General features: G+C 44.3%; 1 protein-coding gene across 1 annotated transcript; it reads right to left on the reverse strand.

The window, feature by feature from the left end:
* Positions 1 to 6,422: 6,422 nt before the first annotated feature.
* On the reverse strand, positions 6,423 to 224,744 carry PALD1 (phosphatase domain containing paladin 1). Its single transcript, XM_038411513.2, has 20 exons — positions 224,439 to 224,744; positions 132,636 to 132,830; positions 131,810 to 131,912; positions 130,719 to 130,898; positions 127,656 to 127,820; positions 126,702 to 126,862; positions 125,817 to 125,892; positions 117,388 to 117,539; positions 115,786 to 115,882; positions 115,473 to 115,577; positions 106,556 to 106,651; positions 105,648 to 105,782; positions 105,012 to 105,128; positions 104,692 to 104,871; positions 100,690 to 100,887; positions 98,656 to 98,796; positions 96,526 to 96,597; positions 92,645 to 92,785; positions 34,818 to 34,973; positions 6,423 to 8,223 (listed from the first exon to the last, which is right to left on the reverse strand). Exons 1-20 carry the CDS (start codon positions 224,450 to 224,452, stop codon positions 8,074 to 8,076), a joined length of 2,634 nt encoding a protein of 877 aa, XP_038267441.1. The 5' UTR covers positions 224,453 to 224,744; the 3' UTR covers positions 6,423 to 8,073.
* Positions 224,745 to 237,797: the final 13,053 nt, after the last annotated feature.

A 237,797-nucleotide genomic window follows, 5' to 3' on the forward strand; every position in this document is an offset into this window, starting at 1 on the left:
GGTCTAGAACTGAATGTTTTATCTGTCAAGGGAGAAACTCTCTCTCTCTCTCTCTCCCCATTTCCCTCTCTCTTAGTGTAAGGCCCTTCATTTCTAAAGAAACCTTCTCTCAATCACAAGGATGTTCAATGGAAACTTGTGCACAAAGAGGAAAAGATAATAAAAAGTCTGCTTTATAAGAAAGACAGCATTGAGATTTTGCTCCACCTTTTCCTGCTCCACACTTTCCAAATATACTTCTTAAATGTTGCATTTAAGGAATAGAGATCATGCCCATTTGCTATTGTTCTGTCTCAGATCCATCACTGCAGCTTGAACAAACACCTTTGTGACACCTTGTCTGGCCCACATACACGGTACACAAATTCAGGGCAGATGCACTACTAGAAATGAGAGCCTGTGATCACTGATTTTTCCAGTCCAGTTTTGCTGTTCTTAACAGTAGTCAGCTGATCTGATCCTTTGCGTCAGGGTGGTGGTGGTGTGAGCTCCTAATATCTACTAGCTTCCTAGCCAACAAAAGGGTTTCGTTTTCTAGCTTTCCGTGATGCTTGGCATCACATGCACCAATCACAAAAACCCCTGAATGGTAAAAGTAATGGCTATCACCTTTTATTTAAACAAATACACATGAAAATACTGGAATCCACAACTGCTATGGCCATCCCATCCCAAATTCCTGCAGTCACACCCTTGCAAATGAACTCTTGTGCCTGCGCAAAGCCCTATTGGAGCAAGGGTCCACCCACTCAGCAGGGCCAGAATTTCCTCTCCCCTATATCTATCCTATTCTCAGAGTTCACAGTGATCTTTCTTACCTTTTATTGCAGGGAAAAAAATCATTTGAAACATCCCTTGAGAAGCTGTATTACAGATTTGACTAGAGTGTGCCTGACATTTTCGCAGCCACCTCAACTACCTCCACACCTGTACCTGTTAAGGGAGCATGTGATGGGCAATGTGAAACCAGAGCACGTCTCCTTTCACAGCTTCAGCCCCTGCTGGAATAACCGGTGTGTATGGGGTATTACAAATTTAGAGCTAGATTGAGCCCTTAGGCTCAATACCTGAGTAGGGTGGGAGTCATTGCTGCGCTGCTCCAAGAAGTAATTGTGCCCAAGACAAAATTCCCCTGGAAAACCACCAATCCGTAGTTGGGGAGTGGTGGAGAGGGAGCACCGCACACAGCATACTTTAGCCTTTATTGGGTGATGCATTTGGGGGAGCACAGTCATGGCTCCATGTATCCCCACATCTCTCCGCCTCCTTTCTGCCCTCTTAGTGGCATGTGGAGCCAGTCTCGGAAAAAGATTCCTCTAGTTGCAATTAAGAGAACAGCAAGAAAGAATTCCACAAATAACCAGTAATGCTAATTTAGGTAATTCGTTCATATTATTACTCTCCCCCACTGTTCCTCAGACGTTCTTGTTAACTGCTGGAAATGGCCCACCTTGATCATCACCATAAAAGGTTTTCCTCCTTCCCCCCCCTTCCTGCTGGTAATAGCTCATCTTAAGTGAAAAAGAAAAGGAGTACTTGTGGCACCTTAGAGACTAACAAATTTATTTGAGCATAAGCTTTCGTGAGCTACAGCTCACTCCATCAGATGCATTGGATGAAGTGAGCTGTAGTTCACGAAAGCTTATGCTCAAATAAATTTGTTAGTCTCTAAGGTGCCACAAGTACTCCTTTTCTGTTTTGCGAATACAGACTAACACGGCTACTACTCTGAAACCTATTTCAGAACCGGAACTCCAAGGCCATAATTAGCATGGTCTGTGCTAATATGTTCTGCAATCTCTGAAGAGAAAAAAAAACCAATATAACCTCAAACCGAGCTAATCCAAAGGCTTCATCTGAGGGGCTTGTACAGCACCTGCCCCCATTTTGACATCTCTCAGTGGTATGAAGTGATGGTCATCTCTGGTAATAGTACCCCAGCATCAGCCTGAAAACTGTACTTGTTCATGCAAAATGGATAGCAAAATGGCACTACAATAATAAGTGTGTGAATCCCAATACCATGGGTGAAAGAAAGTTCAGCATTTTCGCTGGCATAGAATTTAAGGCCATGTTTAGAAATCTGGCCCAAAAAGCCTGCTACAGAGCTCACTCCTGGAATGGCATGAATTTGAAATGACATTTAGAAAGGTACCAAACATCTCAGTTCACACACATATCATTATAAATCCAGACTCTACGTTCAATACAATTCGATTTAGTGAGCTGTGTGAATACCCCACACATACCAAATGTAACAAGACAAAGGTTCTACAGATTAGCAGATGGTACTAAACAAGATAGATAGATATTTTGATCTCATTGCTGAGTGATTTAAGTATTTCTTTTTCAAAGAGAATAAGATGTCCCAAACTTTTAGTAGAATTGTGTTCCCACAGTTGACTCTTGACACAGAAAATGGAAGATTTAGGATTTCCCAACTTAAAAATCCTACCAAGACATTTTTTTTTTTTTAAATCATGAAGCACGCCATATCCTGGCTGGCAGTCAAAAATAGAAGTACATGGGAATGGGTAAATTCCAAAGAGGAAGAATGTGTGAGGCCTGTTCCCCTGTGAGCAGCATTAAGCTGCCAATTTTATAATACGAATCAGTCTCAGCTTCATACTATTAAACACACTAGGGGAAATGTGCATATCCAAGTCTAAAAAACCTGAACTCCTATGCTTTCAGCTATTTCTTCACTAACATGGAAGAACTCAGTTAAGAGATACTTATAGTAAATATGCCATTTAACAGTCACTCAAAGCAGTTTAGCAGAAAAAAAAACCAGTAAAAACACAGGGGGCTAAAAACACTGAAAGCAGAAAAGAAGAATCACAGAATGCTCGAACTGTGGAGAAGAGAATGGAAATATAACACACCTGCTATGGAGATGGCCCATAATGAATGCTTTGTGGCCCAAGAGAATGATGAATAGCGCTAAAACAATTTGGTACAGCAATATCCCCATGTTTGGGAATGGTAGAAACCCCTCCGTATATATGCCCATTTGCAGATGTCCTGTCCAAGCGATGGTCCCAATATAAAGGCCTCCACAAAAATTATTGCTCAATGAGCAGGCATCGAATGGGGGAGAGGACTGTGCATTGGGTTTGTTCAGGATCATACAGGCACATACTCATGTCACTTGTACAGGTCATATATGTGCTCATTTAGGGAGCATTCACATGGGGAAAAAAAGAGGCAGGTCACTCTCACCAGTAGCCTGAATTTATCCCTAAAATTCTTGTTGCAAAGAGGCCAGAAATGAAAGTGGACAAAAGGTAAGAGAATCACAGAGGTTTCATTGGATTGAACAAATGGGAAATCTAAACAAAAAGTTACTTTTCAATTAAAAGGAGAAGCAGGGAGATTTGCAAGGAATGTGATCAGTAAAGTAGCCTAGGTTAGTGCTAACTAGTGAATCATAGGGACCAGGTTGCAGATTACATTTTGTCAGATTTTCTTTTAGAATTTTTGAGAACACAACAAAAGCAGTATCAAAATGATTATAATAATTTTTCATTTACTGAAAATCCAATTTCTAGTAAATGTATAATTTCAATAGCCAGTTCAACAACATTATTACAGTTTTCTATAAAAAATTCAAAATATTGAGAAAGGCACTAAATTTAAAAAAAAAATGAAAAATATTGACAATGGCAATTTTTCCACATACAAAATTCATGGGGTTTTTTAAAAGGCCATTTTCCTGGATTTTTCTTTTGTTTTCTTTTGAGTTTTTCCAAAGTTTGAGCTGCTCTTTAAAACAGCAGGATGTAAAGATGGAGTTGTGGGAAGAGACCTTTCACATCACAATCCAGGTAATCGCAAAAAGAAAAGGAGTAACACGGCGGCTACTCTGAATCCAGGTAATGTCATTCAAGTTTCTAGTCTACACTGATAAAGCTGGAAAGGGGCTTTTTCTCCCTATGGGTGAAATGGCAAGAGGTTTAAAAAATATTCATTTTATTATAAGCTAATCAGAACATTTTGTAACATTAAAGAGGTTCAGTTGCTACTTTGTGTATTCAAGGCTAAACTTGACATTACTGCACCCACAACCTAGAGAGATGCTGGTCTCCCTGCAGGGCAAGGCTGAGCAACTACAAAATAAATAAATAAGAAACCAAGGGTAGTAATTAATATTTAAGAGGAATATTATGACCACACCTGGGAACTGCTTTCTGTCTTATTCTAAGTATCCTGTCACCTGGTCTTTTCCACAAACTAAGGGCCAGTGCGGGTGAGCTCCCCACCCCTCCATCCTTCACACAACTACCACCCATAATGTTTTGGGCAGATACCGCAAGGACTCAAAGGACCTGATTTTCAAAAGTGTTGCGTACCTGCAGCTTATATGGACTTTAAGTGGAGTTGTGGGCACTCAGCTCCTCCGAAAATGATGCCTTAAGTCAACAGGCAACCTTCTGTGGTGCTTGCCACCCACTCGATGTCTCATCCACTAAGCAATGGTCATCCCCCGAATACGTATGGTGTCTTAAACGACCAGGGGAGCAAGAACCACAGTGTTAGCTGCCACACAAAGCTAGCTAGACAAAGAGCACTTCAGTTACTTCGCACTTTATATCTGACAGGATTTTAAAAAATACAGATTTCTCATACGGATTAGCAGGCTGTACATAAACCACTGTGAAATACCGGGCACTATTTATATTAGCTATAAACCAGTCAACATAGGCAGTAAAGTTAATTAAAAAATGGGAATATTATTTCATGGAATTTTTGTGAATGATTTGTTCTTCTTTGCTATGAAAATGTTTTGATTTTTTTTTTCAACCAGCACTAATAAGCAGAGTAATGGGAATGGCGGAGAAGTTGGTGGCAATCTTGTGGACTTTCCAAGTTCCTGGATCCTGGTTTGAATTCACCCAGCAACCCTGGAAAACAGGAACATTAGCGGTGTCCAGCACTGTGTCCAAAGACGTGCTACACGAACATCTTATAACCAAATACAGTAGATTGCTTCTTTGGAGATGAAGTGAGCTGTAGTTCATGAAAGCGTATGCTCAAATAAATTTGTTAGTCTTTAAGGTGCCACGAGTACTCCTTTTCTTTTTGCGAATACAGACTAACACGGCTGCTACTCTGAAACCTCACAGGGAATAGATTCATCAGCCAGCTTGAGGGGATACTTGATGACTAGCTGGAATTTAAACTTTTGTAAAATATAGAAGCACTTACAGGGAGGAAATGTCTGCTGGTGAGACCAAATTAATGAGCCCATGCCAGACTAAGGTAAACTTTCCAAAACTGAGCCACTTCCCGTTTTAATAGGCTTGTATTTTCTTTGCATCATTGTGGTAACTCAGATACAGCATGTGAGTACAAAGAGCATTCTTCTCCTCTAGACTCAGCCACTTCCTGCCTGACTCCGTCCATTTTCATGGTGAGGAAATGTTATGACAAATGTGGGGTTTAGCAAAATATTACATTTGAAAAGCATGCAGTTGGGTCATTCAGGTCCATAGGTTAAAAAGGGGCATTAAAAAAATACCCAAAACAAGATCAAAAGAGAAATGCTCCCTTTGAAAATATAACAAAAGTTTGTTAATGAATCCTTACCCATTGTTCAGAGTAGTTTGCATTCTATTCAGTTGCACAAGAGAAAATGTGGCCCCAGAAATTTCCAATATATAGGTACCTAGATCCCAGAAAACAATCCCCTTTCAGAATAGTTTTAATTTCATTAAGAGACGTCAAAGAACATCAGTTGCATCAACCACTGAATTACCAGAGCCTTTTATGCCTTAAAGGATCTATGTGAAGTCCCCATTGAGGGAAGAGCAGGCACGGTCTGTCTCCAATTTCTTCTAGGCTTGGTGCTTAGAACGCACCTCTTAGAACTGGTTACGAGTAGTAAAGAGACCACATTTGCTTTATCCAGTACCTGGGCTTATTGCTTTTTAGCCATTTTTGTTGTCTTATGACAATCTAGGCAGAATAATGCTGAAGCCCAGTAATAAAGATTCTGTACAAGAGAGAGGTTTTCTGAAACCATACATTGAATGTTCATGGCCTATGGAAATGTGGACTTGAGGGGTGAAATCCTGGCTCTACTGAAGTCACTGGGAGTTTTGCCATTGGCTTCAATGGAGCCAGGATTCACCCCAGACATCATACCTTTAAGGAACAAAATGTCCATTTGGAGAAACGCAATGGTCTTTGCCCAGTTACAAAAAATGTTAAAGGTACAACTTTCAGGAAACCTGTAATATGACAGATTTGTTAGTAGCACTCTATAAAACATGAAGTTACCAGGTTAGTCACAAGAATTTCTTGCAAAACTGTTTTGGCAAAGCAGGGAACACTTAGGCACAGATCCTCAAAGGTATTTAGGCACCCTACTCCTCATAAAGATCTTTCACCTTAATGAAATAATAAACACACAGTAGAGAAACCCAGAAGATCACATAAAATTTAGAAGCAAAGTGGAGGCATACAGCTGTACAGTAGTTTTGCAAAAAATACAGTGTCTGTTCCATTATCAGAAAGGAACTGAATACAAAAATTGATATACATCTGTTTGTAACAGAAATCAGTAAAGAACAGGGCTGTTTCAAAGTTCTCTGCATACCTGTGCCATAAACTACCTTCAACGAGCAAATTTATTTTGGTTTTATGTCACTTCAACATAGCCACCTTTCAGTTACTATAAGCGATGAGGAGAAGTGAAAAAATTTTATGCTGTCAGATGGCTGTGTTAGAGGTAACAAAAGAAAAAGAAATAGCAACTGCCTCTTGCAAGTTACCAATTTATCTATTTGGTTATATCACCAGCAAATAATTTAAACCCTGAAATATCCTGCTGGAGATGTAAAATACTTGATCTGATGCTTTACATTTATAAAAAGAAAATGAAACAAAATGCTCCATCAGAAAGAAGCCAAAAATAAAATGCTTGATAAACAGAAGCCTTGGTGCTTGGATTTTGAAGTAGGAACAATTCCAAATAAAATACACACCTCTTGGTATTTTAATTTTTTAAAAAAATTCACTTTTTAATTTCTGATGTATGCACCTCCTGAACTGCTTGCAGCCGACGAAAGCAGATTTGGAAAGAGACAGACTGCATGCTTGTGCAATTGTATTTCATATCTTATTTTGTCATCCTATTCATGCTCACTCTGGACTATTCCATTTCTGCTCACCAAACCTTCTGCAACCAGCCTCTCCCTCAGATGTGATAGCAGGAATGCGACTTTTTTCTGTATCTGAACACACTTGATTCACCTTATTTTTCAATCTTTCCAATCCCTTCTTTTTTTATCATTTCCTCTGTGAAGGTTTTTTTAAAAATTGCTTTAGATACACTGTGTGAAATCCTGATTTCAATGTCAAAATTCCTATTTATTTCAGTTGGGCCAAGATTTCATCTTTTATTTCTGGATCCACAAAATGTGGCTATTTGTTGAACAGAAGCTTTGGTGCCATACTGCAGCATAAGCATACAAGCTCTGGAAACAGGGCTTTTGACTGTAGCAGGGCTGTGGGAAGTTATTGGCTTATATTTTTCTCAAACACCTCCAGTTTGTTAATAAAGTTAATTTTAAAAAGTGTAATAAATATGCACAAACATAAAAATCCAGATCTCATTCTAGTGCCTACGGGATTCTTCATGAATCCCAAGTTGGCCTGCAAATTCTTTTACATTTATATGACTTTCTCTATATATAGTGCATAGACTGCACTACTATAGTGGGAAAGTGAGGAAGGCCATGAAAAATTTGGCACTTGCTGCTAATACATTCACTAAATTAATAAGATTGTGTTTTAAACATTTCAGAGATTTTTTTTTAAAAGGTTACACAATGTTTTCAATTAGACAGCTGATATTTAATTTACAATATTTTTTATTGTGTCTAACAGAACACTATAAATTTTTGTTTTTTAAAGTCAGTTTAAGGTGTGTCCCGTCCCGCTCCAATCTTTCTGGAAACAAAGTCTTTCCTTAAGGCAAATTCTCCCTCCCCCACCCATAAAAAGCAAGAGAACCAGCCAAGTCTGGAGAAACGCAGAAATTCCCAAGGTGCCTCACAGCGTCAAGTCCTAAATGAACTCCCCTCGGAATGGAAGTTGGCTACAGCTCTGTTCCTGCCAGCGATAGCGGAGCTTGGAGAGAGACTTGTCTTCTAGGTTCTCAAACTCAGCAAACCCCAGCTGATTCAGGATCTCGTAAACTCCAGCCTTGGCTGCCACCTGAAAGCAAAGGAGGGGGAAAGGGAAAAGGAAGAGTCTTAAATTTCCTCTGAGTATACAGGCTGGATTATATCGAGCGCAGAAGTTTACCAGGATGGCATTCCCGTTGCCCTTGATGTAAAACCACCTGGGTAAGTGAACAGGATTAGAAATAACACCACACAAAACAAGAAGGGCAACTCTTACAGAAATGTGCTTTCTATACAATGGTAGGGATAATGATGTGAGTAATGGGGGGAAGACAGCAGATGTCCACTGCTGCAGCTCTGCATATCTCTATGGAAAGAAAGAGAGAAAAGTAAAAGGGATTTTTCTCTCCCTTTGCTTAGTGTAAAACTTGCTCCTATTACAGGAATCTTTAACAACACTGCAGCACCTCTGGTCTCCTCTCCTAACAGCTCCTTTCAGCAGTACTAGCATGGGTCACCAACCTGGCACAATTCTCCAACAAAAAACAAAACAAATAAATCACCAAAAGCCAAACCTTTGGGCATACTGGGTCACACAATATCTAATAATGCCACCAACAAAACAATACATCTACTTTTTTCAGGATGAAGGGTAAAAATTTGTTTGCCCTTCTCTGCTCCTCTGGGGCCCTCCCCTCCCCCATGAGTTCTCGAAGATAATTGCTAATGGTTCCAAGATTGCTTCAGCTCATTCCTGAAATTCCCAGGGATGAATTTCATCAGGCCCTGCCAACATGAATACTTCTAACTTATTTAAATATTCTTGAACCTGTTCTTTCCCTATTTTGGCTTGTGTCCCTTCCCCATTGTTGTTAATATTAGTTGTATTTGGTCACCATTGACTCTTTTTTTTTTTTTTTTTTTTTTTAGTAAAGATTGAAGCAAAACAATCATTAAACTCCTTAGCCTTCTTGATGTCATCAGTTATTAGCTTCTCCTTCCCTGCTAAGTAGAGGATCTATACATTCTTCAGCTTTCTCTTGTTTCTAATGTATTTAAATAACCTCCTCTTATTGCCTTTTAGATTCCTTTCTAGGTATAATTCATTTTGTGCCTTTGCCTTTCTGATTTTGTCCCTACATGCTTGTGTTGTTCTTTTGTACTCCTCCTTAGCAATATGTCCAGGTTCCACTTTTGGTAGGATTCCTTTTTAGTTTTCAATTCACTAAAGTGCTCCTGATGGAGCCATATTGGCCTCTTACTATTCTTCCTATCTTTTCTTCGTATCAGGATAGTTTTCAGTTGTGCCTTTAATATTATTTTCTTCAGAAATTGCCAGCTCTACTGAACTCCTTTATCCCTAAAGATTTTCTTCCCAATGGGACCTTACCAGTTTTCTGAGCTTGTTAAAGTTGGTTGTTTTTTTTTTTAAGTCCATTGTCTTTATTCTGCTGCTCTCACTCCTTCATTTTCTTAGAATCATGAAATCTATCATTTCGTGACCACTTTCACCCTCGTTGCCTTCCACCTTCAGATGGATAACCGATTTCTCCCTGTTGGTCAGAATCAAGTCTAAAATGGCTGTTCCCCTGGTTACTTCCTGCACTTTCTCAAACAAAAAGTTGTCCCCAATATAGTCCAAGAACTTAGTGGAAATTTTGTGTTTTAACATTATTTTTCCAACAGATGTCTGGGCAGTTAAAGGAGCTGGGGTTGTTGTTAGAGCGGGTAGTTAGAGGCACTGTGACAGGTCCAGTGCATACTTAACCTAACAAAAGCTTGAACTATGGTCATACATATGGTAACAAATAAAACCTCGTACTTTCCTACATCTGGTGCTTAAACATTTTATAAGCCACTTTTTAACTGTTTGTGTTAGCATTTGCAGGGTTTGTTAGCTTTGGCGGAGTTCTGGAAAAGTTACAATGTTGCCTTGTTTTTGCTAAAAATGTAGTGCTTATGAAAGGGCAGAGAGGGACTGACAGCACTTCAGCCCAAAGACTTCCTTTTATCCATAAGTCTGGCACATGCCTCCCCTGAAGTACCTCAAGCTTAGCCTCAACCATCCCCCATCATGGATATGTGAAGTGAGCAGGGGTGGAAGGGAGACAGATTTAAATAGTGTACATACACTGCCCTTGCTGTGGGCATGCTAAGGAAACAGTCCTGTTACAATCAATTCCTTTTCTGTTAATGCCTGGACTCTCTGAACAGACAGCTCCTGCAGCCTGATAATGCATGACAGCCTCTTCATTAGGGGAAACGCTCTGTATTATCCATGGGAATGGAAGATAACTGATGTAGCATCCCAGGGTTGTCAACTAGATAAATAGTCAACATCTTTCAAATGAAAAGCTATTGGATAGCTCACTTTTTATCCATGGTCCTATTCACTGATTAAAAAAAAAAAAAAAGATTTTCAGATGCTCTCAGCACTTACACAGGCAACGAAAGCATTACAGCTGTAGTACTCCGGAAAAAAACACCGGGAAGCTTCTATTTAGAGAAAGGTGCTATAAGAGTGAACATAGACAAGGTTTGCCTTGTAGCCACATCCACACAATGTAATTTGGTTTCAGCAGGAAGAGAAAGACTCATATAGGAAGTTATCCAGCATGTTTCAGTGTGTTTCTTAAGAAAGAAAGGGTATCTATTTAGAGACTGCACAGTTTGGTGAGAGACAGAGGTTGGCATAGAGAGAAGTCTTCTACCAAACCAGTGAGACCAGAGGTCTCAAATGTTTGGTAATCAGGATTCTTACTGAAGATGTTATATACACATAAGCCACATTCTGCACTTTGTATGCCATCCCACACAATAAAGAATGTTAAGGGTGCAAAGTGAACCACTCAGTCAGGAAATGCTGAAGTTAAGGTTGAACAGGTAAGTTTACCTCTATCCCTTGTGACAGGGCAAGGCCAGATGGCTATAGAAAAATAGTCTTATTGGGATCCGGGAAGTGGGCATGCGAAGCCCGTCCACCGCTAAAGGATCCCCCCCAGCCTAAAAGGGGGATCCACAGAACCTAGATACCCAAAAAATTCCGGGGGACAACTAATAAAATAATAGGGACAGGAGTGTGGTCAAAGGGTCAAACGAAGGGAACCGGACGGGGACACCGAGCAGAGAACCCCAGACAGCGCCCGCTGCTCCTCAAAGGCGTCAAGGGAGTCAGAGGAACTCTGCCCGGATACGTGAACGGACCGAGGATCGGAAATAGGCCCCACACTCACAGGAGACTCCATCGGCCAACCTCCTCACTCTGGTTTTGTAGATGGCCATTTTAGCTAGGGCCAGGAGGAGGCTGACCAGGAGATCCCGTGACTTTGTGGGGCTACGGATAGGGAATGCATAAATGAGACGGTGAAGGGAGAAGTGCAACCAAAAACATAATAAAATATTGGTGAGGAGCCAGAATAGGGGCTGCAGCCTGGCACACTCCAGGTATAGATGTGCCAGGGTAACCCTCATGCCGCAAAAGGGGCAGGTGTCTGGGATTGAAGTGAACTGCGCCAAGTACACACCCGTGCTCATGGCTCCGTGAAGGAGCTGCCAACTGACATCCCCGGCGGGCCTTGGGACTAAGGTGGAATATAGGCTGGCCCACTGGGGCTCCTCACCCTCCAAAGGTGGCAGGAGGTCCTGCCATTTTGTATCGGGGCGGGACACGAGGGTGCGGGCGTGAAGGGTGTGGAGCACGAGCGTGTAGAGATGTTTTCTTGGCGCGGTTTGAAAGCAGACCACATGCCTCTCGTGCAGCCGGCTTCTAGTGAAGGGGTCGGTTGGGTCCACGGGGTAGGGGTCCAATTAAAAGGTCCGGCGGGCCTGGGGTAAAGGGTGGGCGGGGCGTGCCCTCGTGCAGGACCCGGTCGAGATGAACCCGAGTAGCGGGCGGCAAAGCGGCCTTCACCTCCTGAAGTATGCGCCGGGGAGTACAAGGTCTGGAAAGCCCCATGCGCTGAGCGAGTGTCAGGGGATCCAGCCAGTCTCCCCGGTCATAGTCCAGGAGGTCTCCGACTCTTGTGACCTCTGCCAGGATCAACCTCTGGCGCACCGAGCGGGACTCCGCCACCTGCACACGGAGCTGGGGGTTGTGTAGCAGGGGCTCCGCGAGGAGATCTGCCCCCTCGGTGGCCGCCACGGACCCGGTCGTTGTAAAGAGTTTCCAGGTCCGGAGGAGGTCCTGGTAGAAGACCGGAATCCCGGAGAGGTCTCGCGGAAGACCTCTCGGATGGAGATAAAGGACCTGCCGGTCGTATCGGAGCCCTCCGAAGAGGCGCAGGAAGGCGTGTGCCAGTATGCTCCACGCCGGACTACCTGTACCATAAAGGAGCCTCTGCAGGGTCTGGAGGCGGAAGACGTGGACCTGAGTGAACAGACATTTTAGGCCCTGCCCTCCCTCCTCCAGAGGTAGATGAAGAACCCCTGCAGGGACCCAGTGCAGTCCTGACCAAAAGAACTCCAGAATCAATGTCCGGAGGTTGGCCAGGAAACCCGGGGCCGGGACCAGGGTGTTGAGCCGGTACCAGAGCATGGACAGGACTAGTTGATTAAGCACTAGCGCTCTCCCTCGAAGGGAGAGGCACCGGAGTAGTCCTGTCCATTTCCGGAGCTGCCCTATCACCCCGCCCTCTAACTTCTGCCAGTTCTCCGGCGGAGAGGGATGTGTGGCAGAAAGGTAAACGCCCAGATAGAGCAGCGGACCCGTGCTCCACCGGATGGCCTGAAGCACGGGTGGGAGGGAGCTCGCCTGCCACCAGTCCCCTACCACCAAACCAGAGCTCTTGACCCAGTTGACCCGCGCGGAGGAGGCTGCCGAATAGATGGCCTGGCAAGCCTCCACCCGTGCCAAGTCGCCCGGGTCCTGGACCACGAGGAGCACGTCATGAGCGTACGGCGACAGGACCAGCCGCAGCTCCGGCTCCCGCAGCACCAACCCTGTCAACCTCCTTCAGAGGAGACAGAGGAAGGGCTTGATCGCCAGAGCGTACAGCTGGCCCGAGAGGGGGCACCCCTACTGTACTCCTCGCCCGAAGCTGACTGGTTCGGTCAGGGTCCAGTTGAGCCTGACCAAACACTCTGCGGAGGCGTACAGCACCCGGAGAAAACTCACAAACCTGGATCCAAAGCCAAACACTTGCAGAGTGCTCAGGAGATACCCGTGATCCAGCCTGTCGAACGCCTTCTCCTGATCTAAGGACAGGAGGACGAACAACAGATCATCCCTACACCCAAGTTCCAATAGGTCCCGGACCAGATATAGGCTGTCGAAGATGCTGCGGCCCGGGACGGTGTAGGTCTGGTCTAGGTGGACCACGTCCGCCAGCACGGACCTTAGCCGCAGCGAGATGGCTTTTGCCACGACTTTGTAGTCCATGCTGAGGAGCGAGACGGGATGCCAATTTCGTAAATCGCGGAGGTCCCCCTTCTTCGGCAATAAGGCGAGCACGGCTCGCCTGCACGCTCTGCAAAGACTCGGCCCAGACGGTGACTAGGTCTGGGCCCAGGACGTCCCAGAACACGCGGTAGAACTCCACGGTCAGCCCGTCCATACCTGGAGATTTATTGGTGGGCATGCGACGGAGGGCTTCCGAGAACTCGGCCAGAGTGAGAGGCAGCTCTAGTCGGTCTCGGTCGCCTGCACTGACCGTGGGGAGCTCCTCCCACAGCACTCTGCAAGCGTTAGGATCGGTCGGATCCGGGGAGAAAAGGTTTGCGTAGAAGGCTCTCGCCCTCCCACACATCTCCACTGGATCCGTGAGGGGGGTGTCATCTTCTGCCAGTAGGCAGATGACATGTTTTTTAGCCCCCCTCTTTTTCTCCAGGGCGTAGAAGAAGCGGGAGCCGCGATCCATCTCCCAAAGGAGACGGATGCGGGATCGAACAAAGGCACCCCGGGCCCGATGGTCCTCGAGGGTCCGGAGCTCCTCCCGCTTCTCCCGGCACGCTCCGCAGAGGGGTGGATCTTCGGGGGTGGCGGCCAGACACCTCTCCAGCTCTAAGACCTCCCGTTCCAACTGCTCTATCGCCGCATCCCTCCGTCAGCTGGCGCCCCGGGTGTAGTCACGGCAGAAGAGCCGGGCGCGCACCTTCCCTAGGTCCCACCATCGTCGCGCCGAGGGAAAGGCACGCCGCTGCCCTCGCCAGGCCAGCCAGAACTCCCGGAAGGACGCCACGAAGCCCGCATCCTCCAGCAAGCTGTTGTTAAAATGCCAATAGGCCGGCCCTGGCTTCTCCGCGCAGAGGGAGGCTGTCACGGTGGCTATATGATGGTCAGAAAATGGGGCCAGCCGGATGCTGGAGGAGTGGGCTCATGAAAGATGAAAGCGTGATAAATAAATGTGGTCCAACCGGGAATGGCGCGACCGACAGGCCTCCACCCGGACAAAGGTGAATGCGGAAGTGTCATCTGGGTGGTGGTCGCGCCAGACGTCCACCAGGGAGTGGTTTTCGACTATCTCCTGGAGGACGGCGACAGCGGCCGGGCTCTGCTCGGTCCCGTTCCTCAAGGGTGATGTTAAAGTCCCCTCCCAGGACCAGGCACTCCTGAGGATCCAAGGTGCCGAGGAAGGCGGAAGCCTGCTGATAGAATTGCAGCCGCTCCGGGCTCGCTGCTGGGGCATAGATGTTGACGAGGTTGACTACAAGCCCCTCCATGCGGACCCGGAGGTGCAGCAGGCGGCCCGGCACAGCCTCGGCAACCCCCAGCACCTCGGGCCATAGGTCGGGGGAGAACAGGGTCGCCATTCCAGCCGTACGAACTGTGAGGTGGCTAAAGTAGACCCTGTCCCCCCAATCCAGCCGCCAGCTGTCTTCGGCGGTCGGATCCGTATGGGTCTCCTGCAGGAAAACCACAGAGTACCTCCCCTCCCGAAGGAAGGGGAGCACCTGGGACCTGCGGAGACCCATCCTACAGCCGTGGGTGTTCAATGTTGCGATGGTAAAGGGTGCCATGAGGAGGGCTGGGGGGGATCCTCGCCGGCAGGGACGCTCGTGGCTCCCGGCGGGCAGCGCAGCAGTCCGTGACCCACCCCGTACGTGAGTAAGGAGTCACGGAAGAGGCGGACCCGCTGGTAGGCTGCGGCGCGCTGCCTCCCGGTCCTTTTACCCTCCCCTGTGAGGGCCCTTGCGGCCCGGAGGATTTGATTCAAGTCCCTCGATCGCTGGAGGGCAAGCTGTACTTTGTTGCGGGAGCCACGGACGTCTTCTAGAAACTCCCGCAACTCCTCTCGCAGCGCATGGAGGGCTTGGGTTACGGTCCGGTTACTCCCCGACGGGGCCCTTGCTACAGCCCCGTGGCCCACCGAGACGGGCAGACAGGGTGCGGACCCCCGACGGGGCTCCTGATGGGTTGACCTGAATGCTGGGGCGATAGGGGGCGGCGGAGGGAAGACAGCAGCCCCTGGTGGGTCGGGACGGGTAAACACAAAGGCCGCTCCCTGGGAGTCATCTGTTGGAAAGGGGAAGGAGACAGTCCCAGGGGTGGCAATAACATCTTGGGAGGTGGACGGGATAAGGGCAGGGGCAAGGGTAGAGGTGAGAGTCTGGGCGGGGAGAGGGCTCTCAGTGATTCCGGGCACAAGCTCTCTGGTGGATTTGGCAGCCACGGCATCAGGAGGTGGACTCTCTTTTGTAGGGCCCTCTCCCGGGAAAGAGGTCGAATGCTCCTCACCAGCGAGGGTGATCCTGGTGGCTCAGGTTCCAGCCGCGTGGCACTGGCCGTCGCCTCAACAGGCTCGGCGGCTCTCAGCGGGGTGCCCTCTGCAGCCGGTTTGATAGAGGAGTCCAGGGGCTCCTCGGAGGTGGGAGCAGAAGCAACGGTTAGGTGGAGGGAACATGGGGGAAGGGGGGCTGGAGTGAAGTCGCCCAGATCGAGGCCCGCTGGCATAGGATCGTCCTCCCCCTGGGTGACCGGGGTCAGACCCAGGGCCTCGATCTCCTCATATATAGACGGGAAATTGTTTTCCGCTACCCCGGGATTCTCCCTGCCGGCACCTGACGTGACGATTGCTTCGGGGCACACTGGGGTTTCAGATGGTGCCTCGGGGGTCTTGGAGGGGAGGGACTCCCGTGGAGGGGAGATACCGCCTTCCAGTGCTGCCACGTCTTCCCCAGCCGGCTCTGGTGGATGGAACACACCCGTGGGTAGAGCGGAAGGCTCGGCATCGGTGCCCCCCTTCCTGGTCTTCCAGGGGGCCTCTGCGTCAGATGGGAGGAGCGGAGCTCGAGCCTTCCGCTTGCCCCGGACTAGGGCCCAGCCCTCCATGGCATCATCTGGGGGCTGGCTAGCAGGGGTTGTGTCAGGGGGCAGAAGCAATGGCTCAGGGACTCGAGGGGGTAACAGTGGAGCAGCACAAGGGAGGGAAGATTCCCCTTGGGGTGGGCCCTCTCCCATGCCCGGCAGCGTCCCTGCCGCACCCTCCTCCACAGGCCCCGACAGATTGCAAGCAGCAGGGGCGGGGCTCTCCCGCTTGTCTGGGCATAGTTGGGGAGGTGCCCCTTGGGTCCGAGCGGGAGCAATGGTGGATTGGGAAGGAGAAGGGGTGGTTTTGCCACTGGGCAGCCAGGGGCGCCAGCGATGACGGGGCCGGTGCCCTGCCAGGGCTCGGGGATTCCGGATGCCCTTCCTTGCTGGGCCAAGGGGCAGTCCCTCCGTACGTGCCCCATCGCCCGGCAGAGGTAGCACCGGGCCTCCCCCATGGAATAATGCACCCGGTAATGGGCCCCCTGGTAGGGGACTAGGAAGGACCCCTCCAGTGCCTCTCCGTCACGTGCCATCGGCGGCAGTTGAAGCTGCACTTGCCGGCGGAACGAGAGGACGTGACGGAGGGCGGGGTCTTTGCAGCCCAACGGGAGAGGGCTGATGACAGAGATGGGCTTCCCCAAAGTAGAAAGGGCGGGTAACAGGGCGGCACTGGGGAGAAAGGGAGGGACAGAGGTCAGGACCAGGCGGACGCCCAGGTCCTCTAGCGGCTCTAAGGGGACGAACACGCCCCCAACTGCCAGGCCCTTCTCCACCGCCTCCTGGGCGACGGCCTCCAATGTTAAGAAGAAGACGACCTTGCCATACATTTTGGAGGCCGCCACAATGGCCATGGGCCCCACCACCCTCGCCAACGCCCGCACATAGGTCTCCACGTGGGGCGAGGCAGGCACCAGGAGGCAACGGACGCCGTGCTTCCTGGTCATGGTGGGAAAGGGGCCCCAGCCGCTATAGATGGTAGTGGAGGCGGTGGGCAGGAGAGATGACGTAGCAGCAGGCGGGGGGGCTGCCGCCTCCTGGGCGTACGCCCTGAGGGCTGGGGGAGGGACACCCGCAGAGCTGGTGGAGGGAACAGCGGGGAGGGACGCCCCAGCCGCTGGTGGGGCCGGGGCACTGGGGGCAGCCCCTGCCATGGAGGGCCTGGTCTTCTTAGCGGGGCCCTTCCCCTTCTTCCCCTGGCCCTTCCCGCCACCTGGGGGGGCTCCCCCCGAATCTGAGGGGGGGAGAGACATGGCAGCAGTGGAAGTCACCCCAATGCCCGTCGCTGCTGGTGCCCCAGCGGAGGCGATGGCAGATGGTTCGGCAGCGGAGGTAGAAGCTTGGGGGGGTGACGGAGAGGTAGGCGGGGGAGGGGGAGCTCGGGCTGCTGGAGGGGTCTCACCCATCTCATCCCCCGCCATCATGAGCAAGGAGGGAAGGGGGGACACCAGAAGGAGGAGGGGAGTGGGGAAGCAGGTCGACCACTCCTCCCCACTAGGCTGCAGGCAGCGGAGGAGGGCGCCAAAAGGGGTGGGCTGGACGGGGGGCAATCAGGGGTTAGGGGTCAGTCACCGACACAAGGTGGAATTCCGGCTCCTCTTGGTGCACTAGGGGAGGGGGGATACAACAACATTGGGGGTGCAGTGAAGAGGGTTGCAACTAAAATGGGGAATTGCACAAGCGCATGGGAGGGGGCATGGGCACACGGAGCGAGGGGCTAAGCGGTCTGGAGGTAGAACAGGGAAACCAAGGGGCTAGCTTCAGAGTCTGGGGCGGGGCAAACAAACAAAGGCTGCAAAAGGAAATGGGCGGGGCAGGTAAACAAATTGAAGCTAGTACAGGGGACTGGGACAAAATGGGGGGCAAGGCTACACGTGGCAAATGGGGCAGGTAGTAAAGGGCAAGCTGGGGGGCAGACAGTCCGGGGGGGGGCACGTGCACCCACGTGCGCTTGCACAAGTCTTTTTAAGCTGGCTGCTGCTTCTGGCCCAAAGGGTGGAAATAGGGCGTGGCAAGCCAAGCAAGCAGCTGAGTCCAGAGGCAGGAGCTGAGGCAGATGGTATACAGCCAGTGGGGGTGGTGGAGGGGGTGGGGGTGGTGGTAGTAGTGGTGGGGGTTGGGGGGACACACAGATGGATTGGGGGGCAGCTCCACACCACACCCCCTGTGTCCCTGGAAACACAGTCAAGACCCCCATCACAAGAGCACAGTTTGAAAATTACTCAGTCTTAGGCCCCCTCCACGGTGGTCTGCAAAGTCTCTAGGTGCTCCCCACTGGTAGATGGTCCTCTTCTCCTCCTCCTCGGGGCTTCAGCAGCTCCAGGCAGCAGACTCCAGGAACTCCAGGTGGTGGTCCAGGCAGGCAGAAAGGACCCCTCTCAGGTGGTGGTGACGGTGGTGGTATCCACAAACAGCAATGGCTGGGGTCCCTCACTCCTCCTCTCTGGGGAGTGGGCTAGCAGCCCCCCCCCCCCCGCCGCCTTGGGGCTGCCGTTGGAGCAGCAGTAGCACCCGAGAGTGGGGGGTCCAGCAACCAGTTAGCAGAGAAGTGGGGGGGTGGTGTCTGGCCCAGCCAGGGGAGCAGCTGGAGCAGCAGGGAGAGCTTAGGGCCTAGCAGCAGCAGGAGTAGCAGCTTCCCACCTCCCTCCAAGCTAGAAGGCTATGGGAGGGGGGGAGAGAGAGAGATTCGCTCCAGGCTAAACAAATCCCTGGTACCAGGTTAAGTGAAATGGAAGCTGCTCCAGGTCAATTAAGACACCTGGGGCCAATTAAGAACTTTCCAGAAGGCAGGGAGAATGCTATGTTGATTGGGACAGCTGAAGCCAACCAGAGGCTGGCTGAAACTGGTTAAAAGCCTCCCAGTCAGTCAGGTGGGTGTGCATGTCAGGAGCTGTGGGAGGAAGTTGTGCTGTTGGAGAGGCTGAGTAGTACACACCATATCAGGTACAAGGAAGGCAGCCCTGAGGTAAGGGTGGAGCTTGAGGAAGTGAGGGCTGCTATGGGGGAAGTAGCCCAGGGAATTGTACATGTCATGTTTCTAAAAGGACAGCTACCATAGCTGATACTATTAGGGTCCCTGGGCTGGAGCCTGGAGTAGAGGTGGGCCTGGCTCCCACCACCACCTTTGTCCCCTGATTAATCACTGAGACTGGGAGACAACAGAGACTGTGCAAGGAAGGATAACTTCTCACCTCCCTCGCTGGCTTATGATGAAAATGGCTCAGTAGATTGTGACCCTTGTCTCTAGAGAAAGAAGGGTTATGTGGAGGGTCATGGTGAGCCTCTAAGGCTAGCGAAATCTGCCAGGAAACGCGGGACCCATGGAGGCAAGGACAGAACTTTGTTACACCCTCTATGCTGATATCAGCGAGAGGAGAATCATGCCCAGTGTGTGTTTCAGCTAACAAAGCTGCTGCAGTGAATAAATAGCTGCTTGTTTGAGCTCCTATCTCAATGCCTGTTTTTAATTCAGCACGGGGATGCTTCGAGTGACTTGATCTTATCCTTTCCCAGAAGTTCTACTTTCACACACCCCCTTCATCTGTCTCTGTCTCTCCATCCAGCTGCTGTCAGTCTGGGAAGCTAGCTGCCAATCTTGCACCTAATTAGTGATTTACTGAAGAGTGTAGCAGAGGAGCTGCCATTTTATTCTATAATGTAGAGGGCACTCATTTGCACATGAATAAAATAAGGACTTTTTCATAACTTTCCCCTTTGCCAAAATTCAACAGGCCAAAAAACATTTCAATAATGGTCAGCATTAAGTCAATCCTTCGTGATGTTTCCTTACTGTTTAGACAGTAAATATCACTTTAGAACCCTTCTTCTTAATCCTATCAGTAGGTTCGTTGCACTTTAAGGTGCTGAAAATGATGAGCATCATACCATCTTGTATTCAGATCCTCCTGCATAATGTGATTACATGGCCATGTAATCAGTCACATAATTGTCCTTCTGTGATATGTCCAAAAGAGTGTCTATCAATTGCTCATTTCAGTCTGTAATCATAATGTGCTCTATATGCTTGACTTTTAATACAGTGTGTTAGACTATCAAAGGAGAGCAGACAGTTCCAACGCACTCACCCACAGGAGACAGGCAGACATCAGGCTGGGGATTACAACCCATTGAGACTGAATGGATCTAACTGTCCAAACACTACAGCAGCCATCAAGAGGGCATTCTCCCCGAGAGGCCCTAGTGCATGCTCAATTGACTGGAAAAACCGACTGTCAGGCACCAGGATATTTCACACCTGGGCCCATAAACAAAAAAATGATTCAGCAATATGGTAATTTGACCCAGGCCCCACACGAGGAGGGTGGCGCTTTGTTGAACCTGTCAGAAGGAACCAGCCAGAGCGAGACAGACATGCACAGAAAGATCTTGGTGTTTTAAGAGAATGTGAATTGGGTCTGTTCTATTCCTGGAATGAGACTAAATGTGTGTGTCAGCTGTTTTAAAATCTTTTTTTGTTTCTTTAATGCTTTGTCCCAACTACTAAATAAAAATACTTTGAGAAGGCTGTTGTTCAATGGCACTGGTCACAGATTCCCAAGGGGAAGAAACGCAGGTGCCTGGAACATAATCAGATTTGCAGTGAGACAAGCGGTTGCTGTGCACAAGGTATCATAACCAGAGCCCCTAAGAGAGGGAGAACGGCAAAATGCCATGCAAAACTGGTCAGAGCAAGAGGCTTATCCCCTGAGGGGCTGATTTAGAGAGACCAGAAAGGAAACTGAGGTACAGCTAACCCTGGACCCAGGGCAGCTTTTTCTTTGAATTAGCTCCAGAATCTCAGCTTTCGTTTGTTTTTAAAAAATTAAGTCTCTACTTGCTATGCTCGCAAAGAAAGCCTGCAAAACGTAAAGTGAATGTACCAACGCAGTCAGACCTGCCTGAAACTGCTCACTGGTTGAAACTAGAACTCTGAGAAGTGTGAACTCCTCCTATCCATCTCACTTTGAACCCTAATGAAAGTACATTATACGTCATCATTGTTAACTATTTCACACATATTGTTTGTACTTCTCCATTGTTGGGAGTAGAAGCAGAGAGCAGGCCTGGATGCAGTCGATGTTTGCTGGAGTAGGAAATTAAATTTGGGGACGGAGAACTAAATTCCTCAAGTGACTTTCACCCCTGTCTAGAAGGCAGAAGAGAAAGAGGAAGTGCATCTCTCTCCATATTATTAGCTCCCACCCATCTGTCCCCTACACCGCCACCAAAACTCTCAGCTTCCTCATTCCACAATGCAATCTTGCATTATCAATATAAAAATAAAATCAGCCGCACACTGAATATGTATGGGTAGTGCAACATTAATGTAATATCAAATGCAAAAATAAGGTATACTGTACAGCCTATTCTGTACTTCACAACAGTGCATGGGGAGGCTTGGGAAGACGCTCCTGAATTCTTGCCTTTCTGCTGCATAGGACCTAGGGCCTTGCTTATATTTATATAGCATTTTTCATTCTGAAACATCTCAAGCACTTTACAGAGGTAATATACAGGGATCATTCACCTGCCACTGTAAAGAGTCACTTCTGATGTGCCACTATTTAAGTGATGCTACCTAATATTGGGGGCGGGGGAAATACTGTATCCAACTGAAATGACAGAGGGACTTTAGATAGGAAGGGCCTTCTTCTCCTCCTCTAACAGTATAACTTCATTTACTAGTGTAAGTAAAAGGAGAATCAGGCCTCAGAAAGTATAATGACCCAGGCTGGAATCTGGCCAGGACACCAGGGTTAACACACTACTCTTCAAAAGTGCTGTGGAATTTTTAGTGGCTGTAAGTGGTGTGTGTGTGTGTGGGGTGTGTGTGTGTGTGTGTGTGTGTGTGTGTGTGTGTCATGGTGCTAGTGAACCTTGTTCTTCTTTCTAGCTTTGAGCACTGAACCCCCTCATTTTATGATGCCTGAAATGGCCTACTGCAGGTGGCATTATGAGCCAGAAAAACAAACATTCTAAACGAATCCCCAGGGCACAGACTGAACCTCTCACTTTAGAGCCCCTTAAGAGTGGAAAGGAAGCAAAGGCAAAGGAAATTTTAAATATTAGTATAAAAAAAAATCACAGATATGAGTGCAGTTTGCCAATAGCACAAGATACTCCAGACTAGACAACGCCATCCCTCCCATCCACTAAGGGTGCTTTAGGAATAATGAAATCCTCTATGCAAATGCAAGGGCAGAGAATTAAATGACATGCAGACTCTAGTTTCCATGTAGGAACATATAAGGCAGAAAAAGCTTAGACACTCTTGATGGCAAGAACGCTATGGGAAGAGAGAGACATCAGCATCATTTCTGACCAACATAGCTACGTTGGTATAAGTTTTATAAAATTGTACCAACAGTACAATTTTGGTTAGGAGTATGATTTTATACCACTAGAGTTAAACTGGTACAATCCCTTGTGTGGACGCAGTTTTATCTGTTTAAAGGTAACTTATACCAGTATAGCTTGTTCCCCTGCCTGTACAAGAGTAGCTATAAAGCAGCTTTTACTGGTAGAGCCATACTACGGGGTTGTACTGCTTTAACTATACAAGTACAACTTGTGTGTGTAAAAAGGCTCTAAAAGCACAAAGAGGCTTCTGCTGGCACCTTTGAAGTGGAATCCCAATCCTTTGTTGGTTAGCAAAGATCTGTTGCTTCATACTCTCTCACGTCTAACCATGCATGGGGGGGGGGGAAGGAAAGAGGGTGGGCAAGACTAGCTCTGTAATTCAGTTTTGCTCAGGGCACTAGAAGCACTTAAGCTGCCTCTCCCTACTCCCACTGTTTGGCAATGAAAACAAGGAAATAAATGAGGTGCCATTTCCCTCAGCTATTTCAGGTTGAACACAGCGGAGCACATTTCGACTCAGATTTTGTTTTCAAAGAGAATGTTGGGTAAGGCAGTGCAGATAACATTCCTTCTTCCCCTTGCATTCTACACCCCTGATTTGGGCAGGGCAGTGGTGGTGCTTTTCTCTTCCCCCTCCCTCCCCTCAAAATGATGAATGTCCTTTTCCAGCACAGTCCCTTCAATCGAGATCGGGCAGGCTCTGATTGTAACCAGAGTTGGCAGATGCCCCTTTCATCTCTGTCCGAAAAGATCAAACATGCCAATATGAATTAGCAGGGCTAATTGAGAGAGGGGAGGAGGTTTTCCCACAACACACAAGCCAGAGACTCCCCACTTACTGCCTACACAAATGAGAGAGAGGCTAATCTCAATGCACAGATTAAAAAAAAAAAAAAAAAAAAAAAAAAAAAAAAGAGAGAGAGAGTCCCAGCCCCCTCTCCTCCCTTTGTCCACTCTATTTTACCTTCTTACATCGCTCAGAATGACTCAGTAACTAACCACCACCTATGTACACCTCCTCATTATTTGCTTAATCTTGGAAGATCCTTTTTCACTGTACTGAGGCTCTTTAGGTGCAAATTTAGTATCTTCCCAGTCTCTCTTCAATGTTAACGTCTAAATATTTTGCACAAAATTTAAAGGTAATTCAAAGCCCAAAATCGAATGTCACTAAGTAACAGCAGCTGAAGAGTACATGTCACTTGCAAACACTGCATCTTCGATTTTATTTTGGTATTTGATGCCTAGGTGCAATTGAGATGCACCACAGATGCATGGACAAGATTTTATAAATTTTAAGCCCTACGCACACATGTACACTAACAATAAGGTCTCTCTTCCAGCGTGATATCACCATAGTTACAATTAGAGGTGCTCAGTTTGGAACACTTTTAGTTTAATAAAGTTGGAGCAGCTGACAGAGCTTTCTCTGTGGATGGCTCTGAACTTTAGAATTCAGTACATCCCAGTCCAATTGTAAATGGACTGGACACCTCCCAAGCACCCTCTTATGGCCTAGGATCACTCTGTAGGCACCCTGCCTCCGTTTCCCTCTTCAGCTCAGGGCCCCTACAACCAAACTATCAAAACAACTCTTCTTTGGTTCATCTACACCCCTCTTTGGGACTCAATTTTTTAAAACAACAAAGTCAGACCCAAAATAAAGTTTTAAAATTTTTCCCCAAATCCACACTTCCACTCTTTCCTGCTGGGGTCTCCCAGGTCATACCCTCCCTGGATTGTCCTGAATGACTAAGGGTACATATATGTGGGGAAAAAATAAAAAACAAAAACTCAAATGTGAGTCTCAGAGCCCAAGTAAATTGACTCGAGGCTCACAGGGATCACGTCCTGGGGCTAAAAATAGCAGTGCAGACATACTCTCGGGGTATGTCCGCATTGCAATTAAAAACCCAGGGTTGGGCCGTGCCAGCAGACTCAAGCTTGCAGAGCTCGGGCTAAGGGGCTGTTTAATTGAGGTGTAGATGTTTTGGTCTCAGGCTAGATCCTGGGCTCTTGGACTGTTCCCTCTCAAAGGGTCCCTGAGTCTGTGCTCCAATCCAAGCCTGAACATCTACATCACAATTAAACAGCCCCTTAGCCTGAGCCCTGTGAGCCTGAGTCAGCCAGCATGGGCCAGCCATGGGTGTTTAACTGCAGTGTAGACATATCCTCAGAGTCCACGTTAGAGCCTCCTCGTGCCCAGTAGCCAATCCCTGCGTTCACAAACTTGTGTTGAAGTCTCTCACTCCAGCTTCACTCTTATTTCTCTCCCAGGGCACCTCTCTCTCTCTCTCTCTCTGCAGCTTCCAGCTGCTGATCATAGAGAATCAGCTCCTTCACACTCAGCTGGTTCTACAATTAAACCCCACACTCCAACCCAGAAAGAAAAGGAGTACTTGTGGCACCTTAGAGACTAACAAATTTATTAGAGCATAAGCTTTCGTGAGCTACAGCTCACTTCACGAAAGCTTATGCTCTAATAAATTTGTTAGTCTCTAAGGTGCCACAAGTACTCCTTTTCTATGAAGCGAGCTGTAGCTCACGAAAGCTTATGCTCTAATAAATTTGTTAGTCTCTAAGGTGCCACAAGTACTCCTTTTCTTTTTGCGAATACAGACTAACACGGCTGCTACTCTGAAACTCCAACCCAGGTGTGGCAAGCAGGGCTAATTGTATGGGGCTGGCCAGCTCCAGGCCACTGTCCCCTTAAGGCACAGGCAACCACATTACACCAATATAGCCTGAATCTGCTAGCCTTCAGGGAATACTGCAATGCTAATCTCTTTTCCCAGGTTCCAAGGAGGGAAAGATGCATTCAAGGCTGGGACTTGGGTAGTTTTAGTTTTTATTTTATTTTCTGTTTTGGGGGAAGTTGCTAGGTTTAGTTTTGCTGGGGTAGTATTTGTATTGTTAATATGAAGCAAAGAGACCAGAGTATGTATGTTTTTCTAATGTCCGATTTGTATAAATTAATAAAACATTTATTTATGATGTTTCTTTCCAGATCAGAACTTTTCAAAAGTTCAGGCTGTTTAGATCCAGGTTTTGGTGTGGCTCATTATAGACAGTTTAGAGTGTGTGTGTGTGTGTACGTACACACACACACACACACACACACACAAAACGTATGAATGACATTTAAGAAATGGAGTTTATATTTTCTCCCTGGAGAAATTAGACCTGTGGTTTACAGTTTCAGACTCAGAGTTTATGCTGTTCAAATCAAGCTTATTCTTCCTTATACAATGAATTCTGCTTATGAAAAGGGTCTTTGGGACCCAGTAAGTCCTTAAAAAAATAGAACAGTGGCTTTTATAAAGAAGTGCATTTAGAGGAAAAAAAACCTACGGCTTTGTATAGAGGGAGGGTATTTCAGACTAGGTCTCACTACAGAGAAGCATTGATGTGTGTTCATGTACAGTACGCATTCAGTTAGTTTTAAGTTCAAGCCTTTGAAGGGTTGAGACATGGGAGAGGGCTGAAATTTGCCAGAATATTTAACTTTTTAGCTTTAAATTAAACTCCCCAGGTGAGAAGTGCAATGGGGTACGTTCACACTGCAATGGGTACAACTGCATGAAGTGAGAACAACAGTCTACTACAGAAAACAGTGGAGAGGGAGAGAATTGACAAATATGCTGCTTCATATTTAGCATATTTGTCCCCATCACCCTTTTAGTTTGTCCCAGTTAACTCTTGCTGGCAAAATTCATGACATTCCATCATGGTACATCACCATGGGAAGTCTGACTACCTGGACGCCAAAAGATTAAACTGGCCAAGGAAGCAGAATGGAGTTTGTTCCCTTTCAGCTCCTGCGGCTAGGAGCCATCATTTACGTTTTTGAAAAGAATTCTAACTTGGGGTTTAAGATGTAGGATTTGAGCATCATGTGATAGTTTAAGATGTTAACAGAGCATTTGTCACATGTGCGGAGGATGCATCAATGTTGGTATTACAGGCACTCTGATTCTACAGTCTTCTTAGCTTATGCGCAACATGCCTCAGGTGGCACGTGACCAGGATTCATCCCCAAGTTTGGTCTACTGATTAGATCAGCAGCTTTCCTGGCCCAGGCCCGGTACTGACTGGGAGCACGACCTGAACGCTGATCCATGCCCATTCTACAGTGATGGGGGACATCTAAGAACCTTTAACACACAAACGCTCACCCAGACCCCCCATTTCCACAGTGAGCTCCCTTACACTTCCAACATATATTGATTGTGGCGGGTTAAAGAACTTGAATGAAGGTTGCCTTGACTAGTGATTTTCTTGATTTTCATTGACCGCGTTACTGAGAGTTGCACATAAATCATCTTAATTCTAGGCAAATGAAATGTTGTTGGTTGAGTTTTATGTTTAAGTGCACTAGGACTTCCTGGACTGCCCACCTCTGCAGAGCTTGTACAAATGTGCAGTTTAGCTAACCCTTCCACCCCCTTACACGCCACACACACACACGTTTAATCTCTTTATTGAGAGATGTGGAGAATGCCCCAACTCAACCAACCTTTGCATGCATCTACAAAACCTTCCCTGCGTCAAATAAGTAGGACTGCTGCACAGAAAGAGCTGATTGCTTGAATATGAGACATGCCAAAGTCCTGATAAAGGAGAAGCATCAAAAAGCCCTTTGTGCCTGGGAATAATGGGGAGGAGGAGAATGCTTTCAAGGGGCAGTTTAATACCTCATAAAAAAAAGAGAGAAGGGGAAGGGGGGGAGAAAAGAAAGAAGCAGACTGTCTCTGCCTCACTGCCCCAACAAGCGTCCTTTCAGTTTAATGGATTGTACTCTATCTCCCTCATTTCCTCAACATGACCTCGTCCCCTAGAGACATGACCCAGCCCAGACTTGTTTGAAGAGTTGTATTGTTTCCTGTTCTGTTTGTTTAGAGAGGTACAAATAGTCAAACCATTTCAAACTACAGGGATTCATTTTCAACAGTAACATTTGTGTGTGTGTGGTGGTGGGGGGGGAGGGTTTCAGGTTTTTTACTGTGCGTTATTTTATGGGTGGGAGGGAAGGGGGGTACACCTATGCTGTGTGCTTAAAGTTAACCTAGCAAGGCCCCATTAACAAAGATCCTAGCTGACAAAAGATAAAATCATCTTAATCCAAAAACTACTTCCAGGACAAGAAAGCTGTTAACCTCTAAGGATACTTGCCACATGTATAAACCAGGAAAGAAAACCAGCAGAAAAAGCATACAGAGGAAATGGAAATTCATGTTACAAACATTTTATGTACACACACACACACACACCACCAAGCCATGACCTGAAGAGGTAAACAGAGGTGTTGCTAAACCCCATCACCCCAAAGTTATGATTAAAGCTCTGTCTGCAATACAATTTTTAATTACGTTTGTAACCAGTTAGTGGTTAATCTTTACTCAGTTTTTAACCATGGCAACTCACCATGTTTCACCCTTGCAAGGGGCCTAAGCCAGCACATGTTTGTGTTCCTGTAACCTGTTTTGCCACGTGAATGAGACCCCGTACCTATGCCTGTGTAAGCAGTTAGGCAGGACATCCCAGAGCACACTGCTCCATGTGCTGCTGACACCATTCTGTGCATGTTCTGAGGCAATATAGGATAGCTGCTCAGATTTTCCCAGAATGCACAGGTGCAAACATCATTAACCAGTGTGTAGGTGTGGATGCACGAACTCAGATGATACATGGTTGTCTTGTGAAAAATGCTGTTGTGGGGCCACAAATTGTTACGAACACATCTAACAGATAAAGGTGTTCACAGAATATTTGCAAACACCTGGTTGTACTTGTATGGTAGATGGTCCTTAGGTTCCTTCCTATCCAATCCTCAGGTTTTTAAAATTAAGATACAATACACACCATATTTCCACACCATCCTGGGAGAGTGGAACTTGGACCGCCCTCCATGCTAGCTGTGGCCATGACCCCCCAGGATACACAAAATGAGAAACTGAGGTTAGCGAGTTTGGGCCCTTAGGAGTACCCGCTATATTAGATTGTTGTAGACTTGTGTCTGGTTGTCGGATATCTGCTCAAACTCTTGAAAGAAATAGCTCAGGATGCTCCCAAGTGGCTCACTAATGCAGGATGCTGTGGTGCTACCACAGAAAACTCCAGATTTGCCAGATCCAAGAGTCAGATAACATGGTCCTGCACAACAAAGATATCTCTGCAATTATGGTCACACAAAGCAAATGTATACAATTATTTCTTAGCTCTTAAAATGTGGGACAAACACTTTAATTATCCCCACATCCTAGCCTGTATCCATCCCAACCTCTCTCATGGAAGTCCTTGCTATAAATCAAAAGCCAGTTAGTGAGTAACTACTCCCACCATCAAAATATGCTACATCTCTTTTAGCTTAGTCCAAAAAGCACTCGACCAGTGGTAGCAGAAATATCCCTGCAGCAAGTTTCCCTCCCATTGCACCCTTATAGGCAAAGGAGCTGATTTAGTGGTGACATTATCAAATCAACTTCATAAGATTACTTGGGAGATTTTCACTCTACTGTCCGTTGGTAAGGATGGCAAAAGTGCTCCAGTTATTACCCCAGGGAGGGGAGCTCGCTCCTGTTACTTTTTCTAGTACATATATGAACAAATTCTCTTACTGTTGCTAAACTCACTTCAGAAAAGAAAAACGAGCAAGCAAAATATCAAAGCTGCAAAAGCTGACAAATCAGCCATAATTATCAAGAATGCACATAAATTCCATTCTCTTCTGTGCACGTCCATCTGACCAAACCACGAACTGAGATTAACACGTCAATGGCAAACCAGAAGCCAGACATTCTGAAGTTCAGTGTGCGGAGACAGCAAGAAAGAACAAAAAGGTACACTGGTAAATTCCTGCAAAAATCTCCCCCATGCAGAGAAACCATGGAAGCTAAGAGGCAGAAGGAGGAAAGAAAAAGGGAGAGAATGATGGGAGCAATCTGAGTCCAGAATTCACAGGCTTCACAATATACGCATAACCTTCAGCTGTTTCCATCTGACAGCAGCTGTCAATCTCAATCATGGCAATTACCACTGGAATATAACCACTCCCGAAGAGGGACCCTGATATTTCAGATGCAAAAACCTATGTCCCAGCACTAAAGACAGTGCAGGGTTTGGTCTAGTTTGTGGAGTGGGGATGAATTTTTTTTATATTGTCCATTCCCTACTTCCAAAGACAGTTTTCATAATTTCAAAAGGTTCACCAGGAATAATCACTTCTGACTAGGAGTCAAGGTGATCTCAAAAAGTTTTTTAAAAAAAAAAAATTGGGCTTGTACCCATGTTTAACAGCGTTATGATATAGTAAGGGAGAGCCTAACTTTCTGGGGTTTTTTGGGGGGGGGGGAGATTAAATAATTCTTTTTCTGTTTGATTTTTACCTCAGAAATGTCAGTGATAGCAAGTCTGCCTCTCCCTTACTGAAGAGCCCTCTAGGGTCTCAGGCCTGGTCTATACTAGGAAATTAGGTCAGTGTGAAAAATTCACACCTCTGAGCCGCACTGTTAAATCTACCCAACCCCCAGGGTGGACAGCACTAGTAGACCCGTTCTCAGGGAGGCGGAGTACCTAGGCTGACAAGAGAAGCCCTCCCATCAGCACAGGTAGTGTCTTCACTGAAGCACTACAGTGGTGCAGCTGCACTGTCTTAAGTATAGTCTAGCCCTCACAGTATGGTTACTGCAAACTCAAACACCTAATGGAAAGGGTGCAGTTTCTGACACTAACAAAAAGACACCCTTTATCCAAAATGTTCATGAGTCATTGATCCTAAATAGGTGTTAAAAAAATTTAAAAGGTCAAATTTTAAAAGAAAATAGGGGCCTAAAGTTATTTAAGTACCTAAATCAGAAGCCAGATTTTCCAAAAGGTGCTGAGCATTCAGCAGTTCCTATGGATCTCAGTGGAGCTGTTATGTGGTCAGCACCACTGAAAATCTACACACTTATTTAGGTGTCTAAATACAGACACAGGAATGTAACTTAAAGCTCCCAACTGAGAAAATTTTAGTGAAAGTTTTAAACACTGACTAAAATTCCCTTTACTTCTCAATTGCTTACTTTTCACACACACGACTTTTGTGATGTTATTTCACCAGTTCTTCAGTCATTTCAGAGTCTGCCAGGGCAGAAAAGACCTGAATTTCTAATGCTTAAACAAAATCGGGGGGGGGGGGGGGGGGGGGCTAAAAAAGCAAGAACCTGCCATTTCCTTCAATTCCGTCCCTCCTAGACACAAAAGCTTTCAGACTTTCATCACATTAATTTGGTAAGGAGAGTACATTTTTTTCCCTTCCTAAGTCACCTTTTAAGAGTTGGTCTAGGTGTGAACATTAATGCATTCAGCTTGGACACCTTCACTGTGTTACTTACTTTCATTTGACACCACCCAGAGAATTTTTGAATGGAGCACTTTTCGTATATCCCAGCCCCATCGAGGCTCTAGTTTGTAAACTTATACATGAGCTCTGAATTGTATGTTTCAATACAATGGGAGATACTGCTTTCAGATTTATACTATGGGAAAACTACGGGTTAATAAAGAAACAGAAAAATACTCATTTTACTTTAAAGGCAAAATTCTTCTTCCAAGGTAATTGTGCAGTGGGCAGGGAGGAAGGAGCAATGTCATAATGGCAGTGATTCACAGGATGAAATGCTGACCTGATTGAAGTCAATGGCAAAACTCCCATTGATTTCAATGGGGCCAAGATTTCATCCATAGATTTAAGGCCAGAAGAGACAAAGATAATCTAATTTGACCTCCTGCATAACACAGGCCATAGAATTTCACCCTGTGATTCCTACATTAAGCCCATAACTTCTGACTGATCTAGAGCACACCTTTTAGGATACCTAAACTTCATTAAAAGATTTAAGTGACGGAAGAGACCAGATCCCTACATAAGCTGTTGTAATGGTTAACTACCCTCACTGTTAAAAATACATGTTTTACTTCTCGTCTGAATTTGTCTTGCTTTAACTTCAAGACAGTGGAAGTTGTTATGCCTTTGTCTGTTAAATTAAAGAACCCTCTACTATCAGAAATTTTCTCTACAGGTAGTACTTATCGATCGTGATCAAAGCATCACTTTACCATCTCTTTGTTAAGCTAAATAGACTAAGGTGCTTTGGAAAGGCAGTTTTTCTAGACTTTAAATAATTTATGTAGTTCTTTTCTGAACACTTTCTAATTTGTCAACAACCTCACATGCAGCAAAGAGATCAAATTTTCCAGGTACCCACAAAGGCCATTTGGAAAAGAAGGTGGCTTCTGTTTTTCACATCTCTACACTTGTACTGATCATCCTAGTGATGCCAGGAATTTGGACTGGTGATAAACATCAAGAAATCTCGCAGTACCAGTACTAGGATGTTGAACAGTGGCAATGATAGAAGATATCTTTTAAAAAAGTGATACAATTAAACTTGTGCAAAACCCTGTGTAGACACACTTGTTTTGGTTTAGTTAAACTGATTCCTAACCATTTTAAGCTAAACCAAAATAAGCCTGGTTTACACCAGAGTAAGAACATGCATATAGCCTTTTGCACCAGTTTAACTAAATCAGTTTTTTTTTAAAAATCACACCGTCAATAAATTGGCGCAACTTTCTCACATCGATCTTAGCTTGCGAATGCTGTGATGCACTTTATCTCAGATAGGATGATGGCAGGGAGGGGGGTAACTAGTGTCACTCAGCAGTGACCTCTGACTGACCAAAGCATGATGCTGATGGGTACTAAAACGAATGCCATCCCCTCCTATTTGTCTAGAAGGACGATGAACTGACTACAATGTGGAGGCGAGAGGAGTAAAGAAGGGAAATTTCATAGAATCCATGCACTGCCAAACCATAATTGCATTCCGTTTTTCTAACAATGTAAACACTGCCAGCTGCCCAGAATAGGTTTCAGTTAATCTAATTCAGGTTTAAATTGAAGTGTAGGATGCATCACAGGTTGGACTGTATCACAGGGTGACTCCAAAAAAGAGGGCATGAACTGCAGATAAAAAAATGGCAGGGACTTGTGGGAGTTCAGGAATATTTAGTATGTAGAACAGGTGCAATCAGAGGGAGGAACAGAGGATGTAACTGGAAACACTCAAAACAGGAGTAAAATTGAAATAGGCATTTTTGAGGAAAAAACATTACAGGGCAGCAAAGCAGACAGACAGGTGGAGGAACTAGATTGGCTGCAAGGTCTCCTTCCAGCCCAAAATGTTGCTATTTAAACAGATAGTAGTTTTAAACATGACTGAAGACAAAATAGTTAGTAGGTCCCTAAGCCTCCTGTTTGAATGAGTCAAATTGAAGCAGCAGCAGTGCTTGGGAGATCCAATTTAAAATTAGGAGATTTCCATAAAAGGATCACTTGCCATTTTACCAGCACACTAAACAATACCAAACATTCAGGCTCACAGCAGGATTCTGGTTGTTCATAAGAAATGGGACTTGTATATACCAGCTGAAATGTCTAAAACTGTCTTGAAAGGGTTTGAGTTTTTTTTCTTTGGTCATGTCTCATGTGTTTGAGTTACCACTCATCCTCAGATTCATGGGCTAGTCCCACACCCTGTGTGCCTACGCTACAGGATAACTGCATAGCCCAAAAGCTATTTGAGGATATGATCATATTGTATCACCCTATCAGGACACTGCGTCGAGACATGAAGACGCAAATGACACAGAATTGGACATCGTAACACAAATGCTCATTCAGATACTAATCAGGACATCCTGTGAACAATGGCTCAATAGAAGAAAACAGCTGTTTTCCATGAGAGTAAATCCAGGACTGCAGTGGCAACAACCCATTCTGGATTTACAGCAACATATGACTGAAAGTGAACAGTTTCTAGGAGGTCTGTGTTTCTTTCTGTGAAAACTCTGAGTGGAGGCGAGGTGAAGAGCTAGTGGCTGTGAGCAATTGTTGACAATGAGGAAGTAGAAACGTGGCCCTGGATGAAAGTATAAAGTTGCAAATAAAAAGTTGCTCTTTTGGGTAGTTTTATCACAAATGGCAGGATTGCTTTATTATATGTACTACTAGTCATTGGAACCTCATAGCAGGGTTCAGTTAAAAATTAAAAAAAATGACCCCTCACCCAAAAAAACCCCCCAAAACAAAACCCAAGGTCCAGCCCAAACCACCACCACAATCCCTTGAAATGAATGTACCCAAAGTACATACATATTTGTGAGGTTTTCATAAAGTTTCTTAGAGGGAGAAAATTGAGGGAGGTCCTTACACTCACCCTATCATCCCTGCCCCTTCTCACTTGCAATGGCAGGAATACTTCTGCAGCTGGAGTGGAAGGCGCAGCTGACCAGGGCCTACTGTGGGGAAATGGTGAACACTAAGGGACCAAAGGTTTGGATAAATTCAGCTAAGCTCCCACACTCTGGGGCACACATTCTAATGGAAGTTTTTCAAGTATACACTTCACTAGCTCAGATAGGAAGCTTACCTCCCATTTACCTAAAAGGTTTTTTCATTTACATTAACAATTTCTATCCAGATAAGGACCAATATGTACTGCTGTATACTGGGATTGTGTATTGCTGATACTATCTGATAAAGAAACTGTGTCACTAGCAATAAATTTGAAACACATTTTAAATTATATCATTTGGCTTCTTTATTTGGTTGAAGTGGACCAAGAGAAAGGACTGGAGAAAATTATTCTATTGGTCTGCACCTAGTCTATACAGTAGGTCAAGTGGGTCTTTTTCCATATTCAGAAATCACCATTCCCCTTCCAGGCAATAGTTTTTCGGCATTCAGCCAAATTGAATTTGATTTGTGGATGAGCTAGCATGTAAACCCTATATACAAAGATGAGCCATTTCTAAGGTCCGTTGCAAACATGAGAGAAGAACAGGTTTATGAAATATTGCTTTGGTGAAACCTTTGGTCATGAATACACCGGTAATCAGAAAAATCAGCTGCCTGAGCCTGTCATCATTTCCTCACCAATACAAATGCAGGATTAAGTGTAGGCCCCATTAACACACACACTCAATGCAGTTGATTTCTCTTCCTAAGTGCTAACTGTGGGAGCTAGGAGAATTCTTACCTCACGCATCCAGACACTGAATGGCCTCTGCCAAGAGTCCTTCTTCTCCAGATGCAGGTAGGCATTGAACAGGATCAGATAGATGTATCGTTCCAAATACTGTAGGCTCCTCAGTTGCAACGTCCGCATTTCCTTCTCTTCCTTGGCTGTTTTCCCCTGAAATGAAGGATGACATAATTGGAATGATTCAAAGTCACCATCACTGATTCCAACTGAACACCACATACAAGAATGCACTGAAAACAAAGATCTATATACCATGGACCTAATTCTGAGCTGAAGCAAGCAGGAGGGGTAGGATATCTATAAGAAATAAGAGTACATTATTTCTTCATCTGGACAGAATAGTCAAGAGCAAGGAATATCATCACAGTGACATTAGATGATTCTATTTCTGTGGAAGGGAAGAGTACAGTTAGATTTAATTTGTTGGGGGATCCTTAAGAAATTAGTCACTGGAATCTCAGCCTGTACTTAAGGCACCCCTTATAACAACATTTTAGGCTTTCAGTTCAGCAATTCCACAAGGATCAGAATGCCTTCTACTTTTTAAAAGATAGTCCATCACGGAGGGGTTCTCCCTTTTAGCAAATGATCTATTGCAAAAAAAAAAAAAAAAACCCCTCCTTCCCCTTTAAAAATATTCCTGCAGTTGAGATATTCCCCTTTTAAAATCCATTGGTATCATCATAAATATAAAGGGAAGGGTAACCACCTTTCTGTATACAGTGCTATAAAATCCCTCTGGCCAGAGGCAAAACCCTTTCACCTGTAAAGCGTTAAGAAGCTAAGGTAACCACGCTGGCACCTGACCCAAAATGACCAATAAGGGGACAAGATACGTTCAAATCTGGAGGGGAGAAGGAGGACAATGGGTTTGGTCTGTCTGTGTGATGCTTTTGCAGGGAACAGATCAGGAATGTAAGCCTTACAACTCCTGTAAAGTTAGTAAGTAATCTAGCTAGAAAATGCATTAGATTTTCTTTTGTTTAATGGCTTGTAAAATAAACTGTGCTGGAGTGAATGTATATTCCTGTTTTTTGTATCTTTTTGTAACTTAAGGTTTTGCCTAGAGGGATTCTCTATGTTTTGAATCAGATTACCCTGTAAGGTATTTACCATCCTGATTTTACAGAGGTGATTTTTTTTTAAACCTTTTCTTTAATTAAAATTCTTCTTTTAAAAACCTGACTGATTTTTCATTGTTCTTAAGATCTAAGGGTTTGGGTCTGTGTTCACCTGTACTAATTGGTGAGGATTATCATCAAGCCTTCTCCAGGAAAGGGGGTGTAGAGCTTGGGGAGATATTTTGGGGGAAGACGTCTCCAAGGGTCTCTTTCCCTGTTCTTTGTTTAAAATGCTTGGTTGTGGCAGCATACTGTTCAAGGAAAAGGCAAAGGTACCTTGGAGAAATTTTTAACCTAAGCTGATAAAAATAAGCTTAGAGGGTCTTTCATGCGGGTCCCCACACCTGTACCCTAGAATTCAGAGTGGGGAAGAAACCTTGAAAATCCTGTGAGGCTTTCTCCAAGTAGAAGTCCCCATAATTTGGTGGGAGGTCTGAAGCCATAAAGAATCTGTCACACTGGAGAATAAGCTGCATAAAACCATGAGCCTTTCCTCACATCATCTTGTCTGTCAGTGAAGTCCACCTGAAGGAGTTTCTCACAATATTCCTACATGAGTACAAATCTCTCCACTATCCCCAGTCTCCAAATGCCCAGGAAGAAGAATTGAGCCAGCTCTTCAACCTCACCTTCCCATCATAGGGCAAACCAATGTTTACAAGAATGAGGGAGAAGTCAGATATAGCCTGGTAAATAAAGGCCATGACATTTAGGACAATATCTATCCTGTGATCTTGAATGAATGTGATGATCTCACATCAGACCCTGGTGGAAAGTCTTAGCTTCCTCTTTGCTCCAGGAAGGTTCAAGTACAGTTTATTTTTAGTTTCACTTTTTTTTGTTAAAGCTCTTCCATATTATTGTGATTCCTCAGCACTACTGCACACCAGATAGATTTTACTTCCTGGAACACATTCTGTTCACACCACAATGCACAGCAGTTCTGGCCTATTATACAGCATCCCCAGTCCAAGGATTCTCTCACTATTTCTCATTGGTCTTTCCACATCATGCTGGTATAATTCCCTTTAAATCTTTGTAGGAGAATCCTTGCTTTCCTTGACCAGGTCAGAAACTATGTTCTTACTGGACAAATCTCCCTGCTCAATAAATACTATATCCCTTCCCTTGCTGCCCTATCAAGTGCCTGTCCTGGTTCGGCTTGCCCATTTTTTGACAGGCTATTACGCGGTTGAAAAAAAGTACTTTGTGATCAGTTTTTCCTCTCTTAAAGGGTTATGTCTCTCCAAGACAGGAAGAGACAAAGCTGAGGAGTCAACAAATTTAAGTTTTATTTTTTCTTTTTTTAAAGTGGTATCACACGATGTCTCCTTGGCAACAACAAATGTAACAAGTGATCGCACAACACTTATATCAAAACATGAAGTTGAGGAACAGTCTCAAGTGGATTCAATATACACAAAGCCCTAGGCTTCGTGAATGTCAACCAGCCCACCCCACCCCGCAGCAGGCTACCTACAAAAAAAACCTCTCATTTTCTGCTACTTGTAGAAAATGAAGAAAACGATTCCTTGTGTTTAAATCATGGTCTGCTTCAAAAGCATCCATGGGAACAAAAGACAACGAAGCCTAACCACCTTTTAAGTTTAAGGACACTGAAACATGAGCCCCAATCCTGGCTTGCACTGAGTTAGTTTCCATACTTACGTGTGCAAACGTGGGCCCAAGTGTAGAGGAATGTTTTTACAAGTGCATATTAGCCTTCGCTTTCTGAGTCTCTGGCCCTTTATAGCTGCTCCATTAATGACTTGAGACCTCAGTCTGTCTTGACCTTTAGGACACCTTAGTGCTCCTTGAAATCATCTTAGAATAGAGTATTTCTGAAGAAAGGCCCAACCAGCCTTCTGCTGGTGACAAAAATAAGTGTGTACTTGAAAATCACTCCTGGTTTAGCTTGGCAATTCAAGCTCTCATTAAACTGTGGCTTCAACTGTATAAAAAAAGAGTTCCTCTTTAAGATGTAGCCCTCAAAAATAGAAAAGGTATTGCTATGTGTGTGCTTGTGGGCACACGTGTAATATAGAGAAGATCCAGGAATAGGCATTCGCTGCCTCACCAGACTACAAACTATACCCTGTCTTTGTTATGGCTGTCCTAGTTATGAAAAGCTATAGCTTCTAGGCAACTGAGGGTTGGCTCTTCCTCACTTCCTGTCCCTAATCTGACTGTATTACAGCAGTGACTAAGGAAGGCATGGATTTACAGGTGTCCGCTCTTTGATTCACAATTTCTTGCTGAGCTCTCAAAAAACTCTGCCTGTGTTCCCCTTGAATACCACACTGTAAGTAGACACTAGGTCCTTCTAGATTCAGAATAGCTAACTCAAGGAGGGTCCAGAGCTTGTGAGAGCCACACCGAGATCTATATTAACAGAAAAGTAAAACTACTATTATTTCCAAGATGAATGCAAGTCAAGGCTGACAGACAAAGCACGATGTTCCCTATCACTCTGGTCCACTATACCAGCATCAAAACTAAGAAGTGGCACAACAATCAATCAGCTGATAAGCAAGCTTAAGATGTAGTTTGAGATAGACACATCAAACTGTTAAAAGAAAATCCAAAACTGGTCTGCAGATAGCATCTCCTCAGAGTGCTGGGAAAAAAAAACAAATCAAAATGGCAATATTAGGAACTGCAAGACTGGATCAGACCCAAGGTCCATCTAGTCCAGTATCTTGACAGTGACCAGTACCAGATGCTTCAGAGGAAGATGTAAGAACCCTGCAGATGTGGGATGATCTACCCCCCAACACATACACATCCTAGTGTCTACTAGTTAGAGCAGGGGCGGCAACCTTTCAGAAGTGGAGTGCTGTCTTCATTTATTCACTTTAAGGTTTCGCGTGCCAGTAATACATTTTAATGTTTTTTAGAAGGTCTGTCTCTACAAGTCTATGTATTATATAACTAAACTATTGTTGTATGTAAAGTAAAGTAAACAAGGTTTTCAAAATGTTTAAGAAGCTTCATTTAAAATTAAATTAAAATGCTGATCTTATGCCACCAGCCCGCTGCCAGCCTGGGGTTCTGTTCACCTAGGCCGGCAGCAAGCTGAGTGGGGCCTGCAGCCGGGATCCCGGCTGGTAAGGGGCCGGCAGCCAGAACCCCAGACCAGCAGCGGGCTGAGCAGAGCCAGCGGCTGGGACCCCAGATCAGCAGTGGGCTAAGCAGCTCAGCTCGCTGCCACTCAGCCCACTGCCGGTCTGGAGTTCCATCCTCCGGCTCCTGCCGGCCAGGATCCCAGCTGCCGGCCTGGGATCCTGGCCCTGCCCACTTAGAGTGGGTACCTACCTTCTCCCTGGTTCTAGCCCATTCTCTTCCTCTCTCTCTGCACTGAGCTGAGGGTGGGAGTGCACTGAGCACAGGGCTGGGGGTGAAGGATCAGGCTGGGGGTTGGGGTATAGGGTCTGGCCAGGAGCTAGAATAAGGGAGGGGCTCAGGGTTGGAGCAGGAGGTTTGGGTGTGAAGTGCTTACCAGGGCAGCTCCCATTTGGTGCAAGGGGTGCAGGTGGGAATGTGGGTGGGGGGGTGCAGGAGCTCCCGTTTGGTGCTCAGGATGGGGGTGGGAATGTGGGGGGTGCAAGAGTCAGGGCATGGGGTGGGGGGAGGGCTGGGTATGTGTGGGGAGGATGCAAGAGTCAGGGCAGAGGGTTGGGGGCATGTGACGGGGTACAGGAGTCAGGGCATGGGGTGTGGGAGGCTGGGTATGTGGGGGGGTGAAGAAGTCAGAGCTGGGGTTGTGGGGGGGTGCAGGGGGTGCACGGATCAGGGAAGGGGGCTGGGGTGTGAAGGGGGTGCTGAAGTCAGGGCTGGGATCGTGGCGGGTGCAGGGATCAGGACAGAGGGTTGGGGGTGTGGGCTAGAGTCCTGGGGGTGCTCCCAGCCCCCTGCCCAGAGCAGCTCACGGCAGGGGGCTAGAGGGGATATGTCCTGATTCCACCCCCTACCCCAAGGCCCTGTCCCCACCTCTTCTCCACCTCCTCCCCGGAGCAGCGAGCGTGCTGCAGCTCCGCTTTTCCCCCTCCCTCGCTAGGGCCATCAGCTGATCGGTGGCAGGGAGGGAGAGGAGGAGGGGCAGGAACCCAGCACAGTGTGTGGGAGCTTGCCTGCCCTGCAGCAGCAGCTGGCAGGACCAAGCTTTTTCACCCTGCCCTCGTGGAGGGGCAGAGAAGAGCGGGCCGCAGCGGGCAGGATTTTTAATGGCATGCTGCTGCCTGCCAGGCTCCTGGCAGCTGGCCCTGCTCAGCCAGCTGGTGGCCTGGGTTCGACAGCGGGCTGAGCAGGACCAGTGGCTGGAACCCGGCAGGCAGCAGCGTGCCATTAAAAATCAGTTTGTGTGCTGTCTTTGGCACGCGTGCCATAGGTTGCTGACCCGAGTTAGAGGCTGGTTTAAGCCCTGAAGCATCAGATTTAACAACCATTCCAAAATGTATCATCACTAATTGTGATAACTGAATATTCTTGTTAGCCATCTAAATATCCAATCCCTCTTTGAATATTGCTAAACTTATGGCCTCAACAATCTCCTGTAGCAAGGAGTTCCACAGTCTACTTACGCACTGAGGAGCATATGTAACTGAGGAGAGTATTAGGAGAGCATATCTCTAAAGGAAGGACACAAAATAGTTGCCTTAATTTAAGGCTTTTTATTTATTAATATTTGAGAGAAAAACAGTAACAGAAAAACAAGGAAGCAAGAACACCAGAGTACGTTAGAAGCTGGAGTGCTAAATACTCAAGGCAACAAGACAATTTTGATTTTAATTACATTTCCGTTCAAAATTGGTTATCTGAAAAATGTGTCCATTTTTTAAAATAACCTTTTAGATGGATGGCCTTTTATCTAGTAATATTAACAGATAAAAAAGCATAAGAGGAGTACCCAAAATGTAGTTTTCAAATGCTATAGAATTATGCAGTTTAGAATTAGATTCTGTGAAGCTGGATAAGGAAAAGTCAATACTTATTGCTTAGCAAATCAGCAATCCCCCGTATCTGAGAAACTCTTATGTCTGATTGCACACACCTGCTATGGTATGTTATTTTACAAATATATGACCAACTGTAAGATTTGGAAGCAGTGGACTCAAACCTCCACAGCCAAGATATTTTGGAATCCCTCTTCCCAAAAATCTGTGAAGCTGTAGGCTGTTCACGAGGGGAACACTACCAAACCTGGGGGGGGAGAGCACAGAAAAGTTGTGGGCTACTTTTATTGCTTTTTCTTTCCCATTTAAATGTCTTTATTCTCTTCCTCCATTACTATCATCAATTCATTCAGTGTTCAGCTTCCTCCTTTCTGTCTGGTTTTAACTTCATTTTCTCTTCTGTTTCTTTTTCCAACAAAATTAACCCTCTTCCCTTTTTCTAGACTAGAGAACTTTCTTTCCACTGGTCTTCCTTTGTTATTTCCCAATTTGTCCTCTAACTCCTAGTCATTTCTTCTTTTCTGTCCCTCAAATCAAATTCTCTCTCTACTCAAATATGTCTCTGCCCACACTTACATTGCCCAATAACTTCTCCCTCTCTCCTGTTGTCCTTGCTTTTGTCAGTATCCCTTCCCTTCAGTGCTGGTCCTCTCTTTTCCCACAGACTCTCAGTGCTCCATGATCCAGCTGGAACACATGGCCCGATCCGCGCACTGATCAGAAGGGTACTCTTATGTTAGAGTGAGGAGTGCTCTTGTGACCACGGGCTGGCTCCCCGCCTTTGGCCTTGTGTTTCATGCAAAGTAAGGAGAAGTGGTATCTGTAACAAAGGAGCAGGCTGGTGATGAGCAGCATGCCAGAAAGTAGCAGGCTTTGCCGCAACAGCTTCAGACCCTTGAATTGAGTGGGGGAACAGCAGGTGTCTGGTGATGTCAGCAGTCTAGCACAGAGCCAGGATTTCAAATCTCCCTCTGGCAGGAACTCAGAGCTGTCATGAGGGACAGCAGGATAAATGTTACCATTGCAGGAGTCTCCTGCTTCAGAAAGCAGGCTTGGGAGGCCTGAAGTTATGATCATTTCAAGTAATGAGCAGGAATGTAGCATATAAAATAGTTATGGCAATAAGCACATAGTAAATCTTATTCTATACCAAGCTATAGCAGAATGATGGATGCTGGCACTGAAGCAGGTCAATTGCAAAAAATACAGTTCCAATGAGCTCAGGTAAAACACTTAGGGAAAAATATCTCAGTTTAATAGGTTCAATATTTCTAAATAAGAAATTAACTTCTTATTTAACAATGATTGACACAAGCAATGTCACATGCTCCATAAGTAGGTGCATAATAAAAATGGTATAAACAGATATAAAAAAAGACAGCAGTTGGGAATTTTCAAAGCTAGCGAGGGATTTGGAGGCCCAATTCTCTCTCCCCTATGGAAAGTGGGCCTCCAAATCCCCTAGGCCAGTTTGAAAATCTCAACCAAATGTCAATATTGTAGAAGGGTGCAGAGCATGCCGAGTGTGGAGCTGCAATCACCCTTGTTTGTGATGGCTCTCTCAGCCTTCAGCATGGTTTGTTGCCAAGGTGTCTTAGTCCTCCGGCCAAGTCACAAAAAAGTTCATGTCTTCCAAATACCACAAACAAAGGCTTCTATCCCAGTCTTAAGGCAGGGATATCCCTTCTCTCCAGAGGTTCTTCTATCTTTCTTCAAGCCTTCCCCTTCCCCTGGACTCAGCTCTAGCCTGTCCTGGGCTCTGTTCAGTCTCCCCATCCTCCTGCTGTTCACCATGGTCACTGCATCATCTCACTAGGTGGAAGTATAAACAGCTTCCCAGCCATCCACAACCCTGAAAGGCCACCAATAATGTAGTCTCTCTCTCTCTCTCTCTCACACACACACACACACACACACACACACACACACACACACTTAAAAACAACACCAAGAATTTTCCTTCAGTCCCTAGGGACTGTCTCAACATGTACAGCTACACTGACTCCTGCTTTTCCAGCAACCTTCTATTCCAGCTAAGTTTGATTCTACTTAATTGCATCATTCACTCTCCATATACTTGCCAAGAATCATGTATCCTATTTATCTTCTTGCTGAGGTTTTCTCCTTCTTTCTGGAAGATTGTGCAAGTACTACTAGCGGGATTGGTGCTGACTGATGACAAGGATGTAGCCTATGAAAATCTGATTGGTCAAGAGATTTCTGATTGTAAGTAGGGCCTTGTCGTAGGCCGATTTACACCTTTAAGAGGGAGTGGGGTCCAGTGTCTCTGTGACCAATTACCTGATGCTCAAGTGGGCTGAAGAAGAGGCATCTAGGCCTTATAAAGATGGAAGCTGGCAGGGGAAGCTGCAAAGAGTTAGACTCCTACAGACAAGTTTGAGACATTAGGGGAACAAAACTTCAGCCAGGTAGGGCTTAGAGTGGCCTGCTTAAAACAGGAATTGACTTGGACCTTGTGGACTTTAGTTTTGTTTGCAACTGTGATATTAATAAACCCAGACTTTAGTGAGCGGTGTATGCACAGAAAGAAGTCTGTGAGAAGTTTATTGAGGAGCCCAGGAAGAAGGGACACAAAGGGAAGGAGCCACAGAGCCACCCCTAGCCACCAGGGGGTGCTTGGGAGGCAGCTGACCCTGTTAAAGGGCTAAACAGACAATAAATCACCTTCTGGTTGCAGAGTAGCAGCCGTGTTAGTCTGTATTCACAAAAAGAAAAGGAGTACTTGTGGCACCTTAGAGACTAATAAATTTATTAGAGCATAAGCTTTCATGAGCTACAGCTCACTTCATCGGATGCATTTGGTGGAAAAAACAGAGGAGAGATTTATATACACACACACAGAGAACATGAAACAATGGGTTTATCATACACACTGTAAGGAGAGTGATCACTTAAGATAAGCCATCACCAACAGCGGGGGGGGGGGGGGGAGGAAAACCTTTCATGGTGACAAGCAAGGTAGGCTAATTCCAGCAGTTAACAAGAATATCAGAGGAACAGTGGGGGGTGGGGTGGGGGGGAGAAATACCATGGGGAAATAGTATTACTTTGTGTAATGACTCATCCATTCCCAGTCTCTATTCAAGCCTAAGTTAATTGTATCCAGTTTGCAAATTAATTCCAATTCAGCAGTCTCTCGTTGGAGTCTGTTTTTGAAGCTTTTTTGTTGAAGGATAGCCACTCTTAGGTCTGTGATCGAGTGACCAGAGAGATTGAAGTGTTCTCCGACTGGTTTTTGAATGCTATAATTCTTGACGTCTGATTTGTGTCCATTCATTCTTTTACGTAGAGACTGTCCAGTTTGGCCAATGTACATGGCAGAGGGGCATTGCTGGCACATGATGGCATATATCACATTGGTAGATGCGCAGGTGAATGAGCCTCTATAGTGTGGCTGATGCGATTAGGCCCTATCATGGTATCCCCTGAATAGATATGTGGACAGAGTTGGCAACGGGCTTTGTTGCAAGGATAGGTTCCTGGGTTAGTGGTTCTGTTGTGTGGTGTGTGGTTGCTGGTGAGTATTTGCTTCAGATTGGGGGGCTGTCTGTAAGCAAGGACTGGCCTGTCTCCCAAGATCTGTGAGAGTGATGGGTCGTCCTTCAGGATAGGTTGTAGATCTTTGATGATGCGTTGGAGAGGTTTTAGTTGGGGGCTGAAGGTGATGGCTAGTGGCGTTCTGTTATTTTCTTTGTTGGGCCTGTCCTGTAGTAGGTGACTTCTGGATACTCTTCTGGCTCTGTCAGTCTGTTTCTTCACTTCAGCAGGTGGGTATTGTAGTTGTAGGAATGCATGATAGAGATCTTGTAGGTGTTTGTCTCTGTCTGAGGGGTTGGAGCAAATGCGGTTATATTGTAGCGCTTGGCTGTAGACAATGGATCGAGTGGTATGATCTGGATGAAAGCTAGAGGCATGTAGGTAGGAATAGCGGTCAGTAGGTTTCCGATATAGGGTGGTGTTTATGTGACCATCGCTTATTAGCACCATAGTGTCCAGGAAGTGGATCTCTTGTGTGAACTGGTCCACGCTAAGGTTGATGGTGGGATGGAAATTGTTGAAATCATGGTGGAATTCCTCAAGGGCTTCTTTTCCATGGGTCCAGATGATGAAGATGTCATCAATGTAGCGCAAGTAGAGTAGGGGCATTAGGGGATGAGAGCTGAGGAAGCGTTGTTCTAAGTCAGCCATAAAAATGTTGGCATACTGTGGGGCCATGCGGGTACCCATCGCAGTGCCGCTGATTTGAAGGTATACATTGTCACCAAATGTGAAATAGTTATGGGTGAGAACAAAGTCACAAAGTTCAGCCACCAGGTTAGCCGTGACAGTATCGGGGATACTGTTCCTGACGGCTTGTAGTCCATCTTTGTGTGGAATGTTGGTGTAGAGGGCTTCTACATCCATAGGGGCTAGGATGGTGTTTTTAGGAAGATCACCAATGGACTGTAGTTTCTTCAGGAAGTCAGTGGTGTCTCGAAGATAGCTGGGAGTGCTGGTAACGAAGGGCCTGAGGAGGGAGTCTACATAGCCAGACAATCCTGCTGTCAGGGTGCCAATGCCTGAGATGATGGGGCGTCCAGGATTTCCAGGTTTATGGATCTTGGGTAGCAGATAGAATACCCCAGGTCGGGGTTCTAGGGGTGTGTCTGTGCGGATTTGTTCTTGTGCTTTTTCAGGGAGTTTCTTGAGCAAATGGTGTAGTTTCTTTTGGTAACTCTCAGTGGGATCAGAGGGTAATGGCTTGTAGAAAGTGGTGTTGGAGAGCTGCCTAGTAGCCTCTTGTTCATACTCCAACCTATTCATGATGACGACAGCACCTCCTTTGTCAGCCTTTTTGATTATGATGTCAGAGTTGTTTCTGAGGCTGTGGATGGCACTGTGTTCTGCATGGCTGAGGTTATGGGGTAAGCGATGCTGCTTTTCCACAATTTCAGCTCGTGCACGTCGGCGGAAGCAGTCTATGTAGAAATCCAGGCTGCTGTTTCGACCTTCAGGAGGAGTCCACCCAGAATCCTTCTTTTTGTAGTGTTGGCAGGAAGGTCTCTGTGGGTTAATATGTTGGTCAGAGGTGTGTTGGAAATATTCCTTGAGTCTGAGATGTCGAAAATAGGATTCTAGGTCACCACAGAACTGTATCATGTTCGTGGGGGTGGAGGGGCAAAAGGAGAGGCCCCGAGATAGGACAGATTCTTCTGCTGGGCTAAGAGTGTAGTTGGATAGATTAACAATATTGCTGGGTGGGTTACGGGAACCATTGTTGTGGCCCCTTGTGGCATACAGTAGTTTAGATAGCTTAGTGTCCTAGTCTTCCAGTTGTAGAGATGTGCCAAATTCTGCCTTTATTCACACCTTATCCAACCTAGTGCAAATACTGTGATGTCACAGGGCATACGCAAGCACAGAATATGGTCCAATTACATTAGTCAGACCTTTGCATCTCCACTGAAGAGAACGGTACATGGTGATTGTCTGGTCCCTTAGCCTGTGTTTTTTGTGAAATTGAATGAAGTAGATCTCAATAGCCTTGCACTGGTATTATCTTCACTTTTCATTACTGCAAACCAATTCTTCATCTCTCCTTTCCCAAAAACTAAAACACATCTTTGACTTTGTGGATGATGAGACTTACCATGGATAATTGCTAATTCTTTCCACATTAGCTTCAGCTCTGTAATAACAGCTGCAGTGAGTTCAGCTCCATTTGCACTTTGGAGGCGATATGAGAAACATAACAGCAGAAAGATATCCATCTGCTGGTATGCAGACTCAGCTGCATGCTTAGATGACAGTGATCACCGGATATAAAATTTGGTCAAATGTTCCTGGTATTGCACGATCCATTTGCATGAGCCTTGGGCTACTGACTCTATACACACATTGGTACTGTGGAAATTCACTCACATCAAGATGACTATGCAAGACAGCTATATAAATCTTCCACACAACCTAAACCACAACCAGAATGAAAAAGTTTTTGAAAAGTTACCTTATTTTAAAAGTCCAGATTGGATTTATTCTCACCCTCATCTTTCTGAACAATACAAGTCAAACAGCCCTTGGTATCTTTGCTACAAAGCAGTGAGAGACCTCTATTTTTGCCCTAGAATTCTCAAGTGTGCTTAGGTGAATTAGTGAGGTTCTACTGTATTATAGATATGTAATGGTCTGTAATGAGCTATACAGAGTCCATTTTTTCCTCAAGGGGGTTCTGGAGATTTCAGCTCTGCCTCCATTGTCATCACAAACCCTTATCTCCTGGATTGACTTATTTACAAGGAAAGCTTTAGAGCTCTCTGGGAATCCACACAAGGGAGAGGCAAAAAAAGCAGTAGTGTCAGGCCTTGCCCCCTCATCTAGAGTTATGTAAGGTCTGGTGCATTTCTCCCACAGAATAGGAGCAAGATTTGTAGATCCCAGGGCACATAGGAAGTCCATAATCATATGCACAAGGGAACTCTACTCTATAGCATCTCCTTGTGCCCCAGCATACAAGGGGATCATGGCTGGCGCACCCATTGGTCCTAACTTCCCTGCAAAGGGTGAAAATATTGGCTGCTACAGTATTACTACTGCTCTAGGGCTAGAATAATGATTTCAGAGTGGCTCCATTCCCACTTCACAGCTGGCAAGGGAAGGTGGTAAAGATTCCTTTCAACTACTCCCAGAGACAGCTTTAGCATGCAGCTTGACCAGTCCAGTGTACCCTAGTTCCAGGCTTTTGCCCTGTGTGACTAACAAAAATATAATATCTACCATTTCAGAGATTTGGAATATGTAAGCGGCTGAGCGGCAGCGAACCAGCGGAGCAGCGGGGACAGCAGAGCAGCTCACAGCAGGAGTTTGCCTGGGACTGGTAAGTATCCGAGTGTGTGTGTTTGCTTGCTGAGGAAGTATCCGAGCGTGTGTTTGCTGGGAGGGCAGGGAGAGAGCCTGAGTGAGTGTCTGATTGGCTGCTAGCCTGCAGGGGGCGGGCATTAGGGTGTCTGTGTGTTTGCGTCAGGGAAGCCTGGCTGTTTGAAAATAGCCAGAGCCTCGCGAACCAGCTGAGCGGCAGCGAACCAGCGGAGCAGCGGGGACAGCAGAGCAGCTCACAGCAGGAGTTTGCCTGGGACTGGTAAGTATCCGAGTGTGTGTGTTTGCTTGCTGAGGAAGTATCCGAGCGTGTGTTTGCTGGGAGGGCAGGGAGAGAGCCTGAGTGAGTGTCTGATTGGCTGCTAGCCTGCAGGGGGCAGGCATTAGGGTGTCTGTGTGTTTGCGTCAGGGAAGCCTGGCTGTTTGAAAATAGCCAGAGCCTCGCGAACCAGCTGAGCGGCAGCGAACCAGCGGAGCAGCGGGGACAGCAGAGCAGCTCACAGCAGGAGTTTGCCTGGGACTGGTAAGTATCCGAGTGTGTGTGTTTGCTTGTTGAGGAAGTATCCGAGCGTGTGTTTGCTGGGAGGGCAGGGAGAGAGCCTGAGTGAGTGTCTGATTGGCTGCTAGCCTGCAGGGGGCGGGCATTAGGGTGTCTGTGTGTTTGCGTCAGGGAAGCCTGGCTGTTTGAAAATAGCCAGAGCCTCGCGAACCAGCTGAGCAGCGGGGACAGCAGAGCAGCTCACAGCAGGAGTTTGCCTGGGAGTTCGCCTGGAGTGAGCCCAGTGAGGCTTACATCTTGCCAACGTCTCTGAGGAAGCTCATAGTAGGTAGGTGATATGGAAGGGGGGGTTCAGCTATTGTGACCTGCACTGGATGTGCCATGTTTGTCTTTCTTCCACAGGACAGAAGCGACTTTGTCTGTACAAAGTGCAAGCTGGTCTCCATATTGGAAGAGAAGATTGAAGGTCTGGAGCAACAGGTAACGACCCTGCGTTGTATACGAGAGACTGAGGATTTTCTGGACCAAACTCAGGATAGCCTTCTAGGGGCACAAAGCTCTAAAGATATAGAGCAGGTTGCACAGAGGAGCCAAGAGGCCAGTGAAGAAGCTTGGCAACATGTGACCTCCAGAAGAGGTAAGCGGAATGTCCGGGTTCCAGTAACACAGACACAGGTAACTAACCGCTTTCATGTTCTCTCCACAGGTACCAATGCGGAGAGTGGACCAGATGATATGTCTGGGGGGAGAAAGCAGAAGGAGACTCCGCTGGTTGGGAGGCATGAGATGCGATGTCCTGAGGTTGGGGGTTCCACGACCACCACTCCCAAGAGGAGAAGGCGGGTGGTGGTGGTCGGGGACTCTCTCCTCCGGGGGACTGAGTCATCTATCTGCCGCCCTGACCGGGAAAACCGAGAAGTCTGCTGCTTGCCAGGGGCCAAGATTCGTGATGTGACGGAGAGACTGCAGAGACTCATCAAGCCCTCGGATCGCTACCCCTTCCTGCTTCTCCACGTGGGCACCAATGATACTGCCAAGAATGACCTTGAGCGGATCACTGCGGACTACGTGGCTCTGGGAAGAAGGATAAAGGAGTTGGAGGCGCAAGTGGTGTTCTCGTCCATCCTCCCCGTGGAAGGAAAAGGCCTGGGTAGGGACCGTCGAATCGTGGAGGTCAACGAATGGCTACGCAGGTGGTGTCGGAGAGAAGGCTTTGGATTCTTTGACCATGGGATGGTGTTCCATGAAGGAGGAGTGCTGGGCAGAGACGGGCTCCATCTTACGAAGAGAGGGAAGAACATCTTTACCAGCAGGCTGGCTAACCTAGTGAGGAGGGCTTTAAACTAGGTTCACCGGGGGAAGGAGACCAAAGCCCTGAGGTAAGTGGGAAAGCGGGATACCGGGAGGAAGCACAGGCAGGAATGTCTGAGAGGGGAGGGCTCCTGCCTCATACTGGGAATGAGGGGCGATCAACAGGTTATCTCAAGTGCTTATATACAAATGCACAAAGCCTTGGAAACAAGCAGGGAGAACTGGAGGTCCTGGTGATGTCAAGGAATTATGACGTGATTGGAATAACAGAGACTTGGTGGGATAACTCACATGACTGGAGTACAGTCATGGATGGTTATAAACTGTTCAGGAAGGACAGGCAGGGCAGAAAAGGTGGGGGAGTAGCACTGTATGTAAGGGAGCAGTATGACTGCTCAGAGCTCCGGTACAAAACTGTGGAAAAACCTGAGTGTCTCTGGATTAAGTTTAGAAGTGTGTGCAACAAGAGTGATGTCATGGTGGGAGTCTGCTATAGACCACCGGACCAGGGGGATGAGGTGGATGAGGCTTTCTTCCGGCAACTCACGGAAGCTACTAGATCGCATGCCCTGATTCTCATGGGTGACTTTAATTTTCCTGATATCTGCTGGGAGAGCAATACAGCGGTGCATAGACAATCCAGGAAGTTTTTGGAAAGCGTAGGGGACAATTTCCTGGTGCAAGTGCTAGGGGAGCCAACTAGGGGGAGCGCTTTTCTTGACCTGCTGCTCACAAACCGGGTAGAATTAGTGGGGGAAGCAAAAGTGGATGGGAATCTGGGAGGCAGTGACCATGAGTTGGTTGAGTTCAGGATCCTGACGCAGGGAAGAAAGGTAAGCAGCAGGATACGGACCCTGGACTTCAGGAAAGCAGACTTTGACTCCCTCAGGGAACAGATGGCCAGGATCCCCTGGGGGACTAACATGAAAGGGAAGGGAGTCCAGGAGAGCTGGCTGTATTTCAAGGAATCCCTGTTGAGGTTACAGGGACAAACCATCCCGATGAGTCGAAAGAATAGTAAATATGGCAGGCGACCAGCTTGGCTTAATGGTGAAATCCTAGCGGATCTTAAACATAAAAAGAAGCTTACAAGAAGTGGAAGGTTGGACATATGACCAGGGAAGAGTATAAAAATATTGCTCGGGCATGTAGGAAAGATATCAGGAGGGCCAAATCGCACCTGGAGCTGCAGCTAGCAAGAGATGTCAAGAGTAACAAGAAGGGTTTCTTCAGGTATGTTGGCAACAAGAAGAAAGCCAAGGAAAGTGTGGGCCCCTTACTGAATGAGGGAGGCAAGCTAGTGACAGAGGATGTGGAAAAAGCTAATGTACTCAATGCTTTTTTTGCTTCTGTTTTCACTAACAAGGTCAGCTCCCAGACTGCTGTGCTGGGCAACACAAAATGGGGAAGAGATGGCCAGCCCTCTGTAGAGATAGAGGTGGTTAGGGACTATTTAGAAAAGCTGGACGTGCACAAGTCCATGGGGCCGGACGAATTGCATCCGAGAGTGCTGAAGGAATTGGCGGCTGTGATTGCAGAGCCCTTGGCCATTATCTTTGAAAACTCGTGGCGAACGGGGGAAGTCCCGGATGACTGGAAAAAGGCTAATGTAGTGCCCATCTTTAAAAAAGGGAAGAAGGAGGATCCTGGGAACTACAGGCCGGTCAGCCTCACCTCAGTCCCTGGAAAAATCATGGAGCAGGTCCTCAAAGAATCAATCCTGAAGCACTTAGAGGAGAGGAAAGTGATCAGGAACAGTCAGCATGGATTCACCAAGGGAAGGTCATGCCTGACTAATCTAATCGCCTTTTATGATGAGATTACTGGTTCTGTGGACGAAGGGAAAGCAGTGGATGTATTGTTTCTTGACTTTAGCAAAGCTTTTGACACGGTCTCCCACAGCATTCTTGTCAGCAAGTTAAGGAAGTATGGGCTGGATGAATGCACTATAAGGTGGGTAGAAAGCTGGCTAGATTGTCGGGCTCAACGGGTAGTGATCAATGGCTCCATGTCTAGTTGGCAGCCGGTGTCAAGTGGAGTGCCCCAGGGGTCGGTCCTGGGGCCCGTTTTGTTCAATATCTTCATAAATGATCTGGAGGATGGTGTGGATTGCACTCTCAGCAAATTTGCGGATGATACTAAACTGGGAGGAGTGGTAGATACGCTGGAGGGGAGGGATAGGATACAGAAGGACCTAGACAAATTGGAGGATTGGGCCAAAAGAAATCTAATGAGGTTCAATAAGGATAAGTGCAGGGTCCTGCACTTAGGATGGAAGAATCCAATGCACCGCTACAGACTAGGGACCGAATGGCTCGGCAGCAGTTCTGCGGAAAAGGACCTAGGGGTGACAGTGGACGAGAAGCTGGATATGAGTCAGCAGTGTGCCCTTGTTGCCAAGAAGGCCAATGGCATTTTGGGATGTATAAGTAGGGGCATAGCGAGCAGATCGAGGGACGTGATCGTTCCCCTCTATTCGACACTGGTGAGGCCTCATCTGGAGTACTGTGTCCAGTTTTGGGCCCCACACTACAGGAAGGATGTGGATAAATTGGAAAGAGTACAGCGAAGGGCAACGAAAATGATTAGGGGTCTAGAGCACATGACTTATGAGGAGAGGCTGAGGGAGCTGGGATTGTTTAGTCTGCAGAAGAGAAGAATGAGGGGGGATTTGATAGCTGCTTTCAACTACCTGAAAGGGGGTTTCAAAGAGGATGGCTCTAGACTGTTCTCAATGGTAGCAGATGACAGAACGAGGAGTAATGGTCTCAAGTTGCAATGGGGGAGGTTTAGATTGGATATTAGGAAAAACTTTTTCACTAAGAGGGTGGTGAAACACTGGAATGCGTTACCTAGGGAGGTGGTAGAATCTCCTTCCTTAGAGGTTTTTAAGGTCAGGCTTGACAAAGCCCTGGCTGGGATGATTTAACTGGGACTCGGTCCTGCTTTGAGCAGGGGGTTGGACTAGATGACCTTCTGGGGTCCCTTCCAACCCTGATATTCTATGATTCTATGATTCTATGTAGGCACTTCATTTCAAAATGAAGACCATCTTCTACACGCCAACACAGGGAGATGAACATTCAGATTCCTTGACTCTGCTAATGCCAGAGGGAGAGTGCATTTATCCCCACCTGTGACCCGCTTCACACACTGTATTTAAAACTCATTATCTTGATGGTGTAACTGTTTGGTTGCCTGGGAAACTAGAGGATATCACCGAAAAAAGTTAATATCACACTGAAAACTGCAATGTGTCTTGCCATAAAATAAATGGAACTTGGGTGAAGAAGAGGAGAATGGTGGTGACAACAGTGGAGGTGGAAAAAACGAACAAGAATTTCTGTGCTGGCTTTGGCAGCCAAAAGAATGACCCGTCAGATCTATTTTAAGCCAGGCGTTAACTGGTTTTGGAAAGCAATTCTTCTCTGAATCATTTTTATATGACAGTTCACAGCATTCCAAAGCTGCTCTAATTACACATGGCCAGGCCTTCGAGACATATTACCTGCTAGAATGATATCTCTGGGGACAAAGCCGATCAGACTGGTGGTCTAAAATGGCTGTTTTGGGGGGGAGGGAGTTTGCTGGAGAAGGGAAAGATTTAAGTTGCTGTCTAGAAGCTTTAGTTACACTTTCTTATTGTTCTGGGAAAATTTAGGGCCTGATCCTGCAAGTATTCCCAACACAGAACTCCCATCCCCTTTTGTCATTTCAGTTTCACTTTATAATCCCCTAATACAGCAGCTTCACTGACTCGCTGGTATGAGTACAAATCTGCATCCCCTGTCATAAATAGAGCTGGGCAAATAGTCTATTCTATTCTATCTAGATATTTGTAAGCTGCTAATCACCATGGTATGTAGGCCAAACGTTTCCACAAATATTCATTTGAAGGATTTTTTTTTTAACCCATTTGTGCTCTCTGCGTTGTTTCCACAAATATTCATGCAATCAGATCCACTAGCATATCTGCTTTCAGCATGGGAATCTCTGAAGCTCATGTCTCAATGCTCACACAACGCAAAATTTAAATTGGCTTTCTGCATGCACTTCTAACAAAAACCTGATGTTAAAGCTTGTGCTGATGTGCAATGTGATTTTAACAAGTCATAACCAAGCAACAAAATACATTTGGAATAAGGAAGTCAAAGTTGAAAAAATAAATTGGCAAATAATTTCAAAACAAAAAATACATGTAAGAAAGTTACCATCAGTTCACAAACATTCCATAAGCAGAAAAGACACACAACTCATCAGATCACTCCTTTGCTGGGAATTATTTGCTCAGCTCTCCTCCTAAAGGTATGTAGTTGCTTTTACTTTTCAAATCATTTAACTTACTTTTTGGGAAATAAATATTGCATCCCCAAGCTAAATGTTTCTAGACCCAAATGTCACCATCATATTTCTCCATTCTGCCACAATCCCCCCTTCATGCTCTTTGTCAGGCTGAAATCATCTAGGAATAGCACAAAGCTACAAAAGGGAAAACCTAGCCTTTGAAAAAAGAAAAGGAGTACTTGTGGCACCTTAGAGACTAACAAATTTATTAGAGCATAAGCTTTCGTGAGCTACAGCTCACTTCATCCGATGAAGTGAGCTGTAGCTCACGAAAGCTTATGCTCTAATAAATTTGTTAGTCTCTAAGGTGCCACAAGTACTCCTTTTCTTTTTGCAAATACAGACTAACACGGCTGCTACTCTGAAACCTAGCCTTTGAGTTAGTGGGAGAAATTGGAGGCTAATGTTGTTTGGTTAAACAAATTTTTTTTTCAGTAATCCCCAACTTACATTTCAGTAATAAATAGGGCTGTCGATTAATCGCAGTTAACTCACATGATTAACTCAAAAAAATTAATTGTGATTAATCGCACTGTTAAACAGAATGCTAATTGAAATTTATTAAATATTTGTGGATGTTTTTCTACATTTTCAAATATATTGATTTCAATTACAACACAGAATACGAAGTTTACAGTGCTCACTATATATTACAAATATTTGCACTGCATAAATTATAAAATAAAATAGTATTTTTCAATTCACCACATACAAGTGCTGTAGTGCAATCTCTATCATGAAAGCAACTTACAAATGGAGATTTTTTGTTTGTTTGTTATATAATTGCACTCAAAACAATGTAAAACTTTAGCACCTACAAGTCCACTCAGTCCTACTTCTTGTTCAGCCAACTACTCAGACAAACAAGTTTGTTTACATTTACGGGGAGATGCTGCTGCCTGCTTATTATTTACAATGTCACCTGAAAGTGAGAACAGGCGTTCTCATGGCACTTTTGTAGCCGGCATCACAAGACATTTATGTGCCAGACATGCTAAACATTTGTATGCCCCTTCATGCTTCGACCACCTTTCCAGAGGACATGCTTCCATGCTGATGATGCTCATTAAAAAAAAAAAGTTAATTAAATTTGTGACTGAACTGCTGGGGGGAGAACTGCATGTCTCCTACTATGTTTTACCCGCATTCTGCCATATATTTCATGTTATAGAAGTCTCGGATGATGACACAGCACTTGTTCATTTTAAGAATACTTTCACTGCAGGTTTGAAAAAAAAAAAAAAACACACAGAAGGTACCAATGTGAGATTTCTAAAGATAGCTACAGCACTCAACCCAAGGTTTAAGAATCTGAAGTGCCTTCCAAAATCTGAGAGGGAGGAGGTGTGGACATGCTTTCAGAAGTCTTAAAAGAGCAACACTCTGATGCAGAAACTACAGAACCTGAACCACCAAAAAAAAATAAAAATCAATATTCTGCTAGTGCAGGGGTGGGCAAACTACAGCCTGCAGGCCACATCCGGTTTGCCAGCCAACTTAATCCGGCCCTCGAGCTCCCGATGGGGAGTGGGATTGGGGGCCGCAGCTCCCGGAAGCAGCGGCATGTCTCCCCTCCGGATGCTACGCGTAGCTGGAGCTATGGGGCTCTGCATGCTGCCCCTGCCCCAAGTGCCACCCCTGCAGCTCCCTCTGGCCGTAGCCATTGGGAGCTGCAGGGTGGCGCCTGCAGACAGGGCAGCGTGCAGAGCCACCTGGCTGCACTTCTGTGTAAGAGCTGGAGGGAGGACATGCTGCTGCTTCCGGGAGCTGGTTGAGGTAAGCACCACTCAGAGCCTGCACCCATGAGCCCTCCCCGCACCCCTGCCCCAGCCCAGAGGTCCCTCCCCGCACCCCTGCCCCAGCCCAGAGGTCCCTCCCCTTAACTCCTCATTTCTAGCCCCATCCCAGAGCCTGCACCTCCAGCCAGAGCCCTTACCTCCTCCTGCACCCCAAACCCAGTTTTGTGAGCATTCATGGCCCGCCATACAATTTCCATATCCAGATGGGGCCCTCGGACCAAAAAGTTTGCCCACCCCTGTGCTAGTGGCATCTGACTCGTATAATGAAAATGAACATGCATCAGTCTGTACTGCTTTGGATAGTTATCGAGCAGAACGTCAATGGCATGGACGCACATCCTCTGGAATGGTGGTTGAAGCATGAAGGGACATATGAATCTTTAGTGCATCTGGCACATAAATATCTTGTGATGCCAGCTACAACAGCACCATGCGAATGCCTGTTCTTACTTTCAGGTGACATTGTAAACAAGAAGTGGGCAGCATTATCTTCTGCAAATGTAAAACTTGTTTGAGCGAGTGGCTGAACAAGAAGTAGGATTGAGTGGCCTGGCCAGTCATGAAACTGGTTTTCAAAGCTTCTCTGATGCACACCGTGCCCTCCTGTGCTCTTCTAAGCATCCTGGTGTCTGGCTGCACGTAACCAGCAGCCAGGCGATTTGCCTCAACTTCCCACCCCGCCATAAACATCTCCCCCTTACTCTCACAGATATTGTGGAGCGCACAGCAAGCGGTAATAACAATGGGAATATTGGTTTCGCTGATGTCTAAGCGAGTCAGTAAACTGCGCCGGTGCACTTTTAAACATCCAAATGCACATTCTACCACCATTCTGCACTTGCTCAGCCTGTAGTTGAACAGCTCCTGACTACTGTCCAGGCTGCCTGTGTATGGCTTCATGAGCCATGGCATTAAGGGGTAGGCTGGATCCCCAAGGATAGCTATAGGCATTTCAACATCCCCAACGATTATTTTCTGGTCTGGGAAGAAGTCCCTTCCTGAAGCGTTTCAAGATGCGAGCTTCATGTACCTTTCCCGGCCATCCCACGTTGACATTGGTGAAACGTCCCTTGTTATCCACCAGTGCTTGCAGCACTACTGAAAAGTACCCCTTGCAGTTTATGTATTCGCTGGCTTGGTGCTCCAGTGCCAAGATAGGGATATGCGTTCCGTCTATGGCCCCACCACAGTTAGGGAATCCCATTGTAGCAAAGCCATCCACTATGACCTGCACATTTCCCAGGGTCACTACCCTTGATATCAGCAGATCTTTGATTGCGTTGCCTACATGCATCACGGTAGCCCCCACAGTAGATTTGCCCACTCCAAATTGATTTCCGACTGACCGGTAGCTGTCTGGCGTTGCAAGCTTCCACAGGGCTATTGCCACTTGCTTCTCAACTGTGAGGGCTGCTCTCATCTTGGTATTCTTGTGTCTCAGGGCAGGGGAAAGCAAGTCACAAAGTTCCATGGAAGTGCCCTTACACATGCGAAAGTTTCTCAGCCACTGGGAATTGTCCCAGACCTGCAGCACTATATGGTCCCACCAGTCTGTGCTTGTTTCCCGGGCCCAGAATCAGCGTTCCACCGCATGAACCTGCCCCATTAGCACCATGATGTCCACATTGCCAGGGCACGTGCTTTAAGAGAAGTCTGTGTCCATGTCCTCATCACTCTCATCACCGCACTGATGTCGCCTACTTGCCCGGTTTCGCTTTGCCAGGTTCTGGTGCTGCATATACTGCTGGATAGTGCGTGTGGTGTTTAATGTGCTCCTAATTGCCAAAGTGATCTGAGCGGGCTCCATGCTTGCCGTGCTATGGCATCTGCACAGAAAAAAGGCGCGGAATGATTGTCTGCTGTTGCTCTGACGGAGGGAGGGGCGACTGACGACATGGCTTACAGGGTTGGCTTATAGGGAATTATAATCAACAAAGGGGGTGGCTTTACATCAAGGAGAAAAAAAAACTGTCATACAGAATGGCCCCCTCAAGGATTGAATTCAAAACCCTGGGTTTAGCAAGCCAATACTCAACCCAATGTGCTATCCCTCCCCCCCCGGTATTTCAGGCAGGACTGAATCTCCATTAAACTTTTCAAGGTGCCCCTGACAGACCTCACTGAAACGATTGTCGGCCGTTGATTTCACAGAGGGAGGGAGGGAGGAAGGGAGGGGGAAGCAAATGAATACAAAACAAATCTGGTCTATTTCTTGTTTTGATCCACTCCATCTATCTTTTACATCTTTGGCTGGCAGCAGACGGTGCAGTAGGACTGCTAGCCATCCTCATCTCCTGGCTGCTTGCCAGGAGACGGTGCAATAGGACTGCCGGCAGGACTAAAGAGAATGATCTGGTCAAGTCACTCCTATTTCAGTCCCTGCACCCATGTCTGTCCAGGCACTCCTGACTAACCTTACCGAGGCGGCCAGGAGCATCTCGGACATGACGACGATGGTTATCAGGCCTATTGCACCGTCTGCTGCCACAAGGCAATGAGCTGCTGCTGTGTAGCAATGTAGTACCGCATCTGCCAGCACCCAAGAGATGTAGGGTGACAGTGAGCTGAGCGGGCTCCATGCTTGCTGTGGTATGGCATCTGCACAGGTAACTCAGGAAAAAAGGCTCGAAACCATTGTCTGCCGTTGCTTTCATGGAGGGAGGGAGGGCCTGACAACACGGGGCCAGAACCACCCGTGACAATGTTTTTACCCCATCAGGCATTGGGATCTCAACCCAGAATTCCAATGGGCGGCGGAGACTGTGGGAACTGTGAGATAGCTACCCACAGTGCAACGCTCCGGAAGTTGACGCTAGCCTCAGTACTGTGGAAGTACTCCGCTGAGGTAATGCACTTAATGCACTTAGAGCATTTTGTTTGGGGACACGCACACAATCCACTATATAAAAACGATTTCTAAAAAACGACTTCTATAAAGCCAACCTAATTTCATAGGGTAGACATACCCTCAGAGAAAGGGGACACAGTAATTGTTTGAGATACTGTAAAAGCTTTGGTTTTAGTTCAGACTGTTTCTCTGACCATTTTATCCCACAGGACTTTAAGATCATTACTTTTTAAAAGAACTGTACAGTATACATTTGTTCTGTGCTTGTACAGCACAGTGGCCCTGGTCCATCATGGGGGATCCTAGATACTATTACAATACAAATAATGAATAATAATATTTGAGGGAGAGAGAGAGAGAGAATCTGTTATAACTTTACTGAGGATATGAAATTAACCTTCCTGAGGCAGGAGTGACTTCGTCCCTCATACATGTGGCAGCCCCGATAAGCAGAAGGGCAGTTAAAACACAAACCCTCCTTATATTTATCTGTTCAGTTTACAACCTGGTTCATCTTAACCAGCACCATGATTGTAAATTCACTCTCCTGCCACTATTAGTCTTTTCCAGTGGTGCACTGAATTGACTATAAGGGGATAGTTCTTCCTGAGAGGGACGGGGGAAGAGCGAAAGACACAGAAGAGCAAAACATGGCTCCCCCAAAATGAGCGTCTTTCACTGAGTTACACCTTTATGAATTATATTATTCTAACGACTTATGACACATGTTGGGAAGATATTTTCCTAATGCCTGTAACTGAAACACCCAACTATTTAAGCAATAGGACACAACAGGCAGCACATTTCCAGGTGATTATAACATGTCTCTGGAAGTGCTGTAGGCAAGACGCTGAGGCCAAATGACTTTAACCACCCAAGAAGTGTAATAATTATTACCATGTAGTGCATAGCATAGAGTATTTTAGTACTATTATGAAATGGAGTTGATATAACAAAATGTGTGCGTTTACTGGGCATTATTAGTCACATGTGTATGAGATCACGGACTGTCAATCAGAAAGCTCTATCTGTGGCCTGGTTCAAAGGCCACTTTAGACCTGAAGTTAATTCATTACTAAGTATTTATTCATGTGTCCTTTACTTCAAAAATATTCAGTACTTGAAAGGACTTTGTTGAAATGAATATTGTACAAAATATTAGGCTGCCAAGACATTGAACACTCCATCTTGGTTTAATCGCCCACTTACTATGCTAGATATCAGCACCTTCCCTGACATATACTGCATAGCTGCCAGCAAAAACATTCCAGAAAGATTTGGTTTCGATGACCGAGCCGACTCCCTGCAAATTCACAAGCACCATGACCAACAATCCAGTCAGCAAAAGAAAACCCACCACCAGTTCCCTCTCCCCCCGAAGCAGGTATTCTGTCACATCAGCCTATTACCAGTGTTTTCCCCATGGAAATTGTCATCAGTTATGTCTCTGTAAATGGGTACATAAAATACATGAATACTGGCAATAGATCTGCACTTTTCCCCACTGGTTACTGCAAGCCTTGAAATCCATAGGAAGCGTGGAATTTGCAAACAAAAGCAGACATGAACACTGGAGGCTTCTCTGTTTCTGAGGTTTTAAAACCTCATTTGTACATTTTGGAAGTGACAGGAAAATGAGACAGAATTGTCTTTATTGTGAGTATTTTTATGGTGAGATTTGTGGGATGTGTAATGGCCCATTAAAATGAGGCCAATCCTAGAAATAACAAGATAGACGGCAAACCTGTGTGAGAACCAAGACTGAAATAAGAACAGGTTTTTGCAGGTCGAGTCAACAGAAGTGCATTTGCAAAGCTGTATGGTAACCTAGGGCTGGAATACCAGGGATGGTTGTAGGTCAAGGTACAGGTGGTGCTGACCAATGGCTCATGGCTGGAATAGAAGGACATGTATTTCAAATTAGTATTAGCAGAGCTGTGATCAGACGCTTGCACAATGGAATGTTCACACCGTAACTGACAGAAGCCAATGGTGTGAGTTTTTCACTTCCAATCATAATAAATATTCACTTTTTTTATGTAAAAAGAAAAAAATACGTCTATGTTTTCTCTTTCCCTCCCAAAAGATATGGAATACAATCATGGGTACAATTAATAAGCAGGAGACTAGAAATCAGCTGGTAGACCTACAAGACTCTCTTTCCTATAGCCAGAGAGAGAATATATAGTTTTTGCCCTAGATCCCAAGGTACAGTAACAATCATGACTGAGCCTTCTTCACTGTTATATGTGACTGAAAATAGTAACACTGTTTACAGATTGGTTTTTAAATGAAAGTGGATCGTGTTTCAGAACAGGAAGCACTTCCCTGTGGCTAGAAAAAAGAAAAACAGCCTTCTAATCCCATGCATAATGCACAAATGAAGGGGCTGTGACAGATCATATACTGGCTACAGCCTACATGTGCTCCAAGAGTAACTTCACATTCTAAGAGTCCCATGGAACTAGAGATGCTAGGAACATTCAGGCATTCATTCAAGGTGGCAGATGAGAATATACTGAAACAAAGTTGCTCTTTTGTGTAAAGGAATAGAGTTTCCAATCCATCATTTGGAGTTTTAATCTCTTTATAAACAGTTATGGAAAAGCCTCAGTGTCCTAAATAAATTACTCTAAAAATCTACAGAATTTAAAGGAAAATTATATTCTTTCTATAAGCTTTTCAAATCATTCTACAGAATTCTATGGCAGAGAAATCTTTATTGGGGGAGGAGGGGGTGTCAAAAATCTATAGATAAGTTATTATTGTCTGTTGGACTCTATAGGATTGTCCCATAAAGGAAATATCCACTGTGTATGCCTCCATCTCTGAAGAGAGAAAAGAATTTCTTAATTTTGTCTTTTTCCATTTTGAGAAATACCAATTTCTCTCTGCCTTAGACTTACCCCCAACCTGAACACTGAAAAAGACAGCGTGATAGGCACAGATAACTCTCCATTTGCAGAGATCAGGCTGCACTTCCTCCTGGGATAAATCAATACTGCTTCTTCTGTCAAGTGTGCACTAGAGAGGACTGTGGGTCTCTGAGGACAGTATTCCCTACCCTGTGCTCCCAAGATCTCAGTCCAGAAATCTGATCCTCTGACTAACCCTGTGTTCCCAGGCTAGTAAGCCACCAATGCTTTATGCTTTGTTTTTAAATGGAGTTAAAATGAAAAGTGCCCCCCCCTTTTTTTTTTGATGCAACTGTATAATCAACGTATTGTCTACCACTACCATTCCGGGGATTAGGCTTGTGATTAAACTACTGCTGTGCCAGCTAGAGAGCCTCCACCAGTTTCTGGGGGGTCCAACCAGTGCATTTCAATCTTGTTTGAATTTCTGGTGACATCGTTGTTTTTTCTTTAACAAAACCAACACCAATAAAGTAAGAATTTAGACGATATCTCCCTCACCCTCTTAAAGCAAGGTCAGGGCATACCTTAAACTACTCAACCAAATTCTTTTGGAGAAATCTATTAGGAAAGATACTGCTCTCTCCTATGGAGTTATTTTTCTGTCTCCTCTCCTATCCCACCCCTCTTTTTAAAAACCCCAACATTTCGGAGTGAAATAGATAAGGAAAAAAAGGCTTTTTCTCCATTGTTTACCAAATACATTTCTATCTTCATTTGCAGTAACTCCTGCTATTTCAGTCCTGGGTCCCTCCTGGGTCTCACCTTAATGCTGGGGCCATGCTGAACTGTGTGGCAGTTTTGTAATACAGATAGTCGTGCACTAGGTTGAGACCATGAATCCTGCTTCTTCTTGTAACCAAAGCTGGGTTGTCAATGTAGGTACCCTGAGCACAAATGCTAAGTCAAGAACAGGCTTTGTCACCAACTCCACCCCTATCCCTGTTACTTTTGGGTGGGGCGAGGTGGTGAAGGGAACTTTTTTTTATTACTTTGCAGGTACCTATATTGCAGAGATAATTCTAAATGTGGCTCAAAATACCTTGGAGAAATAAACTGCAGAGGACTATGGCCTGGCCTCAGACAGAACCTCTCCTTTAAAATTTGCAAGTTTAGTGAGACCATATGTTTCTTTAAACTCTAAACCACGCCTGATTCAAAGTCCATTAGTGTAATGCCTTGAATACACATTTCCTTCTCAATGACTAGCAGTTAATCCTCTCCCTTAAGGATACTCTCCAAGTTGATTATATGTTCAGACATTCCCACACTTTGGGGCCAGATCCCCCCTTCAGGATAGGAATGAATGTCACTGACTTGTGACCTATATTCTCTAAGTGAAGTAGCCCTGTCCTCCCCTGACTTTCTACCTACATCAGACACACCAAGTCTCTGGAATCTGAAGTGACACAGCGCCACTTTTTGGATTAATTTTGAGGTTGTTAAAATGAAAGACTTTGCAGTGAGATTCAATGACATTTTAAATCCATCCTGGACAGCTTCTGAACTCATGCCCTGATTTTCAGCTGTATAGACTGTCTGCAGCTCCCACATTCACACCAATGCAAATGGTGAATGCTCGGCACCTCAGAAAATCAGAACTCCTGTTCCTAGTGTTCGGATGCCTAGCAAGTAGTGACCCATATGACATTTGTTCCATAACAAACAGAGGAAAGTTTGATAGGATAGAATCAATATGTACCAAAAAGAAACAGATGAAGTTGGTTATTTCGGTTATTTCAAGCTCTTGAGAGGGAATTATGAATGGCAGAGTAAAAAAGAAAAATTAAAGACTGCAGAGTTCTCACATTTTTCAATTATATCTAGAGAGGAAGAGGATTGAAATGACCCAGGTTTCTTCTGTTTAATGTAACGAGTTTGCCATAAGCTCATCTTCATGATTTGGCATTTATGCAGTCAGTAGATCAGTAAGCAGAAAGTTAAGAGTAGGTCCGTGAGGGAACTATATATGATTTTAACATTTGAAATGACTGAAGAGCCTGCATCACCATCAAAATCCTCACCCACAAAAGCAGGAATATATTACTTTGGTAAAACTTCATAATCTGTCGACAGTACCAACTCCTGAAAAATCAAAGGAACACAAACATCACACACACAGGCTTACTTATTCTGTACCTGTTTCCCAGGGAAGCCAGCACAGGGCCATACCTGCACCCAACATATTTTGATGAATCACTCAGAACTGGGATCTCTACATAATAGCGATGTTGATGGGGCACTTCAATGCCCACGTATCAATATCAAGTCCAGATTTCTTCCTAATGTCTCATCCCTCCCCAGACAGACAACCTACACCCTTCCTAACCACCCCGACCCTTGATCCACCCTTCTGATTTAGGAGACCTGGATTCTATTCCTGGCTCTGGGACTGGCCTCTTGGGTGATCTTAGGCAAATCGCACTGTGCCTCAGTTTGCCCACATGTAAAATGGGGATAATGAGTTATACTGAAGTTCCTTTACACTGCGCTTTGAGACCTACTGACAAAAAGAGCTAGCTATTCTTCATTAAAAATAAACTTATACTTCCTCAAATTTCTCTACATAGAGTACTTTCATCTTGAGTCATGTCTGGTTTAAACAGACAGAAAGGCTTAACTATCTGTAGGCAGCAAAGTCAGTGAATGTGCTGGGGTCCTCCTCAGACCTTTCGTGCTTTACAGTCATTTTTCAATTATTTTAAAATCATACAGAACACAATAAAAGGTTTTGTATCATTTTAAAAAGCAGATGTTTTGTTAAACAAGCCCCTACTGAAAAGAGAAGGTTTGAAAAGAAAAAAATAACATTTAGCATGCATATTAAAAACTTCTTATTTTACATGTTTATTAAACTGCAGGGAGGTAGGGGGGAGAGGGTCAGAAAAATATACACACGCTTCTTGGAGGCTGAAAGTCTTTGGCCTTGTGTCTGACAATGCACTTCAGACAGATCTACCTTGATGGTCTCATATCACACATGTGTATATAGAAACACAGCAGTATAATATAGTACAGAGGCACCACTCCAACTCCTCCTAGGATGGGTCAGTCCAAGTTTCCGTTCCCAGGCGATTGGGCTCAGCCATAGCCAGAGCCTCTGGGCTAAATGATGGCAAACAAGAACTCCTCCTGGGCTGCAACTTTAGTTTTAGACACAATAATTTGAAAATTTAAATCTCTTCAGATGCCTCTACGCCTGAAGGGGAAGGGGAGGAGCAGAGCAAGAGCATGAAGAATAAATAGGCTTTTCTCCAAAATGTAACTTTACCAGAAATGCCTTCATGCTGTCAAACAGCTGCTTTTCTTACTTACTAACCAGTCGCTATAAAAGGACCATGTTACTGTTTGAATGGAAGGGTGCCAGATTTCTAACAAAGCCTTAAGTATCCCCTTATTTTTGCTTGCTTTAAACTGCACCCTCCCACTTGAAGCCTCACATTATAGCCTTCAGTCACTCACAGCAAAGAGCTAAGAACTGTCCTGTAATCATCTGAAGGCGCTGCTGTTAGGAGATGCATCAATCCCTGTACCCCCAGCTCCTGAGAATGGGTGTGAAATCCAGATCTTTTACAGGCCAGTGCAAAACATTAACTCTTCCAGAAGCCCCATGACCAGATTTTATTTTCTAAAGTGGTCACTGTGTAGGCAAAATACAATGATAAATGAGAGGTTTTTAAAAAGTTGGTTTAACTGCAACTGCGGCACCCTCAGTGACAGAAAGCAGCAGAGAGAGTCTCACGTCAACAGAACCAGTAAGGAACCGACTTCACAAACCATCCCTGTCACAAAGCTGTTTCTATTAACTTCCCCACATAAGTCAGTCAATAACACATTTCCAAATTCCTCAGCCTTTTGTTACCTGCTCGAAGAGTACTACATGGGCAAGAGAGAGGGAACTAGCAAAGCACAAAAACACAGAAAAGGAAAAAAATTCAGAAGAAAATGTTTTTATATCCCCTCAGATATTTGCTCCCTGATTTGGAGAAAAGGGGATGAAGAAAGGAGAATTGCTTATGCTCTAATGAAAAAACAGTGACGGTGGTTATTAAGTAAGAACCAGGCTCCAGAACTCAAAGGCATAACTTTAGAGCTTCTGATCAGAACCACCACTACCACAATCACTTCAAACACAGTAGGATGGTCAATGGGGAAGGCAGCCTTTATCACTAGTGCAGTCTGCACAGAAGTGCACCAAATGGAGCAGCAGCTTTAGGCAGTTGTCCACTAGGGACCAGGATGAGCCCATCATGTTGTACTTGTGACTGAATTGGGATTTTAACTCAGGCTTCCCAATGTGAAAGGCCAGTATGTAAACTCACTGTGTCATGGAGATGCCAGATGGTAATATTAATGCATCTCATTCAGCTCAACAGCCTCGAGACGCTAATGCTGCCAAACAGCCCCCCAAGCGGAGAGGGAACTGTAAGAACATGAAACACTCTTTGAAAATGCCAAGAGAGTTATGTAAGGTCTGTCATCAGCATGAGGCCAGGGGAGGGGAGAAATTCAGCATGCACCAGGCTCAGGTTTAAGTTCTATCAGGTCAAACTGCATTAGATGGGTACCCACACTTACATCATATACTCGTATCACCTAGGACAGTCATGGGAACCAGCTGGGGCCTCCAATCTAACCTAAATTAAAGGCTATCAACTGAGTGCACCATCTGGGTGTGCAGAAATCTGTCTGTCTTTTCCTATCCTGGGTACAGAATAAATATATGTCTTTACAGAATGACATCATCATCCACAATCACAGAAAATGCCAAAAGCACAAAAACTTGTTTGCAAGTGAACAAGTGCCAACAGAACTTGAAATGCATCTTGGAAACTCCCGGGTAACCCATCAAAGGATACTGGATGCCTCCTGGGGACACTCAGATGAGGAAAACTTTACTTTCTGAAAATTTACTGCCTGCGAGTGGCAGGAGAGAAGGATCAAGATTAACAATCTGTTGTTTGCCTTGGTCACCATGAGAAATAGGCATGACTGCTAAGATCTGTTTCCGCCTTGACATATCTAGCAGAAAAGCCTTTGCAGTGACAACTGCATGACTTAGCCAGCTCCACAATCCACATGGCTCTGATCCTTTGGAAGTTGTGGGGGAATCTGATTTAATAAGAGCAAAAAGTTAGCTGCCATCACCCTGCCAACAAAGCCTCACTCTACCAACGCAGCTTAGAAGTGGACTGAAAAGCATTTGAAAATAAACTGTTTACGATACTAAATCAGTGAAGGAAGACATATTAGCAGGAGTGTTGTACACAAGACAAGAAATAATTCTTCCGCTCTACTCCACACTGATTAGGCTTCAATTGGAGTATTAGTGTCCAGTTGTGGGGACCACATTTCAGGAAAGATGTGGACAAATTGGAAAAAGTCCAGAGAAAAGCAACCAAAATTATTAAAAGGTGTAGAAAACATGACCTATGAGGAAAGATTCACAAAATTGGGTTTGTTTAATCTGGAAAAGAGAAGACTGAGAGGGGACATAACAGTTTTCAAGTATATAAAAGGTTGTTACAAGGAGAAGGGAGAAAAATTGTTCTCTTAACCTCTGAGGGTAGGACAAGAAGCAATGGACTTAAATTGCAAAAAGGGCAGTTTAGGTTGGACATTAGGAAAAACTTCCTGTCAGGGTGGTTAAGCACTGGAATAAATTGCGTAGGGAGTTTGTGGAACCTCTAGTATTGGAAATTTTTAAGAGCAGGTTAGACAAACATCTGTCAGGCATGGAGGTAATACTTAGTCCTGCCTTGAGTGCAGGGGACTGGACTAGAAGACCTCTTGAGGTCCCTTCCAGTCCTATGATTCTATGAGCAGAGTTTATGTGGCATCTACAATAGAGAAAACTGTGACTGGTGTTGGTAATAGCCTGGCAGGCCCTTTAAGACAAGCTGAGATCAGGCTTGCCCATGAACTAGCAACATCAAGGATAACTAGTGACCATACCTGAATCTGCGAGGGAGACAATTATAGTGACTGACCCAACTATAGGAGGAAATGAAGGAGGACGACGTATGCAAAAATCAAGAACTCAGAAGAGGGGAGGCCCAGCAGTTTGGGGCTGGCTGTAAAGGAGAGCTGAGCCACAAGAATAGAACTAAGTCCTGCTCTGGGTCTCTGGAACAAGGGGCCAGGGAGGAAGTCCTGGGGCTGGTGTTCCAGAATGGGAACAAGGAATTGGAGAGACCCATAGCAAACAGGAAGGCTCCTGTGGAGGAACCCTAAGACGATGCCTGCAAGGAGCACATAGAACCTTAAGGAAAGCCATCAGAGCCCCCAGAGAGAGGGGACAGTGGAGGAAACCTGTTGAGAAGGCTATAGGAGAAGTTCTGTATGGGCAGGAGAAGAGATGAAGCAGAAAAATGCAGTAGAGACTGAGGAGGCACAAGAATTATTAGTGTGGGCATTTGTTTTGGGACTTATAGTTGGACCTTTTGTTACCCCAGAAAGAGTTTGAACTTTAATGAGACTTGGCCAGAGGGCTGGGCTATGGAAGACCAAGACAGAGGCAGATGGCCTGGAAGAAGCACTGGAACTGAAGATACCTGCAACATCAAGCCCTAATGCAAGGTGGTGCTCTAATGGTGAGTGTGCCCCATAAGTGTCCCATAAATAAGCAAGGTAGATTTATAATTTCAAATATCTTTACATATTAAAACAAAATATTTACATTTGTGTAAAAAAAAAACTCACTGAAAATTAGTTCCCACTGCCAAGTACTGTAGCAAGACCTAGTCTGGATGCCACATTTCCTTATAACCGTTAAATGGCATTGCTAACAAAGGACCCATTCTTGCCTGGTAGTTACGGCAGTAAGCAGTCAGGAATCCTAAATTCTAATTGCAGTTCTAACATTGACTTATGTCACTGAATGACCCTGGGCAAGTCACTGACCTCCTTCTACCTCTAAAATGAGGACAGCAATATGGCATTAAATAAATAGTGATATGGAAATAATTAGTGAACACTTTTTCACTAATTATTGGAATTAGTGGAAAGTGCTTTTAAATTTTCAGGTGAAAAAGTACAAAATGTGAGATAGGTATTAGCTATGAACAACCTCCAGAGGTTAGGAAGTAAAGACAATGAAAAAGTAGAATTCTTAGATGCCTCCTATGGTTGTAGGTGACACCCAGATCTTGAGCTGAACTCCAGAACTTTCATAACTCTGACCATATTGTTATTAACACTCTTAGGTTCACCTTTAAATGGATTCCTTCCAGCATGGGAGGCCCAATGACACCTAATGCCACTGCAGGATGCCCAAGCACCCGTGCAGTGACCTACACAAGGGAACACCTGAGAGTTCCTATTAATCCAGCTGTTAGTCACTTAAAGGAACACTATCAAGTCATCTTCTGTGGTGAATATTCTGTGGACAAAGCCCTTCTCCCCTTCTACCCCCATTTTACCCAGATGTTTTGCTTTGAACTCAGGTCCTCCAGATCTGAGTAATTAAAAACAAATAATCAATCATCATCCTTAGGGGAGGTCCTACATACAAAGCTATAGAGATGCACAGTGGTATATGGACTATCTGCCTAGAACTGTGTGGCATATGGTGAGTGATAATTGATGTGCAGGTAAGTGTGCACCTTTAACTTGTTTAGAGCTGGGGAAATTAATTTGTGTTGAAAAACAACTAGAGGGGCACTGCTTAGATGATCAACGCTAAAGCTGGATGTAACATGTGAGGTCTGAGGCATTTTGGTTGTGTCTCACTTTACTGAAAAGCCTGTTCCTCCCCAGGGAGAGAAGTTTAGACACATGACCTGTAAAACGATATCTTAGCTTGAGACTGATGCCCTCCATAGATAAAAAGCCAGTCTGCTCTCAGCCTTCACTATAGCCATAGTCCAAAGTATAAATTCATGGAGTCCATTTACTTATGGAGCACTAGAACGGAAACCTAAAATGCTGCCCAAAGTGGTGTCTGTGGCTCGGGAGCAGAGAAAGGATAAAGGGAAGGCAGCTCAAAGGGTAGTGGTTGCTGTGGTCTGGGAACTGGCTTCAGGAGAAATTTGCTAAAAGATGCTGATTCACAGATTCATAGATACTAAGGTCAGAAGGGACCATTCTGATCATCTAGTCCGACCTCCTGCACAGCGCAGGCCACAGAATCTCACCCACCCACTCCTACGAAAAACCTCACCTATGTCTGAGCTATTGAAGTCCTCAAATCGTGGTTTAAAGACTTCAAGGAGCAGAGAAGCCTCCCTCAAGTGACCTGTGCCCCATGCTACAGAGGAAGGCGAAAAACCTCCAGGGCCTCTCCAATTTGCCCTGGAGGAAAATTCCTTCCCGACCCCAAATATGGCCATCAGCTAAACCCTGAGCATATGGGCAAGATTCACCAGCCAGATACTACAGAAAATTCTTTCCTGGGTAACTCAGATCCCATCCATCTAATATCGCATCTCAGGGGATTAGTCCTATTTACCCTGAATATTTAAAGATCAATTACTTACCAAAATCACATTATCCCACATTATCCCATCCCTGATGAAGGGAGCTCTTTCAATTCCAAATCCTCTTGGTCCCCACTCGCTCATTCAAGGCCTGTGCTTGTTTGCTGAAGGAGAGTCTACTCTACAGATGTCAGGCTCTTCCCTGGCATTAGGTTTAGGCTGTTTCTCAAATTGAAATAATCAGAAAACAAAGAGACATGGTGGGTGAGGGAATATCTTTTATTGGACCAACTTCTGTTGATGAGAGAATCAAGCTTTGAAGCTCGAAAGCTTGTCTTGCTCACCAATAGAAGTTGGTCCAGTAAAAAAATACTATCTCACCCACCTTGTCTCTCTAGTATCCTGGGACCAACACAGCAACAATAACACTGCAGAAAACAAAGAGGAAACTTAAAATCATTTTAAAGGTGAATAGATGATTTTTCTCCTACTTCCTTCTCTTTGTCAGCCTTGCTGTGTTTTACCTGCCAAGTTACTGTGATGTAAAAAAAGGCCTGTTTCAGCAAGCACTGCTGAACGGACTGGGTGGCTCATTGGATTTTAATGAGATATAACCACCTTTATTTCCTAGGTTGACAGTGCAAATCCAGGATGATAGAAATGAAGCGTCACTAACTTCTGATGGCAGTTCAAAGACCTATGTGGAGTGTTTGACAACACAGTGCAGTACACAGTGAACAAACACATCACAAACATTGCTATAACGGACAACTTTGCTTGGCTTGTCTGTAGAGACTGCTAACATTTACGGGTCCGGGAGACTGAACCACACTTTCATTCTGAGAGATGGCCCTTCTGGGTCAGGCTTGAAGAAGGAGAAATTACTTACTTTGCGCAATAACTTGAGTTCTTCAAGATGTGTCCCCTCTAGGTGCTTTACATCAGGATATGTGCATGCCAGTGTGCTCTTGATCAGACCTTTGTCAGCAGTGTCTGCAGGTCCATGCCTGCACTCCACTCATCTTTGTGCCCCAATATGAGGGAATTCAGGGAAAGGCGGATGTGCCGCCTCTCCAGTTTCCTCTCAGCCACAGAAGTCTCAAGAAAGACTCCAAGGCAGTGGCAAAGGAGGGCAATTAGTGGCACACCCATAGGGACATACCTTGAAGAACTCATGTTACTGTACAAGGTAATTAACCTCTTCTCCTTCGAATAGCATCCCTAGGATTGCACCACATCAGGAGATTCCCAAGCAGTATCTCCATCACGGAGAAGGGTGCCAAGGAAGTGGATTCAGTACAGATCATAGGACAACATCAGCAAAGGCCATGTCAGTCCTGGAAGTGGTCACAAGAACATAATGCGGGTAAAAATGTATGTGACAAAGATCAGGTGGCTGCCCAGAAGATGTCTGAAATAGGTACATTTTTGAGAAAGTCTACCTCTGTAGCCCGAGCTCTGGTGGAATGAGCAATACTTCTGGGAGGGAGATAAACTCTTGAGCTTCATAGCATGACAGGACCCGCAATCTGTTTGGACAGTCTTTGGTGGAGATTGGATGTCCCTTCATTCATTCTGCAATAGAAATGAAGTGTCCAGGGGAAACTCGAAAGCACCTAGGCCTGTTGAGGTAAAAGGCAAGAGCTCTTTTAACATCCAGTATATGGAAGCTCACTTCTTCTCTAGAAGAGCGAGGCTTGGGATAAAATACTGGGGTAGGTGAATCTCCTGATTAACATGGGATTCAGAAGAAACCTTAGGAAGAAAACGAGGATGCAGTCACCTTATCTCAGTAGAGCACAGTGTATGGTGCGTCTGCCATCAAGGCTCCAAGCTCCCCTACCCTCCTGGCCAAAGTAACAGCTTTGAGGAATGAGGTCTTATGGGACAATGATGGAGGGAACAACTCCCCGTAGGTTCGAATGGGGGTTTCCTCAGAGCATTGAGAACTAAGGTGAGTTCCCATGATGGAGTTGGTTCCTTGATAGGAGGGAAGAGTTTGAATAGGCCTTTGATAATCTTTGCAATAGTAGGGTGAGCAAAGACTGAGAACCCTTCCACGGGCGGATGAAAAGCTGTGATGTCAGCTAGATGAACTTTGATGGAGCTCAATGATGAGCCTGTAGTCTTTAAATTCAGCAAGTAAGAGAGAATGTGAACCAAAACAGGACTCGAGAGGATGTATAGCCTGACAGTTGCATCAAGCCTGGAAGCGTTCCACTTCTGCTGGTAAGTGTTGGGAGTTTGTTTGGTTTTTTAGCTGTGGCCTTTCTGCTGTTGAGTAGCACTCTTTGAACTTCTGGAGAGCAGATTTGTTCTATACCAGAAAGCCATCGATTAGCCACACTTTGAGGTGAAGTATCACGAGATTGGAGTAGGTAACCAGTCCCAATACCAGGATGAGGAGGCATTGAGGGATAAGCATATAGCAGGACTTGAGGCCACGTAATGCCTAATGCATCTCCCGTTGAGTTACTGCCATGCCTTCTGCTTGAGCAGAATCATCTGTGCATCACATTGCATGGAGTTGCTAAGCGATCTACCAGAGGATGGGCCTCCGGTAAAATACATCTCTTGGAACACTGTGTTGTTCAATTCCTACTCATAGTCGACACTGAAAGGTCATCTGCAGGAATCCACCATTGTCCCCTATAGTCTCAGTAGATACACCGCTGAGATCTGTATGCAGTGTGATATGCATCGGTATGGGTTCAGCGCATTAAGGACTGGGATCTTGCTTCTCCGTGCCGATTGATGTAATACATTGCTTATCTGTTGTCCACCATTATTCTGATTGGATGGTCCTTGATACGAGGTAGGAAGTATTGGCAAGGGCAATGGACTGCTCTGAGCTTCAACATGTTGGATTGCCTTCAGATTGGTCCATTTGCCCTGAGCTGTGAGGTTCTGGAAGTGTGTATCCCATTGTATGAGGGAGGCATCTGGTGATAATCCTTGTGGGAGGAGGCTGTACAAACACACACACACACACACACACACACACACCTTTTATGGGTCCTTCCACAAGTAGAGAGTCAAGGATCTTCCAAGATATGAAAGTTATTTGGATAGACTGTCTGTTGGGGGTGTAGACAGTTTTCAACCATGCTTGAAGACACAGAGTAAAATCTTGCTAGGGGGGTCAAATATACAGAATGCCTTATGGCCCAGAAGTCCTTACAGTGGTTTATCGATTCTGATGGTTTGTTGAAACAAGGTTGGACATTGTGATGGATCTATCACCACATAAGTACATTCTGGCGGAAGAGGACTCCAGAGTGGCTCTGACGAAATCTGTATGTTGTGTGGGTGTTAGGGTAGACATCTCCACGTTGAGGCCAGAGAGTGAAACAGAGACAGGGCCTTGCTGGCTGCACTTTGAGAGTGAGTGGCATTTCTGGAGCCAGTTGTCCAGATAGGCATAATCACCTTTCCCTATCTGGCAAAGATAAACTTCCTTATGGCCGTAGGATCCTGCCCTTCAGCCTCTCAATACAGGTAGTGGTGCTTGCCTACCACAAAACATAGGAAGAGATGAATGGCAACATAAAAGTAAGCATCCTGAAGGTTAAGACAACAAACCAATCTCCAGAATCCAGAGAGGGAATTATTATTCCCAGGGTCACTGAACCACTGGGAATGGACAAGTGTGTTTAAAGTCCTGAGGTTCAGAATCAGTCACCACCTTGTTTTTCTTCAGGACAAGGAAGTACTGAGAATAGAAACCTTTCCCAAAGAAACTGGTGGGGCAGGTTTGATTGCCCCCAGAGCTAGAATGGACTGTACCTCTTGCATTTAGAGGTTTTCATCAGAGGGGCCCTTGAAGAAGGATGGAGGGGGAGTGCGGGGTAGTAAGAAGTAGAACTGGATGGAACAGCCTGTGGAAATTAATTATATGATCCATCTGTCCAAGATGATGCGGTCCCAAGAAGGTAGGAAATGGGAGAGACAATAAGGGTGAGAGGGGAATAAGTGTAATGTAGGACTTGGAGCAGGAGACAGTTCATGACCCTTGATCAATGGGTCAGACCAGATATTGGTGGCTGGGGGGGCTGTTGAAGAGGAGGACCACCCTTCCTTTGGGAATCTGGACTTCTTAGGGGGGTGCAGCCAGTCTCTTGGGCTGGTAGTGGGCTGGGCAAGATTGTTGAGTTCTCTGCAATCTGCTGAATTTTCTTTTAATCTCAGGTGTATAGATGCCCAGAGCTTGTAGTGTCACACACAAGACCTGGAGAGAATGGAGGGACTCATCCATGGTGTCCTTAAACAACTTGGGGCCTTTAAAAGGCAGGTCCTGTACAGTGTTTTGTACCTCCCAGGGAAGGCTGGAAGACTGCAGTTATTAACAGATGCTGAGACTCACTACCCTATGGTACCGATGAACTTCAGAGACTTCGTACCCTTTGTCCATTTCTTTGGTGACTTGCCAATAACAGTGATTCGGGCTCTTTGAGGATTCAAAGGTATTTGTGTTATAGTACAGTGACAGTACCGGTGACCCTGGCTGTTGTTCCTCAGAATAAGAATATTGGCTGGTACAAGAGACTGCACCAAAATAGGTACAGTAGGCTTTTTTCTTCTTGTTAGGGAAGATGGTACAGAGGACGACTTCACCTTTGGTACAGGCTTTCAGAGGCAAGTCAGGTGCCGACATTGTGGCTGCTCTAGATTGCTTCTCAGTACATGACATGGTCTCCTTAGGTCGGTACCCTGGTTGCAGTGCCAGAGAGAATGGGAGCTTTATTGGTACCTGCATCAAGACACGAGGCCTCCTGAGACCCGGACTGAGGAGGTGACTTTCCCCTTTTATTTTCTTGTTCTGGAGAATGGAGTCTTGTCTTCTTCTTCTTGAAACGTCTGGGGACTAACTCAAAGCCTAAGGTCTTTGCTTACTGCTGAAGCAGAGGTGATCAGTGGAACTGACATACAGGAGGTTGACTCAAACCTTGAGGGTTTCAGAGAACGCTCCATAAGTAGGAGTTGGTCTGTTCTCCCTCTTTTCTAGATTTGCTTTTAAATCCTAAACAGATTTTACATTTAGAGGGAACGTGGGTTTCTCCCAAGCAGCGGGGGTAGCATGAATCTCTGTCGCTGCAGGGAAAGGACCTGTGGCAGGTCTGGCAAGGTTTGAAGCCTAGAGATCTTGGGAATAACCCATACTCGAGGCGTGGATAAGGCCTGGAGGGGAAAAAAATCTGCAAGGGCCCAAAATGAGTAAAGGAGGAAAAAGTGGATAGACCCTTCGAAGCACAAACTTGTGCTAGTAACACAAAACAAAGAAATATCTAAGGAAAAATCTTAAAGGAAAAGGTCAAGAAAGCGAGGTGTAGCAAGCTTCACGACTCAGCTGAAGGATACCACAATGCTCCGTCCCAAACCAGAGGTGGTTGAGAAGGAACTAGAATGGCAGCGGTCTGCCCCTCTCTATATACCCTATACCCAATATATATATTGGGGGCACAAAGGTGTGTGGGGCACAGATGTGGACCTGCAGTCACTGCTGACAAAAATCTCCAATCAATAGTGCACAGGCACATGTATATCCTGATGAGGAGCATCCATAGGGACACTACTTGGGGTGTGCATGCAGTCATTCTCTGGAAATACAGTGTAAAATACTGGCCCTGTGGAATTCAATGCCAGTTTGCTATTGATTTCATTGCTACCACCATTTCACATACAGTCTTTTTTCATTTTATATTTATACCAAGGAATTGAGTCCGCAGGGCTGTCCATCTGGCACTTTCTGTGTGTGCTACATTGTGTGTGTGCTTCAAACAAGAGACAGACAGAGACACCCCTGAAGCCCCACTACTTAGGTCCTCTCAACCAATGCCAAGCAGCCCCCACACTTTCTGCTAACCCTGTGGTTCTTCTCCTAGTCCCTCAGCCCTGGCCTGTGCACAATAGATATGGAAATATCCCAGATTAGAGATTTGGGGGTAGCAAGAACATTCGTGACAAGAGCATTTGGAAATATAAAGTGCCATGGAAAAACTTGGACACTAATGAAGTAGGAGAATCTCTAGGGGGTGATAGGCAGAGAACTCAATGCACTATCTGTACCTATCTTGTTTTTCTATCAGGGTGTTAGAGTGAATTGGGTGTAGCTGGGTAGGAAACAGGATACACACAGAAACACCCATGTGTTGGCAATTACCGCCATCCTTCAGCAAGAAGTGCAAAGAAGTCACTCAAGGTGCTGTCTAATGGTCCTCCAACAAAAACTGGTTCCAGTGACTGAAAAATAACCTTACAGGCATTAGGCAAATCAGACAATTCCCCATGCCCTTCAGCCAGGGGGAAGAGAATTACAGAAGAAAAAGATGTACAGTCATGAATAAGCAACTGTACACTAGGTCTGTTCTCCAAAAGGCTGAGACAATAGCATTTCATATCTATATTAGAGATCAACATACACACACAAATAGAAGTATATACAGTGTAACATATATGAAGGGAGGGAAAGAGAAGGACAGAGAGGGAGGAAAAAAAAGACTGACCAAAATTAACCAAGGCAAGGAAAAGTTTTCACTGTGTCTCCATTCTTCCCTTGTTGTGTGCCTGTGCTCTGAATGAGCAGTGGTAGTTTCAGAACAGCAATGGGTGATTTTTACCTATGATACCTGGGCGAAATCAGCTAATCAGAAAGTTCCCAATGGACAGCAGCATGAACAACATTTAGGAAGCCATGGAAAAATGACCAGTCTAAAAATGAATACATAATGACAAGTGCTTGGTCACTTGGCTGCCCTTCATCATTTATAATGAAAATGGAAAAGGGGGATGGGATATTCAAAGGAATTAAAGGCGTTAAGCGTCCAAATCAGATTGAAATTCAATGGGATTAGGGTGCCTCTCTCTCCAACTTCTTTGAAAATCCCAGCTTAGATTAGGACGCCATCTCCTCTTTCAAACTTTCTCTTTACTGGAGTTGTATTGTTTGTTACTATTCTTGTTCTATTTCTTCTTCTTTTATGCAAGTAAACTTAAGTGTTCTTAGCCTAACGCCTGTAATATAATCCTTGTTTTAGCATACAGTTCTCAAAAGTTAAAATAGTTTACACTATGCATTTGAGACGAAGAAAATTATTCTCAACAATAAGAGTCTGGTTCCAAAGGCCAAAGAAATCTGAAATATCCCATAAAGATTGAAGATTTTACATTAGCCAAGACCTAAGTACAGGATCCTTTGTTGTTTCCCACTCCCCACCCCTCATTTATATCACTAACACCAAAACAGATCAGGGAACAGGATGTCAGTGATGTCATCAAGTGGGGTAGGGGAAATGTGTTGTAGTAACTATGGAAGGTAGGCAGGGAACTGATTAGCCATGATTTTGTTTTAACTTTACGTATTTGTAATTATATCTAAACAAATATTCTATTAATAGGGAATCTGTTTATTTCAAAGAGATTGTCAAGGACACCCATAGCCTGGGATGGACACTGTTTTTTCCCCTCTAGTTTAGAATAAATCAAAAATAAATAAATTGGGTTCAAACACAGTTTAATTCATGTTTTTAAACAAAGCTACATTATTTTGTTGTAGGTTTTTTAAGGCAGGTTATGGATTGTTAACAATTCTGAGAACCAAATTCTGTTCTTGGTTACACTGGTGCAAAACAAAGTCTCTAGTGAAATCAACTGAGTTACTCCAGATTTACACCAGTGTAAGCAAGAGCAGAATTTGGCTCAGAGGTCTGCAGTGCTCAGTAATACAACAGATGAACTTTCAAGAACAAACAGAAGAGAGCTGCACATCCCAAGTGGAAGAACTCCTATAATTTATTAAAAATTAATAAGGAAGAAAATACAGGGCATCCCAGCCAGCTGCAAAAAATTCAGGGCATGCATTTTATGTCCTCATGTCTAACCATTCTTTCAGCCTGTTAAAACCATTTTAGGTTTGCTAGAAGACGACCTGTCACCCTGCCCCTTTCTGAAACACTAGGGTTACACTTCTCGCCAACACAAATAGTGAGAAGTCACTACTGAACCAGAATCTATAAGATACTTCCCCTCTCTCCCTCAGCCTCTGGGCCCCCATAATCTGTCATGCTAAAGTACTTAAGATGAAGTATAGCCCAAGTTTGTTACCAGCTATCAAGATAAAATGTCGATGCCAACCTCTCCTGGGAACAATAGATCTTCTATGTAAACTTCACACCTGATATTGCTGAAAACCTTGACATGAGTTAGAGTTTATTTAATACTTAAAATAGTCTCTCAAAAGCTTTTTCCAAAGAATTATTAAAAAAGGGAGGAAGGGAGAGACACTAAAATTGCACATTCAAAGCCAAGACAGTGTGTGTGCCTGCTCAGGCTTTGGCTTCAGCCCCTCGTGGTGGGGCTCAGGGCCCCGGGGCTTCTGCCCCACACGGCAGGGCTTGAATTTTCCGCCCTGGACTTCAGCAAGTGTGATGCTGACCCTGCTTGGCAGACCCACTGAAACCTCCTCACAGCCCCCTAGGGGGCCCCAGACCCCTGGTTGAGAACTGCTGCCTTATCTCACTGTTCAGAGAGGCCCCTCCTATCCTCCTCAATCAGATGGATGATGATGAGACCCTTCAAGAGTAATAAGGAGCAGAAGTGTGGGAGAGGGAGTTTAAAGGAGAGGAGATGATGATCCTGAGATCAGAGATAATGATCTCCACTTCCCACTCTTGGTGGGAAGAAGTGCTCATAGGGGATTCAAAAAGACAGTTACCTTTTCCGTAACTGGTGTTCTTTGAGATGTGTTGTTCATGTCTATTCCATATTAGATGTGTGTGTTCACCACATGCACTGGTGCTGGAAATTTTTCCCACAGCAGTATCCGTAGGGGACCAGCTCTGGCGTCCTCCGATTCTTTGGCACTCTGGCAAACAACTTCCTTGTTTCTCTACATTAGCAATACAGGGCTGTTCTATGCTTATTTTCTTGGAAGACACTATGAACAACTGGAGAACAAACTGGTGGATGTCACAGATCCCATGGAAGTAAAACCTGATTAACTAAGGATATGTCTACACGGTCAGCACTGCAGCAGGCATCTAGCGAAGATGCTGTATGACAGCAGGAGAGAGTTCTTCCGTCGACATAGAAAACCCATCTCCATGCGCAGCAGAAGCTCTCCCGCCGACATAGCATTGGCACTCATGTTGGTGTAACTTAGGGCCCTCTGGGGTGCCATTTATTCTAGTTGCTGCTCTAGCTTACCCCTAGTTGCTGCTCTAATTTACACTGTGGAGCAACCTCCAATCCCAAGGGCACAGAAGGGGCTTTGCCTCCCTTGTTCCTGGGCTGTGCCCCCTGTGAGATGCAGTGCAGAACTTTAACCAATATATTTTCGGTGTAGTTTGCATGTTCCGCTTCCCACCAAAAATACTCAGTCTGAACAAGGGACACCAGGCAGTGAGTTAGAAAAACAGTACAACAAAATTTCAGTTCCCCGGTGAATTTCTGCTTTCCTCAATTATTCCATTGTACTGTAGCAGTTCTTCAGATTCCAGAAATCTAATTCTAACTGATGGTGGGCTGATTATCATCAACATTTGCAAACAATTAAGGAGACAGAGAGGGGAGACATGTATAGGAAACAATGTCTTGGGCAAAAGAGGAGAGAAAATAGGGCTACCCTGAATACATAACTTTGGCTCTCAAGTAATGCTCCCCAATGGAAAATTTTTGTAGTCTATCCAGCAGTGCAGGTGAAATCACGTAATTAAGCCCATACACCTTATTTACAGTCATCTTTTCAAAATGTGGCAGTTTCATCAAGATGTTTGAAATGTTCTAATGGACCTGTAGATGGATTCCAAAAGCGTACAGCTACAAAATGGATCAGCTTGCAATCTTTCATCTCACATTTAGTACCTACAGATTCCAAGTAGAATTTCACAAAGGTGGGTTATCTCTACAGATCCATTTCCTCTGAAAACCTGATTTTAAAAGACAGGATTATTGATATTCATTACACAGGTTAGTGTGCCTACAGGAGAAAGATTCACTTTAGGGTTCTGCATTATCTGAAGAGTTCTGAGGAAAGGAAAGTGAACTCTATCTCATTACAAAGATTTAGGCTCCAATCCTGCAATCAGATACACGTGCACAGACCCTTGTGGTGGCATGGAGTCCCAGGAAAGGCAATAGCACACCACACAAGTACAGGGGGATACATCCATGTTAATCCACATGCAAGATTGAAGCCTAAGTGGGTAAATAAATGTCCAGGGCTTATATATTTGAAGATCCTTGGTTTGAATTTGCCCAGCATCATAAATGAAAAGAATCTGGACTTCACCTACTATATTGCCTAGCTGGACCACAAAACTAACACCCGACTAGCAAGACTTCTCCAGCATGGGATATTGCAGGTGTGGACAGAGGTACGCTGGCAGACCTGTGCAGAGAAGCTTGCACTATGTCTGACTTTAGTCCATGCTACACTCTGCTGAATGAGCAATAAAATTCATCTAAAAATTTGGAAAGAAAGGAAAAGAAAACAGAGATTTAACAGCATTCACATTACCAAAATTAATCTGGCATGAAAGTGATACCTAAGTATTTTCTGTGGTTCTTCTCCTTCTACAAGATGGAGAAACAAAGCAAGAGGGAAGTGGCTGCTAATATGTGCTATAGGAAAGTTTGTGGTGCCTGTGCCGGAGGTTTAGCTGATCTGGTAAAAAGCCAAGTGTGGCATTTACATTGGGACTAACTTTTCTAAGGCATTCTAGTCAGAAAAGTCTAACTTTTTTTGAAAGAAGATTAAACATTTACAACTGGGGAAGGTGCAGGAATTTCCTGGTCTTGGTTATTCCATTTAAAAGATTTCAGTAGTTAATTAATTGAGACATTCAAGTAAGAAGGGCCACAGCCAGGAGGCCACTGCCCTCACAGAAGGACATGAAAGAAATGGCGGGGTCTGGTGACAGCAGCACAATGAGCACATGTCCTGCTCATGCTCAGGGTTTGTCTGCATGACACGGATCACACTCAGGGCTCAGGAAAAGCACATTAGAGGGGAGTGGTTTGTAAAATGCTCAAATGTGCTGTGCTCTAAATGCCCTGCGCAGACCCGGTTGGCATACTCTAAAAGCTACTTTCAACATACGACTTCTCTTAATACAAAGGGCATGAATGTGTGCTCCTGCTGTGTGCAATTATCAGTCAGGATCCAGGAGAGAGACAGGCTATAAGCCAGTCCCTCTCAAGAAACACTAACAATACACTTGGACAGTGGAGGTCCATAGCGCTGAATGTCCATGACCACACTGTATGGCTTTATTCCAGGCAGCGAAGAGCACCACAGAGTTTTTACTGATCTTGTGTAGCCAAGTTAAATCATGGGCAACTGTGTGTGACTGCCGCCAGTCTGTGGCAGGGCTGTGACAGCTTTTGACCTCAAGTCCAATCTTCACAGTTCGATGTGCAGGGACTTTGTCTCTGAGGTGGGCGGCACAACCAAAAAGGGACAGCCAGCAGTGGCCAGTGATTACTTCAATCCTCACCAGGCCAGTTCTCAATGATACATCCCTATGACAGAAAGGCACCAATTCAATGGGGGTAACAGAGGATGTAAGCAACTCAGCAGAGGAGCCATGTCTTTGTGTGTTCATATAGCACTCAGCACAGTGGGGCCCTGATCCTGACTGGAGGCAGCTGAGCCCCCTGTTCACACAGAAGCAGGAAGAGCTGCATGTAAAAGGATCCCACTGTGCATGGAACAATCTGGCTGTGTGAATTTTATTTTATTTTTTTAATTTGGCAAGTCTCTGCTGTGAACCTGAGAGATCACAAGTGAAGCAAGTTTGGAGATAAGATTCCATGCTTCCGTGTGCTCTTGCAATTGAGTATCATCTTTCTCACAACACACAGGTCAATCGCTAGGGAAGTTCTTGGTGTTTAGCAATATTGGTGGGTTGGTGTGTTGAGCAGCATCTTCTGGGATCTGTACTTTTACAGTGTTGGCACTGTACTTTTTAAAAAGCTAATATTGCAGAATTCTGCTAACATTCATCCAGGAAAACAATACAGCAGCCATAAAATTAATTTCAGTTACAGATGGGCTTCAAATCAACCAGCCACTTTGGAAACGTTTGGATACAAATCAAACTTGTTGGCCTCACTTGTTAGCCTGAGGCCAAACACAGGGTACAGTATTCCTATTAGATAAAATACAGAAGGGATGTATATGCCTTTTCCATCTGTGCTCACTGCTGCCTGGAAATGGATGGCAAAAACTGAACACGGGAGGACATCACACAAATTTTCACCTCACTAAAGACAACAAAACATTTATAGCACTTTTGTAAGTTTCAGATTATTTTATCCCAAAGTCAGTATTCACCCTATCCACGTGCATTTATAGAAATCAAACTGCCTTGGTCTCTCACCAATTTCGCATGGAGTTCGTCATAGGTTGGCAAGGAACTTAAAGATTAGTTCAAGTAAAGATTATTACAGTACAGCAATAAATTACAACTCACTAAAGTTCAGACACAATAAGGGAACACAAGGAACTTGTTGTACAAAAGAGAAATACCCCACTCATTTTAATGATTCATTCTAGTCTAAATTATGGTTGCACTGTAGCCAGATAGAGTTGCCGTAAGAAAAACTCTAAAATATAAAATAACTTAGTAGTGAGCAGTCCATTTTTTACTCTTAAGTATCTATAAAAGGTACAGTGCAGTAGAACTAAACGGAAGTCCCATGTGGATCCTTCAATCTCTCTCATTTATGTCAGTTCCAATTTTACAAATGTGATTTTAAAAAGCTACATATACAAGGTCCATGTGGGACTGAACAATCCAAGTCCAACTCATACACTGCTTGTTTTTGATTGAGAGCCCAGAGAGTTACATAAATCAAGAGTCAAATTGACAGGAAGCTGAGAACATTATCGGGTGATTATATTTTATTCTTCCAGTCAATTGTTCTTGGCTGTTAATTGAAAATGATAATTTGATCGCAGCTGTACTGTGGAAAAAATAAAACCCAACCCACAACCACAGCACCACAACAGAAACAGCCACTGGCAAACAAGTGTGATTCAGCAGGTTACTGCTGTGACCTTGCATCCTCAACTGCAATCAGTCACATCAGCTCTTACCAGCAGTGTTAACCTAGCAAGTTAACGGAGTCAACTGGAGATTTGACATCAAGTTCTACAGGATCAGGATTGGACTGTAAACCATTGTCACAGATCTGGCTGGTTTTACTGTTCATAACTAGGACCCTACCAATTTCACAGCCGTGAAAAACGTGTCACGGTCCGTGAAATAAACCAATCTCCCATTCTGCTGGAAGCACCCCAGCTGGGGGCTCATAGCTGCTAGTCTGGGCCAGGCTGGGGAGGGACAGGACTTGTCCTTCCCCTGCACGGCCACTCTTGATGGGGAAATCAGACCCATCTCCAGAGGCAGTGCAGAAGTGACAGTGGTACAGGGGGCCCCCAAATTGGCCAGGGCCCCTGGTCACAGGCCCTTTAGGCCCATACTTTAATCCCCCATTGGCTGGGACTAGCAGTCCCTGGCTGGGACACTCCCAGCAGCACAGGGAAGATTGGATCCACCTCCACTTCTGGGAACCTCCTCCAGCTCCAGGAAGCTCCAGGGAAGTTGCCTTCAGAGCCCAGTTCTGAAGGCTGCGCAGAAGTGAGGGTGGCAATCCCATGACCCTCCTTACAACAGCTTTGTAATCCTCTTTTGGGTCAGGACCCCCACGATTACAACACCACAAAATCTCTGAGGTAAACATCTGAAATTGTGAAACTGACTACTTTTAAAACCCTTTGGCCAGTAAATTGACCAAAATGGACAATAAATTTGGTAGTGCCCTATTCGTCACATATCAGTGAATCATCATGGAAAAGAATATTTTCTCTGCAAACACCTCATCCCCCTCTACCCTGAAGTATCCTTACAAATGGTCGTGAATGTAAAGTCCTTCTTCCAGAAAATGAATCAGTTAAAAAAAATAAATCTGTTTCATGTTGTCACATCTTATAATTCATTTGTAAGCTCTGTCATTCTAGGTGTCCTGGAAAAGGCTTAGCACACATCTGGGCACTGAAAAATAGTACTCAAGTATTCATAGAGAATCAATCGCTCTAATACAAGCACTAACTGTTCCCGCTATCTAACCTCCAACCAACCAATAGAAAATGGAACAAAGCAACCAAATAAATCTTAAACAAACAAATCAAGAAAAGGAAAACAGGGGTAATGCCCAGGGAGAGCAGTCTCACAGTGAACTCAGGGCTCCAACCTGCAATCTTTTTTTCCACATACCAAGAGCAGAAACGTACACAGATGCAGAATGCTGTACTTTCAGTCTGCATAGTAGAAGAGCATTATGGGCTCTTAGTGGGCAAAAGGAATAAAGGAATGCATAGCAATTCCACAATCTTGCTTAGTAACTGTAAAATTTGGACACCATGTTGGGCTAAACTCCAGGTCTCTCTTACGAAAGCTGTGTGCAAGCCTAGCCACAGTAATATGGATAATTTAATTACTGTTGCTGCTCTTTACGGCATTTTGAATTTGTTGTTTGGAACCACTGAGAGAACATTCAAAACATCTGATCAAAGACAGACAAGAGGTTTTCCAGCCCCAGCATGCCTGCTGAGGTGTCGGTCTTTCTATTGGAAGGATTTGCTCGAAAGGGCACGGCCCACAAGCACCTCTCATAGATTTTTTCCTGTTTTGTGTCACTGTGATAGGAACAGCTTAGGGAATCAAAAAAGCAGTTGGATGGATAGTGGAGCACCAGAGAAGAAAATGTAACACTGTGTTCACTAGGAAAATGTGACCATTTTATTACACCAGTGCTGCTCCATTGGTGCTAACATGGGGGAGCTGTCGTGTATGCAGGGCATAGATGTTTTTTGAACCATCTTGTCTATCCTGTGCGGGAACTTTCCCTTGCATGGATAAGGGCCCAGAAGCTCTTAGTGCAACTGGCGGGGGAAGGGGGAGCATGCTTTATGCCACCTTTTATAGTCTTCCAGTCTGGGCTGGTCACCACTGTAAACCAGAGGAGTCTTTACACTGATCAAAACTTTGCGCTCACACCCAGCTGTTCTTTAGATACAGGAGGAGGAAGAGTAGGAGGGGAATTTCCCTGTTTAAACTTTTGTGTATAATTACTGAAACGTATTAATCTTTAGAAAATATTTCAAACTGTGGTGTTTCCTTTTTAAGGCAGAAGATTTCCACATCCACCATATCCTTTTAGAAAAGCAGAAACAAAATGAGCTCTTGGTTGAGACTTTTCTTTCCGTAAATACTGTCCCATTCCATCCATTAAATTATGCCTGCATTGTGTCTTTGCATGGCACCAACATTTAAACAGTCTCACTGATAACGATGAATCTAGATGTAAAGAACAGGAGCAAGGGGAGATTTAGATAAATCCCAGGGCTTGAACTTAAGGGTCCACAGCTTCGGTAAAATTGCAGAACAGGATTCTTGAGTAGGCTTCCAATAGGGTTAGGACAAGTAGCTCCAACCTAGGCCAGCTTGATTGGAAAATCTTTTCTTGGTTTGTGAGAACTTCAAAATACAAGGCTGGTGGTTTTGAATCATCCAGTACACAAAGATAAACCCCAACAGAATTCAAGAAGAGCTTGGCACTCAAAAGCTGTGGGTATTTTCTAAATAAATTTTCTATTGAGGGTGGTTTTAATTAAAACCCAGCAGGTACTACAGGCCCTGTTTTGTTTTAATGCCTGCTTTTATGTAGTGTTTTGAAACCTGAGTGAAGCTTCTATGCAAATAGTAAGAGTAATTCCACCCTTGCAGTTATAAAAATAGGGTGAAGTGAAGTAAGCTAATATTCAGTCACGTGCCACCTGGGAATTTCATTCACCTGCTATGGGGCTTATTCAACAGCAAGTTGTGTCCCTGCCAAATAAACCCATTAATAACTCCCCTCAGAGGCTCAGAGCTGTAAATATTGATCTTGGCATCATTTCATGCAATGGAAGGAATTAAAAAATTATCAACAAAACGGGAGGAGGGAAGAAAAGTATATTTTTTCTATCATACATGCATTTACTCTAAGATCTCCTTACTAGACACTTTTCAGGAGAGTCCTCCTCCAAGGGTGTCCTGTCAGTAGTTCGGGTAAGCAGTAAGAGGAACACATGTGTAATTAATCCCATGGATACAATTAAAATCCCTAAAATTCTTCCTGGCCTTTCTACATACAAGGCAGAACATCTGGTGGCCTCAGTCAACTGTTTTATTAATGCCATAGTTACATGGTGAGTGGATCTATGTGGCATGTTGCACACCAAGGAGGAATGAACAATCTTTTTTTTTCCCCCCACTAGATTTATGAAAAATCTGAGCCAGAATCAGGGAAAGCAGCCTTGTGTTCTGAGTGCAAAGGAGAAACAAGACTAAATCCCTTTCTGCTGAGAGTAGTTTGTGTAAAATAACTGACCCCAGCTCTTCCTTTGAGCTCATGTCTTCACAGGCACTATCAGGAGAACAAAATTGCCCTACAGAACAGATGGCGCCCAAGGAATGTCTGCACACCAAACTAACCAAGCACTCTCAATCTGGTGGTGGTGGTGGCACGCAGTCCAGCAGGGGACCCAGGATTTTAAACAATGGCTCAATTCTCACTTCAAGGAGTTGCGAGACTTTTCTGTACCAGGGAGACCTTTAAAAATAAACACATGATCTGGAAGGTACAGTCAGTGATGAAGGCCCTCAGTCTCTCAGGAGCAGAGGGTCAGACCATGTAATTGGAAAGGGACTTTTCCCTACCTTTGGAATCATGGAATCATAGAAGTGTAGGACTGTAAGGAACCTCGAGAGGTCTTCTAGTCCAGTCCCCTGTACTCAAGGCAGGACTAAGTATGTAATCTTGTAATGTAATCTTGCATTTGACCGAAGACTTCAATGTCACTAATTTTTTCATTCTATTATATCCATTCATTGAACAAGTATCTCATCTATTGTGAATGTGTGCACTGTATCATGAGAGTCAAATACATAAATACAACTGCCATCGATTCAATGGGAGTTGAATGCATGTATCCCAGGGCAGAACTGGATAAATAGCGGGGCACAGTGAGAGATTTTGGGTGTGGTGATTAAATTTTGGTACTCTTTAAATAAGCAGCAAAACGTTTTGTATTTTAGTGGAAAGACGTTCATGACAAAAAGACATTGTGTGTAGCGTGTCATTGGAAACAAATTTCAGAATTTTAAATATTTTAGTACTTACTGTTTATAAAAATCCCTTGTATGCTTACAGCTGAAATTTGTTTGCTTTCCATAGTGCACAGGTGCTCAGTTAGTTATTGTAGGGTTGATTACAACTCCTGAACTCCTGGCACTGATTTATTAAAATGTACACACAGAAAAACTCTTCCAGAACCTTGAATGAGAGCTGAAATCGTGTTGAAATACAGCTCCTCAAATGGGCCATCCAACTCCACTAGATCTGGAGGGGTGGTCACCATGTGCATTCTCCTATCCCTGGCAACTCTGTAAAAATATAGAGGATTTTTTATATGTAAGCCCTCCACCCAATAATGCCAGATTACCTACACTTAACATGGGGATTATCAGGGAGAAAGTAGAATGTAATGCTTCAGAACCAACAATCTGAAGTAACTGAGTCTTTAAGTTATTGCTGCTTGGTAGGTTACAGACTTATGGGCACTTTACTGCTTCTGCTACTATTATTATTGCCATCAATTCTGGTTTAATCACTGGGGATTTTAATTCCTGGGAAAGCACTCAGTTTTATATGGGACCTTTAGAATAGTTTAAAATATGTAACCTAAACAATGTCCTTTTTAATTTACATATTCCCCCTCTTCTCCCATTTCCTTTCCCACATCTGCACTCAGTGCTTCACACATTCTTATCAGAGAACAGGTTTCCATCGGTTCTTGTAACTCTCTCTTCCCCTCTGAAGATGTAAGGTTGATATTGGGTGGAGAGGAGACTTGTGCGTGGAAGGCAACTCCATAGTTGTAAGAACATGAGCCCCAGTTAAATAAACCTATCAGTCTGACAGCTGCAGAGAGAGAGAGCTGTGTGCATGAGACCAGGAGAAAGAGGAGGAATAAAGCCTCATTGTTTTGTATCCAGAGACTGTGGCAGGCACTTTAGGAGGGTCAAAGGGGCCACATCTGGCTACAATCAGATCTCTGATACCAGTTAGAAAGGCGGGGGGGGGGGGGGGGGGAAGAGGAAGGAGAGGGAAGGGACCTGACATCCTTGTGATTGAGGGTTTTGGTAAGAGCAGATTTAGCAAGAGAAGGGTGGAGATAACTATAGCACCAACTTGTCCCTTTTGGGATATTTTTTTAAGCAAATAATGGTTGAGGGTTGAAGCATGGACTTGTATTTCCCCTTAGCCTTTCACTGACCTGCAGAACTGAGAAGGGGAGCTTTGTGCCAATGTTGTGGGAAGGCTCATAGTCTGCAGTTTGGCTTTTAGTAGGTAATTTACCTCACGTAAAGACAAAACCAAATATCTATGGCGTTTTTATACTGGGCTAGGGCAGGGCTTTTCCTCTGCAGCTTGGAACCCATTTACTCCAGTGAATAAAACATATTACAGGGCTGAAAACTTCATTCCTGCCTCAGTCTTTCTTGATTCTTGAGTGAAACAACTGCCATTCAAAGTGCCAAGAAATGAAAATGCACTGATTGCAGCACATCTCCAGTTTGGAACAGGAGGATGGTTAGTTCAAACAAGGTTTAAGAGAGATCCTCACTAGCATGATCTTTGCATGAGATAATGTTTGAATGAACACTGTCTTTTTTGGGGAGGGAAGGGGGTTTGTTTTAAACATCTTTACCAGTGTTTTTTGAGCATGTCTACACTTTGAGCTGAAGATCCTATTCCCAGCTCCAGGAAACACACCTGCACTAGCTCTCATCAAGTTAATGCATTAAAAATTGAATGTAGCTGCGATAGCACAAGCAGCAGGAGGGGCTAACTGAGCCAATGCACACCTAGCCTCTCTGATGGGCCTGTACTCAGGGCTGCGAGCCCCTCCTGCTGCTCTTGCTCTGCCACAGCTACACTCTGTTTTTACAACATAGTAGTTGATGACAGCTAGCATGAGCATGTCTCCCCAAGCTGGGAATCACGCTACCAGTTCAAAGGGGAGACATATCAGTAGTGTAGCTTCTCATTTGGGAATATAGAGTTTAATTTAGGTTAGTTTACCCACTTTTTTTTTTTAAACCACTACACCACAGACACATATCCTAAGAGTACCATGGATAATTATAAATAGAGGGGAAAATAATCATGAAAATTCATCTTTTCACCACCTTTGCTATTCGTTTACTTTTCTGATTTAACCTAATGTAGAATCTAGTCCAACTGATTTGGTTTCCAATAAGTTTCATTTTCCAGTTCTCCTGCAGAGCTTAAGTTGTAAATACTGCAGGGGAATGTTTCAATCAATACATTCTGAACAACCTTTATTTGATTTTTGTTTTTTAAATCATGAGACTATTTCCATCAATATTAAATTATAATTAAAGAAATATGTAATATACTAAACCTCTACTTGGGGTCTTACCTATCTGACCGTTTCACTTTAATACCCATGAGGCACATTATTTTGGAAGGTTTCTGCTTTCCATTTTCAAAAACACCACGTGGAATAGGGTTGATCTGAGGTCACTGGAAAGAGGACTCTCACTAGATATGGGACAAAACTACCTGCAAGAACACAGGGCTTATGTCCCCTTTCCTGTATTTACATTTCATGCTAATATGGAAAAGCTGCAAGACTAAAAGCTAACGCTCAGAGGACCAGCACTGAAGTAAGGAAAGAAACTTTAAACCTGTGCATACTAACCAAAAACAGCACTACCAGCAAATACTTTTAAAAATATATTTTAACTTGAGCTGCAAAACCCTTTTAAAAGTTGAAGTTTCTTCCACGTCAGTTCTGCTCTTTTTCTATATGGCAAAACGTGACCTTCCTACTTTGCCTGCTCTCCCACACCACCCACACATGTTTCTAAAGAAATTTAAACCTCACATGCCTTTTATGTTTACTTTCTTATTTATGCACTAGCATCCTGGATTATATCAGCATGCTTCTTGGAATTTATTAGCTAATTGCTGCTGTGGAGTCAATTGTGGAAGAAGCAAACCTTGTGGTTCTTGCTTTGGTCCCACATAGTGCATTAAAATAGTTCTCAGCTGCAAAGTCAACGATTCACTTTTTCAAGTTATATTTAGAAGTCAGAACATTTTAAGGCATGTCAAATTTTGGGCCTAACCAACTTGGCAAAACTCCTTTCACATTTTGGCTTATATGTTCCAGGAGAATTACAAAAAACAACCCCACAGCTTTTAAAAGTATCCACTGAAAAGGTTCTTATTTTACTGTTCTACCATCCATCATCATTACCCCACAAAAGCTTACATTTAAACCCTCGACCCAGAAATTGGCAGCTGCTGGCATCTTCTGCCCAGTGAGTACAACTCAACCAGCTGGGTAAGGGGAATGCTCATCCAGCATGAAATGTACTGTTCTATCAAGGAAAGGGGGCAGAACCTCAATGACATTCCAGTTCTGACGCTGAATTACAGAGCAGCTGCAAAAGGATACCAGCTATACACTGGGCAGAAGACGCATCTCAGGATAGACCACACAAGTAGGGGCCAGTATAGTGTACAAAGGAACTGAGGAGACCCACAGCCCTCTTGGGTTTTGTGGCTCAGGCACCAACTAGCAATGAAGTTTGAATTTCATCCATCTCACAGGCCTTGGTTTTTGCTAAGGGGTCGGGGGAGAGGGAGTCAGATTTTCCCAGACAGGGTATATTAAAAAATAAATAAAATAAAAAAATTAAATATTTTTAAAGTCGTTTATATTTGGGCCTGTCAGTTCAGACAATGTCTCCTTTATAGACTGGCCTTCCCAGCTGTATACACTTTGGAGTTACATACGAGAAAATGGAAGCTGCAGGGTTTGTTGCAAAGCAAAGAGAAACTAGCATTTTCTGTGCTAGTTTCTCTCATTTCTATGCTAGTTCCAGAGAAGAAGAAAATACAGAGTATACAGTATCCTGTGAGCATCTTCCTTGAGATTAAGATTCCCATGCCAGCAATCCCACGTGCACATGCTCTATTGCTCATGGCAAGAAACAGCTTGTTAATATTCAGAACTATTCATGTAAATTCACTGGCAGAAGCTAGATGACACTATGGGAAACTGAAACTGGCAGGGGAGTGGTGTGAATGGGATCTGATGAGTCCAGAGCACTATTTGGCTTTGACAGGTGCTTGCCATACAGGTTCTTCAGAGAGGGAGATGTAAAAGCAGAGACAGAAGGAAATCAGAGGTCTCCTACAGGTATTGGGAAACTCCTGGGTACCCTCCCCGCCACACACACAGTCCCCCTTTCCCCCCACCCAGACCACCCCGCATTAAAAGACAAGTTATTCCACTTCAAGAATAAAATGAATAAGCGACCATAACTCTATTACCAGAATACAGACAGTAAAGAGCACCTTTGCCACCTGCTGGCTGAAAGTAGGAAGTGCCCTTTTAGTCTTGAAAGCAATCAGTACCATGCAACAACTGATTTAATCCCCCCCACACCCCCCAAATCAATGAACTTGAGATCAAAAGCCAATCTGTCCCACTATGTCTGGAGTGATATGTACACCTATCAGTCCTTCTCATTTATCAAATATCTCTGGAAGTCATCCTTTTGCTATTTTATTTTTTTTATTAGGGTTTGGTTCAAACTTTCTTTGCCCACCACCTTCCTCCATTATCATACCCCTGCTACTACTGAAACATACAATACACACTGTAAAAATGAAATGCTCTGCTAGAGGTTGTGACACTTGGGAACAGTGCAGGAATACCATCCTTAGCAAGTGCTTAAGAGACATACTTTTAAAGATTACTGCAATGAATAAACTAGCACAGGGAATAAGGTTTAAACCATCTGCATACACATTGTGTTTTGAAAGCAGATTTTCTTTTTCAAATATTTACCCATAAGACAATAAACAGATACTGGTCAGAATTACAACACCAGCTCTGAGTTTGGGCTGAAAAGTGATAGTACTATCGTAGCAGCTTTTACGACATCGCTTTGGCCACTGAAGAAAAATGAAAAGCAGACAGTTGGGGTGCCAGCATGTCACAGCTGAAGGAGGTGCAGAGATCTCTCTAGTAATGTACCAAAAAGCTTTGCTGTAATAAATAAAGCAACAAAACAGCATTTTGACAGGACACTAAAGGCCTGATCTACACTTGGGGGTGGGGGGACGCAGAATCAATCTAAGTTACGCAACAAAGTCAACATACTTAGATCTACTCACTGCGGTGAGTCGACTGCTGACGCTCCCCCGTCGATTCCACCTGTGCCTCTCGCTCCGGTGGAGTACAGGAGTCGACGGGAGAGCGCTTGGGGGTCGATTTATCGCATCAATCGACCCCCCCTGGATTGATCGCTGCCCGCCGATCCGGCGGGTAGTATAGACATATCCACAGGCTCTTGAAGAAGCCACAGTGCTATATTAAGAAATCTTTTGGAGCAGAGACCATGCCTTGTGTGCGTTTCTACAGCACCAAGCACAATAGGACTCAGGAGTCTCCTGTAATATAAATACCAAACAAAACTAGGCAGATATCTAGGCCATTAATCACAGTGCCTGCACTTCCCACTTACAGGAGGGTGAAAAAATAAATATGGAATGAAGAGAGTTAATCTGGGAAGCACGACTGTCGCACTCACCTGTCTGTAGGTGCATATGATGATTTCTCTCAGGTGATAATGCATAGGTGTCATGGTCTCACTCACAGTATCCAGGGCCATATCTACCTCCTTCTTCATTCTGTGCCCTTCTGGTAAAAGCTGTACCACCTTCATCACCACCTGGGTTATGAGAGTAGTAACCGACTTCATTCCAAAACCTACACACTTTAAGGAGCACAAAATAGACGGGACTATTCCAGGTTGTGCTCCCCAATCTATCCACTTGCAGCCACCTATTGTCTCTTGTATTGTATATAGATTGTAAGATCTTTGGGACAGGGACCACCATTTTGTTATGTGTTTGTACAGAGCCTTGTACAGCAAAGTCCATGACCGGGGCTTCTAGGCACTACAGTAATACAAATAATCACCATCACCCCAAAAGCACTTAAGGCCAGATTCTTGCCCACAGTCTGGCCCCTTTGTTCCTTACAAGCAGACCAAAGAGGCCACCTAGTGGCCAACTCAGAATTCCTTTGGGGTGGGATGAGAGAGAGGGGAGGGCTGGGAGCTCTCAGGTGGTGTCAAGCTAGCACAGCACCCTTTCATCATCACTCCCTCCTAACGCTTGTGTAGAACATGTGCAGTGGGCAAGAGCCTCAATGCACTCCATCAATTCTCATTTGGTTGGCACTGCCAGCTGATGTACAGGCTGTTCTTGCCAAGACCACAGCTGGAGCTGTGCAGAACAGAGAAATTAGGGATCCACAACTGGTACTCTGACAGCACACACGCACCCACACCCACCTCGAGCATATATCTTAGAGTAGGAGAAAATCTGTCCCCAACACAGCTGCTCTGTTTTACTAAGCTCCCATTAGCATAAACACCTAGTTAAACCAAGGCTGGTTATCTCCCCCAGCCCAATACTGGGGCTTCCTCACTATATTCCCCACTCCCACACACTGCTTTCCGCTGAAAAGCTTTAGACAAGATGGATGCACTCTCTAAATCTGGAGGAGCCTGTTGCGACCCCATATTCTTCAGAGAGATTATTATATGATTATAGGAGTACTTGTGACACCTTAGAGACTAACAAAGGTGCCACAAGTACTCCTTTTCTTTTGCGAATACAGACTAACACGGCTGCTACTCTGAAACCTGTCATTATATGATTATGACATAGTTATGATGTGTTTAATGCAAGATAGGTCAGGTGGGATGTCACTGGAAAGGTTATGAATTGCTGAATATGATTATCCTCTTTGTATGCAAGTATAATTTTTGTATCTGAAGTTAAGAATATTGACTGTGTATCTGTATTACAAATGTATGTTTAAACTTGGGGAACACCCACTAGACCCAATGCTTTCATTCTGAATAGCTGGATGTGGAAGGGCCATTAGGAAAACAATAGGCCCTAGGAGAAGCTTATCTCCCACCTGTGGAGCCTTCCCGAGAACCCTACAAATAGCCTCCAAGTAATACTGGCGTGACACTACAAGAACATGTGACCAAGTCACCTGGTGCCAATCTCCATCTTGGGATATCAGTATTTTTCCACTAACTGGCATGGGAACCAAGCTTTGAAACAAAGGATTCCCGCCAGATGTAAAAGCTATATAAGGCAGGGGAGTGACATTATCGTGGGTCTTCACTGACTCCCCACCCAAAGAGACTCCTGAAAAAACCTAAGGAACAAAGACTATTTATCTATTATCTAATAGCATAGTAATTATCACCTCTGCCCTGAAACCCAAAGTGCTGATTACATACTCATTCCTTTTAGAGTCACTGACGGACAGACCTGCTCCCACTCAATTCAACTGGAATTTTAGACAGTGTGCGCTATTAGGATGGAATTAATGCTAATAAACTGCTACAACAACACAGACAGAGCATATTGCCAAACAGCCATGTCTGACTCTCATCTGTACAGTGACTACATAGTATGTAGATCCATGAACTCTGACTGGCTACAACCCCTCAAAGCTTATCAGACAGTTGATACAAACTGTCTATCCTAGATACCTATATGGCTCTCATTACCATAGAATCTGAGCACCTCTCTGTCTAACATATTTATCTTCCTCACATCCATGTAAGGTAGGGACCTACAACCCAATCTCTAAGAGAAGGGTGGATTCTCTCTCTCTCTCCAAATCAAGTCTGGATGCCCTTCTGGAGGTTATGTTTGGTCAAACAGTTATTGGGTTCAGTTTACTGGTAACTGGGTAGAATCTAGGGCCTGTGTTATACAGGTGGTCAGATTGGATGACCTAATTGTCTCTTCTGGCCTTAAAATCTGTGACTATCACCCCCATTTTGCAGACCTTACAGAGAGACTCTGTGGCTCGTCCAAGATCACCTAGGGAGTCTGTGGCAAAGCAGGAAATTAAACCCAGGTCCTGGCCCAGTGACCAGCCAACAGATCACTCTTCCTCTCTCAACACACATGGCCGCCTCAGTGTCTTGATTCAATCAAGCAGAACCTTGACAATGCTAGGATACATTTCAAGAGTTTCTCTTTCTGTTAAAAAACCCCAAACATTTCTCATCCAATTCAGTCTCAAAACCAGCTACTTTGATATGGCTTCAGAACAGGAGCAGCAACAGCTTGACATAAATTTGGTAATAATTATATTTTGGGTTTGGAGTCATTTTTAGTTCAGGATACAATACAAAAGTTCTCTTTATTATACTGTAAAAAATAAAAGTAAGATGATCAAGTGTTGTTTCCCCTCAGAAAAATTTCAATACGACGAGAATTGAAATTGCCCTGGAACCATCAGGGTCTTTCATTTTACTTCATGATCAATGGAAACAATCTGACTTCACTATAAGCAGATACCATTGTAGTACTACACACCTATAGGTCACCAGCCAGAAGGCAGACTTGCCAAGGTAACACACTAATACAACTGACACACGTGCTGTGGTATTCATAAGCCTCTTTCAGAAGCAAAATGCTGGATACTTCGGTGAAATGTTTGTTGCCTTTGGAAAATAAAAATGGACAGAACAGAGTGATGTCACAATGGGAAAACAGTAGAGGCTGGGGTTAATAAAATAGGGCATAATCATATACCATCATCAGCAGATGAGGGAGGATCAATGAGGCTTGAACTCAGCTGGTTAATATTTACTCTCTGGTGGGGTGTGGGGAGAGAGCCCTATTTAAAAAAAAAAATTATTCTAGCTATTTTATCTGATACTCAGATTGTCTGCAGCTGATGGACAAATGGAGGGCTCTTTAGACATGGCTCCTGTAGGCTAACACCTGGTCTCTGCTTTGATGTAGCTGATGGAAACAGACATTTAGCACCTCCTGAGACCAGCCTAACTGTTAATCTTTAACAGGCCATCATCATCATCCTCTTGCCTTGTTCTGCACACAGGTCTTTTGCTGCTTTAAAAAACACACTATCTCCAAATACAAACCATGAGCATACTAACCCCAGTGTCAGAGCCCCAGAAAAGCCCCCAAATGCCAGGACCCAGGCTTGAACCGGGTTGTTATTATCAGAGTTTTAACCATAGTGTGAGCAGACTCCAGTCTGGCTGCTTCAGAATCCTAAACACAGACCACATCACTTAATGGCAGATCTCAGAGTAGCAGCCATGTTAGTCTGTATTCGCAAAAAGAAAAGGAGTACTTGTGGCACCTTAGAGACTAACAAATTTGAGCATTAGTAATGCATCCAATGAAGCGAGCTGTAGCTCACGAAAGCTTATGCTCAGATAAATTTGTTAGTCTCTGAGGTGCCACAAGTACTCCTTATCACTTAATGGGAAATTCAATCCCTGAATGAAGTAGCTGAAATGCTGAGGCTGTTTGAAGGAACAGGACGTGAGCAGCCCCTGGAGATTTCACAAGACACCCTGAAATAAAGGCAGATTAATATAGGAGAAGGACTCACCTCAAATTCCCCTTTGGTGTACTTGGCATCAGGCACACTCACAATTTCATCCTCACTCATCTCAGGGATGCCCTGCAGCAAAAAGAGATCAAGCCAAGCTGAGCAGTTAAAAACCTATCAAATTACAAAGTGCGTTTTTGTTCACAAAAGCTTATGCTCAAATACATTTGTTAGTCTCTAAGGTGCCACAAGTACTCCTCATTCTTTTCACACACAATAGTTTCCAGAGTGAACTCCTGATGCACTTAACAATATTGTATGTGGGAATACAGTGGTCTAAGGGAAGAACTGCGCATCAGGAGGCATGGGCTCTACAAATAATACTTTGTAACATGTAGCTTTTTTCACCCATAGCTCTTAAAGCACTTATTTATGTCTTTTTTTTTTTCTTTTAATAGAACGCGACACTGAGGAACAGCAGTTAAATGACTTACCCATGCAGTCATTCGAAGTACCAAGAATACAGGGCCAAGTTTCCTGACTTTTAGGTCTGATCAGAAACCACTAGCCACCCCCCCCCCCACATGCCCTTTGTCCCAGGTTTGCCCTAGACTCGTTGAGTTACTTTGAACAAGTCACTGAACTTTTGTGCCTCAGTTTCCTGCTCTGTAAAACGAGACTACTTCATGAGGTGAACATGACTTAATTCCTTAATGTTTACAAAGCACAGTACAATGCCTTTGATGGAAGGTGCTGAAGAATTGCAAAAAATAAAAACAACGTCCTACTAGCTCTTGTTCTTAAGCTTCTTTGCTGGCTACATCTAAGAAAGGATTAACAACAGGGAGATGTCCTTGTAACCCAAAGAGTGCTACAAAGCAAGAAGATACACACTGGGACTGTGTGAGAAAATGCCACAGACTTTAATGCACAAAGCAGTTGCTCATAACAGGAAGATGTTTCCACAATCCAAAGCCACACCCAAAGTCATTTAAAAACACTGATCCACATCTCATTGAAAAAAAAACCCTGCTAACATTGCAAGCTGCAGCAGAACTCCTTGGTGACACTGCTCATGCAACTGATAACCTCCAGCTTCACTATTAGGACATGTCCCAGACTAGTCCCAGCAGTGCAGAGCTCAAGGAAACAGACTTGTCAGATCTGGAAGTGATGTAATGAAGCAGGAATTGGTGGATAATCTGTTCCACCACTTAAGTGGCCACACTCACAGAAAAATGTAAACTCTTTGGTTTGCTCAGCAGCAATGTACTTTAAACAACCTTATTAGAGGCCTTATTCCACTCTATGGGCATGGCTACACTTGCAGATGTCGAGCACTGTGAATTAAACCAGCCCTTGGAGAGCGCAGTAGGGAAAGCGCTGCAGTGTGTCCACACTGTCAGATTCAAGCGCACTGGCGTGGTCACATTAGCAGCTCTTGCAATGCCACAGAGAGCAGTGCATTGTGGTAGCTATCCGAGCGTGCAAGTGGCTGCAACGTGCTTTTCAAATGGGTGGTGGGGTGGAGTGTAACAGGGAGTGTGTTGTGTGTATGTGGGGGAAGAGAGAGCGGGCTTTTGGGGAACTGAGAGCATGTCAGCATGCTGTCTTGTAAATTCAGACAGCAGCAGACCCTCCTCCCCCCTGCCTCTCTCTCACACACTCATAGCAAGCAGCATTCCACACAAATGGCTGCTTTGTCCCGGGGCAGATAAGCAGCCGGCTGTCAGAAACAGAGCTTTGAAAGGGCATATCCTGCAGCCAAGTTCAAAACAATGACAAGAGTGGCCCTTGATTTAATGGGATTATGGGATGCTTCCGGAGGCCAATCAGAGCGCAGTAATGCAACACCTCGTTCACACTGACACTGGGGCATTTCAGCCAAGGCGCAGCAAGCATTATGCTTCTCATGGAGGTGGATTACCAGAAGCGCTCCAGCTGCAGAGTGCAGGCCCTCTAAGTGGCTTGCCAGTGTGGACGGATCATGAGTTAGGGCACCTGGGGCTGCTTTAATGCACTCTAACTTGCAAGTGTGGCCAAGCCCTAAGGCTCCTACTGAGGTTCCAGTACAACCCTCTTTCATTGCTCACAAGGCAAAGGTTTCGTGTTTAGGGATTCATTCCTCGGAGCTTCCTTTGTTCCAAACCCTCCTTAGAACAAGAGACCCATCCATGGGCTAATACCTACATTGAAATGCCAGAGCGTGAGGACAGCAATAACCATGGCTGTGGTGGTTCTCCCTCTGCCACTATGGCAGTTGAACACAAAGGCCGTGTGAGAGTCCTCAGCTAGTGCGCTCTTCATCGAGTCCAACAGCCGATCTATATCCTGAAAACGAACAACAAAAAGAATTAAATACGGACTTTCCCTGCTTGGTGTGACTCATGGATTCTGTCATCCCCCCACCCCCTCCATGGATTAATAGAACTGTATCTGGTTTTCTGTAGTGCCTTTCACTTTCCAGGTAACCCAAAGGGTGCTACAAAGTAAGATGATACACACTGGGAGTGCAGTGACTGTGTGTGAAAATGCCACAGACTTTGATACATTCAGCATTTGCTCATACTCAATCATACCAGGGAGGGAATATTGGCCTAAGCAAAAGGCGTAATCTCCTATTTCTTGCAGAAAGTGCCATGGCATCTTTAACTTGAATCTGAATGACAGCACAGTGCACTGCAGTGACAGCAGTTAGGGAAGATCCTTACTCGTAATGTGGAACTTGAATACTCTAGTCCAGATTTAAGAGGGATACCACTGAGTCTCTGTGAGACCTCCATTTAATCCTACACGTGATATATGTTGTGAACCAGCAGCATTCACCTGCACAACCTGTGATTGGCCAACTTTTTTCCCCTGAGGTGTTGAAAAGCAGCTGTTCCCTGTCTTTCTCATGTATTCCTAATGGGTCTATCACCAGGGTATAAGGCACCATCTACATTACAGTGTTACTACATAGGTCTTAAAGTTTCTCCTCCCAAGGAAGAATAGAGTGTGATTATATCAAATCCAAACTAACTGGTCTTAAATCCCTCAGTTTCTGCAGCTGTAAAGAAATACGCAACTCTCTGTGGCTATCCCAAGATGATCCATTTTCACTCTAGTGAAAATGCAAATAGGAAATCTCTCTAGGATAATGCTAATTACAGTTCTCTTAATTTCTTTTGCATTGACATAAGATGTCTAGGATAAACTGAAATGCAAAGGAAAGTCTGAGATTAACAACTGTAGGTGCAAATCTATAATTGCAGGTTGAGACCAGCAGATGGCAAACACACTTACAATAAACATGACTGCAAAGTGGTCCTGATTCTATCAATGCTTATATAAATGCATTCAGACTGTAAAACTAAAAAAATGAAATTTCATGGACAAAAGCGTCTGTGATCCCCGCATGGGCCAAATGACTAGAATACAGATCATTGACTCTCAGGCTAAGAGGTGTCTCTGGTGTACTGGAGAGGATTCAGCATTGTAAGCAACTGCACAGCTTCCCTAGAGGAGCACACACCAAATCTCCTCTTCACAAGTCTATAAAACTGTGCAGGAACGTGAGCAGTACACACAACCCAGGGCTGCAGAGCATCTCATTCTGGCCAGGATTGTCCCAGAGTTATAGTACCAGACATCATGCTAGGGATTGCAATTATGCTGCCTTTGTTTTTTCAAAAGCAATATCAGCCACCAGGCACTGAGGACCACTATGGTGAACAGACAGGAGACTGGTAACTTGCCTCATCCACTTCTCTGGAGTACAAACACAGGGAAAGAAAGAAAATGGAGCAGTCAGATTCAGCCACCATATACCTAGCACAGCATCAGCTTCGCAATCCTCTAGGGAAAGAGTCTGCAGTGCCTTAGGGTGAGGGAAAGGGAGGAGCCAGAAGAGAGGAAAGCAACTGCAGGGCGAAATGGATGAGGAAGTGAGAGACAGACAGACAATTTAGGGCAAACAAAAGAGAGAAAATCAATTTGGAGGGGGGAAACCAGAAGAGAAAATCAAACCAGGAAGGAGGCGGAGTATCAGTTTGGTCATAGGGAGAAAGATATCATAAATTGGGAGGGGAAGGGAGAGAGAAGAGCTGAGCTATCCACGCACCACCCTTTGAGAGTAGTGGAATAGAATGTCTTCAGGAGATTCTCACTGAAGGCATTCACCATGGCCCCTTCAGGGGAGTTTTGATGTTGAAATTATGGAATAGCTTCTAGCTCCTCCATTACCTGCTCCTTGGGAGCACAGAAGTCTGGGATTGGGATTCGTTTATAGACCAAACCCTTGCATGTGCTCTTGTGCTGATTAAGTATCTCCTGTGTGGTCAGGCAACTCTTAAACATCTTCATCTGCTTCTCCTGTTCCAGATACACCTCCAGCCACTTCTGGGACTTTAGCACGTCATTCTTCAAGGTAGACTCTAATTTCTGCAGGGGAGAGACAAAGAAACTGAACAAGACTCCTTTATTGTATGGACACTTGACATAATTTTTCAGAATCTTTCTTCCTTTTTCACCCTAAAAGGAAATTTTTATTTCCCCATAAATTTGTAGGAGAACTTGGGACTCAGGGAAGCGAGGGACTAATGCCGGGCATAGTGCAAAACCACAGTTTGGAAACTTCACACACACATCTCTGCTAATATTCCTTAGACAGATCTACAACCCTGGTCTAGACCTCTCCCAAAGACTCTGCCAATGAGGTAGGAACGTATGATACTTTGTGATACATCGAAGATGCCCAGGCTGAGAGACAAACACAAATTCACATGCTTCTATCGCCCACCTTGACTCTGGCCTTTCAGGGTTTTTTTTTTACTGTCCTTAATCTCTTGAGAGTAAAAGGAGTCAAGGACTGACCCCTTTTCCTCTCATCTCCTAGGGATACAAATGTGCCCATAATCCCTTCTGCAACATCACTCGTACACAGCTTCCGCCTCTGTTGAAATCCTGATCCACATCTTCATTGTTGCCTGACAACTCCCTTCAAGTTCTGTATGGCCAACCCAAGTTCCAACTCTTCAAGCTCCCACATGTTCAAAATGCTACTGCCCATCTTCTATTTTGTACAAAGAAACAAAACCACCTCTGCCCCATGCTTGTACACCTCCACTGACTCTTCATTCATTTCAAGATCCTGTTAAAATTGCCCTCCTGATTTTAAAACCCCTCATGGGCTTGCCTAACTCAGGAATCTAGTCTCTCCACACTCCCTTCTCTACACCTCCCACCACACAATCTGACCGCTGTGATGGGGCCACCCTTCTCCTCTCAGTTGTCCTGGCTATCCCTTCTCAAGACCCAGCCAAGAACATCTCTGTTCTCCTTTGCCTAACTGTATCATTTACATGCTCTTACAAGCTACCCTATTAAAACTCTCCAGGTTGGAGCTGAGTTTTATTCCACATTCTGTAAAATGTTATATACATTTAGGGTGCTGTATAAACCTTTACTAATAATTTTATTACAACTGTGCTTTTTGTATCAAACCCACAGCACCTAGGGTTACAGCTGATATAAAATATGTTACGCCACGCAAAACTGTATTTGTCATTAGACTGGTTTCCTTCCTCCTTTCTCTTATTTGCCAACATGAAGAGAGAGAGTGGGACGGGTGGGCAGACAGGCAGAAAGGAAAGAAAGAAAAAAGAAAAGAATCGAGAGAGAGATGAAAAACCTTTGGTCAGTATCCAGAAATTGAAATTCTCTGTGCCAATTGCACAACACCCTGGGGTGGGTGATAAGCAGCAACCCAGGTAGGTGACCAGCTGGGAACAGGGTGAGAGGAAGAGGGGGACTGATGTGGCTCATAGGTCCATGCCCTGCTGTGAAGCATATGGATGGGATATCTTTAAATGCAGTGTCCAGTACGTCAACGTGAATCTCATTTGCTGATTGTCACTTGCCATCTTCAGCTTGGTATACATTAAGGCTGGTGGTATTTTGACTCATTTATTAGCAAACTGAAACTGTTGTTCTTCCCTCCTCCTGCTTCCTCCCCCCCCCCATGGTACAGCAATTTGAGAGGGGAAAAATAACCATTCCATACAGAATTATATTTTAAATATTGAGTTTATACATGCACTATGCAGTAACAAAATTAACTCTCTTTTTCTTATATTCTTCATTAGAATAATACTGTGATGTATCCTGAGAACACAGTGTGTTACACAGTAATTTCTGAATTTGTGTTATATGCAGTGTTGTAGCTGTGTCAATCCCAGGATATTAGAGAGACTATGTAGATGAGGTAATGTATCTTTTATTGGACCAACTTCTGTTGGAGAGAGAGAGAGAAGCTTTTGCGCTTACACAGAGCTCTTCAGGTCTGCGAAACTGAGACTTTGTCTACACTGGCACTTTCGTCATTAAAACTTTTGTCGCTCAGGGGTGTGAAAAAACAGCTCCTGAATGACAGAAGTTTTAACAGGTTTCAGAGTAGCAGCCGTGTTAATCTGACAAAGACCGCCAGTGTGGACCGTGCTTCATCAGCAGGAGCGGTCTCAGGTCAACGCAGCTATCACCCCTTGTTGGGGGTGGTTTTATTTTGTTGCCAGGACATTGTTGTTGTTCTCTCCTGGCAACAAAGAACAGCTACGCTGCACATCTTACAATAGTGCGGCTACAGTGGCATAGCTACGCCGTTGCAAGGTGCACATTGTAGATATAACCTAACTCAAAGCGTGGCTGCTAAATACAAGATTTGAACAGATTGTTTAGCATAAGTGGTTAACACATATTTCAAAGGACCACTCAAGATGAAGTGGCCTGTTAAGCACCCTTGAAATGTGTTAACCATTTATGTTAAACAATCTTGTATTTAGCAGTGACACTGAGGCCTTGTCTACACTACAAGTTTTGTCAACAAAACTTTGTCAACTCCCAAAAGTCGACAAAACAAAAATCGGTGTTCACACTTGCTCCCTCTGTTGACAGATCATGTCCAGATTGGGGGCACCATCATTGACAGTGTGAGCAATGCGCTGTGGGTATGTATCCCACGGTGCAGTGCTGTGGGAAGGCGGAGCTGATCGCTGCCCATCTTGGTATTCCCTCCAAGTTCTCCCACAGCCTCCACAGCTGCTGGGAGCGGCATCATGAGTAGCTCTGAGAGCTCTCTGTGCTGAGGAATGTCAAAGCAGTACAGCAGGCTCTCCTCAGCCCCACCCCCATGCCACAACAGCAGTCTGCCTGCCACTCTGTTCCTAGTGCAGGGCAGAACAGGAGCATTCCAATGATTTCCTCTTTGTTCCCCAAAGGGAGCAGCACACTCAGCTGTCAGATACTTCCTGGAGCTTTGAAAGGGGAGGGGCGCATGCCTGCAGGGCAGCAGAGATCAAAACACTGAGCAGAGTGATCAAGGCAGGCATTGTGGGACACTGGGAGAAGCCACTTCTGTCGACAAAACAAACTGCAGCGTCTACACTGGCTCTTTGTCGAAAATAAAGGGAGGGGGGAAAAAAAGTGTCTCTCATGGGGTGGAAGTTTTTTGTCGCTGAAACTGGGCATTTTTCCCGACGAAATCGCATTGTGGTGTGTACGCTCTCACTGTTGCGTCTCCAAAAGATAGTTTCTGGCGACAAAACTTGGTAGTGTAGACAAGGCCTGAGTGAGGGCAGGTCTACATACCCATGCAGCTGTGCCACTGTGGAGATTAACTGAAGACACTCTTACGCTGATGGGAGAGCTTCTCCCTTCAACATAGTTAATTCACCTCCCGAGAGGTGGAAGCTATGTCGATGGGAGAAGCCCTCCTGTCAACATAGCACTGACTACACCGGGAGATAGGTCATAATAACTATGTCGCTCCTGGACATGGATTTTTCACAACCCTGAGTGATGTAGTTATACCAATATAGATTTGCAGTGTAGACCTGGCCTAAGTTTCCCAGACCTGAAGAAGAGCTCTGTGTAAGCTCGAAAGCTTGTCCCTCTCACCAACAGAGGCTGGTCCAATAAAAGATATCCCCTCACCTGCCTTGGCTTGGCGAATTTGTGGTAGTTACTCGAGTATTACTACCATATAGTATTTGCTTTGTAACCACTAAGCAGTTATATATATGCCAATGAAAATAAAGCAATACAAGCTACTTGCGCAAAATATTAAAGGACCAAAATAGCACCAACACATTTCCTAGTGCCTGCTTCACTGCATTAAGCACCTCTAGTAGCAGTGGAGACTACCATCAAGAACAGGAAAGGCAGAAGGTGAAGAAGGTGCTGAGTGTTCACCTCTAGTTGTTCAGGTGATGTAACAGGCACCGTAATCTGTTGTTCCAGGTTCCCGGGTTCCCGGAGAGTGTAGATTTGTTCATTCCCTTCTAGTACCACTTCTTCACGAAGGTTTATCCATGTGATGTGGGAGAACTTCCTTTTTGCATCAGTTAGGTAGCTTAGCACACTTCCAATGGCCTATGGGAAATGGAAACAAAATGAACCCCCCTCCAGCACACTCATGTTTCAAACTGACCTGCACTGGGCACAACCCAGAAGGTTTCAGTCTTGCACTCTGGTCACCTCCACCTGTGCCAGAATCTCCACCACGCTCTTACCTTGGAGTTGGGCTGTGCCATCCCATACACAGGCATCTTGGGGACCCTCCGGAAGTTAGCTACCCTCATTTCCTTGACAGTGCTGAGCACATCTGGGGAGAAACGCTCATCCACTACCTGCAGCAGAACAAAATCAGAGTAAGCTGGAGCCACAACTTAGATGAAAGCCACATTTCCACTCTCTTGGTTCAGCTGGCACCTTTGCCATCACAGGTCTTCCCAGACAGACTCTCCCAGCTGGTCACTCCCCAGGTCAGAGTGGCACTCAATGGTAAAACAACTACCTCCACCAAGAGACTCCCACTCCCCTTCAAACGCTGCCCAGGGCACTGCAATGTGCACGTCTGACACAAGGGTCAGGATGGGATCAAAGTCACAGAGTCAGGCTCGAGATTTCAAACACTCCAATGCTGAGGGACACATGGACCAAGGGCTCCGGTTTGGCTCCACCAGAGTGAATTTTCACTGTAAGCTTATGGAAACATGGGCGGGGGGAGGGGGGGTTCCCTGAAGAGTGTTTGGCTCTGATATACTGTATGTGGCTCTAGAGAGGCTGAAAAAGCCTCACATGCCTATTGTATTACCTGTACCCTGAAAAGGATGGGATCTGCAAGAAGACTTAAGGAGCTCACTCACTAGCACTCGCATCCCCTTTGTTATCAGTTCCCCAGTCACTGTGAGTTCTGACAGGTTCATGTTCATCTGCAGCCTGTAAAGCTCTGGGTGCCCACACCTCCATCTGCTGAAGTTGAGGGCAAAGGCCAGGGGGTACTATCAGAGAGAGAGAGAGAGAGAGAGAGAGAGAGAGAGAGAGAGAGAGAGAGAGATGCTTTGTTCAGGAACAGATAAATGCAAGCACTGTACTACACATACATCTTACAGGAACAGCAACCTTCCAGGGCAATCCTTACAAGCAGTTCAGAAAAGGGTTGAAAGCTCACCGTTTTTTTTAAAACCCCATTTCAGAGCTTCGCACAACCTGACCCTGATATTCACCTTCCTATTCCAGTCCAAAGCCTCAGGCTCATAGCGATACCATACTCTCCAGTGGTTTTGTGATGTGGACAAATAAGAGACAAGGTAAAGGTTTTCAAACCAATTTCACTTGAAAATTGCCAAGATTTGATTCCATGCTCCATAGGTGAAAAGCTGATACAGCAGTTCACTGAATCACCACTTTGTACCTGGGGTTCCTTCCTCGGGGAGACAAAAGGGAACGTTTTCTCAGGGAACGTCATGTACCATACACACAGTACATAGTGGGAGAGGGGCTTGGGCCTCCATTACCATTACCCTAGTTCCTAACTGGATTTTACTCATAGTAGTCCATTGAACTATACCTCCAAACATAAAACCAAGAGCATCTGAAGACACCATGAGGGGGGCAAAATCAATGTCTGGAAAGTGGCAGAAGCTGGGCTTTCCAGCATCCAGCTCCTCAGCATACATGTTTGTTTCCACCCCCAGAAGAGCTGCTGAAATGAAGTAGTAGGGTGAGGGGGCGTAGGGGCAGGCTTCACAAGGAGAATGGGGAGAACACTCACCTGTTCATGAAGGTAGTAGTTGAAAGCAATCAAGTAGAAATAGCGCTCAAGGCTCTGCAAAGTCCTTTGAAGGAAATACTCTTTGGTGCTGCTCCCCTGGAATAAACCATAATAATGGCATTTGTGACAGACACAGGAGATAGAGCCCATTCAATATGAACTGCAGACTTTAAACATGATCCAAACCCTAATACCAATGCAGAGTTTGAGTCTATGAAATGCGTCTCTCCTTAAGCTGTTTGCCTTCAAGGATGGGAGTTCACTTTACACTTGTTGCTGTTTGTCTAGAAGAGAAAATCCAGTAACATGCAAACACTGGCCCATCTCGGAGACCCTATCTGAGAATGATTAAGACTTATGGCTAAGCATGCAATGTTGGACAGGATACCTGAATAGCATATTGCCTAATGTTCCTGCATAGCTTGTGCCCTGGACAAAGCAGGAGCCTTTCCAACTGGATTGCTATCCATTTGGTCTGGGGAAATGCAATATCCAAATGTTAGTATGTGACTTAAAACTTTGCAAGCCAGCTATAAGAAAGAGGGGTTGTGGTGAGCTCCAGTCCTGACACTTTCCTGGGCACATGGCTTGCAGCTAACAAGTTCAGACACTGACATCTTCTTGTGGGCATGGGTTGATGAAAAGTGAGTGAGAAACGGCCAAGGCTATGCCATAGGGGTAACAATGTCATACAGAATAATGCAAACATGGTGGCTGTCTAGTGGTGTTTGCTATCGTATTTGGCGAGTTTATTTCCAATTTGTTTTTAATTTAATGCTTCTCTCTTCTGTTTGATAATTTTCAAAGAAAGCAGATTTTATTGGCAGTTGACTAGAATTGCATGTGTAGACTTAAGTTGAAGACAAACACTGTTGTGGTGCCTTAAAGATAGAGTCTGAATTTTGCTATCATCAAAGGCTAAAATCAAGAGTTGGGGGAAAACAGCATGAACACCCCATGTTAGCCAAACAACTTGAAGGCCATGTTATGGCACTGTTAAGATAAGATGCCTTTTGAAAGCACTTGAAGGTCATGTTTTTTCTCACCCCCCCCCCCGAATCAACCAGAAGGTCACAAATATTTGATCACTAAGCAGTTAGATTGCAAATCCAGATCCAGGATGTTATGGAAAATGTTCTAACATTTAGCTGTGTATTTATAAAGAGATTTCCCTGTAATACTAGGGGAGGGAAGGAGGATTTGCTAAGTGTCACTTGGAAATCTCTAACATTATGTAATTGACTCATGAATATTTACTTATGATCCATGAGACAAATCCGGCCCTCCATCATCTATCCAGAGACTGAGAAGTGTGCTTACTCTGGAAACTCAAAACAAAGTCTGTAATGGTGGGAATATGCCAGGTTTTCATTGATGTTAATATCAGTATTAGTGCTATTTTTCCCCAGGTATTTGTTTTGTTTAATTTTCTTTACCACATTTTTACCTCTGAGGTGAATCTCCTAACACACACACACACACACACACACACACACACACACACCACAAAAAGTTTTTGTTTTCTCTTATTTTTTTTTATATTACACACAATACCTAGACCCAGCCTGAGGTGACTAGTTTAACAAAATTCAAAGTAGCTGAGAACTGGATTTCTCAGGGGATTGGCAGCAAAGTGTACAGAGGTTACTTCTAGGTCACCAGGTCAAAGCCAGACCAGGTTTGTAATGTACGAATCTTGTTGCCATCTAATGGATGTTTTAATCTATTTCTTTGTTCACAGATGTCCAGATCACAAAAGCCAACACTTTATTTGACACAAGTTAACACCCATTCTAGCAGTCTCAGCAGAGATGTGAAGGAGTGAATGAACAACCCTCTCAATCCATAGAAATGACCTCTCTTGGTCAGAAGTTGAGGCACATTGTCAGCGAGGTTTATGGAAGTATGGTCTGCTGCTGACTGTGCCATACTTATTTTCTGTGCACAGAGGATTTCAGACTTCATTTCCGTGGAGTTAGCACCTTTCAGGAGCTCCAACTTTTTGGGGGTGAGAGAGAGATTTCCTCTGTGTGCCAAAAAGCCGCAAGAAAATGATCAGGCATATGAAAATCCGTTCAGTAAGACCCCAGTTCAGCAAAGCCCTTAAGCATATGCTGGAACACCATTGACTGTGATGGAGACGTATTGTTTTTCACCAGCTGAGGATCTGGTCCTACATCTACTTATACAAATATCTCCTCCCACCCATCTCTCACTCTCTCTGGTTTCAGAGTAGCAGCCGTGTTAGTCTGTATTCGCAAAAAGAAAAGGAGTACCGGTGGCACCAATTTGTTAGTCTCTAAGGTGCCACCGGTACTCCTTTTCTTTTCTCTCTGGTTTCTTTCCTTCCCTCCCTCCCCTTCTGCCCCCAAATGCAGTTCATGTCAAATAAGCAAATTTTCCTGGAGACTTTCCTTTGTTTAAAAGTGTTATTGCTACATTTGAACTTCAATTAAACACTCCTCTTGTTTAATTTACAGCAGTCCCTGAAAGTTTATTTCCCATTGTCAGTAACAATATATACCAGCCATCTCCCTCCACAGCAAATCACTGCAGTGGGGACTTGGTATGGGTCTCAAGTAGCTTTAGCTTTTAAAAAACAAAACTGTATCCCCCACATGGGGTAAAAAACGCCATCCTCATGCCCATGTCAAAGACCAAACTAAGAAGAGGAGTTCTCCTTCAAATTCCACCATCCCAAAGAATGGTAAATGGGAGCATTTCAGATTCCAGCTTTCAGTTTCTGAGTTCCAAAGCCTACCTGTCAGCAGGATGCGTCAACATTTTCTCTTTAAAACAGCAGAAGAAAGCACTTGATATATAGCTATGGCCAAACTTTCATAAAGTGATATCTACATTGTGCCTGAAACTTATAAGAGCGCTCCTGCAACTGTATATACAAATAGGCATTTATATGCAAAAGAATCTATCTGTGCAGATCCAATGGGACATATTTTATGCAGGCAGTTCCGGTGCGTTTTTCTGAACACTTAGCCCTAATTGGAGGCCTCTTGTCTGGTATAAAAGATCACCTTTGGATCAGCCTGGCTAAGAGACCTCATCAGCAAAGCCGAACACTTGAGGCACCAGCTCCCAATGCTTGTCTCTTGCTGTCTGGCTAAAAGAGGCTGCGAGAACTTCAGAGGCGGCACATTCAGCCCTTTGGTATGGAGACATACCACATGGCTCAATACTGACTTTGGAAGGTCATGAAGGAGTGATACTGACAGACTTCAAAGGGGGGGTCCTATCCAGTCACCCCTTGCTGGAAGGATAGTTGCAAGGACACGAAGCCTGAAGGCTGGGGATATAAAGTGGATGAAAGTCAAGCAACCCTCAGGACTCAGAGAGAGATTACTAACTCTCTGCCCTGAAGCGTAAACATGAATGAAAGATGATCCTCACTTTGCTACTCTCTCATATTCAGCACTGTGAAGCATCTCCACTGGTTAGTCAAGAACACATGCCAAGAATTACCAGAGAATGCCCAGGGAGATAGTGTGTTACTCATGTGCTGTACAACTCCTCTTTGGGCAGTGAAATATTCCAAACTCTCCTAAAAACAAGGGCAGGGGAGTGGGGAGGAGGAAACCGGTATTTCATGAATTCCTGAGAAGACTCACAAAAGTGCCATCAAACACTTTTACTGCTGAATCACAGAAATATGGGGCTGGAAGAGACCTCAAGAGGTCAGCTAATCCAACCTCCCCATGCTGAGACAGGATCCTTACACCATCCCTGACAGGTGTTTGCCTAACCTGTTCTTAAAAATCTCCAATGATGGGGATTCCACTGCCTCCCTTGGAAGCCTATTCCAGAGCTTAACTACAGTTAGAAAGTTTTTCCTAAAATCTACCCTCAATCTTCCTGCTGCAGATTAAGACCATTACTTTTTGTCCTACCTCCAGTGGACAGGAAGAACAATTGATCACCCTCCTCTTTATAACAGCTCTTAACATATTTCAAGACTTATGTTCCCCTCTCAGTCTTCTTTTCTCAAGACTAAACAAACATGTCCAGTTTTTCTAACTTTTCCTCACAGATCAGGTTCTCTAGACCATTTATCATTTTTGTTGCTTTGTCCATTTTTTTTTTGCAGTGTACTGCCCAAAATGGGACACAATAGTTCAGCTGAGGCCTCATCACTGCCAAGCAGTGTGACAATTACCTGCCATGTTTTATATATGACACTTGTTAATACTCCCTAGAATGATGTTAGCCTTTTTTGTAACTGTATCACATTGACGACTTATATTCACGAGCCACTATACTCCTGGGTCATTTTCAGCAGTACGATAACCTAGCCAGTTATTCCCTATTTTGCAGTTGTGCATTTGATTTTTCCTTCCTAAGTGTAGAACTTTGCACTTGTCTTTACTGAATTTCATCTTGTTGATTTCAGACCAATTCTTCAATTTATCAAGGTCATTTTGAATTTAAATACTGTCCTCCAAAGTGCTTGAAGACCCTCCCAGCTTGCTGTCATCCACAAACTATGTAAGTATACCCTACCATTATTCAATATTTTCATTAATGACTTGGAAAGTACCAGACCCAGGACAGACCCTTGCAGAACTTCACGAGACACATCCTCCCAGTTTAACAGTAAACCATTGATAACTACTCTTTTAGTATGGTCTTTCAACCAGTTGTGCACCCACCTCATAATACTTTCATCTAGACCATATTTCCACAGTTTGCTTATAAGAATGCCTCACTAAAAATCAAGATATATCACGTCTATGCTCCCCGCATCCAATAGGACAATAACTCTGTCAGAGAAGGAAATTACATTGGTCTGCATGATTTTTTCTGAACAAATCATGCGGCCTATTGCTTATCGCCCTATTATCCTCTAGGTGCTTACAAACCATTGTTTAATCATTGTTCTTGTATCTTTCGAGGTATCAAAGTTAGGCTGACTGGTCTATAATTCCCCAGGGCCTTTTTCTTCCCTTTTTAAAAATAGGTACTATGTATGCCCTTCCCCAGTCTTTTGGGACCACACCCATCCTCCATTAGTTCTCAAAGATAATCGCTAATGGTTCCAAGATTGCTTCAGCTACTTCCTTAAGTATCCTAGGAAGAATTTTTGTCAGGCCTTGTCAATTTGAATACATCTAATTTATTCAACGTTCTTGAATGCTGTTCTTTCCTTATTCTGGCTTATGATCCTTCTCCCTTGGTATTAATATTAATTGTATTAAGCATCTGGTAATAATCTTTTTAATAAAGAACAATATTTGCATTAAATACTTCAGCCTTCTTGGTGTCCTCCGTCATTAGTTCTGCTTCCCTGCTAAGTAATGGACCTACAATTTCCTGCATCTTTCCCTTCCTCCTAATGTACTTCTGTAATCCTCTTTTTGCCTTTTATGTCCCTTGCTAGGTTTAACTCATTCTGCACTTTAGGGCATGTCAACTCTTACTAGTAGATCGGCACTGCTGTAATTGATGCAGCGAGTGTCAAGTTAGCTGGTCTGGTGAAAACATGCTAAATCGATGGGAGAGCATTCTCCCATCAATTTGTGTACTCCACCTCCCCAAGAAGCGCAAGTGAAGTTGACGGGAGAGCGCACAGCACAGTGTAGCCACTACGGTAAATAGATCTAACTACGTCGACTTCAGTTACATTATTCATGGAACTGAAGTTGCGTACGTTAGATTGATTTACCATGTAGCATAGACCAGCCTTTAGTCTTTCTGATTTTATCTCTACAAGATTGCACTGTTCTTTTGTGCTTAGAAATTTGTCCATGCTTCCACTTTTTATGGAATTCCTTTAATTTTCATGTAATTAAAGAACTCCTGATGGTGCCATATTGGCCTCTTACTATTCTTCCTATCTTTTCTTTGCTATAGGCCAGATGCTCAGTTGCTGTAACTCAGTATAGCTCCATTGATGTCAACGGGTTGATACCAGTTTAATCCAGTTTAGGATCTGGAGCCATGTGCGCACTTTAACATCGCCGTAAGCAGCACCGATTGGAATATTTGAGCTACTCTGATATCCCTTGCTTGAAGTGAGCAATAAAGTGTAAATCTGCTTTGAGCCATTGCCGTTAACTAGTACATGGTATTTGAGGTTTGAAATTAAAATGGATGTGAATCCCAATCAAACTGATTGAAAATCAGTCATGCATCACAAGACAGTTAACTTCCCTATTAACCAGATCCCTGCTAACCACATCCCGGCTCAGCAACACCAACTGTTTAATGCAAGTTTACTTATCCACTGGATCAAGAATGGGATGATTGGCAGACAGTAGCATCAGTAATAATTAAACCCAAATTAGATACAATCAGATTCCATTTTACCGATCATTTGGCCTGGCCGTTTGAGTGGTTACTTGACCAGTCAGGTCCTAGCTCATGCTCCCTCGTGGGCAGAATGAAAACCAACAGCCTATCCTATCCACCCCACTTAGGAAGGTGCGCCTACAAATAGAGGTAGCAGCCAAGGTCCTCAGGGGACGGCCTTATAAAATAAAAAGATAGTCTTCTATAAAGCCTCCCCAAGAAGGACAGAACATGTAGTTTGCTGAAGAAAGGTAGTTTTAAGTGGTGGCATATGCGATAGTGAGCCTCCTCATATGTTGGTATAAATCAGCAATAACACCTCTGAAGTCAATGGAGGAGCACTGGTTTTATAGTAATGTGCTATATGGCTCTGATTGTGCTCTCATGTGGTATTTGCCTCCAGCAAGTACTAAAATTTCCCATTTCTTGTCAATCGATTGGGAATATTTCAGCAAAAGGAAGAACAGGATGTTTTTTCTTTTGAATTGCATTATATAGGGTTCATTCACATTGCATTGGAGTGGGATGAGAGGGTAAGCGATCAGTCCCAATCAAAAGGTAGCAGAAATGACTTATTTCTAATACTGCAATTTATAAAGCACACCCATAAATTCAGTACAACAACAAATTAATGAAATAATATTATAATTCTGATTTCATCCAAGATTGGAAGGGAAGCAGAAAGAGAAAGCTTTATCCCATCCTTGGTCTTCAAAGATGCAGCAGCAGGAGTTGAAGCAGAGTGGCAGCTTAATCCTGAATGCTCTGTTACTATTATGATGTTATGGATTCATTGTGCTCTATACAACCAACAACAGGAGCTCCCATCCCCGCTCTAGGCACTCCTGATATCTTTCAAACACACAATTGTAAAAGGAACCACTCCTGCAATCACCCATCAGCTAAGGATACCCCAGCAACAATAAAAAAAAATAATCACAAATATTTCCTCAGGGCATAAGCAAGTCAGTGTTATAAATAAGTCAGTGAAATAAAGTAAAGTAAAGAGCATGTCATTTACATTACAAAGTCATGAAAGCCTCCTCCCTCAGACACACCTCACTTCTTGACAGGGATAAAATTACACCTGTGTATTTTGACATAACACCTCATCTCAGACAGCTACATCAACACTTCATCAGCACAAATGAGAATTTTCCTTCCTAACGTGCTCTCTTGGAAGAAAGGAACATTCCTTCTGTACTCCACATAAACCTTTGGCAAAAAAATGGTCTTCTGGCTTTTAACACAATCTAATATCATATATCATCTGTGTTTATAGTGTCTCTCGTTTACACCTGAACTCCATAGTACATCCTGTTTATCTCTTCAAGCACAGGAGACTTCAAAAGGATAAATGATGCAATATTTCCATCTTTCCATCCTTGTTTCTTCAATTCTTCACTCACTCTGTAACTTGCTTCTAATAAATGACAAGTTCACTATCTGGGGATGTAGGTTAAAGACTCCACGGCCACAGGTAAAATGACTATGGTTGTCTCAAATGCCCACATCACAAAGAGACCCACACTATCTGGCACAAGTGGCAGCCTCTGCTCAAGAGAAGTCCAGGATTGGAAAAAGACGAGCACTGCCAGAACTACATGGGAGAAATTAACACAAGCACTATATTCTCACCCACATTTTTTTGAAGGAACCTTAGTATTTAGTCTGTAAACTGGAATAAGACAGGAATCTGATGTAAGAGCTGCTCCATCACCACTGTCACTCCTGCCCCCACGTCATACTGAAGGACAGAACTCTCACTATGACACTGCCAAGAATCCCTATAAAACAGTCAGTCTGAATTACGAGGGATGGACAACACCAGTTAGCTCACATACAACACTTTTCATCCACAGATCTCCAAGTGCTTTATGCAAGAGGTCAGTTTTGTTATACACATGTTACAGATGGGGAAATGAGGCACAGGAAAGGTACGTGACTTGCCTAAGATCACTCAGCAAAGCAGTGGTAGAGCATGGAACAGAATCCAGGTTTCCTGAGTCCCAGTCTAGTGCCCTAGCCACTAAGACACCCTGTGTGTGGATTTAAAAGCAGGGCTCTCCTCTAAAAAGTGACTTAGCAAAAAAGATCATGAGCTTCCATGTTTATTATCTATCAGTAATTTCCAGATGATAGGTATTCAGTTTATATGGAAAAACAGGTGCTCAGTTTACAAATAAAAGTAGATGTTTACCCAAAAAAAAATTGTCAGTCCTTCTCACTCCTAGAGACATACCTGTCAGCACGAACATGAGTGTGATACAGATATTGCCCAGAGAGGTCAATATCTGATGGACGGGCCGACACCCATCCTAAATTAGCATGAAATTCTTCTTCTGCAAATAATCAAGCTACGTTTAAAATGCTAAATGAAGCAAGGAGAGCTGTCAATCTGGTGACTTTCATCAGCGCAAAATTCACCCCAGATTTTTTTTTAAATAAGTACATCACCTGCATAATTTTTTTTTAAAACAAGTACATAGCCTATTTGCATTTCACTCCAAAAAGGTGCCTATTCCCTTAGTACTAGATTTTTTATTTTTTGCTAACAAAATATGAATTATTCTCTTCAATAGGCACCATGGTTCTGTAGTTTGGCTCCCTACAGTACCTGAATCTGGTAATCTTCTCCAATTCCTTCCAATTTCTTCTTATACTCATAGATGGCTTCCTTCATGTCATGCATTTCAGAGCAGCAGGAAATGGCACTGTCCACCTTGGAGAGATCAAAAGGGAATTCAGTAACTGAAGGCAAGAGTTGAGATTTCACCCTCTCCCAGCTGGTCCTGTTTGATTCTCTCCCTTCCCTGCCCCTGCCACTTTCAGAGACACATCCCTTCCGCACAAGGGCTATATACCTGCCTGAAGGCCACCAGCATGAGATACAGCTACAGATATAAGCCTAGCCACAGACAGACACTTACCTCCTCAACGATTTGTTGGCCTTTTGGTACCATGTCAATAAAGTTCTGAATAACCCAAAATCGGTCCCTAGACAACGTATTAGCAGGATGTGGAAGGCTGTAAATAAGGAAGGAAAGGAACAGAGTAAGTTTGAAGTTATAATAATCTCCATCGCTTCTCTCCCTCCTTTTGCTTTCCTTTTACATTTATGCCAGTTTAAAATCTTAAAGGAAACTATCCCATTTCACATAATTCTTCCAATCAACCTAGTACCCAGTAGGCAAGATTGTGTACAGTAGCTGAGCTTACAAGTGTCTTCCATTTTGAAAGGTTCTAATAGTTTGCTCTATGTTGAAAACAGGGAAATGACTTTGGATTAAAGGGATACCATCCATCCATTTGACTGTACTATTTTTATATTATGTATATTTAGAATCCCTTTCCCATGAGCACACTATCCATATTTTTCATTTTTATTTTCCTCCAGGATACGTATTGTTGGCAGGTGATCATCATCCTGGGCTATTCTGAAGACAGCTGTCAGAGTCTACACAGACAGCATAGCTTCAAGGTCTGAGCTGCTGCCACCTGCAAGCCTTCCTCAGAAAGACAGAAGAAACTGCTCCTGGAGGAAGCTACAGATAAGGGTGTGGAGATGTTCAGTCCTAAAGCAGCTCTTGTAGGAGTGGTCCAGAGAGGGGAGTGTATTATAAATGGGCTGGGAGCCTCTATTCACTGTGGTGTATAAGCTGTTAGAGCTCACCAGTAAATCAGGCACTGGATGGAAGGTGCTCTTGTGGGGAATAGCCCTCCACACCCCCACAAGAGTGCTATTGCTGGGAGCGGGCCCCACTCTCCCAAATATGTTAATGAAGGGGCCCCAGGCCCCAAATGTCATTTAATGGGAATATAAATTAAATCATCAATACCTTTACTCACATTCCGGTCTCTAATACAGAGACCAGAGCACCTACTCTCCTCATGCACTCTCTGTGGATAGAGTGAATGGGACAGACTGTGCCTGGCTTCTGGAGAAGGTCATGTGAGGAGAAAGACCAGGAATGGAATAGCCGTGGTGTGGTGGCTGAACTGAGCCTGTAGTCAGTGTGTCTCTTGTCGGAGAGATCACACCAGGTCTACACTATGGAATTACTTCAGTATAATGTCGTCGCTGAGGGGTGTGAAAAATCCACACACCCCCGAGCAACCCAGTTATATCAACCTAAGCGCCGATGTAGACAGTACTAGGTCAGTGGGAGAGTTCTCCCATTGAGGTAGCTACTGCATCTTGCAGAGGTGGATTAACTATGCTGACGGGTTAACTCTCTCCTGTTGGCACAGAGCATATTCACTAAAACGCTACACCGGCGCAGCCGCAGCATTGAGTGTAAATTTTTTTTTTTTTTTTAACAAAAGAATTTATAAGAATTTCTACAGCAATTCAATTCTTCCTGTAAAAAGCACCCTCAGTACATGCACCCTTAGCAATTAACATGGGAAGGTTTTCTTAAATACAAGTTAGTTATTTAAGAAGCTCTGGTACTAAAGGAAGCCTGTGGCACTCTCCTCCCATTTCATTCCACCAGCTATCGAAAAGGGGAGGGAGATGAAGGCATGCTTACTTTTGTTTCTGTGCTGCCCCCTTGCGATGATAAAGCACCAGAGTGCCTAACACCATGGCAAGGTTGGTCCTGCCAACACCAGTTTGGCAGCTGAAGAGTAAAGCAGGAGGCAGTCTGCTGGGGTCCTGGAGCAGGAGCAGGTTTGGACTCTCCTATAAATGAGATAGAGACAAATGTATCATCTCTCACACAGAGCATCATAAAATGCTTCACAGTGAATACATGCAGGCAGCAAGAAGACTACAGTACACAGCTCAGTATTTATAAGACAAACATTAAAATACAAAGGGAGATCAGTATCATCGGCATCATTTTCACATGAGGTAACAGGCACACAGAAATTAAACGAGTTGGGTCACATTCACACTCCTTTGGCTGTTTCAAGTTCACTCAGTGCTGCATAAGCAGAGAGCTATCCCTTAGGTCTGTAATACCAGGGACAGATAATGGTGTGATCATAGAATCATAGAATATCAGGGTTGGAAGGGACCCCAAAAGGTCATCTAGTCCAACCCCCTGCTCAAAGCAGGACCAAGTCCCAGTTAAATCATCCCAGCTAGGGCTTTGTCAAGCCTGACCTTAAAAACCTCTAAGGAAGGAGATTCTACCACCTCCCTAGGTAACGCATTCCAGTGTTTCACCACCCTCTTAGTGAAAAAGTTTTTCCTAATATCCAATCTAAACCTCCCCCATTGCAACTTGAGACCATTACTCCTCGTTCTGTCATCTGCTACCATTGAGAACAGTCTAGAGCCATCCTCTTTGAAACCCCCTTTCAGGTAGTTGAAAGCAGCTATCAAATCCCCCCTCATTCTTCTCTTCTGCAGACTAAACAATCCCAGCTCCCTCAGCCTCTCCTCATAAGTCATGTGCTCTAGACCCCTAATCATTTTTGTTGCCCTTCGTTGTACTCTTTCCAATTTATCCACATCCTTCCTGTAGTGTGGGGCCCAAAACTGGACACAGTACTCCAGATGAGGCCTCACCAGTGTCGAATAGAGGGGAACGATCACGTCCCTCGATCTGCTCGCTATGCCCCTACTTATACAACCCAAAATGCCATTGGCCTTCTTGGCAACAAGGGCACACTGCTGACTCATATCCAGCTTCTCGTCCACTGTCACCCCTAGGTCCTTTTCCGCAGAACTGCTGCCGAGCCATTCGGTCCCTAGTCTGTAGCGGTGCATTGGATTCTTCCATCCTAAGTGCAGGACCCTGCATTTATCCTTATTGAACCTCATTAGATTTCTTTTGGCCCAATCCTCCAATTTGTCTAGGTCCTTCAGTATCCTATCCCTCCCCTCCAGCGTATCTACCACTCCTCCCAGTTTAGTATCATCCGCAAATTTGCTGAGAGTGCAATCCACACCATCCTCCAGATCATTTATGAAGATATTGAACAAAACGGGCCCCAGGACCGACCCCTGGGGCACTCCACTTGACACCGGCTGCCAACTAGACATGGAGCCATTGATCACTACCCGTTGAGCCCGACAATCTAGCCAGCTTTCTACCCACCTTATAGTGCATTCATCCAGCCCATACTTCCTTAACTTGCTGACAAGAATGCTGTGGGAGACCGTGTCAAAAGCTTTGCTAAAGTCAAGAAACAATACATCCACTGCTTTCCCTTCATCCACAGAACCAGTAATCTCATCATAAAAGGCGATTAGATTAGTCAGGCATGACCTTCCCTTGGTGAATCCATGCTGACTGTTCCTGATCACTTTCCTCTCCTCTAAGTGCTTCAGGATTGATTCTTTGAGGACCTGCTCCATGATTTTTCCAGGGACTGAGGTTAGGCTGACCGGCCTGTAGTTCCCAGGATCCTCCTTCTTCCCTTTTTTAAAGATGGGCACTACATTAGCCTTTTTCCAGTCATCCGGGACTTCCCCCGTTCGCCACGAGTTTTCAAAGATAATGGCCAAGGGCTCTGCAATCACAGCCGCCAATTCCTTCAGCACTCTCGGATGCAATTCGTCCGGCCCCATGGACTTGTGCACGTCCAGCTTTTCTAAATAGTCCCTAACCACCTCTATCTCTACAGAGGGCTGGCCATCTCTTCCCCATTTTGTGTTGCCCAGCACAGCAGTCTGGGAGCTGACCTTGTTAGTGAAAACAGAGGCAAAAAAAGCATTGAGTACATTAGCTTTTTCCACATCCTCTGTCACTAGCTTGCCTCCCTCATTCAGTAAGGGGCCCACACTTTCCTTGGCTTTCTTCTTGTTGCCAACATACCTGAAGAAACCCTTCTTGTTACTCTTGACATCTCTTGCTAGCTGCAGCTCCAGGTGCGATTTGGCCCTCCTGATATCTTTCCTACATGCCCGAGCAATATTTTTATACTCTTCCCTGGTCATATGTCCAACCTTCCACTTCTTGTAAGCTTCTTTTTTATGTTTAAGATCCGCTAGGATTTCACCATTAAGCCAAGCTGGTCGCCTGCCATATTTACTATTCTTTCGACTCATCTTAGACCGGGTTTACCTCCTCTATCACCACTGACCTGCTACTTTCTGTTTGGCTTTAGGAGTAGAGCAGATCTATTGCATCTCTCCACCAGACACCAGGTTCTCCTTAGCAGCCCAGTTTTTGGGTACCTATTGTGTTGCTCGGTCACTTCAATTATAAATTTGACCTGCTTGTTTTATGGCTTAAGCCTTCAATTTCTCTTTTCATTGTAAAAAGAAAAGGAGTACTTGGGGCACCTTAGAGACTAACGAATTTATTTGAGCATAAGCTTTCGTGAACTACAGCTCACTTCATCTGAGCTGTAGCTCACGAAAGTTTATGCTCAAATAAATTTGTTAGTCTCCAAGGTGCCCCAAGTACTCCTTTTCTTTTTGCGAATACAGACTAACATGGCTGCTACTCTGAAATCTTTTCATTGTAGTTTTTGTTACACTAAAGTGCAGGGAACAAACAATAACTAACTAACTATGTTTGCTGGGGATTTCTGGAACCATGTAAGCCATACGATATTTTTGCAGCAGTACAGAAAAAGAATTAAATCTACTAGGCCAATTTTACCCCTGGACTCAGTGGAATTACACTGGAGTCAGTGGAATTACAACAAATGAATTATACCCCTAGCTTTCAAAGTGCAACAATATGCCATAGCTTCCAACCCATCACTCTATACAATACAGCATGCCTTCTAATACCCCATTCTGTATACAGAACTTGTAATTTATAAACCCCTATTAGGTATCCACGTATTGTAATAGAAATAATATTAAAGTATGTATCCATGTAACACACTGCCACTGCAGGGATGGGTGCAGTAAGGCAACACAGGATCGCTGCACACCTGTTGTGCTCTTTGCACCTAGTGGAAGAGAGCAACTAACACCACTTTGTCCTTATCCTTTCTTGGCAGACTCTTTTCAGTGAAAACGTTGCCATCAATGCTACTTCCTGTATTTCCAATGTGAGCTGGAAGTGGCTCTCTTGTTACACAGCAAGACCACCAAAATGGCAATTTCCCTCTTTAAAGCCTATACCTGAGGGAAGACTGGAACGTGAGGATATGACATTGACCCACCTGGTCTAGACTAGGAAATAGGTTGTATTGAAAAACATGATAGTTCAAGCATGTTATTAAACATGTTTTTAAACACTGCCTATTTTCCCAGTTTAGATCTGCCCATTCAGAAGAGGGGTAAGGAAACAAGGAAGGGGCCCTGGGCACATTAAAAAGTCCCAGTTCAAACCATTTGAGCATCCAATCAGAGAGCTCAAGCAGTTACACTCCAGCCCAGAGAACCATGGCCTTGAGCTGCTCTTGTCAACCCCAATAGGCCCTTAGCAAGGTGAAGTTCACTTGTCTGCAGACACGATGGCATGAACAGAAAATCCCTAGGAATTGTGGTCCTACCATAAGTAAGGGAGGAAATCCAGAGTATTTGAATTCTGACCTGGTATTCTGGGAGGGCAACAAAGTGAGCGAGTATTCACCCCTGGGCTACCACTACATACGCAGACTCTACCCCACACTTTTCCTACAAGCCAGAGAGGAGCTCTGCGCTCTGTTTCAATCTTAAAAAAAAAAAAAAAAAAAAAAAAAAAAAAAAAAAAAAAATCAGACACCCATCCACCCAGGCTACACAGCTGTTTCCTTGCTGCAGCCATACACACCTCCCGCCCCCACCAGATTCCCAGCCCTGGCCTATGCTGCCCCACTGCTCCCCTCTATTATCTCCACGATCATCTCCATTCTTCCCTCCCTGAGCCCTCCCATCCCCTATGGGTTTATTTCTCCCACAAACACCCCTCCATTGCTAGGCCCTGGCTTTTCTGCCCCTCCCCCACACCCTCCCAGATGCCCGTCCATCCAGGCCACATGGCTGTTTCCTTGCTGTGTCCACCCCCTCACCCAGACTCCCATCCCTAGACTATGCTGCCCCCTCATCCCCCTCCATGAACCCCACGATCATCCCCAGTATCCCCCCTTCCTCCCTCCCATTTTGCCCCGTCACTGCAAGAAAGAAGCTCACCAGAGCAGGGCAAGCTGACTCAGAGTACAGGCAAGGTACTCTTCTCCTGACCTGAGGAACGTACCTGAACACAACTGTAATTCCCTACCCCCTCTGGAATGTGTCACGCCCCCCCACCCCAGGTATCTGCACATTGAGTTGTTACTATTAGGTGCACTTTATAAATTAGATTAATAAAAAATAAATACACTTCAAGTAAATCGGATGGACTAGGAAGTGCAGAAATAGCATTTCTACCAAGTAAAGCAGCCATCTTGTGCTCTGGGTCTCAAGTAGGTAATGTCTTCATGGGGACCAAAAATCATTTCTGAAGAGAAAAAGCAAATTCCCCAAACCATCTTGAAATTTGTATATCCCCGTTCCTGCCTTTTGGCCTCTTAACACTCTCTAATTAGCCTGCGAAGGAATTAAAGCAAATGAAGTGCTCAATTCTTCACCTGCATTGTACTGCTCATTTCCATGGAATTATTATGTGCTCTCATTGAGATCCCACCTCAGGTCAACCTTGAGGTTTCAAGGGTGGATCACTCCAAAAATTGCCCAGTTTTGTACACTCACCCTGAAGCTCTAGCTGTGCCAGCCAGTGGCAGATTAGCCACTGGGCTAACGGACCCATGCCCAGGAGGCCCAGCCAATTGGGGGGCTCTGAAAAAATGGGCACCCCCACGCCTGTCTCCGCCCCTCCACGCCCAGCGCTCCAGGAGCACCGGAAGGACGGAGCAGGCAAGCCACCACAGTCCAACCCTACTCCCCAGCAGGAGCGCGTGCGGGTTGGGGGGGGAACTGTACTTGCTGTAGCCCACGGCCCCTCAAAGCCCTAATCCGCCCCTGGTGCCTGCTGTTGGAAACAGGATACAGGGTTAGATTTGTCTGACACAGAATGCACCCTTGTATTCACACCCTACACAATACTGTAATAATCTGTGTACAAGATATGCCTTGTGAGATGATATTTAAAAACTAATAACTCATTGGACAATAACATGATGTTGAAATATATGTAGTAATGTTATATATAAAGTTATAAACATAAGCTGAAATTAGGTCTGAAATGTGTTTACCAGACAAGTCTAGATAAACCAGTTTCTCAAAGACAAAGAAGATGAGGCCTCTAGCCAGGTGTCATTGAAGTTCATGGGCAATCACCTCTCAAGCAGCCATTCTTTGACAGGAAGTGGGGCAGGAACAAACAGACCTGCATCTTAGCAAACAACAGCATGAAACCTCTTTCACCACAAGTCTCCACAATGCCAACCTCACACCAGGAATGAACTTTACCTAGGGGTAACCCTTAGGAAAATGCATTTCAAAGGGGGATGGGACTATAAAAGTGAGGGACAAAAACACCCCAAGGTGTCTCTGCCTATCCATCTCTCTCTCTCTCTCTCTCTTAAGAAAACAAAAGAAACAGCCTTTGGACTTTGGGAGCAGATCCTGGCCTGAGAATTTGATCAGCAATGTTACTGGGAACATGTGGTAAGGGACTTCACTTTGAACCAAGTCTCATTTGTTAAATTTTAGTACTAGGAAGCTTTTTAATCTTTATTTCTCTTGTAACCTTTTCTCATTTTAATTCCTTATATTTGTACTCACTTAAAACCTATCTTCTTGTAGTTAAATACATTTGTTTTATTCTTTAATCAAGGCTAATCCAGTGTTGTGAACTGTGTAGGTAACTCCAGTTAGTGTGGCAAACTGTTGTATATTGATTCCCTTAGAGGGGTAATGGACTAATATATCTGGACTGTCCAGGAGAGGTTGCACAGTGCAGTACACACAATTAGGAGGAAAACCCGAGACTGGGAGTGTGCTGGGGTCACCCTACAAGTGGTAACCAAGGCTGGTGGAACCCAGAGTGTGACTGATGTGTAGCTGGCAATCTGCAGCTATACACAGACACTGAGGGTGTTACCTGCATGCTGGAAGGCTGTTTGTGAGTGGTCAAGGTGGGAGACAGAAAGCATTGAGACACACCCAAGTTTGCCAGGCATGAGTGAGACAGTCCCTCACTGGTCTTGATTGCACTCTTCAGAATGTCATACTGAGTACAGCAGCTCTTAATTTACAGGACTGACTAGAATTAAGCAGGAGTAAGTGATTAAGTGAGCTCTAGACCAAAAGCAGCTACCATACCTGGATCAAGACATCTGGAGACATTCTATCCGAATTACAAATAGAGAAATTAATGGATAAAGTAAATGGTCTAGGGAGAAAAAAAAAGGCAGAGTGGGAGATGGTGGAGGCAAAGAGAAAATAGATTTTGTATTTCATTTGTTTTTTTGGGAACTAGAAGCACTCAGAGCTCTCTGCGTACAAAAATGGTGATGTTTCCAATCAGTTGAGCAGGCATCCTGCTACATCCAGCACATATGCTCCAGAAAAGGCAGAGCAAAAAGGAGAATGCGTGAAAGAACATGAAGCAGAACGGAAAAAGTTTTGGAAGAACACAAGCCCTCAGTGCGCACCTCAAACAGGAATGAACTAAGATAAACACAGGTTGCTCAGTTTTTCTAATACATTGTGTCAGAGCAAGAACATGTGACTACATCTGAAGCAAAATGAACTCAAAGCAGCTGTTTATCATTTAGGGTTGAGACAATTTGAGTCTAAACAAAAAAAAAAAAAAAAAAAATCATCTCACTCCAAGGCAGATTTTGGTGCCAAGAAAGCATTAGTGACATTTTCATTGGTTCCTAGAAAAAAAAGGTCCATTCCACTCCCCTTAAATCCTACTGAAAAAAAAAAAAAATCTTTTGAAATTAACACAAAATAGATGAGTTTTCCTAGGGGCTAGTGTTTTGTACAGCCACACACAGGGGTTGGGCCAGGCAAAAGATGAGTGGTTATTTGTGTGAGGGAGTTATCTGGTGAGAAGCGCCAGAACAGCAGCCCTGAAGACTCAATCCCTCAGTTTATCCATGGAACAGGTACAACACAAGCAGTAGCAGTGCTAGCTTCCCCCGCAACATCCCACCAACGTACCTCACCTTCACCTGAAGAGACAACCTCTAAGGATCACTCTCCCCACCATAGTGCCAAACATAATGAAGGCCATTGTTAACCAGGAACAGAACTAAGGCCTCCAACTCAATTCAGAGGCCAATGAACAGTCACAAGATGGCAAAAACTTTTGACCACTATGAACCCAAGCCAGATGTGCATCAGCAATGTAGAGTATCCCAAACATGATTTTCAGACCCCAAGTATTTTAAGGGCCCCTGAGGCAAACCACCACTCCTGAGAACTTTACAATAAACAGCCAGAGTGCTGTGCTGTTCTCTTGGCATCTCTCACACGCTGCACTTGTGTGTCAGAGCTTGGATCAATCCTATCAGTAACTCTGGAAATCATTTTGGGACTGGATTCGATCCAACTATACCATACCGTTGCTCATCATGACAGGTGCTCCTTCCCGAACCACAGGGGTTCCACACTGTATTTCTGGCCAGCTACTACAAAGGTAGAAGCTTCGAAAGAAGTTTAAATACAGACACACAAGCTTGCCAACAGATTGGAATGTGGATCTGAAGCTGTGATAACTAACATTAAAACCATTCAACAAGTACACATTAAGCAGGCCATTGGTATTTTGCTTAAGACACTTGACCTCAGGGAGTGCTTGACCCTAACCCAGGCTCAGCCACTGACTCATGTGCCCTTGACAAAGTCATTTGCCTCCCCCTTAAGGCTTATCTCAGGAGGGAACCTGGCTTAAAAAAAAAAAAAAAACCACAGAAACCTCATTAGAAATCAGATGCTGCATCTGACCCAAGTAGCTTCTCTGGAAGGAAACAAACAACAAGCAGGTGACAGTGAAGTAATTTTTGTTAGCATGACCAGAAAGACCAGGAGCAATCTGATATTTTAACTCTAACTGCCTCCAAGCTGCTAATGTGAGACACGTTCTGCAGTTCCACAGTCTGCAGTCCTTACCCTGAGGAAATTGGTGAAAGCATCAAACTGTGCTTCTAGAGGTGCCCCATCCACAGGCAATGGCAGCCGATGGTACCTGCCAAACACAGTAAAAAGACATTGATCAGGATGTGAGCAAAATGCCATTCATTGAAAAAAAAAAAAAAAAGCAGAATTTACCCTCTAATCAAGTTCTAGAGCACAGACAACTGGAAATTCTGCCTTCTGATGTGTGTGAGGGCCTCACTTAAAAGATGAATGATGTAAAAAGAATGACTCTAAAAATAGTTACGCATTCAGTAATTGTCACTGTGTTTTTAAATTTAGAAGAGGATCATCAACATGTTTTGGGGCATCTTTCATGGTTATAAAAGTAGAGTGCTTCTGCCATTCATCCTTTGGGCGGAGAACAGCATGGTTTTATGAGGGTAGGAGAAATGCACATCCATGCTGGGGGTTGTTTGAGTCTCCTTCCCTCCCTTCACACCTCTCAGCCTTGAGGCTGCATAACACAATTTCCATTCTTCCAATAGGGTGGACTGGATAGAACTTCCCATCAGTGTTGCTCTCCAGCTGGACAGAAGGGCTCTTCCTTGCTTCTCTCTAACCAGAGTTCAAGTTATTACATGTTGAAATCACAGAATCTGTGACCTCTGGGAGATTGGGAGTATGACCCATAAATACATTTATGAGAACACCAGGTCTATGTTACAGTTCTGGGACTTTAGGAAAAATATTGATAAGACTGAATATTTGATTGGTTTCCTCGGCATGGCATAAATAAAACTTTGTTTTAAATAAACATGCAGAGGAAGAGAAAAGAAAGAGCAGAAAAGAAAAAGAGGAGGCTGCCAAACTACGTGGGTGATTTAAAGGCCAGGAACGTTTTGTGCGTCTGTGGGTTACCTGTAAAATGGCAGCAGGAAGACAGGCCTCTTGTACACCTCCTCCATCACATGGATGTCCTCTTCGCGCTGGATGGTCACGGAGTGCGGCTCATCTTTGAAGTGTTCAATGTCATTATAGGTGTAGTAAGTGTTCTCACTCAGCTGAGCAAAATCATGCATCTTCAGTAACAAATGCAACAAAACCACATTTAAAACAAACTGCTTTACTGTTTGATCCCCATTTTCAACTCCACCAACCTAGCAGCACATGGGAATCGCAGCTCTTATATACAGCATGTGCTGTTTTAGACAAAGGAAACATACAACTTGACTGGGCTCAACATATTTGTCACTAGAAGTTTGTTCATGCTACACAATCTGGCACAATGGGCAGTGCCCACTAACAAGAGGCTCAGGACTGGAACAGGAAGGAGGATGTTGCACATAAGGACCGAGGTGAATTGGTAAAATTGTGTGCAGACCTAGAACTGAAGTAGCAGGCATAAGAGCAGCTGCAGGTCTAGGTGGAGACACAATGGCAGAGCTGTACAGGTGTTCAAAGGTGGAACAGCATGGATGCTTGTGGGTCAGGACTTTGGTTTACTTGCAAAGCTGCATGAGCGCCCAGAGCAGGGATTCTTTAGGGCAGGAACAAAGTGCAATGTAAGATTCTGTGGGGTTTTAGCCTCTATTTCTTGGCCATTAAAAGTCACCAAGTAAAAGCGGAGAAATTATTTTTTAATATATAAATAAAAATCATCATGGCCCCTCCCAAGGTTCACTTCCCACTGGACAGTGAAAAAATCCTCCACTATACAGTGTATCAGAATTATCAGGTAGTTCCAATCAATTGTCCCCATTCCCTGCCAAACACACCCCTCAGTTCACCTCAGTCCCCAAAACCCAAACTGACAGACATCCCAGGCTCCACTATTTCATACAGTAGAACAGCTTCCTTATGCCTCTCAATCACCTCTTTCCGAATTGCAAGCTCCATGTTGTCCACTTTCACCCCTCTCGGCAGGCTGTGCAGGTTTTCATGCAAGTTCTCCTTTCCTCTTGGCGTGTAAGGCACAAAGTCGTTTTCCATGCGTAGAAATAGAACCGGCTCCTCACGAACACAGAAGAAGATGCACTCCTGCAAAGACACAGGTACATGCCAGCCAACATCCTCCAATGCTCCAGCTTTGTGAACGGTTGATGAATGCCTAGCTGAGCTCAGCATCTAGAGAGAGGAGACTAGACTAGAGAGACTCTTATTCTGGTTTTTAAAAGCTTGTGAGGCATATAGTGGCAGGCATGATATACTAACCTAGACAGATGGATACTGCTATGCCCTTTTTTTTTCCCCAGTCAAGCTGGGGAGTGAAGGTCTCAATGTCCAACACTGGGACAGTGCAAGGAAAATGTTAAAGAGACAGGATGGTTATTTTTCATTATTTGTTTTGTGTGTTCAGAGGAACTTAAGACCTTGAGTTTTAATCCTGTCACAACATGTGCTTATAACAGCCTTAAAAAGGTGTCATGAAAATTCACCAATATGTGCATTACCTACCTCCTGGTGCCATGATGAGGATGAGAATATTAATCATCAGTATTTGTCCTGGATGAGTGGGGGGGCATAAAAGTTTGGAAGGCTGCCTTATTTTTGTAGGTAATTATTTCAGTCACAGCTCTGAAGGCAGGGCCATTTTATGACTGGTGTGAATTGCAGAAGGCAAACCCTCTCTTTCATGTCACTCTCACTGCAATGGATAGTGCTTCCCAGCTGCCCAACTCAGTAAAAAAGAGGAATAAGAGGGATTAAAAATAAATCGGTAAGGGACAACACCACCAGAGCATCACTCAACTTCCATCCATATCCAAGTGAGTAGAGTGGCTTCTTTCAAGGCTAATGCTGCTATCTTGGGTATTCCACAGGGGGACTGCAGCTAATAACTTCCACAGGAGCATTCCACTCCTATGATTCCCCACCCACCAGTGCACAGAGTGAGGTTCCTGGGTCCCTCCCACTGCTGTCACACACCAACAGGCTTTTGTTTAAAACTAGAATTGGCCAGCAATGAGCTGTTTAAGTCAAAATACAAAGTCATAGCTACAGTGTATCACAACATCAGCAGCCTGTGGAGACTACACAGTTATTTTCACTTCATACTGTTCACAGTTACCCACAGGCCCAATATGTCAATGAAAATCAGAAGCTGCAGAACTCTAAAAGGACCATTACATCCAAACTCCTCAAACAGTTTAACTCACACTGACAAGCAGGAAATCCATCCTCGCCTCACCCTATTGAGCTTAAGGCTGCAGCACTTACTCTAAGTATCACTGCCCATTATGATGTGTAGGCACAGAGAAGAATGGCAGCTTTAACCTGCTTGTGTGAGCAAATGAAACACACTAGAGTTATTTTAAGAAAGTTAAACATTTAATGGACTCTCTTCCCCGCCTCCCCCATGTAGCACTCTATACCTCAAAGCAGAACCCTGGAACCCCCATATTCACCACCGTCATATAATTATTATATATTTTGTGCAAAGTATGCCTTGTGAGGTATCATTTTAAAAGTCTTGACCTGTTGAACACTAATGTCCTGTTGGATTGTATGTGCTATCATTGTATGTGCAGTTATGAAGTTTTGCTATACGGTGTGTTACTGAAATATGTTGTGAGGTTGGGAACACCCACAACCAGCCTTTCAGATACAAAGATGGAGTAGCCAGACATGCTAGTGGCCCATTAAAAGGAATCCACTTTCCCAACAGCCATCCCAGAAGACTTCTCAGACAGAACACATAGACAATGGAGAATATTTAACCAATGGGGGGCAGACCCCCACATCACAAGCATAGATCTTTCCAGCAAGCTGGAAGAAACTACAAAGAGGGGAAGTGACATCATGACTTGGCCTCACTCGCCCCACAATTCAACACCTGGAAACACATCTGGAGGACAAAGACTTTGAACCAGGGATGGGTGATCCCGGGCTGGAAGGCAGTTCCAGCCTGTATATTGAGGAATATACCATCTGTCAGGGTGAGACACTGCTTGATTCAAGTCCTATTTAGTTTATAGAACTTAGACTGCACATTCATTTCTTAGGTAACCAACATTGATCTCTATGCTGGCTACTTATAATCACTTAAAATCTATCTTAATCACTTAATAAATCTGTTTTATATTTTACCTAAAACAGTGTGTTCTGGTTGAAGTGCTCGGGAAATCTCAGCTCATTTTACAAAGGCTAGTGTGTGACCTCTCCACATCGAGGAAGGGGCAGATTGGGTGATGAATTTACACTGGTCAGGCTTCTGAGCAGGGCAAGACAGTACTGTTCTGAGGTGCAAGGCTGGGGAGCTCGGGGGAATTTACTGAAGACTCTCTATTGTTGGTTCATGAGTGGCTAGGACAAGCATTCATATAATTCAGTTGGGTGTGTCCCTGCCTGTAGATGTCTGTGTAAGTGCAGTACCTGCCAGAGGTTTATAGCTTGAAAACAGCAACACAGTGTGAGGGATACCCCAGGTTGGTGGGACAGAGGGCTGAGTGGCCCCACAGTCCAGATTACATACCAGGAGCCCTATCACACCCCTCTCCACATTAAGAAATACTGTGGAAAACCCATAGCAATTATTTTTTTTCACTGTAGGCCAGTAGTTTTCAAACTTTTTGTATTGGTGACCCCTTTTACACAGCAAGCCTCTGAGTGTGACCCCCCCCTTATAAATTAAAAACAAGGGAGTTTAATTTAATGTAATGGGGATTCAGGGCCGTCAGCCCTGTGGAGCTGACAGTTCGCCACTCTCATGTAACATCTACTTTATTATAAACAGCTTTTCAGTGCATCTGAGTTCACTCTACGAGGGTTCAGTTGGCCCTTGGAATAAATTTTGTAACTCCCGTTCTCATTGGTGGATGGGATTATATATGCACATTAAGAGGTGAATCTCTCATGTAAAATGGAACACTGTAATTTTCGTCACCTAGACAGTTGTGCATTTGGTTTTCTCTCTCACACTCAAACACACACTCCTACCTTGTGCCCATAGCTCTGGAGTTTCTGCAGCACCTGCTTGAATCCATTGAGACTGGGCTGTCCCATTCCAAACACTTCATACCCTCCTTTGGCCTGTCGGAAATTTGGAGCTCCACAATTGCCTGTAGTGTTCAAGACATCTAATTTACTGTATACATCTCTGACCATAAAATATTTCCCCTGCAAAATAAGTGGTGGAGAAAAGACAATGATTTGAGTGTGAAACAAGCAGCATTTTGTATAAAACAAAGCATCTACATAGAATTGAGCATATTCTAATTCAGCAGGGAGAGAGGGGGGCAAGAGATGACCAAGAAGTGTATTTCAACCACTTCACTCAAAAGCAGCTCTTCCTAGACATATGTTCAATGTGCCCATATCCCCATCATCCTTGATCACAAGCACATAGCAGAATGGGAAAGCAGAGTACCAGCAAGCAGAAACAGTGTCTGACCAGCTCATAGTGGCTGCTCATTCTAAGAAATGTAACACAACTTCAGAATTCACTTAGCCAAATGTGCAATGAAAAAAAACTTCTTCAGGTCTTTCCCCTGAAAGTGATTAGTTTATACACTGAAGCAGCAAGTCGGATTCAATTTCAAAGCTGAGTGAAATACCCATATGAAGCTTAGACCGCCACATGAACACAGCCTAGAAATGAAGGTTTCCACATGTTTGTAAACATCAGCCTGTCTGCTCAGAGAGATTGCAAAGCTGCCTGGGGTGAAAGTGTTCACATAACTCAGCACACTAACCTCAGTTGCCTCTCTCTCTCTCTCTCTCTCTCTCTCTCCCCCCTTTCCTCTCCTCTCCCCAAACAGCTTCCCACCTCCACCCCCACAAGCATAGGGACCCCTTTTGGGATCAAATTAGCTGATCCAAAGCCTCTAAGGAAACCTCACTCCCAGCCCCTGATAACAATGCTTGCAGGGTTTGTGAAATGAATCCCGTGGCATCTGCACAGCTGTGTTACCCTTCCCTTAGCTCATAAAATGCACAGTATAATTTTCACCTCAGGTAATGTGACTTGCTTGCTCTAGATACACTGTGACAAAGCATGCTTATGGCACAACAAGGTTAGCAGCCTTTACCTGTACAAGGTAGTGTTCCAACGTGGTCTCTGAAATCCTCCCCACTGTGTAGTTGGCCTTCAGCAGGTCATCATGAATCTGAAATTCCTCTTTGCAGTTGTAGCTGTGAAAGCCACACACCAAAACATACAGCATTTAAGACAAAGACTATTTCTCCAGTAAGCATGGGGATCATGGACCAAGAAGGTCAAGGGATTGAAGCTCAGGGACACAGGCTGTGAAAAAAGCCATCCATCTCTATCCTATTCACTTGGTAAACCCCAAGTACAATATAGTGTCTGTAACTACAATCACTGGTTGAAATTTTATGATGTGACCAAAATTAAATTGCGTGCTATACATGGTAATCACCACCACAGATATGCTACACAAGCTGTGGGGCAGAACAGTTGCTGGCAGCACAGAGATAATTGGCAGAGGCTTCGACAAGCCAGAGCCAGGCTGCTCCAACGGGACAGGGTGGAGAAAGTGGGATGGGAGAAAAGGATGTCCTGAATCCTGCACCCACCAAATAGTCTGCTCATCTGGGGATGCAGGAGAGGGGAGAGAAAGAGGAGCCTGGGTCTCTTGAAGGCTGCTCCTGCAGGGGAAGCAGGAGGCAGAGAGAGGCTGTAGAACTCGCTGCTTCTCCCCAGGAGATTAATTGTGGGAAGGTCTGTTCTCTCAGCACAGAGAGCTGGGGGGGTTGAGAGGATGAGAGGAGGAGAATCTCCAGTCTTCAACAAAACCAGTAGGGGAATGCTCCTAGAATGTCAGCAGAGGATGCTGACAGGCTGGGGGAAAGGTTATGTGATTTACAGAAGCACTCCAGCCTGAAGCTACTCACGTGATGACAACAGGCGCCACCTTGTTGGTGATGATGGACTTGGCTTTGTTGTTGTGGAGGCCAACCGTCTGGCAGGAATGGATGCTAAGCGAGTGGCGGTCCTCCATGGTCCCGTTGCCGTGAACGTTCTCAAACGTAGCTGCTGAGACTGTTTGCTGAGCTGTGCTGGCAGTTGTACCCATAATCCACAGGCAGCTTCATAAAACAGCCAGGAGACCAGGCAGTAGGAAAGGGAGGAGAAACGATGAGACAAAACATTAGGGCTGATCTAAAGAGGACTTAACGCCAACCAAACGTCACGGCAGAATTACCAGATGCTACACTTTAAACAGGCTCAGATCTGACACTGTACAGACAATTGTTGACCATGTCTCCCCCTTTAAAGGTTACGCACAATTGGATGGTTTTAATGCTCCTTAAAGCGTGGGTAGAGCCAGACAGAGTGCGGGCAGCTGCCTGGGCAGATTCCGCCTCCGTTCACATATACCCCTCTGCCCATGCAACTCAGTTGTATCCTTCAGCTCCCACAGCCAACACCCAGGTCACTCAAACAAACATGGGGCTGGCCATCCCTCAATCCAACCCTGCTATTGTAGGCCTACAGCCTCTCCTGAGCAACAGAGGCATGTCAGCCTATGGGGACTCTGACCAGGCATCAGACAGACAACTAAAACACACACATCCCCATGTTTCATTGGCGAGTGATCCATGTGAAACTGAGCCCAGGAGGTTTAACTCACCTTTTCCCAATTTTCAAAACATAAAATAAAATTGCAAAGTAACAATGGCCTCCAAAGAATATATGAATTAATCTGGCATTTCAGGATATGGACATACATGGTCCCCTTGGTCATGAATGCTAAGCTATCTTGCTGTTTAAGGGTTGGCTGAACTCCCCTCTCCTGGTTTAAAGTAGGGTCTCTGTCCCTCCAGTTCAAAGAATACATAAGCACGTGCCACTGCAGTCTCCCACGCTGTCCCAGCAGACCTAGGTGCTACCCTCGCTCTGCCACTGAGTTGCTGAGGATGTGTCTACACAGTGAACGGCAACCCGTGGCAGTGAGTCTCAGAGTCTAGGTCAACAGGCTGGGGCAGGCGGGGCTGTTGTGCTACTGCACTACAAATATCTGTGTAGACATGGTAGCTACGGCTCTGAAGCCCAGCCCCCCTTTCTGAAAGCCTGGGGGGGTTGGCTTCAGAGCTCAAGCTCCAGCCCGAGTTGCAACATCAGCACAGCTGTTTGTAGCATGAGCTCTGCAAACCCAAGTCAGCCAACCCAGGTTCGAAGACTCACTTCCCACGGCTGACACTCACTGTTTAGAAGTACCCTTACAGTGGCTTTGGGCAAAACACAACAACTTCTGTGTGCCTCATTTTCTCCATCTGCTTTCCCCTTTGCACAGGGCTTTGAAAGCTACTGATGAAAGGTTAGGTCTACACTGCAATTGAATACCTGTCGCTGGCCCAGACCAGCTGACTCGGGCTCAAGGGCCTTGGGCTAAGGGGCTGTTTCACTGCAGTGTAGACATTCCAGCTTGGTCTGCGGCCCAAACTCTGGGACCTTCATGCCTTGCAGAGTCCTAAAGACCAGGCTCCAGCCTGAGCCCGAATGTCTACACTGCATTGAAAACAGTCCTTTAGCCCAAGTCCCAGGAGCCCAAGTCAGCTGGCACAGGCCAGCCATGGGTGTCTAATTGCAGTGTAGACATACTGAACAGCACTAAGTATTGCTGATGTCCCCAGTAAAGTCCTGGAGGGGAATGAGAGATTGCCCTCAGAGCAAGGCCCTTTTAACTTTAGAAAAAGGGATAGGAGCAGAACAGGACCTGGCCTCTTACTCAATCCTTAGTATTCAATTCAGTTGTCCCAGCAGTCACATTGCTCCTCTTGGTTTTCCCTCATTTTTAAAAATAGTTCAAAGCCCAATCTAGGGGCTACTGAAAGCCTTTATGAATGGAGTCGGGGGAAGGAAGGATGGGATGGACTGAATTCAGGAATGGAATGATAGGGCTCCTTGGTTAACATCTCTTGTTATCTCAGACGTCAGCCATGTTGTACATATCAGAGCACAAGATTTGCTCATTCAGGGAAGAGTCCAGCCAGCCTTCTTCTTAGGACAGTCCTAAACCTATAACATAACATGATGCAAGTTCCTTAACTGAGTGCCCCCCTTTGCACAAACACAAGCTGACGGGGCATGAAGAAATGAAGATGCTTGAGTTTGGAAGGAGACGAGCTAAGCAGGCATGCGAGCTATTAGTGGGGACTCTGCTATTCTGGGGGGAGGGTGTCTTCAACTCTCCTCTAGCTGCAGACTAACTATGCTCTTACACCCAAACCTTCTCTAGATGACAGCACCCTTCCAAACACAACTCATCAGCTCCCACCCACTCCCTTCAAATTCAACAGATTCTTGGCAGGATCTTTGAAACTGGTAACACGCCACTCGCCCCAAAGGACTCTGGTGAGAGACACAGAACAAAGATGCCTTTGCAAGGGTCAGGAGAACGCAGAGTCTAGCCATCTGCTTCCCTGAGGTCTTCAATTGCTCTTAGCCACCACCTGGGAATAAAACAGCAGACACACACGAGCATCTTTCCAATGATAACTAAATAGAGAGCATGAGACTGAACTAATGGTGACGGAGGCTGGAAATTAATATGCAAAAGGAAAATGAAAACAGTTTTTCCTACATAGAAATACTGACGTCTCAGACTAATTTCAAGGGATATGAGGAAGCTGCAGGGAGAGCTGTATAGGATCCAAGGGAAGCGTTGCAAAAGCTAAGATTATATTCCATCTGAGGAACTGGGCTAGAAGAGCAGGGACAAGTGCTTCAGTCGCTCCCTGCTGGCTGTCATACCATAAGGGAAATATTCTATCTCTGAAGATAGAGCTTTAGCAGTGGGTCTTACAGAAAGGTTGGATGCCTATATTTTTTCCTTTTGTTTGCTCATGGACGGTTACTCTTCAGTACTAGGAAGCACTGATCCTATACCACTGTCATCTGGCAATACTCCAGCAGAATGACTACACACCACCTCAACCTGGTTAAGTTATGGGAACTGTGAAGGCGGGGAAGAAATGCATTTCAGATCAAATCAGCCCATTCCAGAGGTTCTCATTTGCTCCCCCATCATATAAAACTCTTCACTCATATTATTATGAATCCCTCTATCTGGAAGGGTTGTAGGGAACTCCCTTAGTCTACCTACTAACATAGGGACATCTGGTGAGGGAAAATATGGACCTCTAAACTCCATTCTACCAAGAGAACCTACCAGAGGGACATTTTGCTTTAAGATTTGGGGGAGGGAGGGAGTGGTGAACAGAATAGGACAATAACTACCAAGGATCCATTGTCATATATATTCTTGAACATCTAAGTTTGTTTCAGAGTAGCAGCCGTGTTAGTCTGTATTTGCAAAAAGAAAAGGCGTACTTGTGGCACCTTAGAGACTAACAAATTTATTTGAGCGTAAGCTTTCGTGAGCTACAGCTCACTTCATCAGATGCAGTGAGCTGTAGCTCACGAAAGCTTATGCTCAAATAAATTTGTTAGTCTCTAAGGTGCCACAAGTACTCCTCATCTAAGTTTGGGTCACTCATACCAGCCAGCAGGTGGCACCATTACGTGATATGAAGCTTTCCCAGTAGCAAAAAGCACAAAGTACTCCCAGCACCTTCTGCCTCAGAGAAGGAAGATTAGCATTATTGTTTATTTGTACAGTGCCAAACAGTGTGTTAGTTACTCTACAGACAAGGTCCCTGCCCCAGACTGAAGATGCTTTAAAGAGTAAATATTAATATTTATTTTGAATGTCCAAGTGACTTTTTCTTCCTAAGCCTCTCACCTCATTTCCAAGTTTGATTAAAGTTTCTGCCCGTGTTTCTTTATTTTATATTAAGATGCCCAGCTAATATGGTAATTCTGCCTCCTAACAAAAATGTTCTGGTTTTTTAAAAAGGTGACCGAGTTCACCGAATATTGATTGTGGTTAATATAAATTGAAACACTTTCCTCTCCTGTCGTTTGGTAATGTTGCTTTTTTAGTAAAGTTATTTTAAGCCTCCATCTAACTTAGTTTTCCTGGAGCTAAGAACTCCATTCTACCTCCCCAGGCCCAATCAAGCATTTATATTCATGCCTGATACTTCAGCCAGCATGACTTTCACTTCTGACAGTAAATAAAATGTCAGGGATATAGCAGTCTCATCCAAATTCAAGACAGTGGAAGTTAAAGGCAAGGAACACTATTTTCCCCTTGGTATAAACATAATTAAAAAGTGGAAAGGCACCAGGTCCAGATAAGATCCCAACAGAGGTTCTTAAGGGAAATTTGAAGAGCACAAGACATTTTGATGGGCATCTTACAAAAGACATGGGAGGAGGAGGAAGAAAAAAGTACTAAAGGAGTTGGAAAAGGGTCATACAGTGAAGTTGCCAAAGAAAGGAGATATCAGTCAGTTTGAAAATTGAGGGATATTCAATTGCTGTCTATCCCAAGTAAGGTTTTTACATGCATCATTCTAGACAGAAGAAAGAAAGCAGTATGTTCAAGGTTATGACAAGAACAGATAGGGTTCAGACAGGAGAAATCATATATAGATCAAATAACTCTACGTATCATCACAGAACTGTTGATTGAATGGCAAACACACCTTTACATGAATTTTATAGCTTTCCAAAATGCCTTTGATACAGTGAATAAAACAGTTTAGAACAGAAATTTCTGAACATCATTCACAGCATCTATGAAAATATAACATGCCAAGTAATATACAACAGCAAACTGGTGTCAGACAGGGATGTCTTATGTCACAGATAATCATTTTACTGATAGCAGGTGGTGTAATGAGAAAGACCACAGGATAAACAAGTTGCATACAATGGACTTTCACACAGAAGTTAGAAGACCTTAACTTAGCAGATGACATCAACTTGCTATCCTATACCCACAGAAACATGTAAGCAAAAACAAATGTATTCAGGTCTATGCACAATTAGTAGTGTTGAAAAATCAAGACCAACTGAGAAAACTAAAATGATGAGAATTAGCACACAAGAAACACCAGCAACACTTTCTAGGACTGACATTGAAGGGGTCAGATATTTCCCATCTTGGCAGCATTGTAAGTACAACAGGAGGAACAGACGAAGGCATTAAAGCCAGAATAGTGAAAGCCAAACACGCCTGCCTAACTCTAAAGCCAATCTGGAGAAACAAATTTTGTCCTCCAAACTGAACTTTGAATATTTAACACCATTGTAAATGTCAGTTGTCTTATAAGAAACGTGGAGATTTATTAAGGCCTTACTACCTAGACTCCAAGTTTTTATAAACAACTGCCTTAGACAAATTCTCAATATCAGATGGTCAGAAAAAAAATTCACAAAACGAACTCCGGAGGAGGACAAAACAAAAATGGAGAAGGGTAGGACATACATGGAGGAAAGACCCAAATAACAAAGTTACGCAGGCATTGGACTGGAATCCCTAGATCAAGAGGTGATGAGATAGATCCAGGGCTCCATGGAAGCGCACAATAGAAGCGGAACTGAAAGCTATCAAAATGACAACAAGAAGCTAAGACAGAAGCAAGAAACTGTCAAAGATGGGAGGCAATGTTGAAGGCCCTATGTTCTGCATGGAATAGAGAGAGATAAGTCAATTAAGGCAAAAGCGGTTGCAGCTCCCTAGCTGTTCTAGAGAGAGAGTGCATGAAATGCAATCCATATAAACACCCCCCTCCCTAGGGTTTGCCTTCATTTGTTAGCTTGGCTGTTCATTAGGCTTCCCTATAGATTCCTCTGTCTCAAATCCTAGATTCCTCTATTCTATAACCTCTTCCATCTCACTTACATTCAAGATGGCATTAACAAGCCAAACCTACCACAATAAATCAGCAGAAGTCAGTCAGCAATTCCCTGAAGGATTTCAACACCTGCTAACAGATTGGGTCAACTGCTGCCCCAGCTGCCCTGATTACACCTGGCATTTGTGACTTTATAGATGCTAGTGACTAAGTATTATGCAAATATAAATACTGTCTATTCTGGAAACTGTGGTTAAGTAATCTGAAGTGGTCTTGGCTGCTGTTTACATGGATTTGGTGATTAAATAACAGGTGGTATTTTGATTGTTAACTTCTTCATGATTAATTCTGGTCTCTTTGGGAATTTTTGATGTACATCTGGAGTAGACATTGTGCAACCGTTGTTTGACTTAGGGCTTATTCCATTCTGCTCAAGGAATGCCAATTTTCCCTGCTCCAGCCTACATTTGGAATATGTGTGGAGTGGAAGACGACATCAAGCTAGCGGACTGCTTGCATTCACGTGGCATTGCTCTCTTCAAGGAGGGTGGAGAGGAGGCAGATTTTTATCATTCCATCATTAACAGAATTGCCTAGAGGCTGCTTTGCAGCCTTACTGGCAGCCTCCAGGCCAGTAGTGTATATCCTCCGATTTGTCAAAGCTGGTTCAGGTGGTCTCTACTGATCCAACCCAGCCTCTCCAACCATGCACATTCTCCTCCCCTGTACTTGCCCCACAGGCAATCTTGACAGATTAAAGAAAATATACAAAAGTTTAATCAGAGTTTGGTAAAATATTATTATTTCCTTTTACCATCCCATAACTGCTAATCACTGGGAGATGTGTGAATTGAAAATATAGCAGCTGTGTGCCGGCAACTCTGGCGCCTTTAAACACAGGCTCACATGCAGCAATTGTTTCCATGGATTGTTTCCAACACTGCTGTTGAGGTGCATCCAGCCTTCCAGTGTTTGTAGAATACCACTTAGGCACTCTACAAGAAATAAATAATAATAATGATAATCATCATCTAGTAATGTTTCTCCACAAAGTACCAAAATAAAAAACAAAAAAAAACAAAAAAAAACACCACCAAGCAACACTGCAATTAAACACAGTCCGATCCAAGCCTTGAAACAAGAAAGGAAACAATTTCAGGGACTGATCCTGCACCACTGACTGAACAGGAGCAGGTTCAGACCCTAAGAGGGTACAAGACCAGGAACAATCTGCAACGACAAGCTGGGATACACTGAAATGGGGTCTAGGCACGATGGAAAGAATTTACTATGCAACGTTGCTCTGAACAGAAGAGTGAAACAGTTACAGTAAGTTACTTGTTGCGGAATAACGCTGTTGTCACTACTGAGCTGGGAGAATTATTCTGAGCAACACTGGAGGTTTAGTGGAACGGCAATGCTTCCCTTTAGTCGCCTGTAGCCCTCTCACTCAAGTCTACAGGAAAACATGGTGCTGGTGACAAGATCCAGCTGCTCCACGCAGCAGAACCCAGAGAAGATAGATGTTTGCAGTCACGCACCCGACAGCTGGCTACTAGACAGCCACTATCATCAGAAATTTCCCTCCTTCGCTATAAAAGCATCTCTGTAATTCTATAGAAAAAATGTGTGTCAGAACCTACCTTCTCCCCCCCCCAAACTCCGCTTTAACCAAAGATTCCCCCTTGAGTTTATGGCAAAGACGTTCCCGCACCTTCCCCCCAAATTAGTAGCACAAAGAATCAAATCCAATTCAGAGCTCTCACACTGCACCAACTTTGTGCTCTTATGAAACTCCATTTGTCCTACTTCACAAAACCAACACTCTAAAATCCAGACCAAAGCAAACAGTTAAGCAGGAGGATCCTCCCCTGAATTGGCACCAGCCAAGAGCATCTTGCATCACTTGACCCCTTTAGAACAATATGTCGACTGTCCCTGATGGGCACTGGAGTGGGCCATGCCCAGAACTTGTCACCCGAACAAAAAAAAAAAAACAAAAAAAGAGATTGTTGTCACTGGAGGTCTCTGCATGAAAGAAGGAAGAAAAGTATGACCCCGATTCGGGATGGAGAGGAAGTGAGATGAATTCTAGAGGACTCATACCTATCAAAAACAATACAAAAAGAACTGAACAGAGTTACAGTTTTGACTAACATGGCATTGCAGAAGAGATCACATCAGAAAATCCACCCTGGTAGTTTACATCTTAGACTTAAAGGGAAGTTTGTCAAGGTTTTAGACCCAGAAGTATACAGTAATACTCATTTGGTGTACACAGAATCTTTAAATCAGGGATCTCCAAGCTCTTTATAAATCTCAATGAATTAACTACCTCACAGGGTTGCAAATGTGCAAACTGAAGCAGAGAGGTGAAGTGACGTGCCTAAGGTCACACAGCAATTTTAGTGGCAGAGAAAGGAATAGACCCCCTGGATGCCCGATGCCCAATATCCTGCTCCAACCTCTAGTTTGAAATATCACTCTTTCCTGTTGTATTTAACACCCTGACTTTAAAAGAAAAACAAAATCCTACAAGCAGCTAAAAAATTTAAGAACAAATCTGTTTGGATGCACATGATGTTAATATACAGCTTTATGTTAGGACTACACTATCATAAGTCACTATGTCAAGATATTTTTCTAATTTCTGATCACATAGAAAGAAGTAGTGATACATCAAGAGAACTCAGTCATAAGAAATCGTTTCTTAAAGCAAGACAACTTCCGGACCACAAAACCCTCAACTGTCTCTTCCTTCAGATGTTGAAAGAAAGGACTGTTGTGACTGAGGGATGAATTCTGATGGGTCTTTTACTGAATTCTGCAATCTGCCCTTATGAATTAACACAGATGTGACAAAATTATTGACTTTTGTTTCACCTAAGCAAGCTTTGTTTGGTTTTTCTCGTTTCTGAAACAACTCACCCAGCGGTGCTCAACCCCAAGCTCTGCCCCCACCTGATCCTTTCCCCCAAAATCCCCACCTCCCTCTTCCCACCCCCACTCCTCCCAGCGCCTCCTGCACACCGTGGAACAGCTGATCATGGCGCGCAGGAGGTGCACTAGGGAGGAAGAGGAGTTGATCAGTGGGGCCACCGGTGGGGGGAGGCACTGGGGGGGAAGAGGGGAGCTTGGCTGCCAGTAGGTGCTAAGCTAGCTAAGTAAATAGAGCAACAGGACAATATCTTTTTGCTAGCAGACAAAAGTCAACAGTCCAAAGATGAATAACTCAATACAGGAGGTTGGCTTGAGACTGAAGAAGTTTATTGTGGAGATTTCCGTTCTGGTGGCAGAGAATTTACTGTATGGCTAGTGAGCCCCAAAACAACTTATAAAACCTCTGGGAGAGGCAAGGAGAATGAGGGAAAAAATCTTTTATTGGACCAACTTTTGTGCTACACAGAGCTCTTCTTCAGGTCTGGGAAAGGTACTCGAGCCCGGTTTACACTATAAAAGTGAGATTCCCTGAATGACCTAGTAAAGCCAACCTAACCCCCAATGTAGACAGCACTAGGTCAATGAAGAATTCTTCTGTCGACCACGCTAATGCCTCTAGGGGAAGTGGATTAACTGTCACTGTAGAGAGGATCTATACTGAAGCACTGCTGCTGCAGCATTTCTAGTGGAGACACAGGGCTAGTAAGTTTTCAGTTTAGACATCAGCACAGTTGTGTCTCTCTGATGTGTGAAAAATCCACATCCCTGACCAACGCAGTAAGCCAACTTAACCTCCGGTATAGACAACGCTAGGTTGATAGAAGAATTCTTTTATCAACCTACCTACTGCCTCTCAGGCCATGTCTACACTACAAACTTTGGTAATTGCAAGTTACGTCGGCATTAAGCTGCCATAATCAGTATACCGCTTGTCCATGTGCATACTTATCTCCTTGTGTTGGCGCTGTGCATACTGACCAAAAGTGCTTGCATCAGTGCACAACGCAGTGCATCATAGTATCTCACTGTGCAACCTGCCACCGCCAGCGCACTGTCTCTTGGGAAGTTTTAGCAATGCCTGGTGGGTCCAAAATGAATCATGCAGGGATGACTGGGAGCAGAAGGTCAACTTCCCAGTGTGCAGCTGTCTCCATCCCATAATGTCTATATCCCAAATTTTTCACACCTTTTTTAAAAATCCCATGAACCCGTATGTCCCTCCTTGCTATTCGCCATCTCTGACAGAAGCATGCAGAGCTGCGCAGGCTCCATTATTGTCATAAGCATTGCAAGTATAGGACACTCCGGTATTTGCAGAGCTGCAAGAATAACCAAATCTGCAAGGAAAATGACAATTTCTTGGAGGGCAGATTGCTGTGGGACACAGCAAGAACCAATTCAAGGTTGTTGTTGGCATTCATGGAGCAGCTGCACATGGTAGAACACCAATTCTGGGCCTGAGAAACAAGCACTGCTTGGTGGCATCGCATCATAATGCAAGCTTGGAATGACAAGCTGCAGAACTTTTGGATGCACAAGGCCACATTCCTGGATCCGTGTGCTGAGCTCACCCCACCCCAGATGTCCAGTGCAAAGACATAAAAATGAGAGCTGCACTGACAGTGGAGAAGTGAGTGGCAATCGCACTGTGAAAACTTGCAATGCTGGATTGCTACCAGTCAGTGGGAAATGGGGGACATGGATCAGCGTTCACATCACACTCCCCTTCAGTATCCAGCACGGGTCAGGGAAGCTAATGATCCAACCAGTGGACCAAATTCGGTGATGAATCCTGGTCACATGCCATCTGAGACATGTTGCACATACATTAAGGAGAAAATCAGTTTGGAGTTGGAAACTTCACTGTGAAGGCTGTCGTCATGCAAGTGTGCAGGACTACATAGGACTGTGACTCTCAATAATGTGCAGGACACGGGGGATAGATTTGCAGCAATGGGGTTCCCAAACTGTGAAGTAACAGGTGGCACATTTATCCCCCTTTTGGCAGCAGACTCCCTTGTCACAGAGAACATCAACAGAAAGGGCTACTTTTCTATGGTTGTGAATCAACGTGGACACTTCCCTGACCAGCCCACAGTGATGTCGGTGAAGGTGCATGATGCTTGCATCTTTAAGAACACAGGACTTTTCAGAAAGCTCCAAGCAGGGACTTTTATTCCTTGACCGGTGGATTACCCCTGACAATGCTGAAATGCCAGCAGTGATCCTGGGGGACTCAGCCTACTTCTTGCTCCCCTAGCTCAGGAAGCTGTACGCTAGCCACCTGAACAGCAGCAAGGAAAGATTCAACTACCAGCTCAGCAGGTGCAGACTGACAGTTCAGTGTGCTTTTGGTAGATCAAAAGGATGCTGGTATTGTTCACTCACAAGATTGGATCTCAGTGAAAAAAAAAAAATCCCAACAGTTATAGCTGCCTGCTGTGTCCTATGTAATATCTGTGAAGCAACAGGGGGAAAGTTGCTGCTGGAGTGAAGGGTGGAAATGGAGTGGATGTCTGCTGAGTTTGAAGAGCCAGACACAAGCTATACGGCTCAGGAGGTGCTAAAGGAGCACTTTAATTGAGCATTGGCCTGCTAAACCCAGGGTTGCGAGTTCAATCCTTGAGGGGGCCATTTAGGGATCTGGGGCAAAAATTGGGGATTGGACTAGATGACCTCCTGAGGTCCCTTCCAACCCTGATATTCTATGATTGTAAGAATTGTGAGCTTCAGTAATGCATTATGGTGTAACATGCTCTGCCTGGCCCTGCTGATTCAGGGTCTGTTAGGAATTGTATGGTGCTTGGTGTACATGTATTAATATAACACTGTCAATGCCCCTATTAATTTTGCAGGGCTTGCTGTACATTTATGATTACTACACTGTGTGTGTTTGTCACTGATCCCATAAGTTGTGTCACACTGTACAGTAACAAGTATGTGGGTGGTTTCAGAACTGCTAGGCACCCTGCAATATATAATGTGAACTAATAAAGAAAAATTATGTTCCAAATAATAGAATTTTATTCAGTAACAAACCAGTGAAAAGAAAAATCTGTGCAATTTAAAAGCAAATAAATTCTGTTCCATTAGTTTTAGGATGTAATCAATGTATCAAATGGCAAGAACATTCATATCCATTTTAGCTACACATGCACTGACCTGTGAAAGCCATGGCAGCTGTATGTGAAGCTGTGTCCTTAAGGTTGTCCTTAATGTCCCACGGGTGGAGAGGTAGGGTAGGGACATGGCCCCTGATGCCACATGTAATGCTGAGGGGGGTGTAGCGAGGTGCTGCAATGGAGCTCTCCATGGACTGCAAAGGGAGGTGAGCCTGGGTGTGTTAAATCTGTAGATTCACAAGAGTCTGCAGCATTTGTATTTGCTGCTAGAGAAGCCCCATTTTGTCCTGGTGCTTTTCCACTCCACTCCTTCCTTCTCCAGGCTGCTACAATGTTTAACTGTGAGCACAGGGCCTCAAGGGTGGTGCAGCAGTGGCTTGCAGGATCCTCTTGAACATGTCACCTGAGTTGTCTTCTTTCTCCTCTTTATTTGACAGATACACTGCAGCTGTGAAGGGGGAACCCCTCCAGGCTGCAATGGCAACAGCTGCAGATACAATACACAGAGGTACTATTGTTGTCGGTACAGTCACAATGGCAAGCAAAACTTAAGATTCTGAACTGCCTTCCTTTGGCCCCCTAACATTTTAAACAAGACGTACTTATTGACACTTCTGCTTCAGAGACCTTGTGCACGGCGTCAATCACAGCACCAGCCATGGTGAGTATGACCCACGAGGGGTGAGGGAAACGAGGAGAGAATAGCTCAGTTGCATGAAACTATGAGTATACGTCAATCGCACTGAATACTAGCACTATTTTCCACAGGTAGTGGAGATTTTAGCCTCTCTCTCACTCCTGAGGGTAACAAAGGCAGAGAGAGCACAGTTGCTGCTGGCATCCCAAAGATGCCCAGGCCCGTATACTGCCTGCCGAAGTAAAGTGTCCTACTGCTGAGGAAGAAATAAGGCTGCCATCCCTAGAAACCTTCAGGAGAGGACTGCAGAATACCTCCATGAAAGTTTCATTGAGATCTCTCAGGAGGATTCAAGGGACATCTCTATGTATGTAAACAAACTGCTCCACATGCCCTTCCCGACCTGACTCTACAGGGGAATGAAAAACAGATAACACTACCTCTTGTCCACTTCCAGTGCAAGTAAATTAATGCAAAGTTAATAGCTGTGTCTTGTTAAGTTGCCATCACTTTAATGGGAAATACATTTACGCTTACCCCAGGATCCTTCCCTACATTGGGTTCTTCCATGCTCCACTACCAGGACTGACTTGTCTGTGGTGGAAGCTCAAACAGCTCCTGGCAAGTGGCTTAGCTGGACCCTTCAGTCACATGTTCCCCCATCCTTCTCCTTGTCCTCTCTGTTCAGGACAAGGGCCTGTGGCTTGGGCTCCTTGGAAGCTCCATGGTGATATGCAGGGTGGTTGTGGGGTCTCCGCCAAGTATGGTATGCAGCTCTTTGTAAATGCAACAGGTCTGCAGCTCAGCACCGGATCGACGGTGGGCCTCCCTGCTCTAATTCCTTCACTTTCACCTGGCCCTGCTGCTGGTCCCTGCCCTACCTCTTCTCCTGCATCCCCCATGAAATCAACTCTTAGATATCAATGTTTCTACAGCTGGTCCATAGCTGTGCCTGCAGAGCCTCTTCTCCCCACAGGCCCAGGAGATCCAATATCTCCCATCTACTCCAAGCCACAGCACATCTGGAGCATGTAGCCAACATGATCAGCTGGGCACTTGTGCACCACAATGGAGGGCTGTAAGTTTGCTCACCAAACTGAGTAATCAGGAAAAGGCATTTCAAAAATCTGTGGGGCTTTAGAGAGCGGGGGAGCCTTCTGATCTCCGTGTTCCCTGAGCAATGGAGTTCACAACTGAGACCAGAGCAGTCAGTGTCTAGCATTGTGGGACAGCTGCTGGAGAACTGTTAAGGCTGACAAAAGCAATGCAGTGCTTCAACCTCAGTACATCAGCCATGGCTCAATGCCACTCAACTCTTGGTATAACAGGGTGCTTACATCAATGGAAGACAAATGTAAGTGCAGACACACATAACTATGTCAACGCGAAGTGGCTTATGTCGACCTAACTTTGTAGTGTAGACCAGGACTCAGAGGTGGATTACCTATGGCAAAGGGAGAACCCCTCCCACTTGCATATAGGGTCTACACTGAAGCTCTACAGCAACAGAGAGTTAGCATTTCAAGTGTAGACAAGCTCTTAGCCTCAGGAGCATCACAGCTAAATACAAGGTGGAACAGATTGTTTAGCACAAGCAGTTAACACATATTTTAAGAGACCATTCAAGGTGAAGTGGCCTTTTAATACCTCTACAGTCATGGACAAAAAAGGGGAGTTAGTGGGTTACAGATTATTGTAAAAAGACATAAATCTGGTGTCTGTATTACGACCATGATTTTTAGTGTCTAGCAGAATAATAAATTTAAGCTCCTAGACTTGTCTTTTGAAAGTGTTGTGCTGTATGGACTTCTGGGCTCAGGCTGGAGTCTGAGCTCTGGGACCCTCCCACCCCGCAGGATTTCAGAGTCCAGAAGTCTACACAGCAATTAAACAGCCCCACCACCCAAGTCCCGCAAGCCAAAGTCAGCTGACGTGGGCTTTAAGACTCAGTGTTGTGGGTGTTTTATCTCAGTGTGGATGTACTCTCTGAGTACTTCCTCCAGCCCTGAAGAAGAGCTGTGTGAAGCTTGAAAGCTTGTCTCTCTCACCATCAGAAGTAGATCCAATAAAAGATATTACCTCACCCACCTTTCCTCTCCAATATCCTGGGACCAACATGGCAAAACCTCTGGGAGGCAGATGAAAGCAGCAAGCCCTCTCTACATATCAACCAGACTGGAAGAAACCAAAACCACTTAAATCTATGCACATAGATACTAAAAGCATTTACAGAAAAGGCTCCCCCTGGGGAAACAAGATGCCCTTAAACAGCTGCTGACACTTCACAGAAAACTTTGGAAAATGTCCTATTTAGAGACTATTCTACCTTCTGTAGCAATTTTTTCCCCCTGTTCTTCTCTTGCTCCTTACTACTAAAGGTAGTTGCATAAAAATAGATTTCTGAGAAACCTTGGCTCCTGGAGATTATTCTTTGATTGAAATAAAAATCTTCTGCAATTTCATCATCTCAACAGCAACAACTAGTGATCTCAACTCAAGCCTAGCAGCGCAGTCTGCTATGCATGTGTGCCCTCAACGTTCTAAGCCATAAGAAAACTAATATCCTATCGCATCCACAAGGAAACAAACTAACTTGAAAAAAACAATTAAGAAATTGAGACACATACCCCTACCTAAATTGTGTGCGCACGCACACACACACTTTATGAATACCTTGATTTTGTTTCAGAGTAGCAGCCGTGTTAGTCTGTATTCGCAAAAAGAAAAGGAATACTTGCGGCACCTTAGAGACTAACAAATTTATTTGAGCATAAGCTTTCGTGAGCTACAGCTCACTTTCTGAACAAGTCAATCCTGGGAAGAGTCCAAGCATGCTAAACTCGATGCCCAAGTTTGTTTGAGAAAGTATGGGCCACTGAAAAAAATAAAAAATGGGGGTGATAATAGAAATAGAATTTGAGGCTTCACTGTCTTGGCCGCTACCTCTCGCACATTAACATAATGAGAAAAATTTTACATCAAAAGGATTTCAAAATTTGTAGCAGCCCTCAGCTGGTTTTAAAAGTTCAAGGACTGAAGCAGGAGAAAAGTATTTAGCCAGAATTGTTTTCTGCAAAATTTTGTTTCATTCAGATTCAGCAGAGCTTTACGAACAGCAAACACAACTCAATACACTACAATTATCCAACATACCCAGATGACTTTGTCATCTTCACTGCAAATATGCATGTTCCGGGGTGCAGGATCCCCCCGACCCTGATGAATACTGAATGCCCTATACTTGCATGTGTACGGTGAAGATGATATTGTTTTAAATCAAGATTCAAATAGAGCAGATCTTTGATGTTTTTCTAAAACAGGAATTAATTCAGGGAAATCCTATGGCCTGCGTTATGCAGGAGGTCAAAATAGATCACCACAATGGTCCCTTTCAGCCTTATATATGTCTCCCCAGTCCCACCCTAGAAATCCATGGTATTTCACTGCAAACCTCCAAAGGAGGTGTTTTTTTAAAAGCAATAAACCACAGCAGCGAACAACAATGAACTGCATGAAAAAAAATTAACAGATTTTGAAATGTTCTTTAAAACCACACTGAATGCATAGTGAAAATCAAGAAAGAAATATCAATTATTTCAATGCTGCTCACCACCACACAAATGCATATGTACACAGAGAACATACAAAACTCTACACGGAGGGAGAAGAGGTTATAATAAGGGAAGATCTAGTACTTTTTAGTCACTATCAAGGCCGTGCATCCTGACAGTGGCATCTTGTGTGGCCAGTGAAACAACTCTGGAGAAAACCACCATAATAGGGAAGCGTTTATGTTATTTGTGCTGAGAGGGGATAGCCAAGAAACATCTTCCAAATCAGGCACAAGCTTCTGTTGCAGGTCAGCAAAAAGAAAAAAAGGATAGGCGGGGGTAAGAGAGAGGAGAGAAAAGATGTCCTCCCCTGCCATTATAGACTCAGTTTTGTTATCTATAAATATTCTGAACTTGACTGAGGAACTTGCCATTTTCTAAGGACTTTCTTCTTTTATAACTAATACATACATACTAGAGTTGGACTGCAAACCCTGCATCTGAATACTTCCAGACTCTGCAAAAGTTTTGATCCAGACTCTAATTTCACATCTGGACTCTCCCTCCCTCTCTCTCTGCAGTGTACTGAATCAAAACCATAGATTCGGACACCCTTGAACTTGGGGACAGTTTGGATCAGGAATGCAACTCTAGCTGGGGCCCACATATAATGTTATCAGAAATATGCTCTCCATGTACCATTCCCCCCAAATTATGCTCAACAGTGACCCCTCAAGAGCTCTATAATATTCTGATTTAATAACCAGATTCCTGTCAATGAAACACTGGAATTGCCATAATAGATCAGGCCAGCAGTCCATCTAGTCCAGTATCCTGATCCCAGCACCATAAAGGCCATGGGGAACGTGATGACTACTCCACTCAAACACCTCGTCTTCCCTAGGATATTTGCAGGGCCGGTGCAAGGATGTTTTGCGCCCTAAGGAAAACTTCCACCTTGCGCGTGCCCGCCCGCCCGCCCCTCGCCCTGAGGCCCCCCCCGCGGCAGCTCCCCGCCGCCCCCTCCCTCGGCCCGGGGAGCCGCGCGCGGCAGCTCCCCGCCGCCCCCTCCCTCGGCCCGGGGAGCCGCGCGCGGCAGCTCCCCGCCCCACCTCACTTCTGCTCCGCCTCCTCCCTGAGCACACCGCCGCTTCTCCCGCCTCCCAAGCTTGCGGCGCCAATCAGCTGTTTGGTGCGCAAGCCTGGGAGGGAGAAAAGCAGAGCAGGGTGGCATGCTCAGGGGAGGAGGCTGAGCAGAGGTGAGCTGGGGGGGGGAGAGCGGTTCTCCTGTTCACCGCCCCCCCCGCCGTTACTTGCTGCAGGCAGCCCTCCTTGCACCCCCCTGCCCCAGCTCACCTCCACTCCACCGCCTCCCCAGAGCACGCTTTTGGCCACCCCCAACCACTTGGCGCCGTAGGCGACCGCCTAGTTTGCCTAGTGGTTGCACTGGCCTTGGACATTTGCCTCGGCTGACAGTAGTTGTCAGGAAAGGGTGCAGATTAACTACAACTACAAACTTCAGCAGTTTCTGAAAGTACAGCTGGTATTTGCTGTGAGCTTCCAGACCACAAGGGGCAACATGACAATCCCAAAGGAGCTCCTCTGCCTCCTTGATCTCCAGCTCACACCCATTCTAACCAGGAGCATTTGATTTCTCTCCCACCTGGTTTGTTAATAAAATTGGTTTTGATACAGTTCTCAGAGAAGTGTTGGAGAGTGGCAATAGGGGGCACATAAGAACTCAGCATGCTTTAAAAGTCTCCCACAAGAATTGAGATTTCTTATTTTTTGGTAAACAATTACTTGTAAGTCATTCCACAAGAGACAGTTAATAGCAGTTAATAGGTCAAAAATTTTAGTTTGTCACTTCAGAGTTTGTCACTCATGCTTAACAGCTCACACACTGGACACTTCTTTCAACAGCATTACTTCTGCTTTGGGAGCCACCATGGTCTAGCAGAGAGGGCACTGGCCAGAGTCAACGGGCGTGGATTTAGTTCTTGGCTCTGAAACTGATCTCCTGTGTGACCTTCAGCCACTTACTTCACCTCCCTTAGCCCTCTCTTCCCTCCCACCCAGTGTCTGGTTTGTCAATTTAGACTGTTAGCTCTTCGGGGTAGGGACCAAGGCTCACCGTGCATTTGTACAGTGCCTAGCATAGTGGGGTCCTGATCTCATTTGGAGCCTTTAGGAGCTACCATAACACAAACCAAAGTCATTTACACCAGAGTAACTGAGAGGAGAGCAAGTCTTAATCTCTTTCAGCTTAATTACATAGCCACTCTGACAGTTGTGTTCTTAGACTTGCTGCCCCAAACACAGCAAATCCAGGATTGGCGGGACATCTGCACTTGGGACAAGAACTGAATGTGAAAGATTCTGAAAGATTTCAATGTCAACACAAAGGACGACAAAAAAAGTTCATCACAAAACTGTTTGTAGTTTTTCAGACCAGCTCTACCTACAACACTGACACGATCAGGAGATCAGAATGCACGTGCATCTTGCCCTCCCTCTCCCAGTTTGCTACAAGCCGCATCGTGGGAGCAGATCAAGCATAGTAACAGGCCTCAGATCTGTCCCACACTCCAAACACGTCAATGAGTTCTTTAACCCCCCTGCACCCACGGAAGTGGGAGCAACCAGCTGCCTACTCCTCAACTAACAACAAGCAGCCAACACATAGAGCCCTGCAGAGATACAAAATGTGTACCCGCATCCAATCCACAAACACGGTCCGCGGCTATCTGCAGATTTGCGGGGCTCTATCAATGTGTGCAGACACAATAGAGGAGATCTCTTAGTCAGGACAAAGATTCTGATTTCAAATTTCCAAGGGATTACTATGAAGAGTAGGGAGGAAATACTATAAACGCCATGAAAAAAGTTACCTCTTCTACCTTCTAAGTATATGTCTATACTGCAATTAAAAACCTGCGGCTGTCCCATCCCAGTTGACTCAGGACCTGTGCAGCTCAGGCTAAAGGGATGTTTTACTGCAGTGAATACACTTGGGGTTCAGGCTGCAGCCTGGTCTCTAGGTCCCTGTAAGGTGAGAGAGTCCCAGAGCTCAAGCTGCAGCCTGACGCCAAATATCTACACCACAATTAATCAGCCCCTTAGCCTGAGCCCAGGGAGCTTACAGTCAACTGGTGTGGGCCAGACATGGAACAGTCCAATTGCAGTGTAGACACATACCCTAAATGTATTCATTACCTTTGACATTTACAAGAAAAAAAAAACCTACAAAAGAAAGGATTTAAGAGCCATTTGAAACTACCACACTAAGTCCTGAATTTATGCAAAATTCAGCTAGGGCTGGGGTTGAAAATGGAAACAGGCCCTGCAGTTTTATGCCGAACTTTTTTGATGCACACATCATTCATCAAAGTTCAAAGTAAAACTTTTTGCAATCTCTGGATAGGCACAGATTTTTAAATTTGGAATGTTGTGGCATCATTTTGGTTTCAAAGCAAGAGAGCTGGTCACCTGACAGGTCTTTTAGTCAAACCAACCCTCAAAAATGCACATGCAATGAACAGAGCTTAACTAGCCTTCCTGTTTCTATTTGAGCATTGCTGTTGCCAGTTTGACTTTGAATGAACTTGAAAGTCAAAAGGAAAAACTCCTGGGGTGTGAAGCCATGTGAACTTAAAATGGCTAAGGAATTTTGGCACACACCTGAACTGGCACATCTCTAGAAATGGAACAACCTTCTCTGCACTAGTTCATTGGAATGGTTTGTACTTGGAACTTCTCCTACCCAAACAGCTGCTAATACAGGACCAAACTGAGCATAGGATTATAGGCCCATGCATAGCACCTCTGCTCCTAGAGTCACATGACTACATCAGAATCTCAGCTTTCACTAACGAAGTGAGTTTCCAGCTCTCATAGTTGTGAAGAAAACCATGAAAATGTGACCAAGTGTAGGTGATGCAGCACTGTCTTCCCGAGTCTGCAGGCAACCTGAGACAGGTTCTGAGAGAAAGAACTAACTCATTCATCTCAATGGGGTGTTGAAATTAACACCACTGCCCTGGTGGGCCCACCAGAGCAGCACACTGTGTGTATGGCAGGGTAACAGTGCAGCAGGCCTCATCCATCCAAGTGGATATGCTCTACTACTGGGGTAAGTACCAGGAGGCCCCATGCCATTGTCCTTGCCTCTCTTGAAGAAAAGGGGACCTCTGCCACTATCAGTCCAAATGCGAGACAAGACCATAGCGCAGGATAAAGCAGGGCTGCTGGGAGCCCTGTGTCAGAGAGTGCCTAGAGCCCAGGACTACCTTACTCCAATCTTGGCTGCTACTATATTTAACCCTTTTTAAAATAGTGGTAATAAACCAATGCATGAGTTTCCTCCGAGCAATTTAGTTTTTAAAATAAAATTATTTTACCTAATATTTGTTTCAAAGGGCCTCACTATTTTTGCCTGTGTTTCAGTATGAGGTGTAAAAAAATGATTCCTTTAAACAGGCTTGTTTCTTTACAGTGGACTCTAGCTACCAGGAACTTTGCATTATTGTACATGCCTATTGGTATGAAAAGTTGTTACAATTAGATACATCACCACACCACATAGGATTATCCAGCCACGGGCACCAGCTTGCATGGGCTAAACAACAAGCCACACTGCAAGGGTGTATTGTTGGAGTGCTGAATATTTGGCTTTGTAATCAGAAATAAAAAAGACACAAACATTTGCATGAGAAGAGAGTTTTGTGAAGTTGGGAGAACATACTAAAAGCCTGTGTTTACATTCAGGAAAAGCAAATAATTTTGTGAGAAGTGGGGGGAGAGGGAAATAAACTGTAGAAATACACAAGTTAATCATTAGCCTGAATGTTCTGCTGAGTTTCATGCTTTGCCTTCTTTGTACAAACTAGTATTTATGGTTTCTCTTTATGTATCAGAAATGACGTAGAGACAAAACCCACTATTAAAATAATGGCCTTGCCAACACTTTGTCTCTTTCCAGTGACTAGAAGTCCAGGCGATAAAACCTCTCTCGTTGGAATGCTGTGCAGTGCCAGCGCTGCCTCTGAGCGAGTCTTCCTCATCGCTTTCATTTCCCTAAGTGCTGCAATACAGAAGAGGAGCAGAGCAACATTTCTTTCTTCCAAGATAAACTTAAAGAATTCCTGGCAGGCGCTGGGAACAATGTGATGGCAGCGCACGATGCTCACAAGGGCAGGGCCGGTGCAAGGATGTTTCGCGCTCTAGGTGAAATTTCCACCTTCCGCCCGCCCTCCCCACATAGCCCTGCGGCAGCTTCTCAAGCCCTGAGGCGCCCCCCCGCGGCAGCTCTCTCTCTCCCTTCCTCCCCTCGGCCCAGGGAGTCATGTGCAGCAGCTCCCCACCCCACCTCACCTCTGCTCCACCTCCTCCCTGAGCACACCGCCGCTTCTCCCGCCTCCCAGGCTTGCAGCACCAATCAGCTGTTTGGTGCGCAAGCCTGGGAGGGAGAGAAGCAGAGCAGGGTGGCATGCTCAGGGGGAGGCGGCAGAGCAGAGGTGAGCTGGGGTGGGGAGCGGTTCTCCTATGCACCGTCCCTCCCCCCCCCCCCATTACTTGCTGCAAGCAGCCCTCCCCGCAACCCCCTGCCCCAGCTCACCTCCGCTCCACCGCCTCCCCAGAGCACGCTTTTGGTCGCCCCCAACCACTTGGCGCCCTATGCGACCGCCTAGTTCACCTAGTGGCTGGACCAGCCCTGCACAAGGGGTGTATGGTATAGGGAAGTTCCCTACAATCTGAGCCCTCAGGGCCTGAATTGAGGCCAGGGAAACAAGATTCCACTCTCTTCCCTAATATTCTGACATTCTTCTATTCTACACTATATAGAGGTCAGATGTTCAGCCTACAATAGCATTTAGCACTGCTATTATACCTTCCACCCAAGGACCTCAGAGCTTCACAGATGGCAACTGGTTAAGCTAAATCCCTCTGAGGTGGATATGGAGGAAATGTCAAAGACTATCTGAACATTCAAATCTCTGATGTATTATTCTGCCAGTTCTAACAGTTTATAATGCCTACAGCCACATACTCCCTCTCTCCACTTACCTCCCAAAATGGTGGATTATCTTACTGTTTCTGTGTACAATTAGAATAGATTCCTGTAATATGAGGGGCATCACGAGATCTGAAAATGTCTAATATGGTTTCTCTTCCAATCATGGCAATGGAAGAATCAATTCTCAGGAATGTCTGTGGCCTGTAGTTCTTGTGGTTGATGAAAAAGAGGAGGAAAACTGTGTATGAACTTAAAACCAAGACTCAAAGTGCTTTGCTGACATTTCAGTGTAGCATTCTCTGGCTTTCTTAAAAAAATGAAGACACTAAGCAGTTATTGTAAGGATATCTGGCACATGGCTACCTCCATAACCCCAAGGATTTCTCTGCTCTCATACAAAGTACCCCTCTTATTAGGGTTACCCTACGTCCGGTTTTCTCCAGACAGTGCCTCTCTTTAGATCTTCCGCCCTCTGTCCAGACAGATTTTTCAAATAAGAGGAAATGTCCAGGTTTTTTGTGAGCAGACGTTGCAGCTCAGAAAGAGCCTTAAATGGTCCACTTCCCAATTGGTCCCTCCCCTGAATCCACATCTGATTGGTCCCTCACAGCTGCCAGATCCCACCCACCCAAGTCCTAGATCCCAGCCCTAGGGAAGGGGAGCGCCCCCCGGGGAACACTGACTGACGGCTGTCGCTGAGTCCTGGGTCTACACCAGCCACTGTCACAGGAAACAAGAGTGAGGTCCCAGGTACCCCCTTCAGCACATACACACACACTCCCCTTCCAGCACCCCCCAAGTTCCCCCTCCAACACCCACAAATTCCCTTTCCTAGTACACACCCCACAACTGTACCCCACCCCTTTGGCAGTGTCCTCTTTTTGGGAACTCGAAACATGGTAACCCAACCTCTTACCACCAGCCGCAAGCTTGAGGCCTTGTATTTACACCCACCCACTTTTCTTTGAGATGAGGAGGAACATATAAAATTCTCTTTGTAGCCTCCCAACTCCTCCCAGTAATCAACAGGATGGCTCACTTTTGGGCAACGCAAAGCACCTCACCTCTCTGCTCTCTCTCAAAGGCCTGGATGTGCTGCTTTTGAGGAACTCCCAGTCCTTTCGCATCCAGAGAGTGGGATTCTAGGAATCACACAACGTCAGTTCTGGTCCATGATCATTGTCATAGTATCTGAGTACCTTCTCACTCACCGGAGGCACAGACAGCCTCTAGACACCAGCAACCAATCAACTGCCATGGTCTGAGGACAATAATATTTTCAGATCATAGATAGAAAGGCCAGACATATTTGGAGGTGATCGGCCCAACTGAACCAAAACAGCTAGTTTAACTTGCTAGGTGATTTGCTTAAAATTTAAAATGAGGCTATGAATTTAAATGACCAAGAAATTGTACTGCATGGAGCACGGTGAGATTTAATAGCAAGTGTAGGTCTCCATTCATCCCCCACAAATGAGAAAATTGTGAAGGACTGGCAAGAAGTAATTTTTATTTTCCAGCAGCCTATGGCTAAAATGTACATTTACTCCAATAAATAAGTCCAGTACAGCTTTGCTGGAAGTGGGCTTGAAAGTTTGCCGGCTTTTAATTCCTGTGTTCTAAATGGGCAGTCCAACAAAAGCAAAGTCTGTTTGTGCCAATTGGGACTGCGGTTTCCCTTCCCACCACCCCCATTTTCTCCTGATTCCTTGTATAGGCCCAAGGATCCCCTGCATTTCCCACCACAGCAGCCACCATCCTTCCAGAAATGAGGACTAATCAGATGTCCTTTCATGACCTGTCAATGCCACTGTGTGCTGTAATTTAATATTGCTGTTATTAATTGGCCATTGTGATTGCTCAAGTGATTTGAAATACTCTTCTTTGGCGCTAAGTGTATTTCCTTCACTACGCTCCCAGCCAGGTGAGTGAGGGATCAGAAACCAAGTCCAGTTGAGAAAGTTAACCACTGGCTCAGTTTGAGCTAACATTTGCTTCAGGTGAAAGTCTCTCTTATTCTCTCCCCCTGAGGTTTCATCATTTTCTGTGATTAATAAACACTTTACTAGAAAGTAAAAGGGACAAGAAATAGATGGCAACATGAACTATGAAGCATGCCTACTTTTGCTCTATTAAAAATCACCCATCTGTGCTGTAGTCCTCTGCAAAGAAGCCATGGCATGGTACCAGGCCCAATTTACAGACGGGCTGAACACCCACCACTCCAGATGAAGCCTATGGGAGCTGCAGGTGCTTAGAGCCTCTGAAACCCAGGCTTTCTCAGTCTTGATTTGAGAACAGAGCTATAGTTGAAAACGTTTACTTTGGCATGAAGCAATAAGATGATGTAAGAAAGGGCCAATCTGCTTCAAGAATGCTGCAATAAATTCCCTGAAAGACTGACTGCAGTCTTTCACCTTTTCATAGAAAGCAATGGCTTACAGGCTAGAGAGGCAGGCAGTTCTCCAACAAGTGTCACGGGGTTATAAACAAAAAAGGGATGGCAGCAAGGGAAGAGGGAGTGACAGCAACAGCAGAAATAAAGAGCAAGAGAGAAAGCAGAAGAAAAGCGTGAATGAAAAGAGCAGAACAATAGTCATAAACAAGCAAACACCTGAAAGTAATAAACATCGCATTTGCACAGCAAAACCAAATCCCAGGAAGGGCTTCACAGAAGCATTCACTGCTATTTCTAAAATAAAGCTTCCATTAAGAATTTTTCTTCTTATAAAACATCTTTTCATTGATTTCTTCCACCCCCATTCTAAAATACAAAAGAGCCATCAAGATGCAGTATTACCCTCAACACACGCACACTGCTGAATCTGCACTTTTGATGTACTCTTCATTAAATTAAATGGGTTGGGGTTTTGTTTTTTTAAAATCTACCTCTTCTGTGCTAAATAAAATTTGGAAAAAATCCTGCCTAGATTAATAAAGATTTTAAAATATAAATATTTTATAATGCTTAGAGATTAAGATGTGAAGCAGACACAAAACCCTGCCTATAGATCCTTGAGATTATCTTGAGGAACCCCCAACTCCTGCTGGGTTGAGGATCTAATTCTATGTCTATGCTGATACTGTCCTGTACCTTCCAGGAAAAATCTGTTTTTACCATATGGTATCAGAGTACACAATAAACCATTATATTGCGCTGTGGTTAGGGTTGTCAACTTTCTAATCAAACAAAACCGAACACAAAAACTGGCCCTGCCCCTGCCCCACCCCTTCTCCAAGTCCCTGCCCCTTGCTCTTCCCCACCATCACTCACTTTCACTGGGATGGGGTAGGGGACTGGGGTGTAGGAGGGGGTGAGGGCTCTCGCTGGTGATGCAGGCTCTGGGGTGGGGCCGGAGATGAGGGGTTTGGGGTATAGAAGGGGGCTCTGGGCGGGAGTTTGGGTGTGGGAGGGGTTCCAACCTGGGACAGGGGGTTGGTGTGTAGGAGGGGGTTCAAGGTGCAGGCTCCGGCCCCGCAGCGCTTCCCTGAGGCGGCTCCTGGAAGCAGCTGGCATGTCCGGCTCCTAGGTGCAGGGGTGGCCAGGCATCTCTGTGCGCTGCCCGCGTCAGCATGCGCCGCCCACGCAGTTCCCATTGGCCATGGTTCCCAGCCAATGGGAGCTGTGGAGCCAGCACTTCGGGTGGGAGAAGCGTACAGAGTTCCGTCCCCTGTGCCTAGGAGCCAGAACATGCCGGATGCTTCTCGGAGCCGCATGGAGTCAGGGCCTGCCTTAGCCCTGCTGCGCTGCCAACCGGACTTTTAGCAGCCTGGGTCCTTTTTCAGTTGGGTGTTCCAGTTGAAAACCAGACGCCTGGCAATCTTAACTGTAGAGTGGGGGTGCAAATGTAGGAAAATACTTGAACCTGATTCCCAGTTGAAAACACTGACCATTTTCTTCAGCAGGCAAAACAAAAAATCCCTCAACATCCCAAAGCAGCATCTCTTTTCTCTGCCCCTAGAAACAGAATGACAACAAGGTAATTTTCTGCCAACTCTACATGTTTCAGACTCACTGCTTCCCCCTGCCCCCACCCCCCAATGTCCAGCACCAGAATTATTCATACATCTTGAATTTACATTCCACCAAAGTAGGGAACTTGGCAAGGATTCAAAGACAGACTTAACAAAAGGACTAAATATAGACAGTGTGTGTATCTGGGAGGAGGAAGAGCCCCGCAGCTGCAGGATGCATCTGTCTAGGACTGCACTAATTAGAAGGAAGTGTATACTTGCCTGGCTTTCTCATTGTGAGCTTGAGGAATCAACACAACCATGTCTCTGTTCATTCCCCCTCCCCCCCCCCAACTTCCCCCTCCCCCCACACTCACTTTTCTGGTGGTAAAACTCTTTCCCAAATCTTTACCCTGACTGACTTTACGTGAAGATTCATCGAAATGGTATCTTGAGGATTCTTCCACTGCAGGCAGGGCTGGATTTAGGGGCAGGCGACCCAGGCAATCGCCTAGAGTGCCGGGCTTGGGGAGTTCTGTAACATATTCAAAGATTTAACAAATGGGGTTGGGGTGGGGAGACTCTTCTCATCTGGAGCACCATTTGGTCTAGGGCTGGCCCTGACTACAGGAACCACCGTCTTCCCACCTTTCTTCTTCCCTTCTTCTGCCCCAAGCCATTTCTCCAGAGATCTTTCTCACTTTCTGGCCAAGGAAGATATACACACAAACAACCATTCAGAGACCAATGTCAATCCCAACATGCACAGCCGGAGGCACTCTTGTAAATAGTAGCCAGCATTTGGTTCTCCTGTCCCAAGTGCAATGCCTCCAACAAAGCATATAAACTCTACCAAATGTGAGATGTTCCAAACCAAACACGGTAAATAGCACTATTGAGTCACCTGAACCAGTTCTGGGAGAAATGCACTAGCTAAGGTTTTGCTTTGTGAATAAAGCTACTACATTTACAGTAACCAAGAAGATGTAATGAGGCTCCATTAGATTTCAGTCTTCGTACTGTGACGCGACTACAAAAATTACAACAGAGTTGCTATGGATAGCATATTTAGAGAGATTTGAATGATAAAAAATGATAGTGAATATGATTCTCTGCAAACAAAGGACTCGCAGCACTAACTGGTCCTAGTCATGCCATAGGCAGGTGCCATGCAAACTTTCCCTCACACAGCTTTGCTAGGGCTCCTCATGATTTAGCTGCACCATTTCAGGAGGGCTTCAAAGGGAGATGCACTTGGAGAATAGGCTATTTTTGTACATTTTGGAAACAATTAGGTATGTTTCTTTTAAGTTTTTAGCTATTAACGTGCTCTGGATTCAAATTAATGTTCTTTGTTCCCTATTTAGTACATTTTCATCTGTCCTGAACAGGAACCGCAAGAGCACAGAGAAGGATACAAAGGTTGCGTAATTTCTGAGTTCCCAGGTGCCCTTTTTAAGCTTCTTACCAGAGTGCTCCTCAGGGAGTCACAACACATTGGAGGGCTATACCTGTCACAAACAGCACATTGGAGGGCTATCGTCCCTTTTTCCTCCTGAGGCAAAAGCACCTTAATTCCCTTGTCTGCCAACATAGTTGGTTCCACACATGGATAAGTAGTGCCTGGGTAAGCCAGATTTTCATAGTCCATAGCCAGCATGACCATTCTAAATTTCAGAAGCACACTCTCTATTCCTCTTACTCCAGGGAGAATTCTATACTACTGAGCATGTGCAGAATGTGTGTCCCCCCGCAGATATCTTTGCTTCCCTGCAGAAAAATTACGTTCTCACAGGAAAGCAAAGGGAAGCCACAAGAGTGGTCATGCAACCCTCCCCAACGATAAGTTTCCTAGGCTCAGGGCAGCCAGCAGAGAGGTAAATAACTGTGAGGCAGCAGGCAGGACTGTGGCTCCTACCCTGCGCCAGCTCAGCTGCTAGTCTCGGCTGAGCTGGGGAGTATGGGACTTCCTCTTCCCTTGCTGGGTCAGACCCACCCCCCAGATTTCTCCCTCAGCTGAAGGAAGCTCTACAAACTTTCTACCCCCCACCCCTCGCTTCTTGCGCCCATCGCTCCTCAGCTGCAGGGGGTGGGATCCCTATGCAAGGAGCTGCTTCCCTATCCAACCAACCACTGTGCATCCAGACCCGCTCATACCCAGATCCTCCCACCGAGCTTCACAACCCTGCACTCAGAAGTGCCCCCCCCCACTCCCCATGCACCATGCCACCGAGCCACCCACACCCGGAACACCCTTCCAACCGAGCCCCAACCAGTTGCATCTGGACCCTCCACTGAATCCCCCACACCCATACCAAGCTCTAGTCCCTCCCACACCTAGGCCCCCCCACTGAGCTCCAACCACCTTCACCTGGACCCCCCTGCAGAGGCCCATTACTGTTGCAACTAGAAACTCTCAAGAAGTCCCTGTGCATCCAAATCCCCCCCGCACCCGGATTCCCCACTGAGCTGCCTGCATGCAGATTGCCCCACACAAAAACCTCTCAACCCACACCTGGATCCCCCCACACTAAGCCACATCTGGATCCCCTCCACACTTGCGTGCTGCCTTGTTGAGCCTGCCTGCCCACACCTGGCACAGAGGGGCACAGCCCTGGAGTGTTTCTTGGGCAGGCCCAGTCCTTGCGCTGTGTCAGGGTTGGGTGCAACCTCACTGCTGAGTCTATGTCCCATGGGGAGCTGCACAGTGATCTCCCACCTCTGTGCAGCCAGTGCCCCTCAATGTTAGGCTGGAGCCTCCACATTTATTTGACAAAATATTTGCAGAATTTTAAAATATTGTGCACAACATTTTTATATTTTTGGCGCAGCATTTTTAATTTTTTGGCGCAGCGTGCCCTCAGGAGTACCCTCTGTAACATCTAGCATGCATGAAATGTGCCTCCTATTTTTTTGGTGCTCTGGGAAGGTTCCCAAGTCTCCCATGCTAGGGCTAACCTTAAGTCCATTGAGGCTCATTTGCTGTCCTGGAGAAGACACTTTTCTGATCCATTTGGGTGGGTAGTTGAGAGACTAACTCAGGGGGTTGGCAACTTTTCAGAAGTGGTGCGCTGAGTCTTCATTTATTCACTTTAATTTAAGGTTTTGCGTGCCAGTAATACATTTTAACGTTTTTTAGAAGGTCTCACTCTATAAGTCTAATATAATATATAACTGAACTATTGTCACATGTAAACAAGGTTTTCAAAATGTTTAAGAAGCTTCATTTAAAATTAAATTAAGATGCTGATCTTACACCGCCGGCCCACTTAGCCCATTGCTGGCCTGGGGTTCCATTCACCTAGGCCGGCAGCAGGCTGAGAGGGGCCTACAGCCGGGACCCCGGCTGGCAAGGGGCCAGCAGCCAGAACCTCACACCGGCAGTGGGCTCAGCAGGGCCGGCAGCCGGGACCCCAGACCAGCAGTGGGTTGAGCAGCACAGCCCGCTGCCGGTCTGAGGTTCCGTCCGCCGGCTCCTGCCAGCCAGGGTCCCGGCTGCCGGACCCACTCAGCCCGCTGCTGGGCTGTGTTCCTGGCATTGTCCACATAGAGTGGGTACCTACCTTCTCCCTGGTTCTAGCCCGTTCTCTTCCTCTCTCTCTGCACTGAGATGAGCGTGGGAGTATGCTGAGGGGAGAAGGAGTAGGTTGGGGTGCAGGCTCTGGCCAGGAGCTAGAATGAGGGAGGGGACTCAGGGTTCAGGCAGGAGGTTTGGGTGTGGAGCGCTTACCTGGGCAGCTCCCATTTGGTGTGAGGAGTACAGGTGGGAATGTGGGGGGAGGGTGTGTGCGCAGGAGCTCCCATTTGGTCCTCAGGGCAGGGAATGTGTGAGGAGGGTGCAGGAGTCAGGGCTGAGGTGTGGGCAGAGGGCTGGGGAGTGTCTGATGGGATGCAGGAGTCAGGGCAGTGGGGGTGTGGGCTGGGGTCATGGGGGTGCTCCCAGCCCCCTGCCCTGAGCAGCTTACGGCAGGGGGCTGGAGGGGATATGCCCTGATTCCACCCCCCTCCAAGGTCCCCGGAGCAGAGAGAGGTGCTACGGTTCCGCTTTTCCCTCTCCTCCTCTGTAGCAAGGGCCGTCAGCGGATCGGCTACAGGGAGGGAGAGAAGGAGGGGCAGGAACCCAGCACGCTGGGGGAAGAGGCCGGGGGAGGGGGAAGCTTGCCTGCCCTGCAAGGAGAGAGCGGTGGGTGGAAAAGAGAAGGCCGGGCCAGGCAGGAATTTTAATGGCACACTGCTGTCTGCCGGGGTCCAGTATGCCATTAAAAATTGGCTCACATGCCATCTTTGGCACGCGTGCCAGAGGTTGCCAACCCCTGGACTAACTGATTTTCAAATACCAAAGTTTTAAAATGCCTTTAATTGTCATCTAGGTTATAGGTAGAAAGTGAAATCCTGCTCACCTAAACTCATGTGACTAATCCCACCCAAGTCACTATAACTACTGATGTGTGAGTATGGTGAGCAGGATTTGTGGAGTGAGGGGAATAAATGTTCAGCCAAAAGGAACCAATTTAGGGCAAGGGGAACTTAATTCTGAGTATTTCCACTACACTTTCCTTGTCAGCTGCTGCCAGACACCATTTCCTAATTTAACCTGACTAGGAGCCGAGATCATAGGAGGTAAAGTAGGGAGGGATGAGGTTTTGCAGTTCAAAACAACTGTTAAACTAATAATACCAACAATAGAACTTGTTTAGGATTTAATCGGCCTTTAATATCAGGGGATTTGGGATCTCTAAGCTCTAACTCATTTCCGCTCTTATATTTTACCTCCTCTCTTTATCCATCTACCACCCAGGCCAAACACCCTACACATTATAGACACCAACCAAATTATATACCAACCAACCAAAGGTGGCTCAACAAGCAAGACTGCCTCCCAGTGCTCTCAGCCTGTCTGGCTGGAAAAAGCAGGGGACCTGTGGTAGCATGGGGACCTGTGGTAGCATGACTGCTGGGCTGACTATAAATATCAGTTTAAAGCAGAAGCCCTTGATACAACATTTCCATATCTTGTACACTGGCTTTTCAGCAACCAAATTGCACACCTTGCATCCCCATGCAGATTTCTTGGTCTGACAGCAGATAAGCAACACAGACTTAGCCCTGGTCTACACTACGATTTAGGTTAAATTTAGCAGCCTTAGATTGATTTAACCCTGCACCCGTCCACATGACGAAGCCATTTTTGTTGACTTAAAGGGCTCTTAAAATTGATTTCTGTACTCCTCCCCGATGAGTGGATTAGCGCTGAAATCGACATCGCCAGGTCGAATTTGGGATAGCGTAGACGCAATTCAATGGCATTGGTCTCCAGGAGCTATCCCAGAGTGCTCCATTGTGACCGCTCTGGACAGCACTTTCAACGCAGATGCATTAGCCAGGTACACAGGAAAAGCATCAGGAACTTTTGAATTTCATTTCCTGTTTGGCCAGCGTGGCAAGCTTATCAGCACAAGTGACCATATAGTCCCAGAATCGCAAAAGAGCTCCAGCACAGACCAAACAGGAGGTACTGGATCTGATCGCTGTATCGGGAGACAAATCCGTGCTATCAGAACTCCGTTCCAAAAGACGCAATTCTAGTGGGTGCCCCTACCACTACCGCTACCCCATCCCTGTCCCTGTCCGTGGACACCTGCAAGGGGGGAGTCTCACACAACAGGCATGAGGATTTTGGGGACAAGGAAGATGAGGAGGAGAAGAATGCACGTCAGGCAAACAGAGAAACTGTGCTCCCCGACAGCCAGGAACAGTTTATCACCCTGGAGCCAATACCCTCCCAAGGTGGGCTCCCGGACCATGAAGCTGGAGAAGGCACCTCTGGTGAGTGTACCTTTGTAAATATAATACATGGTTTAAAAGCAAGCGTGTTTAATGATTAATTTGCCCAGAAGACGTGGGATGCATTTGCAGCCAGTACAGAGACTGAAAAGACTTAACGTGTCTGGGGATGGAGCGGAAATCCTCCAGGGACATTATTAAGAGGACATTCAGAGTGACCATTCCTGCTGGGCTGTTTGCCTGTGGCTGGAAAGAAACCATCCCCACTTTTAGCCACGCGGTCGGGAGGGGGGGAGGAACCAGTTCACGCTGAGCTGTTCACGTTTGGCTGGCAGGGATCTTCTCTGATACTAGTCAAGCAGAAGGAGGAGGGGTGAAGAGATCATCCCAGAGAATGGGGGGGAGGGTAAGTTGGGTTTGTGCTGTGCATTAACCCGAAAACCGCAGCCCCTCATTTTAAATGGCCAACCCAATGGGAGCTTGGTTTGGGAAAGGAGGGCGCTGCTGTTTGAAACCATTCCCATGTGTTATGAAGGTTGAAGAAGCCAAAAGACTGTGGTTTACCATGGCTGTCTGCAAGCCGAATTCTGTTGCCCGGCCCTGCGTGTGTGATCTCTCACATCAAACTGGCAGGCCCTCACATAAGAGGCAAAATGCAACCTTGTACCAAAAGCACATGTGCTATCTAACGTTAACAGCTTGGTTCATCGTGAAAAAGTCTACCCATTGTTCTCTAGAATGTGTCTCTTTAAATACTACTCCCCCTTTTTTTCCTCCTGCAGCTGCAAATGTTTCAACGCTCCCCCTATCATCTCCGTCCTAGAGGCTAGCACAGATAAGGCGGCAAAAAAACCGCACTTGCGATGAAATGTTCTGAGCTCATGCAGTCCTCCCACACTGAAAGAGCTCAGCAGAATGCGTGGAGACAAACAATGGCAGAGTCCAGGAAAGCAGAAAATGAACACGAGGACAGGAGGGACGAGCAAGATGAGAGGTTGTGGGAGCAAGATGAGAGGTGGCAGCAGCGTGATGAGAGGAGGCAGAACGCAATGCTGAGGCTACTGGGGGATCAAACCGATATGCTCTGGCATCTGATGGAGCTGCAGGAAAGGCAGCAGGAGCACAGACTGCTGCTACAGCCCCTGCGTAACTGCCCGCCCTCCTCCCCAAGTTCCATAGCCTCCTCACTCAGATGCCCAAGAACAGGGGGATGAGCGGAGGGTGGGGGGCAGGAGAGAAGAGAAGAGGGCTCCGGGCACCCAACCACTCCACCCCAGAGGACTGCCCAAGCAACAGAAGGCTGGCATTCAATAAGTTTTGAAGTTCAGTGTGGTCTTGTCCTTCCCTCCTCCCCCACCCCATCCCACGCTTCCCTCCTCTCCCACCCCATCCCTCCTGGGCTACCTTGGCAGTTATCCCCCTATTTGTGTGACGAATTAATAAAGAATGCATGATTCTGAAACAATGACTTTATTGCCTCTGCAAGTGGTGATAGAAGCGGGGAGGGCGGTTGGCTTACAGGGAAGTAGAGTGAACCAAGGGGGGTGGGTTTTCATCAAGGAGAAAAACAGAACTGTCACACCGTAACCTGGCCAGTCTTGAAACTGGTCTTCAAAGCTTCTCTGATGCGCACCGCGCCCTGCTGTACTCTTCTAATGACCCTGGTGTCTGGCTGCGTGTAACCTGCAGCCAGGCGATTTGCCTCAACCTCCCACCCTGCCATAAACGTCTCCCCCTTACTCTCACAGATATTGTGGAGCACACAGCAAGCAGCAATAACAATGGGAATATTGGTTTTGCTGAGGTCTAACCGAGTCAGTAAACTGCACCAGCATGCTTTTTAACGTCCAAATGCACATTCTACCACCATTCTGCACTTGCTCAGCCTTTTGTTTTACAGCTCCTTACTACTGTCCAGGCTGCTTTGTATGGCTTCATGAGCCATGGCATTAAGGGGTAGGCTGGGTCCCCAAGGATAACTACAGGCATTTCATCATCCCTAACAGTTATTTTCTGGTCTGCGAAGCAAGTCCCTTCCTGCAGTTGTTCAAACACACCAGAATTCCTGAAGATGTGAGCATCATGTACCTTTCCCGGCCATCCCACGTTGATGTTGGTGAAACATCCCTTGTGATCCACCAGTGCTTGCAGCACCATTGAAAAAGTACCCCTTGCGGTTTACGTATTGGCTGCCAAGGTGGTCCATTCCCCAGATAGGGATATGCGTTCTGTCTATTGCCCCAACACAGTAAGGGAATCCCATTGCAGTAAAGCCATCCTCTATGATCTGCACATTTCCCAGAGTCACTACGCCCATAGCAGCAGCTCAGTGATTGCATTGGCTACTTGCAGCACAGCAGCCCCCACAGTAGTTTTACCCACTCCAAATTAATTCCTGACTAACCGGTAGCTGTCGGGCTTGGCAAGCTTCCACAGGGCTATCGTCACTCGCTTGTGAACTGTGAGGGCTGCTCTCATCTTGGTATTCTAGCGCTTCAGGTCTGGGGAAAGCAAGTCACAAAGTTCCGTGAAAGTTCCCTTGTGTATGCGAAAGTTTCGCAGCCACTGGGATTCATCCCAGACCTGCAACACTTTGCGGTCCCACGGTCTGTGCTTGTTTCACGGGCCCAGAATCGGCGTTCCACGGCATAAACCTGCCCTACTGCCACCAGGATGTCCAAATTGCCAGGGCCCGTTCTTTGAGAGACATCTGTGTCCATGTCCTCATCACTCTTGTCACCAAGCTGCCGTCACCTCCTCGCCTGCTTTTGCAGGTTCTGGTTCTACATATACTGCAGGATAATGTGCAAGGTGTTTACAATGCTCATAACTGCAGCGGTGATCTGAGCAGGCTCCATGCTTCCCGTGGTATGGCATCTGCAGGAGAGCAGAGTTGCAGCAGAAGCGGTGGCTGACGACGGATGCCACGAGAACAGATGTTTATGGAGAATGACGAGAGGACCTGCAAGATAGATTCATGAGAGTAGGAGAGCAGAGTTGCAGCGGAAGCAGTGGATGACGACAGTTAGCACCATGCACATTTCCCGAGGAAGAACATACATTCCCAGGAGCCCATGACAGACCACATGGAGAAATTCGCTATTGAGACAATAGCAATATAGCAGAGTTGCAGCGGAAGCGGTGGATGACGACGGTTAGCAGTCCTACTGCACAGTCTGCTGAAATCAATATGGCGTCCCCATGGAAAAAAAGGCGTGAAATGATTGTCTGCCGTTGCTTTCACAGAGGGACGGGCAACTGACGACATGTACCCAAAACAACCCGCGACACAGTTTTTGCCCCATCAGGCATTGGGAGCTTAACCCAGAATTCCAATGAGTGGCAGAGACTGCGGGAACTGTGGGATAGCTACCTACAGTGCACTGCTCCGTAAGTCGATGCTAGCCATGGTATGAGGACGCACTCCACCGACTTAATGCGCTTAGTGTGGACATACATAATCGACTGTATAAAATCAATTTTTAAAAATAGACTTCTATATCATCAACCTAATTTCGTAGTGTAGACATATTGCTTTCCCTTTACTTCTGTAGCAAAGGGTAAGCAATCTTTACATAGCAGTACTGCCCAAGGTTTAATCAGACACCTGACCCAACACAGGACAGAGTGCACACACACACACAAGCCAATCAGTCAGCCAAGTATGGCTCTTACCCTGCTTAAAAGTGTTACACCAGGACTGGGCTCTGTTATATACATGTTTCAATGGCTTTGTCTGATGCTATTTGATTGTGCCAGCTAGTTTAAAATTCATACCACAGACTGAGATTAAAAGGGACATTCTCAACTTGGCGGCGGGGGGGAGGGAGAGAAAATCGCATTTCTCTTGGAAATGCTGTGCCTACAGAAGGCACGCACGCACGCACGCACGCACGCACAAACAAACATTACTAGAACTTAAATTCAGAAACTAAACAAAAACATGTTTGTTTACTTTGTGTATTTGACAGCACTGTTCCCCTGCATAGTCAGTTTCTCCCTTGCTGAAAAGACACTCAAACATCAACAAAGGAGCAAAAAACTCTTATTAACAAAACTGTAAATTTTAAAATGATTTAAAATATATTAGAACGTCTACTTAGAGAGCAGGCAGAATTTTTTTTAATTAGTCAGTTTAAAAAAAATGACTAGGCAGTGTCCCTTTACAAGGGAATGATATGGATAGTTTACTTCTGTTCCAGGGAAGACAAATGAACTTGTGGAGTTGAGAAAGGGACATGTTCCTGGTTCATTACAGAGGTCACTGGATTTGCATTGCAGATATGTATACTATACCTATGTCTACAGATAAAAATTCAACAATGGTAAGTCTCCATATGTTTTATACAGTATCTCATTTCCATCTAATTGAATACTCAAAATATAATTATGAATCAGGTTGTCAGTGTCAGAAGCATACATTTCCTTAGATGCACTGCATACAGAGCCATGAAGTACAGAACTTTTAGACTTTACTCCAAAGGGCTCTCTTATTTCACAGACGGGTGACCTCCCAAAACAATCAAGAACAGTCTAGTAGTTAATGGGCATTTTTGACCAAATATTTTAAACTCTCATCCATCTACAGATGTACTGTAGCAAGTCTTCAAGACCGTTGGTAAATGGAACAACCAATCCCCATAAAGGAATAGTCAGCATTGCTCAAAATTGTTATGTATGGCAAGTTGTTATTCAGGACATTGTGGAAAAGGCAGACTCTCTCCTACCTACTTTCTAACTCCAGGTAAAGCACCTCATGCAGTTCATTTACAAAGTACTTCACCACCTTTATAGACTATGCCACCACATACCAACAGTAAGATGGAGTCTTCAGCTTCTGAGGCAAGGAGAGGAGATATCTCTCACGGCTCTAACCCTGCCTGCCAGCATCCACCTCTCCATTTGCACTTCCTTCCTGTGCCTTTTGTACCATCTGGGCTAATGAGTTAGTTAGCCCTTTAACTCTCCCACCCCATTCCAGTTCTATCACTTGGGAGAAGATCCCATAGACAGGTGTGCTTTGATGCAACTAATTGGAGTTGCAGTGATCAGACTGCTGGCTGAGCTGCTGTTGCCCACCACTGTCACAGGCCGTAATGCTTATTTACTCAGTCTGGGATTGGCACAAACACTACAATGGTGAGGCCCTTAGAATTCCTATAAAGAAACAAATGCCCTCCATGAAAAGCATTGTGTACGGTATCATACAACGAAACTTTAGCTCTTCATTCCTACTTCACTGACATCTCCATCTGTACTGTACATAAAGCACTAGTCTGGCCCACTTGCATATGGCACCAGACTAGCACATTAAAAACTTATTACATAGAAAGTTAAATTATTCAAACGCACAATTCTTAATGAGGGGATGATATTCAAGCAATGTTGAATTTCATTGCTTTTCTCCTGCTATTTCTTATAAACAGCTCTCAGTCCTAACTTGCGGCGCTTCCTGCCACTGCACACAGCAGTGTCAATGCACTTCATTCTTAATCTACAACACCCACAGATATTCGAGTCCCACTTTTCTCCTGAGCAGAGACTAGCAAAGTGCATTAGTGTATGTCAAGTATGTTGATGTGGCCACACATACACGCAGCGATACTGCAAGTTCTCTTTTCCTGCAACACTTCCAAACCTGGAATCACAACTCTTTTCCCAACTCTGTGCAGAGTTCCAAGTAACAGCAATACAGTAGAACCTCAGAGTTATGGATACCTCGGGAATGGAGGTTGTCCATAACTCTGAAACGGTCACAACTCTGAACAAAGTGCAGTTCGGACTCCAGCTGACGTACCAGGACAGGATTCAGCAGCAGCGTGAGTTTGCAAGCTTGTCTCCCTCCCAGCAGAGCGGGGAGGAGATGTAAAAACAGCATGTCCTCCCCCCGGTGGGAGGGGTGAAAGCTGCGCAGACCCCAAAGTTGCTCCTGCGCTGCTATCTCCAGCTGGCAACCCCATTGTCTTGCGGTAAGTGGCTTTCCTGTGAGTGGGAGTGGGGACAGGCAGCCCAGATGTGCCTATCTTTAAAGACACAATACAGTACTTGTCTTTTTTTTGGATCTCTGCTGCTGTCTGATTGGTTACTTCTGGTTTCACATGGCATCCGGTTGACCGATCAGTCCATAACTCTGGGGTTTGTATCTTTGAGATTCTACTGTATTTTAATTCCTAGCATCATCACTTAGGGCTTGATACTACAAGGTGCTATGCATTTCTGGCCCCAATCCAGCAGAGCAAATAAGCACCAGTAGTCCCACTGAAGTCAACAGGGCTACCCACGTGCTTAAGTGGATCAAGGCAGGAGTGATCATCACCTCACATGATGAAGCCTTTAGTCTGTTTAGGAATAGGACAGAGAGTTCAATGCTTTGTGGCATACAGCTTGACTAGAGGTATTTTTAGAGAAATAGGAAAAAAAGGTTTACAGAATCCACTCTAATTATCTTGGTGATGATAAATATAAAAATAATATACAGCACTTTAGTGTTTTATGTTTCTCATGTGCTCTATAAATACTAACCAGTTAATCCACACAACACCCAATGTACATAAGTAGGTAGGTAGTTAGATAAATAATCATCTCTGTTTTACAAATAGAGAAAGACAAGGATTATGTGACTTGCTCAAAGATGCAGAGTTGGGCCCAGATCTTGCAAGAATTGGATTGAAGGACCGGTTCCTAAACGAGCAGTGGAACTGGATTAGAAACAAATTCATTATTTTCAACAAAATTAGAAAAAAATCATAATTTTAAATAGTGTTAAAATGACATTATAATAAAAATTAATTAAGTTGGGTTGAAATTTAAGTGCCCAATCCCCCCTCCCCAAATCAATCAGTTCCTTATATCATTGATTATGTTTTCTCAAGTTTATCCTATGTCAATCAGGTCACATCATAATACCAGAAAAATGAAAATAAAGGTAAGTATTTTTAAAAAAATAAAATCAGGGTTCCTGATTCCTACTTTATGCTAAGTCCACCAAATCATGCTGCTGGAATGGTAAACCCTGAACATTTATATTCTCTATATTCACCAAAACATTAGTAAAAATCAAAGGCTTAATTCACATACCAGGGTTTCTTCCAAAGCTCTAAAAGTTTGGTAGAGAATGGATGAAAAGAGGTGCTCTCTGTCCCTCCTAGTATTTTTAATTTAAGATAAAACCAAAGCACAAAGGCCCTGATTCAGATTTACACTAAAGCCCCTTTACTCCACTCTGGCAGTGGTAAATGAGAATCAGGCCCACAGTTTGCAATGCATCACTAAGGTTTTCTAAACTTTTCCCCTTTTGGAGGTCAGCCTACTAAAGAGAAAACAAGCACTAGTCTCAGCAAATACTGTTCTCTTAGTAAGACAGCCTAGGCAATAACTAAAAATAAATAAATACCCAAGCAGGAAGTGCTAGCCTACCTTGACAGGAAGTGATCACACAAATGGACAAAGACATTTTCTGTCAGAGGGCAATATGTTAATTGAAAGGCACACATCTGCTTGTGAACTGGGCCATTGGAATAAATGGGATGGGAAATGTGTGGCAGTAAAAACGGAAATATGTTATTGTGGAAGATCGTAGCAGTCAGAGGATTGAACCTGGAAGGAAGTGACTTAATCAAGCATTCTGTCCTCTGTTATTTCCCACTGAACATCCTGTGCATCCTATGCACTCCTCTTTAACCCTGTTTCACAAAGCAACAGCCTCTTAAAATCTACAGGTTTCAGAGTAGCTGCCGTGTTAGTCTGTATTCGCAAAAAGAAAAGGAGTACTTGTGGCACCTTAGAGTAACAAATTTGAGCATAAGCTGATGCATCCGATGAAGTGAGCTGTAGCTCACGAAAGCTTATGCTCAAATAAATTTGTTTGTCTCTAAGGTGCCACAAGTACTCCTTTTCTTTTTTTAAAATCTACAGTGTATCCTCTTTGCAGCAGAGGGGATTTGGATGGCTCCTTATCTTTGCATTCCCAGCCATCACACTGCACTTCTTGTTTTGAACAGTGTTAAGCAAACTGTTTGTAAATGTATGGTAGGGTAAGATCAGTGAGCGAGAGAAGGGGAGTGACCATAAACAGCAGGATCCTGATCTCTTTAATTGCAGCTATTAACAATTGCTAGACCTGCTCCTTTCATTATACCACAGAATCCCTTTAATAGTAAAACTAAAACAAAACACACCCAGATCTTCTACCTTGTGCATTATATTCTTCCCATGCCACCGTAAATAAAGATCCCTTGGTGGACATGCTGCGCTCATCTTTCTCTGCAGAAGGTTGTGGTAGATTTTAAAAAAAAAAAAAAAAAAAAAAAGTCAGCAAAAGAGCAATTAAATGAGACTAAGACACCTCAGTTATTTCTCCTCTGTGCATACGTGGCTCTAGGATTATAAAAAGAGAAACTGGATGGCTGAGGAGACTTGTTATAGGATAGAGCCCTTTACCTCTAGAACACTATATCAGTAATGAGAGAAAGTAGCTGGCATCTTACATCCTGTGACTTAGGTGAAATGAGTTGATGGTTTCAGCCCAGTGGTTTCTAGTGGGTTGATGGCCACATAATAAAAGATCACCTCAGTCAGTACCAGTTGGCACTTTAGGATGGCAACTTCTGCCAAGAATATGAGAAGGGAATGTAAACAGAGTGAATTCTCCTACAGCCACTCAATGCAATCCCTCCACGTCAGGACCAATGTACACTGATAGGACGATGTAAGGGAAGAAGGCACTGTCCCTATTGTGTTTGTCCTGTGGCTAAGGTTCACCAAAGCTATCAGTGTGGCTCCTTTCACCAGCACTAACTTCTCAACTTTAACCATTTAAATGATGATAGAAACCTCAAGGAACATTATAGCAGTGGCGATAAGCTTTGTAAAAGTGGGAAAGGGAGGAGACAGAACATTAAGCATGCAGACCTTAAGAGGAAAACGGGAAGATGGAAAGGCCTTTTTTTCCCCCCCAAGTCAGTGCAGTAACCCTTGATAGCCGTGGAGTTAAGGCAGATCAGAGCCAAGAGACATCCTGTGCAGCAGGACAGCTGTAGTATTCTCTAGGACCATTTGTTACCAAATCACTTCAGATCAGAATACTTCAGGTCTGCGTGCATTTCCTACACAGAGAACTTTCAGCACTTTAATGAGTCTTAAACTAACTTCAAATCAAGCAAAGTCGAGCCCATTATTTGTGCACAGAACAATTTGCACAAGCGGAAGCTGCCACTGCTCACCCCTAATCCTGATTTTCTATGAAGTTTGGCATTACAAGTTCCCTCCCCGTCACAGTTCTCTCAATTCGGAGTGACAGAAACCTTAATATTTCCAACAATTTCTTGAGCAGAGAAGCCTTGTTGCATTGTGCTGTATAGTTGTTTTGCGACAGGCTGCACTGCAATGTTGATCTTCATTTCCTCAGGGGTTGGAGTAGCTTGAAGATTCCTGAATGGCTCAGTTTCAGGCTTCAATCTGCCCTTCTTGAAAACAATTGACAAACACAGCAGCCGAATGCAGTAGTCATTTTTAGGCCATTTTTCTAAAGTGTTCTACATAATACTGCAGGAAAAACCACTACTCAAAAGAACAGGATAAGATAATGTTATCACTAAAGTGTCCACTTCACAGGTTGTTTATAAAAGGTGACAACTGGATTAACTAGAAAGGAGGTGGGGGAAGAGGAATTGTACAGCTCTTTTAGAACTAGGGATTTTACTTACAGAAAAAACACTGGTTTCAGAGTAGCAGCCGTGTTAGTCTGTGTTCGCAAAAAGAAAAGGAGTACTTGTGACACCTTAGAGACTAACAAATTTATTAGAGCATAAGCTTTCGTGAGGTACAGCTCCCCCCAAGTGTTGCTGCAACTGTGCCTGGCCCTTATACAGGTGATGGAGAAGGCTCCTTGCATTCTCCCTGTTTGCGCTAGGGTCGGGGTGGTTACTATTATTTGTATTACAGTATCACCAGGATGTCCCGAGATTGGAGCCCCACTGTATAATCATATAATAAACAACCTTTGCCTCAGAACTTACAACCTAAATAGACAAAACAGCCAGAAGGACAGGAGGAGGAACCTGCCCAACAATTCAGGGGCAGAACTGGGAATGGAACCCACACCTCCTGACTGCTAAGTGCACTAGCAGCTCCCAAGCATGTGCATTGACTACCATGGTAGCAGCAACTGAGTGTTATTATGTTAATTTAAAAATGAATGTTGCTATGGACATAGTAAAATTAAGGTTTATACATATGGCTATCAGTCCTTCATGAGTAACAGAGTCAAACAATTCTCTTCATTCACGACCACCACAAGGCCCAGCCCAGCAAACCCAAAATCAGAACTCAAACTCAGGCCCCCTGCATGTCACCTTAAAAGCACCCAATATAATCTAGGTCTGTTCCACCTTAACATTGGGTTTGTGGATTTATTAAGATTTAATCTATTGATTAAGAAATGGATTTACACACAAACATCTTTAATAACTGCATTATACCTTGATATCCTACCTCCACTGAGAGAGCTGGTAATTTAATGGAGACAGCTACAGATGAAGACACTGACCAAACACCACCGAATGTCAGCATAGGAAGCAGAGTTGGAAAAACTAGACATAACAGATGGCTTTCATTATGTATATGCGAGAGGAACAATCACTGGCAAGAGCTAAACAAAGGGCCTGTACTTGTTTTATTGTAACTTTAGTGTATTTAAATACTCTGGATACAGACTACATTTGTTGTCTATAATTATTAGCATTTCAAATGCCATAGAAAGTGAACTGCAAACATTTAGATTTTAAAATATCTTTTCCATTTGTACATTTATCAAGTGTCTGTGTGTCCTCTGCTAAAATGTTGTCCAGTAACTACTAGAAGCAACACTTATAGGACTTCAGATACCTTTCCACCTCTGACAGCAGAGAATCCTTTATGGTTGATTATTTTTCCAGTGTCTTAAGTGGCTGGAGCATAACAGCACTACAAAACGGATGTGCTACACCTAGATTCCTGCTTCCTATGGGTGGACACAAATAGGCCCTGTATTTAAAGGGAAAACCCAGTTTAAAAAAAAAAACCACCAAAAAAAACCCCACACAACTTTGCTGTTAAGGTCACAACAGCATTCCAATGAAAGAGGTCAAGGGCTCCCTGATATCTGGTGGCAAGTCTCAGCTGGCCTGACCAGTTCACTGTACCTCAAGTAATGTCATACCTTTTTAGATGCAGGTTATCATGAAAGATATCAATGTAAAGCTACACTTTTTTTTTTTTTTTTTTAGTTTTTTTCCACCAAATGCATCCGATGAAGTGAGCTGTAGCTCACGAAAGCTTATGCTCTAATAAATTTGTTAGTCTTTAAGGTGCCACAAGTACTCCTTTTCTTCTAACAACATACTGATCATCAATATTATTGTGTGCTGTATGTACCAAGGGCAAATGCAAAATTACAAACATATTGGGAATTGTTTCCAAAATGTGTCTGCCAGGCAGAACTAAGGGCTAGTCTACACTGGCAATGTTAACTATCTCCACGAGAGGCATAGCTACCATTATCGGGAGCGCGGCTCCCAGAACTGGTGCACTGTCTACACTGACACTTTACAGTGCTGAAACTTGCTGCAGTCAGGGGGGTGTTTTTTCACACCCCCTAAGCGAAAAAGTTGCAGCGCTGTAAAGTGCCAGTGTAGACAAGCCCTAAAGTTACCCCACCCTAGACAAAGGAAGTGGTTCTGCCACCTAAACAGCACATTAAGAGGAGACAATGGGAGTGCAATTTACATAGAAGATAAACAGGACCATCAAGCTAACAAGGAGAGGAGGTAACCACTCAGCATCACTGCAGAGGGAAGACATTGCAGGAAACAGAATAATTTGCATTTTAGCAGAAACCAGCAGGAGAAGAAATCAGCATGGAGATTCCTTCACCACAAGACTCAGTGTTGCCTTCCTCAGAGCTTGAACAAACTTTACTTTGTGGAGTAATCATCAGAAAAATCCATTTCAAAGATTGACTAGACTAGTGGTTCTCAACCAGGGATACGTGTACCCCTGGGAGCACACAAAGGTCTTCCAGGGGGTACATCAACTCATCTAGATATTTGCCTAGTTTTACAACAGGCCACGTAAAAAGCATTAGCGAAGTCCTTACAAACTAAAATTTCATACCAACAATGACTTATTTAATACTGCTCTATATACTATACACTAAAACGTAAGTACAGTATTTATATTCCAGTTGATTTTATAATTATATGGTAAAAATGAGAAAGTAAACAACTTTTCAGTAATAGTGTACTGTGCCATCTGTATGTTTATGTCTGATTTTGTAAGCAAGTCATTTTTAAGTGAAGTGAAATTTGGGGGACACAAGACAAATCAGACTCCTGACAGGGGTACAGTAGTCTGGAACGGTTGAGAACCACTGGACTAGACTATAAATGAAAGGGGTGAAGAACCCCAAGTTATCGTTCACCTAAGATGACAAAGGAACTGAGCACTTTGGACTTTGTGGAAGATCCCAACCAGAGGGTTTGGTCAGCCATCCTGATGAAAGGAAGAGGGGTAAGAAAACTACCTTGAACAAAGACTGCAGCTTGTTTGGCTAAGTGTTTTTCACTTTGATTTGCTTGTAACCATTTCTAACTCTGTCCTTAGGACTTTAAGTGAGTTCAAGTATAATCTCCTTTTGTTAATAAGCTTTTTTACTTGTAATTTAAACCAACCAGTGCTGTGTTTGATTTAAAGTGGATGTTTAACTGGAGTTAATGTGGCAAGTTGTTGGGCTCTCTCTTTAAAGGAGAAAACAAACCTTATTATTTCTCTGAGTGTTCCAAGCTCCAGACTACGTGGTTTTGAGAAAGTTTGGGACTCTGCGTGTGTTAGGGTCATCTTGCCTGGGGTAACCAGAGCGTGGCTGGGATGTGACAAGCCAGCTGCTGGAAATGGAATAGCTGAGTCAGAGCTGCTTAACCCACAGACACTCTGTGCAGGCTTGTATACTGGCTGGGAACGACCAGACAAGAGAACCACAGCAGCATTGACACTTGGGGCATTCAGGGCAGACAGTAACAACCCCTCACTAGTCTGGATTGCACCCCAGAACGTGAAAGCTGCATTATATATCTGGCCCAAGCTTCACAAAATTATTTCCCGTGGAATATTTAGAGAAAATGTTGAAGGGGGGCAAGGAAAATGTTTTTTTGCTAAGCTCTGTTTGGTTACCTCCTATCCACTGCACCCATTTGTCTATTTCGACAACCCATTGTGTTGTGAGCCCTCTCCAGCAGAGACAGTCTTGTTTGTATGTACAATGCCTAGAATGAGGCCCTGATCCTTGCTTGGAGTGTCTCAGTGCTATCATAATTCAAATAAATTACCATAATAAATAATAAGAATGTATACTGGGTTCAGTAACTCTTGGGCTGGTCTATGCTGGAATAAATGGGACCCACCATTCAACACTGGTGCAGCTCCAGTGGTGGTAGCAGTGATGGAAGCTGCACTATAAATAGGGCTCAGTCAGTCATTTTTTATTACTATTTTCTCAGCTTACTCTAAGCAAAACAGTTTGTTGTTAAGATGACTCTCAGTCTTCTGACAGTGACACAACCTCCTATAAAGCCTGGCAGCCATCATTCACAAGCAAAGACAAGTTTTCCCATTGCATAGATTTCTCTTCACTTTGAGGACAAGATTTATCAGATTCAGAATGGCTTGGCTACCTCCAGGGTGATAAATCCTTGCCTGGGAAAAAGCAAAGTCTGAGTTTCAGCCACTCTCACTGAGGTTCTAAAATTGCTGTGGAAGATTTGGGCTGTCACCTACATAATTTGGGGCCATGCTAATCATGGCTGGCCTAATCTATCAGAGGAACACTGGGACCTTTATTGGTATAAACTGTCATTGCCTGCCTTTAAGACAAGCACATAAGCAAGCGACTGGTAGGCCCACGCTCAAGAAATCACCTCTTGATGCTGACAGACTCAAGAGTCAGTCTGATTCTAGTCTTTCTGTTTTAAGAAGGTTGTACTGAGTCAGCTCTATTATTAAATAGGATCCTCAGAAAGAAGGTGCGTTTCTTGTTGATGATGATCTCTTCTTGATGATAGACAAATGGCAGGTGTCCATATAGATTCTTTCAAATCTGCCAGCTGCCTTTGACAGCACTGACCACCAGATATTGGTGTGTGCCCAGCAGGGAAGGCAGAGTCATGTTTGGGTGGCATCATTCATTCCTTTCAGAAAGGACCCAGAGGACAATATTGGCCCTGAGGTATTGGGCCTAGGGTCTTCCTCACCAGCCAAGGAAAAAACCCTAATGCCATACTCAGATCTCTTTCAGGCTCTTCCCTCAGGACAGTTTATTACTCCTAACACAAAATAAAGCTATTCCCCTCACCAACACAGCCTGCTGTGCAAAGACCTTTCAGTCAATATCCCTCTCTTCTCCGGGCAGTCACAGGAGCCAACCTCCCTTCTGCAGCTCTCCCCATGCCCAGCTGAGCTGTTTGTTGGCTTTTATGATCACTTGATCCCTTCCCAGCTAGTTCTGATAATTAAACAGGGCTGCCTAGCTCCAGGCCCTCTAGCCCTTACAGGAGAAAACCATCCTCTTATATGCTGCATCTGACCTATGGGTCCTCATGGAACATTTACTGTTTTATTCTGGCACATCTCTCATTCAAAGTAACCAAGAAGTTGCCAAGGGAAACCGTTTTGGCTGCCATGTCACGTGTGCGTGCTGACTCAGCTCTGTATCTTTTCATCGGACCCAGGTGGTATAACTTCTTTGGGTATGCCAACACTGCAATGCAAAAAAAAAAAAAAAAAAAACCAACAACAACCTGTTGCACCCAATCTCAGAGCCCAGGCCAGCTGACTCGGGCTCACAGGACTAAAAATAGCCAAGTTCGACATTCAGGCTCAGGCTGGAGCCCAGGCTCTGAGACCCTCCCCTGCCTTGCAGGATCTCAAAGCCCAAATGCCTACACTGTTATTTTATAGTGCTGCAGCCTGAGCCTCACAAACTTCAGTCATCGGACCTGGGCCAGCAGTGGCCATACTGTGGGTCCTTTATTGCAGCATAGACGTATCCTTTTCTTTCTCTGTGTCCGAGCTGAGATTTGGGCTTGTTACTTGGTTAAGATTTCTTTCACCCAGCCAACATCTGGAGAAGCAATATCTGGTCTCTCAACTGCAGCGTATCAACTCCTTGTGTTAAGGTTCACAATGTAAGGATCCTGCTGTGTCTGTGGCTGCTCTTGGATTTCCAGGAAACATCGGCAGCCAAGAACACGTTTTTTTTTTCCCCATCTTTGCTTGTTGATAAGGCCATGTCCTCTTCTTCTGGATGTTGACCTCCTCATAGTTATCCATGCTTTTATCAACTCCACAATGGATTCATTTAATGCTCTCTACATGGGGTTACAGTTAAGTCCACTCAAACTTCAGTTAATGCTGAAAGTGGCAGCCTGCTTACTTAGTGTTTCACACTCAAAACACATCATACATGTGCTCCACAGTTTGCACTAAATGAAACATTTGTTTCTGGATGCAATTCAAGGTGTAGGTTTTGATCAATAAAGTCTGTTTAGTTTCAGTTCTGGATACCTTGGACATCATATTTTGTGCTGACAATGGACATTAGCTGGAATGCTCATTTATAGATCCTAGATTTGAACTCTGGGACCTGGAGGAATAGCTTTTTCAGTGCAGGACCCTCAGCTTGTGAATTTGCTTCCCACTTGTTCTCAAAAAATCTGCATTTGTTGTAGAATTTATCTATTCACTCACGCTTTTGCCTTAGTATGGACTGGAGGGTATGCATGCTGTACTTTCATTATGGCTTGAGGAGGGATTCTTTTGAGTTAAGATTTGGTTAATTTGTTCTGCTTTAATTGTTGTTTTATGCTTGCTGTGCCTGCAACTAGAGATAGCAATAGATATGGTATTGTTTATTTTCTAATATATGAAGTGTAACATCCCCTTCCATCACCTGACATATCCATCGGGATGGAATATGAGGATCCAAGTAGACTAATCAAAGCAAGACATTTTGTTTTCTGCTGCCACCACTATTGTTAACCAGGGAAGATGGGTATTAAAATGGAGGGGTGCACAGATGAGGCCCAGAAACTACCATGAGGAACCGCAATTAAAGAAGGGTCTAAAAAGATTTCAGAAAGGGCTAAAACTGTAAAGTTATGTACACATAACCCTTTGTCTTAAAAATCATTTTACTATGATTATAATTATTGCATCAATCATTATTATAGAATAATTGTTATCACTAGTACCTAGAGGGACCTTGACCTGCCAGCTGGTCCTTTTTATTGACAACAGTGATGAAAGCAAAGTAATGCAAAAGGAAAACCCCTGATCAATTTTAACCACAGCAACTGCAAACCGACAAATACACATACATTGCACGTATGTATACTGTATATACATGCAATAAAAGTTACATTAGGATATTTTTCAATAGCCATGGTGATAGCCACAACAGAATGCATTTACATACAGCTTCTTTTGTCCAGGGAGAGACATAAAACACTGCCCAATAAAGCACTAGCATTTCTAAAATGTTGAAAGCAAAGGCTACAACAAACAGGTTCTCTCTAGCACAGTCTTCATGTCACGGTGACAGATGAGATGCTACAGAGAAAGATGAGTAATGAGAGTGTCCCCAATAGACATAAAATTACTATAGGCCTTGTATCTCTAGGCTATGTCAACACTACACATCTTAGAGCAGCACAGCTGTACCGCTAAAGCTGCGCCGCTGTAAGATCTCCCATGTACCTGCTCTATGCCAACAGGAGAGAGCTCTCCCATCGGCATAATTAAATCACCCCCCAATGAGCAGAGGAAGCTATGTTGGCGGAAGACTGTCCACACCGGTGCTTCTGTTGGTGAAACTTATGTCAGTGTGAGGGGCGGTTTTTTCCACACCCCGACTGACAAAAGTGCTAGTGTAGACATAGCCTCAGATGGTAAGGGCTTGATTCTCCTCTCGTATTTGTGTAACTCCACTAATTTTAGAGGAATTACTCTTGAATTAAACTGGTTTAAGTGAGATCAGAATCAGACCTGAAGTTGTATCGCAGACGCTGATAATGGTTTGTTGATTCAGACTTCCCTGTTCAACTAACAACATATGGTAATAAAAGGTCTATCAAGTATGCATTAACACAGTTCCTCTGTGCTTTACTTTAGTAAAAAATACTTTTATCTCAATTCTGAATTTTATCAGGAAATCAGTACAGCGATTTTAGAGCAGGGTTGGTACCCACAAAGCCTTCTTGATGTTTAGCAGTGAAATTCACTCTCCCTACATAGAACGTGGCCCCCTTCATACTGGGGTGATTCTCACCCTTGTGCTCCTGTATTCTGAATATGCTGCATTCTGGACAATATATAATCAGAGGTGCCTCCTCTGACTAAGATGCCTTTTCCAGGCTGCCCTTTTGTAAAGCATTTATCACCCATTTCAAATCTTCCTTTTTAAGCAAAGTTCTGGCACTATGCCAGAGATGGTAAAAAGATGTTTAGGAACAAAACTTGAATATCCTGGCAACAGAACTTGGGTGACCCCTACTTTTAGTTGCTGAACCACTTCACTCTGTAAGAAAGAGAGATCAATAAAACGTCACTAATGACGACTAATACGATCACAGAATTCCCTAATATCATTTTACCACTTTTTAACGAAAAAGGAGATAATATAAAATGACATAAAACCTAATTGCATACTGATCTTTTAAAACTCTTTTCTTGTTCCAGACCCTCCTCTTTCTATAACAAGGCTTAGAAGGCCACTAACTTAATTATCTGCCATTAACACTATTTGCTTATTTGCACAATGAAAATACAATGCCCAGTTTCTAGCCACTCAGCTTCTAGTAAACTGCTGCAGGACTTGAGTTGCAGATTCTAAAAGATTCTTTCAAAAACACCACTTTTTCCATTGGCATTATAAACCAAATGTACATAGAAACATTTCTGTGGTGCTTTAGATTTAGTTTTCATAACACTTCAATCTATGGACAACCTAAATTAATTTTCATAACTTCCATCTTTGATTTATTGACAACACCTATCTGGTTAGCAGAGATTGCAAGGGCATCTGACTGGCAACACTGATAATCATGTTGACAGTCTGTCACATAAAGTCAATAGCGTCTACAAACAAGATGGGGGACAAGATACAACTTTGTTTAACACCAGTAGTCATTTTAAACCAGTCTGTTAGCTCCTAGTTTATCTTTACTGCACATTGAACATTCCAATACAAATTCCTAAGAATTTGAATGATTTTGTTGGGGACTCCATAGATTCGTATTATCTGCCACAGTGATTCTCTACCTGATCAAAAGCCTTTTGAAAATCCACAAAGTTCAGGGCTACTGGCAACTCCCATGCATTGTTTTTCGGTACAATATTATGCAGAATGATGATCTGGTCTACACAAGATCAATCTGTTAAAAAAATTTAAAAAAAAAAAAAAGGTTTTTTCCAAGTCTGCGTTCTATGGTACCTCTCCGACCACATCACTACATCAGGATCCAATATCCAGGATCTCAAACCCTTTACACTAGTTCCTATTAAATACCTAGTCCAGTTTGTAATCACAGCCCTGATATCCCAGAGCTTGGAAAACTACCTGAAAAAATCATCCTTCCCTCCACAACCATGGCCTCCCATGACTCTGTTCCATTGGAGCAACTCAATGGTCAACCAATAGGGGAATCATCACAGGAGCTAGGCCTAACCTCTGGAATCCATCTTTGATATAACTGGCCACAGACCTTTCCATGTTCAGAAATAACAAATCTCAGCTCTGAGCCTTAGCTTCCCCTCAATAAGTGTTTCTCACAAACACAAATAAAACGAAAACAAAAACTACTAAATTAATCGAGTTATGTTCTCCTCCAGGCTAGGAAGGAACAGAAATTGTTATTCCTATTTTAAAATGCTTGAGAGGTGCTCAGATACTGAGGTGAAGGCCACGGGGCCATATAAATACCTAGATAGACATTATTGCAAGTTGCCAGGGGAAAGGAAGACACAGTAAACGCTGATGCTGAAGAAGGAGATAAAGCAAAGATCGGATCTGTAGAGCAGAAGGAAAACAAGCTAAGAAGTTACATTATGGGCCAAATTCATCGCTGATATAACTAGGCTGAAGAAAATGGAGTTTACACAAAAGGATGAATTTGCACAGCAAGTAATTTCTGTTTAGAACTTGTCTACATGGTGCCTTAGTGCACACCAGCAGGGATTTAAGTTCTAATGTATGCAGGCCTGTGTAGACCCTGCTAGCACATGGCAAAAGGAGCAAATTTGATATACTTACCATCTTTAATGCTAGCACAGCCTGGGTCTACCCATTAATCCCTCAAGAGGTCATTATAAATCAAACCACCATTATGACCCCAATAGATATTCCAAAATGGGCTCTGAGAAGCCAAGTGGAATACAACTCATGGCTAGTAGGGCTAATGTAGACAAGACCTACAAATAGGAGAGCCTCAATCCCCAGAAGTATCCCTAAAAGCATTCACCATTCAAAGATCAAACCAGGCTTTACCCTCACAGTAGCCTCATTTCAGTTACATCCCATGACTTGACCAGTAGACCTTCCCTCTTCACCCTTGACTCAATTCACTGTCTTGAAAAGGCAATTTACTCCATTTAAAAGAGAAGGCTTCTAGAAGGTCCATGATGCTATTACAGGGAAGATACACAAACAATCCTCTATTTCTTTCTCTCTTTGTTTTGGTGTGGGTGTCTTTTTATATACATATACATACACATACACACACGAAAATCTCTCATCAGCAAACCTCCTGCCCTGTACCTCATGTTCTGCCTGTTAGTTTGGAGTTGCCGCTGCGGAATTGAATGTGGTTAGAAAGGAACTCTTAGACATGCTGTTTTGTTTTGAAAGTAGGTATTCAAACTTGCACAATGAATACACTCAGAAAAACTGCTTCTCCTTCCCTCCTCCGACATCAATTTTGCAAGGATTGACATTTGCCACCATTCAAATAAGTTGCAGTAGTTATGATAAAGGGCATCTGCAAGAGTGAGAACCAGAACCACATTAAACTTATGACACAAGCACAACTGAAAGACTGCACAGATGTCCATGAGACAGACATTTCCAGTCAACTAACCACAAAAACTCTTTCAAAAATTATACACCTATTCTATAGGGGGGAAAAAAATCCCACAGTAGTTAATCAAATCCATTCACTAGCCTGTGAAGGATTATTTCCCAAAGTATATTGCCAAATCCTGTGCCCAGCCTATTTTAAAATAATTCCAGCAACAGGGATTCCATGAGAATCCTAGTCCAGTTGTTGAGCCACAGGACAGAGAATCATCAATTCCTGAGTTCTATTATTGGATATGCCACTGGCTAATTCTGTAGACTTGGGCACATCGCATAATGTCCCTGTTTCAGTTTTCCCAGTTATAAAAGGGGGATAATTGTTAACCGACTGTGACAGGTTGGATCACAGAAATCCCTTTGGGGCTGCCAACTGATATGCCAAGACTACTTCTGCCCCTGCTTTCCCAGACAGCTTGGGACTCCAGCATCCTGTCTTGCTGAAGCAGACACGCCAGTCTGCTCCAACACAGACCCAGGGTCTGAACCACGTGCCCCAAAGCTGCGGACTTAACTGAAAGCAACTTAAGAAGCGTTCCTGTCTTTAACACTCAGATGCTCAACTCCCAATGGGGTCCAAACCCTAAATAAATCCATTTTACCCTGTATAAAGCTTATACAGGGTAAACTCAAATTGTTTGCCCTGTATAACGCTGATAGAGAGAGATATACACAGCTGTTTGCCACCCCCCTAGGTATTAATACATACTCTGGGTTAATTAAGAAGTAAAAAGTGATTAAATACAGAAAATAGGATTTAAGTGGTTCCAAGTAGTAACAGACAGAACAAAGTGAATTACCAAGCAAAATAAAATATGCAAGTCTAAGTCTAGTACAGTAACAACACTAAATACAGAAAGAAAAGGAGTACCCATGGCACCTTAGAGACTAACAAATTTATTAGAGCATAAGCTTTCGTGAGCTACAGCTCACTTCATCGGATGCATCCATGAAGTGAGCTGTAGCTCACGAAAGCTTATGCTCTAATAAATTTCTTAGTCTCTAAGGTGCCACGGGTACTCCTTTTCTTTTTGCGAATACAGACTAACACGGCTGCTACTCTGAAACTAAATACAGATAAAATCTCACCCTCAGAGATGTTTCAATAAGTTTCTTTCACAGACTGGATGCCTTCCTAGTCTGGGCACAATCTTTTCCCCTGGTACAGCCCTAGTTCCAGCTCAGGTGGTAGGTAGGGGATTTCTCAGGATGGCCACCCCCTTTGTTCTCTTCCACCCACTTATGTATCTTTTGCATAAGGCGGGAATCCTTTTTGTCCCTCTCTGGGTTCCGACCCCTCCTTCTCAATGGGAAAAACACCGGGTTAAAGATGGATTCTAGTTCAGTGAAAGACTTCATTACCCATTTGCCGGCACACAAGTATACAGGAAGACTTACCAGTAACACGGAGCCATCTACAGTCAATTGTCCTGGTTAACGGGAGCCATCAAGATTCCAAACCACCATTAATGGCCCACACTTTGCATAATTACAATAGGCCCTCAGTTATATTTTATATTTCTAGTTTAAGATACAAGAATGATACATTCATACAAATAGGATGAACACATTCAATATATTATAAATTTTGTAATGAAACCTAACAAGAGACCTTTTGCATGAAGCATATCCCAGTTACATTATATTCACACTCATTAGCATATTTTTATAAAATCATATAGAGTGCAACGTCACACCTACCCTTCAAAGGACTGTTGTGAGGATTCATTAAATAAATGTGTATAATGCACTTTCATGTTTGAACATTAAGAGCACTATATAAGTCCTGAGTATTATTCTCTTGGGAGACTACTTCACAGTCTAATCAAATTTCAGGAGCTTGATGTTAACAGACCAACTATGGTGGGGATGCCTATCAGTTACATCAATGCCAGTCGTAACTCCTATATTCTTCTTCCAGCACCAACTCACTACGTGACCTGGACAAGTCCCTTTACTCTAGCCTCTTTCTGTGCCAGTTTACTCCTCCGTATCATAGTGTAATATTACTTCCCTACATCAGAGGAATATTTTAAAAAATGAGCAAACCTCAAATATTTGAGATCTTCAAATGGGAGTCATATGCAAGTGCAAAGTATCATGGCAGACCAGATCTTAAATTCATTCCCTGATTTACATCAGCTATGGGTCTGGGCCATTGTCTCAACAGCTAAAACCTATACCAGGATTCTCTTTGGAACTAGATGTTAACTATTAAGTGTGGGTTGTGCTGGGCGGATGGAAATAAAAAATAAATAAGTAAATACATAAATGAAAAATCCTAAATCATTTTCATTAATTAGAGACAAAACAAACTTTCTGGTCTTTGACAAGTGGAATACCTGCTTTCATAATAGTTTGCTTCTACCTCAGCAAGTCTGTCTCTCTCTAGTTCTCGTCTGCAGGAAATAAGTCACTCTCTTTCAAAGCCATTTCAGAACCAGAGTGCAACATCCCCAATGAACTTTGCTTTCTATTGCCTTTCACCATGTGAACTGTACCCAACTATCTGCATCCAGCTCCACTTGGCTGCTGCTCTCAATGGGCTGAATATTTTTTTTCCCTTGGTACACTGCAGCAGTAACAACAGTGGTGCATGAACTGCTGTCTATTTGATGTAGGACAGATGTCCAGTTGTTCTGGTTTCAAAAATATTTCTACAGGGCTTTGTTGTATTAGGTCAGAAGAAAGTAGCTGTACATCCTGTAAATGGGACAAAATACAACATGGTTTTACAAAAGGTAGATCGTGCCAAACCAACTTGATCTCCTTCTTTGAAAAAGTAACAGACTTTTTAGATAAAGAAAACGCAGTGGATCTAATTTATCTAGATTTCAGTAAGGTGTTTGATACCGTGCCACATGGGGAATTATTGGTTAAATTGGAAAAGATGGGGATCAATATGAACATCAAAAGGTGGATACGGAATTGGTTAAAGGGGAGACTGCAACGGGTCCTACTGAAAGGCGAACTGTCAGGTTGGAGGAAGGTTGCCAGTGGAGTTCCTCAGGGATCAGTTTTGGGACCAATCTTATTTAATCTTTTTATTACTGACCTTGGCAAAAAAGTGGGAGTGTGCTAATAAAGTTTGCAGATGATACAAAGCTGGGAGGTATTGCCAATTCAGAGAAGGATCGGGATATTACACAGGAGGATCTGGATGACCTTGTATACTTGAGTAATAGTAATAGGATGAAATTTAATAGAGAGAAGTGTAAGGTTATGCATTTAGGGATTAATAACAAGAATTTTAGTTATAAGTTGGGGACGCATCAATTAGAAGTAACGGAAGAGGAGAAGGACCTTGGAGTATTGGTTGATCATAGGATGACTATGAGCTGCCAATGTGATATGGCTGTGAAAAAAGCTAATGCGGTTTTGGGATGCATCAGGAGAGGTATTTCCAGCAGGGATAAGGAGGTTTTAGTACCGTTATACAAGGCACTGGTGAGACCTCATCTAGAATACTGTGTGCAGTTCTGGTCTCCCATGTTTAAAAAGGATGAATTCAAACTGGAGCAGGTACAGAGAAGGGCTACTAGGATGATCCGAGGAATGGAAAACTTGTCTTATGAAAGGAGACTTAAGGAGCTTGGCTTGTTTAGCCTAACTAAAAGAAGGTTGAGGGGAGATATGATTGCTCTCTATAAATATATCAGAGGGATAAATACAGGAGAGGGAGAGGAATTATTTCAGCTCAGCACCAATGTGGACAAAAGAACAAATGGGTATAAACTGGCCACCAGGAAGTTTAGATTTGAAATTAGACAAAGGTTTCTAACCATCAGAGGAGTGAAGTTTTGGAATAGCCTTCCAAGGGAAGCAGTGGGGGCAAAAGATCTATCTGGAATTAAGATTCTACTTGATAAGTTTATGGAGGAAATGGTATGATGGGATAATGTGATTTTGGTAATTAATTGATCTTTAAATATTCAGGGTAAATAGGACTAATCCCCTGAGACGGGATATTAGATGGATGGGATCCGAGTTACCCAGGAAAGAATTTTCTGTAGTATCTGGCTGGTGAATCTTGCCCATATGCTCAGGGTTTAGCTGATGGCCATATTTGGGGTCGGGAAGGAATTTTCTTCCAGGGCAGATTGGAGAGGCCCTGGAGGTTTTTCGCCTTCCTCTGTAGCATGGGACACGGCTCACTTGAGGGAGGCTTCTCTGCTCCTTGAAGTCTTTAAACCACGATTTGAGGACTTCAATAGCTCAGACAGAGGTGAGATTCTGTGGCCTGCATTGTGCAGGAGGTCGGACTAGATGATCAGAATGGTCCCTTCTGACCTTGGTATCTATGAATCTGTGAATCCTTGGGACCTCTCCCTTAGAGAAGGGTATATCCAATAGAAGCAAGCTACTAATGTGCAACAACTATTACTATTGGTATTATGGTAGCGCCCAGCTACCCCAATGAAAATCAGGGTCTTATTTTGCTAGGCGCTGTACAGACACATAGGAAGACTGGCCCTTGCCCGCAAGAGCATCTACTTTACATGAAGACAAGACACAACTGGTAGATGTAAAAACCAATAGGAGAAGGAAGATGAGGACAACAGTTACAAGATCACAGAGTTACAAATGGTTAGCTGTGTTCACAACTTGCTAGTTCCAAGGCATTTTTGAGAGAGAAAGAAATTAAATAAAGATATATAATCAAACACCACTGTCCCTCTTCTTTTCCCGTAGGCATCATGGGACGATTTAATGAAATCTGTGTCTGCAAATATCAAACTGATCCATTGAAACACTTCAAAATTCTATCAACCAGATCACTATAGATATCTCGTCAAATCATGTTTGATGAGATATTATGCAAACAGTCTTCAGGTGTTTATCGGACTTCGCTATCTAATGGATTCTAGTCACCTAAAACCTATAAAAAAAATTACTGGAGCAACAGACATTTGAAGATACTGTTTTTATTAATATTAATGGTAGCACTCAGCAGCCCCAACCACAATAGGGCTCCACTGTGTTAGGCAACAAAACAAACACATGGTCCCTGAACAGTGCAGCTTATGATACACAAGCTTGGGCAAGAGCAAGCTAGCTGTACTATTTATGTATTAAAATCCTTTGGCTACAGACCAACTTTCCCTGAACAGCATATTATTGTTGGATCTGCCTTTAAATAGGAAACTGTAAACAGATAGATTGAAAAAGAAGTCTCATATTCACGGTACAGTCAGCTGAAAGGTACAGTAGTGCCATGAGAAAAGCTGCAAGAATATGTAGTGTCTTTCCAACCCATCAAATCCTCCAGCCATTATCTTTTATTCTGAGGAGAAAGATTTTAAAAGACTCAAAACTACTTTGCAGGGTTCTAAAGCAGCAAGGGCTAGGTCAGACACACAGACATCACCTTAACTTTGTTTTACGAGATATCTGACATTTGGAGTCCTGACCTTGCTTCTATTGAAGTCAATGAGTGTTTTACCAACAATTACTTCAATGAGAGCAGGAACAAGCCCTATATTTGAATTAAGCTTTTAGTACTTTATGGATGAGTTTAAAGACACACACATCATGCTTATGCAGTGCATTCTCTTTTGAGTGTTACCATTCCATCTAAGAAACGACAAAAACCCACAATAGGACACTAGAAATATTCCAAAGAGAAAATCTTCTGTCAAAAATGACATCCCTGTAACATCAAACTCCATCTGCATTTCTTTAAACCAAGTCATTTGTTCATTCTTCCTGCCAACATAATTTCAGAAAGTTGAAATCTATTTCCACTCCCCATAATGGGAATTCCAAGTTCCATTGCCCCTTCAGAATTTGTGGCCCAGTAATATTTCCAATCCATGGGATCCCATCAGGGTTTTGGGAGAGTGAATCATGTAAAAAGCTGCATGTCCATCAGTTTAGCTATGCTGCCAAGGACTCCCTTTTGTCAGAGGGAATCCAAGACAGCAGTTGCTGAGGAGCATGTGCAGATTTTGCAAGCCCTGGTCAAAGCACCCACCACTCTCAATCATTACTTAGATAGCAACGCTATAGGGTGTTATGATAGGGCCTTTAGTGGCCAGGCAGCCTAGTGGCTAGATAGTTGGTTAAAGGGGCAGTAGAGTGGCTGACTCAAACTTTTCCCCTCAGGTCTTGGCTCACGGTCCCGTGTCGCTCAACCCCTAAACAGGGGAGATGGAGTTTTCTCCCAGCCGTAAGGGGGAGTTCAGGGCCCGTTTTCCTGGCCTGCTCCCTATGCAAGTCCTTTAGTTTGGGGCGTGGCCCAGCTTAGTCCAGTTGCCCCACAGTTGAGGCTTCTCTGTAGGTTCCCCTTGGCAGGGGAAGGCTCACTTGCCTCCAGTGGCTGTGTTGGCAGGCATTTGCTGGTCTGTGCCTTCAGGCAGGCATACAGAGAGTTCCTGCCTCTTCACCAGTCAACCCTTGACTGAGCCAGACTCCCTTCTTTTCTCCAGCCTCCAGACTTGGCATTGGCTGCAGGTGGAACGAGGAAGAGCCAACTGAGCCCAGAGGTTTTCTTTAATCCCTGCTGTGCCCGGCAGCCGGCTCTCTGCTCCTTCACAGGTGTCCTCAAAGTGAAATGCATTTCCTCCAATAAAACGCTATTTAACTTCTTACAGCAATCATTAGTGAATGATAAATATCCCAACTCCTCCAAAAGCAACACTGCACTAGCTGGGAAGGGAAAGGAAAAGGGACTAGTTTCCTTTTGCGGATGAAGCAAACCATTTTACAGAAGATCATGTCACAGTATGATCATGGTTCTTTCTACATGGAGACCAATAGCATAGGCCAAAATAAGAAGCTAGATGACAAGAGCAACCCTCCATTAAATTGAGTGGGGTTTTTGACCTAGAGAAGAGGAAACACCCAAGCAAACCCAAGTGTTAAGTGCCAGCTAAGGCAACATGAAAAGCTGGTGTACATAACATTCAGCTCAGAGAGCACACTGCGTATGAGAAGATGCATATTTGGAAACTGAAGGCTATGATTTTGTTCTATTCATAGTTAACCACCACCTCCCCTCCTGATTAGAAAGTTCTGAAAGCAACAAGGTGGATCAGTTTACAAGCCACACATGGTCTTTCCACATTGCTGCAGCGCACACAAGAGACAGTTGTTCTTAAACCGGGTTTTTACAAGCCACACCTTTTGCAAAACAAAAAAAAATTTCCTTTCCTCCCTCCACATCTTTGAATTCAATATGGGGACAATGAAAACCAACACACTCTCTCTCTCAGCACTTTCATAACAAGTGGTTTAGGTGTATTCAAAACAGTGAAACTAGTTTGCATGAATGTCTCTGAGACTGAGGCCATTTCCACACTTCAAGCACTGTAGCAGTGCCCTATCTATGCCATTGTAAGTTTGTAACAAACGCAGAACTACAGCAACAGAAGGGGTTTTTGACTCACTGTAGGAACTCCACCTCTCTGACCAACGGTAGCTAGGTCAATGGAAGCATTCTTCTGTCAACCTAGCTGCATCCCCACCAGGCGTTAGGTTTGCATACTATGATGCTCGTGCGTGGATTTTTCATACCCAAGTGCTGTAGCTATGTTGACTTGTTAGTCTCTAAGGTGCCACAAGTACGCCTTTTCTTTTTACATTCTAAATGCAGACCAGGCCTGAATAGTCCAAGACCCCCAGACAACAGTCTCCTGGCTTCCAAGGAGGACGGTTCCCCGCTACCACCTTACTCCCACCGCAGGCTACAGCCAGGGGCATTAAAAGGAAACCCTCAACCTGAAAAAAATCAGTTTCATCCAAAACTTTGTACCACTTATTTACCCATAAGATCTTTATAACTGAAAACAACGTTATTTTCCTGGTGTTTCCCCCCCCCAATTTGTTTACTTTGTGCCTTAGATAACATCTGATGTACAGTTCACTGATTTGTTGGTGGAAGACTCATACACTACGCTGGAAGGAGCTCCCTTGCACACCAAGCCACATGCTCTGCAAAAGGGTGTTCACTATCCCCAACAGCAGCAGAGCTGAAACTGAAGCAGCAGCAAGCAGGCATGTGTACAGACAGAAAGAAAAGACCGAGGGGGACGGGGTAGAGGATGTACAATGGAGAGGTGTACACAGAAGTAACTTATGAGCACAGTTTGAGGGCAGAAAAAGCTTTTTGAACATTTTAATTCTTAAAATAAAAACCCACTCTATGGAAAATGTATTTATTTTTAAATAAATCAGTTCTCCCCCTGCCTCTTCTCCCTGTCCGCCAAGACTGAGCTCACAGTATCCCTTTTAATACAGGATGCTCCATTCTGCCCTCTGAGGTGTTCACCTAATTCCATTTGATTTCAATGGGACTTGCATGCACGTATGAAAAAGCAGGATTTGATGCCAATGAAAATCACTAAGATTTCCATAGGAGATTTGCCTTTGAGAGGAATTTGGGATTGGTTAAATGAGGCATTCCATGTAAGAACCATTTGGGTACCTCAGTGCCTCATGTTCCTCACAAATCAGGGGATGCGTAAGCCTAGTTGCAGCCAAAGTACCAGTTATGCTCCTCTGAAATGCTGGTGTTCCATTGCATACAGACTGCAACAGAAAACAGCTCCAGGATTCGACTTTTGGCACCTTATGGTGATTTCCAGCTATATAACAAAGCATGTACAACAGTACTGCAAACTGCACTCCTAACTGCATGCCAAGCCTTCTTTCTTCCCCCCCAGAAAGCCTTCTATGTGTCTGCTGTGTTATGCTTAATCTGTGATATGTTATGCAATAAGTTACCATATCCTTTCCACATACTTGAATTTAAGATTCCCTGCCATACACATGTACCTAGTGTTCTAGAATAACTGATATAATATTCTATTGCATTGCTGAGAAATAGTATGCGACCGCACAACTAAAGACTAAAGGTAATGCATATGTATTAATGGGCAGAGTTAAGGTTGTGCATCAGTCTTGACTGGCATTTCCTGACTTGAGTGCAATTAACATTCTCTTCACACCAGAGGTATGGAACTGATGCTATATCACAGTATCAAAACACTACATTTGGGTTATTTTATAACTTTCTTTGATTAAGTTTAATGCCCAATTTTCTCGCCTTCCTCCCCACCCATTTTGATAGGAGGAAGTGGGAGTTGTGTCCTCTCTTCTTCTTCCTCTATCTTTCTTCATTATTTAAGTAAGGGGAGATTCCAGCAGCTTCTCATTTCTGTGACAGGATGGGTGTACACAAAGCACTCCTGCACTGCTTCATGTGAATCAGGCAGGAATGCTGGTTAAAGGGACACCATTGACTTAAACAGAACACTTCTGTCTGGAAATTTCTTAACTACTGTTGTAACAAGTGCAAGTACAAGGGCAAGGGGAGAAAATATTGGTCTGTTTCTCAGTGTTATTGTGTGCATTTGACAGTACTTTGTGTACAGCCATTTTCACCATTTCCCCTGTAAGGTGAGTTTCCTCTTTTCTTTGTGTGGGGTTTTCACACAGCAACCGGGGAGAGAAAAATTACTTTTAAAAACAGAAAAATATGATTCCAAAGCCACAAAAGTTGGCAGGGGTCTGCAGGGAAGACATAGGACCTGAAATTACCTATATCTCAGGTTTCTAAAACGGACAAGATTTCATATTGACAGTGTCCCTTTAAAGCACCAAACTGCTCTCCGGAGATCTGGGTTTGACTCTTGTCTCTGTAACAGACATCCTGCACAACCCTGGGCAAGCCATGGGAATAATGATACTCATACTCTCTCTCTCTCTCTCTCTCTCTCTCTCTCTCTCTCTCTCTCTCTCTCTCACACACACAAATAAAGCTCTTCTATGGAGGAAAAACACTACCTAAGAGCTAGGTATTATTTAGGATCTGTTTTTTCAGAGATTCTGAGAACCAACAGTCCCCACTGGCTTTGATGGGGTTAAAAACCAAGCTATTTCTCTCGGTCTTCATTTACTCCTTTGCAAAATGAGCATTAATATTACTTCTATCTCATAGGGATATTGTGAAGCTTAATTTACTACAGCTGGAAAAATGTTCTAATATTAATAGATGGGAGGCATTAGAGAAGTGCAAACTATTACCAACAGCAGACCTACAGATAAAGAGAGCTGCATGCCAGGCTCTATCTATAGAGTCAAAGGGTCACAGGTTGATTCCCATTACCGTTAAGAACCTCTCTGGCAGGAATCAAAGCCAGCATGATGAAATTAAACTGGAGACGGATAAATTTCAATGGCTGACTGTTTCTTCATCTTACAGTCACAGACATCTGTGGCAACTAACATCACAAAGTGGTCCATTCTTAACACAACCACTTGTACCATTAACCTCCTAAGGGCCTGGTTCTACTCTCAGAGATGTGGATGTGTTGCCTGTGTTATCACATACATTTTTTAAAAAAAAACAAAAACAAACAGAGAAAACTACTGTGCACATGTTAATTTTACAAGATGGGCAGCAATGAAGGTCTCTACATCAAAAAGTCAAACTGGTTTTTTCATGTTCTCATTGAAATCAAGCAGATACAAGGCAGTGTCACTCTAAAGAAAGAGAAAGTCAAATGTATACACATGCAATATATTATTTTGATTTGATGCCCTTTTTTCGGTAACAGCAGCACTCATTTTTAGCCAATGTGAGAGACTAGTCCCCTTCTCTCTCCAGCACATGGACTTATTTTTTTTGTAGACAGATGGAGCTGAACATCATCCTCGAAAGCTAAAAATATTTTCTGTCAATTCTTGCTGTGTTGGATAAGGACAAAAAAAACTTTTAGACTTGAGAGCACTGGAATGCAAGAGTATGCGTGTGTGTTATTGCCAGAAGTGTGTTAGAGCAAGTCATGTTTACAGTGGGCTTCTGCAAAGCATAGTTATGACCAGGGACGGTATCATTAAATACCATGTAGATTTACAACAGTGTCTGATGTACAGGGGAGAGTTTCCTTTTGGGTACTGGCTGGGTTGTGTTTAATTTAGTATTTAAGAAATCAGCCTGAACAGACAATTGCATCACCAAGGCTAAAGCTCCTACAGTGCTGTCATGTTGTTTGTGACTTAAAACCAACTTTATAAAGTATAAATTTTTACAGAACTGAAGCCTTGAGACCAGCACATGTATACATGGGTGTGTCTCAGGCTGCGTGTCTGCAAACATGGGTGAATATGTGCCAAATGTAGAGGTTAAGAAAAAACACATTTCCTATCCTGTAATGCAACTGTTATCACAAGACTACTTTAAAGTATCAACATAGAGTAACATGTTAAGGGCCTAATTTTTCAGAAGTGCTGAGCATCTACAGCTCCCATTGACTTTCAATTGTAGTTGTGGGTGCTTAACACTTCTGAAAAATCAAGCCCAAGACAAGCCCTTTGATTTAGGTATCTTAAATTCATGCTGTAAACAGAAAATAAAAAGCATCTATTTTCTAGCCACTCTGCACATGTGTCAGCTCTATTAACATTAATGGAAGTGACAGGTGCCTTAGGCACAAAGAACTTGTACCAGGCTGAAGGACTTGAATTCTGAGAATGCCAGGCCTCACCAACTGTACGGTACAAGGAATGAAACTGGGTATCTACCCCCCCAAGGGACAGTGCAGCCCACAGAAAGACCAGTGTATATAGTTAAAAACACAAGCTAAAACAACATCCATTTTAGATTGAAATGTTTACAAACTTTAAGTAGTAATCAAAGGTAAATGGAACACAGAATAATTAATAATTTACATTTACACAGCACTTTTCATCAACATATACAACTAGCTACGCAAGTGCGCGCGCGCGCACACACACACCACCCTTTCTGTCAATTTCTGAAACTCTAGACTTTTGTTTTCTGCATCTCAGACAGACCTGTGACGATCTGAACTCCCTTTCCACTCCTGACCTCAAGGAGTAAAGTCTGCTGTCTCCACAGCAGTATTTTGTTTTTTTACATAGGCAGAAGCCCATTATAAACCTGATGGTCCCCAGTGCAGGCAAAGAAAGACATTAGAGCCTTATATTGTATTACTATTATATTAGGTAACCCTCTCAAAGAAGCACTAGTTACCTGGGTGCTTTCCTGCCCCTGCAAAAGAGAGGGGCAGAAATCTAAATATTTCCACCAACAGTAGGACAATAACTAAGATCTCAGAAGGACAAGACAGGAAAACGTCCTTGGTCTCGTACATGAAGACAGAAGATATGGAAGCCCTGTGCTTGGCATAGCTCACCCATGCTGAGAAAGCAAGGAAGAAAATCACTCCAACATCAGAGACTATAGAAATAATACCACGGACAATGGAGAGGTAGGGGGTGAGAGAGAGAGAGAGAGAGAGAGAGGGAATTTTGTTGACAAAGACCAAACACAATAAAAAAGCCAAGTCCATCTGAAGTTGGCAAACAAGACCTAGTTAAGTCCCAACTAATCTCTTTTGAAAGTAGCACAACAGCATCACAAAAAAAACACCACACACATAAAATTCTCAATGTGAGGTAGTAGGGGGTTCAAACTCATCCAAAAGGAGCAAAAAACAACCTGAATGAAACTGCTACAGTACCTGGATTCCAGCAGCTCCAGAGGTCATTCAGTTTCCTCTTTGCTGTGCTGAAGGGGCACAAAAAAACCAAAAAACCCCGTAAAGCTCAGAGCTGCAGAAAGCAGTTTCCCCGCACAGGTTTAAACAAATCCTCTCGCTCTCCTTGTAACTTCTCAGAACAATCCATTGAGGGCTGCTATGGTGACAAAGCAATTAAACCCATCCTTCTGGGCTGATCGAGGAGCCGGCAGGAGAAGCAAAATCTGTAATAGTTTGTTGTCAGTGATCAAACCCTACCCATTGCCAGGAAAAGCAGCACCAGCCAAGCAACAAGCACTGGCTCATTCGCCCGCTCTCTCACTCTGTGAGCAGAACAGCCTTGACTGTCTGTGTGCTGGAGGATGTGGGGGCGGACTTTAAAGAGGGCCAACTCCGTGGGCCTCTCTCTGCCAATCAAAGGCCTGAGACTCCTGGCAACAGCAGCACACAACTTAAGTGAGTGCACTACATGGGGACTGCTGCAGCAGGAGTAGCTCAATGCAGGTCATGCTGATGAAAGGCTCAAAAGCAGGAGGTCTTCCCACCCCGACCCCTATCCCCACCTACTGTACAAGACAGCAGTGCACTATACTGACAAGAACAGCTGTCAAGTGATTTTAGTCTTAGTTAACATTAAAGTATATAGAGTCTTTAATGTTTGATATTTAAGCTGTTTGATGTTACCTTCTTTTTATGCTGCCCATTTTAAGGGGCCCTCTGCTGCCCTTGGATTGGAAGGGGGAGAGAACAACGATAGTAGGGGTGGGGAGCAACAGCTATTTGTCTCTTCACAGATTCCAAGCACTTGGGAGATCCAGATGAACTGCCAAGATCAGCTGTCCCAGGGTGGACAGAACAGGATCAGTGTGTCCAGCCTAAAACCAGACTCTAAGTGATAAAAAAAGAGGGAAAGGGGAGGAAAGGGTCACACATTTTTTCACTCCTGCAATGTCAAAGGCACTACCTGGCAGCTGCACACCAGAGTTACAAACTGCAATTTCTTTCCCATTTAATCACAAAGAATGAGAGGACAGTGATCAGAGCATGTGACATACACAAGCCAGGCACTGGTCTCAATCCCACAGATAAATCTGTGTGAAAATGCTGTTTTGAGTGGGGAGCTACCCCACTGATTGTATTAGAAAAAAACAAAATTATTCCTTCCCCAAAGGCACATGTGCTCAGCTTGAATTTCTCAGAATGTCTGATATGAGCTTATTGATGAGGTTAACAGCTAGAAGCTTTCAAAATGACCACTTTTTACTACCTTTTAGAGCATTTATTTAGGTCCCGCTGGATCAATTTGCTGAAGCTAGAAACGTCAGGCTTATCACACATGGATAAAGTTTACGCCACAAGTGACTTCACTTCAGCCTCACTTGACCCACCCTCCACGCCTCTCCCCCTTTAACATCTCACCTCTCTTCCTACCCATTTATCTAATCTTCCTCTAACAAATTGATACCTAAAAAATAAACAGATACACAAGTTTTTAAAAAGGCAAACATTCATGGAACTCTCATGCTGTTTGGAGACCACCACACTGTTCACTCTACTTGTTATATTTCTTTCCCCCACCCCTTGCCATCTTGTCTATTTACACTGCTAGCTACTCAGGGCAAGGACTGACTCTCATTCTATCTTTACATAGCGCCAAGCACAGTAGGGCCCTGATCTTGGTTGATCTCTAATCTTCTCCCATATAGGATCTGTGATTTTTTTTTTTTTTAAAGTATTTACATTTTTCACCCTAACTCCTTCCATTTATACCAGGGCATTTGACAACAAAGTCAATTTTTGCAACCAGGAAAGACATTTTATTACAATGAATTCAATGCATCTAACCGAGATTTACAGAGCCCAAGATAAATCAGGCCCCTCTTCCTCTGAATCATTCACTACAACCACATCCCTTCTTGCTGGATGTCTCACCTTCCCCTTGTTTCTACGCTTCCTTGTAGTTTTTAGTGTCCCCATCCAGACAGACACCCACACACATTCATTTCAATTCAATAATACTTCATTCACATGACACACTATACAAATAATGCCAAAGTATGAGCCATACAGAGTGCTCCACTCTCTCTCAAAGAGAGGAGCCATCTGTCCATGTCAAGGTTCCTTGCCCACTCTCAACTCTAGGGTACAGATGTGGGGACCTGCATGAAAAACCCCCTAAGCTTATTTTTACCACCTTAGGTTAAAACTTCCCCAAGGTACAAACTATTTTACCTTTTGCCCTTGGACTTTATTGCTGCCACCACCAAGCGTCTAACAGATATGTAACCGGGAAAGAGCCCGCTTGGAAACGTCTTTCCCCCCAAAATCCTCCCAAACCCTACACCCCCTTTCCGGGGGAAGGCTTGATAAAAATCCTCACCAATTTGCATAGGTGAACACAGACCCAAACCCTTGGATCTTAAGAACAATGAAAAAGCAATCAGGTTCTTAAAAGAAGAATTTTAATTGAAGAAAAAAAGTAAAAGAATCACTTCTGTAAAATCAGGATGGTAAATACCTTACAGGGTAATCAGATTCAAAACATAGAGAATTCCTCTAGGAAAAACCTTAAGTTACAAAAAGACACAAAAACAGGAATATACATTCCATTCAGCACAGCTTATTTTATCAGCCATTTAAACAAAAACAGAATCTAATGCATATCTAGCTAGATTACTTACTAAGTTCTAAGACTCCCTTCCTTTTCTGTTCCCGGCAAAAGCATCACACAGACAGAGAGAACCTTTGTTTCTCCCCCCCTCCAGCTTTTAAAGTATCTTGTCTCCTCATTGGTCATTTTGGTCAGGTGCCAATGAGGTTATCCTAGCTTCTTAACCCTTTACAGGTGAAAGGGTTTTTCTTCTGGCCAGGAGAGATATTAAAGGTGTTTACGCTTCCCTTTATATTTATGACAGTCCAGAATAGGGCAATACCCCTAAAGACAAGCAGTCCCTCTACTTTTTTCATTAAGTTTGCACATTGTAACTGTACTCAATGAGACTACATTAACAAAAAATAATTTGGGATCAAAATTGGAGCTCCATTTCCCACTAGTACTCTCCACTTCATGCCAAGATGGAATCTGTAGTCAAACTCCATTTCTGAGTGGTGCTGTCTATGTTACTTAGGGCTGCAAATAGAGACGATTACTCACTAATTTGTACACCTTTACATGGTTCTCTGTTTTCCTTTCAACACCCTGGAAGTCTACTACACATACTCTTTATATCTCCAGTGTCTCAGATCAGCTATCCCAATGGTTGGTGACTGTAGGAAACCTAGGTTCCAATACAATGTTAAGTCTTCCGCTCCCTGGTTTGGTTGGTGCGCAATACATTGCTTCTAAAAAAAAAGAGTCAATACTGACAGCTGCTATGTGAACAGCTTCTGCTCGCTGATCAAAAGATGGCTCAGCGTGGGAAGGAGAATGCCCACCTGCTACAATGGTGGTTGCCTAAAGGCAAAAACAGAGCCAGCGCTAGGCATAAGTAGACTAACGCTATATTGTCTAGGGCCCCAAGCAGCAAAAGTGGGCCCCCATTCACTTTTTTTTTTAATGTGTTGTTCGTAGGTGGCCCCCCAATGGGCTAGCACCACCTATGGGCAAAAATATTATAAGCAGAGTGATGGTTCTCTCAAAATAAAAAAAGGTGGAGAGAACCTCAGGACTCTGTCTGGACTAGATTTAGTAGTACTGAAAGAATATTTCAATGGCTGAAGGCAATCACCACAAACATACACATCCCCTAGAATTCCTGAGCATACTGCATCGTGTCAGGGAACCTTCACACAGAGGAGCCAAGTAGCCATCTCTTCTCTCCCCACCATGGCCAGTTGCAATACTCTAGCTTCCCTGTTCTCCTTCCTCTATGTTTCGCATTTAATGGAAAGGCAAACAGCGAGGCTGTCCCTATCTTGCACAATAGGGGGAAGTCACATTCCTATGGAACCAGTTTTTTTCCCTGTACCCTACAAAGTCCTAGCATCATGCCACTTGTATCTTGCTGCAGCTTACTATCACCAATTATAGCTGATTCACACACACACAAAAATCTTTAAGTTTTGTTCTCATTTAGGATTTTCTTCTTGCTTTTACTCCTGCCCCAGTGTGACCGGGGTCCCAGTGGGGGCCCGCAGAGGACACTCAATTAAGATGAACTGCAAAGAATGGGGCAGATAATCCCCAAAGCTGGTGGATATTTCCATACTTAGATTTACCAAGCCAGCATAAAACAGCTTCTTTATTACCTCATTTCAGAAGCCAACAACAGTTCCTTTGAAGTAACCCAGCCTCAGGCCTCCATCCAAATTCCCAAGTCAAATATGATGAAGATTTCTGAAAATCTGATTTTATCATATAAAAGAAAAAGGTTCTACCAATACCAAAGGATTGGACACATTACGTCCCAGGTTAATAGATATTCCCAATCTTACCCAAATACACGCATGCAGCCAATTCTAATTAACTAAACAAAAATTTGTTAAAAAACAAAAAAAGAGAGATTATGATTAAAAGTTCAATGTATATACAGACATGAGTTCAATTGTTGAGGTTCAGATTCATAGCAGAGATGGTGAGCTTTGTAGTTGCAAAGAGTTCTTTTAGAATGTAGTTCATAGGTTAAAGTCCAATGTCCAATATCATATTCAGGGTGTACCAGTTTAACTGGGATCTCATCTTGCGACTCAAACTTCCCCAGATGAATCTTAAGCAGATCTGAGATTAAAAGGATCAGAACCCAAAGATCTTTTATACAATTTCTGGTCTTCTTTGACAAATTGGAGTCATTCGGGGAACAATAGGCCCTTATTTCCTAGTGACAGGTTTCAGAGTAGCAGCCATGTTAGTCTGTATTCGCAAAAAGAAAAAGGAGTACTTGTGGCACCTTAGAGACTAACAAATTTATTTGAGCATAAGCTTTCGTGAGCTACAGCTCACTTCATCGGATGCATTCGGTGGAAAATACAGTGGGGAGATTTATATACACACACAGAGAACATGAAACAATGGGTTTCATCATACACACTCAGAATTATAACATTCAAAAACCAGTCGGAGAACACTTCAATCTCTCCGGTCACTCGATTACAGACCTGAGAGTGGCTATTCAACAAAAAAAACTTTAAAAAACAGATTCCAGCGAGAGACTGCTGAATTGGAATTAATTTGCAAACTGGATACAATTAACTTAGGCTTGAATAGAGACAGGGAGTGGATGAGTCATTACACCAAGTAAAACTATTTCCCCATGTTATTTCTCCCCCCCCCCCCACCCCACCCTCCACTGTTCCTCAGACGTTCTTGTTAACTGCTGGAAATGGCCCACCTTGCTTGTCACCATGAAAGGTTTTCCTCCTCCTCCCCCCCGCAGTGATGGCTCATCGTAAGTGATCACTCTCCTTACAGTGTGTATGATAAAACCCATTGTTTCATGTTCTCTGTGTGTGTGTGCGCGCGCACGCGCAGAAATCTTCCCAATGTATTTTCCACCAAATGCATCCGATGAAGTGAGCTGTAGCTCATGCTCAAATAAATTTGTTAGTCTCTAAGGTGCCACAAGTACTCTTTTCTTTTTGCGAATACAGACTAACACGGCTGCTACTCTGAAACCTGTCATTATGCAAGGCACTGAATTTAGCCGTATAAAGTGGAAATCTATCAACTTCATGAAAAAACTCGTATAGATACAGACAGACATCATCTTCCTCTCCAAATGCAAACAGATGGACATCATACCAAAAGGACTGAAGGTAAAAAAATCCATTACAATCTACATACCACACAGATTATGATGACAGCTTATGCCACACACTCTCAAAGAAACTGCGGAACCACCTGATCAACATCCTCTATAGCAAACAGGGAAAGATTAAGAATGAGCTCTCAAAACTGGATACTCTCATAAAGAACCAACCTTCCACACAAACTTCCTCGTGGCTGGACTTTACAAAAACTAGACAAGCCATTTACAACACACACTTTGCTTCTCTACAAAGGAAAAAGGACACTAAGCTATCTAAACTACTACATGCCACAAGAGGCCACAACAATGGATCCCTTAACCCACCCAGCAATATTGTTAATCTATCCAACTACACTCTTAACCCAACAGAAGAATCTGTCCTATCTCAGCGCCTCTCCTTTTGCCCTTCCACCCCCACGAACATGATACAGTTCTATGGTGACCTAGAATCCTATTTACGACGTCTCCGACTCAAGGAATATTTCCATCACACCTCTGACCAACATATTAACCCACAGAGACCTTCCTACCAACAGTACAAAAAGAAGGATTCTGAGTGGACTCCTCATGAAGGTCAAAACAGCAGCCTGGACTTCTACATAGAGTGCTTCCGCCGACGTGCATGGGCTGAAGTTGTAGAAAAGCAGCATCACTTGCCCCATAACCTCAGCTGTGCAGAACACAATGCCATCCACAGCCTCAAAAACAACTCAGACATCATAATCAAAAAGGCTGACAAAGGAGGTGCTGTCGTCATCATGAATAGGTCGGAGTATGAACAAGAGGCTACTAGGCAGCTCTCCAACACCACTTTCTACAAGCCATTACCCTCTGATCCCACTGAGGGTTACCAAAAGAAACTATACCATTTGCTCAAGAAACTCCCTGAAAAAGCACAAAAACAAATCCGCACAGACACACCCCTGGAACCCCGACCTGGGGTATTCTATCTGCTACCCAAGATCCATAAATCCTGGACGCCCCATCATCTCAGGCATTGGCACCCTGACAGCAGGATTGTCTGGCTATGTAGACTCCCTCCTCAGGCCCTTCGTTACCAGCACTCCCAGCTATCTTCGAGACACCACTGACTTCCTGAGGAAACTACAGTCCATTGGTGATCTTCCTAAAAACACCATCCTAGCCACTATGGATGTAGAAGCCCTCTACACCAACATTCCACACAAAGATGGACTACAAGCTGTCAGGAACACTATCCCCGATACTGTCACGGCTAACCTGGTGGCTGAACTTTGTGACTTTGTCCTCACCCATAACTATTTCACATTTGGGGACAATGTATACCTTCAAATCAGCGGCACTGCGATGGGTACCCGCATAGCCCCACAGTATGCCAACATTTTTATGGCTGACTTAGAACGCCGCTTCCTCAGCTCTAGTCCCCTAATGCCCCTACTCTACTTGCGCTACATTGATGATCATCTTCATCATCTGGACCCATGGAAAAAAAAGCCCTTGAGGAATTCCACCAGGATTTCAACAATTTCCATCCCACCATCAACCTCAGCCTGGACCAGTCCACACAAGAGATCCACTTCCTGGACACTACGGTGCTAATAAGCAATGGTCACAAATACCACCCTATATTGGAAACCTGCTGACCGCTATTCCTACCTACATGCCTCTAGCTTTCATCCAGATCACACCACACGATCCATTGTCTACAGCCAAGCTCTACGATATAACCGCATTTGCTCCAACCCCTCAGACAGAGGCAAACACCTACAAGATCTCTATCATGCATTCCTACAACTACAATACCCACCTGCTGAAGTGAAGAAACAGATTGACAGAGCCAGAAGAATACCCAGAAGTCACCTACTACAGGATAGGCCCAACAAAGAAAATAACAGAATGCCACTAGCCATCACCTTCAGCCCCCAACTAAAACCTCTCCAACGCACCATCAAGGATCGACAACCAATCCTGAAGGACGACCCATCACTCTCTCAGATCTTGGGAGACAGGCCAGTCCTTGCTTACAGACAGCCCCCCAACCTAAAGCAAATACTCACCAGCAACCACACACACCACACAACAGAACCACTAACCCAGGAACCTATCCTTGCAACAAAGCCTATTGCCAACTCTGCCCACATATCTATTCAGGGGACACCATCATAGGGCCTAATCACATCAGCCACACTATCAGAGGCTCGTTCACCTGCGCATCTACCAATGTGATATATGCCATCATGTGCCAGCAATGCCCCTCTGCCATGTACATTGGTCAAACTGGACAGTCTCTACGTAAAAGAAAAAATGGATACAAATCAGACATTAAGAATTATAACATTCAAAAACCAGTCGGAGAACACCTCAATCTCTCCGGTCACTCGATTACAGACCTGAGGGTGGCTATTCAACAAAAAAACTTCAAAAAAAAAAACAAAAAAACAGATTCCAGCGAGAGACTGCGGAATTGGAATTAATTTGCAAACTGGATACAATTAACTTAGGCTTGAATAGAGACTGGGAGTGGATGAGTCATTACAGAAAGTAAAACTTTCTCCCCCCCACCCCACCCCCCACTGTGCCTCAGACATTCTTGTTAATGGCCCACCTTGATTGTCACCATGAAAGGTTTTCCTCCTTCCCCCCTCCCCCAGTGATGGCTCATCTTAAGTGATCACTCTCCTTACAGTAAAAAGAAAAGGACTAACAAATTTATTTGAGCATAAGCTTTTGTTCTTTTTGCGAATACAGACCAACACGGCTGCTACTCTGAAACCTCTCCTTACAGGGTGTATGATAAAACCCATTGTTTCATGTTCTCTGTGTGTGTATAAATATCTCTCCAGTGAATTTTCCACTGAATGCATCCGATGAAGTGAGCTGTAGCTCAAGAAAGCTTATGCTCAAAAAAAATCGTTAGTCTCTAAGGTGCCCCAAGTACTCCTTTCCTTATTTCCTAAGCATCCATCATTATAATTATTCACACAGATTAATTATGGCAATTTATCCATCAGGCAGTCTATCACCGGTACTTAACTATATGAATTAACATTAAGACAATCACCTACTCCTTCACCATTCACTGCTGATTTGCTATACATTTCAAAGAGAGATGAATAAAGAGATATCCCATGTTTACAGTTCATTTAAATGCTAGGATGTTCTTTTGATCTTTGAATTATCAGAATACAGCACAGACAGGGACTGTTGATTACATTGTTGACCACTACACACATATATATGTAAATACACAAAAACACAAACATTATCTCCCCACGTCTTTAAGGGTTCAATTTGAGTAATTTATTTTGCATGATGTTTAACCCTTTCTGGCCACCCGTCACACCCTCATTTACATTCCTTGTCCAACATTTTATTTTGACTGCAAGTTTTGTGGAAAAGATGATCTAGGCTTCTTATCTGTAAAATGTCTAGTGCTAGAGCTAAATAAATAATAACCATCATCATTTAGATGGAAAAATATTATTTCAGTGATGGCAAACACGGGTGAGCCACAGGCAGGCAGGGTCAGTGATGCAAAAGACAGCAAATAGGAATGAGCACTAACCAACAAGAACCTCAGCATGGCCAAGCAGAGTTTCTTCTTCTGAAAAAACAGCAAGTGAAGTATTCAACACACTCCACATCTCAATCTATTCTTATGATCCAGACCTACGAAAGACAATATGATCTCATACTTAGATCAGAAGACTTGGGACCTCTTGGTTTTTGTTTCTGACTGCCATTTATAGGCAGTATGATTTTGAATAAGACACTTACCCTCTGTTAGACAGGTATACTGCTATTTATCCACTGCATGCAACTGGTGACGAATGAATAAAAATTGCTTTTTTAAAATCAAAATCAGTTTTGTATTTAAATTGGTTATTTTTTAATTTTAATTGCTTAAATAAATATAGCATACCCTTTTGGTTAGCATAAGGAAGCACCAAATTTAGTGCAAGGCTATATTTGTTGCAAATCAACATGTTTTAACAGTTACCAACTAATGAGAATTAAACTTTCTTTTAGGTTCAAAACTAAGAAGTACAAGCACAACTAAAGTCAATAATTTTAATCAAGGTTTCCTGCTAGCTGATTTAAATCCTAATTAAAATCAGTGATTTTGATTTACATCAATCCACCCTGGCCTGTTGGGAGGCTGTTGTAGAGCACTTTGTGTTCTCCAGAGAAGAGGCACCACTGGAAATGGAAAGTACTATGAACATTCTTAAGGCTTTGGAAACAATCCAAGTAAGATCAGAGCTGGCAGAGCAGACAATGCCTTTGCAGCCACGCTCCATCTCAGTCCCTCATCAGAAACCTCAAGCCAAGCAGCCAGTTTTTGCCTGAGTACAGATGGATGAAAAGAGAAAATTCAACCAGAAAAAAAAAAAAAAAAAAAAATCAGTCACGGAGTCCTAACTCCTTTTTCCTCTCAACTCCAAGGAAGTGAAGGGGCGGGAGAGGGTCATTTCAGCTCATATCAGAGACACAAGGCCTCCCATCTATTATCCTGCTTAGTTTTACTTGACCACACTAATTTAAATCCTCAGTCACAAAGAGAAGAACTAGATACAGCTCCCTCTGAAGCCAATCACTGCTGCTCGTAAATCATCCAGAGTGGCTGCTGCCCATGGACATTTCCTGGGCAGTATTCTTAACCTGTGTCACAGAGAGCGCTAAAACCAATCCCAAGATCTTCTAGACTGATCTAGACATGGTTAAATGCTGAGGTGCAACTGGAGCATTCTATCTGCATACGGCGCTAATTTAAAGTTCTCTCTCTCCCCTCCCTGCCCCAACCATGTCAGAGATTTTTAATTTTAGGAAATGGTATGGGTATTTTCAGAGCCTCCAAATTAAAAATATACTGAATATCCTCTGTGGATATTATGCCTCCTTTGAAGATGCTGTCAGTTCTCACTACAGCTGCCCAGCAGAAGCCAAATAAATATTTATAGAATACCACAGGCTAAACGGAAAAGAAAAGTAGTATTAACACATTAGATGTTAGTGGGAGTGAGGGAAAGGAATGTAAACAGAGCCCAGATGCAATCCGAAAATGGTAAGGCTAGAAGACGGGGCTTGAAAGTTTGTTAATATGATGCGTGTGCCAAGGCTACTAGATAATAGCCAGACTCCCTACCTTACAGGCTGCTCTAGGAATTGGTTTTCTTTAGGCAGGGATGAAAACTCCTTGCTGGGCCATAAGAGCACATTGACCACAGCAACCGTTTCATTGTCATAGCAAAGCCAATAACAACTCCAGTCAAGCCAATTAGACCATGTGGTCTTGTTTAGAAGCAAAGGGATGGAAGCTAACAGGACTCAAGGTTCTAATCTGGATTCTCTGCCAGGCCTCTGACACTCTGTATGACTGGAGGCAAATCATCTATAGCAGTGTTTTTCAAAGTTTGGGTTGGCATGTAAGGCACTGGGTTGCCTTGCTCAGCACCCAGGGACCTTAGTGGCTCTGATCAGCACCGCCAACCGGGACGTTAAAAGTCCCATCGGCAGTGCTGCCCGGCTAAGGCAGGCTAGTGCCTACCTGTTCCGACTCTGCACTCCGCCCTGGAAGAGGCCAGCAGCGGGTCCGGCTTCTAGGCAGGGGGCCATGGGGCTCCGTGCGCTGCCCCCACCCCAAGCACCTGCTCCGCACTCCCATTGGCCAGTTCCCAGCCAACGGAAGCTGGGGGGGTTGTGCCTGCGGGTGAGAGCCGGGTGGAGCCGCTTGCGTGCCTCTGCCTAGGGGCCGGACCCACTGCTGGCCGCCTCCAAGGCGCAGCATGGTCCTCAGTACCAGAACAGGCGGGAAGCCTGCCTCTAAAACCTTGGCTGTGCCACTGACGGGGAACCGCCAGAGGTAAGTCTGTGCCCCAACCCCATGCCCCAAACCCTGCCTCACCCTGAGCCCCCCACAAACCCAGAGCCCCTTCCTGCACCCCAAACCCCCCATCCCTGGTCCCACCCCAGAGCCTGCACCCTCAACCCAGACCCCGACCCCTCCTACACCACAAGCCCCTGCCCCAGCCCTGAGCCCCCTCCAAACCCTGAATCCCTCATTCCCAGCCCCACCCTGCAGCCCTCACGTCCACACCCTATGCCCCAGTCCTAAGCCCCTCCCACACCCCAAACCCCTCATCCCCAGCTCTGCTGGGTTGCGGGCATTAACAATTTTCTTCAACTGGGTCCCCAGAAAAAAATTTTTGAAAACCACTGATCTGCAGTGCCCTGTTAGAGAATGGACTAGAAAGCAAGACCCTCCCCTGCAAAACTAGGTGCTTCTGAACTGAGCTTCCACGGAGAAATAAACAAGAAAAAATAGGAAAGAGATAAAAATCTTGAGCTTTCATTAAATTCTCCACAGAGAATACACACTCACTGATAGGCCAAAACATTTACAATCCTCCTTTGAAAATTAAGTGATGGACAAGAATTAGACATATGGGCCAAATTCAGTGGTGATGTAAATAAAAGTGTACATTACATGTAAGGGCAACAGGGAAAACTACCAACAGGAAGGTGTAAGAACGTAACAGAGGTGGGAAAAAAAAAAATCACATTTTAATCTGCTGGTGGGAACCGCAGAAGCATAACAACAAGGGCAGAATATGTTAGGAATGCAGTAGAATTTTTGAAGAAGTTTCAAAGGAAAAAAGATATAGTATATAATAATATATACATTAAATAGCTGCTGCATTGTATCCCAAATCTAATTGCTTTTCAGAGGGGAGGGGAAGCAAATTTCTATACAGTTTGTAAAGCTCTTTGTGATCTCTCTCTCTCTCTCTCTCTCTCTCTCTCTCTCTCTCACACACACACACACACCCCTGTATTTATATTGTCTTATCAAGGATCACATAACATTAACAATAAGATAAAAAATGTAAACGTAAAAAAAGGAGCAAAATCAAAATAAACCTAATGTGCCCCTCACTCATTTGTTACTTATGTCCTGGTAGCACCTAGAAGCCCCAGTCACAGACCAAGGACCCTATTGTGCTAGACGCTGTACAAAGAGAACAAAAAGTCCCTCCCCCAAAGAGTTCACAATCCCAGAAGAAACACTGGACATTTTAGCCTTCTAGCTTCAAGATCACTTTTCATCATTTCTTTTTTTAAGGATCACGAAAAAGTGTTGAGTTGTCACTCCACCAGCTCCCCTCCCTCCAATTTACACCCATTTTTCAATTGTCCGAGCTAACCAAACTAGATCATTGGTTTATTACACTACAGAAAACATCAATCCCTGGAGAAACTTTAGCAGTAGAAATGGTTGAGAAAGAAACGGGGGAAATTGCAATATTTCCCTTTTCCTTCAAATTTAGAAAAAAATTGACAAACTCGTTAGCTGGTTAAAAAATGGGCAGGAAGCAGAGAAAGAAGGGAATTTGCAAGAATGTCACCAAGTTTTTCCTGTTCTTTCTTTCCAAAAATTTTTGCTAACTTTTCAACATTTTTTCAACCATCCTCTTTTAGCAGAGGAGGGAAGAGAGTGTTTTTGTTTTCCCTTTTTTCTCTGTTTTTTTTAAATTGGGTCTGTTGCCAGACTGTTTCTAAGCAACAGAGCTTTCCTCTCATAGATTTTGTGTCATATTATTTATGAAGCTCAAGTGCTGAGAAAAGAGAAGAGCTTAACAAACTTTATATATGAAAAGAAATCTTCATATTCAAATACTTGAAAATGGAAGAGAGAGGCTATGTCAAGTTCTATAAAAAGGTTTTGTCAGCAAACCAAATATGTGTTTTATCTGCTCTTTAGCAACATCTATTTTGAATTTGATATTTCCCCCAATCCTCTGAACCCCAGAGGTTTTATTATTATTATTCAATCCTCCAGGCAATGATTTTAAAACCAATCCATAAAAATCCATTATTGACAAGGCCTGGGCAGGGAGCCTATCTGTAACAAAAGCAACTACAAATTATAGAGGGTGCAATTGAATCCAAAACTATTAAGAATGGGGAGACTTAAAATATTAAGCCTGCCTGGACTTAATCCATTTGAGCATGCTGATGTGCACACCACATTATTTTCTACATAATATAACTTCTAGTCTTTTTTACTGGGATGCGTGTTACTACCTCCCCCCCTTTTTCTTTTTTAATTTAAACAACAATAGCACCGAAAGGCCAGCTTTGCTGATGCGCCTATTGCAGAAAACCGAATTGCAGAGTCTAACGGAGAATGCACGTGAGCGCTACGCCAGTGCACAGAGCACTGCATGGGCCTCAACAGAACAGTGAAACAGAGTGCCACCAAATGCACAGAGCAACAGAAAAAAGAGAAATGTACACTTTTTCTCAAGGCCTGCTCTGTCCTCATTATCTATAGGGTTACCCATAACAAGAACTGGTAGGAACAATATTTTCAGATGGAAATGCGATTTTCATATTGATAATGTTCCTTTAAGGGATTTGAATGCTATACAAGATAACATATAGATAATGCATAGAATTCCGCCAAGGGCATTGCCAAAACAAACTTCAGAAGCGAAATTCATTCATGTGTATGATGTTATCTGAGGCAGCTATATAATGACTGGTCATCACCCATCCATGTTATTTCCATGGTTTATTATGAATACTGCAGTAGCCCCAGAAACTCTTTATCCTCAATACCATCCCTCAACAAGAGAGGAGAAAGTGAATAAGGAGACCAAATTTAGAGGAACAGAACGCAGACAACATAGCTTATTGCTGGAGACCACAAGAGCAGCTTGTCCCTGGATTTTGTACATCTTTTTAGCAGACTCACGCAGCAGCAAAAAGAAAAAGGGTACTTGTGGCACTTTAGCGACTAACAAATTTATTTGAGCATGTCTCTAAGGTGCCACAAGTACTCCTTTTCTTTTTGAAGATGCAGACTAACATGGCTGCTATTCTGAAATGCAGCAGCAAGCAACTCCAAGGAAACTGAGCAGTAGTCAATAAATCAAGAATCATAATTCCCTGCAGCCAGCATGAGATGCACAACGAGTTGCTCTAGGATGCTACAAGTGTGTGGATTTGAGTATTTGAAGCATGACTGACTGTAAGTTACCTTGCATAATCACAGGTTTCAGAGTAGCAGCCGTGTTAGTCTGTATTCGCAAAAAGAAAAGGAGTACTTGTGGCACCTTAGAGACTAACAAATTTATTAGAGCATAAGCTTTCGTGAGCTACAGCTCACTTCATCGGATGCATTTGGTGGAAAAAACAGAGGAGAGATTTATATACACACACACAGAGAACATGAAACAATGGGTTTATCATACACACTGTAAGGAGAGTGATCACTTAAGATAAGCCATCACCAACAGCAGGGGGGGGAAGGAGGAAAACCTTTCATGGTGACAAGCAGGTAGGCTAATTCCAGCAGTTAACAAGAATATCAGAGGAACAGTAGGGGGTGGGGTGGGAGGGAGAAATACCATGGGGAAATAGTTTTACTTTGTGTAATGACTCATCCATTCCCAGTCTCTATTCAAGCCTAAGTTAATTGTATCCAGTTTGCAAATTAATTCCAATTCAGCAGTCTCTCATTGGAGTCTGTTTTTGAAGCTTTTTTGTTGAAGTATAGCCACTCTTAGGTCTGTGATCGAGTGACCAGAGAGATTGAAGTGTTCTCCAACTGGTTTTTGAATGTTATAATTCTTGACGTCTGATTTGTGTCCATTCATTCTTTTACGTAGAGACTGTCCAGTTTGGCCAATGTACATGGCAGAGGGGCATTGCTGGCATATATCACATTGGTAGATGCGCAGGTGAACGAGCCTCTGATAGTGTGGCTGATGTGATTAGGCCCTATGATGGTATCCCCTGAATAGATATGTGGACAGAGTTGGCAACGGGCTTTGTTGCAAGGATAGGTTCCTGGGTTAGTGGTTCTGTTGTGTGGTGTGTGGTTGCTGGTGAGTATTTGCTTCAGATTGGGGGGCTGTCTGTAAGCAAGGACTGGTCTGTCTCCCAAGATCTGAGAGAGCGATGGCTCGTCCTTCAGGATAGGTTGTAGATCCTTGATGATGCGTTGGAGGGGTTTTAGTTGGGGGCTGAAGGTGATGGCTAGTGGCGTTCTGTTGTTTTCTTTGTTGGGCCTGTCCTGTAGTAGGTGACTTCTGGGTACTCTTCTGGCTCTGTCAATCTGTTTCTTCACTTCAGCAGGTGGGTACTGTAGTTGTAGGAATGCATGATAGAGATCTTGTAGGTGTTTGTCTCTGTCTGAGGGGTTGGAGCAAATGCGGTTATATCGTAGCGCTTGGCTGTAGACAATGGATCGAGTGGTATGATCTGGATGAAAGCTAGAGGCATGTAGGTAGGAATAGCGGTCAGTAGGTTTCCGATATAGGGTGGTGTTTATGTGACCATCGCTTATTAGCACCGTAGTGTCCAGGAAGTGGATCTCTTGTGTGGACTGGTCCAGGCTGAGGTTGATGGTGGGATGGAAATTGTTGAAATCATGGTGGAATTCCTCAAGAGCTTCTTTTCCATGGGTCCAGATGATGAAGATGTCATCAATGTAGCGCAAGTAGAGTAGGGGCATTAGGGAACGAGAGCTGAGGAAACGTTGTTCTAAGTCAGCCATAAAAATGTTGGCATACTGTGGGGCCATGCGGGTACCCATCGCAGTGCCGCTGATTTGAAGGTATACATTGTCACCAAATGTGAAATAGTTATGGGTCAGGACAAAGTCACAAAGTTCTGCCACCAGGTTAGCCGTGACAGTATCGGGGATACTGTTCCTGACGGCTTGTAGTACATCTTTGTGTGGAATGTTGGTGTAGAGGGCTTCTACATCCATAGTGGCTAGGATGGTGTTTTTAGGAAGATCACCAATGGACTGTAGTTTCCTCAGGAAATCGGTGGTGTCTCGAAGATAGCTGGGAGTGCTGGTAACGAAGGGCCTGAGGAGGGAGTCTACATAGCCAGACAATCCTGCTGTCAGGGTGCCAATGCCTGAGATGATGGGGCGTCCAGGATTTCCAGGTTTATGGATCTTGGGTAGCAGATAGAATACCCCAGGTCCTGGCTCCAGGGGTGTGTCTGTGCGGATTTGTTCTTGTGCTTTTTCAGGGAGTTTCTTGAGCAAATGCTGTAGTTTCTTTTGGTAACTCTCAGTGGGATCAGAGGGTAATGGCTTGTAGAAAGTGGTGTTGGAGAGCTGCTTAGTAGCCTCTTGTTCATACTCTGACCTATTCATGATGACGACAGCACCTCCTTTGTCAGCCTTTTTGATTATGATGTCAGAGTTGTTTCTGAGGCTGTGGATGGCACTGTGTTCTGCATGGCTGAGGTTATGGGGTAAGCGATGCTGCTTTTCCACAATTTCAGCTCGTGCACGTCGGCGGAAGCAGTCTATGTAGAAATCCAGGCTGCTGTTTCGACCTTCAGGAGGAGTCCACCTAGAATCCTTCTTTTTGTAGTGTTGGCAGGAAGGTCTCTGTGGGTCAGAGGTGTGTTGGAAATATTCCTTGAGTCTGAGACGTCGAAAATAGGATTCTAGGTCACCACAGAACTGTATCATGTTCGTGGGGGTGGAGGGGCAAAAGGAGAGGCCCCGAGATAGGACAGATTCTTCCGCTGGGCTAAGAGTATAGTTGGATAGATTAACAATATTGCTGGGTGGGTTATGGGAACCATTGTTGTGGCCCCTTGTGGCATATAGTAGTTTAGATAGCTTAGTGTCCTTTTTCTTTTGTAGAGAATCAAAGTGTGTTTTGTAAATGGCTTGTCTAGTTTTTGTAAAGTCCAGCCACGAGGAAGTTTGTGTGGAAGGTTGGTTCTTTATGAGAGTATCCAGTTTTGAGAGCTCATTCTTAATCTTTCCCTGTTTGCTGTAGAGGATGTTGATCAGGTGGTTCCGCAGTTTCCTTGAGAGTGTGTGGCACAAGCTGTCAGCATAGTCTGTGTGGTATGTAGATTGTAATGGATTTTTTACCTTCAGTCCTTTCGGTATGATGTCCATCTGTTTGCATTTGGAGAGGAAGATGATGTCTGTCTGTATCTGTGCGAGTTTTTTCATGAAGTTGACAGATTTCCACTCTATACGGCTAAATTCAGTGCCTTGCATAATCACAGGTTTCAGAGTAGCAGCCGTGTTAGTCTGTATTCGCAAAAAGAAAAGGAGTACTTGTGGCACCTTAGAGACTAACAAATTTATTAGAGCATAAGCTTTCGTGAGCTACAGCTCACTTCATCGGATGCATTTGGTGGAAAAAAACAGAGGAGAGATTTATATACACACACACAGAGAACATGAAACAATGGGTTTATCATACACACTGTAAGGAGAGTGATCACTTAAGATAAGCCATCACCAACAGCAGGGGGGGGAAGGAGGAAAACCTTTCATGGTGACAAGCAGGTAGGCTAATTCCAGCAGTTAACAAGAATATCAAAAAGGCTGACAAAGGAGGTGCTGTCGTCATCATGAATAGGTCAGAGTATGAACAAGAGGCTACTAAGCAGCTCTCCAACACCACTTTCTACAAGCCATTACCCTCTGATCCCACTGAGAGTTACCAAAAGAAACTACAGCATTTGCTCAAGAAACTCCCTGAAAAAGCACAAGAACAAATCCGCACAGACACACCCCTGGAGCCAGGACCTGGGGTATTCTATCTGCTACCCAAGATCCATAAACCTGGAAATCCTGGACGCCCCATCATCTCAGGCATTGGCACCCTGACAGCAGGATTGTCTGGCTATGTAGACTCCCTCCTCAGGCCCTTCGTTACCAGCACTCCCAGCTATCTTCGAGACACCACCGATTTCCTGAGGAAACTACAGTCCATTGGTGATCTTCCTAAAAACACCATCCTAGCCACTATGGATGTAGAAGCCCTCTACACCAACATTCCACACAAAGATGTACTACAAGCCGTCAGGAACAGTATCCCCGATACTGTCACGGCTAACCTGGTGGCAGAACTTTGTGACTTTGTCCTGACCCATAACTATTTCACATTTGGTGACAATGTATACCTTCAAATCAGCGGCACTGCGATGGGTACCCGCATGGCCCCACAGTATGCCAACATTTTTATGGCTGACTTAGAACAACGTTTCCTCAGCTCTCGTTCCCTAATGCCCCTACTCTACTTGCGCTACATTGATGACATCTTCATCATCTGGAAAAGAAGCTCTTGAGGAATTCCACCATGATTTCAACAATTTCCATCCCACCATCAACCTCAGCCTGGACCAGTCCACACAAGAGATCCACTTCCTGGACACTACGGTGCTAATAAGCGATGGTCACATAAACACCACCCTATATCGGAAACCTACTGACCGCTATTCCTACCTACATGCCTCTAGCTTTCATCCAGATCATACCACTCGATCCATTGTCTACAGCCAAGCGCTACGATATAACCGCATTTGCTCCAACCCCTCAGACAGAGACAAACACCTACAAGATCTCTATCATGCATTCCTACAACTACAGTACCCACCTGCTGAAGTGAAGAAACAGATTGACAGAGCCAGAAGAGTACCCAGAAGTCACCTACTACAGGACAGGCCCAACAAAGAAAACAACAGAACGCCACTAGCCATCACCTTCAGCCCCCAACTAAAACCCCTCCAACGCATCATCAAGGATCTACAACCTATCCTGAAGGACGAGCCATCGCTCTCTCAGATCTTGGGAGACAGACCAGTCCTTGCTTACAGACAGCCCCCCAATCTGAAGCAAATACTCACCAGCAACCACACACCACACAACAGAACCACTAACCCAGGAACCTATCCTTGCAACAAAGCCCGTTGCCAACTCTGTCCACATATCTATTCAGGGGATACCATCATAGGGCCTAATCACATCAGCCACACTATCAGAGGCTCGTTCACCTGCGCATCTACCAATGTGATATATGCCAGCAATGCCCCTCTGCCATGTACATTGGCCAAACTGGACAGTCTCTACGTAAAAGAATGAATGGACACAAATCAGACGTCAAGAATTATAACATTCAAAAACCAGTTGGAGAACACTTCAATCTCTCTGGTCACTCGATCACAGACCTAAGAGTGGCTATACTTCAACAAAAAAGCTTCAAAAACAGACTCCAATGAGAGACTGCTGAATTGGAATTAATTTGCAAACTGGATACAATTAACTTAGGCTTGAATAGAGACTGGGAATGGATGAGTCATTACACAAAGTAAAACTATTTCCCCATGGTATTTCTCCCTCCCACCCCACCCCCTACTGTTCCTCTGATATTCTTGTTAACTGCTGGAATTAGCCTACCTGCTTGTCACCATGAAAGGTTTTCCTCCTTCCCCCCCCTGCTGTTGGTGATGGCTTATCTTAAGTGATCACTCTCCTTACAGTGTGTATGATAAACCCATTGTTTCATGTTCTCTGTGTGTGTGTATATAAATCTCTCCTCTGTTTTTTCCACCAAATGCATCCGATGAAGTGAGCTGTAGCTCACGAAAGCTTATGCTCTAATAAATTTGTTAGTCTCTAAGGTGCCACAAGTACTCCTTTTCTTTTTGTAAGTTACCTGTAGACAACCCCAGTGCACTGCATGGCCATGCATCAGATTTGGGTTCAATTCCCAATCTTCTACTCCCAAGACCAGCAGGAACTGGAACTAACAACATTCCAAGCTTCTAGCAGCTGACGGAGCCATTCAACGATTCCTCTGGCTATTTGAACAAGTGAATTAAAGCATTCCACAAGGAGTCTACACCAGAGTGACAGGGGATGCAATATGAAAACTCAAGGGTGAAGTGTAAATAGGGTTGTCAGGGCCCTATCAAAAATGGAAAGGACTGTATCTCTTTCAAAATAATACATTTGGTCTCATTCCAAAAGGCTTCTCCTTCTCAGGGCAACATGCACCTGTTTCCTTAAACTGCTATTCATCATTTGATGCAGAGCATGTCTACACTTACAGCGCTGCAGCTGCACCAGTACAGCTGCGCTGCTACAGCACGTGGCAAAGATGCTTTATGCCAACAGAAGAAGCTCTCACATTGACATAGTGCTGTGCAAACTAGCGCTTATGCTGGCATAATTTATATCACTCAGAGCGGTGAAATATTCACACCCCTGAGCGACATACATTTTGCCGACATAAATGGTAGTATAGACATGGCCTTAGCATAAAGCTGTCATTTTCACAACAGGAAGAATGTGTAATTGCACCACATTCATTCAGGAACTTTCCAAAATATTCATCATTCGATGACAATGAGCAGTTCCAGATTCATATGGCTGATGTAAATTCATTTGACTCCTGCTGTGATGTGAACTTTGATTTTTTTTCCACCACGAGCAATAAGATTGTTTTGTAGTTGGGGGTTTGCTTATTTGTGGTGGAATTTCTTTTAGGAAAAGGAGAAAAGCAAGATGTTCAATGAAGTGAGCTGTAGCTCACGAAAGCTTATGCTCTAATAAATTTGTTAGTCTCTAAGGTGCCACAAGTACTCCTTTTCTTTTTGCGAATACAGACTAACACGGCTGCTACTCTGAAGGCTGAAGTTGCCATTCTCCTATTTAGCCCTCTGTAAAAGGGACGAGTATCTCTGTATGACAGTATGGTAGCTGATCCCATCAATTCTATTAGCCAGAATGTATCATGAAAACAGACCAAGCACAGCATTATGTTTACAGAGAAATCTAAAAAAAGAAAAGGAGTACTTGTGGCACCTTAGAAATTAACAAATTTATTTGAGCATAAGCTTTTGTGAGCTACAGCTCACTTCATCAGATGCATTTGGTGGAAAATACAGAGGAGAGATTGATATACACACACACACACACACACACAGAGAACATGAAACAATGGGTTTATCATACCACACTGTAAGGAGAGTGCTCACTTAAGATAAGCCATCACCAGCAGCGGGGGGGGGGGGGGGGGGGGGAAGGAGGAAAACCTTTCATGGTGACAAGCAAGGTAGGCTATTTCCAGCAGTTAACAAGAACATCTGAGGAACAGTGGGGGGTGCAGTGGGGGGGGAGAAATAACATGGGGAAATAGTTTTACTTGGTGTAATGACTCATCCATTCCCAGTCTCTATTCAAGCCTAAGTTAATTGTATCCAGTTTGCAAATTAATTCCAATTCCGCAGTCTCTCGTTGGAGTCTGTTTTTGAAGCTTTTTTGTTGAAGGATAGCCACCCTCAGGTCTTTAATTAAGTGACTGGAGAGACTGAAGTGTTCTCCAATTGGTTTTTGAATGTTATAATTCTTGACGTCTGATTTGTGTCCATTTATTCTTTTACGTAGCGACTGTCCAGTTTGACCAATGTACATGGCAGAGGGGCATTGCTGGCACATGATGGCATATATCACATTGGTAGATGCGCAGGTGAACGAGCTTCTGATAGTGTGGCTGATGTGATTAGGCCCTGATGGTGTCCCCTGAATAGATATGTGGGCAGAGTTGGCAATGGGCTTTGTTGCAAGGATAGGTTCCTGGGTTAGTGGTTCTGTTGTGTGGTGTGTGGTTGCTGGTGACTATTTGCTTTAGGTTGGGGGGCTGTCTGTAAGCAAGGACTCTACTTGCGCTACACTGATGACATATTCATCATCTGGACCCATGGAAAAAAAGCCCATGAGGAATTCCACCAGGATTTCAACAATTTCCATCCCACCATCAACCTCATCCTGGACCAGTCCACACAAGAGATCCACTTCCTGGACACTACGGTGCTAATAAGCGATGGTCACAAACACCACCCTATATCGGAAACCTACTGACCACTATTCCTACCTACATGCCTCTAGCTTTCATCCAGATCATACCACACAATCCATTGTCTACAGCCAAGCTCTACGATATAACCTCGTTTGCTCCAACCCCTCAGACAGAGACAAACACCTACAAGATCTCTATCATGCATTCCTACAACTACAATACCCACCTGCTGAAGTGAAGAAACAGATTGACAGAGCCAGAAGAGTACCCAGAAGTCACCTACTACAGGACAGGCCCAACAAAGAAAACAACAGAACGCCACTAGCCATCACCTTCAGCCCCCAACTAAAACCTCTCCAACGCATCATCAAGGATCTACAACCCATCCTGAAGGACGACCCATCACTCACACATATCTTGGGAGACAGACCAGTCCTTGCTTACAGACAGCCCCCCAATCTGAAGCAAATACTCACCAGCAACCACACACCACACAACAGAACCACTAACCCAGGAACCTATCCTTGCAACAAAGCCTATTGCCAACTCTGCCCACATATCTATTCAGGGACACCATCATAGGACCTAATCACATCAGCCACACTATCAGAGGCTCATTCACCTGCGCATCTACCAATGTGATATATGCCATCATGTGCCAGCAATGCCCCTCTGCCATGTACATTGGTCAAACTGGACAGTCTCTACATAAAAGAATAAATGGACACAAATCAGACGTCAAGAATTATAACATTCAAAAACCAATTGGAGAACACTTCAATCTCTCTGGTCACTCGATTACTGACCTAAGAGTGGCTATCCTTCAACAAAAAAGCTTCAAAAACAGACTCCAACGAGAGACTGCGGAATTGGAATTAATTTGCAAACTGGATACAATTAACTTAGGCTTGAATAGAGACTGGGAATGGATGAGTCATTACACAAAGTAAAACTATTTCCCCATGTTATTTCTCCCACCCCACCCCACCCCCCACTGTTCCTCAGATGTTCTCGTTAACTGCTGGAAATAGCCTACCTTGCTTGTCACCATGAAAGGTTTTCCTCCCTCCCCCCCCCCCCCCGCTGCTGGTGATGGCTCATCTTAAGTGATCACTCTCCTTACAGTGTGTATGATAAAACCCATTGTTTCATGTTCTCTGTGTGTGTATATCCATCTCCCCTCTGTATTTTCCACCAAATGCATCCAATGAAGTGAGCTGTAGCTCACGAAAGCTTATGCTCTAATAAATTTGTTAGTCTCTAAGGTGCCACAAGTACTCCTTTTCTTTTTGCGAATACAGAATAACACGGCTGCTACTCTGAGAGAAATCTAAGGCTTCCAGATTGTGGATTACATAGATTCCACAACCTCAAAACAACTCAGAAACCATTAATAATATTGAAGTTGTTATTGAAGCAGAGTGCCTGATACTTCCAGACTTGCTTCAGGTACAAATTATAGAACACACTTGACAGTGTTTCTCTAAACTTTTTTGTTACACCACTTAAAACTTGTAGTTCATAAATTTAAAACATAATGCTTTACCTTGCAATATTATTTAAAAATATTCTATTCAGGCCTTTGCCTGCAATAGTAGTTTTTGCATTATAATCTCTATGAATGTTTGCCCTGTAGTGACCCCTGTTGGAAAGTTAAAGTAAGGCCATCCCCCATAAAGCACACTTCAGATATCTACATAGGTATTTCTCCTCAGGAAATGTATTGTACAATAATTCGATAAGTACACCACTGGAAATGTTTTCAGGATGGAGAGGAACTTCATTAACAAAATCAACAGTTTTTTAGACTATGTCCTCTTAAATCAATATCCTCAGATTTTACGGTTTGTTTTAAAACTGTGTAAGGAGTAATTTTAACCACTAAATACAACTCTGTTTAAGCACATGCAGAATACAGAATCAAAGATTATGTCTGGTACTCTGCCTTTCTGGATGGTGGCACAAGTGCTTCTACTGGAGAAGGGGTAGGGGGGGGATACACACTGATTTCAATGGAAGTTAAGAGCCCAATATCTTTGTGGATCTAGGCCTAAAAGACTAAAGGGCCTCATAGATTGGGGACACAATGCTTTAATGTGACAATGGAAAATGGGAAGCCAACAGAGGAATTTGAAGAAGAGAGAAGCAGTCAGAGTTATGGACAAGGAAGAAAATCTCAGTAGCTGAATTTTGTATGGTCTGGAAGGGAGTGACATGGGAGTCCAAAGAGGAGGAAGTTGTGGTAGTATCAAGATGACAAGAGGCTGTGCTAGTTTTAGTTTCAGGGATGAGACTGTCTGATCCTGCTCCTTCCTCAGAGTGAAATATGGTTACTGTACATCCTGCTTGAACCAAGAATAAGATGAAACCTCATGCACTGTCAGAAGTTTCTGGGTGCACTCAGTTACTGACCAGATCCAGCTAGTTGTCTACTGTATAAGCCCCTTAAGTGTGGGCCAGTGACCAGCAGGAACAGTAAGATCACCTTAAAAACCTGTTATCAGTCCAGTTCCTAGTGGACAATAGTGCACATCATAAACCAGGGGTGGGCTACATATAGGAACAGAAATTGTATGGCAGGCCATAAATGCTCACAAAATTGGGGTTGGGGTGCAGGAGGGAGTGAGCTCTGGTTGGGGGTGCGAGCTCTGGGGTGGGGCTGGGAATGAGGAGTTTGGGGTGTAGGAGGGTGCTCTGGGCTGGGACCAAGGGGTTCACAGTGCAGGAGAGGGATCAGGGCTGGGATGCGGGAAGGGGTGCAGGTTCCGGCTGGGAGTACGGGCTCTGCGGTGGGGCTGGGGATGTTTGGGGTGCAGAGAATGTTTCAGGCTGGGATCAAGGGGTCTCGAGAGCAGGAGGGGGATCAGGGCTGAAGCAAGGGGTGAGGGGTGTGGGGAGGCTCAGGGGTGCAGGCTCTGAGCAGCGCTTACCTCAAGCAGCTGCTGGAAGCAGTGGCCTGTCCCTCCTCTGCTCCTACACAGAGGTGCGGCCAGGCGGCCCTGCACGCTGCACCATCCACAGGCACCACCCCTGCAGCTCCCATTGAAGCGCATAGGAGCTGGAATGGGGGCCATGCCGCAGCTTTCAGGAGCTGCGTGGTGCGGCCCCCGATCCAGCACCCTGGCTGGAGCGCCGAAGCAAGGCCAAGCCATGTGGTGTGGCCCCCGACCCAGCACCGTGGCTGGAGCGCCAGAGCAGGGCAAGCCCCAGACCCCACTCCCCAACACGAGCTCACGGACTGGCTTAAAATGGCTTGCAGGCAGGATCCGGCCCGTGGGCAATAGTTTGCCCACCCCTGCCATAAACACTCTGCCACACATAACTGACTTCCCTTATGTCATTGATAATTGAGTGGCCAACAACTGAAGGGGCACAAAAATTGAACTACCCTGCTGGTCAATGGTATATCCGGTAGAGTGATGGGGAGGAAGAATACACAACGGGGACTGGAGTAGGGGTAACTCTTTTAGGAGGATCCTGAATGCAAAATGTTGTGCCCTGCTTGTATCTCCAAAACACAACACAATTGCCAAACCCACTAATCACATTCATTTCCCTCTGCTGCAAAAGTTTCAAAATAGGTCTGGGTGGTTTGATTTTATCAGGTTTCAGAGTATCAGCCATGTTAGTCTGTATTCGCAAAAAGAACAGGAGTATTTGTGGCACCTTAGAGACTAACAAATTTATTTGAGCATAAGCTTTCGTGGGCTACAGCCCACTTCATCGGATGCATAGAATGGAAAATATAGTGCCAGCAATGCCATGTACCTTGGCCAAACCGGACAGTCTCTACGCAAAAGAATAAATGGACACAAATCTGACATCAGGAATCATCACATTCAAAAACCGGTAGGAGAACACTTCAACCTCTCTGGCCACACAGTAAAACATTTAAGGGGGGCAATTTTGCAACAGAAAAGCTTCAAAAACAGTGGCTGGGTCATTACACATATTGAATCTATTTCCCCATGTTAAGTATCCTCACACCTTCTTGTCAACTGTCTACATGGGCCATCTTGTTATCACTACAAAAGTTTTTTTCTCCTGCTGATAATAGCTTATCTGAACTAATTAGCCTCTCACAGTTTGTATGGCAACTTCCAACTGTGTGTGTGTGTGTGTGTGTGTGTGTGTGTGTGTGTGTGTGTGTGTGTGTGTGTGTGTGTGTGTGTGTGTGTGTGTGTGTGTGTGTGTGTGTGTGTGTGTGTGTGTGTGTGTGTGTGTGTGTGTGTGTGTGTGTGTGTGTGAGAGAGAGAGAGAGAGAGAGAGAGAGAGAGAGAGAGAGATTTATTCCATTCTATGCATCCGATGAAGTGGGCTGTAGCTGTAGCGTAGCGTTCTGTTCTTTTTGATTTTATCAGCCATTCCGAAGAGAGGCTTGGAATATTTTTCCTAATATATTTAGCGAAACGGGTATTACATGTGAAAGGAGCAAGACTGACAGTTATATAACTTGGGGAAGATGATGATGACCCAGCTAGGGCCCTACCGAGTTACCGTTTTGATGGGGCAAGGAAGAGGACAATCAAGCCAGTGTCTGACCAGAGGGTTGTGGTGTTGCAGGAGGGGGAAGAGAGCACACCAGAGACTGCCCGATAGGAGGAGCACACACAGGAACCTTCCTCAAACCTGGGTTTTTGCTGGAGGAAAGTTTGCAGCGTGGAATGTCCTGCCCACGAGACAGCTCCCCCTTCCCACCCAGCCTCCCGCAAATGCCCCATGCCGCTCAGCCTTGTCTCCCCACAGGGGCGGCGAGAGAAACCCTCAAGCGGCCGCACAGCCAGGGAAGAAAGAGGCACTGGCCCCGGTGCAGCAGCTACAACAACCACGCTCCTCTCCGGGGCTCTCGGAAGCTTGTGCATCTAACCGCAGGTAGCTGCGGCTCCCCTCCGGCCCCCGGTACGCTGAGAAGCGGCAGCAGGAAGGGGCTTCCCGGAAATGCGTGGGGTACTCACCGGGACGGCAGCATCCCCCGCACTCACCGGGCCGGGGGCAGAGCGCACCGGCCGGGCACGCTGCAGCAGCCTTTGGCTCCGACTCATCAACTTTCTTTCTGGCCTCTTGCAGGCACACAGCCAGCGTGCGGGGAGCCGGCGGTGCTCACGCCGTCTCGGAGGGACCCCGCCGCCGCCTTCCGGGGGGAGCCGAGCTCTGCAAGGCGGCTGCCGCCACACCGCAGGGAGACAACCCCTGGCGCCCGCCGCCTCCTGCGCATGCGCCGTCTCCCCGCCGCAGCTGCAACAGCTGCGCTCCAGCACCGGGGCAGCCCCTCCTTCTGAATCTCCGCTCACCTTCTTCCCCTCCCCCCACCCCCCCCTTTCCTTCCGTCCGTCCGTCCGTCCTTCCTTCCAGCGGAAATAAGTGAACCGACCCGATCTGCTTCTAGTTGACCCAACACTGCAGTGCTTTTAAAAGAAAGAGAAACACCACCACCAAAAAGCGCCACAAAGTTCTTATCTATGGAAACGTTTCCATGTGTGACGGCATGAGCCCCTTGTTGGTATGCTCCCGGGTAACCATTGATGGTATTCGTTATTATATTGATATTATTCCGACAAACAACCCCCTGCAATATTTTGCACTCAAGTGTGGTCGCGCGGGGCTACTGTTTGAGCGCCAGAAAGTGCACATCATCCCCTTTGCGTCGTCCAAGAGGAAACAAGCGCAAAAGCAATTAAGCAGTGAACGATTGCTAGTTTATTATTTTGGTTTAGGAAGTCTAAGGTCAGGTGTTAGTAATAACAGTTTAAGATTTATGTTTCTAATATAGGGTGTTTAGCCTGAAAGTGTCCCCTGAAGTTAAGTAAAGGCCACAGAGTATAAATGAATTTCTCTGATGTCCTTTGGAATCATATTGCTATTGCCGCCCACCTTCTTTGGAAAAAGAAAAGGAGGACTTGTGGCACCGTAGAGACTAACAAATTTATTAGAGCATAAGCTTTCGTGAGCTACAGCTCACTTCATCGGATGCACCACTGTGCCCCCAGGGAAGGAAAAGGAGGACAGCCCTTGATTTCTCCTGAGTGCAGGTAACACGGTTCTCCCTGGTCCTTACAGAAGCCAAGTGAGAGAGGAAAGCTGCTCCTACCCCCCACCCCCAAGCCTCCATGGTGCACTCATGGAAGGGCCAAGCAAGAATCTGGCGTATACTTTTTAAAAGTGCTATTATTTTATTATACTTATTATTTACATATGTAATTCCAAAGGTGTGCTTGCTGCTTTACGGACATGTATAAAGAAAAAAGAGAAGGAGTACTTGTGGCACCTTAGAGACTAACCAATTTATTTGAGCATAAGCTTTTGTGAGCTACAGCTTATGCTCAAATAAATTAAGCTACAGCTTATGCTCAAATAAATTGGTTAGTCTCTAAGGTGCCACAAGTACTCCTTTTCTTTTTGCAGATACAGACTAACACAGCTGCTACTCTGAAACCATATATAAAGAAAACAGCCCTCTTCTCAAAAGAGTGTACAATCTACATGTAATCAAGCAAAGGTGCGGAGGGGGATAAAGGCAAAGTGGCCCTATGTTAGGCACATATCTTGTGAACTGCATTCTCTGTGGTTTTGCCTTCCTTAGGGGAAAGATGTTATGTACAACAAGGAGGAATGGGGTGAAAATAAGCAAAGATCAATTTAGGCTCAAGTTCTTAACTACAATATGAATAAGATGGTGGAATAGTTCCGCAAAAGTAATGGCAGGAAGTCTCATCACTTGAGGCCCCTAACACTATACTGGACAAAGTACTCAAGATATGCTAACCGTCCTGCACTGATAGGGATAAACCTTAGACACTAAGTAAATCTTTCCTATTTGATAAGTTCATTTTAGTTTAAACCAATTTTTACAAAAAAAATCCCAGGTTTTACAAAAAGTATTTTTTTTCCGATTTTCACCCTACTTTTATATAAATCAAATATATAAAAAATAACTTATTATATTAGGAAAATACAATACATTGCATGAGATATGTGTATTACAATAATATGTTAGTCTGTGTGTATATGCAAAACTACCTGTTGAAGTAAGGCTATGTATTAGTCTAGAAGATACACACAATAAACAAACAGGCATGCACACAAGCTCTGAAGTGTGTGCGCATCTGAACGTACTGATGAATCTTACGCTCACCATGTACACATTTCAAGCTGTTAGTAGGTAATGGTTTGAAGATCTGACACACTAAAATGGGAGGAAAATGAAAATTGGTATCAGAATACATTTCAGAACACAAGGAAGAATTTGAATGTTTAAAAAAAACAAGAGAAAAGGATTAAATTTAGTGTATGCACTGCAAAAGGTGTGGCCCAATTATTAAATGTAAATATTTATAGGATAATATTTTTAAGTCAACAACAGTAAACTGTTTATTCAAATGAAAAGTTTTAATTGGGGATTAGAGCTATATTGTTTTCTTAAACTCAGAGGAAGCACTGTTTTGAATTCTATTTTAGTTTTGCAGCAAACTGCATTGAATTCCATTAACCAAAGTATTAATCTACTGAATATTTCCCTCCATCCTTCCATGCACCAAAACAAACCCCGATATTTACCCAGAAAAATTATTAATAGTTTTTTCCACGTATTTTCACCTGTTTTTGTTGTTGTAGTAATAAACACCAAGAAATTCCCAAGAAAAATTAAATAAAATAAAAACCGAAAACAAAGGGCTCTATTTATGAAGGATTGTGTGTCAGGAAACAAAAAACTCTAAAATTAAACCCAAATAGAACCAAATCTATAGGTTCATCAGCTATTTCTCTTCATATGTTCATACTGTTCGTTGACATTAAACGTATCTAGGAATGTAGTCAGTGAAAATCCATATAATACTGTCCATGGCACAAAAGCACCAAGAGTGTTTTTATTTTATGGAAAGGAAGATTATTATTTTGTCCTTTCTTAGATATACCCAGAGTTTAATTTTAATGAATACCAGTACTTTTTTGTTCTCCATATGTACTCTGCCTGAGAGATCTTTCACAGTCTTTGAAAAATATTGCAATATTCTTCTATTCTGCACCATCCAAAGTGTGAGTTTGTATTAAGGCTTGCTCTGTTTCTTATTGCAAAGGCAAATGACAAAATATGAATAGTGAGCCTTGATTTTTTACTTATCCATTTCTGCAAGATGCCTTTAATACCTTTTCCTTCATATGATATTAGAAGCCCCAGAAGTGCAAAAAACCCATTCAAATGGACCTCTGTCTCCATGCAGAGTCTTAAATGAAGTCATTGGTGCAAAGGTCCACCTGTCTAGAGCTGCCTGGAGACTGGGACCAAAATCTGTAAGCAGCTGTTCCTTTCTAAAGCATGCTATTGACTATGTACTTTACATCATTATCTATTTTACTGACATTTGAGTATTGTAGAGCAGAGAGGAGTATATACATTAATAGCAAGAAGTGCAACAGAATCACCCAAATATTGAAATAATACCTTAATAACCAGAGAGTGTGAGGAAAACACTTAATGCTCTCTCATGGAGTAAAGAGAGAATCATTACTAAAAAGAAAATTGCTTATAGCAACATTTACTGCGCGTTTCCTCAGCAGCTGCTGCTGTGCTGCCGTGGGAGTACTCCATCAATAGCAGAATGGCTCCTGCAAGAGTTATGCTGCTGGTGGAAGGAGGCCCAGTACAGTCTGCATGCACACAGCTGTCTCTTCTCTCTCTAGACTGGACATGGGATGCGGGGAGGATGGAATCTTTCCATTTCCCTATGGAACCATAGGATCCATGGTGGGTTTTTTATAAGTTATAAAAAGTGACTTAATTTACATTATATATCTTAATACAAATGAAATAGTATGTAAAAGTGAAACAGCTACATGACATGAATTCTACAAATACAGCATATTATGCCCCATTAAGATCACATATTGGCCGAAATCTGAGAAAACAGTTTGCCTCAGCATATATTTCTATCAAAGAACAAGTTAATTTATCTCAGTGCTAGCTGATAACATAGTCAATTTGCAATCTCACTGGTATAATCTTATCAGGCTTCCCCAGTTTCAGTATTTGCAATAGCAGGAAAGCCCAATAGACATAAATTCTACTAAGGTGTTAGGAGGCACCATCCCCTGCCCACTCCACAATTGCCCAAACTGCTCCCTCTTGAGAGGCTGCTTCATAACAGGAAATTCCTTCAGAGTTTTCCTGGCCCTATGACCCCTTCCTGTAGGTTTCTTCATGGGAGTGGGTGGTGATCTGGCCTCTAATTTCTCTTACTTGCTGCCTGCTAGCAGGAAAATTCTGGACACCATAGCATAAGCCCAGAGAAATCCATCAGAAAAGGTGAAACTCCAAAATGTATTTCTTGAATGGCATTTCCCCTCCCACCCCATATTTATCTATAACCAAAAGTAAATTTAATTCTTACATGTACATGACATATTTCATCCTAAAAGATACCAAAGCATTGTATACTGAGATCCCTCTGCCAAGACTAAAATGAAGCTACCTCTCTGAGCAATGCTGTACAAAACAACACTTTTAGGAAGGGATGTGAGTTTCTCTGATTGAAACTCCAGGTAGGCAGAATGTGACTGCCCAAATTGAAATTTAACTTGCACATCAGTTAGCACATCATCTCTTGCAAAAACAACACAGAAGTTTGCATTACTTTAGTTTTAGATCTCATCCAAAATATGCAAGCTCGAATATCATGCAGGGCGCTAGGAGAGAACACTACCTAATAAACTGCTAATACTTCCTGCTGCATGTGAGTTTTCTTGGGAGGTCTCCTATTGATCTACTTCGACCCTATTTATTTAGCTTATGCAAGATAATTAAATGACAACCCAGATGCCACAGCAGCAAAATGCATTGTTCTATGCAGAGGGGAATTTATAAAATCTGGGGAGGCTGGTCAGCCTGCCATGTTCTTTCTGGTTAATGTCCATGTGACTGAAGTATGGCATTGCACATGTATGTTCATCTCGTAAATCCAATAGTATGGAATAATTATGAGCAGGTTGCACAGCTGAGATGCTAGGATTGCATCGATGTTGCAGCTTTTGTGAGAGAATGGCTGAGACATTTGTAAAGTGTCACAATTAATCCATAGTACTGGTTTTACCATATGAACATCCATGTGCAATGCCATGCTTTGGTCACATGGGCATAACCAAAGGGACACAATAGGCCTACCAGCCTCGCTGGAGTCTGTACATGTGCCAATACTGAGTCTGATGCTCCACTGCGGTGCACTCTGCCTAGCCATGGATAGCGGTGTATAGCAAAAGGAGCACCATGTGGAAAATGCTACTACCCATGGTCGCCCCACTTGCACGGCGGTCGCTGAGGATGAGCACAGGTACTAGGCAGTGGAGAATCAGGCCCAGTCTGTTCAGACTGTTCCGTTTTGGACACCGCAACGGTAGCCAGGGGTGCCCTTCAGAGGAGAAACTTGCAGGACCCCACAAGGCAGCACGCAGCGGGTAGGTGCAAGGGTTGGGGGAGGGCGGCTGGGGAAGGAGTGTGGGGAGGGGGCGGGCTCTGTGCGTGTCGGGGGGGGGCTGTGCTCTGAGGAGGGGCCTGGGCAGCCCAGCGGAGAGGCTCGGACGTTACCCAGGGTGAGCTAAGCTCTCCTCCCCGTCTCCTGGTGTGAGCCCGGGGCCTGCGGGGCCCGGGGGTGGCAGCCGCCCCCCGTGGCCTGCGCGCGGAGCCCCTGGGAGCCTCGGCGGCGGGGGGAGGCGACAGGGAGGGAGGGACGGGCCAGGCTGGGGCCGCCCGCCCTGGGCGCCTGGGCTGCTGCTCCTGGCGGGGCTGGCCGGAGAGAGCCGCCCCTCAGCCCCCGCGGCAGCCCAGCGAGCGCCCAGCCCCGGGAGGCGCCTCGGGGCTCTCCTCAGAGCCCCTCCGCGCCCGCTCCGCCAGCCTACACGGCGAGCCTGCGCCGGGTTCCCGGCCCGGGTGGACACGGGCCGCAGCCTGCGGCCGCACAGTCAGGGGGCAGCTTCCTCCTCCGGGCACCACCTGCGGCGCCGGGCGCTGTTCAGCCGGCCCGCGCTGACTGCAGACCCAGGAGGCCGCGTGTCGGGCACGGTGCGCTGCGCTGCTCCGGGGCCGTCATTTCTAGGTCTACACGGTGGGCGCCTAGCAAGGGCGCCGTCGTGGCTGGAATGTCGTGTCTGCCACAGGGCCATGTGCTGCTCCCCGCTCACGCCGCTACGGCCTCTCCCTGCCTGCCTTGCACTGGAGCAATCAGTGGATCGGAATGAAAAGAGAAGGAGAGGGAGATTCTCTCTTCCTATTTCTGCCATGTTCACACATGTTCATTTCAAGTAAGATTCGCCTTGATATAAAATTGAATGTGGAAGTGTACCTGTAGTATTCGCAAAAAGAAAAGGAGTACTTGCGGCACCTTAGAGACTAACAAATTTATTTGAGCATAAGCTTTCGTGAGCTACAGCTCACTTCGTTGGATGCATCCGATGAAGTGAGCTGTAGCTCACGAAAGCTTATGCTCTAATAAATTTGTTAGTCTCTAAGGCCACAAGTACTCCTTTTCTTTTTGCGAATACAGACTAACACGGCTGCTACTCTGAAACCTACCTGTAGTATTGTATGGCATCCAATGAAGTGAGCTGTAGCTCACGGAAGCTTACGCTCAAATAAATCTGTTAGTCTCTAAGGGGCCACAAGTCCTCCTTTTCTTTTTTACCTGTAGTATGGTATACATACAGATCTCACATCCTTTTCTAACTACGTTTAGGATGTGTTTGTATATATTTTTGCCAGTTCATATTACAGTTGTTAGCAGCAGGCTTTTGTGTGACAGCTACTGATGACTGAGATAATATCTTTGATTGGACAGAAGCTTTACACCTGCACAGAGCTCTTCTTCAGGTCTGGGAAATGTACTCAGAGTGTACCTGCTAAATGAAAGATCGACACACTGAGCACGTTTCCCTGGCATAAAAAAGAGCTTTGTGTAGCTGGAAATCTTGTCTCACTTACCAACAACTGCATATAGCTACTGATGAGAATTTCCAGGATCATGAAGCCTTTCACTGAATGCTTTTCAAATCAGGGTATGTCTGAGCAGTTATTTGAGGGACAGATGCATAGATGAATCGGTCCTGTGTTCTGCTATCTCCAGAGTGTGGTGCACTTAGGACCTGATTTAAAGACAATTAAGGTAAATGGATTCAGAGTAGCAGCCGTGTTAGTCTGTATTCGCAAAAAGAAAAGGAGTACTTGTGGCACCTTAGAGACTAACAAATTTATCTGAGCATAAGCTTTCGTGAACTACAGCTCACTTCATCCAATGCATCTGATGGAGTGAGCTGTAGCTCACGAAAGCTTATGCTCTAATAAATTTGTTAGTCTCTAAGGTGCCACAAGTACTCCTTTTCTTTTTAAGGTAAATGGAGGCACCCAGGATCAGGCCCTTGCTTTCCAATGCTCTTTTCTTCCCTTTTCTCCAGTGCCTTGCTTGCTTCTAACAGGTTTCAGAGTAACAGCTGTGTTAGTCTGTATCCGCAAAATGAACAGGAGTACTTGTGGCACCTTAGAGACTAAGAAATTTATTTGAGCATAAGTTTTCATGGGCTACAGCCCACTAAATCGAATGCATAGAATGGAACATATAGTACAAATATATATATATATATACACATACAGAGAACATAAAAAGGTGGACTAAGAGGCTAATTAATTAAGATGAGCTATTATCAGAAGGAGAAAAAAACTTTTGTACTGATAATCAAGGTGGCCCATGTAGACAGTTAACAAGAAGGTGTGAGGATACTTAACATGGGGAAATAGATTCAATATGTGTAATAACCCAGCCATTCCCAGTCTCTATTCAAACCAAAGTTAATGGTATCTAGTTTGCATATTAATTCAAGCTCAGCAGTCTCTCCTTGGAGTCTGTTTTTGAAGCTTTTCTATTGCAAAATTGCCACCCTTAAATGTTTTACTGTGTGGCCAGAGAGGTTGAAATGTTCTCTTACCGGTTTTTGAATGTTATGATTCCTGATGTCAGATTTGTGTCCATTTATTCTTTTGCGTAGAGACTGTCCGGTTTGGCCAAGGTACATGGCATTGCTGACACTATATTTTCTATTCTATGCATCCGATGAAGTGGGCTGTAGCCCATGAAAGCTTATGCTCAAATTAATTTGTTAGTCTCTAAGGTGCCACAAGTACTCCTGTTCTTTATGCTTGCTTCTGTGATGTCTGGTGATCCTCACAGATTGTCAAATCTCCCTGCCAGGCAGCTCAAAACCTCCCAATCCACTTCCCTGGCTGAATAAACTCTGCAAGGGGGAAAGTGCCTGGGAAAGAGCCTGACTGTCATGCCCTTCTTCCTTCAGCTGTGGTGCCCTTTGTGGTTGTTTACCCCTGAGGCAGAAAATGTGGATCCATGCCCCTGCCAGACATCTGTCACAGATTTGCAATCCACATCCTGCCACTCTCCTTTCAACCATGGAGTGATTAGATTATCTCCAGACCATCATCCTCAATGGCCATCATCATTGCTGGCACTATATTTTCCATTCTATGCATCCGATGAAGTGGGCTGTAGCTCACGAAAGCTTATGCTCTAATAAATTTGTTAGTCTCTAAGGTGCCACAAGTACTCCTTTTCTTTTTGCGAATACAGACTAACACGGCTGCTACTCTGAAAAATGGCCATCATGAACATGAATAGGTCCCATCCCAATCTTTCCATATTTCTTTTAGCCTTTGTTTGGAAGAGAAACAATCTATTAGTTCTCTTAAAACAGTGGTTCTCAACTAGGGGTCAGGGGGCCCGCGTGGGCTGTGTACAGGTCTGCCAACCATGGCCAGCATTAGACTTGCTAAAGCCCAGGGCAGAAAGCTAAAGCCCCGCCACACAGGACTGCAGTCTGGGGCACCGAGCCCCATCACCCAGGGCTGGAGCCAAAGCCTGAGCAACTCTAGCTTTGAGGAGCCCCCTTTGGTGTAGGGCCCCAGGCAATTGCCCTGCTTGCTACCCTCTATATATACACCTTGTTAGATACAGAAAAACCATTGTTGTGGTACAGCTGGGCCGTGGAGTTTTTATAGCATGTTGGGGGGGGGGGGGAGGAGGGACTTAGAAAGAAAAAGGTTGAGAACCCCTGCCTTAAAAAACTGCTTGCTGCTTTAACCCCTTGTAGTTCTGTAAGCAATCCCCATTGATAACACGTCAGGATACAGTCCCTCAATCTTAACCTGTTTTGCTTACTCCTGAATAGATGCTGGAAGTAGGGGTTCTGGAGCTGCTGTTGCACCCCCTGGCTTGAAGTGGTTTCCATCATATACAGGGTTTATAGTTAGTTTCAGTGGTTCTCAGCACGCTGCTATACAAATTGTTCCAGCACCACTGTACCCTTGTGCAATATGTGTGCCCCATCTCCATCAATTTATTATTTTTAGCCACGGAGCATTCATATCCCCCTCTGGAAACTTAAGAGTGTGTATGGAAATAAGGGGCAGTTTACAGCCTGCTGGAACAAGATTTGCAGAATAATTCCACTGCTTTTCTTTCCTTTCCTCGCTGGAGAGATATCCTGGAGGTTGAAAGTCATTAATGGATTTTCCTAGGCAATCCTCCAATAATTTTCAGCTGGCTAATTTTCTATAGAAAATCCTAGGGAGCAGAGAGCTACCTTACATGTTTCCAATTTCAAACCTTTGACAGCATTTTGAAATTTGGAGGGAGGAAAAGCAGAGGACATGTGAGCTGTCAGATGTTTTTTGAATTTTGACAAAAGTTTGAATTTTGAAATTTCAAAATTATGTGGAAAAAACTGGATCTTTTTACCAAAGTTACTGGGAAATTTTTTCCCCTAGTTTTACCCAGCTCTACTATGGAGAGCTGAACATTCTCTAGTGCTATCCTTTACCAGCAGACAAAATTCAATATCATAGAACTGTGGTAGTGCTATGTGAGTCATACCTGTTACTTCATCTTAGATTAACATAGTGTGGTTATAGAGAAGAATGAAATAATTAATCAGTGCAGCATGTGATAAATGCTTTTAATAATAAAAAATTAGGAAGATGAAGAAACAAACTGATCATACAGTATATTATAAAGGAGATATATGTTGGAGCACGTGAGAATACATTTACGAAGGATACATAGCCACTAAACTGTAGTCATACAGGGCCAAACTCAATCCTCAGCTACAGCTGTGCAAGATCTCAGGAGCAAATTCTAGGGACAGAATTGGGTCCACAAATTATACAAAATAAACTTAACCCTTTTGCAAACTTTGTTTGAACAAAAGTCGTAAAAAGTTTGAATTAAAGGGCGGGGGGAGGGAGGGATGATGATATAGATTCTCCTAATATACATGATCTTGTTTATTGATTCTCCCCTCCCCCCCAGGAATCTGATCAATCTTGTTTAAGTCAGACATAGTTCTGAATGGCTGAATTTGAAACAAAAATTATGATAATTTTAACATCAGTTTTTGTTGCAATAGGAGAACTGCTTGTATTACTTAAAAACAGGAATAATTAGAAGCAGGTAAAATGTTTACTAAATATAGCATAACTAATACACACTGGAAAATTAAAGGCTCTAAATGTCACTGAGGTTTCTGATGAGATCTTAAATCATGAGAGCAGAATGGATTGTGCTGTCTCTAGGAATCTTAAAATAGCACTGTAGCTTTATTGATTTAAGTGTGTTAGATGTGGTAACTATAATAGATGTTTTTTATTTTATTAAAGCTTACTCTCCCTCTCCCTTCTCTGCACACTAAAAAAATAATTATTCAGGGAGTGTAACAATACTGAATCATAAGAACATGATGTAACAAATGCAAATTACAAGATTACTACATTGTAGTATCAGAGTAGCAGCCGTGTTAGTCTGTATTCGCAAAAAGAAAAGGAGTACTTGTGGCACCTTAGAGACTAACAAATTTATTAGAGCATAAGCTTTCGTGAGCTACAGCTCACTTCATCGGATGCATTTGGTGGAAAAAACAGAGCTCTGTTTTATCCACCAAATGCATCCGATGAAGTGAGCTGCATCCGATGAAGTGAGCTGTAGCTCACGAAAGCTTATGCTCTAATAAAATTGTTAGTCTCTAAGGTGCCACAAGTACTCCTTTTATTTTTACATTGTAGTATGTTCAGCAAAACAAATCTAGCCATATTATTTATATTGTATGTATCTCTACAATGGAATGCTCACTAACCACAACTTGTATAATTACTGGTATATACAAATATAAATGACTCCCTGTAATGTGTAATATAATATGAAGTATGAAATACAAATGTAGCACAATGTGGGCCTGGTCTATGACTGGGGGCTCTGAGGTTCTATGATAATAAAATATACAAAAAAGTTGAAAATATTAGAAATAATCCATTCCTCTGTCTTAACCGGTGACTGATTGACTGGATAGCAGGATTTAGGTTAGGCCCTGAATTTTCTTTCTAAGTTATGTATTTCTAGAGCACCCATAGCATGTATCTATGTTAAAGGGGCTCCAGGAAGGCACAGAGGCATTACACATATATGCAGTGGTATTGGTGCTCTAGAAATACATACGCTAGAAAGAAAATGGAAGAAAACTTGCCAGCCATAGAAAGTCAGATGTGGTGATCATAATGGTTCCTTCTGCCCTTCATATTTATGAATCTTATTGCTATATCTTTTGAGAGTTGGGTTAAATCACCTTAAAAACTTATCTCTTCTGTTTAACTTACAAATGTCTCTGTGAAGGGTTTTGCTATGCTGTCTATGTATATATAATCAATAATCATTTTAATGAAGAGAACTGATCTCAGAGAGAAAACTTTGATCTTTGCAAATTGATAAAACATATTGTTTTCTCCGTGTTAGAGCCTTTTTATTGCAAACTCATCATTACTTTTATTGGAAACCAGAATTACTCCCTATCCCCCACTGCCCGGCATTGTTAGTATTGTTAGGGAGCATTTCCAAAACACAGGTGTTAAATTGCTGTTCCATTGCTCCTTTCTACTTAATATTTTAACAATACTCAGTAGGGCAGGAGTTCTCAAAGTTTTCGTAGTATGGACAACAGCTTAATAAGAGAGGTTTCAGAGTAGCAGCCGTGTTAGTCTGTATTCGCAAAAAGAAAAGGAGTACTTGTGGCACCTTAGAGACTAACAAATTTATTAGAGCATAAGCTTTCGTGTCAGAGTAGCAGCCGTGTTAGTCTGTATTCGCAAAAAGAAAAGGAGTACTTGTGGCACCTTAGAGACTAACAAATTTATTAGAGCATAAGCTTTCGTGAACTACAGCTCACTTAGTGAGCTGTAGCTCACGAAAGCTTATGCTCTAATAAATTTGTTAGTCTCTAAGGTGCCACAAGTACTCCTTTTCTTTTTAATAAAGAGAGTGACTTGTGGGCACCTTCCTCTCATTCTCCATAGTCTCCACAGCATTCCTTTGGCAACTGCATCAATTGTTTATATGCAAAAAAACACCAGCAACAAAGTATCTGTTTCATTTTTAGCTTGTTTTAGTGCATTTTAGTAGCTAGAAACAAGAAGGGAGAAACCAGCTGGTTCTTTGTGGACCACCAGCAATTCCCTACAGACCACTGTTTGAAAATCACTGCAGTTAGGCCTCCTAGGCTGAAAATCAGTCTCTATGCTGCAAAATGAAATTTAAGAGTACTTTAATGCTCTTTTATAGTCCCTTACTTTTTAAGCTTAACAGAACTGCTCCAACATACTAGTGGATAATAATTGATGAAAGCCTTGGAAAAATGTAACTTTTTCTAGGATGGATATAAATATAATACTTAGCATTTCTTCTACAGCACCTCCCATCTCAGGATCTCAAAGCACTGAAAACAATTTAGCTTCAAAACTCCTCTAGATAAGGAAACTAAGACACAGAGAGTGATTAATTGACTTGTCCAAGGTTTAACGGTAACCTGTAGGAGAGCTGGGAATAAACCCAGACCTCCTGACTCCCAGTTCTGTGCCTTAACTTTAGGGCCATTCTTCTTCTTGTGCACAGGATCTAAGAATAGGGACTTGCGGGGGGGCAGGATTTCACCCAAGTGTCAGTGGGAATTTTGTCATTGATTTCACTAGGGTCAGAATTTACCCTGGGATGCTGTTCAAATTCTTCGTTTTATCTCCCAAAGTTAAAATCGCAGAGAACTCAAAGTTTAGGCAGCCAAATGAAACATTTGTCAGGCTTTTCTGAAGATGTTCTGAAGAGCTATATTTTTTTAAAGCCAAATTTTAGGTTGGATTGCAAATAAAATATTAAAATTCCAACTACTTTACCAGGCCTTACTGAACGCCCCAATTAGCCAGCTAAGAAATACATTATTACGTAAAACCTCAC

Source organism: Dermochelys coriacea, chromosome 7, assembly GCF_009764565.3.
Source record: "Dermochelys coriacea isolate rDerCor1 chromosome 7, rDerCor1.pri.v4, whole genome shotgun sequence".
NCBI classification, from domain to species: Eukaryota; Metazoa; Chordata; order Testudines; family Dermochelyidae; genus Dermochelys; species Dermochelys coriacea.

Excerpts from the sequence above, each read along its gene's own strand:
- PALD1 (XM_038411513.2), bottom strand. Across the intron at positions 131,913-132,635 it reads GTGGCGCCTGTTGTCATCAC|CTACAACTGCAAAGAGGAAT; the intron begins GTGAGTAGCTTC and ends TGGCTTTCACAG. Across the intron at positions 92,786-96,525 it reads ACACCAAAGGGGAATTTGAG|GTGGTGATGAAGGTGGTACA; the intron begins GTGAGTCCTTCT and ends CTCATAACCCAG.